This window comes from Canis lupus, chromosome 12 (assembly GCF_048164855.1).
Source record: "Canis lupus baileyi chromosome 12, mCanLup2.hap1, whole genome shotgun sequence".
Classification (NCBI taxonomy): Eukaryota; Metazoa; Chordata; class Mammalia; order Carnivora; family Canidae; genus Canis; species Canis lupus.
Window position 1 is genome coordinate 8,418,851 of NC_132849.1, and position 240,857 is coordinate 8,659,707.

General features: G+C 40.8%; 2 protein-coding genes and 3 long non-coding RNA genes across 14 annotated transcripts; 1 reads left to right on the forward strand and 4 right to left on the reverse strand.

Annotated features, from left to right (window-relative positions):
• Positions 1-7,589: 7,589 nt before the first annotated feature.
• Positions 7,590-15,840, reverse strand: LOC140601065 (3 beta-hydroxysteroid dehydrogenase/Delta 5-->4-isomerase). Of its 2 annotated transcripts, XM_072769580.1 has the most exons (4): positions 15,682-15,840; positions 15,337-15,556; positions 11,188-11,352; positions 7,590-8,814 (listed from the first exon to the last, which is right to left on the reverse strand). In XM_072769580.1, exons 2-4 carry the CDS (start codon positions 15,479-15,481, stop codon positions 8,003-8,005), a joined length of 1,122 nt encoding a protein of 373 aa, XP_072625681.1. In that variant the 5' UTR covers positions 15,482-15,556; positions 15,682-15,840; the 3' UTR covers positions 7,590-8,002. The 2 variants fall into 2 exon arrangements, with proteins under 2 accessions (XP_072625681.1, XP_072625682.1); XM_072769581.1 differs by lacking the exons at positions 15,337-15,556; positions 15,682-15,840 and adding an exon at positions 11,999-12,141.
• LOC140601067 (uncharacterized) lies at positions 9,530-11,181 on the reverse strand. Its single transcript, XR_012004116.1, has 2 exons — positions 10,696-11,181; positions 9,530-10,069 (listed from the first exon to the last, which is right to left on the reverse strand). It is a non-coding gene; the product is annotated as an uncharacterized lncRNA (long non-coding RNA).
• LOC140601066 (uncharacterized) lies at positions 10,265-131,356 on the forward strand. 5 transcript variants are annotated; one of them, XR_012004111.1, is made up of 8 exons: positions 10,265-19,309; positions 87,699-87,808; positions 90,083-90,279; positions 91,900-91,974; positions 93,526-93,707; positions 124,459-124,597; positions 125,130-125,277; positions 125,758-126,118. It is a non-coding gene; the product is annotated as an uncharacterized lncRNA (long non-coding RNA). The 5 variants fall into 5 exon arrangements; XR_012004112.1 differs by lacking the exons at positions 125,130-125,277; positions 125,758-126,118 and adding an exon at positions 131,098-131,356 and having other exon boundaries at positions 19,087-19,309; XR_012004115.1 differs by lacking the exons at positions 124,459-124,597; positions 125,130-125,277; positions 125,758-126,118 and adding an exon at positions 115,405-115,839 and having other exon boundaries at positions 19,088-19,309.
• HAO2 (hydroxyacid oxidase 2) lies at positions 39,364-63,218 on the reverse strand. 5 transcript variants are annotated; one of them, XM_072769575.1, is made up of 8 exons: positions 63,060-63,218; positions 54,073-54,218; positions 52,059-52,210; positions 49,783-50,066; positions 48,362-48,571; positions 44,289-44,447; positions 43,873-43,942; positions 39,364-40,050 (listed from the first exon to the last, which is right to left on the reverse strand). In XM_072769575.1, the coding sequence occupies exons 1-8, from the start codon at positions 63,150-63,152 to the stop codon at positions 39,995-39,997; spliced, it is 1,170 nt and encodes a 389-aa protein (XP_072625676.1). In that variant the 5' UTR covers positions 63,153-63,218; the 3' UTR covers positions 39,364-39,994. The 5 variants fall into 5 exon arrangements, with proteins under 5 accessions (XP_072625676.1, XP_072625675.1, XP_072625677.1 ...); XM_072769574.1 differs by having other exon boundaries at positions 43,873-43,945; XM_072769576.1 differs by lacking the exon at positions 63,060-63,218 and adding an exon at positions 54,518-54,641 and having other exon boundaries at positions 43,873-43,945.
• Positions 131,357-155,264: 23,908 nt separating the features above from the next.
• On the reverse strand, positions 155,265-189,142 carry LOC140601071 (uncharacterized). The gene is made up of 3 exons (XR_012004119.1): positions 188,715-189,142; positions 156,043-156,258; positions 155,265-155,503 (listed from the first exon to the last, which is right to left on the reverse strand). It is a non-coding gene; the product is annotated as an uncharacterized lncRNA (long non-coding RNA).
• Positions 189,143-240,857: the final 51,715 nt, after the last annotated feature.

Sequence of the window (240,857 nt, forward strand, 5' to 3'; positions counted from 1 at the left end):
GAGAGACGCACTTCACCCTCCCTGGAAGACTGGAGACCTTCTAGGGGAGGTACAGACTAAAGCATGAAGACAAGTTGGCTGTGGGAAGGGTGCCAGGAAACAGGAATGTGTTGCAGGCAGGAGCGGCCATGGAGGAAGTGTGGTGCGGCTGGAGTGTGTTCAGGTGGGGGTTTAAGATGTGTCAGAAGCTACAAAAAAATCCCCCCACCCTGGATGTGCTGTGTTTCTCAAACTCTATGTTGCCTGGCTCTGGGTGCCCCTGCTGTAAACTTCCCTCTTTTCCTTACCATGGGGATTCTAGTGTGTTCTTGAGTGGTGGAGTGAGAGGTCTGCACTCTAGCCTGGCTCTGCTCCTGATTTATTGGTGACCTTGTGAAAGTCACCTCAGTTTCCTCAGTTGTGAAATGAGGAAGGGAAGGAGCCCTTAGCTAAAAGCTGGAGTCTCTAGAGTCTATTTTAGCTCTAGAATTTGAACTCCACAAACACTTTGATGGGTCCTGGAGGGAACAAGGAACCTCCCCTGTTGACCTGTTGATTAGGAGGGAGTTGTTCTGTCTACTGATGAAATAAATTCTCATAATGAGGACTAGCTGTTTAATTTCCAAGGCTTGGTGCAAAATCAAATGTGGGGCCCCATGGCGGAGGGTAAGCTACGCATAGGGCCCTTGTAACTACACAAGCCACATGCCCTTGAAGCCACCCTGCTCATAATTGAACTAGTGACGTTACAGACTCCAGCTGGTGCAAGGAGAATTTAGATCCTGGTGCATGAAAAGGATATTCCTACCTCATTCCTACCTCAATAAGGCCAGGGTCCATGCTAAGATGATGACAGGGCCAGCAGCCCACGTGCCCACCCACTGTCGCCAACACCTATTTTGGAAGAAAGGCTGACTTTGCTTGTGTAGGTTCTTCCGTTTCTCAAGGAAAGACTGCACTCTTAATTAGCGGGGAGCTTCAGATTTCTAGAACAGACTGGTGACTGTTCCAAAGTTTGCAATTGACCCCAGGGTCCCCTGCCCCTGGGGAGAGAGTGGCCAACCCACTTTTTGTTAGTCCTCCCCGCCTCCACTCCATCATAATGAACCTCTTTCATGCCTCGAAACTCCAGCTCCTGTCCCTGCTCCTTAACCTTGTGTGGGATCCCATGATAAAGGATGACTCCCTGCAAACTTCCTTCAGAGTCCCTTGATGCTTTAAGAAGCACTGTTAAGTCACCACTTTAATCACTTAAGGAATGGAAGATTTTCTTCTTCTCCTCCTCCTCCTCCTTCTCTTTTCTCTCTTCTTTCTTTCTTCTTTCTTTCTTTCTTTCTTTCTTTCTTTCTTTCTTTCTTTCTTTCTCTTTCTGATGAGATTTTCTTCTGAATTCAGTTTTTAAAAATAAAATGTCCTTATTTTTGTAGTATAAAAACTCTCTGGGCATTACACTGTTTCATATTGTACATCTGATTTCCAGTCTCTTTAAAAATCTTACCAGTTATGTTCTGCCTTCATAAATGTCTTTCACTCTCCCATTTCTTTCACTTACTCTTCATACAGTGCAGATGGACCACTCCTCTTTCTTCCTCACACTCCCGGCTTCTTCAGGTTCATTGATTTCTTGACATTATCTTTAAATTATTTCTTCTGCTTCCCTGATTCCCTTCCCTCCCCATCTCAGCAATTCAGTTTGTTTGTATTTTGTCTGCCTATCTATCCATCAATCCGTCTATCCACTCAACCACTCATCCATCCACTTGTCAGTCCACTGTCCATCTGTGTGCCTGCTTTGTGTCAGGCACAGGCCCAGGTGCTAGGGACACAGAGATGAAATGGTGAGTTGCTGCCCTCAAAGACAGTATTGTGGAGGAGGGCAGAGTATAAATAGTTACTTGCATTTAGATAGGCGCAAGGGGCACAGATGTTAAAATGGAAGCTTTGGATGGTGAATAAATACTTGGGAAGGGTGTGCTGGCAGGAGCGATGGACAAGGTCTGGGCAGGAGGGACACTACTTTAGCACAGGAATACATAAAAGCATAATGTTTGCAGGAAGTACCAAACCCTGGCCTATCATTAGAGCATAAGGTTGGGGAATCTGGAGATAGGGCAGGAATTGGTGACAATTTAGTCCAGAGAGGTGGACAGGCAGGGGCTAGACCTTGAAGGGCTTTATCTGTTATTCTAAGATACTCAGGGCTATCCTAAGGGTCCTGGATAGTTTTTAGGTAGGGGATGACCTGGTCAGATTAGATGTTGGGTGGACAATTCTGGCAACAAGGATGAGAGAAGATTTCATGGGTGATTCTCTGAGGCAGGGAGGGCCTGGCAAGAGACAAAGACAGCCTGAATCAGGCTGTGTCACACTCACCAGGCACTTTGGAGGTGAAGTGGATAGAACGGGTTGATAGGCTGGAGGGAGAGTGGACAAAGGACTTCCAGGTTTCTGGCTTGAGAGAGTAGGTGCATCGGGGTGCTGTGACCCTACTCATAGTATCCATTCTGCCTCAGGCTAGCCCCAGTTGCCCTTTGCATCCCATTGTGTTAACACTACATAAATCAAGTCTTTATTTCTTGCTGAGGTTCTTGAAGTATCTTCTTAATCTCTTCTAATCCATCCTACATACCGGTGCCAAAGTAATCTTCCAGGGACAGGTTTCACAGTGCACATTGAATAATTTCCAAGTTCTTCAGCCTGACTCTTAATATTCATTGCTAGTGGGGTCATGGAGACATGCTCTTTGTCCAGGATAATTTTCCATGGAAGGTGGGATATATTACATTTGTAAATTAGCTAAATGTTAAACCTTCTTTAGAAGGGGAACTGAACTTGTGCTCTGAGGGGAAAGAAGGAAGGAGGCAAAGTATCTCCTAGAGGTGACCCAAGGTGACCCTGGTCTTTTTCCATCGTATCTTTCCAGATGTGTCTTCCATTCTCCCCTGCATCTATGCTCTCTGGTCTGTCTACACTGCCTGAAAAGGACTCCCCCTTTCCCACCTCTCCATCTTCACCGACTTCCTCACCTCTTCCTGGTGGCGTCATACATTGCCTCCCATTTCAACCTGTTGAAATCCTACCCATCTTTCAATATTCAGCCCAAATGCAAATGCTTTATTGAGTCTCCTACCCTGATGGGATCCTCCAGAGGCACACTGCCTTTCTAATGGCCTTTGTACACTTTACTGTATATTGTGCCTGCCAGGTCTCACATTTTACCACCCCCACTAGCCTGGGAACAAAGATGGAACACTGGAAGCCTTAGTTGTGGGATCTAGCCCACAGACCTTTTTCATTAGTTTTCACTCTTTTTTAAAAAAATCAAAATTAGGGATGCCTGGGTGGCTCAGGGGTTGAACATCTGCCTTTGGCTCAGGGCATGATCCTGGAATCCCGGGATTGAGTCCCACGTTGGGCTCCCGGCATGGAGTCTGCTTCTCTCTCTGCCTGTGTCTCTGTCTCTCTCTGTGTCTCTCATGAATAAATAAAATCTTAAAAAAAACAAAATTAATTTATTCAAAAAATTACAACCAACATCAAACATACAGAAAAGTACAGAATATACTGTAATATATACTCAGGACCTATCACCAAGAATGAGCACCTTGTGCTACCCACTCTTTTAAGAGATAAAATATTACACATATGATTGCAGCACTAGCCCACACATTCCCAGAGCTGATCTTCACACTGTTTTCAAAATTTAGAGTTAGGTGCCAATATTTAGCAATCAAGAGACTTCACATAAATTCAGGAAGGTTTTGGTTTCCTTGGGAGTCAAAAGATCTGGTGACTCGGGGTGCATCCCAGGCTTGAATCAGCCAGGGCTCTGCAGCTGCCGCCTCCCAGGAGCAGAGTGTGGTGTCTTGCACACCACAGTCTCCACCACTCCCCAAGGCCTCTGGGCTCTAGCCCGTCTCACTTATAACACAAGTGACTGGCTCCCGCAGGTGTGTGAGTTTGACATCTTCATGCAGGCCCCTTGAAGTCAAAAAGCTTCTTTTATTCCTAGATCTGAACCACTAACTCGCTGGATGACCGCGAGTAAATTCTTCTCTGTATTTCCATTTCCTCAGATGTCAAATTAGGGTAATAGGAGTACCTGCTCTTGAGTGTCCAAGGATTATTCTATAAAGTGTGTAAAGCAATACCTGGCACATCATTCTGCCACCAGCGGTCCATGATCTTTTGTTCAAAACTCAAAGGGTAGATGTGTTTTGAAGTTCAGATTTCTTTTAGATTTTAATAAAGTAATATCATATGTTACATAACACCCTCGCCCTGGAGGATCTGGCCCAGCACTTGGTAATTGCACACATTGAAATATCTTCAGGAAAAAGCATGAATATTCACATGAACTGTGATACAGATTGGCTCACCATCCTCAAGTGAGCTTCCTGGGTGTCAGAGTATAATCTGAAACCAGTTCCTACCATGGGAGGGCAGGGAGAGACCCAAGAGGCCACTCCGGTTAGTAGGTGACAGTTGTAATAAGCAAAGGGAACCTACTTATAAGGCTTGTCTTGGGTGGTTCCAAGAGGAATGGATCCTTGCACCTCCCTGCCAGTTCTTAAAAGTTTATAAAGAGGCCTTCACTGGGTTGGGTCACATATACCATGCAGGTGTTCTCAAGACTACATCATTATCTCAAGGCTGAGTCCTTTGGAGCAGCCTCTGGGAATGGGAAAGGTAAGCAGGGCCCGCATTCCAAGGACAGGGGAGGGGATGAGAGGCCTTGGAGAGCCCTGGCCGAGCTTGAGGGTCAATCGATGGTTACATCACTTCTATGACCTGCCCCGATAACTTCATCAACTTCAGGATGGGCCAGGCTGCCTGGAGCTGTCAGGATGCCCCCGGTGAGGAAGCCCATCCTCACCCCAGAGGTATGTTGCCCTTGTCTCCTACTTCAGCTCTTTCTTGGATATTTTGACTTCCCAATGAGAGGGAAAATTGTGAAGCCCGTTTGTGTTATTGCTGTTCGTCTGCATGTTGATAAAGAAATTGAGAATTCTGTATGCAGGGTGAAAGGCAAGATCTCTGGGTTTCTACAACAGCTGGTCCTGCTGGCCTTCCTGTCCACCTCACCCCTTCTCAACCCTTCAGGCCTCCTGCCACCTTTCTGGGGGCCCTTCACTCAGCCATTCACCTGCCTGCCTGCTCCACTTCCACCTTGGCCCTGAGGCCAGCCTCATTGTCCCATTTGACACCCTAGGCTATCTAATCCCCCCTCGGGTAAATCCTTCCCTCCTGACAGGCCAGTCTCCTCACTCCCCTTCAGCCTCCTTCTCTCTCACCTCCACACTTCACCCTCTCCTTCCCACCACTGCTCAGATCCCTCACCTGCCTGGACCACCTCACTTTCCAACTCAACGCCCTTCTGCCCTTAAAGGCCTAGCTGAGGCCCCCCTGCTCTGTGCCCCCCCCCCCCCCATCAGGTGAGCTCCATTCCCTGGACTCACCCTTATGGCTTACCGATGGCTGAGCACTTACATATGCTTTCTTTCATTCACTCATTCACTGGACTCTGTGCTGTACTTGGGAGGGGGGGAGGAGGGGGCCAGGAGAGAAAAGGGAGGAGAAAAGGGTAAAGGGAGAGGGGAGGGCAAAGGAAAGGAGGAGAGGAGGGAAGGGGAAGAGTGGGATGGGAGAGGGAAGTGGGAGGGAGAGGAAGGAAGGGAGAGGAAGGGGAGGGAAAGGAGAAAAGGGAGACAGAAGGACAAGGGGAGGGAAGGGGAGGGAAGGAGCAGAAGGCAGGGGGGTGGAGGGAGGGGAAGGAAGGGAAGGGAGAAGGAGGAGAGATGAGGGAAGAGGAAGGCAGGGGGCTTCTGTGCATAGCTCTAAAGGCCTGAAGGCCTCAGTCCTGTGCCCAGTGTAAGTAAAGAGGGGCCAACTTCACGAGCCCAAACATTCCGAGGCCTGTCTGCTTATTCAGCTAGACTGCCAGTTGCTCAGAACCCTTCTCTGTGCTTCTGCTCACACTGCCCATGCTGGCCCTCTGGCCAACATGCTCCTTCCCTTCCCTATGAGATTGCCCTGGTGGGTTCATAGGTATGGAATCTCACTAGGCTAAAAACTCAGCTGAGTGGCCCTTGTCCTGGATCCCACCACCCTTCTTCCCTTGCTTGGCTTCTGGCACAAACACATAAAGCAATGTGCACCTTACAGGTGCTGGCCAGCTGCTGTCTCTGGTGGTCTGTGGGAGCACGGGAGGGTGGGGAGGGAGGGCAGAATGAAGTGTTTCATTCATCCACTGGGCCTGCTCCACTTGGATGGCCCCTGCTGATCCTCTGGCCCTTAGGTTTTAGTGACAGAAAACTTCACCCCCACCAGAATGTTTTTTTTCCCCCTTTCTCCTTAGAATGAAAGCCTAAATATCTCCTTTGTGGGAATCAAATTGAACTGAATTCATAATTCAGTTCAATTTGAACTGGGTGAGAAAGAAGCCATGGGAATGTTAGGTGTGACTCTGGCCATGGCTCAGGTTCATAAAGGCAGGCAATAGCCTGGTCTGGAGACAGACAGCTATCACCTCCCACACTCTGAGCCCCACTACCACCTCCTCACCCACTTCAGGCCACACAGTCTTTGCCAGCCCTGGCACTGTTTCTTTTGACTCTTGGTCCTCTGTTCAGTTGATGACTATGTCATCCTTTAAGTCCCTAAACTTGCCTCAGTTGACCTCCTCTCCTGAGGGGGACAGAGAAGGACCACAGGCCAATGATGAAGGGGAAAGGAAAGCACAGAGGCTAAGGAAATAGAGGGATAAAGCTTCATCCCAGCAGGCAGTGTCAGGGAGAGTTGGGGAGAGGAGGAAAGAGTAGGGAGGAGTTGATTCTGAAGGTGTGGGGTAGTAGACCTTTACCTCTTGCACTGGGTAGGAGCCAAAGTTTTAGGGGGGTTCATACTTGTCCCCTTTACTTTCCATGGTGTGGTTTCATTGTGTGTTTTGAAAGGTTAAATACGGGCTGTGGATTGCCAGGGTGGCCCAGGTGTGTCCCAGGGGCCTTTTAAGGACCCTGGCTTTGGCAGTAAAGGCTGGTTACATCTCTGCATCTCCTTCCCCTGCCCAGGTCATCTTGCAAGGGCTTGCAGACCCTCCCAGATGCCCCTCAGGGGTTCTCCTGGGTCCTAGGGAGTCTCCGGCACAGGGCTGGAGGTGACCCAGAAGGAGGTGACCCAGGCTCTCCCAAGGAGCAGCACACCACCACACGCTGGTGCTGTCTTGCACTGCTGACGAACCCCTCTGTCCCACCCCCATTGTGTTGTAAATTTAGGCAGTTCCAGCTGCAAGATTCAGTGCAAGGATAGGGGCTTTCAATTCAGTCTACCTGGGCTAAATGTCCTGGTCACTTAGCAGTTAGTGGCAACTGATGATCAAGTTTCCTATCAATAAAAGGCAGTGATAATCCCTACCTCAGAGGTTTCTGGAGAGGGTTAAATGAAGTGATATTTGCCTGAAACATAGCAGGTGCTTAGTCGTGATCCCCTTTCCAGACACTTCTGTCCACCTCCATTCCACACTGCTTTTCTAAATAGGAAATAATGATTCCTAGAACTGGATGGGGAAAGGAGGAAGGTATGTGTTCACATCAACCACAGCATCCTCCAGATTAGGCATTAAAACATTTATTACTCTTTTCCTTGAGCTGTATGCGGGAATAAGAATTTGTAAAAGATAAGAAATGCTTTGCACGTGACAAAGGAAATGGAGCTCATAGGCAAAACTCTACAAGAAAGAGGCCCGAATAGCTCAGGACCAGCAGCTGCAGCTTTCGTACCAGCAGCTACAGCAAATCTCCTTGTATGTCCTATGGAGTGTGGGGAAGACAGAAAACTTCCAGGTGGGCCAGGGGCTGAGAATGTTCCTGGTAGTAGGAGAAAAATAGGAAGGTGGCCATCTTGGAAAAGGAACACAGTAGGACCTGGGCTTGTGCCCTTGTTTCTTTCTGTATGAAACCAGAGGGGATGAGCTTGATAGACTTCTCCCAACAACATCTAGGTCTACATCCTTGCCATCCTCAGATCAGTGAGTCTTTGTTTTTAGGGTCTCCTTGTGCTGTTTCACCAGCGAACCAATCCACTCCGTGGTCTTCTGCTTGGCTTCCTCCCAGCTGAAGAGTGGCTTATACCCCAGATCTCGCTGAGCTTTCTTATAAGAGAAGGTAAATATGCTATTTGACAAAGTCACCATGTGGCGGTTGAAGGGGGGTTGATATTTATAAATCGGACTGAGCAGGAAGCTCACTATTTCCAGCAGGAAGGCAAGCCAGTATTCCAGAGATATGGGAAGGCTCATTCTGGAATCAAGGGAGAAACCCCATTCCTTGCTCAAATTGTAATTGAGGTCATCATAGCTTTGATGAGGAGTGTCATCTGAAATGTAATAGAACTGTCCTTGGACACTTGGGGCCTTCTTGGGGTCCTGTAGGGCCCTCAAGGCCAGAATGTGAGCCCAGGCCACATTGCCAACATAGACGGGGTTGACTATGGAGAACTTGCTGTGATGTGTCAGGATGCCATTGTTCCTCAGAGCTTTGTATATATAGTTATAAAGGAATATGCTTCCTTCCCCATAGATATACATGGGCCTTAAAGCACAAGTATGCAAAGTGCCACCATTTTTAAGAGCCCACCCATTAGCAGCTAGCACAGCCTTCTCTGCAAGCTTTTTGCTGTATGGGTAGGGAGCAGACCATGTTGATTCAAGATGCTCTTCTTCGTGGGCATTCTGGATGATGTCCCTGTAGGAGTTGGGCCCAGCCACCTCTATGGTGCTGGTATAGATGAAGATCGGCACACTAGCCTGGGCACAGGCTTCCAACAGGAGCTGAGTACCTGCCCATGAGGAGCACACTGTCAGTGTCAACAAATAACCCAAGGGGCCAACCATGCCCACAGGCCATGTCCACCCCTTCCCCCTTCAGTGAGGTGGTTACTGCAGATCAGAAGTGCATTCCTCTGTGTCTCCAGCTAAGATCTGACTATGCAATAGCCATGGGAAAAATGCAAAAATGAGAAGAAATCGACATCTGAGTTCTAGAAAGCAAGAATTTCTAGGCTTTCAGATTTCCTGGACTTGTGTGTGTATTTTTAATTTTGGAAAAGGACAGAGGGTTGCAATTTCATATCTTGCTGAGTGGAGAGATTAAAAAATTATCACTTATCCCTACCACCTCATTAAAAACAGGTTATTTTAAATAAAAAAAAAAATTCGGAGGTCATACTCTCAGAATATGGACTGGAATTTTACCTAGTCTTGATTGAGCGTTCCCTACAAAGACCACTCCTAATTCTGGCTGTTACTCCTTTTACCCAGCTCTGAAAAGTGGGGGTGACAAACCTTCCTTTTAGTTAGTATTCTGGAGCCTGGCTCTGGCCTTGTAGGTGGGAGTTTGGGGGAGAACCCGGAGGAGGAGTGTGCCCTCTGGTGGTTAACACCAATAACGGGAGGATCTCGCAGAATCCCAGCTCTGGGAGGTAATGCAAAGCGCCTTCCCAGTAAGAAAGAAAGAATAACCCCGGCAAAACATTGTTTTTATTTCTCTCTCTCTCTCTCTCTCTCTCTCTCTCTCTCTCTCTCTTAAAAAATCCCTTTTAAAGGCTTTGTGCAATTTGATTTTCGGGAGAGACAGCCTCGTTAAAAAAAATACCAAATCTAGAGGCTGAGAATATTTGGCGTTAATTTTCCTGCAGAGGCGGAAATTATCGTTATTTGAAGTATCTTCGAAACCTGGAAATGACATTAGTTTTAATTAACTGATGGCTCTAACACTTCTCAGCGATGTCAAATCCCCTGTTGTTGGGGGTCCAGGAGAGCAGGAATTAGCCAAGCGGCCAAAATGGAAAATTTGGTTAATCTAGTACCCTCCTTGAAGTGTGGGAGTGGTGAGGGTATGGCTAAGCAGAAGCTAGAAAGGGTCTTTTTTGAGATGGTGCTACGTTAGCCTGGAGACCCTGAAGCAATGAGTTGCTTCAGAAAGGGAGCCTCTGGGATGCCTGGGTGGCTCAGCAGTTGAGCATCTGCCTTTGGCTCAGGGCCTGATCCCAGAGTCCCAGGATCCAATCCCACATCGGGCTTCCTGCATGGAGCCTGCTTCTCCCTCTGCCTGTGTCTCTGCCTCTGTGTGTGTGTCTCATGAGATATTTTAAAGATTTAAATAAAATCTTAAAGAAAAGAAAAGGAAAGTGAAGAAAAGAAAGAAAAGAAAAGAAAGAAAAGGAAAGAAGAAGAGAAAAGAAAAGAAAAGAAAAGAAAAGAAAAGAAAAAAGAAAAGAAAAGAAAAGAAAAGAAAAGAAAAGAAAAGAAAAGAAAAGAAAAGAAAAGGAGCCTCTGAGTAGACTAATGACTAACTTTGTAAAGCAGGGTCATGGAAGCCAGATGGGAGTGGGGGTTGGGGTTCTGTGGTCCTAGAGAGACTGGCCTCCAGGGCTCAGAAGGATGACTTTACCTGCCTAGCTAATAAGGGATTTAAGCTAATCCATTAAATGAATGTGTCTAGATTTAAAGTAGATTGAAAAGCCGCAATCCAGAAAGAGCCACCAGGCATTTATGGATGAGGCTCTAAGGACGGTGTACCTTGGGCACCTAGCTATAAAGTACCCTTTTTTTAAAAAAAATATTTTATTTATTTATTATAGACAGAGAGAGAGAGAGAGAGAGAGAGAGAGACAGGCAGAAGGAGAAGCAGGCTCCATGCAGGGAGCCTGACGTGGAACTCGATCCCGGGACTCCAGGATTGCGCCCTGGGCCAAAGACAGGCGCCAAACCACTGAGCCACCCAGGGATCCCCTAAAGTATCCTTTAATAGCAAAGCCAGCAGTGAGCTGAAGAAGTACTCTTATGGATAAAGGGAAGCTATTATCATTAAGAAGATATCATGGAAAGGCATGTCCTGGGTAATTCTGTCCTGTCAGACTGCTGTGAGCTAGCTTTGCTGGTTTCTTGAGAGGAATCTTCCTTTGATGTGAGTGGGAAGGTGCTAGATGTTCTTATTATGCTTGGAGATCCCTCATAGAAGTCCTACCTGAGGGAAACTGGCTGGGAGCTGTGGCCCTTCACTCCCAGGCCACTGGGAAGCTCTCAGTGGTGATAAGAAAAAGCTGGAGCAGGTTCAGCAGTGTTCAGTGATGGGGGCTTCTCCATTCCTGTTCTATTTTCTGAGCCTCATTTGCCCACCTCACTCCATATCCCTCCCTGGGATACTATACCCTTCAGATTGACATTCATGATGGTCTCTCGGTGAATGACATTCATGACGTCAATGACAGAGGCGGTGTGAATGACAACTGAGGTGCCCTGGCAGGCTCTCTTCAGGCACTGCTCATCCAGAATGTCTCCTTCCACCATGGTCAGCTTGGTCTTGCTCTGGAGCTCTGTGTGAACATAAGTCAGGTCATGGGAAGGCTTTCTGGATCTGGAAGTTTCCTGATAAAAGTGGCATTTACCCAGATCTTCAAAGACATGTACACTGGGAGGAGGGTGGGGGTGGGGAGACCAATCCTTGGAAGGAACAAGTAAACAAAAACACAGAGACCAGTATGTGTAGCATTTATTGGGAAAGAGCAAACATCCATTTCTACTCCATTTTATTCAGAAGAAGAAGAAGAGGAGGAGGAGGAGGAGGAGGAGAAGAATTATATTTGTACAGTGAGGAGTCAAGTATGCCTGGGATAAAAATTGTTAAAGACATTCATAAGAAGTTCATAAAATTCATTAAGGATAGTAGGGTGATTATGAAGAATGGGTATAAGAGGAAAGAATTTGAATTTAATTCTGTAGGGAGTGAGGAATCATGTATGGATTTGGAACAAGAAGAGAAACAGAGTTGTGGTGCAGGAAGCTAACCCTGGCTGCAGTGCCTAAAATGGGTCCATGTGGTACATCTAAGAGAAAGCAAAGCAATCGAGAGATTACTCAGAATGTCTGCACCAAAGTTCAGAGGAGGAGGATGGAACCGGGCCTCCCACAGCAGGAGGAGGGAAGGGCAGGGATACACAGGCTCAACTTTGCAGACCTTACCCACACATGCCCTGGTTCTTATTGGAGATAGTCTGAGAGGAAGAGGAGGAGTCCATGTCAGCCCAGATATTTCCTGCTTAGCTGACCAGAAGGATAGTGGAGCCAGTAACAGGGAATTTGGGATGGCCCAAATGAGAGGTTAACTGAAAAAAAAAACCTTATTAGATATCATCTAAAGCAGAGAGTAATGCTGAAAATGAGTGACGGGCACTGAGGGGGCACTTGACGGGATGAGCACTGGGTGTTATTCTGTATGTTGGTAAGTTGAACACCAATAAAAAATAAATTTATTATAAAAAAATGCTGAAAATGAGTCAGCCACCAAGGGACTAACATTCTGGCCACCTAGCCAAGGGCCTTAGGACCTTTAGCTCCTCTGAAATCCACCGGAAGTGGCACTGCCAGTCACACCATCGCCTCAAACTAGCCTGTGAACTCAACATGGTGCTACATACAGTTTGGATTAATACCCTACACATATTTTGTGCTTTCTACTTTGCACACTCCTTTCACAGTTTTCTGGTTTTTCTTTCACAGCTATCTCATGACATAGGTATTCAGATTTCCGCTATACAGGCAAAGAAGCTGAGGCAGAGACAGGTTAAAGGGCAGGTCTAAGTCACACTTCCAGTGAAGACCCAAACCTGCCTCCTGCCTTGGAGCTTTGTTCTCTCTCCCCTGTCACCCAAGTGCAGGACTAGTGCTTTTATTTTCTGAGGCAGATTAAGGATAAGTCTGTGTATTTAAAGGATAAGACAATTTAACTGAAATCGGAGGCCAGAGAACAGTGAGAGAGAAATTCAGAGTGAAAAATTCAGGGCTGGGAAATTTCCTTCCTGGACTACAACTTGGAAGAACCATCTGCTTTCCCTAAGCCTCTGCCAAGTTTGCTCTGTCCTGGGCTCCTTCCCGTTGTTGGGCAACTCCAAGAATGCCCCCAAATGGGAGAAAGGTAGGGGAAAGCTGCTGGGAATCAGTAGGATTTTCTCGGATTTTGTCTCCACCTCTGCCTTTTCCCCTCCTTTCTTCTGTCTCTTCTTTGCTGCAGGCTTCAGCAGACAGGCTGGGAGGAATTGATCTGCTGAGCAGTGAGAAGTCCAAAGCCAGGGGAGGAAAGGACTCTCAACCTATTAGTTTGCAGGGGTGTAAAGAGACCAGCAGAGGGCACTGCTGGTGTCTTGGCAGTGGAAGCATAGCTCCCTCCCTCTCTGAGGCTCTGCGGACTTGATGAGGATTTTTCATAGCCTGAATATACAGTGGCTTATGTGGTGTGGGCTGCATTGTAAGGAAGCCCAAAGAGAAGCTACCAGACAAGTTAGTGGCTAAGAGCACAGCCGCTGCAGTTAGATCTTCTGGGTTCAGGTCCAGCTTTGCCAGTTTTCAGCTGTGAGACCTTGAACATGTTAGCCTTTGCTATGGTATGAGTGTTTATGTCCCCTAGATTCAATGTTGAAATCCTAATGCCAATGTGATGGAGTTAGGAGATAGGGCCTTTGGAAGGTGATCAAGTCATAAGGGTTTAGCCTTCATGAAGGGGATCAGTATTCTTATTAAAGAGATCCCAGAGACATCCTTCACCTCTTGCACTATGTGAGGACACAGAAAGAAGGCACAGGCTCTGAACTAGATAAAGAGAGCTCTCACCAGAGCATGACCCTGCTTTGCCCTTGGATTTCTATGCCCCACAACTGTGATAAATAAAATTTCTGATGGGTTTAAGCCACCCAGCCTGTGGTATATTGTTGCAGCAGCCTTGACAGACTAAGACACCTTTCTGCGCCTGTTTTCTCATCAAGAAGAGGAGGACAACATTACCTATTCCACAGGGATGTTATGAGGAGCAAATGAGTTGACATGCAAAGAACACTTAGCACAGTGCCTACACAGAAAGACCACTGAAAGGATTCTCCACTGTGATATTTACAGAGGCCCCTATCCATCCCTGACATCACTTGACTTGTCACACTGGGGAACTGTTCTTCTAGGTTGAACATTGCCTTTTTGTGAGCATCAACTGTCAGACTGTAAGTATTTTGAGCCATAAGGATTACAAACAGATGAAGTTGCTCATATGTGTTCATGTGTGTTCATCAGAGACACCATTGAAGCAGAAGGTAGAGAAAATAGGACATTTGAGATATTCAGAGTACAGGAAAGAGGATAAGAGTGATGGGTGCAGTCCTGGAGGGTGGGAGGCAGTAGGGGACTCTCAGTGGGGAGGTGGAGTCTTCTGGGCACCCTGGGGCCTGATGTTGACACTCAGTCCAGAGGGGTTGGGAGGGGGACAAAGATTGCTTTGGGTCACACAGAGGGGAAGTGGGAGAGACTGAAGACTCACTTTGCCAAGAGGCAGCCCTGGAGCCATATGACTGAGACATCTGTGATGAAGCTCTACTCTGAACCCTACAGTTCATTAACTGGAAGGCCTCAGCACGTCACATTACCTGTGTGTACCTCAATTTCCTCAAATTTCCTCATTGTCCTGTTGGGTGAGATCCCTTTCCTACCTTCTTTACAGGGTTGTTTTGAGGATCCAGGGATGAAACAGGTTTTATAAATCTCACTTTTGCATTTGCACCAGGGATAGCATTCTGGGGACACAGCAGAGCAGTGAGCTGCTACAGCAGACTCTACAGCCACTATTCTCACGGTGATGAATAGAGACAAATAGGAAAAAGAGATGTGCAGGGACGCCACATGAGGAATCCACACTCCAGAGCCTCAAATTCTGTCTCTGGCTCCCTCCCATGCTGTACAGTGCCCTCTCCATCTCCCTCCCACCACCCCCACCCCATCTCTCTCTCTCTCTCTCTCTCTCTCTCTCTCTCACACACACACACACACACACACACACACACAGCTTCACCTTCACTTTCTTTTGTTTCACCTTCACTGGAGATGCTAAATGAAGCCACAGAAAGACCAGGGCAATCAAGAGAGGCAGGGAGCCACTGGTAGGGTCTTCAGGTTAATGGTGTTTGCTTGCCCTTTGCAGATGTTGCACAGCAACTTCCAAGTCCACAATCTTCAGGACATTAGAGTTGTTGACAAGGTAGAGATGTATGATTTTATAAATGAGAAGAAGAGATCCAGAGGCCAAAATGGGTGGCCTAAGGTCATCCTCTATAGTTCTGGATCAGGGTCAGAGACTCAGTCTCTTGACAGTCCTGTATCTCTTATACTACACGACCTGTGATTTCCTTTCTGATGACTTTGGACTTGGGATTAGACTTGATTTGGCTACAATTTTTCTTGATTTGCTAGACAAGAATTCCTTTCCCCATACCTGTACAGGGGTTAAGATGGAGCTACCCATCCATGAACTCAATTTCACTTACTAGAAAATTCCTCCAGCAGTTCTGGTCTGAAAGCTTTGTCCAGTGCCCGGATCTCCTGCAGCTCCTTCTCCTCTGCCAACAAGTGAACAATCCGCTGACCCAGAAACCCTCCTGCACCTGTCACAAGGCAGCTCCATCCAGCCATGGTCAAATCTGGGTCCCAAGAAGTACTCTCCAGGAACCAGAAAAACTGGAGAGCAAATTAGATTACAGGGTGACCCTGAAGAAAGCCAGAAAGAGAGGTCAAGTGGTTGCAGGCTTACAAAAACCATTTTGTTCCCTCCCCTCTACTTTGCAAAACTTGAATGCCCGGGAATAATTGAAAGAAAATGAGAATGCTCTAACCTGTTAGATTGTCAGAAGCTAGCTGAAAGAGCTGAGGTTCTGGTCTCCTTATCTCCTGAAGGCAGGACTGGAGTTTTATGCACTCTTGTTTCTGGCTCAGCCTCTTCACCTTGAACTCTTACCACATACTCATTGCTCACGCCTTCTCCAGGTTCCCTCCTCCCTCAAAAGTGGTGACCTTTAACATATCTTTCATTCCTCCAAAGCACAGGAAGCAAGTTTCAGGGCCACAATGTGATAACAGCTTGGTTCTCCCTGCAACAAGACATCCGGCAGTCAGTGCCAGCTGTCTGGGATCCATAATCTGTGGATTTAAATGAAAAGAAAAAATCTGCCAGCATGATGTGCAATTTTGCCTTGTAAAATAAATACTTTGGGGGTGGGGAAACCAATATATAATCCATGATCTCCTTTTTTGGAGTGCCATTTGAAATGTTACTGTCTTGCAAGGTGTACACATTTGCACTGGTGACAGCTCCAGTCATCAAGTTCTATGGGAAGTGACTTTCTTTCCAAACCCATATATACAGAACCTCAATTTTGATATTCCCTTGGAGAGCTCTGGATTTGTGGAAGAAGATAAGCATTGAAGAGAAGCTCTCTGGTGATAACTGTTTAGTTCTATGGCTTGGATAATGAGAATAGGAATGTGTAGTTGTGGCCACAGTGGATCTTATGGACATTTGCACTCACCTACATTTTGGTTGCAAAATCACTCTCAGCAGAATCCTGAACTAAGGATGCTGTGGATGCTTCCGAAGCCTGTACCCCAAAGGTGCCCAAATACTACCACCATAAGCTCCTCAAGACATTGCCTTTTTCCTACTTTAAAAAAATGAAGTGTGATTTACATGCATTCAAACATCCAGATCTTAAGTGTTATTCAATGAACCTTGACAATCATGTATAATATTGTGATTATAGACGCCCAGACAACATATAGAACATTTCTTTCACCTCAAAAAGTTCTTCACCACCCCTCAATCTATCCTAGAAGCAATGATTTTCTGATTTTTAGTTTCAATAGATGCTCTTCTATTTTTTTCTCCTAAAGTCTTTATGGTTCCAGATATACATTTAAATATAGAACCCATGTGATTCTGTGCGGATTACAGAAAAATTTACTGTTGTATTTTTCTCTTGTCTCTTTTTTCTTTCACCAGCTTCTTTTACTTATTGGCCTTCTTTTATTTGCCTTGGGTTCAAACTGGTCTTGCTTTTCAAGGTTCTTAGAGTTAAACCTTAGGTTATTGATTTTATCCCTTTTCCTTTTGTGACTATTGACACTTCGAGCTGTAAATGCCTCTCTAAGCAGTAGGTTAGCCACATCCAACAATTTTGTTGTATCGGACTTTTACCATCATTCAGGGTAAAAATATTTTCTAATTTACCTGTGATTTCCTCTTTAACATGTTTTTCCAAAGTATATTGTTCAATTTCTAAAATTGGGGATTTTCTAAATATCTTGTTGTTATTGACTTCTAATTCAATACTTTTGTGGTCAGAGCATATACTCTGTATGATTTTGACTCTTAGATATTTACAGAGACTTGTTTTGAAGTCCAGCATATGGTCCTGGTGAAAACACCATATGCACTCGAAAAGGATGTTTTCTTTAGTTCTTGGGAAAAATGCCCTACAAAGATTGGGTTTGACACCCTCCCCTGGGTCTCTCTTTCTCCTTGTGTTGTGGACATTCTCCTCTTCCCACTTAACACCCGACTCCTTGTGCTGCAAACACACTTGCCTGGAGAAGTTTGACCGTAGTCATTGAGTTATAGTGGCTTGTTCTCTGAAGCTGTCACACTAGCTAAAGGGCCTTGGTCTTGCTGAAACCTGTGAAGCCCTACCTGAGGCCACCAAGGTGCATCACACAGCTTTGCCTGCTAGAGTAATGCTGAAGTGAACCACACACATCCCCTACCCCCTTCAGGACTGGGGTATTCATTCCCCTAGGTGTTGGGAATGTTGGAGGCTGGCAGAATTCAACTACTGTCTGCCTGGGAATCACTTTCAGCCAAAGAGCCAATAGAACAAGAGTTTAGAGTCTCTGAGTGGAACCAATAACTAGGTTCTATAGAAAATGAGAAATAAATGAAAGGCAAGGCAGATAGGGCTACATATCACGTTTCTTTTTTTTCCCAAACATCTTTATTGAGATATAATTTACATGCCATAAAATCCACTTGCACAGAACAAAGAATAGGAGGAACACTTTCTTATAGAGGAAAAAGGGAAGCTGGGATGCTTTATAAACAGAAAGTCCATTGGAGTGAACCACCATTTTGAAGTATAATAACTTTTCATTGATTGGGCTGCGAAAGTCTCATTGACCGGCGGAGGAGGAAAGCCTTTGGGGGTAGTAAAGTGGTATCTACCTGCATCTCCTGTTGGGTCTGCAATTGACAATGAGTGTTTGGGCATAAAAGCTCCCTCTACTGGTCTACTGACTCCATCCTAAATGAAATTTTAAAAATTGATTTCCACAGAAACATTTTGTCCAGTCTGTGGCTTTTCGTTTTCTTAGTAACGTCTTTTGAAACACAAACATTTTTAATTTTTATGAAATCCCACTTAAAAATTCTTTTCTTTGAGGGTGACTGGATGGCTCAGTTGATTAAGTGTGGGACTTTGTTCTGCCTGAGGTCATGATCTCCTGAGTCATGAGATCAAGCCCTGCACTGGGTCACGTTCAGCAGAGAGTCTACCTGAAGATTCTCTCTCTGTACCCTTCCCCCTGCTCTCACATGCACTCCTTCTCTCTAAAATCAATAAATCTTTTAAAAACACGTTTTTCTTTTATCACTCATGTTTTTGTCCAACCCAAGGTCATAAAGATTTTCACCTATGTTTTCTTCCAAGAGGTGTATAGTTTTAGCCTTGACATTTAGATCTATGATCCATTTTGAGGGAATTTTTGCATGTGGTGTGACTTAACAGTTTATATTTGTATGGCCAATTGATTTTGATAAAGGTGCCAAGAAAAATTCAACAGGGGAAAATGATTTTTTTTTTAAAGCAAATGGTGCTGGGACAGCTGGAGAGTCTAAGTGCTCAGGGAAGATCAGGGCACATTTTATAAAGTGTGGCCTCTCTGGGTCACTGCCAGTTGACATCAGAGTTTGAGAAGAATTCCCCAATATGCCATAGCATGGGCTAATTAATATACTGTATTAGGAAAACTCACAAAGGCCAAGGGTTGGCAAAGAAATAGAAGGCATGATTTCTCCATCCTTCCATTCTACACTGATGTGTAAGTAGTGCACAGTGTGAGTCTGCATTCCAGTGTAGGGACACTAGCCTCTATTATTCTATGTTTGTATCACACAAACACAGAGAGCAGCTTTATCAGTGAAGAAAAACACATGATGTTGGTCCCAGACAGTCTGGGTTTGGAGGGCCGGATGTTTATAAAAGTTGTAAGGAAAAATCAATTTCCCAACACCTGGAGTCAGTGGAGCTCATGAGATGTATTTCCCTCTTTTTGGGGAAGAAAGCCACTGGTTCCATAGGGAGCCATTCAGGTTATAGTCTGTGATACTGGGAAGAGTGGATCCCTCTTCTTGGCTACCTTGCTAAACTCCTGGATCACTTTAGGACAATTATACTTCTTATGCCATCTAGAGAGGTAAGTTTGGGAAATGGAAGCACACAATAATTTTTAAAGTCACAGGATTAGATGAAATATAGGGTGAGAGTATTTACGGATAAAAGGAAAAGCCTCAGGGCTAAATCCTGGGACAGACATAACATTAGAGGTTATATATATATAACATTTAGAGGAGGAGGAGCCAGTTAAGGAGTTTGAGCAGGAGCAGTGTGAGGCGGGAGGAAAACTGAGAGAGTGCTACTATGAAAGTCAAGTGAAGAAAGTATTTCAAGAAGTGTGGTAGACTGTGTTGAATGTTGCTGGGGCATCAAATGCAATGATGAAAAAAATTGACCTTTGGTTTTGGCAACATGTAGTTCATAATTAACTTGTTAAAAGCAATGTCCACAAAAAGTTGTGTTGAAAGTCCCACTGGAAAGTGTTGCATTCAGTCCAAAAGAAGTTAAGAGAGTGATGACAAAAAACCCAACAAACAAACAAAAAATTCACCTGTTCAAGGAGTTGCACCATGAAGATCCCACTAGAAACATGTTAAAGCCAGTGGAGTCAATACTTTGTTGTTGTGGTTGTCACACTGTTTTCGAAATGGGATGCTCCCTTTATTACTGAATCCTTAACAGCTAGCACAGCGCATGGCACATGGTAGATGTTTAAAATTTGTTGAATGTTTGACTGAATGAAGTGTCTATATCTTATACATCCTCAGATTCCCATAAGAAATAGCACATTATCTGATGCATTATAGGAGCTTAATTAATGTTTGCTGAATGAATGAATATATGAACAATCAAGGTCTCCAATGTCTTAATGCTTTTGAAACTCTTATGGAGTAATACATAAAAAGAAATAGAAGAGAGCAGTAACCACACAATTAAGTGTACAAGAAAACTTCCCATATTAATGGAACTCCCCATATTTGCCTGCCTCTCCAGCCTTGAAGGCAGCAATTTGCCCTGTAATCTCTCTTATCTTGGATGATGACATCCAAGCTCCTTATATGTGGAACCCATATGTATTATCTCATTTCATTTTCAAAATAAACTTTATCTTTAGAAGATTTTTAAGTTCACAGAAAAATTGAGCAGAAAGTACAAAGAATTCCCATGTATACATGCACAGCCTGGCCCATTATCATCATCCTGCACCAGAGTGGTATATTTGTTACAATTAATGAAGCTACATATTATGTTATCATTGAAAGTCCATAGCTTACATTAGAGTTCACTCTTGGTGTTGTCCATTATATGGCTTATGACAAACACATAATGACATGCTTCTACTATTACAGTATCATATAGAAGAATTTCACTGCCCTAAAAGCTCTTTGTGCTCCACCTACTCATCCCTTCCTCTCCTCTAAACACTTGGAAACCACTGATTATTTTTTTAACTACTGTGTTCATAGTTTTGCCTTTTCCAGAATGTTATATCATTGGAATAATATAGTATGCACCTTTTGGATTGGCTTCTCTCAGTTATTGTTTGACTGTGGAGTTGTGAATACACTTCTGGGTTCTCTATTACATTCCATTGATCTATGTGTCTGTTTTTGTGTCAGTCCCATACTGTCTTGATGACTACAGCTTTGTAATAGAGCTTGAAGTCTGGAATTGTGATGCCACCAGCTTTGGTTTTCTTTTTCAATATTCCTTTGGTTATTCAGGGTCTTTTCTGATTCGATACAAATTCTAGGATCATTTGTTCCAGCTCTGTGAAAAAGTTGATGGTATTTTGATAGGGATTGCATTGAATGTATAGATTCAATGTATAGATTGTTCTAGATAGTATAGACATTTTAACAATATGTGTTCTTCCAATCAATTAGCATGAAATAATTTGCATTTTTGGTGTGTCTTCCTCAGTTTCTTTCATGAGTGTTCTATAGTTTTATGTGTACAGATCCTTTGCCTCTCTGGTTAGGTTTGTTCCTAGATATCTTATGGTTTTTAGTGCAATTTTAAGTGGAATGGACTCCTTAATTTCTCTTTCTTCTGTCTCATTGTTAGTGTATAGAAATGCAACTGATTTCTGTGCATTGATTTTGTATCCTGTCACATTGGATATTAAAACACCCTTGTAACCCAGGAATAAATCCCACTTGGTCATGGTGAATAATCCTTTTAATGTACTTTTGGATCCTATCAGCTAGTATCTAGGTGAGAATTTTGGCATCCATGTTCATCAGAGATATTGATCTGTACTTTCCTTTTGGATGAGGTCTTTGTTTGGTTTTGAGATCAAGGTAATTCTGGCCTTATATAAAGAGTTTGGAAGTTTTCCTTCTGTTTCTCTTTTCTGAAACAGCTTTAGAAGAATAGGTATCAATTCTTTAAATGTTTGGTAGAATTCCTCTGGGGAGCCATCAGGCCCTGGACTCTTGTCTGTTGGGAGATTTTTTTTTTTTATTATTATTGCTTCAATTTCCTTGCTGGTTATGGATGTTCAGGTTTTCTATTACTTCCTATTTCAGTTTTGGTAGTTTATATGTCTCTAGAAATAAGTTCATTTCTTCCAGATAGCCTAATTTGTTGGCATATAGTTACTATATGCAATAATAATTGTTTGTATTTCTTTGTGTTGTGATCTCTCCTCTCTCACTCTTGATTTTATTGATTTGAGTCCTTTCTCTTTTCTTTTTGATAAGTCTAGCCAGAGGTTTATCAATCTTATTAATTATTTCAAAGAACCAGCTTCAAGTTTTGTTGATCTGTCCTGCTGTTCTTTTGGTTTCTATTTAATTGATTTCTGCTCTAATCTTTATTAATTCTCTTCTCCTGCAGGGTTTAGTTTTTATTTGCTGTTCTTTTTCCAGTTCCTTTAGGTATAAGGTTAGGTTGTGTAGACCTTTCTTATTTCTTGAGAAAGTCTTGTATTGTTATATATTTCCTTCTTATGACCACCTTTACTGCATCCCAAAGGTTTTGAACAGTTGTGTTTTCATTTTATTTGTTTTCATGAATTTTTTAAAATTCATCTCTAACTTCCTGGTTGACCCATTCATCTTTTAGCAGGATGCTCTTTAACCTCCACAGGTTTGAGTTTCTTCCAAATCTCTTCTTGTGATTGAGTTCAAGTTTCAAAGCATTGTGGTCTGAAAATATGCAGGGAATGATCCCAGCATTTTGGAGACTGCATATGGATGAGTCTTGCTTTTTTACCCAATCTGATAACCTATGTCTTTTGGCTGGGACATTTAGCCCATTTATATTCAGAGTAACTAGTGAATGATATGAATCTAACGCCCTCATATTACCTGTAAAGTTACTGTTTCTGTATATCATCTCTGTTCCTTTCTGGTTTATGTTAGTTTTGGGCTTTCTCTTCACTTAGGATCCCCTTTAGTACTTCTTGTAGGGCTGTTTTAGTGATCACACATTCTCTTAGGTTCTGTTTGTCCTGGAAGCTTTTTATCTCTTCTTCTATTTTGAGTGACAGCATTGCTGGATAAAGTATTCTCAGCTGCATATTTTTCTCATTTAGCACCCTGAATATATCACGCCAGCCCTTTCTGAGCTGCCAGGTCTCTCTATATGAGTCTGCTGCCAGTCTAATGTTTCTACCCTTGTACATTACAGACTTCTTGTCCCAAGATGCTTTCAGGATTTTTTCTTTGTCCCCGAGATTTGCAAGTTTCACTATTATATATTGAAGTGTTGACCTATTTTTATTGATTTTGAGGGGTATTCTCTGTGCCTCCTGGACTTGAATGCCTGTTTCCTTCCCCAGATTAGGGAAGTTCTCTGCTATAATTTGCCTCAATATACCTCTGCCCTCCGTCTTCTTCTGGGATCCCAGTTATTCGATAATGTTTCGCTTATGGTATCACTTATCTCTTGAATTCTCCCTTCATGATCCAGTAGTTGTTTATCTCTCTTTTTCTCAGGTACTTTATTCTCCATTGTCTTGTCTTCTATATCATTAATTCTCTTTTCTGCCTCATTTACCCTAGCAGTTAGAGCCTCCACTTTTAAAAAAGATTTTATTCATTTATTCATGAGAGAGAGGCAGAGACATAGGCAGAGGAAGAAGAAGGCCCCTTGCAGGGAGCCCAATGTGGGATTTGATCCTGGGAACCCTGGATCACGCCCTGAGCCAAAGACAGACGCTCAATCACTGAGTCACCCGTGCGTTCCTAGAGCCTCCATTTTTTATTGCAGTTCATTAATGGACTTTTTGATTTTGACTTGATTATATATTATAATTCTTTTATTCCTCCAGAAAGGGATTCTTTAGTGTCTTCTATGCTTCTTTCAAACCCAGCTAGTATCTTTGTAATCTTTATTCTGAACTCTAGACCTGACATCTTACTTATATCCATACTGATTAGGTCTCTGGCTGTCAATTCTGCCTCTTGTTCTCTTTTCTGAGGTGAGTTTTTCCATCTTGTCATTCTGTCCAGAGAAGAATAGATGAATAAGAGAACAAAATACTAAAGTAGCAACAACCCCAGAGAAATAAACACTAATCAAATCAGAAGATTCCAACCAAATATATATAAAATATATACATATATAAAATATATAATAATTTATAATTATTATATTTATATTATTATATTATTACATATAATAATTTATATAAATATAAATATATTTATATGTGTATATATATGTATATATATTTAAAAAACAAGTGAGAATATAATCAGACAAGTGAACAAAACAGAGCAACACACTGGATCCTGTGTATTTTGGTCTATTTGTTAGAAACTAGATTCCAAAATTGTAAAGAAAGAAAAACATGTATGTATAAAAATAAAATTAAGTACAATGAAAGGATAGAATGTAACTGTAAAAATGAAAATTTAAAGACAAAAATTTTAAAAATAAGAAGGAATATAAACAGACAGGTGAACAGAACAGAGCAATACACTATATCATGGGTGTATTGGGTCTTTTAGAAGAAACTATCTCTCAAAATTGTAAAGAAAGAAAAACTTACATATACACAAAAATAAAATTAAATACATTGAAAAGATAGAATGTAACTGTAAAGATGAACATTTAAAAGACTTTTTAAAAGAGAAAGTAAAAGAAAGAAAAAAAACGAGAGAATATGATCAGATAGGTGAAAAGAACAAGGCAATACAGTACATTTTGGGTGTATTTTGGTCTATTTGTGAGAAGAAACTGCATCCCAAAATTGTAAAGAAAGAAAAACTTACATACATACAAAAATAAAATTAAATGCAATTAAAGGAGAGAATGTAATTAAAAATGAAAATTAAAAAAGAATTAAAAAAGAGTTGATAAAATAAATTGTTTGAAAAAGGAAAGAGAAAAAAATAAAATGGAAAGACTAAAGAATCATGGGGGAAAAAAATCCATGACTTCTATATACTATTTTTCCCCTAGCTCTGGAGTTTTGCCATTTTGTGTGATCAGTAAACTTGGTCTTTTTTTTTTTTTTAATTTTTTATTTATTTATGATAGTCACACACACAGAGAGAGAGAGAGAGAGAGAGAGGCAGAGACACAGGCAGAGGGAGAAGCAGGCTCCATACACCAGAAGCCCGACATGGGATTTGATCCTGGGTCTCCAGGATCGCTTCCTGGGCCAAAGGCAGGCGCCAAACCGCTGTGCCACCCAGGGATCCCAGTAAACTTGGTCTTACCAGATATTTTTGATGCTCTTCTGAGGGAGGGGCCTTTTGCACTGATTCTCAGGTGTCTTTGCCCGGGTTGGAACTGCACCATCCTTGCCCGGGCCAGGTGAAGTAAGCACCTCCAGATTGCTCTATGTGGCTTTTGTTCCCTGAAGGCTTTCCACGCAGGTTTAGAGGATGAGAATAAAATGGTGGCCTCTCAATCTCCAGCCCCAGAGCTGAAAGCTCGGGTCCCCCACCCCTCAGTGCACCCTAAAGGAAAAGCAGTCAGTCACTCCTGTTTCCCTGATCTCCATCTGCCCTCCATGTTCACCCAGCCTGTAACTGACCTTTTTCTACCTCAGCCCTGCCACCCTGCTTCCAGGCTCCAAACACTGCAGAATCCTAGGGCATACTCCTGTGCTGCTCCTCCTGGGGGAGCCAGCGGGAGTCTCCCTGTGCTTCTGCCACTTACTGATCCCCTGCTGGGAGAGCGGTTACCCAACCAAGCACCGGTTCATAGGTTACCAGAACCCAGAGTTGAGAGCCCCCTGCTAGGCTCCGTGATTGCAGCCAGCGTCCCCACTCCCTTGCCTGGGAACTCTGCCCTACTCAGGCACTCCCAGTCTTCTTGTGGGCCCAGAATCTTGAGACCACACTGTCACACCTAGTATTCCACTCCCACTTTGCCACCTGAGCACCGCTCAGTCTGAGGGGGGTCCCTCACTGGAACAGACTTCTAAAAGTTCTGATTTTGTGCTCTACTGCTCTATCACTTTCAGGTGGCTGGCTTAGAAAGGCACCTTTCCCTGAAGTTTCTCTTTCCATCTATTGCTTGGGATTCAATTCTTCGCACCTCCTACCTTCCAGAAAGTGGTCATTTCTATTTATAGAGTTGCAGCAATTTTTTTCCTAGCTCTCCGGTTGAGTTCACAGGTGTTCAGAATAGTACAGTAACTATCTAGCTGAATTCCTGCAACCAGACAAAACTAAGATCTCCTACTCCTCTGGCATCTTGGAATTCTTTTCCCATAGCTTGACTATGACAAATAATGCTGCAGTAAACATAGAGATGCATGTATCTCTCCAAATTAGTGTTTTTATTTTCTTTGGGTAAATAGTATCTTGCCATTTACTTGTGTTGTCTTCAATTCTTTCATCATTCTTTCTTACAGTCTTCAGAGTACAAGTCTTTCATTGCCTTGATTAAATTTATTCCTAGGTATTTTATTCTTTTTGGTGCAATTGTAAATAAGACTTTTTTCTTAATTTCCCTTTCTGCTATTTTGTTATTAGTGTGCTTAAATGCAGAGATTTCTGTATATTGATTTTGTATCCTCCAACTTTACTGAATTCATTTATTAGCCATCATAGTTGGTTTTTTTTTTTTTTTTTTGGTAGAGTCTTTAGGGCTTTTTATTTTTATTTTTTTTAAATGTTTATTTTTATTTTTTTTAATTTTTATTTATTTATGATAGTCACAGAGAGAGAGAGAGGCGCAGAGACACAGGCAGAGGGAGAAGCAGGCTCCATGCACCGGGAGCCCGATGTGGGATTCGATCCCGGGTCTCCAGGATCGCGCCCTGGGCCAAAGGCAGGCGCCAAACCGCTGCGCCACCCAGGGATCCCTAGGGCTTTTTATATATGCTATCATGTCATCTGCAAATAGTGACAGTCTTACTTCTTCCTTACCACTTCAGATGACTTTTGCTCTTTTCTTGGCTGATTTCTGTGTTTGGGACTTCCAGTATTACGATGAATAAAAGTGGTAAGAGTAGACATTCTTGTTTTGTTCCTTATCTTAGAGGAAAAACTGAAAGCTTTTCAACATTGAATATATTGTCAGCTCTGAGTTTCTCTATATGGCTTTTATTATGTTGCAGTATGTTCCTTCTATACCCACTTTGTTGTTTTTATTGTAAATGATGTTGAATGTTTTCAAATGTTTTTTCTGCATCTATTGAGATAATTATATGATTTTATCTTTTATTTTACTAATATGATGTATCACTTTGATTGATTTGTGTATATTGAACCTTATTTCCACTCCTGGAATAAATCTCTCTTGATCATGGTGGATGATTCTTTTAGAGCTGATGTCCAGTCGCATGTGCACCCACTCCACTACTCCTAGGAAATGGTGGAGAGTCTCTGCTTTCCAGTCTTCAGAAGATTTCCCAGAGGGAGAGCAGTCACCCAGTTGGGTTCTGGCTCATGGTCTATGGTGAACCAAGTTGAGAGTCCCCTCACGGGCCCACTGAACCCAACAGTTACCCCACTCCGCTGCTTGGGAACTCCACTGGCTCAGACACTCCTATTAATTTTGTGATGCCAGGGATCTTGAGACCCACCTAGAATTCTGTCTATTTCACTACCTGAGCACCTTTCGGGCAGCAATGTCTCTCACTGGAGCAGATTTCTAAGGGTTCCAATTTTGCCCCATAGGGCTATTTCATTTCCCAGTAGCCACCTTATGGAGGCTCCCTCACCCTGCCATTTATCTTATGATATCTCCCCTCAGATTCACTTCTCTGCAACTCCTACCTTGCAAAAACTGATCACTTTTCTACTTGTAGAGTTCCAGATATTCTTTTCTTATATCCCAGGTTGAATTTATGGGTGTTCAGAATACTTTGATAGTTATCTAGCTAAATTCAAGGGACCAGGTGAAATGAGTTCCCCCACTCTTCCATCATCTTTCCTCTCTCCAGTCTCATGTATTTTTAAATTCAGTTTGCTAACACTTTGTTGAAGATTTTTTTTTGCATCTATGTTTACCAGGGATATTGGTCTGTAATTTTCTTTTTTTGTAGTATCTTTGTCTGGTTTTAGTATCAAGATAATAGAATGAATTTGGAAGTATTCCTTCCTCTTCTCTTTTTTTGAATAGTTTGAGAAGGAGAGATATTAACTCTTCTTTATACGTTTGGTAGAATTTACTTGTGAAACCATCTGATCCTAGACTTTTGTTTTTTTTGGAGTTTTTTGATTACTGATTCCATTTTGTTAGTAATCAGTTCATTCAGATTTTCTATTTATTCTTGATTCAATTTTGGAAGATTATATGTTTCTAAGAAACTATGCATTTTTCTAAGTTGTCCAATTTGTTAGTATATAATTTTCACTTTTTCTTAAAATCCTTTATATTACTATGGTGTTGGTTGTGACTTCTCCTCTTTCATTATTGATTTTATTTATTTGGGTCTTTTCTTTTGTTCTTGATGATTCAAGGTAAAGTTATCAACTTTATTTTTTCAAAAAACTGGCTCCTAGTTTTATTGATTTTATTTTATTTTTAGTTTATATTATTTTTTTAGAGGGGTGAAGGGGCGTAGGGAGAAAGAGAGAGAGAATTCCAAGTAGGCTCCATGCCTAGCACAGAGCCCAACATGGGGCTTGATCTCACAACCCTGAGACCATGATCTGAACCAAAATCAAGAGTCAGACACTTAACTGACTGAGGCACCCAGGTACCCCTAGTTTTTATTCTATTTATTTCTACTCTTACATGTATTATTTCCTTCCTTCTAGTAACTTTGGGCTTTGTTTGCTCTTCTTTTTCTATTTTCTTTAGGTGTTAGGTTAGATCATTTGAGATTTTTCTTGTTTCATTAGCTAGGTCTGTATCACTGTAAACTTCCTTCTTAGAACTGCTTTGCTGTGCCCCAAAGATTTTGGAATGTTGTATTTCCATTTTCATTTGTCTCAAGGTATTTTTAAGTTTTCTCTTTGATTTCTTTATTCACCCATTGGTTTGTTTAGTAAATGTTTGGCTTCTGTGTGTTCGCATTTCTGTTCATTCTTTCTTATAGTTAATATCTAGCTTTATACCACTGTGATTAGAAAAGATGCTTGACATGATTTCAGCCTTTTAAAATTTATTGAGACTGGTTTTGTGGCCTGACATGTGATCTATCGATCCTGGACAATGTTCCATACATTTGAAAATAATGTGTATTCTGCTATTTTTGGATGGAAATTTCTGTATATCTGTTAGGTCCATCTGGTCTAATGCATTGTTCAAAGCCACCATTTTCGTATTGACTTTCTGATTGGACAACTGTTTCCTTTTTGATTTTCTGTCTAAATTATCTATCCATTGATGTAAGTAGGTATTAGAGTCCCCTACTATTATTATATTGCTGTCAGTTTCTCCCTTTATATCTGTTAATATTTGTTTTATATATATAGGTGCTCCCATGTTGGATGCATAGATATTTACAATTGTTATATCCTCTTGGTAGATTGAGCCTTTTATTGTTATATACTGCCCTTTTTTTCTCTTGTTACAGTCTGTTTTATTTAATTAATTAATTAGGTTTTAAATATTTTATTTATTTATTCATGAGAGTAACAGAGAGAGAGGCAGAGACATAGGCAGAGGGAGAAGCAGGCTCCCTGCAGGGAGCTGGACATGGGACTCGATCCCAGGTCTCCAGGATCACGCCCTGAACAGAAGACAGATACTCAACCACTGAGCCACCCAGGCATCCCAGTTACAGTCTGTTTTAAACTCTATTTTGTCTAAGTATTGCTAACCCAGGGTTTTGTTTTGTTTGTTTTGCTCCCATTTGCATGGAATATCTTCTGCCATCCCTTTGCTTTTAGTTGGTATGTGCCCTTAGCTCTGAAGTGAATCTCTTGTAGGCAGCACATAGATGGGTCTTTTTAAAATTCATTTAGTCACCCTATAGGTTTTGATTAAGGCATTTACATTTAAAGTAGTTATTGATAGGTATGTATTGTCTTTTTGTTCATTGTTTTATAATTTTATAATTTTTTGTGGTTTTTCTGTTTCTTTATTTATTGTTCTCTTCCCTTGTGATTTGATGGCTTTCTTTAGTGTTATGCTGCCATTTTTTTTCTCTTTCGTGTGTGTGTGTATCTATTATAGGTTTTTGGTTTGTGGTTACCATGAAGTTCACATATGACACCTTATGTATATAGCAACTTATTTTAAGTTGATGTTTGCTTAAGTTCTCAAATGCATCTAAAGTCACCACATTTTTACTCCCCACTCCTTGTTTTATATATATATATATAATGACATATTCTACATCTTATTATTTTGTGTATCTCTTGACTAATTGCTATGGATATAACTGATTTTTACTACTTTTGTGTCTTAACCTTCATACTAGCTTTATAAGTGATTGATCTATTACTATATGTTTGCTTTTACCGGTGAAGTTTTTTTCCCTTCATAATTTTCCTACTTCTAGTCATGGCTTTTTCTTTTCCACTTAAAAAGTCACTTTAATATTTCTTATAGGGTGCTTTCATGGTGATAAGGTCCTTTAACTTTTGTTTGTTTTCAAAAACGCTTTCTCTCTCTTTTAATTCTGAATGATAACCTTACCAGGTACAGTATTCTTGGTTGTAGATTTTTTCCTTTCAACATTTTGAATATATAATGCCACTTTCTTCTAGCTTGCAAAGTTTCTCTTTAAAGATCAGCACATAGTCTTATGGGGTTTCCCTTGTACATAACTGTTTGCTTTTCTCTTGCAACTTTTAAGATTATCTTTTTATTTCTAAGTTTGACATTTTAATTATTATATATCTTGGTGTGGACCTCTTTGGCTTTATCTTGTTCCTGTGCTTCCATGTCTTTCCTGGTCTGTTTCCTTCTCCAGGTTAGGGCAGTTTTCAGCTATTATTTCTTCATATAGGTTTTCTGCCCTTTTAGCTCTCTCTTATTCTCTGAAAGCTTTATAACATGGATGTTAGCATGTTTGATATTGTCATAGAAATCCCTTAACCTATCTTCATTTTTTAAATTTTGCTGTTAAACTTGGTTGCTTTTTTTTACTCTGTCTTCCCCATCACTGATCCATTCTTTTGCATCTTGTAATCTGTTATTGATTCTTTCTAGCATATTTTTCATTTCAATTATCATATTCTTCAGCTCTGACTAGTCCTTTTTAATATTCTCTGTCATTTTGTTAAAGTTCTCACAGACTTTATCTACTCTTCTCTCAAGTTTGGTGAGCATTTTGTGACTATTACTTTGAACTCTTTATCAGGCAGATTGCTTATCTTTACTTCAGTGATCTTTTTCTGTGGTTTTATTTTGTTATTTTGGAATATATTATGTGGAACATATCTGTCTTCTCATTTTATCTGCCTTTCTATGTTTGTTTCTCTGTATTAGGCAGGTCAGTTGTATCTCTTGATCTTGAAAGTAATGGTCTTATGTAGAAGGCCATCCTATGGTGCCCTGTAGTGTAATACTCCTGGTCACCAGAACCAGCTGTCCCCTTGTGGACTGCACATGCTGTCTAGTTATGACTGAGCTATGACTACTACAGGTACACTGGTAGGTGCACCAGCCCTCAACCTAGGTGTCTGCAATGACTTTCTGCAACTGCTGTGGGTGTACTGCTGGCAGGCCTTGCTCCTGAGGTGACTAGCTACTGCAACCAGCTGGTGCATGGGATAGCTAAATCCTCCTTGGGGCAGGATATGCTTTGGAGAGGGCAGTTATTCTGGTCAGAGTTGCCTACTGGGTATGGTGGGGCAATAGTCACTTTGGGAGGATGCTAGTCCTTACCTAACCTGACTTGGTGTGACAGAATGGGAGCTGATTTGGAGGGGCATGTGCCAAGGTAGGTCGGTTGGGTGGGATGAGTCCACAAAGGAACACTGGGGTGGAACAAGTGGTGCTAGTAATTATGGAATGTCAGAATTGCCTCCTACAATCATCTGGCATCTGGACTGAGAGAGGGCAAGAAAAATGGCACCCACCAGTACTTTGGTTCCCAGAGAAATTTCCTGCAGATCTTTGACTCTCTGGCACACATCCTAAAATTGGTCAGTAGATCTCCTTCATGCTTAACCCAGGCACTTTTCAAACTACAGTTTTGTGCTGGGTCTTGGGCTGAGTCATAAAGTGTACTGGCTTTTTAAGGGTGAAGATTCAGTTCTTATTGCTTTCCTGCTCTCCAGGAGTTAAACTTTACTGATATCCAAACTCTATGGAGACTTGTCTTCCCAGTAGGGTTCCCAGGGCCAGGATTCTCAGTGTGGGGTTTAATCTTCCTGCTCCTCCTACTTGTGATGTCCCTCCTACTCATGGGTCACTGCACTGGGACTTTGGTATCAGATGGTGTCTCTGTCCCTTTTACCCTTCTCAATGTGGCATTTCCTTTATGGCTTTAGCTGTGGAAGATCTGTTCCTCCAGTCTTCAGATATTTTCAGAGTGATTTGAAATACATGTAGTTGTTGCTTTGGTGTTTCCATAGGAGGAAGTGAGTTCAGGATCCTCCTTTTAATCATGTAGGTTTCTAGTAGATAACATTAAGTTGGGTCTTGTTTTTTTATTCACTCTGACAATCTCTGTTTTTTAATTGGTTTAGACCGTTTTTGTTTAGGTGTAGTATTGATAGTAGTTGGACTAATATCTACCATATTACAAGAAACAGCAAGTGTTGGCAAGGATGTGGACAGAAGCAAACCATGGTGTGCTGTTGGTGGAACAGTAATCTTGGTGCAGCCACTATGGAAAACAGTATGGAGATCTCTCAAAAAATTAAAAGTAGAACTACCATATGATTCAGCAATTCCACTTCTGGGTATTTATCTGAAAAAAAAATGAAGGGATGCCTGGGTGGCTCAGAGGTTTAGTGCCTGTTTTCGGCCCAGAGTGTGACTCCAGGGAGTCACGGGATTGGGTCCCGAGTTGGACTCCCTATATGGAGCCTGCTTCTCCCTCTGCCTGTGTCTCTGCCTCTCTTTCTCTCTCTCTCTCTCTGTCTCTCATGAATAAATAAATAAAATCTTTAAAAATAAAATAATAATAAAGGGAATGAAAACATTATCTTAAAAAGATATATGTGTCCCATGTTCACACAGTTATTTACAATAGTCAATATGTGGAAGCAACTTGAACGTCCACTGATGGATAAAGACATTGTGATACACACACACACACACACACACACACACACAGAGTAATATTATTCAGCCACAAAAAGAAGGAAATCTTGCCATTTGTAATACCAGGGATGGACCTCAAAGACATCATCTAAGTGAAATAAGATAGAGAGAGACAAAATATTATACATGGAATCTAAAAAACAAAAACAAAACAACTGAGCTCATAGATACAGAGAACAGATTGATGATTGCCAGAGGTGGAGAAATGGGTGAGGAGGTCAACAGGTTAAAAAAAAAAAAGAATTGAAGAATCAAAGCTATAAAATGAAGATCAATAGTACTACAGCATATGGAAAGAAGTAAAGGCTCCTAGGTGGGAACCAGTATGGAGAATTAGTTTAAGGAACTAAACCATGCAAGCATGGTTGAAATGTCAGAGCATGGATAGAGTGGAGTTAGATGAGGTTGCAGAGGTGAGCTGGAGCCAAAGCATGCATAGACTTGAGAGAAATTCATGACAATAACTTTGGTTTTCTCCTAAGAGCAGAGTGAAGCCCAAAAAGGAATTTAGTCATGCAGGGGCATGATGAGAATTGCATTCTTAAAAGATCACTCTGGGAGCTTTATGGAGAAAAGGTTAGATTATATAAGAAGACTCAGAGAAACCCATTAGGAAAGGACTTTGAAATTCTAAAAGAAAGGATGGTAAAACTCACTAAAATCATGGTATGGAGTTAAGAAGATAATGGACTCATGAGAAATAAAAGGGAACATCGCGTTACTCTCTTTGCAGATGACGTTCCAGGCACACATACCATGGTCCATCTGAGTACAGCCACTGTCTAATGTATGATACCCTGAAAGTCCATAATTAGTTGTTAATAAGTAGAACTTTCTGGTTCAAATTCAGACTCCAAATTCCACGCTATGCTCAGTTGATTTCATAAGAGGCAGGAGAAAAACAGTTTGTGATATGTCACAATATGTAAACTTTGCCTCCTGGAACTGGCAAATGATAGCTATAGGAGGAATGCCAGCAGGCCACAAGTGTAAGGGGAAAAACTTTCTCCCCATAGGCCCTTGTTTAAAAGCCTTCCAAACCTGGAGTCTTAATTAACCTGCCAAAGCAGCCCTTCCTCCTGCCCCATTGAAAGGACTGTTAAATAAATAAATGGGTCAATCAATCAGAATTTTCTATAAACAGTTCTATGAATTGTAAAATGTCCTTAAAAGAATGCATTAGGGATCCCCTGGGTGGCGCAGCGGTTTGGCGCCTGCCTTTGGCCCAGGGCGCGATCCGGGAGACCCTGGATCGAATCCCACGTCGGGCTCCCGGTGCATGGAGCCTGTTTCTCCCTCTGCCTGTGTCTCTGCCTCTCTCTCTCTCTCTCTGTGTGTGACTATCATAAATAAATAAAAAAAATTAAAAAAAAATAAAAAAAAATAAAAGAATGCATTAACCTTTTAAAATGCAGTACCCATAGCTCAACACGATGACCCATGTAATAATCCTCTAAATGACGATAATAAAAGGATGATGGTAGGGATTATCTTGTATTAGAAGGATACCAGATAGACAAGAGGGGAAAGAGTAAGAGAACAAATGTTTTATGCATTATGCTTAATATTTGATATCATTTGTTATTGGTCTAAATTGGGTTGCAAACCATAACCTGCAAACTAAGTCCAGCCCATTATCTGCTTTTTGTGAGTGAAGTTTTTTTGGAACACAGCCACAGCCATTTGTTTATGAGCTGTGGCTTCTTTCATGCTACAGCAACAGAGTTAAATAGACACAAACTGTATGACTCACAAAGCCTAAGATATTTACCATGTCTAGTCCAGTGATGAACCCATCAAGGACATTTTCCACATCTGTTAGTGTTTCTTGCATTTCTTTTTTATTCTTTTTTATAATTTACATCTCCTTGCCTAAATAATCTATCTGTTCTTGTGTATTGTCTACTTTGCCCATTAGAGCTCTTAATAATCAGAGTTGTTTTAAATTCCTGGTCTGATAGTTCCAACATCACTGCCATATATGAGTCTTGTTCTGTCTTTTGAATGGTATCTTTTGTCTTTAGTATACCTTGAAAAATTTTTATTTAAAACCAGATATGATGTAATGGGTAAAAGGAACTTTGGTAAATAGGCTGGTAGTGATATAGTGGTAAGGTTTATGTGTGGGGAAGTGTTCTATAGTTCTATGATTATGTCTCAGTCTTTGATGAGCCTGTGTCCCTGGACTGTGTGACATTTACCAGTGTTGCTCAGTCCCCCACCTTCCTCTTTATGTGGGACAGGGTGACTACAGTGGGCTGGAGTTGGGTATTTTGCATGTCCTGGGTCAGTTAGGCTCTGATAAAACCTTAGCAGGTTAGGGTCAGGTAAAATGGTTTCTCTTGAGGTTAGCCTTATTGAGAACAGAATGTTCTGGTGTATTTCAAAAGGGTTACTTTTCCCTCCTTCTGCTGGAAGCTCTAGGGAATTTTTCTCTGATATTCATCGTGAGAACCTGGTAGAGTTCCTAGAGGTAGAACAGAAGTATGGAGATGGGGACCTCCTAATGAGTCGGCCCCCATTTTAACTTTCAGACCTGCCTACACAGAGCTTCCAGCATCTCATCAATTACAGTTTAAGTGTTCCAACCCTGATGCTGGTTTTTATAGAAGTTTCTTCTCAGGGAAGTTGTACTTCTGTGTATTTGCCTGTCTCTCCAATTTGGGGGACAGTCATTTTCCCTCTGACCTCACTGTTCTGAAGTATATAGAGGAACTATTGATTTTTCAGTTTGTTCAGGTTTTTACTTTGCTGGGATGGACTGGTGACTTCCAAGCTACTTACAACTTGGATTGGGAATCAGAAGTCCCCCAGATAATTTATTTTCACAGTGAGAATCCAAGTAGATTAGTATTATTATCTAATAGATAAAGTAAAGATGTTTTGAGTCTTGCCAAACATCTTCAGGACAGTGGAGCCAGAGTCTGAGTCCAAGCACCCTGTTCATGGGATGACTCCAAAGCTGATTCTCTTTATCAGAACACAATGCTTATCTATTAGATACACAGTATTCTGTTCAATTGTTGAAAAATTTCCAGTGGAGAAGCTTTCTTTGCTTTCTTTACCCATCCATTCTAATGTAGGGCACTTTTAAGGATCAAGAGGTCCCTTCTGAGATTTAATATGGATCTCTTCAGGTGACAGTAGAAATTCCCCTGTCCAAACTTGTGAGGTAAGGAGAACAGCCTTTTGGCACTATCTTTATAATATCTGCACATTTCCCTTGGAATCTTGGACCTAGCTTTCTAAGTCCAGAAGGAAAAGCAACTTTAAAAATAGCACACATATGTGTATACAGTTATTACCAAGATAGATATGTACAGGACAACCTGCGCTAGATTCTCTTATAAAGTAAGCTAACTCCATTATCTGTAGACCAGACCAGATTTCCTTAATGCCATATGCTATTGTATTTGCTTCATTCTTATCCCAAATCAATCTGAAATGACAGAGTTAAGTCCCTAGCTAGTGATTCAGGGTTGAAGAGATGACCTGGCTATCAGCATCAAGCCCCACTGTATTTGATACCATTAGGGTGACAGGAGTGTGAGGGCTGAGGGATAGGCTGGAGAAGAGCAAAATATGTCTGGGTGAGGTAGTATAGTTCTTTCATGAGTCTTCCCAGAGCCTGCCCACCATTAGAGTCCATGTTCTTGGGGTCCTTGAGTAGCAGAATATTTTTCAGACTTTAATCTCTTCATTTGGCTTAGCTTTTGAATTTTTTTATTTTTAATTTATTTATTTATGATAGTCACAGAGAGAGAGAGAGAGAGAGAGAGAGAGAGGCAGAGACACAGGCAGAGGGAGAAGCAGGCTCCATGCACTGGGAGCCCGATGTGGGATTCGATCCCGGGTCTCCAGGATCGCGCCCTGGGCCAAAGGCAGGTGCCAAACTGCTGTGCCACCCAGGGATCCCTGGCTTAGCTTTTGATACATTATTGAAAAAGCCTACATATATCCAGTAGGGTTATATAATGTGGTTGAAATAAAGATTTCTCTCATTTTCTGGCAAAGGAGTGGTATGGTCTATTTTAATTTGTTTCCAGAGTCCTCAAATCTCTTGTTTCAAAACTCTTTTTTTGCTACTGCTCTTGGAGGTACTTCTTTTGGAGTGTGCTACCCAAAAAGACATTATTTGATGAGCCAGAAGATCCGGTAGCATCATAAGTCCTGAACACAAATATTTTAGGCTTTTGTTTGCTCCTCTGTTCTTTCATGTCTTTGGCACTGGCCCTGTGAACTAAAGTAATAAAGTTTTCCAAGATCAATTGTAGTAATAATTGAGTTAGGCTACACCAGGATCACATCTGCCCTTTATCCATTCTTGATCCTGTGAAACCTCCATCTTTTTCAAGGCACATGTTGCTACTCCAGTCAGTGTGATAAGGGTCATCTCCAGACCCATGATCATGTAGGCCTCCTGCCCCATAGTGCAACTACAACTGCTATATCAGCCAGGCAGTTGCACCTAGATGTGGCACTTCCTTAGTGTGTCCCTAAACTTTCAGCCCAAGCATTCCATCCATGCTACCAAATTAAGACCCTTCCTTGGCTTCAAACTGACCATCAGCACACAAGTGCATGAACCAATTGAACTTTTAACTGAATAAAAAGTTAGAGTCTAACACAAGGATTCCAATCAATTACCCTTTTTCTTTTATCAACCCATTAATGACATCTAAATCAGAGTTCTGAGCCTCTTTTTAAAGACTATGATTCAGTAAAGAATCTACTACTCTTCTAAGTACTCTAACTACACTTGACTTACTTTTTTTTTTATCTGTTGGTCTATCTTGTCATGTTTGATAGACTATGATTTTTATTAAGGAATATTTTATATGGATAGCTCTTCTGTTGAGAGTACAAATTCCTATAGTTATTTCATAGAGATATAAGGGATATGCAAAACATATCATCCACTAACTATTTCATTTATTACTGATTTGCCCTTTATGATCTTTTATTCTGAGAAAAATCAAAGGGATTGGTGATTTGGAAGTCTGGGTGTTCACTTCCCCTGATTCTGTTCAGAGTACAGCCCAGTCCAGATAAGCAGGACTACCTAATCCCGCCATGCTTTATTTTCTAACTATGCAACAGCTAGAGCATTAGGAGTTATGAGCAGGGAGGCTGCTATAGGACCATTCTCTCTTTCAGTGTTTTCCATGCCACCTGATGTTCCCTTGACCAGGCCTTTGGGTGTGTGGGAGAAGCTGGGCAAAAGCGAGACTGTGCTATGGTATGAGTTCCTTCAGAAAAATGTCCAGCCCACGAATGATGTTTGCTGGCTTAGACAGTGACCTATTCAGCTTGGTTCTGTCTAACTTGATGCTTTTCCTCAGGAGCTGCTATCATTCCCCAGATGTAACAGTGGAGTTTGATCCACCTTTATCTTTTTGAATGAATTCATTTAACAAATATTTACTCAAAGGCTTCTGTAGCATTGGGCATGGTTTGGGACTCAGAATGTCATGATGAGCAAGAGTAATCAAAGTCTCTGTGCAGCTACAGATGAGTAATAAACACATGAACAAAGGATAAGTTAATCACAGATTGTGGTGAGTGCTAGGAGGGGAAAGCCAGGGTGGCATGGGTCAAATGGAGCCTGTTTCTAGATAGGGTGGTCAGGGAAATCTCAACTTACTGGGGAGGTGACAGGCTGTGATATAAAGCTCAAGAAAGAGCCAGCCATGAGAAGAGGATGGAGAAGGATATTTTATGTAGAAGGAAGAGCAAGTGTAAAAGTCCAGAGGCAGGAAAGAGTTTTGCTTGTTTTTGCTTGTTTAAGGAATAAGAAGGAGGCAGAATGGTTGGGGCATGGTGAGTGAAGGAAAGAGTAGTGAAGAAATGAGCTGGAAGGTCTGTAAGAACCAGACATGCGGTGCCCAGGGAAGAGCTGGGGATCAGTTTGGATTTCCACTAAATGGAATGGGAAGCCACAGAAAGGCTTTAAACTAATGGGACAGAGGATTTGCTTGTACTTGAAAAATAATCTCTTTGGTTGTTGTATAAAGAACACAATGTAAAAAGCAGTAAGTAAGAACACGGGAAAATGAGCTCGAGGCTATTTATGATGTTGATTTCTGTCCCCAACTTTCTTGTTGTCTACAATGTCAGATCTTATTCAGTGGGATTCCGCTGCTTCAGAAGTCTATTTAAGCTGACTACTGGTTTGGGGAGTTTTTACTCAGATAAGGCATCTATTCATTTTCCCATTTTTCCTTCCATCCATTTATCTCTAGTCCATCCATCCATCCATCCATCCATCCATCCATCACTTATCCATCCATCCATTGATCCATACATTCTACAATTATTCATCAATATGCTGCTAAATGCCAAGCCCAGTACCAAACGTAGTTTCCTGCCTGAAGCCATGTACAGTCTATTTGTTGGTAGAGACATGCAAATAAATAAATAACAACATATTATAATAAGGGCTATAAGAGTGCAAAGTACAATAGGAAGCACCTAGCAAGTAGCCACGATAAGAATAGGTGACATTTGAAGAAGGTCTTGAAAGATGAATAGAAATTTGCCAGTAAAAGCTACTTTTTCTTAAACTTTTACTGGGTACTAAGCAATATGCTTTAAATTTTACACACATTATCTCACTTAGTCTTTCTCTCAACCTAGCAGGCTAGGTAGTATCATTCCCATTTACAGAGAGATTGAAAAATGTTCCCATTGCACAACTTGTCAGTACCCATCCTGACTGTTAAACCATGTCTGTATGCTCCAAAGTCCATGTTTTTAACTATATTATTTCTCTGTTATCTACAGATAGGAGTATTATTTTGATGGGATAATATTTCATACATGTAGTTCTTCTATGCAGAGTGTAAATCCCCATAGTTTGGTTCATAGAGATACTGATATGCAAAAAAAATTAATTCACTATCTATTTCAGTCATTATTGTTCCACCTTTTTAACAATTCTTTCCGAGGAAGAATTCAAGCAAGTGCATATAACAAGCTGTTATAGGCAAAAAGGAGCATGTCAAATTTGAGGAAAAGGAGGGGTTTGGAGGGCCTGAAGCACAAGGTATGGAGTGGTGGAAGGTCCGGGGATGAGCCTCTGGATAGGATAGAGCCAAGGCAGGAGGCATCACACACCATGCTATGAGTTTGTCTTCCTCCTGTGGGCAACCTCAGCAGTCTGGTCATTAGCCCTCTTTCTTTACAACCTGGAGAACTGGATCAAGTCCTGATTGATCTCAGCAACCGACCGGCAACCTAAAAGAACAATGTGGTTAACGAGCTTATTGCTCTAAAACCCCAATGACCTACGTCATCATGGGTAATGGGATGATCCAATGGGAACAGGCCTGACTTGATCTCTGTGCTCACCCCGGGAAACCATTATGGATACCAGAATCACATGAAAAATGTGATTCTGATTGCCTTGAGAATTACTTTGTGAGCCTGTGCCCATGTCCTCTTTCAACACAGCCATGTCAAAATGGCATAGTAAAAATATAGAAACACTATTTTAGCATTTTAGAAATAAATTCATATGTGCCATAGATACACTTGACCTTTATCTGAGCACTGATAAGCCTCAAGGATATAGGAAGTACATGTCAGAGAAAAATATGAGTCAGGAATAAGAGATGGGATGAGTACTTCATACTGCGGTTGCCTTCCAAGGGAAAGTTCTGCAAAATTTAACACTTTAGTAAAGGATCTGAATCAAAATGCAAAATTAGAACTGTAGCTGAGATGAGACACAGGGATTGAAGAGAGTGATGTTGGATCAGAAGCGTGAAAATTAGAGAGGGTGACAAAACTTGAGAGATTCCTAACTCTGGGAAACGAACAAGGGGTAATGGAAGGGGAGGTGGGCAGGGTGATGGGGTGACTGGGTGATGGGCACTGAGGGGGGCACTTGACAGGATGAGCACTGGGTCTTATACTATATGTTGGCAAATTGAACTCCAATAAATAAAAAAAAAGGAAGGAGAAAGAGGGAGTAGTATGTTGGTACAGACTGGAGAGTTGTGGCCTTGAGTGGACAGGAAATCCCGGTGATGATAAGGCAGAAAACTTGAATGCCAGGATGTGTAATGTTTAATTGAAGTTTTTTCCCACATGTATGATGTGTGTAACTTCACCTCCCAAAACACAACTTTAGCAAAATGTATTATTTGTGAAAATAAAATTAATGAGAGGGGGGTTTTCCTCTCTAAAAAATCATGCCTCTGTTGATTATAGTGGACAGAGATGGCAGGCATGGGATACATAAATAACCCACAAACAACTCATTCGGCAGAAGCAGGAACTTGGTGCCAGAGGTGGCTCTCCTCAGAATGGCAGTGGGGTCTTAAGAGCTTTGGGTTTCCCCAGAGGGGAGAACAGTGGGCAGGCAGACCTATTCAAGGAGTACAGAGATGCGAAAGTATGATCTTTGGTTATATATTGTAATACAAATAATATTTAAATGATGTAAAAATGTCTCAATAGTTGTAACAAAGTCATGTTATGACTTCATCTTAATACAGTTTGACACATAAGCCTTGGAAATGCTTCCGTGCTTACTCAACTCTCATCAATTAGTTTCTGGGTCTTATACAATACCAAGGACACTGCCCTACACTTGGCAGAGGCTCAGTAAAAGTGAGGGAGAATGCATAATTATGATTTTCTTCCACTCTTTCATTGCTATAAATTAGGAGGATGTTTACACTAAAATCTTTTGGCTACTCTAAAGTGAAGTAGGTAATTCCAAACAATAAACCTCAAGAAGGTTCATATACTTTTTAATTCAGCCTCCTCCCCTTGTGAAGAATGAGATCTCAGTGAGGTCCATGCAGCCTTGTGTTGGTATGATTTACGTGTGGACATTTTTCAAGAGAGATCATGATTTTAACCTTTCTATAATTTCAGCAATTGGTGTCATGGTGAGAAAAACACGACTTTTAAGCTTATTTTGCTTTCAGAGGGTCATAAAGGAAAAACATCACACATCTCCAAGGGAATCAGGTGAGAGAAATCACATCAACTGATTCCTCTTGGGTGCTGATTTTGTGTCAGGCACCTTATGTGCATTGTGTGCAGAAGAGCTAAGGGGTGCAGAATCTCAGGGCTTTCACACTATGATTTTGCACTTTAGTGAGTTCCACCAAAAGCACAAGCGCCTGCCTCAGCTCCCATCTTCCCAAGGACCAGCCTGGGGGTCTACCCTGGGGAGAGACTCTTATGCAGAGGATGCCAACCGATACCCTTCTGCTTGAGTTTTCCATTCTTTCTCTTCCTCCCTCTTCCCTGTCCCATGTTTGGTAGTGATTACTAATTTTTATATAGACATTTAAAACAATACATTCTCATTGTAGTACAGTTAGAAGGAGGCGAGTATAAATTGTCAGCCTTAAAAGTGCTCACAATTCCGTTTTTTTCTCTTGCCCCTTTTAAAAAAGGATGCTCTCCTCTTTATTTCAGAAGATTTTTCCAGCCACCATTTCCACCCCAGTGACTGTTAAGCGTAAACTTTTAATAGAATAAAAAAGCTTTTTTACTGTTAATTCCTCCAACAGGCTTCTGTTAAAATAAGATCAGACATCATTTCACAAAGATAGGAGAAAATATTTGGGGGATCAGAAGTCACCTCAACCTCCTGGAATCTGCAGAAGCTCATGGGTCTTCTCGTCCTTCACTCTCCTCCTTCTCAGGGTCAAAACACACCACTATGATATCTGTTTGCCCTTGTGCCCTCCATTCCCTCATGAAAGGGCCTTGGTAACACCAGGTCACTTACTGACTTATCTTCATAGGCTCTGAAGAGTATGACTCTGGTCCAAAGCTGAAAAGTATGGCTCTGGTCCTCATCCTCCATAACTTGATCTATTCCTCCCGTTTCCTTTCTTTAATTAATTTGCTCTGTGGGAAGGAGGCTGGTACTGGCAGTAATGCTGATCTAAGTTTTGTAACTTGTATTACTCAACCCCAAAAGGTTCAATCTGTAGTCCCAATAGACACTACTAATATAACTTGGACACTGAGTACAAGACACTTGTCCAAATATCAGACCAAAACCAGACTTGAGAAGAACCAGGACATCTTGCCTTTGTGCCTGGCACACGACTGATGCACTGTAATATTTATGGAAATAAGTCAATGGCATGAAAATGGTCTTGATTTCACATCAGAGCTCTTGATTCATTATTTCCTTACTTCTGGAGAAGTATTATCAAATTTTAGAATTGAGGAGTGAATGGAAGTCTTATTGAGATTCATCTTGTCTGAGCTTTCACATAGTGATCAGTTAGATCTACAGCAGACAAAGACAATCAAAGACAGAGTCATTTGGCCTTTGGCATTTTGGTAGGGTAATTCTTTTCTATGAGACAGCTCCAGGCATGTTAGGACATTTAGTGTCCCCAGCCCCTGAGCACTAACTACCCGCATTATCCACCCTACAGTTGTTGTGCCTACTAGAAAAAAATAAATTCAAATTCTAAACCAAATCTTCCTCAAGAGGGCAGTCATCCATGATCTTAGTTGAGAGCTACTATTTTATAGATCACTGGGATCCCAGGCTTTGCTAAACTTACAATTTTTTTTTCACTTACAAATTTTTATGAGCACTACTTTACGATAACTTTATCTTTGACTGAAATCCACCTGCATGTAACTTTTAGACATTTACGTTTCTCTGGCTGTGGTTACACAAGACGGCACTTCTCCTTCTCCCCGCCTTCTCTCCTCCTGTTGTGTCTATCTCCCCAGTTCCTCCATGCCTCCTCCTTGACATAATTTCTCAATTCCTCACAGTCCATGAATATGAAAAAGTGACACACAGAGCCACACCCAAAAAGCCTGGTGTGTGATCCGAACACAGAAGAGTATAAGGGGACACTCTTTCCTATAATCTGAAATTGCATTTGATTTTGTAGCAAAGGTGTTGCATCTTGAGTCTGTGTTCAATTCTTTGTCTGGGGCATCTTTTTCTTTCTCTCTATTCTAGGCTGGGCTGGGAGAAACTAGCTAGAAGGGGGAGCCGCCACTCCTGTGCCCTCATGCCTTCAGGTCTAAATCAGGAAAAAGACTATAAAAACTTACCTGTCAGGGCCATGGAAGTGTGAAACTCATTTTTTATAATGTTCAAAACTTCCTCAACGCCATATTCACCCTGCTTCCAACATGCGGGATGGGGAGAGACAAAAAAGAAGTGTGAGGGAACATTCTGCCCATGTGCTGAGTATCAGTTCTAGGCATGTTCACAGCTGCAGTGGGGAGGATGGCAATGTCTGTAAAATTGGAACAATGTCAGGAAGACAGGGAAGCAAAGAGGAAAAGATGGGGGTGAGCATGCCTGAGAATGTGCAACATGCTACAGAGATGCAGGCAAGGAGTAGCTGTCCCTCAGGAATCTGTGGCACCTCAAAAAATGGCTCAGCTTGGATGGTAAGCCACAGTAAAGTGTGGGAAAAAAAATGAGAAGCACAGTATCTTGATTTTCACTTTGCCACTCTCACCTTATAGGCAAGACCCCAGAGGATTGGTCTCCCCAGAAACACACACTTAGCCCCAAGGGCCAGAGCCTTGAGCACATCATTGCCAGTTCGGATCCCACCATCCAGGTATACTTCCATTTTCCCTTTCACAGCAGCCACCACTTCTGCCAAGGCATCAATCTGAGAACGAGACACATGTGGCTTGAGGGATTACCATTTTCACTCTCAGGGATCATGGGACACAGGTGCCCCTCAGTGTGGGTTAGGAATAGGAAGTCCAAGTGTGGATGACATCTACTGGTTTCTTCCCCTCCCCTACCAGAGCAGTGCAGCTAGGTCCCCAAGCCCCAAGGACTTTCTGCAGGCTCCCTCTCTTGCACTTTCTGCCCTGACAGAGTGTGACTTCTCTCTGATTCACTTGTTCAGCTGTCTACAGCTTGGAAGAAACTCTTGGTTTCTCCTCATATCCTAAAGGGGATATTTTCCATTAACGGTATTCACTTTAGTGTTCTTTTTAAAGTACATTTTGACTTTTGGTTTTCTCCTATCTTCTCTGTTTCTAGTTCTCCATTGCTAAGGCACTGAGTCTTTTTTGGCAAGTGTCTGGATCACAGCCCACCTTGTGTAACCGGGCTGCATGTTCCTTACACACCACACTTGAACCACCTGTTCTTGACTTCTGTGTGTGTTATCAAAGACATAGGTTGGGAATGGAAGCAGCAGTGCTGTTGAAGTAGGGTTGAAGACTCTGAAAGGTAAAACAAAAGCTGCTTATAACTTAGCCTGGTGTTTCCCAGGCTTTGTCTCTCACCTTGTGTCCTCAGTTCTAGGCTCTGTAGTTACCAGGCTGTGCCAATCCATGGTGCCCCAGACTGAGCTGCACTCCTGAGCACCTCCAAGTCTAGGAGGAGGGGTGACAGCAGAGTCTGGGAGGAGAGTCCTTGAGGGTAGAGTTCTGGAACTGCCACAGAGCTCCTGTTCTATGGCTCTTGGACTGTAGAGGAGGAGAAACTAGCCCCAGGGAACTTCTGCTGCCCAAGGAATCAATGGGAATTCTACCTCAATGAGATCCTTTGGATTACTGAGCAGAATATGAAATAAGGAAGGAAAGAACTTTGTACTCTAATTTACAAATGGAGAAGAATTGAATACATTTTAAACTGACATTGATAACTGGTGATAATGCATGTCCAAATAAGGGGACATTATTTTATATAATATATAAAATAATATATATTTTATATATTTTTATAGTCCCAGCATGGTATTATTTGGAATATTTCAATGATTTTGGGAAAAAGAAATGAACATATCTGTACAAACTCTTCCAGTGAGCTGTACTGGACAATGGAGCTGATGGAATTTGAGAAACAGACAGGGAGTGAATTTTGGCCTAGGGTACAATACTTTAGAGTTACTTTCTATAGGTCATGATAGGACATTCATTAGAGCTTTCAGGAGACAACAGATAGCTCTGACCCTTTTCCCAGGTCCAAGGAAGAAATACAAGAAGTGCTAGATTTGGAACCTTCTAAAGATGGGAACTTCAAAGAGTCATACTTCTCACAGGGAGAGGCTTGGGGTGGAAAGAGTGAGGTGCTTACCTCAGGCACAAAATTTAAGGAGTGCCAAAACGCTCAGATAGATAACATTTGAATGCAATATTTAAGAATAAAATGGCACACTTTGACCTGTGAGCTGGAGGGCTTGTTTTTATAAATAAAGTTTTATTGGATCCGGGGCCACGATGACAGTAAGATGAGTGGAGGCAGGCTATGCAGGCACAGGGACAGATACTATCTTTATTTAAAATGTTGATATTTTGTTGGCCATGGATTTTTTGCATTAATTTAAAATTTTTAAATAGTACATTAAACTATTATTTATCTTACTAGGTTTTTTCTGGCACCTTCTCAAATTTTGAGCCAGAGGTACCTCATCAGCTTTGCATTAATCTCAGCACTGTCCCTGGATGACCTTGGGTTTGGTTGTTAAAGTCAGATGGCTTGGGAGAATTATGTATTGATCAGCACGATAGGGAAGGAGAAATTCTCTCTTGGCTCCTGCGTTTGCTAACAGTCATTCTCTACTGAGGAAGAGCAATAGGGAGCAATTACTTAGCTTTTCTTTCCAACTATTACTCAGTCCTTCCGCAAAGGGAGCAAGACTAGCTAAACTGATTCATGAGAGAGACACTATCGTATATGTTTTATTAGAGTTGTTTCGAAAGTCAACATTCTACTCTATTTGTTGCTTGCTGGTGATGGGCCCTTTTTTGCTTTCTGTTCCTACCTGAAAGCACAATTGGGACTACTTGGGACCTGCTATAATCTTTTGCACTCTGTTCTGCCCATTTCTGGATGTGTGGGAGGTGGCCGATGGCATCTTTTCAGGAGTTGGATGAGAGAGCTAGCATGTGCTCTGCAGATCGACTTTCTCCTGGATTCATAGGTCAAAATCTGGGGGATGGGAAGTAGGAGGTCTAACTGTTCTCTTTAGTCAGTTCTTATGAAGAGCTCTGGTAAACAGTGTCCCTTACTCTCCAAGTGGGCTTGTTATTCTGTGCCTGTTCTCTGTCAGTGAGAACCTGGTGGGGAGAAGGGGGCCAGTGATTAGCACATTAAACCTCCAAGTTTCACAAGCCTTGAAATGTACAAACCTGCTGATACAGCTTCCCCATTTCCTGGAATTCATCTTAAAGAAGTAATTGAGAGTGTGTTAAAAATTTAAGGATGATCACTGACACATTGTTTAAAATCGTGAAGACTTGTAAGTCATCAGATATTCAAAAGTAGGCAGTTGATTATATGAATTGTGCATTCATACTATACACCATTAAAGGTGGGAGCAGCATATATACTGAAGTGAAATTATGCTCTTAGTGTATTGATAAAGTGAAAAGAGAAATTACAAAATAGTATGTGGCTTTTTAAAGTGTCATATTTGCATTAAGAAATTGATAAAAAAAAAACAAATCCCAAAATATTGTCATTAATGATAGTGATGAAATTAGGGGTGATTTTTATCTTCTTCTTTTTGTATATGTACATTTTATAACTTATCTGCAGTGAACATGTCTTACATACATAATAAAAATAACTTAAAAGAGGAAAAAACCCACTTCCCTTTCTTTTTTTTTTTTAAGATTTATTGATTTTTATTTTGAGAGAGAGAGAGCATGGGTGTGCATGAATGGGAGGGGCAGCAGGACAGTGAGAAAGAATCCCAAGCAGACTCCGTGGGGAGAGTGGAGCCTGCCATGGGGTTTGATCTCACAACCCCAAAACCACACCCAGGTGGAAACCAGGAATCAGAAGCCCAACCCACTGCATCACCCAGGTGCCCCCTTCCCACACTTCCCTTTCTTAGAATGGAATCAAGTAACAATAGAAGAATCTCTTGAAAAATATAAGCTATATATATCCATGAAAATAAATCAACAATTTCCATTTAAAGATTCTTTTCTTGCCTGCCTTCTCTTCATCTATAATGGACATAAATTCAAAAGACGGGGAGAAAATCATAGACTGTCAAAAATTTTTAGAAAAAGATTCATACGGCATTTTTTAGTTTTACTGTGAAAGATGGTTATTTATTAGTTTAAGTGAGGCTCTATTCCTTCCCAGGACACATCATATGAGAAAATATGTCGTTATACCCCATGCACACAGGCAAACTTTTAGCTGAATACTACTTCCAGAAGGCAGGAGACCTCAATGCCTTTGGAACATCTCTCCTATTGACTTCTACCTTAACCACTTATTAACTGTGTGAACTTGGACAAATTATTTAACTTCTCTAAGCTGCAGGATCCCCATCTGTAAAAGAGTAATAATTATATCCATCTTACAGACAGTTGAGAGATTTAGAGATGATGTATATATGAAGCTTATAAAAATAACCTGGCATATACTAGGCTGTTAATGATTAAAAGTCCTTGCAATTCACAGGAATATACCAGCATATGTGGTAAGGGAGAGGGGAGTGTAGGCCAATCTGCAATCTGCACAGAGTACCTTGCTGTAGGCACATACACACACACACACACACACACACACACACACACACACACCCTCTGAAGTTACCCTACTTACAGATGCGAGAACATCATCAAGCTGCCTCCCACCATGGTTGGAAACAATGATGCCATGGACATTGTGCTTCACAGCTAACTCTGCATCCTCTTTTGTCAAGATCCCTTTAAGGATGATGGGCAATCGAGTTATGCTCTGAAGCCAGGAGAGATCATTCCAGCAGAAGGATGCATCAATGGGAAACATCTGGAAATAAGGCATTGGATTTCTCTGTGGGGAAGAAAAAAGAATCTTAGACTTGAGCTCCTTTAGGATTGTTTGATACATTTCAAAATGAGACACATTCAGATAGTCACCCTTCATAGGCCTTAAAAGAAGAGTAACGAAATCAACAACTTCCAGCCATCCTTTGCTTAACAAAATTTGTGCAAAAGAATCACTATTTTAATTTCTTATTCACTAACCATTAATTGTGTCCCTGCTCAATAACTATGCCAGAATCTGGGGATACAAAGACAAGACACAGTCCCTACTTTAAAGGAACTGAGTTTAGTAAGTGAAGGGGATAAATGAAAGTATTTATAGGCCGATGTAAACTGTTATCTTGAGATATACACAAGGTCATGAGAATTAAGAAATACTTTGATAATCCTGAACCAGATACTACCTTATAGTTAACCTTGGCTCATAATTTGAATCAAATATCCCATAAATCCCAATGTGTCCCTGTAATCTGAGATAAGGATTCCAGAAAATGTCAAGGCTAATTTGTGGTTAATGGGTAGAACGGTTGAGTCACTTGGCTGGGTATCACAGCTGCTCATTGACTGAAAAGGCTGGTATAATTATCTCTAATGTAGTCAAGGGACTCCAATGTTATCACTACTTTCTTGCTCAGGGGCACTCCATCCCATCTGACTGTAGGAGTTTAATGAGGAAATGGTCTTTGCAGTCATCTATTTCAGAGGTTCCAAACAAGTGTGCTGCAGATCCAGGGAGTTCTAAGTGTAGAGAGATACTGACTCTCAGTTCTCAAGGCAGTAGGGTAGGGCCTGGGCTGGTTATACTCCTTGGGCCAGTTACCTTGTCTGTGAGCATCTTCAGGAGGTCAGTTTACCTAAATATGCCATCCAAAATTATCATTTTCTAAGTGTCCCATAGTGTAAAAAATGTTGGAAGAACATGCTTAATTTACTCTCCTACTGCATGAAAAAATCCTTTTCATAGCTTTCCTAGCACCCAGCCCTGGCCAGAACACTTCAGGTGACAGGTTGGGTGCCTCCAGGAGTGAGGATATTTTGTGTTCTGTTCATCTAGAAGCTCTGGACAGCAGGAATCAGCTCAGCTTTTTGAACTATGGCATCTGCAGTATCTGCCAAGAGCAAGCACTCTGAACTTTTGTGGAAATAGAGAAGGGAGGAAGGAGGAGAGGAAATTTGCCTCCTGTTATGCTTGCCCATTGGATCTGGTATTTTTCCTACCTCTTTAGTTGAGCGAAGGTCTTTCAGCAATAAGTTCATCTTTAAGTCCAGTTGGTTTTGAATGTCCTGTCGCCTGTTGCCAAGTTTGGGTACATCCACAGTGATGACCAGAGCTTTGAAACCCAGGGATTCAACTTTCTGGACCAGCTGTTTGTTGAGCTGCTTGTCTGACTGCATATAGAGTTGGAACCACCTGAGGCCCCTGGGAGCAGTAGCAACAATGTCTTCAAGGGCACAGCTAGCATAGGTGCTGGTGATGTAGCAGATCCCGGCTGCTTGGGCAGCTACAAAGCAAACAACACAACTCAGTTTGGATGGAGAGCAGGGTTCTGGACTAGGGTGAGAAGCCCTTAGAGTTTGGGCCACCTCTGATCAGTTTACCCTGTGAGTGAAGATAAAGCTTGACTCCATTCTGCTTCTCATTAGGGTAGGAGGCATAGGGGGCATTCAGTCAGCCTGGGAGGCTGTCCCCATATATAGCCTGTCTTCTAGACCCTGTTAAGATTCCTAGCTAGAGGAGTCATTTAGTACCCAGAGTGATTTTGGACATGGTGCAGCTTCCAGATGGGAGAATGGGCTGCGCATGAACTTGCAAATGATGCAGAAGGGAACTAGAGAACAAAGGGTGAGGAAATGTAATGTCAGTGGAGAAGGTTAATCTTTGTACTGAAGAAAGCATAATATCTGAGTTAGAAGGGTTAGAAGAATGCTAGTTCTACTCCTCCTTAGCTGTGTGCCTTGAGTACCATTTTCTTCGTCTGTAAAACGGAGAGAAATAATACTACCTCTCTTATAGGGTTGCGGAAAATTAAACAGGATACTAGATATGGAAGCATTTTTATGTATTTTATTTATTTATTATTATAATGTTTTAAGTAAGGCTAGGTATGGAGCTCATGACCCTGAGATCAAGACCAGAGCTGATATTAGGAGTCAATGCTTAACCAACTGAGCCACCCACACACCCCTGGAAGCATTTTTTTAAAAGATTTTATTTATTTATTTACTCATGAGTGACACAAAGAGAGAGACAGAGACAGACAGAGGGAGAAGAAGGCTCCTCAGCGGGGAGCCCGATAGGAGATTGCATTCCTGGACCCAGGATCATGCCCCGAGCTGAAGGCAGACGCTCAAATGCTGAACCACCCAGGCATCCCTCTGGAAGCATTTTAAAAATTACTATGTGATGTGCTGTACAAATGCTTGGTGATAACGAGGTTGGCCACGGTGGTGGTGATGATGATGTTGACATTGCTGCATATTTCTCATTTCCTACTGTGATCATTGTTTTCTGTAGGATTCTCCAGTAGGCTAATGTCACTACCATTTCACAACCCTTGGGTACAGAATCTGACCTAATCAGGATTTAATATTTTCAATTCCTAACATCAACAGGAGATACCACATTCTTTTGCCCCACTACAAAAACAACACCACACATTCAACCATGAAGATTTAGTAAAGCAGTCATAGTCCTACAGAATATTCATGTTTCAGTCTAACCAGACTTGGCTCCTAACCAGACAGATGCCACTTCCAGCTCTAGAATCCTTGGATTCATCGCTTCCTATATCACAGGGTCAAAGTAAAAGATCCTTGGGAAGCCCTGGGCAATGTGCAAATAAAATATTTCCTAGATTTGACCTATATAGTAAAGATTATAAAGGGAGTCACAAGATTGTTTTCAGCCTCATCCCTCCCCTCTTCCTTCTCTTATTTTTCAGTCAAGTAGGATAAGAGAAGAGAATAAGGAGCTACTAGGAAGGAGACATACTCAATAAGAAAATTTTTGTCATATAAAATGACAAAGTCAGTCAAGGAGAAGGGAAATGCAACTTTGAGCAGGAGCACTGCCGGGGCCTTTGTAGGACCTCACGTTATGACTCTCTCCTCATCCTAAATTCAGAGACTCACCATTTACTCACCATTTACTCACCAGGCCTGGCCCAAGAAGGCGGTCAAAGAGAGCCCTATCTTGAAGCCATGCTTAGAATCCCTTTCTCCACAGACTGAGTGGTCTGCAACCCTCCTTCAAAGGATAGCTTGCTTAATTTCCACATCTATTCATCTGTAGCCGCCCTCTCTAACCATTCATTATGTTGGAAATGGATGTTTTCTCAATCTTAGAGGAGATGTTATGGGAACATCCCTCCTTAATTCTGACCAGATTGATGTCCCTAAGCTCCTTCTAGAAGAAATCCTGCTACTGCTCTGACGGATACCCGCACAGTTCAGGGCCCCAGAGAAGAGAGCCTCAAGGTGTGGCTGGGTCATACCTCTGGCTGTGCTCATTTCTCCATCTGGCCAGACAAGGCAGTGGAAACCTGTGGGTGAGATGCAAATGGGGGCAGTAATCTCCTCCCCTTGGACTGTGGTCCGGGTGTCCACCTCTTGCACATCCTTCAGGTACCGGGGACGGAGGCGGATTCTGTGCTCAGAAACAAAGATTCTTCTGTTAGTGAAGTTACTCTCAGCATGTAGTGCTGTCTGGTGCTGAGGCCTCCCAGATTCTGGTGCAGGTCTACACCAGACTGGTGCCAAGAAGCCTCTGGTGGGGTTGGTTGGCTGATTGGGCCACACAGACCAACTTTCAGAAAGCATTTCCCAATACTCTGACTCACATTAACACCAGTTTCTCTAACCCCCAGTGCATGTGTCCTCCACATCGCTTCCAGGTTTGCTCTCTCACAGGTCTGTGTCTTTGAGTTTTGCCTTCCTGAACAGACTCTTAGCACTTGGATGCTATGATTCACTTAAACCATAACAAGGATTAGAAAAGAAAAGAATAGGGTGGCCTGGGCGGCTCAGCGGTTTAGCGCCGCCTTCAGCCCGGGGCCTGATCCTGAAGACCTGGGATCGAGTCCCTGTCGGGCTCCCTGCATGGAGCCTGCTTCTCCCTCTGCCTATGTCTCTCCCCCCACCTCTCTCTCATGAATAAATAAACGAAATTTAAAAAAAAAAAGAAAAAAGAAAAGAATAAGCAGGAAGGAGTTCTAGGCTCTTCCTTCATGAGTTAGAAACAAGTCTCTATAAAGAAAAGGCCACTGAAAGAGGACAAATTGCAGAGAATGATCATGGTGGGGGTTTGTTTTGTTTTATTTGTTTTTGTGTTTTGCTAGAGGCTAACTCATTTGAAGATTTGACTTAACCATTGCTTTAGAAAAAAGGAAATTCACAAATAATAAATATATAAAACACACTTTAAGTCCAATAAATACTTAGTCTCAGGTCCAAAAATGTTTGTTTTTCACAAAATGTTATTATTCCTCCACACAAATGTAAAAAAGTTTTGCTAGAAATACTGATAGTACAAACCTGGGTAAGATACAAACTTCATCATGAAGACAAAGTGAGATAAAGTGAGTAAGGGGCCTCATAGAGTGCTAAACAAGTATGAAAATACAGAATATGTTGTTCACCTTGTATTCCATTTTTCAATTTTCTCCTGACCTTTCTATTATGGGGGGAGAGCAAATTTTTTCTGTAAAAGGCCAGATAGCAAACATTTTAGGCTTTATGGGCCATGTAGTCTGTCACGGTTATTCAGATTTGCTGTTGGAATGCAAAAGCAGCCATAGAGACATGTTAAATGACTGAGCATGGCTGGTTCTAATAAAACTTTATCTATAAATGCTGAAATTTGAATTTCAAATAATTTTTATGTATAAAAAATTATCATTCTTCTTTTAATTTTTTTCAACCATTTAAAAATGGAAAACAAATTCTTAGCTTGTGGACCATCCAAAAACAGGTGGAGGGCCCGATGTAGCCTGTGGGCTGTTTACTACCCTATGCTCTACCTGCTGCTGTTCTAGACCAGCTCTTCTCCTTTGAAGTCAACTTCCTGTCACCCCTAAGACCCTTTGGGTCTCCATATTTCCTGTGTTCCCTCTCTCGACATACATTACCTCCTTTAAGTCAGAAGTTTAGGAACTTGGGAGATTTAGACCTACCCAGCTGGCTTTTTCTCCCAGCCCAGGTAACTGGCAACCTTGGACTCTTATACTATCTTGTCAGGTGGCAAAGTTGCTGGGATGCAGAGGGAGGATGACTTGTGCTAGTTCCACAGAGGCACTAAGATAAGTTCTTTGTCCATTCATCCTCTCCCCAGCCACCTGCCCCTCCCCTCATAATCTCCTAAGACCCCAAACAGTAACAACAAAGACCATTAATATATCTTGAGTACTCTGTGCTCTTTGGAGGCAGAGAGCAGAGCTACTACATTCCAAAGATCTCTCACACAGTGCACCTTAGTTTAACAATAGAAAGGATACAGGAGACCAGACAGACCTTTTAAATGCTGTGATGTTGTCATCCCGGGTGAAACATTCATCAGCTCCTCCTTCAATATAATCCCAAGTTGACTTAGACAGATGCTTCTGGGCATAAGCCTGAAAGTCTGTCAAACACACCAAGGGCATTTCTGGAATTTCTGGACCCTCAAAGGAAAAACCAAAACCAAACAAACAGGACACTGAGAATACGTCAGATATAGAGGAGAACGTAAATGTGGGGGCTGTGGCTTGAAGCTATTTGGATTCAACATTAATTTCCCTGTAGTCTTTATCCCAATGGAAGTACTGCCAAAGGTGCTAAAACCACACTTCATTCTCCCTCCCTCATCCCGAAATGCTGATTATCTGGTCTTCTAAAATATCCCTCATGTCTGTACCCACAGCTCTACACCCACTGCCTCAGATCCATTTGAGGCCCTAGCACCTCTTATAAGATTATTACAGAAGCTTCTTATCTTTGTCTCTCAACTTACAGATTCACTCTCTATCTTGTCTCCCTCCGGCTCCTGGGATCCTTCTGAAATATAAGTCTGATCAAATGCCCATGTGATGGCATTCACAGCTTTCCTGGACCAGCTCCTGTCTTATCAGCTTCATTCCGGGTAGCTTTTCCTTGTCATTTGAGTCACTGTGAGTATTTTCCTGAACATGCCCAAGGGTTTTCCTAGCTCTGTATATTTTTGGAAGGATATCCATGAGGCTGGGAAAATTGTAACTGAACTGATGCCATTACCCGGGAGCTCCTGGGAATCTCTGGATGAATGAATTGCTTGGGGCCCTGGTTGACATCAGGGAGAAGCTATTTTTGACTCCTTGGCTGAGTCATTGAACATGTTCATCTTAAGACCAAGTGACCTCCATTCATCCTCACCCCCAATCTGAAGTAAACCTGGAGCTTGGAGCTTCTAAACACCCACCCTCCACCCCCTGCTGCCTAAAGAGGAAAGAGGGCATGGTTTGAGGATAGATCCCTCTGGTAGGGGCAAGTGCAGTGGGAACTCTAGCTGCAGAGATGCTAAAGGCACTGGTTGCAGTCAGGGGCAGTATGTGGATCTCCCACATGAGAAGATTCCAGCAGGAAAGGCTAAGAAATCTGTAGTCCATAGTCCTGGGCATCTCCCTGGCAGCTGGCACTGGAGTAAAAATTAGCCAAAGGCTGTGAGTAAAAATGAAATGGCTTTTAAGTCATTGACTGAGGGACAGGGATAATAGGCCCCAGAAACTAGGGCTTCAAATGTGAATGGGGAGGCTCCTCTAATGGACAAAGGGGCCAAGGAAACCAGATGAAATGTGAAGTGGTGGGGATCTTGGAAAGGGTAGGGATGGAGTAGAACTGGTGGAAGGCAGCCAGGGCCATACTAGAATTTAATCAGGTCAAACAAAGAAGTAACCCCAAATACCTACCCACGAGGTTAAGCAGAAAGAAGTTATGACAGGCAGAAAACAGAGCCCTTGGGATGTGCAGTGAGGAATTTGGAGCATAGCCACAGTGCTTTTTATAGGCAATGCTCTTTGTCAGTGAATGGGAAAGGAGTTATTGAGGTGCTGAATTGAGTTTGACAAGGTACAACAACCAAGTCTAATTTATCTCTTTCTTGCCCAACCCTTCAAAGTCTCAGTGACTCTGGTCGAATAAATTAATCATTGTATTTATCCATCTGTATTGCCATCACTGATTTAAACCTCTGTGTGCATAAAAGAGTTAACATAGCAGGCTCTAGGCCTGCTTTCAAAGTTGGACCTTGGTTGGAGTCTGGGAACTTGGACTTCAAAAGGGTTCCCACTATTCCCTGATAAGAATAGATTGCTCACTATGTCTGAATTGATTGCACAAACAACCTGGTTTATGCTGAACATCTGCTTTCCCTCTGAGGGTCTAGAATTTTGGCCTGGGTTCAGCAGAGAGTGTCAATATGACCACCCCGCAACAAAAAGCCTTGGGCAATGAGTCTCTAAAATGAGCTTCTCTACTGGTCAATGCTTCAAACGTGTTGCCACAACTCATGGCTGGAGGAATTAAGTGCATCTTGCATAATTCCACTGGGAGAGAACTCTTGGAAGTTTTTATACCTATTTCCCTCTGGATTTTGCCCTGTGAGCCTTTTCCCTTTGCTAATTTTGCTTCTCATTCTTTCTCTGTAATTAATCATAGCCTTAACTACATGCTGTATGCTATGAGTCCTCCTAGTAAATCACTGAATTGGGACCCCAACATGCTTTGTATCCCCATCACTGTATGTGACAGGGAGGTGCTGTTCATGAATGTTCATTATTTGAATTTAACATTCTCCTGTTTTGTCATCTCTGCCTTATTAGATGAGAATTCTCCACCAGGTTTCTACTCCTAATGTCTCAACAAATCTCCATATCCTATACATTGCACATTCACAGAAATGATGTTCTGCAGATTTCTGTCATAAGACCTCAATAACACTTAAGTCTAGTCCAAGACAAATGGCTCAGACTCACTCAGAATTACTTGCCTCGAATAGTGGGAATTATAGCATCTGGAAACTGCTTGGAAATAAAGAAATAGCTCAGCATCTTTGTATATACCAAACACTTCATTATCACATTTCTATTTACAATTTCTTTTTCTCTCTACTATTTCCTTTCTACTTCCCTGTGAAGCAGACAGAGAAGGTATTAGTGTCTTCATTTTGCATTTGGAAAGAATGAGGCCTAGGATATGGACTAACTTGTGAAATATCAGGCAGTAAATTATGACCGGGGAAGGCTCAGACTCCTGTATTCTGGTAGCCCCTAAAGATAGACATTCTCTTTTTTCGATTTCATGGTGCAGAGAAAAATAGTTGGTTCACATAAATTACTCATTTTATTAACTTTAAAAGAATTTCTCAGGATGAAAATATAATTATAATGCATTTTTGTCTTTTCATAGCTTAATAAAGTACTGAGCCCATTATTTTTATCAGAGGTCCAATATGAGACCTCTAGTTGACCAGAAGGACAATTCCATTGTTCAAAGCTTTCCCCACATTTGGAAGGGACACTAAACACTATGTTTTTATGTATCTCAGTTTGATCCATACCAGACTTAAAGCCACCAGGAATTCAAGAGAGGATCCAAATTATCAAGCGGTTTTCTTGTATTCCCATTTTATTTGATCTCAACTGCAGTGTTTTTTTCTTTTTTTCTCCTCTATCCCAACTACCCAAGATGAAGACAGAGTGGAGAAAAGGATAGAAAGGGTAAAAGTCTCTTGTGAGAACTTTAGCTCATTGTAGGTGATTTAATTTATTCAGGCTTTTTGTCTCCTGGTTAGAAAAAATGGTGAAATATAACTAGCATATGGGTGATAAAAAGAAAAAGCCCAAACATAAGAGCAAGGACATTCAGTAGTACCTGTTGCTCATGATTGGAAGTTCAAGCAGTTTTCCCTGATGGGGAAAGAAAGAATGACAGACTATGACCAGTAGGCATTTCAAGGGCAGAGCTTTTCTTCAAGATTGCCATTTGATATAATGCAATTAGGCTAGATAAACAAGTTGTCTGTCTTTGAAGATTTTAGATGACTCATAATTCATGTTGGTGTCACTTTAGGAATCTGGTTTATCAGAGCTTCTATTTGTGTGAGAAACCCCTAGGTGTTCTGTAAGAAATCTCAGGGTGGAAATCCCAGGGCAGGTCATTGAGATACAAGGGGAGCAAAAGCTGCTTCTAAGAATGCAGCTCCAGGTGCAAATGTTTGATGATGAAAGGTGGTGTCCTTCAAGACCCTCTGACCTGGTCCCCTGGGAACTTATGCCAAGTTTCTCAATGAAGTGGTAGAGATAACATCAAGGCTATACTTTGGGGACCTTATCTGAGGGATTACACTGTTCAAGGTTGGCTGAAAGTGCTTTAATCACTGTATATGGGATGACAGCCTCAAGGAGAGTAGTTGCAAAGCCTGTTGCCATTACCATAGCAACGGTAGCCCTGGGAGAGGAGACACCGCAGCACAAGGAGGCCCTGGCCCATGTGTGGTGGTAGAGGGAGGGGGATCCCAGGGCTGGGACCACAGTCAGTGTCAGGACCAGAGAAGACATGAATCAGCAATGCCCTGACTGAGGCACATAAGCTCCCAGGGAGTCTTCCAAATGGGGAGGAAAGGTCAGGGTAAAGGAGCTGGATTTCTAGGAACATCTGGTCAGATATCAGAGTGTCCATAACATTGAGGGTTACATTTATATGGGAACAGTGAGGGAACAAGGGGCCCAGTGTGGGTCTGTCAGCCACCAGCCTAGTCAAATCACTTCTGGCCTTTCTCCTGAGCCTTCACAAGATATGAATGGAGGACTCAGGACCCCTTCCAGGCTACGATGGACATTTTTAAAAATTCTATTCTGTTTTGTGTAATAATCATCTTTCCTCTTCAGCCTCCACTCCTCAACTACTCCCATTAAATGATTTTTCTTTTCAGTAATTCAACTTCTCTTGACCTATAGTCATGTTCTACCATGAGGAGTAGGATGTTCCAGGTCTTCAGAACCTCTTCTGCAAGGATGACGAGGAATGACTTGTGTCTACCCCAGAAGCTTTGTTTATCACAAGTTGAAGTTTTTGAGGCTCTGAGGCGAAGTACATTTATATTAAGGATATACTCACCCTGGAACTATTGTGACCTAATTAGGTCATTAGCCTCCCACTGCCCTACCTCCCCAGGCCACAAGACCACAGATCCTGCCTGGTAAGGATTAGAAGACAATTATTGCTGCGAGGGACTTCAGAAAGAGGAAAAGATGTGTGCAAACCTATACCATAGCACAATTTAAAATGAACTTAGGTCTTCCATCTCCACATTCAGTGCTCTTGCTGACATACTGGGTGACTCTAGCATTTTCCTCTGGATAACTGGGCAATGGTACCTGGATTCACTTCTCTTTGAGAACTAGCTTCTCAGCATCAACCCAAGGCTTCCAGAGGTTCTTGGCTGACTCAGTCACTGGAGCATGTGACTCTTGATCTTGGGGTTGGGAGTTCGAGTCCCACATTGGGTGTAGAGATTACTTAATAAAATCTTAAAAAAATAATAATCCTAAGGTTTCCAGAGACTTACCTACACTGGATTTCATCATTCCACTTTCTCCTCTACTCCTGACCCAACTTGGTTAGCCGATATCAGCCAGAAGGGCTGAAGTTAAAGGTATTGCATAAACTGGACTAGGGGACTGGTCAGTGGACTGCTGATGGCAGCAGACTGACAGGAGAAGTTCCTGACACTTATTAATTATATGAGCATAGGCAAAGCTATTTCATCTCCCTGGGCCTCAGCTTCTCATTTGAAAACTATAGGTTTTTATATATTTTCCTTTTAATCTCTACCAGATTTGAAGCCACCAGAAACTAAAGCCACTAGAAATTGAAGTCTTTGGTGTCTTCACATGCTTGGCTGGCCAGTAAACACAAAGACCTCATTTATATGCAGCCGTGTTGACGTTCTAGTCAACCATTTAGTTCGTGGCAGTAAAGTACATAACAGGGAACCAGCACAGCCTTTGGGCTTATTCCTAACACCAAGTGACTGGGTACTCAAAACCTTCCTTCTCTCTCTCACTCCTCAACTTTGAAGCCTCTCTTTAAGTTGCTCTGGCCCTGTGACGCCACCTTATGGCTTCAGTGGGGAACTGTTAGACCAGTCACAGCACCGCTTCCCTTCTACAAGAGGATGTGGGCTCTCACTCAACCTAGGTTCCCTACTCCCAGACCCGGGGGGAGTCCATTTTACTACATATGCATGCCTTTTCCTCCTTTCTCCATTTATCCAAACCATTCTCTGATTTTTCTTTTTCTGAGAATCCTTCTCACGAATTCTTCTCTTTGCCTGATCTTTCCCATTTCTTTCCCTTTACTGTTTGGAAACCAGAGATAACTCCATTGTGGAAGATGAGATATAGTCTCTTGGATTAAGAACAAAAAAGTTAAAAAAAAAAAAAGAAATTTTAAAAATTTGAAGTCACATTAGATGTGATAAAGAACCTTCAAAGACTTTGAAAACACCCTCAGAGGCACCTTAAGTAAAGAACCTTAAGGGAGGATTCTCTGAATTCTCTCTTCCTCAAATTAAGCCTGCTTTTCCTCATCGCCATTATTTATGAAAAATAAAAGAAACTACGCATTACATAATTTTCTTAGTTTTCAGTTTCAGCCTAAGACTAGCAATGCAACAGCGTTGCTTTATACTCATTTGCATTGCAAATAAGCCAATTTTCTGCTACTTTGTGAACCAAATGGGTATTTCCAGTGACCTGGGAACCCAACCACTATTTTAATAGCATTCTTTCAATGGGAAAATGTGTTGAGTTCCAAACAAATGACTTCCAAGTAGAGTTTTGGAGCACGGCCATGTTGTGTTTTGTTTTTTATTTGCTTTTTATTGAAGTTCAATTTGCCAACGTATAGTATACACCCTGTGCTCATCCCATCAAGTGCCCTCTTCAGTGCAGAGCACAGCCATGTTGTAAATTATGTGCTTTCTATGAGATTGTGGGAGACTGTTTGGGCATACTGGAGATATTGATCCAAGTGCTCATATGGTGTTTTGAAAGTTTGGGGATTTTCTAATTCTATTGGCCAGTGGAATAATTTGAATACAAAAAGAACCTTGGAGATAGCATGATGGCTTCTTGATGATAAAATGACAGTAACATTGCAACCATTTATCAAGTGCTGTATGTTGTGCCATGCACCATGTAGATTGTTTTATGTGCATTAATATTTCAACCCTTATAATAATTCCCATTTCACAGATGAGAAACCTGAAGCTTAATACTTTGCCCAGCATCACACATTGGTAATATGTTTTGACTTCTATGGCCTGGCTCTTAAGCATCATGAAAAAAAGCAAATGTGTATAGCCAAGTATGGTTTATAGAATGAGAGAGTTGGCATTTAAATGCCATGGGCTTATGTAGCTTTGCCCGACAAGTTCCCTCAAGAAGATGCAACTCAATAAGAAAGTAAGAAAATTTCATTATTTGGCTGGCCATGAACAATAACCAGTTAAGCAATCTTAACAATCTAAAAGCATTTTTACATATATTATTCCATTACATGCCCACAATAACCCAGTGAGATAGTGATCAGAGGGTAGATATACAACAGTCTCACTTTATGGATGAAAATGTTCAAACCCAGAGAATTCAGGTGATTTATGCTCACACAATAAGAATAGCAAAGCCTGACCAGAAATCCTTCTGACTTGCTGTGGATATAGTTGAGCTGGTATGGAGTAGTAATGGTGTATTAAGAGACAGTCAGGTCTCTGTCTCATGGGATTGGGAGAGCTGCATATAGCAAGCATGGCCAATTCCCATACAATCTAGGCTATTGAGGAAGGTGTCCTGGACGGAGATCATTGTTCCTGCCCCTTCGTTTGCTTAAACAGATGAAGTGTGCAAAACAGACATCAGAAACTACACAAATGTTCAGAACAAGCTCCAAACTCTATTCTTTTTACAATTGGCTTTAGATCGTAGGTGCATTTCTGTCTGATAGTGGTAGTCCTTAGGAGGAGGTAGCAGGAGAGAAACCAAAAAAGGCAGGGCTGTTGGAAATGGGGAAAACCAGCTATGAAATGGAGCTCTGTCCCTTTTTGCCGTCCTCCTGGCACATCTCACTATGGCAATGACTCTAGACTGTATTTCTGAAGGTCATTGCTTTCAGCAGCTAATGATGTTCCCTACATCCTTAATAGCTGAGGGAGTCCGTGGAGTCAGGAAGATAGACTTTTGTAAGTTTTGCAACTTGGCCTACTTGGGCCAAACCTCAGTCTGCTACTTGGTTCTCAGTCGCCATGGTTCTATGAAAAAGTAATTTGTGAAGAAAGAATCTTAAGGCCTATCCCCTAGAATCCTTGGGAGGACTGAACCATATAGCCTATGTAAAGTTCCTAGAACATTGCCTTGTGTAGAGTAGTCCTCAATAAATGGTAGCTTCATGTATATTATTCCCCTTGTTGATGACATTTGCAGTCTCATCAGAGTCTCTGGAGGTTGGAAGTTGCTTCAATTTTGTGATAGCATAATTTAGGCCCTGTGTCAGGTTTACTCATTTGTTTATCTAAAATTTGTCAAGTATACACTGTCAGCCAGGAAGGCAGAAACTTTTACTACTCATCATATGCTCCATGACATCTCCCAGTTGCTATGAGATGGCAGGGCTCTGTGACTAGTTCTGGCCAGTGGGCTAGGAGTGAAGTAACATGTGTTAAATCCTGGGCCAGGAATTTAAGAACTGATGTGTAGCCCTTGATCTTTCTCTTCTTTTGGATACAATAATGTGGAGGCCATTATCCCCAGAAGGCATAGCTACAAGATAAAGGCAGCTTTGGTCTCTGAATGATCATTTGGACAGGAGAGGCCCTGGAGATCAGCTGATTTTGTATGAGCCAGAAATGAATATTTATGTATTAACTCACTAAGATCTCAGAGTTTATTCTCTACTACAGCACAACCAAGCCTAACTACTACATATATCTAGGCATTGTGCTGAACAATAGAGATTTTTAAAAAATTTTTTCAGGATGTCAATCTCTACTCTCAAGAAGCTTACAGTCAAAGAAGACAGATTTCAATAGCTCATTCTCTGTTAGTTGCTATGGCATAGAGTAACAGGAATCCTTTCCTGAGGGAAGGTATCTGGGGATTTAGGAATATTCCAATTGTTTCTCAAGTAATGCCAATAGATGATATTCTACTCCATCCAGTTTAGACAAGCTCCAATTCTCAGCTATCCATAAAATGAGGAAGTGACTATCTTATTGTAGTGTCTGAAGCAGAGCCTTCCTTTGCTAGTTCCCTCAGTGTCCCTTGGTCTGTCTCTATACAGCCCCTTTTGGCCACATCTCTCACCTTGAAAACTTACAACCAGCATCTATAATGCTAACACAGTCTCTGGCCTCTCTTCTAGACCTCCTGCCACTTCATCTGCTTCCCCCATTCCAAGCTCTCAAATGACACTTGTTGTTTGATCAACAAACCTGATGTTAGCGTCTTCCAGTCTCTGGGGAGAGTGGTGTTCAGAGGCAGCTGTTGAAAGCCTGGCTCACTGCTGGATGTGGTAGGAAACATAGGTCATTGTCCACAACTCCATGAGTTCAGAAAAGGTTCAAGGCAATAAGTTAATTTTCCAGCTTGGGAGTAAATGAGCAACTAGGCCAGAGCAAGGTTAATCTTGAAATGAACCTTGTGGGTTTTGCAAAGTCACCTCAAATTTAAGTGAGTTCATTACAAAATTAAGCTTCAAAATAAAATAGTAGCAGGACACCTGGGTGGCTCAGCAGTTGAGTGTCTGCCTTTGGTTCAGGGCGTGATCCTGGAGTCCCGGAATCGAGTCCTGCATCAGGCTTCCTGCATGGAGCCTGCTTCTCCCTCTGCCTATCCCTTGCCTCTCTCTCTGTATGTCTCTTGTGAATAAATAAACAAAATCTTTAAAATAAATAAATAATAAAATAAAATAAATTAGTTGCTTGTTTGCTCCCAAGCCATATATGTTCCCATTTCGTTAAAGATGGTTTCAGGAAGGGAGCAAGTGATTTCAGGTGGAGAATTACAAAAGCCTCTATGTTGTAAAAGAAAGGCTTATCTGGGGAGGTTCACTGATGGTCAATGATTAAGGCATAACTTGTCCAGGTCCTTCTCTCTGTGCCTGTCCCCAGCTCTTGTCACATCCCCTTAGCAGTATAACAGCAATTAACATTTATTAATTGTTTATAATGTGCCTGACATATTGCCGGCATTATTTTACTCAATCCTTACTGCAACGATATGGGCATATATTATTTTCCCCATTTTTTCAGGAGAGAAAATGAGTTATTGAACTTGTCCTTTCTTCCCTAAGGAGGAGAGTTGGGATTTGACTCTAGCCTGCAGCCACCGTTCAGTGGCATGTGGAAATTGTAGGCAGTTCTGCTGACCATGGTAGTGGGATCTGTCTGTCTTTTAGGATCTGTGGTTAGAGCAAAAAATCACTTTCCTGCTATTTGTTATGCCTTCCCCACTGGCTCCTCTATACTGTATTTGCTTGGAAAGTAACTGCTATCTGTTGTATTACCACTAGATAGCAGTGTTACTTCAGAAATGCTTTTCAAAGACCCCATAATCTGGGATCTGGAAATCCCATAGGAGTTTTCACTCCAGGATCAACCTGTAGGTCATGCCCACAGTCAGCTCCCTCAACACCAGCCTGCTCACTGTCCCCTGACCCAGACTTTCCATTGCCATTTCCCAATCTTGGATCATGCCCCTCCCTTCCAGGGGACATTAGTGTAGTGGTTAGGAACACAGACACTGGAGCATAATGCCTGAGCTGAAATCTATGCCCCTTACTTAATTTTTCTGTATTACAGTTTCCTATGACATCTCTCACACTTTAATGAGAAGTAAATTAATTAATGCTTTTAAAGGTCTGGTAATATATACAACATATAGACCTCATAAGTAGATTCATAGTTTGAATTTAGTTGAAAGTAGATTCTCAAGTTTGAATCTAATACAGTGTTTTGGGAACATTTTAACCTGATCATTTTGCTAAGGAGCATCCTTTCTTCCAAGGTGACACACTGTCATGTCGATCTTCACTGCTTTAGCCCAAGTAAAATTATCTTAGTGGAGGCTTGAGGGCCACCTGTGAGATGATGCAGGATCCTGTCAACAGCGCATTGATGGGAGAGCCACTGGCATCTAGGAGAGGGGTTGTATCTTTTGGAAGGTTTATGTTGATCAAGGACTAAGCATAACATACATGTGAGTTTGGTGCATGGGAGGGATGGTTAGAGCAGGAAAGTTTCTTCTATTGAGAAAGCAATAATGTCTTCCCTAAAGTCACCTCGTACTGTGACATCCCCTTGTGGAGACCACCAGGGTAAGTCACAGCTGACCTGTGACAAGGTGTGTAAAGTGTCTGGCACTGTGCTTATTACTAGCAAGTGCCCAATTAATGATAGTATTATCCTCAATAATAACAATAATAATAACATTCACAGAATATTTATTATGTGCCAATGTTCTAAGGTATTAATTCATGAGATAGGGATCATCTTTATTCTTCTCTTACCGATGAGGAAACCAAGGCACACAGAGGTAAAATAAGTTGCCCAAGATCACATAGGTAACAGGCAGCAGAGCCAGGATTCAAAGGTAGGCAATCTGGCACCAGAGTTTACTCTATCAACTATTATGCTATTAATTAACTCAAAGATAGTAGCTCACAGGGGACCAGAGGAGAAAGAGAGTTTCTGGCTGGGGTGACCAAGGAAGTGGGTAATCTGAATAAACAGGTGTTTCAACTTTCCTTTAACATCCATTAAAATCTATTTTCTGCTCCTGACCCCTATCCTTGGGCCTGAAGTTGAACCCATTGGTCCTGCTCTAACATAAATGCTCATAACATAACATTTAGCTGAAGCCCCAGACCTACTGAACCCAGAGCCTGTTAGGATTGGGGATGAGTAGTCTGGCTAGTAAGGGACTCTTAGAGACTGCCTGTGTCTTCAGGAAAAGGTTCACACCTCACTGGCTAACTTTTGCCTCTGCTTGCACTAAAACACATTGTTTTCGTGCCTTTACCTAGTACTTGCTATTCCTTCTTTCTGGAATATTCTCATTAAATCCTACTCATTCTGAGTTCTATTGTCTATTCATCCATGAAGCCTTCCCCAGTGCTGCCAGGCAGAGCTGGCAGTGGTGTGTGAAACTGGTCACACTCTGCTCCATTTGGTCCATTATGGTCGTGGCTTTTGCAGGATTTTGAGGTCCTTGAGGCCAGAAACCATGTTGTATTCACTTTTGAATCCCACTTCCCAGCACAGGGCCTGGCACATGGTAGGCACAGGATGATCACTTGTTGTAGAATTAGAAAACAGATATTACAACCTGAATTCTCAAAGAAACAAGAATAGTACGCAGCCATCATCATTTGTTCCCATTTTTACCCACTCCACCCTCCTCTTTTTCCTTTCTACTACAGGTCCCACTGGAAGAGTATGGCCAATTTAATGCAAAGGTCAGGATATCTTTAGTTTCTGGACTGCTGACTGAGATTCACATTTCTGAACTTGCAACGACCTCAGTGTACCCAGAGGCCGAATTCCAAATGAGCACATCAGGTCCTATTGATACAATCAGCTTCTAATTACATCCTAAGCTTCTGATCGGTCCCCCAGCCCCTTGCCCACATATCACCATACCACTGACTCCCACTGGAGTCTGCCATTGTGAATGCTGAATGAGCTACATTGGGTTCAAATGGACTAATTAGGCCTGCCATGCCACTCTGGGTAAGAGGAGTTTTTAGTGCCCCTGGAAAGCACCTGCCTGAAACTGCCCTTCTTCCACCTTGATACATTGAATTTGCAAGTCCTCTTTCCATAAAAGCATTCTGTGTGTGCTCAAGGTTCATTCCTTGAAGTAGGGAAATTGAAGCTCTGTAAACATGCTGCCTGACTGTTCTTATACTTTGCTGAAAGGGGACAGCAAGCATTTGTTGTGCTTCAAAACTGATCCACAAGCTGTATCTATTATCTATCTATCTATTTCCGAGAATCATGGGTTGATTATAATTTTAAACATTAAGCTACAGTTATACCCTATTGCTCCAGGCCCCCACCCAATTATTTCCACTGAGAATTCATCATAAGATTCTTGATCACTTAAAGCCTGAGGCATGAGAAAAGAAGGGCAAGAGAAGGCAGGAGCAGAAATACACACAGTTGCCTAAACAGTCTTAGGTTTCTTTCTTTCTTTTCTTTTTTTTTAGTTGTGGTATAATTTACACATAATAAAACAAACTCATTTTAAATGTACAGTTTGATGAATTTTGACAAAACTGGTATAACCACTGACACAGTCAAGATGTTGGATATTTTCATCACCGCAGAAAATTTCCTGTTTCTTCCCAGTCAATGCCCTCTCACCCACAGCAATGAACTCTGCTCTGATTTCTGTCACTGTGGCTTAGTTTGGCCTGTTCAAGAACTTTATTAGAATCCATTGAATGATTATTTATGTATGTTTATCTTCTTTCACTCAACAAAATGCTTTTGAGATTCACCTGTGTTGTTGCTTGTATGAGTAGTTTGTTCCTTTTTCATTGCTTAGTGTTTTTTTATTATGTTAGCATAACTCAAATTTGTTTATCCATTACCCTGCAGGTGGGCATTTGGGTTGTTACCAGTTATTATGAGTAGAAGTGGGGGTTATTATGAATAGAAGCATTATAAACACTTCTCCAATTTCTCTTTAAGAAAAGATTTGATTTTTAAGTAATCTCTACATGCAAATGGAGATTGAACTCACAACCCAAGATCGAGAGTTGCATGCTCCTCCAACTGAGCCAGCCAGGTACCCCCACTATACAATTCTTTTTGTGAACGTGTTTTCATTCTCTTGGATAGATGCCCAAAAGTAAAACTGCTGAGTAACAGAGTAGGTATATGTTTAACTTTTTAAGGAAAACTTCTTCCAAGTGTTTGTACCATTTCACATTCCCAACCCCAGAGTACAAAATTTTCAATTCTTTGGTTTTGCCTATGTTTGTTCTGTGAGCACATAGTCAACACTTGGAACAGTTCTAGGAACCATAACACTTGTTCTTAAAGATAGATTTCTGAGTGTACTATCCCCAAGAGATGCTTCATACTTGAGTACCCTTGTTAGGAAAACGGTTTTCCACTCACTGGGACCTTAGACACAGCAGGCAAAATTAGGAAGGATGTCCAAGGAACAATAAAGGAGAAAGGCAATACAGCTCAGCCCACCATGAAGGATCAAACCCAACAACCAATTTGATGACAGATGTTCAAGTCAGATCACCCTCAAATTGAAGAGTGCCTTTGCAACAAGTCACTACCCATTCCTGAGCAATCAGAGAAATTTATTTGCTGTCCATTAGCTAATTGTTCCCATACTCAGCACAGATCTTAACTAAATGCCCTAAATGACATTTAAATTTCTGGTGTGTTATGAAACAGCTGATAATTTACCATGCTCATATCCTGCCAGTAGAGCTGACTTTAATTTTCCTTAAGATTGTGGCTGATTTCTGAGATCCCTAAAAATAAAGTGAAGTAAAGATCACAAAATAATATATAAATATATAATCACAAGATAATATATAAATATATAGTAATATATTATATATATAATATATAAATACTGTGGAAGATACAGACTTTGCAGTCAGGATAGGGACATGGCATGCCAGCTGCGTGGCATTTGGCAAGTCATGTCACTTCTCTTGGCATCAGGTCACACAAAACTGTAGTGGGAACAATAATTTGTATTTCTACCCACCTTCCTGCTACAGTGGGTGTGAGATTCAAATGATATACAGCTCCATTCAAATCCTGACTCTACTGCATCCTACCAAAAGCTTGACTGTGCTACTTACTCAACTTTCCAAATTTGGGTTTTCACCCCTGTAAAGTGAAGGTAACAAGTGAATACCTTGCAAGGTTGTTACAAGAATCAAGTAATGTATGTAAAACACCTGTCACAGTGGGTGGTCAGTAAAATGGGAGCCTCACTATTAAGCAGGCTACTGGTTTGAGACCCACAAGGGCACGTGCCCTTAACTAGATGACAATTTTTTCAAATGGTAGAGCCACTAGGTTGACAACCCACCCTTATTGAACTAGACACAAGGTCTGCTGATAAAGTTCACAAGATGACAGCAAAAGTACCTGGGCTGTGACATGTGACCCAGATCACATGCGGCCACCCTCTTTTCAATATTAAATAGTTGGTCTGTTATTATTTATTGGAGTATAAGGTTTAATTCTAGTGTCACCTGTATTTTTGCTCTTTTAATTTCCTGTGCTTCTTGTAGAGTGTGGCTTCTAATATTCTTACTTCTCTTAAATTCACAATCATGTTACCTAGGTGCGTATGTGACCCAATTATATGTTCTAGTTTGTTCATGTGTGAATATATACATATTGATGCACATTTATAAAAGTCACATACTATGTTTTCACCTTTATGTTATAGTTAGGACATTATATTGATTTTTATAATAATGTGCATAAGTAGGTATATTACCTATAAAGTTAATTATAGGATGGTAAAGGGGAGCAAAAACTAAATATATATTACAAAAAGAGGGCGTTGAATCTGAGGCTGTTGAGAACCAATGCTGTGGGTGCTGTCTGAGAGAATTGGAGTGACATCTTTTCATTCCTATGGCTTCTCTTTTTGCTGGCAAGCAAGCACTCTGGTTAGAGCGGGGTGTGGCAAATGTGAACCCTACAGCATAGAGTGAGGTCTGGATAGGACCCTCCCTTTGTGAGCACCAAGTACTTTTGTATGCCAGCTGCTTCCCTGTCTTTCCACTAGATGCCAGCAGCATCCCAGGACTCTGGATTAGAATTTCCAAAAGCCCCACAAGGAATGTTGTTCCAGTTCCAAGCACACTACTATCCTCTGAAGTTGGATAGCTGCTCATAATATCTTGATTGCTTGATTCCCTACCTGTTCTGGTTTCAGAATAACAGGGTCAAGTTTAGATACAGCAACACATCAAGCGAGAAAGTGAGGGTAACCACGATGGGATTGCAGCATCTATGCCAATGGCCTTGCTGACCCAACCTGCCCCCACACCCACCCACAGAGTACATCTGCTGGAGACTGACCGTAAATATTTACCTTTCATTAAACATGTCATCGCTGCCATTCACTCAGAGTCTCAAGCACCCTCCCAGAAGCCAGGGGCTGAAGGTAGGTGAGGGAGAACAGTGAACCTGTAGTTCTTTCTAACTGCTGGAAAACAGTCTTCTCCATTCTGCTCCCATCCAGAACCTGGGATAAGACTCAGTCCATGCTGAGACCCATCTTATTTTTGAGTTTTGCTGAACGGAATCAAAAAAGATCTAGATCTAGATCTAGATCTACATCTAGATCTAGATCTAGATCTGGATCTCTCTGGGTTTCTAAGGATGTGGTAATAGTATGGAGAGACACACAGAAAGACACAGACAAATGATATAGAGGAGTGTTGCCCAATAGAACTTTAGGATTCCTATAGGAATCACTAACCATATGTGGCTACTGAGCACTTGAAATGTGCCTGGTGTGACTGGGGAACTGAATTTTAAATTTTATTCAATATTAATTAATTAAAATTTAAATAGCCATATGTGACTGGTGGCTACAGTATTGAGCAGGTAGATATAGAATATGAGACAAAGGCAAAATCATAGGCCTCCAAAGTATCAAGTGCCATGTTGGATGTATATATGCACATGTGTATGTATTATATAAAATACATATGTAACTCACATATTTGTGATTTACATGTAATTTAAATATATGAAAATGAAAACCAGACCTTCAGAGAGGTAGTTGAAGTTGGTTCTGGAACTAGAAGCTTCAGTGAAGATTGGGAATGGATGGGTGGACAACGGGGGAGGGAGAATTTGCCATAAGAGATCGTAAGATGAGTCAACTGATTGGGGCCAGGAGTTTCCTAAGACACAGAAATTAAAAGGAGTCCAAAGGAGTCCCTTTCTACCAGAAAGAGAGAAATTGAGATGTGAGTGCCAGAGGAGGAACAAAAGGAAGTGACTGAAGAAAGACAACTGAGGTTTTCAAGGCCCCTTCTCTCCATAAGGACTGTAGATTTCAGCATAAAGGGGAGGAGCAAGCATACAGCAAAAAGAGCTGGAGGCAGACAGTCCAGGAAAGGAAGGGGAACGAGGTTCTCTGCCTGGTAGGAAGGTGGGAAGATGGAGGCAGCTTGGGTGAGTGGAAGTGGCAGCATGAAGGTGTTCACTTCTTTAGGCCATGAGCGAGGTGGAAGACATGTGGAACTGGGCAGCATGAGGAATTTTCAAAGACTATTGAGATCTACTGGTTTAATACATCCACCATTAAGTTAAAAATTCCCGTTAAATTAAAATTTCCTTTTAATTATAGTTATTTGAATAATTTTTATTATCAGAGTAAGCAAGGCAGTCAGACCACGCCAATTCCAAATATATGAGATACTTTGGGAGAAGATCTATCAGTGTGTTCAGAGAAGGAGCACCTCATTCAAATGTCAAATGGATTGTGCCTTTGAGCTCCAGAACATTTTGTGGAGGTCTCATGGGTTTTGCAGCTGAGGAAACTGAGGCTCAGAAAGGATAAGAAGCTTATTCAAGGGTACATAGAAAGAGATAGACCTCAGTTTTATACCAAGATCTTAGTACTTTGTGTTTAGTGTTCAAAATTAGTGGAATTAAACATGTTCTAAATACCCTAGTCTCTTGCTTATAACGACCCAATAGACAAATGATTGGAGAACAAGGAAGTGGAATTAAGATCTTATAGACATTAGGTTTTTTTCTTTTGTTTTTTTTTGTTGTTGTTTATTAAGGCATAATTGACATACAATATTTGTAGACATTGTTTTTTATAACCCCTTGTATACCTTAACTTTTAGATACCAAATAATTTTTCCTCCTAGGTTTTGTTTTATATTTAATTATTTTTATTGGTGTATAACATTATATAAATTTCAGGTATATGATGCTATAATTTGATATATGTGTACACTACAAAGTGATCACCGTAAGTATAGTTACCATCCATCCCCATATAATTCAGCCTCTTCATCCATTTCACTTCCCCCAATCTCCTTCTCCTGATAACCATCAATCTGTTCTTTGTATCTATGAGTTTGTATTTGTTTTGTTTGTTCATGTGTTTTGTTTTTTAGATTCCACATATAAGTGAGATCATACAGTATTTGGACCGACTTATTTTGCTTAGGTCCATCCATATTGTTACAAATGGCAAGATTTCCTTCTTTTTTAATGGCTAATATTCCATTATGTATGTATATATTTCTTTATCCATTCATCCATTAATGGACACTTAGATTGTTTCCATATCTCGGCTGTTGTAAATAATGGGGCAATGAACATTGGGGTGCATATATCTTTTTGTTTTTTGTTTTTTTTTTCATTTTTTTCATATATCTTTTTGAATTTGTGTTTTCATATTCTTCAGATAAATACTCAGAAGTAGAATAGCTGCATCATATGGTATTTCTATTCTTAATTTTTTGAGGAATCTCTATATTGCTTTCCATATTGGCTGCACCATATTACATTCCCATCAATGGTATTTAAGGGTTCTCTTTTCTCCATAACCTCTCCAACACTCATTTCTTGTCTTTTTGATAATAGCCCTTTTAATAGGTGTGAGGTGATAGCTCATTGTGATTTTGATCTGCATTTCTGTGATAATTAGTGATGTTGAACATCTTTTCATGCTCCTGTTGGCCATCCACACATGTTTTCTTTGGAAAAAAATTGTATTCAGATCATCTGCCAATTTTTTATTCAGATTTGTTTGTTTTTGTTATTGAGTTGTATGAGTTCTTTATATATTTTGAATATTACCCCTTAATTGGATATGATTTGAAAATATCTTCTCTCATTTAGTAGTTTGGCCTTTTGTTTTATTGATACTTTCCTTCACTGTGCAGAAGCTTTTTAGTTTTTTATAGTCTCATTAAAAAATTTTTGCTTTTGTTTCCTTTGTCTTTGGAGTCAGATCCAAAAACATTGCTCAGACCAATGTCAAGGAGCTTAGCACTTAAGTTTCCTTCTACAAATTTTTTAAAAGATTTTTTAAAAAATGTATTTTTACTCATGAGAGACACAGGAAGAGAGGCAGAGACATAGGCAGAGAGAGAAGCAGGCTCACAGTGGGGAGCCTGATGTGTGACTCAATCCCAGGATCCCTAGCCAAAGGCAGACACGCAACCACTGAGCCACCCAAGTGCCCTCTACCTTCTACAAATTTTATGGTTTGAGGTTTTACCTTCAAGTCTTTAATCCATTTTGAGTTAATTTTTATGCATAGTGTGTATGGATAGTGGTCTAGTTTCATTCTTTTGCATGTAGCTATCCAGTTTTCTCAATATCATTTACTGAAGAAATTGTCCTTTCCCCATTGTATATTTTTCACTCCTTTTTTTGATTTAGTTAACTGCATTTGTGTGGGTTTGTTTCTGGGTCTGTATTCTATTCCAATGATATATATGTGCCTGTTTTTATGCCAATGCCAATGTTTTGATTACTGTAGCTTCACAGTATACTTTGAAATCAGGGACCATGATGCTTCTAGCTTTGTTCTTTCTGCAAATTGCTTTTTCTATTTGGGACATTTTGCAGCTCCATAGAAATTTTACGATTATTTGTTCTAATTCTGTGAAGAATGCCAATGGGATATTGATAGGAGTGGCATTGAATCTGTAGATTGCTTTGGGTAGTACAGACATTTTAACAATGTTTTCTAATCCATAAACATGGAAGATCATTCCACTTATTTGTTTCTTCTTCAATTTCTTTCATTAGTGTTTTGTAGTTTTCAATGTAGACATCTTTTATCTCCTTAGGTTAAATTTGTTCCTAGATATTTTAGTCTTTTTGATCCCATTGTAAATGGGATTGTTTTCTTTTTTTTAAGATTTTATTTATTTACTAATGAGAGACACACAGAGAGAGAGAGGCAGAGACATAGGAAGAGGGAGAAGCAGGCTTCATGCAGGGAGCCCGACGGCAACTGGGTTCCGGGACTCCAGGACCACACCCAGGCCGAAGGGAGGCACTAAACCGCTGAGCCACCCAGGGATCCCCAGTGGGATTGTTTTCTTAATTTCTCTTTCTGATAGTTAATTACTAGTGTATGGAAATAAAACAAATTTCTGTATTTTGATTTTGTATCCTGCAACTTTACTGAATTCATTTGTTAGTTCTAATCATTTTTTGGTAGTCTTTAAAATTTTCTATGTATAGTATCATGTCATCTGCAGATATTGACAGTTTTACTTCTTCCTTTCTGATTTAGATGACTTTATTCTTTTTCTTGCCTAATTGCTATGGATAAGATTTCCAATACTATGTTAAATAAAAGTGTTAAGTGTGGGCATTCTTGTCTTGTTCCTAATCTTAGAGGAGAAGCTCAGCTTTCCACCATCGAGTATGATGTTAGCTGTGGGTTTGTCATGTATGGCCTTTATTATATTAAGGAACATTCCTTCTATACCCACTTTGTTGAGAGTTTTTTTCATAAATGGATGTTGAGTTTTGTCAAATGCATTTTCTGCATGTATTGAGATGATCATATGGTTTTTGTCTTTCATTGTGTTAATATGGTATATCATGTTAATCAATTTGTGGGTATTGAAACGTCCTTGCATCTCTAGAATAAATCCCACTTGATTACAGCATATTATTCTTTTAATGTATTGTGGACTTCAGTTTGCTAATATTTTTGTTGAAGATTTTTCCATCTATATTCATCAGGGATATTGGCCTGTAATTTTCTTTTTTTTGTGTTCTTTTCTTGTCTGGTTTTGATATCAGGGCAATGTTGGCCTTGTAAACTGAGTTTGGAAACATTTCCTCCTCTTTAATTTTTTGGAAGCGTTTGAGAAGGATAGGTATTAAATCTTTGAATGTTTGTTAGAATTCACCAGTGAAGCCATCTGGTCCTGGACTTTGGTTTTTTGAGATGTTTTTTTATTACTGTTTTCAATCTCATTACTAATAATCAGTCTATTCAGATTTTCTATTTTTTCCTGATTCAGTCTTGGAAGATTGTGTGTTTCTAGGAATTTATCCTTTTCTTCTAGATTGTCCAATTTTTTTGGCATATAATTGTTTGTAGTAGTTTGCTTGTAGTAGTCTCTTATGATCCTTTGTATTTCTGTGATACCAATTGCAACTTTACCTCTTTCATTTCTGATTTTATTTATTTGAGCCCTTTCTTTTCATGGTGAGTCTCGTTAAGTTTGTCAATTTTGCTTTTCAGAGACAAGCTTTATCTTTTCAGAGAAACAGCTCTTAGTTTCATTGACTTTTTTATTGTCTTTTAGTCTCTATTTCATTTATGTCCACTCTGATCTTTATTATTTCCTTTCTCCTGTTAACTTTGAGCTTTGTGTGTTCTTCTCTTTTTTGTTTCTCTTAGGTGTATAGTTAGATTGCTTGAGGTATTTTGTGTTTGTTGAGATAGGCCTGTATTGCTATAAACTTCCCACTTAAAACTGCTTTTGCTGTATCCCATACATTTTGCACTGTTGAATTTCCATTTTCATTTGTTTTTGGGTATATTACAAATTTCTCCTTTTATTATTTTTTTCTTGACCTACTGGTTGGTCAGTAGGTTATTGTTTAATCTTCACACATTTGCCACTTTTCCCAGTTTTCTTTCTGTAATTGATTTCTGGTTTTACACCATTGCTGTCAGAAATGATGTTTGATATGATTTCAATCTTCTTTAATTTATTGGGTTGTGTTTTATGACTTAACATGTAATCTATCCTGGAGAGTGTTCTATGTACAGTTGAGAAGAATGTATACTCTGCTACTTTGGGATGAAATTTTCTGTATATATCTATTAAGTCTATCTGGTCTAATATGTCAGATAGCTGATGCTTCCTTTTTTATTTTCTGTCTAGATTATCTATCTATTGATGAAAGTAGGGTATTAAGGTCCCCTATTATTATTGTATTGCTGTCAATTTCTCCCTTTAGTCTGCTATTATTTACCTTATATATTTAGGTGCTTCTATGTTGGATGCATAAATATTTATAAGTGTTATATATACTTTCTGGATTGACTTTTTTGATCATTATGTAATGCCCTTTTTTGTTTATTTTTATAGTCTTTGTTTTAAAGTTTATTTTGTTTGATATAATTATTTTTTAAAGATCTTATTTATTTATTCATGACAGAGAAAGAGAGAGAGGCAGAGACACAGGCAGAGGGAGAAGCAGGCTCCATGCAAGGAGCCTGATGTGGCTCTTGATCCCAGGACCCTGGCATTGCTCCCTGAGCTGAAGGCAGACACTCAACCACTGGGCCACACAGGCATCCTGTTAGACATAATTATTGCTACACCAGCTTTCTTTTCATTTCCATTGCATAGAAAATCTTTTTCTATCCCTTTACTTCTAGTCTGTGCATGTCCTTAGATCTGAAGCAAGTCTGTTGTAGGCAACATACAGGTTGGTCTTATTTTTTTTATCCATTTAGCTACTCTATGTCTTTTGACTGAAGAATTTAGTTCATTCACATTTCATGTAATTTTTGATAGGCATGTGCTTATTGCCATTTTGTCTGTTTTTTAGTTGTTATTGTAGCTCCTCTCTATTCCTTTCCTCTTCTCTTGCTCTCTTCCCTTGTAGTTTGGTGATTTCCTTTAGTGTTGTGTTTAGCTTTCTTTCTTACTGTCTTTTGTTTATCTACAATGGATTTTTGCTTTGTAGCGACCATGAGGTTCACATATAAAATCATATATATATGTGTTACATATATATAGTAGTCTATTTTAGGGTGATAGCATCTTAAGTTTGAATGCATTCCAAAAATCTCTACTTTTTACCCTTCCCACCACGTGTTTTATTTTTGATGTGATATTTTATATCTTTTTATTTTGTTTATCTTTTAAATACAGTTAATTTTACCACTCTTGTTTTTAAACTTCTTAGTAGCTTTATAAGTGGTCCAATCCACTGCCTTTGTTATATATTCACCGTTACCAATGAGATTTTTACTTTCATATATTTCCTTGTTATTAGTTAGTGCCTTTTCTTTTCAACTTAAACAAGTCATTTTAACATTTCTAAGGCTGGTTTAGTTGGGATGAGCAAGTTTAATTTTTGCTTTTCTGGAAAACTCTCTTCTTTAAAAAAAAGATTTTATTTATTGATTTATGAAAGACACAGAGAGAGAGGCAGAGACATAGGCAGAGGAAGAAGCAGGTTCCATGCAAGGAGCCCGATATGGGACTCAATCCTGGAACTCCAGGATCACACCCTGAGCTGAAGGTAGGGAGCTCAACCACTGAGCCACCCAGACATCCCAATTTTTTAAAAAGATTTTATTTATCTATCTATCCCTCCCTCCTTTATTTCTGAGTGATAACTTTGCCAGATAGAATATTCTTGACTGGAAGTTTTTTCCTTTCAGCACTTTGAATATATCACGCCAATCCCTTCTGGCCTGCAAACTTTTTGCTAAAAAATAAACTGGTAGTCTTATGGGGGGGGGGGGTGTATACCTTTCGCCACTTCTAATATTTTCTATCTTCAACTTTTGATATTTTAATTATAATGTGTCTTAGTGTAGATCTTTTGGGTTCATCATATTGGGCCTTTCTGTGCTTCTTAGAGCTAAATGTCTGCTTTCCTGCCCAAGTTAGGGAAGTTTTTAGCCATTATTTTTCAAGTAAGATTTCTATCTCTTTCTTTTTTCTTCTAGGACCTGTATAATGCAGATATTATTCTGCCTGATGCTGTCCCCTAGGTCCCTTAAGCAGTCTCTACTTTTTAAAATTCTTTTTTGTTTTTTTCTGCCTTGGTTGGGTGATTTCCACTGCCCCGGTCACTAATCCATTCTTCTACTTCATCCAACAGCAATCTACTGTTGAACTGCTGTACCATAGGTTTAGTTTAGCAATTATATTCTTCAGCTCTGCGATTTCTGTTTGATACTCTCCTATGTTTTCTTTCTCTTTGTTGAAGTTCTGACTGTGTTTATTCTTTCTTCTCCTGAGTTGAGTGAGCATGATTATGGCCATTACTTTGAACTTTATCAGTTAGATTACTTATTTCTGTTTCATTAAGGTCTATTTTTCTGAAGTTTTGTCTTGTTTTCATTTGGAGCATATTTTTCTGTCTACTTATGTTGCTTGACTCTCTGCTTGTAGTAGGCAAAACAACTATTTCTCCTAGTCTTGAAGGAGTGGACTTATGTAAGAGATGAAACGTATCATTCAACCTTTTCCTAGCTTTTGTTTGTTTCTTGGACCTTTGTGATGTCTAAGTAGCCTTATTTGTCCTTGATAAATCCCAGTTGTTGAGGAGGTGACAAGATCTGTCAGTGTTCCAAAGGGAGGGATTACACACAGTGCCCAGCTTCAGGCTAATTGTAACCCAGATTCTCAGGCAGCAGCTTTTAAAGTATGCAAATATGTACTATCCTGTGGGTTGTCAATTATAGACCATGCTGACCTCCAGACTAGGAGGTCTGGAGGTGTTCCCTCGGTGACAGTTGCAAAACACATGGCTTTAGACATGTGCATAAGCTCCTTTTGGGAGGTATCAGTGAGCTTTAGTGAGGCCAAGGGAGAGTGCTAATATGGTGTGTTTCTACCTATGTTCCCTGGGAGTACCTCTGTAGTCTCTGGTTGTGTGGGAAACCTGAAACTGACCCTCAGGCTGAGCTCTTGGACAAGCTCTTCTTTTTCACATGAAGAGTGGGGGTGTGTTAGAGTCTGCTGTTTGTGCAGTGTTCAGGGAGTGGTAGCCTACCAAAAACTGTCTCTCTGATTGTTTCAGACCCATGGAGCCCAGAAATGCAATTGCCCTGGCCACCAGGTCATGTGCTCGAGGGCATCTCTGTGGGCTGCATGTGCCTCCTAGCTGTGGCCTATTCTGCCACAGCCGCAATGCATGGGAGAGGGGACCTCAGCTGCTTCCTGTGGCAGAGTAAGCAGTAGCTATGGTACATGGGGGCTGGGTACTACCATTGGAGCTAGCAGGCTGTGGAGTCAGGGTGTGAGGAATACAAAAATGGTACCTACCAGTGCCCAAGTCCCTGGAGAATGTCCCAACAGATCTGTCTGTCTTGCAGATACTTTCAGATAAGCAAATGAGTCCCTTTGCATAGGTGCCTTTCAAACTTTCTTTTGTACTGGGCACCTAGGTGAATGAATCTGTTCAAGAGCCCTTTAAGAGCATATTTTCTATTTCCTATCATCCTGTGATACTCTTGGAAGTAAGCCCCACTGGTTTCCAAGGCTAGACACTTAGAGGCTTATCTCTGGTGTGGATCCCAAGGATTAAGGTGCCTCATGTGGAACACAAATCCCTCACTCCTCAGAGATGAACTCTGTATCATGAGATCTCTCCCAACTTTGGGTGGCTGTGCCTGGGGTAGGGTTTCTTGCAAAACTATGTCTCCACCTTGTTTATCTGTCTTACTGTAGTTCTTTTGTCTTTTGTTGCGAAGACACTGTTCAACTTTATTTCGGGTCCTTTTCTGAGGGAAGTGTCACATACGTACCTGTAGATTTGTTGTGTTCTTGGTATGAGATGATTTCAGAATCCTTCTACACTGCCATCTTGTACCTTCCCTTCCCTCTGGGTTTTAAATATTAGTAGTAGAGGATACTTTTGAGCTGTCAGCCTCTGAGTCATGGGCCCAGTACCTTCCACGCTACATTCTACAGCATGGCTATTTATTGAGTGATAATGATGATGTTAATTAAATAGTAATATCCCAACCATTGATAGTCTCATACTCCAATTAGGAAGGTGCGGCTATAGCCCCTGCCTGACCAAAGCAGAACTATTATTGGTGCAACTGGCTTTGGCTTTAAGGAGGAGGTTGCTCAAGTTGAAGCAAAAGAACATGGAGTATCTTAAGGTGCCCTATTCATTCAACAGGTATGTCCTGGATGTCTTTGTGTGGCATGCACTGTTGCAGGTGTCATTTACACACTTGTCATTCTAGTGCTCAGAGTCTAGAATTCTAGTGTGTTCGGAGCCTTCTGGGAATTTCAAACTCATCCACTTGATGTTTAGGATTCTTCCATGACCAGCCCTCACTTGCTTGAGGACTGCCATATCTCTTCTGGCTGGTTTGGCATTGCTACCTAGCCCTGTGGCCACCCCTCATTGCTTCCTATGCATCCTTCTCAAAGCTATGCACTGACGCACCCTAGAAAGTGCAGGACCACTATTTCATCATGGGTGTACGTGTATGAAACAGTCTTATATGTAGAATTCTTCTCTGATATCTAGTGGCTCTGGCTGTGGCAAAGCCTTTGAGAATCCAGATTTAGAAAATTCTACGAGATCTATTGAAACTATTCAAGCAACATGAATTGCTATAAATTCTGTAAGTAGCTAACAGGAAAAATTATATCGAGTAATTACTAGTTTGGTAAATTGATCATTTAACAAATTAATGATTTGACAAAACTGATTTTTTGGCTCATTTGTTTTCAGTGTTTTTTGTGAATTTCTTTTTGCTCGCTAGTTTTGCTTCCCTGTTCCTAGGAAGCAATGAGGCAGTGTGGAAGAATCCTGAACTAGAGGAGAATCAGTTTAGAATTACAATGATGTGTAAAGAGTCAAATAAACCAAAGACAGTGGGATTCAACTTCACAAAGGGGCATGTTTTACCTGTCCTCCTCCTCATTTCTTTCCACTTCTTCCTCTGTTGCATGTCTGCCCTGTTTACGGACCCCTTAGTATGCACAGTGAGTTTATCTCTGAGTCCCTACAACACTCACACCATTGCCTTGAGCAGAATAGTGTCTGTTGACACTATGATGGAGAACTTTCTTTTGGGATCCATTCTTACCTAAGGAATCCAGGCTGAAAGTTTTATTTTGGTGTAGATGACATAAGGGGCTTAGGTAAAATGGCTGAATCATTATCAGTCTTTTTTTCCAGAAGGCACTAATAGGAAGAGGAAAAGAGATTTGAGAAGGCAGACATATGGCTTCTCTCCCTGACTCTCTATCTGGTTCCACATTCTGGAAGATAATCCCAAAGTTCCTGCTTTGTTTGTTTGTTTGTTTGTTTATCATGAAAAATGAGGCTGAACTCAAAATGGGTCAGGATCTCACATAACAAGTAAATGGGGAATGAGAACTAGAATGCTTGGTATTTGGACCTGTTGGGGGTAGGGGGTGAGAGATCTAATGCTTATCTTTTTTCTTTTTCTTTATTATGGAAATCAGAAAGTCAGATAAAAATCCTTGATTCTGCTTTTTCCCGCTGAAGATTTATGAGATTATCCTAGTGGTTGCTTGCTGGAGAGCTACAAGGAGAAATGTTAGTTTTATATACTGATATAACATCCACAATTCCACATGAAAATGAATTTAGGGACCACCAAACCTGGACAGGCTGCAAAGCTGTACAGAGTCCTGATGAATGAATAGAACCACATTATAAGGTTCTCCAGAGAGTGAGGCAAAAAGCATGGATTGTCTTTCTGAAATATACCAGCAAGAATGCAAGTCTTAATTAACAAAGCCCAAGGTTGATTTTTTTTGCTGCCTTTTCTCTAAAAGACAAATAATAAGAAATGAATGAGGTTGAAAGCAAATGAGAACCATATTTGGAAAGCAAAGCATACTCAAACTTTTGGCTGAGCTGGTTGCAAAGAGCTAAAGTTCTTTAATCATCTTACTAGAGATGTAGCCAAAAAATGCAACTTGAATCTCTTTCTCTCATACACACACACACACACACACACACACACACATGTCCACACCATACCCTCCCACTTTTTCACTGTAGATGAATCAAGATGGTGGAGACAGGATATGATGAGAACCATTCCTACTCTCCATCTACTTTATAAAAGCCTTTGGCAATTGGTAATCTTTGCTGCCATAGTTTGGGGAATCCATCTATCAATTCGTATTCTTTAAACATTCATTGTACAGCATGAATTGGCTGCAAGGAGCTAATAAACAGCTGGAATAGGTATTGTACTATGAATACTCAGAGAATGGCAAGTTATTTAAGATCTAGAGTCCTCTAACAGATTATTTTTCTAGAAGAAGATGAACCATTTTGGGCCTAAAAGAACATTACTACATTTGAAGGTGGGGATGGGATGGGAAATGACAAGTTTACTATAATTAAAATAGTGTCTTATTAGCTAACAAATTGATGAAACACAGAGGTTTTTCCTGTGTCAGACAGAGTTAACCAGGCCCACTTTATACAGAAGTAAAATGGTGTGATTTCAGGATGGTTCAGTAGACACTCCATCTTCAGTGTAGTTCAGGGTTTGTTCAAGGTTTGAAATGTTACTACTGTCTTTGTTAACATAGAGACAGAAGACATCAATCTGGCTTTATGGATGTGGGAGAAGATATGGGCTTTTCTAACGAAATCTAACTTAGATTGATATCAGATAAATCTGGTGTACTGTAAGAACATTTTTACTCAACTCGTGATGTTTCTGTTTGTTAAGGGGAGCTCATTTAGCGTAACTCCTCATCTTTTTCAGTCCATTACTCATACTTCCCCAAGAGGGGATGGAGTATCTTAACTGACTAATATATCTGGGCATACTCAGGTCTGTTCCACCCATGTTCCTCCTGGGAATGAGTTGCTCACACAGAGGAAGCATTCTATTCTGCTCTTCTAGTGGAGGGATCATTTTTCTCATTGGGGTCCAGTGTTGGTGGATCTATTCAGCTAACAGACAGCTACATCCTCCAAACCTGGCCCCTATTAGAAACAAAGGGTATTTTTATCTCCATTTGCCAGTTAATTTTTACAGAACATGGACAGAAAAGAGGATGCTGTGTATTGGGTCCCCTCAGACACCCCAGCATGTTTTTAAAAAGATTTATTTATTTATTTATTTATTTATTTATTTATTTATTTACTTACTTACTTACTTACTTATTTGGGGTGGGAGGGCAGAAGGAAAGGGGAAAAAAATCCTAAGCAGGCTCCCCAACGAGCATGGAGTGTCATACGGGACTAGATCCCACCACCATGAGGATCACGACCTGAGCTAAAACCAAGATTCGGACACTCCACCAATTGAGCCACCCAGGCACCCCACCTAGCACAGTTTACATGTCCAGGAATGTAAATGGAAAACTCAAACATTTTCATTCTGATCCTGGCTCTGTCTTTCCTTAGGTGTTTGAAATTGGGCAGATATATAAGCTTTCAATGCTTCAGTTTTCTTGCATGTGAAACTAGTTCATAAGATCATTACCATATAATTATATGTGTAATTAGATGCCACTCCAAGACTTATGTTTATATATTACAGTATACTGTCAGAGGGTTTTTTCCAGCCAAAGAAGCTTTCAGAATTCTGTATAGGCAGATACTGAGGAATCTCTGTTCGTTACATAATGGATGGCTGATCAGGTTATAATTTTCTGAGCAAAGGATATAGTTGGATTTTTCTGGATTTTGAGCCTTTTTAAAACTGCTTATCTCCTTGGAAAGGGAAACTCTGGCAAGGATCTAGAATTATTTGCAAAAGGATCTCAGGGGCCTTCTGAGAAAGCAAGGCCTGAGATCTCAACTCAGTGCCCCAAGGGTCAAAGCTATAGTGATCCACCAGAGATGGATCAGATTAGCCCTAACCAAGACCAGGGATAGGGAAGATTTGTGAAGTCCCTAAAAATGAAATTATATTGAGGAAAGAGGACTGAGATTGACGGCCTGACCTCAACACAAAGCCATGGGTCAGTTAACAAGGACCATACTAATTCTATATAACAACCACAAAATATTGGTGGAAAAACTAATAAGCACCATTTAGGTCTGGAGTCTGCTGGTTGAGAAGGGGTTAATGATCTATGCTGGCCTCAGCTTCATGGTTCTATTGACCCCCACTAGGTTTGTACAAGTATATATTGGTTTGTTGGAGCTTAGTTAACCTAGACTGACCTTGGTTGGGGTGGCTCAACTCACTTCCATGAGTGAAAATACATGAGACTTCTTATGGCCTAGTCTTAAAATTGGCACACTGACACTTGATCTTTTTTTATTGGCCAAGGCAAGTCACAAAGACAAATCCAAAGTTAAGAGGCTCGGTGTTCATCGAAAGATGAATGGATAAAGAAGATGTGGTTTATGTATACAATGGAATATTACTCAGCCATTAGAAATGACAAATACCCTTGGGATCCCTGGGTGGCGCAGCGGTTTGGCGCCTGCCTTTGGCCTAGGGCGCGATCCTGGAGACCCGGGATCGAATCCCACATCGGGCTCCCGGTGCATGGAGCCTGCTTCTGCCTCTGCCTATGTCTCTGCCTCTCTCTCTCTCTCTGTGACTATCATAAATAAATAAAAATTTAAAAAAAAAAAAAAAGAAATGACAAATACCCACCATTTGCTTCAACGTGGATGGAACTGGAGGGTATTATGCTGAGTGAAGTAACTCAATCGGAGAAGGACAAACATTATATGTTCTCATTCATTTGGGGAATATAAATAATAGTGAAAGGGAATAGAAGGGAAGGGAGAAGAAATGGGTAGGAAATATCAGAAAGGGAGACAGAACATAAAGACTCCTAACTCTGGGATACGAACTAGGGGTGGTGGAAGGGGAGGAGGGCGGGGGGTGGGTGTGAATGCGTGACGGGCACTGAGGGGGGCACTTGACGGGATGAGCACTGGGTGTTATTCTGTATGTTGGCAAATTGAACACCAATAAAGAATAAATTTATTATTAAAAAAAAAGAAAGTTAAGAGGCAGGGAAATATACCCTGCCCTTTAGTGGAGAAAGTTCCTAAGATACATGGCAAAGGACATGGAAGTAGGGAGGGGTGGGGAATTGGGACAAATGATGCTATCAGTGTTGGGGAGTGGTTTGGACACAGACTGGTAAGGGTTCATACTTGGGGCACCTCCAGGCATAGCACTCAGCCACCAATGTTTGTGTGGTAGAGATGGATTGGTGAACAAGGCAATGTGAGCTCAAAAGAGTTGCAATCTTTGCATGGAGGATTATAGTGACCTTGGCAAGGTCTTCACAGAATTAGAACTCAAGGGTAGCTGTGAAGTCATGAAGGGCGACCAGTGACTATGGTGTGTGCTAGTTCCTCTTTCCAGAAAATAATTACAAACCTCTTTGCAACTGTGTAGCCTCCTGGAATTTTTGTGGGTGAGATATTGGGGGAAGGATTTAAAAATAAGATTATGGGCTCTCCAATAACACAACATGCAAGAAATTTTGGAAAACGAATAGATATATGGCCATAAATGTACTCTTAATTGATGACATAATTTCATGCACAAAGGAAAACCACTCACAAATGGATCCACTTCATCTGTCCCACCATGCTCCTCTTTTTCCCTTCATTTTCCTATTTTCTTCCTAATTTTCCAAAATCTATAGTTACGGATATTCAGGAAGGTATCATGATTCCTATTTGGAAAATGGTCTGTGTTAAGTATCATTGTTTCCTCCCCTTCCTAATATCAGTTTTAGCATAATCCTCCTGACATCCCACAGCCAGGTATGTGATGAAAAATCCAACCCAGAAGGCTTCATTCGAACAGGGCAACCATTTTGTTTCCTGTTCTTCGTTCAGATGAAGAATCTGTTCTTCCTACAAGACCATGAGCAATCTGACAGGAAACCAGTGGTGCTGGCTGGTTATGTATCTAGAGGAGAACAGACATTTGTTAGGAAACAATAGTCTTCTGCCCTCCCTTAAGCCAGTACATGTGGTCTTCCAGTATACCTCTTTCATGCCCCACACTGTCCAAAGTCTGGGGTTAATGGGCAACATTTTTAATCAGCAAAGAAAGAACTTCAGGTCCATCAGGACTTTGAAGGGGTCTGCAACTCAAAAGTTTACTGGTCTTGTTTGCTTATGAGGGCACGAGGCCATCCCAGCCCATACTAACTGCTCACCCTGTTAAAGGAAAGGTCGCTCTGTTGCCCAATGAGAGTCTGGGTCTCAGAAGTGCTTTATGAACAATTATAAAGAAGAGATGTGGAAGGAATTCAATGGTTTGTGAGTATCAGTGTGCTTTTGTGCAGGGAGGACACAGAGATTGGAATAATATGTCATAAAAATCATGAACTTCAGGTTTATTATTTTAATTATATTTGTTACATAAGTAACAATATAGTCACGGGGTTTAAAATTCAAAGGTGAAAATGTTATCCTGGATAAACTCTTCCCTCCAATCCCAAACATCACAGAGTTGTTATAATTAAATGAAATGATATGTATAAAGTACTTCATATAATATTAACTCTCAATAACCATAAACTAAACATAATAATGTAAGCTATTCATTTCACAAAACACAGATGCAGATGGGCAAAAAAATTACCTTTCTTTATTTTTCTTGTTTCAAGCCTATTTTTCTTGTTTTCAAGCCTTGTTTCAAGGTTTCAAGCCTTGTTTCAAGACTCTATCTTGAGTCCTCATTCAAATAGACACAGAAAAGTTAATGTAATTGTTTTTGGGTAAACCCAGTTAAATTCAGTGATCTCACAGCCATCATGAGTTATAAGCAAGTCACAGTCAAGATTTCCTTCTCCCTCTTTCTTCTTATCCCCAGCTGGTCTTTGTTCCAGTAGGGAGAGGTCTGTCTAACCACTGACTGGCTGCTATCAAATTTGCCAATGTGGTGTTGTGGGCTAGGTACCTATGTATTCTCAGCTGTGGTTTGCCTTGGCACTCTGATGACCCGCTGCTTCAGATATGCCCTGTCCTGTATCCATCTAAGATACTCTCCTACATACCAGCAATCCTCTGAGATACAGCTCCATCTTTCCAGATCATCAGTGGTCCTGCGCATGGACTACATGCTTCTGATATGGTGTTCCCTCATGCTGATCCCGAGTCTCTAAAGGCTTGCTCTTTCCCAGATATCTTTTGTGTTTCACTCAGAAGCCTTGAGTATTTTCAGATGACCATCCATTTCCCTTTAGGGATATAGAAAGCCCAGGGTAGCATCTGGCTCCTTTGTGTTTGGCTACTATTTCTACCCCACTGTTGATATATAACAATGGATTATGCTTGCAATCTCTCTGCACTTTATGCCAGTAGCAAGACATAGGTCTTCTCCATTCTCAGATCCCCAATTTAAAAAGGGATCCTTTGTATGCCCCTATCAGATACTCTCACACTTGTGATTTGACAGATTAGAAGGATGTACTATTTCTATGCTGCACCTAACCCTCCTATTTCTTCCTCAGATTTCCTCTCTCTACTCAGCTTAGAAGCCTTCCTCCGTTGGGTTGGAAATGGAGGAGGACACAGATGGAGGGAAGGCAGGAAAAAATGGGTGCTGCTTATTCACAGCTTCTTCCGTACTTTTTCTGTCTTATGCCTGGATAATTCTTTCTGAAGCTGAGGAGTTTAGTGTCTTTGCTCCCTGTTTCTGCAGTATTTTGATGATGGAAGCTATTGAGGGTACAAATGAACAATATATGTGAGGATATGCTTGGAAGAACATGTCCATTATTACTCTATATATCATCCCATACTCAGTTTCCTAACGCTGCCTATGCATCTGATTGATGTTTGTCCAGTAGGGAGCATGCTGTCCAGTAGTTCTGAAGAGAGATTTTGTTTGCTCTAAAAGGTAACTGTGGATTAAGAAGAGCATTGGCTTTGATCTAAGATGACCTGGGTCAAGTCCAGACACTGTCTCTTCATTGTTAGGTGATCTTGAGCATGTAATCCCTTTGCACCAAGGCTTCCCCCCTTTTTTTTTTTTAAGATTTTTATTTATTCATGAGACACACACACACACACACACACACACACACACAGAGAGAGAGAGAGAGGCAGAGACACAGGCAGAGGGAGAAGCAGGCTCCTGAAGGGAGCCCGACGCGGGACTCGCTCCTGGGTCTCCAGGATCATGCCCTGGGCTGAAGGCGGCGCTGAGCCACCCGGGCTGCCCAAGGCTTCCCATTTTTAAAAGAGACCATCCTTTTAAAAGGATCATAATACTTTCCTCCTAAGGTTGCTACAAAAATTGGCAGGTATTGTCTCTGAAAGTGGTTTAATATCTATAAAGCCCATTAAAATCTCAACTACAGTTTCCCCAAATCCTCTACTCTGTTAAATTGTCTTATTATTGAAGGTCATCAAATGAAGTGGGAAGAGAAAAGTTAACTATCCTCCCAGACATCCTTGAGATTACTCAAGTGATCATGCTGAAACAATGGCTGATAATGACACCAACGTAAGCAGGTAATTCACAAAAAGAATGGTCCTATGACTTTCTGGTGTTCAAAGCTAATATCGAGTAGGATTTCAACAGTACATAGCAGACCCTTAGACAAATTTGAAGAAACTTAGCTGTGATCTGATATTTGACAAAGTAATTTTATGCACTTGCTATGGATTTAACTGCATTCTGCCGAAATTCTTATGTTGAAGCCCTCACCCTCAGTATAATGGTTTTGGGAGATGATTAGGTATAGATGAGGTCATGAGTGTGTAATCTCTTTCTCTCTCTCATTCTCTCTCTCTCTCTCTCTCTCTCTCTCTCTTTCTGCCTTGTGAGGATACAATGAGAAAGCAGCCATCTACAAGCCAGGAAGAGGGATCTCACCAGAAACTGAACATGCTGGCACCTCAATCTCAGACTTTCAGACTCTAGAACTGTGAGAAAATAAATGTCTGTGGTTTAAGCCACCCCATATGTGGTATTTTGTTATAGTGGCCTGAACTGACTAATATAAATACCCTTATAAATTCTCTATTTCTCCATGGTTGGTTCCTTCCCATCTGCCCTAGGCAAAGTCTGTTTATAGAGCTTTCTGTCTGCTACATTAGAAAGGCAAGCAAACATTTATCCCTATCTGTACACGTTTTCATTTCCTCCACCATGGAACTAAAATCCATCAAATACTTCCCACAACTTTACACTCTTAAATCCGCCTTCAACCAATACAGTCATTTGTGAGCAAGCTTCTGCATTTTCTAGTATGCATATGGTAAAGAAGTATTTTTCTTTCTTTCTTTCTTTCTTTCTTTCTTTCTTTCTTTCTTTCTTTCTTTCCTTTTCTTTTCTTTTCTTTTCTTTTCTTTTCTTTTCTTTTCTTTTCTTTTTTCTTTCCTTCTTCTTTCTTATCCAACCAGTTCTTCTCTTATCCTCTCTGGTAAGTTACAAATTCTTTGAAAACAGCAACAACATCATTCTTATTTCTGAATGATATGTAACTCCTAGGTCAGACCCACTTGGGCTTTCATGCTAGTCTTTCAGTTGTCATCCCATCACTTAGTAGTTACATGAGTTGTGTTTTTCCATAACCTCCCTGAGCCACCCAGTTTTCTCATTCGTAAAGTAGGAAATGTACCTAACTCACAAGTTTTGTGTGATCTTTAAAGAAAGTGTGGGAAAGTCTTTAGCACATGGCTTAATTCTCAGTATGCCCACGTGTGGAAAGTATTTCTGATTTACCACCCTCAAAATGCAGCCCCAGAGAAATTAAGCATCTACACTTCAGGCAGTGGCTGGTGAGAGGGAACGGGATTCTCCCAGGGGCTGGGAGGCTCTACGCCTCTGCAGACACAGACCTGGACAAAGTGGGAGCACAGTTACCCCCAGGGAAACACTGGGGATCTCAGAGATACTCAAGGACTAGTGAGACCTTGAGTCTGGGAGATAATCAAGAGCTCAGCTTGAGGTCTGGAGCCAGTTCTACAAAGTCTCTTGAGTCCAAAAGAAAGTCACTCTCATATCAGAACTCTGCACTCTAGAGCCTGGGAGTCCCTCTCCTGCCCCTTACATCCCTCAAGTCCAAGTTCTGGGCACCCAGGCAAGGGTCTCAGTGCTGGCGCATGGTCATGAAAGAGGGAAATGAAGACACAGATTCCTGAGAGAGAGAAAGAGAGGGAAAGAGAGAGAGAGAGAAAGCATGTATGTGCCAGGGGTAAAGTCTATACCCAATGCCTTTAGGAAAAAAAGTAGGGAAACAACACCACAAATACCAGTGCCAGGTCCCAGGGAAGGAGAAGCATCCTGAAACGAGGAGATTATTTGAAATTGGAGAGGAGTAGGAGCAGCTCTAGGATGAGGATAGGAGGCCCCGGCAGCTGCTGCAGGTAGCACTGCAGCTTTTAGGTTTCCTGAGAGATCAGCTGAAGTGTGGGGCACACATGCAGGGCTGGTTCATACTCAGATTAGGAGCTGAAATGTTATCTCTATAGCCATCCTCATGCTGTTTCTCTAAGTGAAATTTCTTCTCATCTCAGTTCTTTTATAAAACTTCTACCCCTGCACATGGCAGGGATTAAAACTTTCTTGATATCAACTGAGAGTCATTGTGCATGGGGCTGGGATCCTCTTGGAGCCTCCATGGAAGACCTACTTCACTTCAAATTACATTCAGAATAGCAAATAATTTTTAGAATACATTTAATAGGAGCAGGACACTCATTTTAGTGTCCTGGACATGGTCCAGGGGACTGCAATCTAACTTCTCCATTTCATATATTCGTGTTTCTAATATTCCCCAGAAAGGTCATTCCTGGGTTACAAGGGATTGTGAAGCAGGAAATTAGAATTCATCTTCAGCCCCACCATCAACTCCTGTGCTTCTGGGTCCCTGAGCAAGCTCTCTCCAGCCTCTGCTCTCAGTTATTCCATCTGGGAAATGGGAATAAAAAACTCCCACTTGAAAACATGAAGATAGATTAGAGATGATATTTTGAAGGTGAGTTCTCATCTAGGTAAGAGAATGCTGCATATTTCATAGATGCTCCCAGGGACAAAATCACACACATGTGAAAGCCATCTTCCCTCCCCTGTAATTGAGAAGAATTGTAGAACTTGAATTGGGCAATTTGTCATTCTAATGTTTGACAGGGTGTGGCTAGTAATCTAAAAAATTGATCATTCCCAGCTAACATCAACAAGGGGTAAATACTAGTGGAATCAGTTGGCCTTGGAAGGAGGCAATAAAACTCCCAATAAAATAGCTCACTAAACGCTAGCCTTGGCTCTGGCTGAGATCTCCACACTAGGGCCTTAAAGTCTGATGAGTTTTTGGTGTTACACTTGGCAGCAGCACCACCTCCAGGGCCAGCAGGCCTTATAAAACTGCCTTCCCTCATTCACAAGCCTGCTCCTGCTCACCATGCAGGGAATGTGTGCTCTGCTGGTCAGCCCACTTTTATAGATGAGGTCAATGTGGCCCAAAGGAGGTTTATAATTTGCCTAATGGTTAAGATTCGGGGGAAGGTTGCCTAGATGTAGACAATCTCATTCTAGATCTCACCTCCTTAATCACTTAATTACAGTGTATATCGACCTATAGCTGCCATGGGGAGCAGGCTCCTGGAGAAGGTACATAGAGACTGTGCACCATGTCACTGTCCTCTCAGACCAGCTAGCTTCACTCTGCTTCATAGATATCCCAGTGAAAGTTGGGACTGGTGTTTCCGTTTTCTAATGGGGAGGCTGAGATGCAGGGCAATCAGGTGTCTCACTCACTGTTACTAGGCTCTGTGTGGTAGAGTAGTGATCAGAAAGCAAGTCTGCTGGCCTCTGCCAGACAGCCTGAGTCTCTGCAGCCCGGCCATCTACACCAGAGACACCCATCAAAGACACTTCTCAGCCCTCCCATCAGCAGACTTTTTTGCCTAAATAGACTTTTTGCTAATAAACACCTGCTATGAGTGAGGGACCTCAAGCACCAGATATAATGCCAGAAAAGGAAGAGACTTTAAGGAATATTTGATCTGGCCCTTCATTTCACAAATGCAGAAACCAAGGCAACTTGCTCATGGTCCCAAACTACTTGGTGAAGTGTGAGAAGTGGAGCCCAGGCCATCCTACAAGACATTTCAGTGCTGGGCAGTGGCATGGATCCGACCAAGAGCTTCTCACTGCCCGCAGAACTTCTCTGGCCCTAAGGAGACCCTGTAGGACTGGGTGCCGCCTTCTCATGGCACCCTTGCGGCTGTCGGTGCACAAAAGGCAAGCCCTGCCACATGGGGCAAGGCACTCAGCCTTGGGGCTTCTCCTAGGGCTTGTGCATAAAAATGATCCTCAGCAAGCCGTCCCTCCTGACCATCCCCCTCCCACTCCTCGCCCGAAACTTAATTAATCATGTTTGCATCTGGATCCAGACAAGACAATAGCAGGGATGTGTTTTTGGTTAGGAACTGAAGCTGCATTCGCAAAGGAATGTTGATTAGTTAGTGGTTGGTATCATTTTTCATGCCTTTTTAAGTTACAAAAATTTTAATATCAAAGCATTTCTCCCTGCACCGCACATATCTATTTCTCATAAGTGCATTCTGCTGGCATAATTTTCTTTTCCTTCCTGCAGGCTCTGTTTATGAGATGATCCATCAGGTTGTCTCAGAGTCTCCATCCAGCCCTTCAGCAACCGGAGGCGTTCCAGGTGAGCCGTCAGCTACAGCCCACAGCCTCTGCCCATGTGGGAAGGGAAGGAGAAGGCAGGCTTAAGGCCCGGGCCAATCAGGGAGTCAACAACCAGCCACTGCAGGGATGGCAGGCTCTCCTTGCAGCATGTCCTGGGTCAGACTGAGCCCTCATTATAAATCCTGCTGTTCCTTAGAACAGGGGCAGACCCCTAAAGGGAAGAAAACTTTCCCAACCTCCTACTCTAGACCCATAGATGTTGAGGTCAATCAATTCAGTCTCCAATTCTGCACCAGGAAAATATCCTCGATCCGGGAAAATCTCCTAATGCAGGAAGCATGTCTTAATGTGTACAACATGCCCATATGTGTAGAACATGTCAAGTTGCAGATGATAAGTCATGGCAGTAAGTAATGTTGGAAATATGTGGCAGAGCCGGAAATCTGTCTGCCCCACTGGCCCTCGAGCTAGACTTCCCTTTCAAACAAAGGTGATGGAGGGGTCATGGAAGACGGTGAGGTACTCTTCCTTTTGTTCAGTGGCCTTTTCTGCTCAGTTCCAAACCTGGCTTAGGCATGATGAGTACAGTTGCAATAGTATTGATCCCAACAGGGCCAATGAGAATGAGATGTTCTAAGAAGCTCAGAGGCAGGCATACCCTCCATCTGTCTTGGAAACCATCAGTATCACGTGGCCACTAATTCCCCAGACGTCTCCAGTTCCAGGGGAGAGGAGAGGGCTGGTTACAGGAAAGAATCACTGCAGGGAAATCAGGAATTCAGGGTGTGTTAGGGGTACATTGGCCCCCAAAGTAGTTTGTGTTTGCTATTTGAACCGATTTGTTAATAGTCCCAGATGCTCTCGCTACTGACTTTGGCAAAGAAGGTTGATTGTAGGATAGGATGATGAAACTGGTGGCTGACCTGGAGACCGAAGAGGACTCTGAATAACTAAACAGCAAATTCAAGTTCCCAGAAATAATTGATGAATTACCTCATTGTTTATTCAGAAAATAAAGTGCCAGTTGGGTGACGCAGGCTACACTGGTCCCACTTCACCGTGGGGTTCCGCTTGACTTGGCCTCATTCTTCCTCCCTCCACCCCTAGGACTTTTTCGGAGACGTGACCTTAGGGTTGGATAGGCACGAGGGTGCCTCGTGCTCTGAGGAAAGATTTTAGTATGTCCAAGTTTACACTCAGAGGTACAGATGGTACAGAGCAGGAGACAAACCTGGCTTGCTGCCTATTTTGGTGAGTAGTTTTATTGGAACAGAGCTGTACCCATACTATGGTTGCTTTTATGCTACACTAACAGAGTCAATAAGCTGCGACAGAGACCGTAAGGCCCTCAAATTCTAAAATATTTACCATCTGGCTTTTTACAGCAAAAGTTTGTCCGGGTATAAAAAATTTGCCATTTCCATGTAAAGAATCAGTGGTCCTATAGGGAGTGTCCTCAGATTTCCTGATTTTCTTCGCTGAGACCCAAACCACAGACTGGCCTCCTTATTAGAAAGTTCTTTTGTCTTTAATATTTTTACTCTTTGTGATTCCTGCCCCCTGGTGGAAGATGTCTAAAATATCAAGTGGTGGAGATAGAAAGCAAAGGAGGATAAGTTTCTTCAAACCTTTGACCCAACAATGTTGTGCAGAAACCAGAGAAAACCACAGGCTATCAGACTTCACAGAGCTGATGGGAGTTCAGCATTGTGACCCTGTTGAATGGTCATCTGTGAAACGCACAAAAATCAGGTAACTTGCACTCATTTATTTTAGAATTTAAAAATACTTATGTACTGATTCATTGGTATTTACCACAGATAGAGGTCTGTAAAGCACGCACAAACAGAACAAAACCTTTCAGATATTGTGATAATCTAAAAATATCCTCTGGAGAAAATTAAGTATTATGTAAATACTCATTCTTATTGTCATCTGGACAAAAACATAGATATTTTTGTAGTACTGTTGGGACTTTTGGAGGCAAGTGAATACATGAACAACAGAGGGCAGAGGTGTTGGGTTTTTTGTATAGGGTACAGTCTGGATAACCACAGTCAGCCTTACTGGAAAGCCCACATCTCAAACATTCTACTCTATAAACTTGCTTTTCTGGGGAGGCTGAGGGGAACTTGGTGCCTTGGTAAGTACGGGTGATGACACGGTCCTGGGACTCCTCACAACTGGGTTCATGAAGACTCTCCCAGGCCACTCTCCCAGATGCCTGTGTCCTCAAATCACACATAAAACCATTCCCTTGACTCCCTTCTGGACCCCAGATATTTTCCCCATTCTTGTTGGAATGCTAAGTGAGACTTTCAGAGTATCCAAGAATTTGCCAGAACTGAGTATGCCTTGGCACCTTCTCCTGGATCACTGTCTTCTTGGACTATATACACCATGGTTCAGGAGGGATGGGTTGGACAAAGATGAGGAGGGTCACTGTGTTCACACAACTCATGAGAGTCAAAGAAGAGGCACCGTAATAAATCTTCTGGGAAATTTTCCAAACTGACAGTGGGATCTGCAATGGAATGAAGGAACATTGCAAATTGCCACAGCTCCAGTTCAGCTCAGCCCAGAATTACAGATTTCACTGGGGCTTGCTTGGTGACAAGCACATGTAGAGTGTTGAGTGTCAGGAAATCTGGGAGGAGCAAGCTCCTGGCCTTGCTTTGGAGGCTCTCAATGGAGGCCACTGGCCTTGGCTTTGCCAGCTGAGGGGCACGAAGCCTGTGGCAGGAAAATCTGAGGCAACGCCAGGGCTCTGTCTGGAACATGTGGAAGCCCTGATTACCTGTTGTCCCTTACTCTTAAAGCCCCTTCCAACTCAAGGTTTAGAATTATCTCCTAACCCTCAGTCTTGTAAGATGGGATTATCATTAAAAACATGAGGGATGGGTCTAGACTTTCCAGATCATTGCTCAGTGGGAATTACATTTCCCTCACAAGAGGCCTGTGAAGGAAGCAACCTTATTCCCACTTTACAAAAGGGGAAAGTAACTCAGAATGAGTAATTGATGAGCCCCAAATCACACAGGTTAGAAATGGCAGAGCTAGAAATCCTATAGCTCTGGACCATCAGTGTCTACAAAGAGCCCCAAGGGAGGCTTGGAAGGGGAAGACAGGCCACGGAAGGGCAATTCAAGGAGGGAGTCTTCCATAATATTGTGCAGTTGCCCTCCCATATAAAGGACCTCCAGAAGAGGGAGCCACTGGGGGCTAAAATTCAGTCTGTGTTCTGATCCTTTGGCCATGTGTCCTGGCAAGGTACTCAGCCCTCTGGAGAAGGTCCCCTTTCCTAATATGCACCAGAAGGGCACTGGGGGCTCGTGCTGGCCCTGCTTGTGGGTGGACATGTAGGGAGGGAGGGTGTGGAGAGGGATAGGTAGGTCCACCCCCTAGCTTGAGGGTGTGAAGAGAGCTGTGGACTGATCTTTTACATTGATCATAGCACAGCTTTTATTGTTGTGGCTTTACCTGCTTCCTTCATTCCTTTCCTTCCCTGAATACCTATACAAAGTCTATATGAAGCAGAATATTTACTCATAAAATGTTTTTTTCCAAGACCAATGCAGAAGATAGAAAAGAGGGATGATGTGTGACAGGAGAAAGCAAGCATATTGCCAATTCAGACATTAAGAAAGATGTTGCAAATACAATTTAGAATTAGCCTACTTCCAAATATCATAGTAGAGTGGAGTTCTAGGAAAGAATATCCAACAAATATTTCTTGAGTGTTGTGGGTCCAGTATTAAGCCTATACTCTAGCTGCAGACAGAACAATTAGTAATAAAAGCACTGGAATTGATCAAAATCACAAATCCCTTTCACCAACTTGGGGTCCAAATGCAGTTTAATCTCTGATTTTTCAAGCCTCTCCCCCACGTACTCTGTGAACAGTGAATCCAGTGTCGTCTTCTTTCCTCCATCCTCACCCTGAATTGTTCAGGATGTGGCCCACCATTGCTGTCCCGGTTATAGAGATTTTAGGTTCACATTCTTGTGTTCAGCCATCTGCCCCTCAAACACTGTGCCAAGCAGGTGGTTCTGGAAAAGCTTCCAGCATCAGCCATACCATGTCACATCATCACCAGACCTCCTCTGCAATTCTTTTGGTTATTGTACTGAGCTGGGGCTATGACCCCAGGTTTCCCTCTTCCTTAAGTTTAATTTTGTCTCTCTGGACCAAACATCCCTCTCTATCCACAGACCTTGGTTGGGAGTGCCCCAGTCCACTCTCTCAGGTCTTCCTGTGTTCAGATGTTGGGAGGCAGGAGTTGTCAGTCTTAGCATCTTATCTCCCAGAAAGTTCTTGTGCTTCTCCCCACCCTGCAACCCATTCAAATTGGAACATTCTGTAATGTTACATTGGATTTGCCAATGTAGCCACTGGGTATGCCATTGGATACACCTCCACTTTAGGACTTTGCATGCCAGAGGGTTTACAGACTTGGCAACCTCACCCTAGTAACATAAAGTTCTCTTATCTCCGAAGGTCAGGACATGGCAGGCCTCCCTAACCAACGAGGGCCTTTAAATTACTCCTCTCACCCCCAGAAAAACTAAATCCTTCAGATGACCCAGAGTCTCTACTTCTAGATATAAGAAAAGGTAGATTTTTATCGCTGCCTTAACAGAAGCCCTGTTACGTACACTGACATCATACTTGGGCCAGTTGGGTGACAGAGCAATTAGAGAACAGGAAAGTCCAGGCCAAGGGCTCCCAGCCTGTCTCCAACATTTCCCTGCTCCCTTTCTGTGGCCAAGAGGGGCGGTCCTCACTGCTTCCTTGCTAGCTGTTTCCCACTAGCATCATCCTTCAGAGCTGGGTTGGCACTTTACCTCCTTTTTTTTTTTTTTTAAGATTTTATTTATTTATTCATGAGAGACACACAGAGAGAGGCAGAGACACAGGCAGAGGGAGAAGCGGGCTCCATGCGGGGAGCCCGATGTGGGACTCCAGGGACCCCGGATCGCGCCCTGAGCCAAAGGCAGGCGCTCAACGGCTGAGCCCCCCAGGCGTCCCGGCACTTTACCTCCTGAGTGAGTCGCACTGACCACATTCAGTGTGTGTTATTATCGCAGACGAGGGAACAGATAGAGGGGAATTAGCCACTTCCGCGGGGTGCCGCCGTCTAATGAATTCCCATACACGGTGACTCCCAGCTCCGGGCTCCTAAGTCCCCAGCGCCAGATGTGATCCTAAGAGACGTCGCACTGGTGAAAGCGCCGGGGTGCGCGGTGCCTGCCAGGAGCCCCCACCCCGGCATCGAGCAGCGGGGGGGGGGGGGGGGGTGCAGAGGGACCACGACCCCCGCCCCACCCCATCCGCGGCTAAAAATGAGGCCGGGGCCAAGGCGGCCGGGAGAGCCTCCCCCGCGGCTGCCAGCCACAGAGAGAAGGCGCTGGCAAGAGCCCAGAGAGGATCCCCCACATGAAATATATCGCTTGCTGACACTTTTATGACCTGGGCCCGCTTACAACACACAGGCCGGTGCACAGCTCTGCGTTCCCTGCCCAGCTTGAGATCACGTGCTCGCCCTGCGGCTGCCACTTGGAGTCAGGAAAGCCCATATATTTCCCTCCTCGGATAGGCCTAGTGGTTCTAGTCAGGTGCAGAAAGCCAATAAATCACCAGCGAGGTCTCGGCGTATCTCTCAGTCAGGAGGCTTGTCATCTTCCCGGCCTTGATCCACATGAAAGCCGCCCGCGCGAGGGGCGGGCCCGGGGCGGGGCGGGGCGCCCACACCTGCAGGGGCGCCCACACCTGCAGGGGCGCGGCCGGCTCCGCGGGTGTCCAAGCGCCGAGCACCTCCTCCGCTCCCGCACGCGCCCCCCTCCGCTTTGATGTCGGGCCCGGGATGGGGGGGGCCAGGCCTCCAGCCCGGGGGAGGGCGGCGGGGGGATGTCAGTATTCCCATCACGTCCTCGTTGCCTTGCAGCGCCTCCGGGAGGGGGAGGACGGAGGGCAAGAAAGGCGGTTCCTGGGCGACCTCCCGTGGCACGAGGGAAGGCCGGGACCGGGGCTCACGCCACGCTGCCCTGCCTTGACCTCCGTGCCTGACAGTGTGGCTTGGCGGAAAATACACAGCGGCAGGAGAGGCGGCCTTGGGTGCCAGTCCCTCCAGGCAGCGGGGGCCTCTTGGGTCAAGTCGCTTTCTCGTGTCCCCCTTCTTCTGGAAAGCAGCGGCCTGGTCCTGCTACTGGCATCTGAGGGACCTTTATTCACATCCCACATCGCCACTTGCCTCCTTTGGAAGTTAGTACATTTGCTAATATTCTGTACTTTCAATTCCCTCGCGTGTCAGGAATACAAACGCCCTTGTCACAGAGCAGGTGTAGGAGTTAAATGAGGCACCAAGTGCAAACGGCTGCACCTGGTACCCTGTGTAGTAAAATCGTGTAAAGGTGATAGTTGCATTTTTATTATTCCCTCATCTGTCGAATGTTGGTTTTGGACGAGATGCACTGTAGGACCAGGTGGCCTGCTCAGGCACCTGAGCCCCCACTTCTCATGCTTACAGTTTATCATGAGGATCCAAGGGCCAGAGGTCTGGGAAGTCTGACTGCTTAGGATGAGTGCCTCACTTCCTAGGCATTTGGAAGGCTCCTTCTATGTCCTCAGCACCGGTCTCCCACTGACAGCCGGAGTATTGGGGGCTAAGGAGGGAACTCCTCTGAGCTAGTGGCCAGCTGTGCATCACAGACCAGACCGGTGGCCTTTTCTGGCCAGCCATGCCAACATGTTTGTTCAGGTACCACATTCACCATACAGAACAGTGAAAGCAGAGAGTTCTTTAATGAGCCCTTTTTAATTTGACTTTTAAATTGCTTACTCAACAAATAGTTTAATATCATCTCCCATATGAAAGCCACCAAGAAGAACCTGTCGCTTAACTACACTGGGCCTCAGTTTTGTTTTATTTTTTTCATTGTAGATTTTGGGAGCAGAAACGCCAATGTTTTTCAATAGGCAGTTATTGGTGTCTGGGGCCAGGACAGTCCTGCTTTTGGAAAATATTTAGCACCTGCACCTTAAGCCTTAGATGACAGCAGGATCTCCAGGCATGGGGTAATCGCATATGCCCTCACATCTCCAGACACGCTGAGCTGATGATCACTGGATGATCCCATTTTCCTCCTTGTCCTAATACTATATCAATTTAGGGGTCCTGGTTCAGGTACTAACCAAGAACCCTACTGTAATTTTGGCCAACCAAGCTGCTTAATTTTTTTTAAATCTGTTTTAATGGATCAACATATCCTATGCTGTCTGTGTCACAGAGCTATTGTGTAGATATAATTTTAAAAATGAATGTGAAAACATTTAAGTGGTCTATGAGGGTGAGGTACTATGATTACTATGAGAAAATAATGATATTTCCTTATTAATAGGCTCTAGGTATTGCATGGATATCCATTTAATTCTAAAAGGATCCTTGAAGTAGGTTTTATTCTTTTTATTTTACATATGAAGAAAACGAAAAGAGTAGGTGATTTGCTCAAGGCCATGTGGCTAGACCTTGAACCCAGGCTGTCTGAACACAGAACTCATGCACTAAATAATGTCCTCTACTTCCTGTTCATGTGGATCAGAAAGAGCTTGTCCCAGATTAGCACATTCTCCATCCATGAGCAATTTACATAGGAAGCCAGTTTATGGGGTTATTGCTTTGAGAGATGGAATGAAATCATTAAGAAGACCTTAATAAGGGGTGCCTGGGTGGCTCAGTGGTTGAATGTCTGTGTTTGACTCAGGTCTCAATCCTGGGGTCCTGGAATCAAATCCTGCATCAGGCTCTCTGTGGGGAGTCTGCTTCTCCTTCTGCCTGTGTCTCTGCCTCTCTGTGTCTTTCATGGATAAATAAATAAAATCTTAAAAAAAAAAAAAGAAGAAGAAGAAGACCTACTTCAGAAGGTCTCACTCTTAGGTTACTCTGCTCTACTATTACTATTAGTGTGACTCTCCAATTTTTGTCTCTCGTGCCCTCCCTGCCCCTTCTGTGAGAAGGCTCCTTATTGTCATTTTAATCTATTATACCCCACTACTTCCTTACAGCTCTTTGTTCCCGCTAACTACTGTACACACACACACACACACAAACACACACACACACACACACACACACACACACACACCAGAACTTGAGTTGCCAGATTTACCAAATAAAAATACAGGATGCCCAGTTAAATTTCAATTACATACAAATAATGATTATTTTAAAATATAAGTATGTCCCACATGTTGCATAGGACATACTAATACTAAAAAATTATTCATTGTTTATGGGAAATTCATAATTAGTGGAGTGTCCTTTACTTTATCTGACAAGTCAAGTCTACCCAGAAACCAGCTTTCAAGTCCATCAGCATAGAGAAAAGCAGGGCACCAGATGAGACATAGGAAGAGACCACAGAACACAGAAGTCTTTGTCCTAGGAGCATTCTCAGTCTAGCTGAAAATACAGAAATCTCAAAAGACAGCTCTGAGACTCTTCTCTTGAGTCTTAAACCAGCAAGTCATGCTGAACCCCTTCCTCACCAGTGGCCTGACATCTACTTGTTCGCCTTCCCATCCATCTCTCCATTTCATATTCTCTCAGGTACTTTCACTTCCCTCCATCTCCAATTTGGTCCATTTTCTCAATAATCTGCATGTGAGGGACTGCAACAACCTCCTAATTTGGCTTCCTGTTTCCATTCTTGCTGCTGAATATCCTCTACCACACGGATACCAGAGCAGTCTCTGCATTCTTTCAAAATACCCTGTTTCCTCTGATGGACATAGTAATTCATGTTCATTGTAGTAGTATCAGAAAACTCCACAGGAACAAAGAAAAACATTCCAATCTTCCCTGGTTATTTTTCCACTCAAAATTTGTACCCGTTTCTCATTTTCTATACAATAAGATCCAAACTCCAAGATTGAGTAGTCCCAGATCCAAACTCCAAGATTGAGTAGTCCCAGACTACTGGCCTCACCTGACTCTTCTGACTCTTCCTGACACAATCTAGCTTGTACTCCAAACTCAAGCCATACAACAATCTTCTAGTTCCCTATGAGAGGAGCCATGCTCTTTGTCCAGGTCTTTGCAAAGCCTCTGTCTTCTTCCTTAACTGGCTTCTACTCTGCACTGGCAAACTCCTATTTGTACTTGAGAACGCATGTTACTTCCTTGACCTTTGCTTCCCAAGGCAGTCTTAGAAATAACCTCCTTAGTGATTCTATAGTCATCTATGATTTCATCTATGCTTTCACATTTCTTATAAATATCTTTCTTGTGGATTTCTTTAAAATAATGTGTTGAAATTACTTACTTATATATTTATCATTCCATGTAAGCTATGGGGTCCTTCAAAGTGGAAACCACATATCTCTGATGCCCAGCAAAGTGCCTGACAAAATTAGAAGTTCAATAAAATACTTGTTAATCATTAAACTATTTAATTAATGGAGCACATTCCTTTCCCACATGCTTCATGCATCCCACTGATGGCCTCATACAAATTGTTCTACCAATTAAACGCTGATTTAAATGCTGTTATTACTTGACACTCGCCAATCCAAATAGATTATAAATGTTTGTAATCCTCCACAGTGGCTATTTCAGGGGTAGGCACAGATATTTGTTGAAAGACTGAAATATCTTCCCACAGACCTACTAGAGGGTGCAGCTCACAGTAAATGGTGGAAGGTCCCAGTGAGAGATTAGGCGTCTGGGTTCCAGGCTCTGCTTTTTCAAGCTGTATAAATTACCATGGCTCACCGCATCTTAGTGTCCTTCCTTGCCTAAAAAGTGTGGAAGTGGGTCCAGGTGATTTCCTCGTCTTCTTCCTACTAATCTTTAAAGGGAAATGAGGGACATCTGGGTGGCTAAGTGGTTAGGTATCTGCCTTTGGCTCAGGTCATGATCCCAGGGTCCCAGGATCGAATCCCACAGCGGGCTCCCCGCAGGAGCCTGCTTCTCCCTCTGTCTGTGTCTCTGCTTCTCTCTGTGTGTCTCTCATGAATAAATAAATAAAATATTTAAAAAATAAATAAAGGGCAATGTGTGACTTGAATGTGTTAGCTATGATGACAAACATTCATTAACTAAGTGCTGTAAATGAGTACTTTCATTGGATCCCTCAGAACATCTATGGATGACTACTGTTATCCCTGTTTTATAAGTGATGAAGTTAGCATAGAAGTTGAATGCCTTTCTCAGTTACTCAGTGAGTGACAGGGTGTGTACTCAGTGAATTTGGTTGCAATCCTGGGTTCCTGCACAAATCATCTCTAAAGTTTCATTTCACCTTGGCATAGCCAGATCTCCATAACATAGTTACCAGCCTCCATAACCCTGTATTAGGCACTTAAGGCATCTAGGACCTGGTCTGCTGCAAGGGAGTTTCAGAGGTGACGTCACCAGAGTACAGTGAGAGGGACTTGGACCCAAAAACCACAAAACCTGAAGATGAGCCCTGGCTCTGTGTTGCACCAGCTGTGGGAATCTGGGCTCCTAAACGCAGTGGGTCTCAGTATTCTCCTCTTTGAAATGGTGACAAACCCAGTCCAGCCTCCTCCTCCTAACAGTCAGCACTGTTCTGAGGATCAAAAGAACAAGAGTACGTGAGAGTGCTTTGTAAATTGTAAAGTGCCATACAAATATGAGTTATTATTATTTCCAGCTGGGGTTGTCTGGGACTACTTCAATGCGGGCATTATAAATGATTGATAAGACTTTATGTGGTATTTGTGCTTTAAGGGGAAACAAGTCTTAAGTCAAATGACTGAAACTCTGGTATGGAATGTTGGTTGCAGGGCCCTAGACAGAGGGATTTGGGCAAGTGAATGGGGGGGGGGGGGAAGCAGTTGGGCCCAAATCCAAAATACCACTCTTAAGCTAAAACTAAGTCTCTAAGTTAAAGCTAAACTTAGATTCCAGGGTTAAGAATTGCTACTAAACGTTGATTATTACTTATTTATTCACTGGACAGGTCAAACAAAGTAATAATATCAGCAAATACTTATTCAAGTGCTTACCTCATATCAGGCATCATTCTAAGTTTTTATACATACATATTTTAATTATTAAATCAATCCAGTGAGATGAATATCTCTGGGGGAAATATGACTATCCTTCTTTTATGAATGAGGTTAATAATGCTCAAAGAAGATAAGAAGCTCTTCTAGGGTCACATAACTAGGAAGTGGTGGACCTCAGATTTAAACTCAGTAATTCTGACCCCACAGCCAGAAGGAACAGGAAGTGATAGAAGAAGGGAGGGAGAAAAAGAAAGAAAGAAGTCTGGATACTGAGTACTCCTTCAGTAAATTATTCTGACACCTGGGGAAGGCAATTAGACAGAGATCCAGAACCAAATAATTTCCAAATGAAACATGTGCTCAGGGAGTCAGAGGAAGATCTTTGGGCCTATCCTTGCCATAGGCACAGTATGTCCATCTTCACCTCTATGGACTACAACGGAGCCACTATCACTGTGAGGAAAATGTAAACCAGGTGCTATAGAAGCACAGAGGAAGGGTGACAGTGAAGCCTGGGAAAGTCTTCTGGCAGAGGTGATGTCTTGGTGAATCTTCAAGACTTCAGAGGATCCAGCCAGACACAGATTTGGGAAAGGAAGCATGAAACCACATAGCATGGGTGGAGCTCCAGGTAAGTAGGTAGGATTACAAATACAAGGCAATGTGGGAGAAGTAAGATGGAAGGCTAGAGATTAGGTGGGTCTAGGTCATTTGTGCCAGGAAACTTCTGACAAACCAAGAAGCTCAGACTTTATTTTTCAGGTGAAGGAGAGCCATACATGGTTTCAAGCAGAGTTAGGCCTATGATTTAGATATTCTTGCTGGGCAGAGGGCAGAGCAGTTGATGGGGAGACGGTCAGGTCACTACTCCAAGTAAGAGAGTATGAGTACAATAACTAGGAAAGTAATAATAGAGCTACAAAAAGACTGAAATGATACTTAGGAGGTGTTTTTCAAAGCATTTGGTGACTGGATTGAGGTGGAGTGGCCAGCACTGACGGAGATCTCTGTTGACACCTGTGTCTTGACTTAATGGCTAGAGAGACATGGAGCCACTAACAAAGGTTTGGAGGGCTGAAGAGGAGAGATACTGAGAGCTGGGTTTGTCTGGCAGCATATTGGAAAAAAATAAATGCAAAACTTTGGGAAGTAGGGCTACAGATAGCCATTTGATTTCTTAAATTTATTGACTACTGTAGGTCAACATTAGGCTAGGTGCTAGACTTGGAAGTCAGGATAGGACAGGTTATATTGCTGTAACAAATAACCCCCAAATCCTAAGACAAAAAAGTTTATTTCTCACACATCAAATATGTGCTGTTCAGTGGCTCTGAGGTTCCACATCTTCATCCACATGGACCCAGGTTGACATGTTGAAGCATCCCGTAACTTCAGCATCTAAGAATGGAAGTCCTCCTCAGTCACATGAGCAAGAGAAGAGAGAGACTAAAGAATCATATGTGGGTCTTTTATCCCCTTAGCTGGAAATGACATACATCCCATCTGCTTGCATTTCATTGCCAGACTTGGCTTTATAGGCCTACCCAACACCACGGGCTGGGAAATACAGAGGAGCTAATGTTATTCATGGTAAGCATTAGTGGCTCTGCTGCATAAGGCATCAGAATTTAGGAAGGGAGTACATCTAGGAGAGAAAGGATGGAATCGATTAAGGTAGAGACCATAGAGTGAACGGAGAATGGTGAATGATAGAACCTTCTAGAAGTGACAGGTGATGGAGGAGGGGAGTCCGAGGAAGAGACTGAGAAGTGACATTGAAAAAGGTAAGAACTAGGAGCCAATAACATTATTCAAGTCAAGGAAGTATATGGATAAGTCTGTGAGGAGGTCCAGGGAGGCAAATGTGGATAAAGACTGACATTTTTACTATATTTGGCAATCAAGAGGGATCTGGAGAACATTTCAGTAGATGTGTTTCTGTGAAGTGAGTATTTCTCCAGATTTGTTGTAGAAAACCCAGTAACTGAGGCCACAGGCCTGAAAGTCATGTTCTGAAAGTAATGGTGGCGATTCAGTTAGGGAGCCCCTCTTTAGCTCACAACATTATTTAAAATGCTTAATAAACTTTCAACTGCTGATTATTTAGTTGGGTAAGATAAGCCCTGTTAAAGTACAGACCAAGACTTGTGAAAGTACAGACCAGGGTAACTGCAAGCTGTGTAAAGTGTCAAACGAAAAAAGATGTTGACCTCTTATTTACTAATATCCTTGTGTTGTGGCAATGTCAGAACTTGAGAAGTTCATCCAAAGTGCGGTTATTGCTAACTAATAATATTCCTTGGATTGCATTGGGAACTCACTTTTGTGGTTTCCTACTGCTCCAGGAGAAGAGAGTGTCATTTTTTCTTTTTTTGCTCGAGAAAACTGAGCTAAGAAATGAAATGAATAGTCGATGATATTTTAACCATACAGCTGTTGAGTGGTTCTGGGGAAAAGGAACATGGAAGAGACATTTGTTGAGTACCTGTTACCTGGTAGGTGATTCTAATACATAATTTTTCTTAATCTTCATAACCATGTAGCAAAAGGGATCTCTTTTCTCCTCATTTTATGGAAGTGGCAAAATCTGATAGAAGGCCTCGGTGTTCAGATTGTAGGGGCTCCATTTCATTTGCTACCAGCGAAGTGGACTCTGAAAGTGAGCTCCATGTCTGCTTCTCCCAGGATTGCTGTGAATTTCTCAGCCCCCATCAGTCCAAAGCCGCTAGGAGGCAGATGAAAGGCGTCATGGACCTGTGGACTGCCGCTATGCCTTCAGAGGGACTGACTTCCAGCTTTTAGCCACATGCATGAAAGAGGCTGTTTCCATCTGCTGACCTGTCAGGCTGCCCTTCTCTTGGGCTTCTTTCCTCCCTCCTTGGAGTTTCTTCAATAAAACATTTCACTCCCTTGAAAAGCATCTCCCCTGAGTGGCATGGGGAGGGCCCAATATGGTTCCATTTAGCTCTCCTGGGATGAGAAGGAGGCATCCTCGCCTTCACATAACTTTCCCAGCAAGTGGTATTTCTGTTTCCTCTCCCTCAAAAACTATGAACAAATAAATTCTGGTTAACACAGCATCCCAGCTCACAGATCTCCCAAATCCCATTCTACATTTTCTGCTGCACCATGCGTCTCAGGATCCTTAGATCCCAGATTCCCAGAGAACTGAAGACAGAAGTGACTGTGGAGCCGCCTTCTGGTCATGCTGTGAACTTCATCTTTCTTAGTAGCAGTTCAGGGAGGAAAATGTTGGGGTCTTTCTCTGCACCTCCTCTTCCCACCCTGAGAGAAGAGTCAACTCCTCCCAGGGTCCCCTGGAGTGCACAGACATAATTGACAAGCCCGTGTGTGAGGAAAGATTATCAGATTTTCAAATGGTATAAAAGAGAAGTTGTCTTCTGGCTGGACTCCCCTTTTCACATCTTCCCTCCCCACTCCACTGCCTGGTACTGGGTCCTCTCCCAGGACCTGTTTTGCTCTTCTAGGCTGTTCCTTAACTCCACAAAAGTACTGATGAGAATCACCTGGACGGTTCGAGAAAACAGAGATGGTTGAGCCCATCCTCAGAGTTTCTGATTTGTATTTCACTGAGAATTGGCATCTTGTCTCAAAACTGGACGCAAATTTGAGTCATTGTTAAAAAAAAAGAAAAAGCATAGTGTGAGGGGCCTGGGTGGCTTGGTCAGTTAACTGTCCGACTCTTGGTTTCGGTTCAGGTCACAATCTCACGGTTGCAATATTAAGCCCTGCATTGGGCCCCCACTCTCAGCAGGAAGTCTACTTGAGAGTCTCTCTCTCCTTCCTCTGCTCCTCCCCAACTCTCACATGCATGCGTGCTCTCTCATTTCCTCTCCCTCTAGAATAAATCTTAAAAAAAAACCCACAAAAACATAGTGTGTATGTGTGTTGGAGGTGATTCTGCAGACAAGTTACCACATTGGTAATTTGTAAGAACACCTCCTTCCCCAGAGGGATTCTGAAGAGCAATCAGGCTGAAGCGCTCTGTAAATTGGGACCAGGTCTTTAACTCCCAGAGGTTTTTAGATCCCTATAGTGGAATTTGAGAAACTTCCCCCCCTAACCTGTCTAGACCTTAAGAAATACATTCCTAAAGTTAAAATTTCAGGCACGTGTGCAGAGTTGGGGACAGAGCTGGGTATTTTATCCAAAGAAGTCAACCTCCCTGGTATCCCTCATATTCTGCTGCCTTAAGCTGGAGTGGGTGACCCTCATGGAACCCTAAAGACACTCAAATTCTAGCTCTGCCCCTTAACACTATGTGACCTGGGCAAGCTATTTAACTTTTCTAAACCTCAGTTTTCACATCTGTGAAATGGAGACAATAAGTACACCTATTACATAAAGTTATTATGAGGAATAAATGAAACAATCCAGGCTCTCACATATGTAATTCTACTAAAGACAAATGCTGTATTACCATTATGGTTATTATCACCAGCACTCATTTTATAACTCTTTGAATCAGCTATGGGGGAGCTAGTGGATTCTTGCCCTGACTCCAAGCCTGAGGGGACCCTCCTCTGAGTTTTAAGATATGTAGTCTTGGTGCCTACGAACCTTTCCAATTTTAATTTCAATTCCATAATTTGCTACTAGTCTGTGATCCATCCCAACCATGATCCTTGCCAGAATATCCATCACAGTCCACAAACTCTACCTGTTCAAACCTAACACATGATCTTGGCCCATAATCTGCCCTCACATCCTGTTGGACGTCTCTGTAGGAATGGCACCCCCCACTCAATTGCCTAAGCTAAAATGCTGGGACTCATTCTAGTCTCCTGCGTCTTGTTCCCTGCCCACCGCCCCTAACAAAAAGCCAACTAACCAACCAACCAAACAAACAAATAATCACTTACTAGGTTCTTTCTATTAACTTTTAAATCAATCTTATGTGCATCTCCTCTACTGCTACCCCCAGTCAGGCTCTCACATCAGGACTATTTTAATTGTCTCTATTACTAATTCTTCTTTTCTCCCTCTCTGTCTCTCTCACTAATTCTTAGTTCTCTTATCCCATGCACCATGTTACTACTGGGGAGACACAAATATAATCATGCTGGTCCCTGCTCAGAACTCTCCAGTGGTTTTCTATCATCTCTCAGGTTGAACTGAGCTTGCAATACAGATACCAACAAGCAACACAAACTCATGGCAAGGACTGTTGGTAAAACAACATGCAATCAGTGGTTTGTACTGTGAACTTTTTAAAACTCTGAGCAAACCAAACAAAATATCTCTTAGTTATGAAGTCCTCAGGCCACCAGTCTGAACCACTCCTCCTCTACCATGTAAATTCTAATTTCTTTGATATACCCTCAAGGCCTTTCCTGACGTGGATCTTGTTACCCATCTAACCTGGTCCCAGCTGCTCTCTCCTTGCACTTTATGCATGAGTAACTCTGAATTATTTGTAGCTTCCTGAATAGGTCATGTGCTCTTGCACCTCATGTTCTCGCTCATGCTATGCCCTATACATAGAATGCTCTTCTTCTTGATATCCTGGCTAAGTCTAGTTTATATTTGACCATTCAGTTCAAAGGCTAGCTATACAACTTCCCCTAGATTGAATACTTCTCCTTCTCTTACTCCTAATCTAACAATGACCATAGTGCACTGAAATTATTTATTTGCTTATCTATTTTCTCCACTACTCTCATAAACTTCTTAAATTTGGGGGCTGTCTTTTCATTTTAGTACCCCAGCTTTTAGCATGGTGTCTGGCATATAGTCTAATGAACACACATATGGAAGAATGGCATTAACTAGGATTTCAAGTGCTTTCTGAATTTTAGGCACTGACCTAAGCACTTTAAATGCATTATTTGAAAAAAAAAAATAAATGTATTATTTGTTTTAATCTCTGTACTGAATGTACCAAAGATAAGAGGAAAGAGGCAAATCTAGGAAGGGTCCCCATGTAACATATGCATGGACTGTTCCTGAGATCTCCATGCTCAGCTGAAAGTGATAAAAATGTTGTTAAAAATGACTAAGGTTAAAAAAAAAAATGACTAAGGTTTGCAGATCCCTGGGTGGCTCAGCGGTTTAGCTCCTGCCTTCGGCCCAGGGCATGATCCTGGAGGCCCAGGATCCAGTCCCATGTCGGGCTTCCTGCATGGAGCCTGCTTCTCCCTCTGCCTGTATCTCTGCCTCTCTCTCTCTCTCTCTCTGTCTCTCATGAATAAATAAATAAAATCTTTTTTAAAAATGACTAAGGTTTGAGCATCAGGGATGCTCTCTCCTACTATATTGTAATGCTTTTTTTGTATTCCTATAAGATAAGGAAGTCCTTGAGGACAAATACTGCAATCGCTGTCTCAGAATTCTCTGCACATGATATAATGCCTGGCACATAGTGGGACCTATGGAAATGTTAGGTAAATGAATGGACTGTCTCATGGATTTCTTACTACGCGAGTTTGGGAAGCTCTGAAATCCTTGCTACAGATCCCTGGCAAGCTCAGTAGTTTCTCCAACTTTTTCCTTCAGAAATGTGCTTGGTATCTTGAATATATAGGTTATGCATATTTGACTATAATCATATGCTGTCTGTGAGATAAAGGGAAAAAGAGCAAGATTGGGTAGAAAAATGTAACATAAAAGATAAGAAGGGGTGCCTGGGCGGCTTAGTTGGTTAAGTGAATGACTCTTCATTTCGGCTCAGATCGTGATCTTAGGGTCATGAAATCTAGCCCCAAGTCAGGCTCCTCACTGGACATGGATGGAGCCTGCTTAGGATTCTCTCTGTCTCTCTCCCTCTGCTCCTCCCCCCTCTAAAAAAATTATGGAAAGTAAAGTAACAGATAGTAATAAGGAAATTAAAAAAAAACATTTGTAGCTATCACTACATGATTTGAATATAAATCCTGAACACATTTGCCTTGTCAAAAAAATATACCTGCAATTAAGCTATATGGCCACCAGATGTCAGTAAAGTAATAACATGTCTCATCAAGATTTCTGAAACCCTGGAAACAGACTGCAGCTTTAGGCTCAATCTCCTTCATAATTTATAATTATGAAGCTCCCTTGTTACACTGATGGAAAACAGATTTTATTAAAATAGATAACATCAAGGAAACAAAGTAAAAGCCAAAACATATAATACTTTTAAGGAAAACGTCAAAGTATCAAATTCTTCAACCATCTAAATATATTTCTTGACTATTGTATGATAGCTAAAATTCTTAGCTCAAATTTCAACTGTTATAGTCCTTTTGACAATTTCAAACATTAGATAGAGATGTTAAGTTTGGTTCACTCACCTATTCAAAGTATTATCAATTTCTTTCTTCCCACTTATCCTGCCCACCCCCAACACACCCTTCACTCCATACACATAGCCACCTGTCACTCAGAGTTAGCAGAAGGAACTTCTGTGCAGGACACAATAAATGAATGCTACTTCTATCGCTGATTCTCATATATTCCCAGTGAATCTCTTTTAAGTATCTGTAAATTTCATCTTCTTTACATGGGGAAAATAAGTTCCCTCTCGTCCCTCCTCTATCTCAATTATGTTATACCAATATCTTCATGTTTTCATTTTTTGAAGCTATATAGTGCTGTATTTTATTCATAAGCTCTAGTTCAATGATTGGTTTTATTTTTTTTTAAGTTTTATTTATTCATGAGAGACAGAGAGAGGCAGAGATATAGGCAGAGGGAGAAGCAGGCTCCCTGTGGGGAGCCTGATGTGGGACTTGATCCCAAGACCTCGGGATCATGGGCTGAGCCAAAGGCAGATGCTCAACCACCAAGCCACCCAGGTGCCCAAGGATTGGCTTTATTAATCCCCCTGAAGCTGACAGTGAGGTGGTGGCCAGGTGTTGACCTCTGTTCCAGAAATCAATTTGAATCCTGGTTCTATCTCTTCTTTCTGCCTTTAGGAAAGGTTGTGTTTTTTTTGTTTGTTTGTTTTTTGTTTTGTTTTGTTTTGGAGTCTTAGGCAGTTTTGCCTTTGGGAAAGGTTAAGTGTGTCCTTCAGAATAGGAAAGGTTATGCTGCAGAACAAGCAGTTCCATATTTCAATGGCTTAAAACAAGCATATTTCTCACTCATGTTGCATGTCCAAATCAGGTTAGCAGAAAACATCTGCTTAATCTAGCCACTCAGGAATGCATGTTGGTGGAGTCTCCTTCATATGCGCAGAGTAAGGTGTTTCAAAGTAATCCATAGTCATCTTAGTTAGTAACAAGCAGAGCCAGACGGTCTTCTCAATTAAATCCGCTGGTCCACCTCACATTTGCTCTCAACCCATGGTCCAGAGCTAATCATATAGACATGACTAACCTTAACAGTGTGGGGAAGTGCAGTCCTCCATGTGTCCCAAAAGAGAGGGGAACTAACTACGTCAATAGTAGAAATACCTGCATGGTCTGCCTTAAATCTCTAAATATTTAGTGCTGATTTCTTAATACATGAAGAACATACCCATCCCCTTTCTAATGAGACAACCTAGATACTTCATCAAGTGGGACATTAAACTCAAAATCTATGGTCTCTGAACAGAGCTCAGATATGTTCCTTCATCATAATATCTTATATTGTAATTTCTACCTCAGACCTGGAAGCGGCATCTTGTGATCTCAAAAGTTATGAGCTAAAAAGATAAATGATCTCCCCCCACATCCACTCCCCAATTCACAGTGATAGAAGATGGAGGGACAGGATAACCACAATAAACACTCCTATTCAGAAAGAGGAAGAACAGAGACATGTAGAGGATACTGGTGGGCAGAAGTCCTGAATCCTGCCAGGTTAAGTTTTTGAGGCCCCTTTCCTTGGAGTAGAAAAGTATTTTGACTAATCTCTGATTGTTCATGTTGAAAATGCTCCTTCATCCATTTTTCTCATCACTGTTGTGTCTGCCCTAAGAAGTTTTTCCTTTTCTTTTATCTTTTTTGACTATATCCAAAATACGTATTAGAGGATATGATGTCTTTGGGGGACCAATAATTTTTCCTAGTCCACTTCCTACTATAGATGATTAGAGGCCTAGGTCTAAAGAATCATCCTCTCTTAGTGTGATTCCTTGGTCTCAAAACTCACTAAGCTGAGACTCCCCGTGTATTGGATTTTGGTCAACTTTTTGTGCCACTAGCCACATCCTCCTATATTTACTTTCTCACCATCATTTCTATCTCTGGACTTAGTTCAAGTACATGCCACATCTTTATTTTCTTTCTTTGAGCACCTTTATCCAACTAAAAGAATTCACTGGGCATCTTCCCTTCACTGGATCTTCACTGTAAGACACTTTACTCCTCTGAGAGGTTTTAACAACTGTGTGTGATGACTATACACTCAATGTGATCCTCCCTGAGAGGCTGAGATTTCATTAGCCTTTGCTGCTCACAGGATTTCTCATTGTTACATTTTTAGTTAAGAACTGAGAAGCAGCTGACTTGCAATCCCACTAGTCCCTAAATTTTCAAATCCTCTCGGTTCTTTTTCATCCTTGTTTGCAAAGAAGCCAATTCTTTTCTGAGTGCATCTCTTTCTTATAATACCTTGCCAAATATAGGTAACTGAAACTGGCATTCACCACAGCACTCTGTCTTTCAACCTGTTCTCATAGATTTGTACATTAATTTGGTGCCTAACTGAAGGTGACAACTTTATCAGATGTTTTCCCATTAAATAAAATGAACTGTCAACTTTCCAGCCCCCAATATTAGTTTTCTCACCACCTAGCCCCTGGCCTGAAACGAATGTTATATATTTTTTTTGTCACATTGGGTTTTTTGGTTGCCTGTTCTTCTTGCTGTTGTTAACAATAGTACCCTTCCTCCAGCTTCAATATCTGTATCAATCAGAAGGGTCTAGGCTGTGCTTTGGCAAGAGGCAACCCTAGAACGTAAGCAGTTTGGAAAAACAGAGGTCAGTTGGACACTCACACTTGTATGTTCAACAAATTGGCAGGAAAGTTCTGCTCACTGTAATCCCCCAGGAACCCAGGCAGATGGGGCTCTGTCACTATACTCCCAACACAAGACAATCTCACACTGGCAACTAAATGCTGCAGCCTGGAAGAAACCCACAACACTTTCCCACTTGTTGGGGCAGAACTCATTGTCCAGGACTAAGAATGTGGCCAGACTATGTTCAAAGAGTTATAGCCTTTACCCATTCAATGGTTTGATTTTGGGGTTTTTGTTTTTGTTTTAACTTTCTTACCTCCTTATATACAAAGCAGGCCACTAATGATAGTGTCTGTCCTACTACATGGTTTCTCTAGGCACTTAGGTTTACTGGTTTCTGAAAACAGCAAGGTGATATGATCTATTTGGGTTTTAGAGAAATTCCCTCTGACGTTAGTATAAGAGTAGGGATTAGAGGCTTAATGGGAAGTGGGTCACAGGATGGAGGCCAGGATACCAGCTAAGAAGCTGCTGTAGTAGTTCAGATGAGAGGTAGATAAGGAACATGAATCAATAGATTTGAACGTTATGAGGATCAGTCAAGATTGAGATAATGAATAGAACAGGAAAAGCCCAACTCATTAAAATAAATCCATCTGTGGGCTGACAGAAGAAGCTGATATTGGGGTGCCTGGGTGGCTCCATTGTTTAAGCTCCTGGCTTTGGCTCAGGTCATGATCCCAGAGTCCTTGGGATGGAGCCCCACATCAGGCTCCCTGCTGAGCAAGGAATCTGCTTCTCCCTCTGCCTGCTGCTTCTCCTGCTTGTGCTCTCTCTCTCTCTCTCTGCCAAATAAATAAATAAAATCTTAAAAAAGGAAGAAGAGGGAGCAGTCCCAGTGGTGCAGCGGTTTAGCGCCGACTGCAGCCCAGGGTGTGATCCCAGAGATCTGGGATTGAGTCCCGCGTCAGGCTCCCTGCATGGGGCCTGCTTCTCCCTCTGCCTGTCTCTCTCTCTCTCTCTTTTTTTTTCTCTCTCTCTCTCTCTGTGTCCCTCATGAATAAATAAAATCTTTAAAAAAGAAAAGAAAAGAAAAGGAGGAGGAGGAGGAGGAGGAGGAGAAGGAGAAGAAGAAGAAGAAGAAGAAGAAGAAGAAGAAGAAGAAGAAGAAGAAGAAGAAGAAATAATTCAGCAATGGTAAGGATATCATACTCGAGCGGCGCTCAGGCTAAACTGGAACCACCAACCCAGACAAAAGACTGTAGGGGGAATGTTTCAGAACTTGAAGGAAAACAGCCAACAACTAATTCTTTCCTCAACTTCCTCCACTGAGCCTTGCTGAGTTCTCCTTTAAACAAATAGATTGCAACCCCAGCCCACTGAAACTTGCAGCTCTTCATAGTTGTGATTTCTATCCTAAATTTTCAGAAACAGATGCTGGGGTGTATTTTTCTCTCTTCTTATTCTTACACTATGGTTGTTTCATTTTTCTCTGAAGATCTCCTTTTGGGGTTGATAAAAATTCTGTGTTGAGAAAGGAGGCCTTTTCCAGTTTCCAACCCAAATTCCTCTTCTGTCAAGTTCCTCAGGTTCCTGTAGAAGAGTTACTACCACAGAATCTTCAGACTTCGTTACCATGTTTGGTTTTGGTTAATGTCTGTTAATGATCTGGAGAGAGGTGATAACTGCATATTAATGAGGTTCACAAAGGAGCCAAATTGAAAGCTGTTGCAAGCTCCAGTGGTGGCAGCCATAAACCAGAGCTCCAGAGAGAACTGACTGACAACCGGGGACAATACATGTGGTGAAACCGGTATATATGATACTGACTCTTCAGAGGAAAGAAGCAGTTTAGGCATTTTTCTTAGAAGAAGAAACAGCATGGAAAGCAGCAGTCGATAGGTCTCCAGGATGAAATGAAAAAACGAATGCTCAGGTTGTAAAAACCTCAATGTAACCGAGAGAGGAAGTTGAGAAGGATGTGGTAATCCATTGACCTCTACCTTACATTCCACCTGCCCACTCTGTGGTGGTCACATGACCCAGGTCTGGCAAGTCAGTGATCCTAGAACATAGTTCTTGGTTCTGACATAGACTTGTAACTTGACTTAATCTAATGAAATTCATTCCTGGAATAATTCTTGTTACTGAAACTAGTGAAAAAATTAGAAGCTTTCTTCCTGCAAGGACTGTAGGTTATACACCTACAAGTTATTCAGGTAGTGATTGAAACTGCACAGAAAGAAGCAGAGTTGACAGTGAAGCTGGAGGTGGGGTTGAGGTGGGAGGGAGAGGGAGTGCTGGGTGAGAGAGAAAGAGAGAGAGAGAGAATATATGAGCTCTCCAGAACCAGCTATGCCTGAAACTATAACCCACTGAATTGTTTAGTTATTTGTATTAACAATTTTTTTCTTGAACTGAAGCCAGTTTCAATTGTCTTCTTTATTTGGAAGTAAAAGTGTACTTACTTACCCAAGATAGGTTTTTCAAACATATTGTTCTTTCTTTTATATCCTTTACTTTCTAGCCATGCCGGATGACTCTAATTTCCAGAGTGTATTGGAAAAGTTATTCTGAGGACTCGCTCAGGCAGTCTCCTTCTATTGAAATGGAATAATACCCTTCCTGCTATATTTACTTGGAGAAGCCTTCCAAACCCCATGGTCCAGCTCAGACCATCTCTTTTTGGACATCCCTCCTGAACATTCAGTGGAATGTCATCTTTCCTTTCTTTGCTTTACTATATGAAGAGACTTCAAGACTTTGAAAAGGAAGATCACAGTTGGAGGATTAAAAGTATTTGATTTAGGGATCCCTGGGTGGCGCAGCGGTTTGGCGCCTGCCTTTGGCCCAGGGCGCGATCCTGGAGACCCCGGATCGAGTCCCACGTCGGGCTCCTGGTGCATGGAGCCTGCTTCTCCTTCTACCTGTGTCTCTGCCTCTCTCTCTCTCTCTCTCTGTGACTATCATAAAAAAAAAGTATTTGATTTAAAGATTTACTATAAAATTACAGTAATGGTGTCAGTCAGGGTTCTCTTGAGAAACATATTGCTGTATATTAATGAGGTTCAAAGAGACATACCTGTACCTATACAGAATTATATGGAAGAGGACTGATTAATTTTACATGTATACATGTAATTTGTAATTTTTATATTTGTGAATTTATTATTTTTGTAATTTATAATTAATACATATAATTTTTTAAGGAATTGCCTCACAGGATTATAAGGGCTAGCAAGTATGAAATGGTAGGGAAGGCTGGCAACTCAGGCAAGAGTTAATGTTGAGTCTTGAGGCAGAATTTCTACTCCAGAAAATGTGAGTTTGGGATCTTTAGAGCTTTCAAGTGATTGGATGAGACCCATCCACATTATTGTGGGTGATCTCCTTCACTTAAAGCCCACTTATGGTAGCTATTAACCACATCTACAAAATACTTTCCCCCCAAAATAATTTAAAACAAATACCTTTGCAGCAACACCTAGATTAGGGTTTGAGTATATAACTGAGTACTACCAAAGCCTAGCCAAACTGGCACATAAAACTAGCCATCATTCATGATCAAGACAATGTGATATTGACATAAAGACAAACAAATGAATTAATGGAATAGAATAGAGTCTGGAAACAGAAGTACACACAAATGGACAACTGATTTCAACCAAAGTGCATAGTACACAGTGGTGAAAAATAGTCTTTTATGCAGTAGGTGAATTGGCTATCCATATGCAAAAAGTCGACTTTGATCCCTCCCTGTCACCAGAAACAAAAATAAAGTCAAAGTGGATCACAAGCCTAAATGTAAATCTTTTTACCATAAAATTTCTGGAAGAAATCATAGGAGAAAAACTTTATTACCTTGGGTTAGGTAAACATTTCTGAAATAAAAATACCAAAAGAACTATCCATAAAAGAACACATTGGTAAATTGGACTTGATCAAAATTTTAAAAGATGCAGTTAAGAGAAAGAAAGAATAAGCCACAGACCATGAGTAAATATTTGCAAAGCACACATCTGATAAATGACTTGTATCCAGTATTTACAAAGAAGTCTCAAAATTCAACAATAAGAAAACAAAGAACACAATTTAAAAATGGGCCAAAGATGTTAACATATATTTTCAAAGAAGATATTGAGATAGCAGGTAAGCACATGAAAAGACACTTAACATTGTTTGTCCCTAAGGACTAACAATTAAGTTAAATTAAAACCACAATGAGATATTACTACATACCTATTAGATTGGCTGAAATAAAAGACTGATCATATGTAGTGTTGGCAAGGATGGTGAAGAACTGGAACTCTCCTATTTCTGGTGGGATGTAATATGGTCCAACCTGTAAGGAGGACAACTTGGGAGTTTTATAAAATGCGAAGCATATGCCTACCATGTGACACAAACATTCCACTCCTACATACTGACCCAGAAGATATGAAGACATTCGTCTATATAAGGGTTGTACGTCTATGTTCATAGTCGCTTCATTTGTAATAGTCCCAAACCAAAAACAACCCAAATATTCATCAACAGGTGAATTGGTAAATGAACTGTGGTATATCCATAGAATGGAATGCTATTTGGGACACCTGGGTGGCTCAGCAGTTGGACCTCTGCCTTTGGCTCAGAGTGTAATCCTGGAGTCCCAGGATGGAGTCCCGTGTCGGGCTCCCTGCATGGAGCCTGCTTCTCCCTCTGCCTGTGTCTCTCATGAATAAATAAATAAAATCTTTAGAAAAAAAAATGGAAGAAAAAAAATGGAATGCTATTTAGCAAAAAAAAAAAAAAAGGAATGAACTGTCAATATATGCTACAACATAAATGAATCTTATGCTGAATGAATGAAGCCAAATTTTAAAAAAAGAGAGTACATCCTATATGATTCCAGGTGCTAAAATTCTAAGAAATGCAAACCAATATACTATGACAGAAATCAGATTGATGTTTGCCTGGGGATGCAAGGAACAGTGAGAAGGAGGGATTACCAATGTTCATAGCAGCAATCTTCACAATAGCCAAACTGTGGAAGGAGCCTTGGTGTCCATCAAAAGATGAATGGATAAAGAAGATGTGGTTTATGTATACAATGGAATATTCCTCAGCCATTAGAAACGACGAATACCCATCATTTGCTTCGACGTGGATGGAACTGGAGGGTATTATGCTGAGTGAAGTAAGTCAGTCGGAGAAGGATAATCATCATATGGTTTCACTCATACGGGGAATATAAAAAATAGTGAAAGGGATTATAGGGGAAAGGAGAGAAAATGAGTGGGAAAAATTAGAGAGGGGGAGAAACCATGAGAGACTCCTAACTCTGGGAAACGAACAAAGGTTAGTGGAAGGGGAGTTGGGCGGGGGATGGAGTGACTGGGTGATGGGCACGGAGGGTGGCACTCGACGGGAGGAGCATTGGGTGTCATACTATATGTTGGCAAATCAAACTACAATAAAAAAATATATTTAAAAAAAGAGAGAAGGGGCAGCCTGGTGGCTCAGCAGTTTAGCGCTGCCTTCAGCCTAGGGCATGATCCTGGAGACCCGCGATCAAGTCCCACGTCAGGCTCCCTGCATGGAGCCTACTTCTCCCTCTGCCTGTGTCTCTTCCTCTCTCTCTCTGTGTGTCTCTCATGAATAAATAAATAAAATCTTTAAAAAATAAAAAATACAAAAAAAATAATTAAAAAATTTTAAAAAAGAGGAGGGATTACAAAGAAGTCCAAGGAAATTTTGAGAGGGCAGTGAATATGTTCCTTATCTTAATTATGGTGCCGAGTTCATGTATATATACATATGTCAAAACTTATCAAATTGTACACTTTAAATATGTGCAGTTTATTACATGCCAATTATACCTCAGTAACAATGTTAAATAAAAAGTCAGTGCAGGCTAATGACAGAGAATTTCAAACAAAATAACTAAAGCATTCCAGGAGCCAAAGTCTTATCTTTCTCATCTCCACTGAGTTCTTAAGTGGAATTTGGAATCCCAAATTCTGACTATGCCACTTTGAACTTCTCTGAGTCCCATATTTATCATTTGTAAAATACTTTGCAAATGCTACTACCTACCTCAAAGAGGTTATTGTGAGAACCAAAAGTGATAATGCATGTAAAAGTGCTTTCCAAGCTACAGCACACTACACAAATGTTAGCTATTGGTTTGGTTGTTACATGCCATCTGCATACTATTCTTGCCCAATATATATGCGTCATGCCAGCTCAAGCCCTAATAGCCCATATATAAAGTGTAATTAATTGTACAAGTTACTCAAATAGCACTGAAACCCAGTATTCAGGGCATGACACATCCTAAATACATAACAGATTTTGGAACAAATCAGTTTCAGCCCAAACCAGAATGGAGGAAACAGACAGATGCCTTCACATATATGCCAAGCAAGTGAGACCCACCCAAACAGGGTGGAGTCCAGGGCAATGGAAGGCAGACAGAATGCAGGCCTTGTGTATTTCCAGCCAAGGGCTGTTACAGGGAGCATTGACCCCATAACATGGCTGGCCCCGATGTGCTGAGAGGCTCTCTGCTTTTAGAGCCAAGCTTACTTGGAAATTAACTGCCTTAATCTTGGCTGACCACACTAGCCAACCAGAATGATGGGGTTGCAGATCACTCTCATTTAGTTAAAGTTAAAGATGACAAAAATAGAATTAGGTAAATATTCTCCATATCACCCTCCTTCCATTCTCCTCCCCAGAATTCTTATTTAACTGATCTTAAATCACAGCTGGTGCTTTCCCCTTAATTTGAATTCATTTGCAGCTACTAGAATTTCTTTTCCCCAATCGTCTCTAGGGACTTTGAACATGTGGGACCCAGTGTCTGAGCCTGGCTTTTTACTGCTAACCTAGGGAGGGAGGTTGGACTCCTGGGCTGGGCTGTATAGGATGCCCCACAAAAGTGGGGAAGCATTCCCTGGGGAGCTGGCCTAAAAGGAGCATCTGGGAAATATAGCAGGAAATTGGAGACACAACTGGGATGGGAGGAAGGATGGTGTGGTGGAGGCATGTGTGTGTGTGGAGGCAACAAGAGCTGAATTAAAGAGAATGGTGGGAAGAAGTCAGAAAACAAAGTGGCCTCAAAAGCTGGATGGCCAGTAGTAAGTGGCCAGAAACATAAGAGCCTTCTCCCCAACAGTGCCTCAGATAAGGCTAGACCCTTGCTCAAGGCACTCCGTGCACCTCAGTAAGGGACCAAGTGCACCAGTCACTATGGCCTCTAGAAGCTCTGCAGCCCAGGTCTCTCTGGCTGGGAATCTTCTTATCCAACCCTTAGGCTGGGAGGAGTGGGCAGGCAGCTTGTGGAAACTCATGGGTATCTTTACAAGCTCTGGGAAGAGACATCATTGAAGCAATTACTGCATACTGAAGGAACAGAACTTGGCCCCAGGGATCCCCTCTGCGATTGGAAATACTTCTCTCTGTCTTTCCAAATATTAATCCTCATTCAACTGAGCAACACAGAGAACTTGGAATGCCAGAGCCTTGCCCAGAGTAGATTTTGTTTTCAGGTAGTCCTAAAGCCAGTGGAGGGGTTCCAGTAGGACTTGGCTTTTCCATAAGGAGAGTGATGGTTTGAGGGGGAGGAGGGAAGGGCCAAAGCAAAAAACCAAACTCCTCTGTAGGTGCTTCAGAGCTCATCATTAGGGATTTATTTGTCAGTGTTATGTTTGCTGTCCTTCTAGAAACTTCTTCTGGGATATTTTTGAGCAGAGTGAGTCACCAAGCCCCAGACCTCTCAGCATAGATTTACTATGGTTAGAGAGTCCAACTGTCCTGTAGTCCAGAGCTGCTGTCCTGTAGGATTGGGAACTGCTATGGGGGATGTAAGACATAGAAAACAGGACAGGGAAGCAAGAGCCAAAGACCAATCCCACTTCTGTTACCCCTTTGCTCAATGTCAGTGGTCTAATGTCCACCTTCATTCATTGGAAGCTATTCTTGTTTGGTAAATGTGGTATCATTAAACTTCAGATAAAGAAGCACAGAGGAGAAGGATATTCACAGCCAGATGGGAGACACATTTTGTGATCACTGTTAAAGGGACAGATTTCAGGCTTTGGCAATTAAAACTGCTTCCCTGGCTAAGGCACCACTGACAGGGCCTAGGCACCCTCAGCCAAGCCTGGCACACCTCCACTGTCAACAAACACCATTCCCCATGTTTCCACTGCACCTCAGCACCTCGAGCAAAGCCAGCCTGTCCATGCAGGGGGCTGCTAATTCTGCCAAATATCTGTGCACTGCTAGGGGACTGGCTGAGAAGTACAGCCCCAAAGAATTGCAATTTGCAATATAAAAAGCTTGAAGTCCTTCCAGATACTGGAGATTCCTTTTTGTCCCAGGCTGTGAAGGAGGCATTTTTTTTTTTGAGCCAAACTCCATGCTAAATGAGTGAAAGCATGCTTCTATATCTGGGGCATGCATACCCGTGGGGACTGTGACAGATGGCTAGGTGGTACAGGGAACACCAGGATAATCATCTGCTTCTTCCTCAAGGGGCAATTTTACTCAATAGGAAATAGTTGAAAACATTTTTTTTTTCTGTGTGGAATACAATCAGATCTATATATGAGTTTTCAAAAAAGCCATGTCAAGCTTTCTTCCTGCTGCTTCAGATGATGCCTCTCAGATTCCCAGGAGACACCCCTCACTCTTCACAGAGGGACAGCCTAACCCTCAAGCATGCCATAACCTTAAGGAGTTTCTCAGAAATCTTATAGGTCCATGCTAGCCATTTCTAGTACAAATTGATTCTACCAAATAGAATAGAATTTTTTAACTTTAAGGCTAGAATCCCAGTAACATGAAGATAGTAACCTTCATCCCAAGATACCTTTGGTCACTTATCAGCCATATATACTTCAGTGTGAACATAAGCCATCAGGCTCTTAAGCCAAAGGCAAGATTTGGTGAAGGGAAGAGAGAGGAACACCTCATGAGAGGAGCACCAGGACGGCTGGTGGTGTTGAAATGTGTTTCCTTAATTTCACAACTGTGTGGAAGATCAGTCTCAGAGTCACATGATGTCGTAGCTCTGTCCAAACACACTGGACCAGTACCTGTCCACAGCCTCACCTGGAGGTGTGTCCTGAAAGGGTTTGATCCTCACCTCAATACAGATAGCCGGAAGGGACTATTCCAACAGAGTCCTCTGAGTTAGGAAAGAGAGGTTGTTATTTAGCAGAATGACCACCAACACTGTCGCTGGTTTGTTACTGAACATTTCAGCCTGTCCAGGGGCAGATCCAGGTTTTGTGTGGCATGAAGCTGATACAATTTTGGGAGGAAGTGCTCTTATTTAAGAAAAAGAATGCAAAAATAGCTTACCTTCACAAAAATATACAAAGAACACATTGGTAGGTTCTACCAAGGCCTTGGAAGGGGGCTTTACAATTGAGAGACTAAAGCATAAAACTCATTAACTTGACAATAATCTGCCTCTGAGCCTATGCTTGAATACATTTGCATATATGCTGGGGGTAAGGGTACAGGGATTGCTAGTGATCTATTATTTTCTCTCCCAGATGTAACAGTCTGTATTTTTCCAAGCTGCATCTCATTTTATAGCTTCCTGACCAAATTTTCCAGTATCTTTGGGTCTGTATCTATTTCTTCTTTCTGGCTGGGGTTGAGAGCAGCTCCTTGGAGATGTTCAGGGGCATTTAAACAATGGGCTTGGCCCAGAAGCATGGAATTTCCTGAAAGACAGCAGGCGTCTCTGGTGGGCTGTTGGGATAGACTGATCAACAATTTCTAACACTGGAGATGGAGTTGTACCAGTCCATGCCAAGAGCCTTTCAGAGTCAGCTCATATGGAAACCATCAGTCCAGTCCCATCCATTAGCTAACTTGAAGGCAGCCAAGCCTGGGGACCAGAGCCACCATGGCCAAGAACAAAAGTACCACATTGCCCCAAACCAGCCAAGAGTGCTTGATGGGAGTTTCACTCCCCAAAAGAATCTCCGTTCTCCCACCCTGTTAAAAAAAAAAATGGGTATAATAAAAATTGGCTGGATTTGTTAGTATTCACACACATTACACTATAGTCAAGATGAAATTTAGCATAAAGCAGTTTACATTACTTTCTGGCTTACCATCTTTTGAAGTCCTGCCTTCCTTCTGGTAACTTCCAAATTCTAAATACTACTGGCCCTCTCCTCATTGTACCCCTGACACTCCAAGATCAGGTTGCACTAAAATTATGTTGACTTCTTGATCTTTCTCGCCTTCACACATACCTTTGCCTCTATCTGGAACACTCATATCTCCTTTTCAGTTAGTTAGCTTTTGTCCATCCTAAGCTCCCAAAATGGGAACATACTTTGTACTCTCAGAGTGCTCCTCACACTCATCACATTTTACCATTATCTCCCGTTTAATCCTCATCAGCTCCACTAAACAAGAAGCTTTGTGTTTTAGTTACCTACTCCAGTGTAACAAACCACTCAAAACTTTGTGGCTTAAAACAACAGCGCTTTATTCATTATTACAATTCTGTGGGATGACTGGCTCATGGGTGATCTTTCTGCTCTAAGTGGTATTGATTGGAGTTTAAGTAATCTGGAGGCTGGATGAGGCAGGGATGTCTAAGAATGCTTGTCCATATAGCTATAGTTGATAGAGGCAGCCAGCTGGAAGCTCAACTAGGGCTGTTGACTGGAGTGTCCACATAGCCTCTCCATGTGACTCAGACTTCTCACAGCATGATTTCTGAATTCTAAGGGGAAGAAAGTAGAAATGGCAAGCCTTCTGAGAGCCTCAGCTCAGAAGCCCCAGGATATCACTTCTGCTACATTCTATTGGTCTAAACAGTCATAAATGCAAGATGAAGAGAAATCACCAGAGTATAGCCAAGAACAAGAAATTGAAAATCGAAATTCTATAGCCAGGTGACATACAACTGGAAGTTAGCCACTCCAGGTTTCTTTGAGCCGACTTTATGGTTTCTACAGAACTTGGTGAGTGTGATTAGAAATGTTTCCTGGCTACTCTTTCATTGGTTAGGAGGGCATCGGATGCCACTGCTCTTTTAATCCCTAGGAAGGAAGAAGGGAGAGGTAAAGTCACTTACTGGTGGAACTATAGGCAGCATATTAAGTATGGGTTGGCTGCCATTGTCACAACCCTAGGTGGTATCACAGCTGGCACAGGAACAAGGGGGAATTGAGATCACATAAATATCCCCCTGTATCTGGGGAACAAGACTTTACTCTGCCTCATATTTTCTGCTGCTGTACCTACTCAGACTTTACTCTTCCTGCTCTTTCTCACCCAACCTCAAGAGACAGGAATGAGGTGATCATATTCTCATGACACCCTCCTCAGGTCATGGCAGACGATAAAATTTCAGGTTCAAAGTTCTTTCCTTCCTTCCACTTTTGAAGATGTTAATTACCCCTTTGGCTTCTTGTTTTCAGTATTGGGAAGTCTGATACCAATTAGATTCTTGTTCTTTTGTGGTCAGTCTTCCTTTCTCCTGAGAAGCTGTTTTTGATACTTTTAATTTTCATTATAATATGGTTTAGAGATAATTTTTTTTCTTATCAATCCTGTTCAGTATTCAAGGCTGAGAATCAAGGCATTTACCAACTTATGAAGGCCCACTGACTAGTACAGAGGGCCGATGGACATGAATATCCTGAGTATTCAAAATGGCAAAGACTCAACTTTTTGGACTGTGTGGACACATACATACGGTAAGCATTTAAAATAGGCTTTACGGACTACACAGGTACTCAATAAACATTTGTGGGTGAGAAAAGAATGAATGAATGAATGAATAGCACATTGCCCAGCACATAGTAAATTCAAGGTAGCTATTATTACTAACAGAAGTGGCACATAAGGAAAGAGGGATGCAAATGACTTGCTCCCTGCCTTGAGGAGCTCTTACTCCAGGTGAAAGAGGTAAATAAACTTGTGGTGCTTATCACATCATAATGTATGTTTGAAATATTACAGTATCACAGAAGGAGGAGTTACTAACTTCCCAGAGAAAAATAGAGCTGAATTTTGAGAATAGGTTAGGAAGGAAGTAGGGAAAGAGCAAACAGCTCAAGAGGGAAGCTTAGGTCAAGGCCCAAATGGCGTACGCTATCTTCAGGTTGTGGCTTCTGTAGAGACTAGAGAGAGAGTGGAGAGGAGGAGAAAGAGGAGTGAGAAGTTATTTTCAGAAGGGAAGTGAAGGCTGCCTTGGTTCACTTAATCCCCACATAATACCTTGAGCAGGTTTTATAGGTGAGGAGACTGGGCTCAGGATGGTTAAGAGATTTGCCAAAGGATGGGAGAGGCAGACCCAGGTGTTCAGTTCAGCTCATCCGCCTCCAGGACTTGTCTTCTGGGACATCAGCTGAGAGCACCAGGAACAAGGACTGTGGTAAATTCCTCACACTAGTTTTTTTCCCTTGGCTCCTATCTCCAAAAACAAACAAAACAAAAAACAAACTAGCAGGGAGCAAAGCGCCGGGGAGAGGGCTCTTATAATTGTTCTTAGGGGCAACGACAAGGTAGGGGCATCTGCTTTGCCCTCCACCGACAGAATGAGACTTGAGAGGACCATGGGCCTGAGCAGCTTAGAGAGGAAGATAGAAGGCCCAGCTCTGGAGCTACCAGAGACCAGAAAAGGGGGACATGGGATAAGGCCAGGAGATCTACTCCCGCCCCGCACCCCACCCCTCAGGGCAAGGTGAAGACTTTTAGAAGGCCTAAACCCTGGAAAAAGGGTAATCCCCTCCTCCCATAATAGAAAATGAAAAGAATTATGAGAGCATAAAGTGATTATAAGCAAGACCAGCAGAGTTCTCATTCTTTTTTTTCCTCCTGGATGACAACTCTTACTTTTTTTCAATGTCCCAAGGATGTATATGGGGAATCTGACACCCGAAGTGCTGGTGAGGACTGTTTTCCCATTTTGCAAAGAAGATGAGTTCAGTCGCAAGGGAGAAGAATCCAGGCATTTGCCTGAGCCTTAATCTGGTCTGGGAAGTGAGTAGAGCTAAGTCTCAGTTTTTCCATTAAAAGCGCTTTCCCGTAGCAAATTTTGAATGCAGCCTGAAATCAAGATGTGCTAAGAAGGGATCCCTGGGTGGCGCAGCGGTTTGGCGCCTGCCTTTGGCCCAGGGCGCGATCCTGGAGACCCCGGATCGAATCCCACGTCGGGCTCCCGGTGCATGGAGCCTGCTTCTCCCTCTGCCTGTGTCTCTGCCTCTCTCTCTCTCTCTGTGACTATCATAAATAAATAAAAATTAAAAAAAAAAAAGATGTGCTAAGAAACATGTTCTTTGGGGGCCTAAGTGCAGCTTTTCAGCTTAAACCATTTGTCCTATAAATAGGAGAAAATTTATGGTTATGTATTTTCTCTGGAGAGAGGCAAACTGGAGTTTGCACTGTGCTTCTTCCAATATCACTAGCAAACATAGTGCCATTACCCAGAGCTCACCTAATATGGTCAGAGGAAAACTGGCTCCTTGCTATCAGCTGGGATTGAGGTTGTTTTAGATAAAGGAAGGGCTCTCTCAGCTAAAAATAATATACTTCAAACCGAAACTTGCCCCTTCTCAGACATGCTTAAGGTTCCAAAATTTGACATGAGGAAGGCATATGAATGCAGTATCGGGACTGTTTTGGCAGGAAAGAGGACTCGAAGAAAGAGGCCCCATAAAGCAAAGCAGTATAGAGCAAGAAGAGATATTTACACCCAAATTTCTTCACCTGTATAATTTTCTCACGGGCCTGAAGGGGGCTGGGAGCTCTGATATTTCCAGTGATATGAACCTGTTTGTAGTCTGGTTAAAGCAGCGTGGTCACAATGACCTCAAGAAAGCTTCATATCACGTCTAATGAAATGCAACACAGGTCTGACATCAGAGCCCGACTCTGACCACACATCAAAGGGAAGGAAGTGGACTCTTTGATCCTCTCAGTCATTGCTTTCTACAAAGAGTTTTAACAAAAGAGGGAGGGAGCTGTGGATGGGAGCAGGGCTCGGGACTTTGCTTTTTCTTTCTGCTGTTCATGTTCTTCAAGTTAACTCCTCAAGAAGCAGCAGCAGCAGGCAGGTCGCAGGCAATGTGGAAGCTTTGAGTGATTCTCCTACTGTAGTTTCCATGGCCCCAGGCCTCAGCCTGTCTTCCCCAAATTCCTGTTCTGCCTCCACAGCAATTCCTGAATTCTCATATTAGTGTTTCACTTATTTAGCTTGAGTCTTAACTCTTACTAGAATATAAACTTCTTCTGGGAGAAGCAATCACATAAGCCATTATCCTACCAAGAAGTGCCATTTCTAGAATGCATTTCAGACCTTGCACTATACCAAAACCATTTGGGCTCCTGGTGACCACAGGGTGAAGGTTAAGTGCCTTACTGCAGGGCATACTTCCCTCTAAGACCTGGCACCTATCTAGCCCCTGGCGTGCGGTATCTGCCCCTCCCTGACCCAACATCCATTTCCAGCTGTTCTGAACTGGGAGCTGCATTGTGACTTTCACCCACAATCTGAGCAATTGTTCCTTCCTGCCCTACGACAGGCTGTTCTCAGGGCTAGAATGCTAGCCCAAGCTCAAGACTGAAATCACACTCACCTGTTACCCTGGTTCCTGACAAAGAGTAGGCCATGAAATGGCTTATCATGTAAATGAATGAATAAAAACGTTGACCTTGTTGTGTACCTGCTTTCTTTCTGCTCCACAGGTTTTCAATGAAGGGGGTGGTGTGGAGGAAAGAGATGAGAGAGGTTAGGGGCTCCCCAGTGGGGACCAGGCTGCTGGAAGAGGCAAGTCAACATTTTGTTTTGCACATTGACTGTTTGCCTCATTCAGGGTGGTGCTGACTCAGAGACCACAGGGGTATGACTCAGAGCCAATTTTCTGACATTCTGAGGGTGCAGGGACTAGCCTGGCACCATTGGATGGTATAGGGAGGAGAAAAGGAGGCAGTAAGAGCCAGAAGAGGGGTGAAGGCTGAGGAGGTAGAGCAGAGCTTAGGGAGCCTGGGTGTAGGTCGGGGCAGAGGGAAGGGGAGTTTGCTGGCCCGACTGCTATAGGACCAGAGGCAGAAAAACATCGAGTCCCAGATGCTGAGTAGGTTTCCCCTCAGTGATTAAAAAGGGTCTAAATAAAATGTGAGGAAGTAAATTGCCAAAAACTTGATGAACCATGAGGTAGAAGGTAAAGTTCTAGTTGAACATGGTATGGCAGGGATGAGGCCAGGTATGGGATATGGAGAGAATAACTGGTGTTCACTTTCTCTAGTGCACTCTTCCCTGCCCTGGTGTTCCCAGGATCCACAGAAGGAACGAAGTGCCCTCCCTCCTCACCCCAGTGCTCCTCTTCCACCACCAGTTTGTGAGGGGGACCCTGTTAGTGACCAAGCTTTCTCAAGCCACAGAGGGGTGTATAGCAGGGAGGTTGGATGGCAGTGGGAAAACTGAGACTAGGGCTGGCGGAGAGGGGTGGGGGTTGGAATTCCCTCTGCTTCTCCCTTAGCTGGATCATAGGCCATTCTCACCCTGGGGCCACTGACGTTCCCTACCCAGAAACTGAGAGTGCCAGTGACCTGTCATCCTGAATGACACACTTGGACAGGGTGGGAGCTGGCCGTGTCCTGTGTTGTAGGCAGAAAGCAAGCACTTGGTGCACAGGTGAAAGTGGCTTTGCTTCTTTCATACACTTTGTGACTGTGGGCCTTCCCTACCCAAGCTGAGTGTGGGTTTCTCATCTGGAAAATGAAAGTAACAATAACATTTACCTCTTGGATCACTGTGAACAGTTAATGACTGTTTAATTAATGAAGGCATATAAAGCATATAGAATAGTACTCGGCACAAATAGATGCTTAGTGTGTTTTATAGGAGGGAGCTAGACCCTCTTCTTCTCCATTGAGGAGCTTTGTGTGGATATCTCAGAGTTTGGCCTCTCTGTACTACCCATAGCAATAAAGAATGAATGCGTGTTTTCACCATAAAATGCACAGAGAAATATTTCAAAAGTGCCGAAAGCCTATCTCTGAAAAAGTAAAAGCATTCCCTATTTCTGTCTTTCTTTTCTTAGTTCAGCATTGCAGCATCTATCAAAAAGATAATCAGGGGCACCTGGATGGCTCAGTTGGTTAAGCATCTGCCTTTACTCAGGTCATGATTCCAGGACCCTGGGATGGAGCCCCATTGGGGCTCCCTGCTCAGTGGGAAGTCTGCTCTACTTTGTCCCTTTCCTCCCCTCCCCCCTGCTCATGCTTGCTCTCTCTCTCTCTCTCTCTCTCCCTCTCTCTCTCTCAAATAAATAAAATCTTAAAAAAATATCAGAAATATGATTTTATCCTACTGAAGGTTTAATAATCATGTTTATTAAAATTTATATATCCTAGAATCCCATAAAGGTACTACTCTCCCTTCTTAGACAAAGATGTACAATACAATTAAAAATGCCTATGTGTCTGCCCTTTAAAGTCACATCCAAAAAATAAATAAATAAATAAAGTCACATCCCTAGGGAGGGAAATAATTCACCAGCAGAGAGAGGAAGAGGAGTGGGGGGAAGAGATTGATTTTTAGAAAATAGGGCTCAAGATAAGATCTGCGTTCCAATGCCTTCCTGGATGGTACAACCCCAGATCCCAAGGCAGTGAGAATTAGGGAAAGGGGAAAAACAAACAGGAGAAGTTGGCAAACCAATCCAAGGTGTAGTATCCAAGTCACTGTTTCGTGAAGAGACATAGCTGCTTGCCCATGGCTGCACAGTAAACCATGCCTCAAAAGGGACCCTTAAGGAGGGGAGAGAGAGAATGTATCTGCTGGCTTCCTGTCCACCCTCTGTCTCTAGTTGGTTAAAGTTATCCCTGTGGATGTAATTCCCAACACTTCTGGGGTGTGTGACCTGGCCCTTTGGGTATTCCAAACCATGTGATGTGGTGCTTCATTCCAATTTGGAACTAGAGGAAGGAACTAGAGACTTTAACTAGTGCAGATGAGGCAACCTTGAGAACAGAGCAAGAAGATGAAGGTCCAAGAGCCAATACAGCTGAGAGAGTCTGCAGAGACACACACAATAAGTCTGATACAGAAAGTTAACTTCAGATAGAAATTAGTCTGTGCTAAGCAATCATTCATTAATACTGAATGTATTTCTCTTGTGTCTGGAGAATTTGACATTGAAAATGCCTCTTTGTCATGGATAAATGACCAACCTCAAGGGCACCTGGGTGGCTTAGTGGTTAAGCATCTGCCTTTGGTTCAGTTCAGGTCATGATTCAGGGGACCTGGGATGAGTCCTGCATCAGGCTTACTGAGGGGAGCCTGTTTCTCCTTCTGCTTATGTCTCTACCTCTCTCTGTGTGTGTCTCATGAATACATAAGTAAAATCTTTGAAAAAAGAATGACCAACCTCAAGCAGATTCTCACCTACCACCTTCATAACATTTTATTTGGAAGAATGTGTAAAATTTGAATTTAGATGTGTAAAATTTGAAACGCTGACATTAAAATCATCAGAGGTTTCCTTTTAAACTTTAAGGTTACAAGCATTACCTTAGATATTTTTACTTTCCATATTTGTTGTTGCACTTCTAAGTGTGAGGGCTTCTGTGTGGTTGGTTTTAGCAGCAGGAGCCTTACTAGAGAAACGAGTCCTGATCCTTCTTGGTGTCATGTGGTCATCTTGCCTTTCCCTGTGGACTAGAAGAGTGGTTCTTAATTTGGGGGAATTTAAGGTACACTGGGATTTATGGCAGCTTGCCTGAGTAGATTAAAAACCTCCAAGTCACATGAATTATACCATCATCGTTTCAGTACAACAACATCTCACAGTGTCTGTAACAGTGTCTCATTAGGGCTCTACACACAAAAGCCCCCTTTAGTTCTGAGGGGTTGTTGATGGAACCAATTACTGCCCTGGTATTGACTTCTAACTACTCCCAAAGCTCTCATGTGTTCTGCTAAAAGTCACACTCTTAACTCTTGGTCCCAGGGATCTCTTCCTACCAGATCATACAACCTGCTCAATTTGGCATTCTGTCAGATAGCATTGCCGTAAAAGCAACTCATGTAAAGCAGAAGTAGATTCTGTACATTAGCGAACATTTGGCAGCACACCTCTGAAGGGTATGCACTCCCCCATTGAGCTGTGATGTAGGATTGAAAAATAACCAAACTCAATGTTGGCCAAATCCCTTCTGGATCTAATACCTATTTTTATAATCATGACAGGGGATGGAGAGAATGACAAACCAAGAGAATGAAGAGCAACCCTAAAATCCAGAGGTCCCCTATTCAAGGTTTAATCTTGTGGAAACACTAGCTCCTATTTAAGAAAGTTGCTTCAGGGACGCCTGGGTGGCTCAGCGGTTGAGTGCCTGCCTTCAGCCTGGAGTGTGATCCTGGGGTCCTGGGATCAAGTCCCACATAGGGGTCCCTGCATGGAGTCTGCTTTTCCCTCTGCCTATGTCTCTGCCTCTCTCTGTGTGTCTCTCATGAATAAATAAATAAACTCTTAAAAAAAAAAGAACAAGTTGTTTCAATGAACAACTGAGTTCAGCACCTACATTTCCTTTCTGAGAAGCACATCATTGGACATTATCCATTCCTGACACGTCCCAGTTATCTTTTCAAGAAAAAAAAAAGGGATGACTAGTAGATTGTTGTTTAGTGTGGACTGCTTCTTATATTCTCTCTGATACCAACTAATTATATGATTTTGAGAAAGTCATTTAAATTCTTTCCCCTTCAGGGGTTCAGTCATGCAATGAGACAGATATAGTAATTGTTCTAGCTTCCTCTATGGTATGTTCTGAAGCCATGATTCATCACTGCTGTGGCCTTAGATTCAGACCTTATCATCTCTCACTTGGTTACTCTCCCTCCCCTAGACTCTCCTTGCATCAAGTGTGTCCCTGTTCTAGGCTCCTACCCCTGCTACCACAGTATCTTTCTGACCATAGATCTAGTCCGTTCTCTTACTGCAAAAACTTCATGGTGATACTCTTTCAACAGCTTCCAGTTGATATTAGGATAAAGATTAAACAACTTCATTCAATCAAGGTTCCCTAATCTTACCCCTGCCCAGGTCCATTTCTGATCACTTTATCTTCACTTCTGTCTTCCAGAAGCCTCAGCATTCTCAGTTTTTCTACTTCAGGACTTTTTTTTTTTTAAGATTTTATTTATTCATTCATGGGAGACACACAGAGAGAGGCAGAAGGAGAAGCAGGCTCTATGCAGGGAGTCTGATGTGGGACTCAATCCCAGGACTCCAGGATCACTCCCTGAGCCAAAGGCAGACACTCAACCGCTGAGCCACCCAGGTGTCCTTATGTCAGGACTTTTATACATGCTATTCCCTCTGTCTGCAAAGCTCTCCTCTGTTTGATCTCACCCACTTTCTCTTTGCCTCGTCATTAACTTCTTTTTCTTTAGATATCAGCTGAACTGGTCCTTCCTCCAAGGAAGCCTTTCCTGACCATCCTTTTCTGAACCTGATCAGGCTCCCTGTTACCTTACATTCCTGCATTTGCTGCCACTTATATTTATATGATTTTATTGATTAATGTCTGATTTATGACCACTAGAATGCACATAGCTTAAGGGCAAGGACTATATTTGTTTTGCTCACTATTTTCTTCCCAGGGCTTAGTATAGTGCCAATTGCTCAGTAGATATTGGTTGGTTGAGTAAATCAAAGATGGATGGGTGACAGACGGATGAGGAGATGTGACCTTTCCCAACCTGGCCCAGTTCACCTTTCCCAGCTCCATTTCCCACGCTTTCTGCCTTTACTTTTCATGATGCATCTATGCCTCTTACTTTCTATTTACCTCGAACCACCTGTTATTATAAGATGATGCTGTTTATCTAAGATCAAAATCCTTTGCTACGTTACATGAATCAGTTACTAGAAAGATGATTTTAATGTCACAATAAAAGACTGTAGTTTGCTTCAAGAAACAAGCAATAAGAAAGAGATTTTGCCTTGGAAAATTGGAAGATGCTCAGGAAACATGGTAGCTCTTTTCAAATACTCAAAGGACTATCATGACAATGATTAGGCTCATTCCCTGCACCTTTAGAGACCAGAATCAGAAACAAACAGTGGAAGCTAGACAAACAGAAGAGCAAATTTGGCTCAATGCAAAAGAATTTTACGATAAATATATGTGGCAGACAATGAAATATATTGCTTTAAGTGTTATGAATTCCCTATTCCTAGAGCTGTATAAGGCAAGATTAGAAGGCCACTTTGGGGTAGTTGGATGTGATGACCTCCAAGGCTGCTTGCACCCTCACACATTCTTCCTATGGAATAGTGTTCCTATTAAACCAGCATCTGATGGGACCTCTAAGAACTGTATAGGTGGTAATGGAGACAAATCAGGGGCTAAATACTTAAAGCCTTTACTTTTAAATTTCACAAAGGGTTTAAGTGGTATGGAGAAGTGATCTCTCAATTCAAGTACTCTCTCTACAGGCAGAGACCAATATAGACACATCTTCTCCCACAAGGCCCCTGTCACAACCCTCCACCCCTTTTTTCTTTTAAACCTCTCAAGGAACCCAGTACTCCAGCAATGTGTTCACAGCTTTCCTAAGACCTTGGCACTCTTTCTTCTGCTAAGATCTGGGCTCCACCTACTGGTATGACTTGATGTTTTGTACACAATGGGTGCAGAGTTGGAGTGAGGGATGGGTGTGGTTCCAATCATCAGAACAGGTTTCCATGCTCCTTGACTTGCTGTATCTCTCCAGTCTTGCTCTGTTGACTAGAGGGTAGTTGACTTCAGTTGGTAATAATGCCATTCCACTTGGCATTTTGGGGATGTCTGCCTCTTGGTGCCTAATACTAACCCCCATGGTATCAAGGAAAGGACTATTGCTTCTCAAACTGTGCATCTTGGAGCCCAGGGGGTTCAAAAGAGGTATTTGGGGAGTCCTACAGGGAATGAAGACAGACTGAGGTGTCAGGGATCCATCTCCTTATATCCACTCTCTTATCCCCACCTTCCTATAAACTCTTCAATACTTTGACTAATTTATAGATGATTGATAGATAGGTAGATGGATAGATGATAGATAAATTTTCATAAAGTTTACAAAAGAATCATTTATGTTGCTAAGAGTAATATGAAAGACTCTAATGACTTCCATTTCTCTTCAATTTCAGAGAAATTAAGATTAATAGTTCATTTGGAAAAGCTGGCTTGATTAGAATCATAGCCTACACCTCCTGATTATGCACTGGGGCTCTGTCATCCCAAAGGAGTGTAGTCTTCACTTTTGGGCACCTAGTGATCAGACCAGTTTTCTGCCCCATTCCCTCATACATGCAGAGGAATATGACTGTAGTGGTTCCAGAAATCATATTGTGTCTAGTTGCTTTATTCTTGTAAAGGAGTTAGTTTATAAACAGCACAGCTAAACCCTGGAGAAAACAAGTGATTTGTTAAAAATACATGATCCATCCAGCAGTGGCCAGCAAAAAGAAACACTAGTTGCTCTCTTCCCTCTCTCCATCCCTACTGAGTTTAGGACTCTATGCTTAAGACACTAATATAATAGGGTACATAAAGAGTGAATACTTGAAGAGAAGTGAACATCAGCTATTGTCTTATTGATATCCACAGCATAATGTCCAAAGATGAGTCTTTTTAAAATTCTGATTCAAGTGAAATGAAAGCAGAGTTATTAATCTGTCTTAATTAAATAATTATGTTATCTATATGACTGTCTTTCTACAAGAAGGCAATAATAACCACACACTCCACACATTCAATAAATCGTTGTTTCATGAATAAAAATATATTTCTCTACTGACAGCCTTGAGCCTTAAACTTGCCTAATTATCTCAATTAATTATTTATAACCAGTGTTATCCTCAGCTGCCAGCTACACCAAATATATAGCCTTGGTTTCAAAAGCTTAAAGATGAACTGTTGAGGATAATGATGGTGATGATGACAAGGATAGCATCCATACTTAGATGGCTTTCTTCACTACCACAGAATAAACTGAACTAAAATGCTATCCATCTAATCTTAAGAACTTGCATTAGAATAAACAATTTAGGGCATTTTGAGGCAGGCATATCCAATATGCCATGTGGGGTTTTGCTTCTCAGCAATAGAGGGCATTATTGTTATGGTTAGAACATAATCAAATATAGTGTAAATAGGTAACAGGAAAAAGGAAGTAGTTGTTCTAGATCAGAACTCCTCAGTTGCTTTATTTTTTTTCTCAGTTGCTTTATTTATCAATGATTGCTAACTCTAATAATGGAATTTTTTATTAAATAATTAGCTATTAAATTCTATTTTCTATTAAATAACAAATAATCGACAATTCTCTTTGAGTTTAAGTCCTGTTACCCAGGAAGGTTCCTCTCTAAGTGCATTTAGCCAAATGTAACCCAGATTTGCTGAATTAGTGTTCAAATCTGCAGCTTAACTTATCATTTGTCACAGAAAACAAGTCTATGGAAAGCTATAATGATTTTTAAATTAATAATATAGTGGAAATAGGGACGCCTGGGTGGTTCAGTCGTTGAGCGCCTGCCTTTGGCTCATGGTGTGATCTGGAAGTCATGGGATCTTGTCCCACATCAGGCTCCCCGGGGGAAGCCTGCTTCTCCCACTGCCTATGTCTCTGCCTTTCTCTCTGTGTCTCTCATGAGTAAATGAATAAAATATTTTTAAAAAATTTAATAATCTAGTGGAAATATGTTTTTGAGTTATTCATTTATTTAAACTTAACAGTGAATTAATAACTGAGAGAAGATATGGAATGCACAATTCCTGCCTAGTGAGTGATAATTTTCTGATTACATTAGAATTAAGCAGATTTTATGGTTCTCTAGGGAGACTGGAAGCACATAGTTTAAGGAGAACCTCACAAAAACATCTTCTAGTGATCCACATAACTCCTTTAAAGGGAGATACTGTTATTTCTGCACTATGCCCATATGAGGTTAGAAATTAAGTACACCTCAAAAAACCATTCCTAGGACTTGCAGGAGGATTTCAGACAAATAGATTCTCAAGTTCAATTTTCACAATTAACTGGAAAAATGTAGCCCTCAAGTTATCTACCAAAAAAATGGAGAAAACTTTAATTATATAGATATTATATAGATTATATTTAATATAATAGATCCCAGATTTAATTATATAGATTGTATACAGCCAAATGTCATTGGGTCATTGCTCAGCTTGATCCATGTAGATCTAGCCTACTTTGTAATTTAAGCTCCTGATTAAAAAGTCCAGTTATGTGCTTTTGAAGTGTACTTTTATTAGGATTATGATGCCTTGACAACTGTATTCACCTGGATTTTTAATTAGTCTAGTGGTTTAATACTATTGAGGCCTCAGAAAATCTGTACTGATAAGCTGTGGAGGTATTCCATCTCAAATACCAAGAAAAAACTGGTCCTTTGAAGGTTGATGCCTTTTCAAAATTACTTATACTGGAGCAAAAGAGAAAGAAAGAGAAAGGAGGGAAAGAGATATTCTGTAAGGCTCCTATCAAGTCTTAAAGTGATGTGTTTCAAGGTAACATGTGGGCCAAATTTGTCCCCTTCTCAGCAACTTGTCTTAAGCACTCTCTCATGGAATCTGGAGCTACTCAAATCCTTATTCTGCGGTACGCATAGAGGAAGGGCCATGAGTGGCTGGGAAATGTCTAACTGCCAAGTTGCTCTTACAATTGGAGACAAGTCTTCTGGCTAATATCAGGCATATCATTCTACCTTTAAAAACCAGATTTTTCTTTAAGAACCAGAAGACAAATCAGCCCGGTTGCCCACATACAACACCAGTTGTGTCTGGATCCTTTTGACCAGAAATTCCAATGGCACAAACCTCCATTGGATGTAGATTGCCAATTTGAGGAGCCTTAACAAGGATGAGGGTTGAACTGGTCTGGACAAGGGTTCTACTTCCACACTGGTTGTGGGAAGTCTTATCTTGTGCTATAATCTATAGAGATATACAGCTTTATGGAGAAAAGCAAAAGGAAAAAAACAACAATTAAATGAAAAGACGAAAGAATGTGTGTGTGTGTCTCAAAAAATCGAAGTGAGAGACTGGGAAGAGAGATTAAAAGGTTAGATTAATTAAGAAATTCTGCTGTGGGGGGATCCCTGGGTGGCTCAGTGGTTTAGAGCCTGCCTTCAACCCAGGGCGTGATCCCGGAGTCCTGGGATCGAGTCTCATATCAGGCTCCCTGCATGAAGCCTGCTTCTCCCTCCCTCTCTCTCTCTCATGAATGAATAAATAAAATCTTTTAAAAAAATTAAAATTAAAAAAAAGAAATTCTGCTGTGTAAATCCTACTATAGGATAGCAGTCTGAAGTTCTTATATTTTCAGGTCTCTACCAGCTCTAAGACCAGAAGCTAAGAAGCACTGAAGTACCTGTTTCTTTAGTATTATCATTCATAGGTCAAATCTCAGTCTCCTCATCATAAAATAGGAATTATAACATTTTCTCTGCATGGATGTTAAGTAGATTAAACTGTGTAATGTCTGTGAATTGTGAAGTGCTCTATAAGTACTCTATAAGTGTTATGTGATCTAAAACATGTCTTCAAAAAATATTCTGTTTTTGTGAAGATCTAGGTGATGATGGCAAATAAGTTTTAATTTAATGTTAACTTCAGTAGGTTGGGAGTGGTAGCTGGGCATAGTGCTGAGTCTTTTTGGTGACAAATCTTAGTACAACAGGAGTAAGTTTTGTGATCAGTTAGTGATGTTTGTCATGGCCATGGGAGAGGTGACTGGCAGCACATGTATTTCTTATAGATGACAAAATGTCTAATGTGAAAATTCAAACCCTCTGGAACAGAAATCTGTTTTACAGCAAACATGTCTATAATATTATGATATATATGTATGTATGTATATACGTATGTGTGTATATACACACACAAAATATATAAAATTTATAATATGTAAAAATATATGATATCTAAATATATAATTTAGATATATCTGTACCTATACCTGTGTGTATATATGTATCTATAAATTTTACATAATTAAATTTTATATAATTTCAGAATTATTTTTCAACAGATTCAAGATCTTAAAGATCATGACTATTGCAAATCTCTTTCCATAGGGCTCCTGGAATGAGTATTTCTAAATGAAGTCTATACAGTAAGTTGCTAATCCTTTCCCTTCAGTGTTGTTTTTCTGATGATACCCACCATGATTTGACCATAGTTCAAGCATATATTTGATGAATCTATCTCATGGTAAACCAAGTACTAGCCAATGTTTATGAAAGAAAGCATGGTAGGTGTATATTTTCTTTCTTCACCATATTTTAGTTTTATAAAATATTCCTGGGCAACTCCTTTCCCCTCCCTGCAACTCTCATGATCATAATTTCTCTGGCTTTCTGGGGCATGGGCCTGTATATAGAGGTCCCTGAGATTATTCCCATCAGTCTGGCAAGTGGTAGTTATATCACAAGGGCTTCTTGGAAAGGTAATTCCAAGCACTGAACACAGCACAAGAGAGGAATTTCTTTGATTCACAAAGATTATGTGGGCCATGCCACCCAACACATATTCCACTGTCAGTGACAGTTGGTCCAGGAAAGTAGTCTCTGTTAGGTGACATTGAACATTTCTTTCATTCCAAATCATGAAGACAGGATGATTTTCCTTCTTTGCATTTCACATTTTGCATGTTTAAGTTTCAGCCTTTTGCCCATGCTCTTTCATTATCATTGTCATCAAGACTTTTGATAAGCCTTCTCTTGATTATCACTATATTTATTATGCACCTATATTTGTTCATCTAGGCATACTGCAGAGTGGGCTGGAGCTCAGGGTTTTCCATAACAGCTGTCTTCCTACCAGACAGCAACAAAGCCATGAAGCAACTATTAGAAATTAATATAGTTCAGTCACTGGCAGATTTAGATAGATAAAAATTGGGAGTTCAGAGGATAAACCCTGTAATGGAAAGGTGAGACAAAGAGTGTGGTTAAATCTTACCCAATTTAGAAAGCCGTATGGGAGTGTTTTCCTCTAAGAATCTCACTTTCAGAACTTGCTCCATGAAACAGCAAATTTTTTTTTTTACTCTCTTGAATTCTCTACTTTCCATGCATATCTTACTTCCTACTTCTGTATTTCTTCCTCTCAGAGCCCATTAAGACACATGTCTCATGACCTTGAATCACACTTAACACTGACCTAGCACGATGCCTGAGACTATTCGATAAACATTTGCTGAATGGGAAAGAATATCATTGTCATCTGCCAAGAAACATGTGTCAAGCATTCAGGCCTGTGCAAGGCTTTGAGAGTATAGTAGTGAACAATACCGCCACAATCCCTGCCCTCAGGGAGCTCATGGTCATAATGGAGAAGGAAGCCCAAGAACCTAGCAGACAACCGCTGTGACACAGTAGGTACTTTGATGTGATAAAATGAGTATGGAAAAGAAGAAAAACCATGCAGAAAGCCCTATCAAGTCTTTTAGGAGTCAATATTAAATTTCCCTTCCTCCATTTAGAGCAAGAATGGCCAACTCAAACATTTGCAGGAGCCAGGTAGGTGAAATTAATAAGATAACAGAGACAAGTGTGGGCTGGAGTGACCTGGAGAGTCCACACTCTACCTCTAGGGAGCCAACACTACCTGGTTCCAGCTCCAGCCAACTGGGGTCATGCAGGTCTTAATGCTGGCCCAGTGTCACCACATCTAATTTTTTCCTAGGAAGCAAACAATTTGGATTTGTATGTGAAATCTGATTTCCAAATGTTGACAACTAATTTTCTATTTCAATGGCTCAGAGCTGGCCTGGGAGCTACCAGTTTTCCATCTCTGATTCGGGGCTTCTATGGAAGGGATGCCCTTTAGCAGGAGCCTGGGTGCCAAGCCTTCTCTGCTGGAATCCCAGAGTCCAGGATATCATCTCTCCATCCCTCAGCCTCTCTCCTCCCTCCACCTTCCTTTTCACATCCTGTTTCAGAAAATGTCAAGGACTCTCGATCAAGATTGCTTGGAGAAGAGTTGACACCTACAGCTTGTGAGAAAATGGGTTAACCTTTGAGAAGAGTCAGAGGTATAGGGCCCCTGAAGGTGAAGATGTGAGTGGGGTGGAAGAAACCAGTAGGGAACTCTCTTGAGTTTTGTGTCATGGGCAATACTCTCCTGTAAAAAGCATTAACCAAGGTCAGATTAACAAGTCAACACTGAAACTGTATCCAAACAAGACTCTCTAATTGTGGGGAGAGAGCAGAGAATGGGCCAGAGAAAAGAGTCCAGAGGACAAGAGCAACTCTAATGCTGTCCCCCCTCTGTTCGCTGGCAGGCTTGGGGCATATTTGATAAGGTGAAGGGAAATTGCAAAATTAGAACTGGCAACTTATACAGAGAGGCCCAGTGCAAGGCTGTGGGCCCGAGACGGGCTGAGCAAGTTGAGGAATTGTGGGGAAAGAGGACTTGGCAGCCTGACTTCCTGTGGCAGTATCCAAGGCTAATTAGTTTGCAGTGTTCTGTGTGCGCCTGAATGGAAATGAGCCCAGTACTGAGAGGCACGGGGGTGAGGAAATTAAAAACACATGCACCAAGAAGGAAAGAGGAACAGACTGGTGGGAGAGGAAGGCGAGGGGGGAAACCTGTCCTTTTGGCTACATTTTCTTTTTGCAGGAGAGGGCTCTCATCATTCTGTTTCATGACCAGTAAATCACCACCATGGCCCTGTCCATCACATCTCCCATCTGCTGCAGAACTCATTAAACATCAAAAGACAGCCTATCAGTTCTGCTTAGTTAGAAGTCTGACTTACCAGAGATCTGACCAGGGAGGAATTTGCATGTTTTTAATAATGGCTTAAGGAACTTCTTAACACCCCATAAATTACTTAGTGCCGTGAATTCTTCCTATAGTCCAGCGGGCATTTGAAAGTTCCTGAACCACTGCAGATCTACCCCCATGGCAATGGCTTTTTGGCGGTCACATTCCAGAAGAGAGCAAAGTGTTATGTTAGTTAATGCTTGAATTCATAATTCTGTGCCTTTTACAAAAAAAAAAAAAAAAAAAAAAAAAAAAAAGAGTTAACTTGGTGTGTAGGTTCTCCCTTGTATGTGCAACGCAAAATTCCTTTGTCTTCATATGTCTGACTCACCGTCTAAAAAAGGTGACCTGGTGGGGTTCCTCCATGTATGTGCTGTGGAATCACATTGCTGGGCACCTCAGAGCAACAGTCAAGTTGAGAGATGGAGTAATAAGTAAGGACAATAAAATCACAACTCTGCCCTAACCTTGAGGGTACATGCTCAACAGATATTTAAATCAATAAATATTTATTGATTGCCTACTCTGGGTTAGACATGCAAAAATAAATTCAGATGCTTTGACTCCCTGTAAACAGGCCACAGTGCTACAGACATGCATAAATATTCTGATGTTTTTAAAAAATAACAAAAACCCAAGAGAATGAAATTTCCTCCACCAGCACCCTCTAGAAGTTCCTTGGGTGTGGGGGGCATGTTGCTGTTGCTGGCTGATGCCACTTAACCACCTACATGCCCAGACCTGTGAGGGACACAAGCTGAGGAAAGTCACTGAATCCATGTACGAGAAACTTCAAAGAGGTACAACTCTGGGAAGCACATCTTCTCTAAGAAAATACTGGGTCAGGAACTCAGCCCATCCTCCTGATTCCATTTTATTTTCAACCTGTTTGACAAAACCACAGAAGAAATTTCTAAGCACACATCGAAGCATTATTCCCTCTACAGACAATCTCTCTGACATGAGGCGATTATGGAAACAAAAATCAAGAGGGATGACTATCATGCTATTAATTTGTTGTTTATGGCATACTTACACTGTGCCAGGATATGCGCGGTGCTGGTGAAGATTGTTAGAACACAATCCTTCACCTCAGAGAAATCCCCTACCCTTCGAGAGAGAAAGCCCACTACAGCAAGAGAAATGACCGAAGTATGGAGATGATTCCACAAGAAAAGGTGAAGAGTCACTAAACTCAGACACAGAAGATAGGGAGGAAAAGCATTCTTAGCAAAGATGTTCCATAAGCTCAGTCTTAACCAATTAGCCAGAGGTTAGGGAAGGGGAACATGCTAAACCACAGTATGGCTGTTTGCAATTATCTGTCTCCTAAAGGTGATTTCATTATCATTGTCTTTACCAGACAGTTAATGAACAATTACGATGTGCAGGAAACTGTGCTAGGTAGGTACCATAGCACATAGCACATAGAATCAGTGGTGATCTCTCTACTTAAGTGACACACAATTTAGGTGTGATGAATGAATGGATACATAGATAGAGACAGATAATGGATAGAAACAGATAATGGCAATACCTCATCTGTACTTTTATGTGGCAGTGCCGGTTTTAAGGGACTTCACACTGTACCTTATTTTACCCTCACTTTCTTGAGAGGTAGGCACAACAGATATTATTACTTAATCCATTTTGAAAATGAAGAGACTCGCATGCTAATGAATCTGCAGATGACCAGGGCACAGGACTGATGACTTGAAGGAAGAGGGAAAGGGAGGAAAGATGTGGATAAAGTAATAGAGAAATAGACCAGGAGAGTGATGTTTCCCAGGGAAGCAGATGAACCGGCCACTCTGGGATGGGAAGAGAAAGCCACCATTCTGAGCACCTGGACCATGTGTGGGCTGCCACTCTAGGCATCAAACTCTTGCTTCTGACTGAGGCATTCCTCCCTAAGGGCTTGGAGACTTGAGGGAGGGGCCAGGGACACACCATTAACAGCCACATTGAGAGCTGCTGGGGTGGAAACACTAAAGTGGAAATGATCTGTGAGCCTGCCACAACTCACTTGCCTTTTATGATGTGTTTAAGAATGTCAGCACCACCTTGGAGTGGGGGCAGCATAGTCTAGGTAGGTGCTTTCCTGCCATCCATTCTCTCCACCCCTAAATGCCACATTCCACAGAGTCTAAGTCTAGACTCTATTTAAGTGTCTCCTCCACCAGCAAGCCTTCCTTGACTTCACAAGCTAGGTTAGAGGCCCATTCTGAATTACCAGTGCAAACTCACCGTTGGGTATTGATCCTCCAGACAATGACATCTCTGCTGTCTACAAACAACATCTGGTTCCTAGAGCCTGTGGAATGCCTTTTTTTTTTTTTTTTTTTTTTTTTTTTTTTTTTTAAAAACTCTTCAGAAACAGACTAGGTTCCAAAACATTATTTGTGATAGTCCTTTTGATGTGTCAACTTGGCTAGACTACAGTCCCCACTAGTCTGTAAATTTGACCAAACACAAATTTAGGTGCTACAGTGAAGGTATTTAATAAATGTAATTAAAGTCTATAGTCAATAGACTTTCAGTAAAGGAGATTATTTTACATAATCTGGGTAAGACTGATTCAGTTAATTGAAAGGTGTTAAAGCAGAACTGAGGCTTCTCTGAAGAAGTAATTCCACCTGTGGACAGCTACCTCAGCTCAGCAGCCTACCCCTCCTGACGGCCTGCTCTACGGACTTAGGGCTTGCTTAGCCAGGCCCTGTGATCACATAAGCCGATTCTTTGCAATAAATCTCTTAATATATACGTCCTATTTGTTTTGCTTCTTTGATCTAATCCTGATGGACGCACTATAAATTCAAAATGTCTAAAAAGGTTTGTACTCACAGCTCCCCAATGCATGTCCAGTAAATAAGATGTCAGACTCTCACAGCTTAAAATCATTCTTGCTGATACCAGAATGTATCAGCATTCTGCTTCTCCTTGCTGATACATTCTATCAAGTGTCTTTTCCTAACAGGAACCTGTTTGATCTATGTGAAACCCATTGATCAAACCTGCCTCCTCTATCATTTCTGCAGGTGTGGTGACAAATAGACCTTCTTAGCAGTTAAGGTTAGATGAGATTGGGCTGCCTTGCCGCCTTGGGGTAGCACAGATTTGAACTGGCTTGAAGATTACAGAGCTGCCATGACTCACTCCAAAAGTTTAAGTGGCATCATTTTTACCACACTTACTTCCAAGTTCTAGAAAAACACCCCCAGCCATCTCTAGAATTGAAAACAGCCTAATTTAAACTGGCTTTGGCTGTCCGGCTGAGAAAAGAAAGTTCTGGGATGGTTGGTGGTAACAATGAGGCACGCACCAAGTACTGTATAATTCTCTAGTTGCACTCTATAAAGTTTTCCATTTCATCCACCTCTGCATCCCTTGCTTATTATTGTCAATTGCGTAGGCACAACACTTTTCTCAGGCTTCGTGATTCACTCTGACCTTTGGGATTGCTTCTACTCTCGAAAAATTAATACCATATGGATGTGCAAACTTTCATTTATTTCTTTGCCACCTTCTGTTTTTAAAAATTACCCTACTTCCATTTAGTCTTAATTATGCTCCTTTTTTCAGCAGTATTTTGATATTCTTTCTGCTTTTTGCACTTCCGAAGTATGTGAAGTCAAAAGTGTTTGTGAAACATCTCAAAATCATGCACAAATGCAGCGGCTATTCTAAGTTTTACAGAAGAAATGATTGGCAGAGACCTAAATGTCGGGGCGTTGGCCAATAGCGCCATCTATTGGTCGTGGGTAGAGTTGGCTTCCGTTCAGCTCCGTTCTCCATAAAGCGTCATCACAAGGTACGGTTCTTAGGAGGGGGAACTTCTGTTATGCTTTCACCTATCCTAGAAGTACCTGCTTTCGGTGAATGTGAAAGCCTTTCATGGTAAGGGCCACTTTGGTCACCAAGTAATGAGAGTTGGGTGTTCTGGGAGGACAAGGAAGTCCACATAAGAGAGATCTGTGTGGACCTCTTATTGCCCTCCTACCAGTGCTGAGGCTGTTTCAAGTGACTTCATGGCTGGCAGAGTGATCACCATGACCTGAACCAGAGATTCTCTGGCTGCACAGCAGAAGAACTTGTGGGGTGAGGCATAGGCTTTTAAAGCTCCCCCTGTTGTTTTGGGGGTATAGTCAGGGCTGAAAACCACTTACTTAAAGGAATAAGAGAAAGACATGGAAGACTTATGTTACACATGTTTGTCAGGGTGTCCTCCTTCCTCACCCACCATCCATCTTTTCAGCCATAGTGCCATGTAGCAAATCTACTCCCAGGAGACATTAGAGACAAAGAGGTTTCCTGATCTTCTCAAGATTAATCAGCACATTCATGGCAGGCTCAGGTCTAGACCTTGGCACTTGGGGTCCTAAGCCATAAGAGCTGCACTTTGGAAGCCATCAGGTGCCCGTGCCTCCTATGCTTTTTGATATTTTAATGTAAGTCATTGATGGATTGCTGCCCTGGCCCTGCCCAGGGCCAGATCAGAAAGCAGCTAGTCCTCTAGATGACAGGTAAGAAATGAAATAGCCAATCCTGCCCCTCTGTGGAAAGCTCAACCTTAGAGTTTTGTTATGGTCTGAATGTCTGTGTGTCTCTCCTCTCCAAATTCCAACCTTCAAAGATGGTAGTGTTAGGAGACTGTGCCTTTGGAAGATGCTTAAATTATGAGGGTGGACCCCCATGAATGGGATTAATGCTTTTATAAAACTGACCCCATGGAGATACCTAGCCTCTTCCACCACGTGAGGACACAGCAAGAACACACAGGCTATGAACCTGGTATAAGGCTCTCATCGGAATTTGGCCATGCTGGTGCCTGATCTTATACTTCCAGCCTTCAAAACTGTGAGAAATAAATTTCTGTTGTTTTTAAGTGTTTACTGTGGGTCTTGGCCTATCATAGTGATGCTATGAGCTGGTGATGCCTGGGGGCACTCATCTGGGCTCCTACTACTTGTGAGGAGCCGCCACAGACATTTCCCTGACTGGAGCTAATGCTGTAGCTAGTCCAGCCCTTATGGTTTTTATTATGATTGCAAGGTGCATCTCAGCAACAACCATCAGGGAATCTTGAAAAAACAAAGTTCATTCATTACTCACAAGCCCTGGACCCAAGGCCACACAGCAAGTTTGTGGGGTGGAGGGTGTGGGTGGGGAGAGAGAGAGGACCTGGCCCTCTCTGCCTTTGTTGGGGTCAAGGGTGGGGTTCCTACGCTCTTTTTATTGGCAAATTTAAGACGTAAGAGTAGGAATTAGGGCACCAGAAATGAGAAGCAGGGTCACTCAGTTATCTAGCTTACCCATGGCCTTCCTAAACAGGGAACTCTATGGGTGGGAGCAGTGTAGCTTCCTATCTAGGGCTTTTACTGGGAGCTGTCATACAGCTGGCAATATATTTGTTCCAGATACACACCTTTGAAATAGATCCCCTGGACATGAGAAGCTTCATGTCAGGCACTTACAGCACAATAGCTACCCAGTCTGTGGCATTTTGTCGTAGTAGCCCGAATACACTAAGACAGGCTTGTAAAGGTGCTGAGCTGGACTCTAGGTGTCACAGACTCTCCAAGAGCTCCTGCACAAGTCAGCAGGTGGGTTGGCCTCCAGAAATAACAGGAATGCAGCAGCCTGAGTTTTGGAGTGCTGAGCCACTCACACTCTTTCAGTAGCTAAAAAGGAAATACTACAAATTTTAACTCATGAAGAGTGAGACCCTTTAAGCTAATCAAAATCTGAATGTTAGAATATTTAAATACAGGTTTGATTGCTACCAAACCCAAAGGCGCTTAACACAGTGCTCTACATTAACAAAGACGAGAACACTGGAAATTAAAACACCACTTGCATGAATACAAATGGAGCTGCCAAAGTGCTAAGAACAGTAAGTCAAATATTCCCCCATACAAGCCTATTAACACCCAACATATAATTAGTAAAATCCCTTATGGCTCTCTAGGATCTGGTTGCTGCTGCCACTGCCAACTTTGTCACATCCCATGACTACCCCTTCCTTTCTTCTCTGCCCTCCCTGGTATCTTATATTTTATATGCCAAATAACTGGTAGGTCCCCACAATACACCTCACTTTTCACACCTTTGCATTCACACATATTATTGCCTCTCACTTAATTGTGCTCCCTCTCCTGCCCACCTGAAGAATTGTTATTTTTCAAAACTCAACGAGCTGTGAAGTCCTCACTAAATAGGAAGGGACATGAACAAATATTTAGCAAATAGATAATGCAAGTTGCCAATAAAGAAATACATATGTTCACTCTCATTTGTAATTTAAGAAAGTCAAACTTAACAATGAAATATGACTGATCCTAAAAATAGCAAAGATTAAAAATGATAACAAAGATGTGGCAAGTAGATACATTTCTGGTGACATTTTTAAAAAGCAAATTGAAAATATATATCAAAAGCCCTAAGAATATTATTTACCCAATAATTCCACTTCTGGGAATCAACTGGAAGAAAATAATTGGAAATTCAGAAAAAAAGGTTTTTAATTACCAGGCTTATTGCAGACTTAATAATAATCACTTAAAATTAAACAGTCTAAGTACCAAAAAACAAACAAACAAACAAAAAACAGTCTAAGTACCAAATATTAGGAAAATGGTTAAGTAAAATATATCATTAAGACAAAATACTACACAGACATTAGAAGTAAGGTTTATGGAGATTATAGCAACATATTTTAGTTGAAATGATTTTAGCTACAATTCAGAAAACTAAACTCAAGTTGCCTTAAGCAATAATGAATATATGGGCTCATGAAATCGAAAATTTCAGAAGTAATGCCAGACTTCAGGCATGGTTTGATCCAGAGGTCTGCAATATCATCTGGTCTCTGTCCACATTACTTTCATTTCTCTCCCACCCATCAACATGTGCAGTTAATTCCTCAGGCTGGCTTCCTTGGTAGCCAAACTGGCTGCAGTATTTCAAAGCCCAAATCTGCAAACCACTGCCATTCAGAGGGAGAGACACCTTCTCTTACCAGCATGCCAAGCAAAATTCCTGAGATTCACTCTGATTATACCAGTTAAAGCCACATGCCCACACTTGGGCTGATCCTTGGGCCAAGAGATACGATATATTAATTGTTTCAGTCTAGCACAAGGTTGGCAATTTTTTTTCTGTAAAGGGCCAGATAGTAAATATGGTAGGCTTGGGGGCCATGATCTCTGTCACAACTAGCTGTCAATTCTGCTGATGTAGCACAAAAGCAGATGTAGATAATGTGTAAATGAAGGACAGGGATGTGTTTCACCCTGACTGCCAGGTTTGGGCTATGGATCATAGTTTGCTGAACCCTGATCTAAAATGTGTTAATTCTACTCCAGAAGTGAAAAATGAAGTCAACTCCCTGAAACCACAAAGATCCTCAAACAGGAAGAGAGAAACTGGAAAAGGAATATGAAAAATTGCTGTCAGAAGAATACAAACAATTGGTTGTATATGGCATATGCAACTAATAAACACATGGTATACAAGGGGAAATGTTTGCCAGTCCCCCCCAAGTTGTGTATCAAACTCTTCAAGATTTTTTTGGTAATTATTTTTATATTTGGTTTTTTTTTTTTAAGATTTTATAAATTAATTAATTTAACAGAGAGAGAGCACAAGCAGCAGGAGCAGAAGAGGCAGGCTCCTCACTGATCAGGGAGCCCAATGTGGGGCTCAATCCCAGGACTCTGGCATCATGACCTGGGCCGAAGGCAAATGCTTAACCAACTGAGCCATCCAGGTACCTAGTAGTTATTTTTATTGTGTCAAAGTATATGTAACACAAAATTTATCTCATTTAACCATTTCGAAGTGTATAATTTTTAGGACGTTCACAATGTTGTGCATCTCTACTTCCAAAACGTTTTCATCATTCCAAAGAGAAGCTTTGTAGCCACTAAACAGTATTCCCTATTCCCAATCCCCAACTCTCATACCCTGGGAACCTCATTTATACTTCATTTCTCTGAATTTGCTGATTCTAGGTTCCTCATAAAAAGTTAAATCATACGATATATGTCCCTTTGTGTCTGGCTCATTTCACTTAGTATGTTTTCAAAGTTCTATCCATATTGTAGCACAGATCAGAACCTCATTCCTTTTATGGCCCAATAATATTCCATTGTCTATCCATTCATGTTTTGATGGATATTTGGGTTGTTTCTAAATTTGGGCTATTTTAACCAATGCTACTGGTGTGAATATTTTCAAGTTATAAAGCCATAAACATGGATTTATTCCATAATCAAATAAGGCATAAATATCATCCTACATAACACCTCTTATAGTACATCATGATACATGTTAGTCTATTAAAGACTCCATGAAATTTATAGTTTAAAGAAAAAACACCAACAGCACTAACTGTATTAAACTATGAGGATTCTTAACTGACTTGATGATGGACTCATTATTTTAAAAATAGAACCTCTCTAACCCATGTATCTTATTGAACACACACAAGCAAGCCCTTACGTTTTAGAAAAATGTTGGATACAAACAAAATTGTGGACATATTATGAATTGAGTATACAATACTAAATTTATATACAGATATATTAAAAAGACAAGGAAGTTCACCAAAAGATTTACAATGTTTGTCTTCAGATAGTTGAATTATGAATAATTTCTGATTTTTTGCATTTGTGTTACTGATTTTCTAAAAGGATTGAGTATTACCTCTAAATAAAAAAAAAAAATTCTCAGCTCAAAAACTATATAAACCCAGCATTCTGTTACTAAAATATATAGGCAAAGAGAAGAAAACGGATGGAATAGCTCAGGGAGAAAAAAAGTGAAAGAAGCATACTGTCTGCACTGAACATACTCACTTCTACATTCCATCTTGCTTTACCTCTACACCAGGCATGAGTGTGTTGTTTTTAATTATTGATTATTTATCCTGTTACAAGAATGCTGTATACTCAGACCAGGCCTTTCCATGACTGCATCAGGGATGAAAGCTGTTCCCTAGAAGAACAAATTAGACCTAAAACTTGGTGAGTAGACCTAGAAGCGCATGCTGGTCCCCACAGGGAAAAGAGCAGTGAGATTGTCATTTATTAGCTTCAGATTTCATGGGTCTAAAAATTAGGCAGAAAAAATGGTGATTATGGTCGCCTCTGTCCATGAATTGCTTTAGACCAGCATTTTCTTCTCCTCACTGCACTATAGGTGAACTTCACTTTCCTTTTAGAGCCAGGGGGAACTGTGGTGGCTTGCAGCCTGACCCGACAAGGCAGCTTTCCACAGTCTCAGGAAGGACCACGGCTCTTGGCCACAGGAGGCTGCAAGCCCAAGATGAGACAAGAAGGCTGAGTGCAAGTTGTCCTTCTCTTAGAAGCTTCCTGGGAATTTCAGTAAGAGCTTTTTAAAAAAGATTTTATTTATTTATTCACAAGAGACACAGAGAGAAAGAGAGAGAGGCAGAGACACAGGAAGAGGGAGAAGCAGGCTCCATGCAGGGAGCCTGACGTGGGACTCCATCCCGGGTCTCCAGGATCACGCCCTGGGCCAAAGGCAGCGCTAAACCGCTGAGCCACCGGGGGTTCCCAAGAGCTTTTTTCATGAGATTTTTAAATTTAAGAATTAGAGGTGTTTTAGTATGTGGTTCAACTTGGGAGACAGAGTTGCACTTGGTGGAAGAAAGTACTGCATTGACTAATCTATTTACCAAACATTTCTGTGTCAGTAGGTTACACCCTGCATTTATCAACTGGCCATCTCTGGACACATTCCTGAGACTTTTGTGATCATTAAAATATTAGGTTGGATGGACCTAGGATTTCAACCAGCTCAGCAAGTTCCTCAAACTGGGAAAATAACCCCCACCTGCTGTTAAGTGGCTCTGGGCAAGTGACTTAACTCTTCCTGAACCTAGGCCTTTTTCTGCAAGAAATGAAATTGTTGTGATAACCAAATTAGAGTGTGAGAAAGAGCTTTGTAAACTGTAATGTACTGCATAAAGGTGAAAAGCTACCATGAGAACAGTTCTCACTCTCAGAAGAGTGACCAGGCCGGACCCCTCTTAGTCAAGAGAGTATAGTCACCCCACACTTACTCAGGCTACTCCACTGCCTGAATGCTTTGCCCCTCCTCCCTTCCTGCCCAGATTTGATCATTATTCACCACCCCAATTAATTTTCACCTAGTTTGAGAAAATACTTTCTGGCCACCCGGTTATCAGTGATTTCTCTCTTTTCTAAATTTCTCTAGTACTTGCAACTGACGTCAAAGAATGTATTAGAACAGATAATGTGCCTCTCCTCCTATTCTTTAGTGTCTTTCCGTCTTGTCTCCATAATCCAATTTTTAAAAATATGGGTTTTGTAGATGTAAAACATACATACAGAAAAGTGCCCATGCAGCAAAAAGTAACCCATGCAACAACCACCACCCAAATCACACATGGAACCATCACCAAGGTGAGTAAACAGCACCTCACCCGACTTCTAATGCCATTGATCAGTTTTAAAGCTTTTTGAATTTTCTATAAAGTATATATTCTCTGGTATCTGGCTTCTTTTGCTCCACCTTGTGTTTTAATAATCATCCATGCTCTTGTATGTGCCAATAGTTTCTTCATGTTCGTTGCTGTATTTTTTCCTGTTGCACGGATATACTCCAATTTATTTCTCTGTTTCACTATTATTTAAGGACATTTAAGTTGTTTCTTGGTTTGGCTATTTTAATTAGGGATGGGAAAGTACATTCGAATATTTGGCTTTTGGTGAACACTTGCATGCATTCGTTTGCAGTATATGTTTAGCAATGGGATTGCTGGACTGCAGGACATGCGTATGTACAACTTGAAGATGTATCACAGTTGCTCAATGCTGTTGAACCAGTTTACACTCCCACTAGCAACATGCGTGTGCTCCCGTACTCTGCAAGTTAACCAACACATGGTATTACCATTCTTTTGTATATGGCCATGTTGGTGTATCATCTACTCCCTCGCAGTTTTAATTTGCACTTTCCTGATAACTAATGGAGGTCAAGTACTTTCTCATATGTTCATTGACCATGTGGACATCCTCTCTTGTGAAGAAAATGATGTCCAGTTTCTACTAGGTTTTCTGACTTTTTCTTATTAAATTGTAGGGAATGTTTATGATCCATGTATTGCAAATATCTTCTCTCACTGTATGGCTTTCCTTTTCATTCTCATGATGGTGTCTTCTGATAAACAGAAGTTAGGGATATTCTAACATTTTCCTTTTTGGATATAGTTTTCTATGTCTTGTTTAAGAAATCCTTGTAGACTCATAAAAAATATTCTTCTATGTTATTTTTCAGAAGCTTTATTGTTTCATATTTCACATTTGGATTTAAAATCACTTAGAAGTGATTTTTTAAATAATGTGTGAGATAAGGGATAAGATTCAGGATTTTTTCATGCGGATATCCAAATTGTATCATTGATTAAAATAAGCATTGTTTTCCCTCCGCTCTACCAGCGGGTGTCCATATATGCATGCATCTGACTCCAAATTCCCTATTCTGTCCTATTGTTCTATTTGTCTATGCCTATGCCACCAACACACTGAATTAATTACCACATTTTTGTAACAATTCTTACATATGGTAGAATAAGTGTTCCAACTCTTCTTAAGGATTCCATCCTTCTACATTTCCATATAAAATTCTCTGTAAATTTTGTCTACTCCTAGAAAGAAAATCTGTTGAAATTTCAGTTAAGACTGAATTGAATCCCAGATGAATTTGAGGGAGAACTGACATCTTTACAATATTGAGTCTTCCTGCATATGAATCTGCTTGTTTTAGCTCTTCTTTAATTTCTCTCAGTTATTGTTTCGTAGTTTTCAGTGTAATGTAATACACATTTTAATTATATTTATTTCTAGATAGTTGATATTCTTTTATTCTATTGTATTTTCTTTATATTTTATTTTCTATTTGTTCGTTGCTGCCATACACACAATTTTTGTTTATTGTCTTTGAATCCAGTAAGTTTCCTAAATTAACTTTTTAACTCTAAAAGTTTACTTATAAATTCCTTTGAATCTTCTAGATACACAATTTTGTTCTCTGCAAATAATAAATTTATTCTTTCTTCCCAATTCTTATATGTTTTATTTCTTTTCATTTCCTTACTGCACCACTGCAACATTAGAACTCTATTAATATAATCAGAAATGATAAGAGTCGGGTTCCTTGTCTATTTCTGCTCTTGGGAAAATATAATCTTTCACTATTTAGTATGATATTGTCATAAATTTTTGATAGATGTCCTTTATCTCAGGTTAAGGACATTCCTGTTCCTTTCTATTACCGATGTTCAAGGAGAAATATTTGTTTTCTTTTTGCTTTGTTTTATCTTTATTATGTTAACAAAGTAAATTCAAGTTTTATTCTTTTTTTGTATATATCAATATAGACTGGAATTGTATATCTTTGTCAGGTTTTAGTACAAAGGTTATGTTGCTTTCATGAAAAAATAAATTGGGAAGTGATACCACCAACTCTATGGGTATCATTTCTTCCTTAAATGTTTCCGAGTATTCACTAGTGAAACCATCTGGGCCTAGAGTCTTTCTTATGGGAAGATTTTTTTAACCAACAATTTCAATTTCTTTAATAGATATAAAACTATTTGGATTTCTTATTTTATTTAGTACTAGGAATGAGGGAGCAGGGCTAGCTGAGGACAAAGCACAGCTAATATCCAACAAACAACCCCCACCCAGGGTGGGATATAAGTGATATTCTTCAGAAAGTTTCCAGTTGTCTTAATGTTAATGCCTTGCTAGAGGGAAAAACAATCTTTAACTTGACATTGGCAAGGTCTCCAGTATCTTGTAGGTCCTCCCTAGCATATGAAAATTCTCTTGAAATCTCCCTTTTTGCTTGCTTCCTCCAACCCCTGGGTATATAATCAGCCACTCCTCATAGGCCTCAGGCAGCCACTCTTCCTGTCCAAGGGCTGTCCCTGTGCTTTAATAAAACCACCATTTTGCACCAAAGATGTCTCAAGCATTTTTTCTTGGTCATCGGCTCCAAGCCTCATCTATACTCCAAAACTTCATCACTAGGTTTGGCAAATTATGCATTTTAAGGAATTTGTTCATTTTATCCAGCTGTTCATAATTATCTCTTATTATATTTGAATGACTGCTGGATTTGTAGTAATATCCTTTCTTTCATTTCTGATATTTGTTCATTTGTGTTTACTTTTTTTTTTCCACCAATGGTGTCAGGGGTTTATACATTTTATTATTCTTTCCCAAGAACCACATTTGATCTTTGTTAAATTTCTCTATTATTTGTTTTATATTTTAGGATTTCACCTCTAATTTTTTCCTCACTTCTACTTACTTTGAATTTAATTTACTCATATTTTTCTAGCTTTTTAGAGTAGAAACATAGATTGTTGAATTTAAATTTTTCTTTTCTAACATGAGCATTTAATGCTATAAGTTTCCCTCTACATTCTGCTAAGTTCAGCTACATCTCTCCAATTTTGATATGTTGTATTCTCATCATTATTCAAATAGAAATAGTTTAGTTCCTCTTGTGATTACTTCTTTGACTTTAGGCTATTTAGAAGTATACTCTTTAATTTTAGAATATTTGAACTTTTCTAGACATTTCTAATTTAACACTTTTATTAGAGAACATTGTGGAGGCCGAGAAAAATTAAGGCCAGCCCATCTAAAGTTTAGCATTAGCACAAGTACAGCCATCTTAGGCCCCTGTGAATAAGAGCTGAACTCTAAAGGGAAAAACTGCAGAATGTCCTCAATGTCCTAGGCAGGTAATCCCATATCAGAAAGACAACAGAGCCCATGCCCATGGTAGAAAATCCCCTAGACCAGCCTAATTCTTCCATCCCTTCTGGAAATCACCTAGACCAGCCTATAAAAAACCCAGCTGTAACCCACTTCGGGGTCCAAGTCTCTGCTCCACTGTGTCGGGTATACTAGGACCCAAGCTCGAGCTTGTAAATAAACCCTCGTGTGTTTGCATCAGTGTCGGCTCCTTGGTGGTTTCTCGGATTCGCAATCTTGGGCACAACAAACATAATCTGAGATTTTAGTTTTTCAGAGATCATCTAAGACTTGTTTAATGTTCTATTTTTTTTTTGAACAATCCATTTCTACTTGTATTGTATAGTTGGACGTAGTGTTTTAAAAATATCAACTAGGTCAAAGTGGATGATAATGTTTCTCAAATCTCTACCTCTGCTAGTATTTTGTCTATTTTTCAATCAATTATTCAGAAAGGAGTGTTAAAATCTTGAACTATGATTGTGGACTTTCTTTTGTTCTGCACATTTTTGCTTTATGAATTTTGAAGCACTTTCCAGTTAGGTGCATACAGATTTATGATTGTTATGTCTTCCTCAGTAACTGACACTTTATTTTAATTTATCACACTCTTTGGAGCTAATCTTATATCACTCTATGTAAAACATAAGAACTTTGAAAAAGTGTATTTTTATTTACAGCTGCAACTTTTGTACCATTTTGTGTATATATATGTGTGTGTGTATAGCATTTATGTTATAAACTACATAATACAATTTTACAGTTTTTATAAAATAGTCATTCTCTTAAAGAAATCAAAAGGAGAAAAAAGATATGTTTCTATTTACCTATATGTTTACCATTTCTGGTAGTCTTCATTCCTACCTCTTGGTCCAAGTTTTCATCTTGTGTCATTTCCCTTCAGACTGAAGGTATTTCTTTAGCATCCCTTGTAGGTTAGTTCTGTTGATGTGTTATAATAATAATAAGATCTGGTCTTTGTCCCCTTGTAATTTCCTGAGTGATAAAAGTATCATTGTTATGCTAATATGACTCAAGGCAGACACCTAGATAGTTTCAGGATGGGGATTGGTTATCAGAGAAACCTTCCATATAATTAGAGGAATTTTGGGCCAGCCCAACCTCTACACATAGGAAAGGAGCTGGACATTGAGCCCTATCATGTGGCCAATGAATTAATTAGGCCTGTCTATGTAATGAAACCCCAGAAAACTCTGGTTCAATAGGAGCGTCCTTGTTGGTGAATGTATTAATATACTGGGAAAGTGGTGCACCCTGATTCAATGGGAACAGAAGCGCATGCAGCTCTTGCTTTACGTATCTCTTTATCTGGTTGTTCATTTGTATTCTTTGTAATAAAATGGTAATTGTAAATATAACACTTTCCTGAGTTTTGTGTATCAGTTTAATGAATTCTCAAACCTGAAGGGTCATGGGAATCCCTGAATTTATAGCCCGTTAGAAGTGTAGATGGCCCCTAAGACCTGTTAACTGGAGTCTTGTTCCAGAAAGTATCATGAAGACTTTGCCCTTACCTTGTAGGGTCTGCACCATCTCCAGATAGTGTCAAAATTGAATTGAATTGCAGAATACCCTGTTGGTGTCAGAAATTTGGTGGTGATGAGTTTTCTCAGTTTTTGTTTATTTGAGATGTTTTAATTTGCCTTCATTTGAAGCATATTTTCACTGGATATAGGTTCCATGTTTATAGTTCTTCTTCCCTCTTTCCAGTTACTTTTAAAAACATTGTCCTAAAACAAAACAAAACAAAAAAAAAAACAAAAAAAAACATTGTCCTATTATTTTTTCTCTCCGTTGTTTCTAAAGAGATGCCAGTCATCATTTGAATTGTTGTTTTTATATACAATGTTTCACTTTTCTCTGGCTGCTTCTGAATTGTATCTTTGAGTTAGGGACAAACAAGGTTAGGCAGGGCTAGGTAGGGGGCCAGGGAAGCAGGCTCACAAAAATCCCAAAAATGCTGAGGTGTAAGGAAACCAGAGATTAAGGAACAAGCCAGACCACCCTGCCCTAAAGTGTGGGTGGGAAGGGTGTCTTGTTATAACTGCTACTTGTGACCAACAAAGAATAACCAGACCCCAAAGAAGAAGTAGGCCATTAAAGATGTTATCAATAGTCCTTACTCAATGAGTCCTTACTCATCACTCAATGGTGATGTCAATAGATAATGTTAAAAGGATTTAGGTTCCCTGATTAGGCTCTCAATAAAAGATCAACCCTACAAGCCCTCAGTGGCAATCCTGTCAGGACCCCTCACACTTCTGAGAATTTTCTCTGTATATTTGCTTAATAAACTTCTATCGCTTTATTCACTCTCCTGTGTCTGCGAGATTCATTGTTACAAGAACCAAGCTCTCCCGTATCATCTTTATGTTTGATTTTCAGTAATTTAATAATGATAAGCCTAGTTGGGATTCTCACTATTTTTAACCTAGACTGGCACATATTGAGCTTCTTGGATTTTTTTATTCACAAAATTCAGGAAAGTTTCTGTCCTTATTTTTTTCAAATGTTTTTCTGCCCCATTTTATTTTTCTTTTCCTCCTGAGACTCCAATTACTCTGAAGCTAGATGACTTGACATTGTCCTGCATGTTAATGAAGCTCTGATTGTACATTTTTTCCCATTTTTCTCTGTTCTTTAGATTAATTTCTATTGATTTCTATCTTTTAAAGTTTGTTAATCCTAAATTTGTTAATCCTTTCTTTTATCTTTTTTGTATCTACTCTTCATCCCAGCCAGTTACATTTATTTCTGATTTTAAGCTGTAGAATTTCCACTGGCACCTTTTAATAGTTTGCTTTCTCCACTGAGATTCATATCTGTTTATTAATTATAATCACGCTCCCTTTAAGTCTTTGAAAATCTTTATATAGCTATTTTTAAGTCCTTGTGAATGCCAACAACCTGATCATTTCATAGTAAGTTTCTACTGACAGCTATTTCTCTTGATCATATTTTCCTATTTCTTGTGTGTCTAATAAACTTTCATTGTGTACTAGACATTTTTAATCAGGGGATTAACTTGGCTGGACTCAAACCACAATCTCCCTTATGATGAAGAGTAGCTAGTCTCTGCTAAATTCTTTCAAACTTCACTATTGCTTTTCACTGGGTTTCTTGGAGACTGTCCCACATGTATAGTTCAGAGGTCATCCAGGGCTTTTGGTAGAGCTTACATGCACATTATGGGGCTCCTCTTTGGCTCCCACCTTTCTGAGATGTCCTCTCTCATCTTCTATATGCTATCACAGCCGTGAACTCCATTTGATGATTCTTCAAACTGGTAAGTTTGATGTTCCCTTATTGAATTCTTGCTGCCCTGTATTATATAGAGTGAAAAGTGCCCTCAGGTAGAAAGCATATAAAGGCAAATCTCCAGGAAAAAAAGGTCTCAAAAGGACTCCAGTTTTTGACTGCTTTTGCTCACTATTCAGTGCCTTCAAGTAGTTATTTTTTTCCTCATTGTTTTCTATAGGAAGGTTTATTTAATACAAGCTAATCCAAAATTACTGGAGTGAAAACTATGGAAACATTTCAAATAATGGATTATATTTATTTTTTAGGTATAGAACTGTTTGGATTTCTTATTTTTACTTGATTTGATATATCATGTTACTCAAGGAATTTCTACTGAAGAAGTCAAATTTATTAATATAAAGTTGTTTATAATCTCTCATTATGTACTCTTTTAGATGAAATATTGAATTTATATGAAACTGAGTAGGAATCTAGAGAAAATTGCAGAGCACTGTCCAAATCTAACTCCAAAGGTTTTTTTTAAAAATACGGCCTGTGACATTTGTTTCATATATATATTTTTTATAACATTCTTATATTATCCATTTGACTTTAACTTTATAAAGTTTAAATGACAGGAATTTTTAAAAATTAAATTTTTTTTAAATTATAGAGGTTTCAGAAATTTAAAAATTCCTAATTAAAAAATATTATTATCTATAAGTTAAAATACGGCTTAATTGTCCCCTTGATAAATTATATGTGAAAATTGCCTAGGCTTTTTACTTTTGTCTTTAGTAATAAAAAAAAATGCCTCTGAAAGTGGCACTGTAGTTCAATCATAAATTAATTAGAGTATGTTGCTTAAAAGATAGCTTTCTTATGAAATCTACATTCTAGTTTTCTAGCCAAAAGGAAAAATAGCAGAAAGATGTTGATTGAAAATCGAAAGTTTTAAAAAGCTAGTTCTGTGAATTTAAATTCTCAAGTTACGATCCGTGGTAACCTTATCTGGGAAGTAAACTTTACTTATACTCAATAAGAGAAAGTTTTCATACATTTCTCAAGTATCCTTTGTTCATTCCCTTGTCATAACCCATAATTCAGTTATCACAATGCACCCTTAATTCATTACTTGAAACTTATACTTAATTTTCTACACTTAAAATAACCTCATGTTTTCTTTTCCATTCAGCAAATATCAATTTCACCATTTCTGTTTTCTATCAAGGAGTGAGGTCAAATGGGAAGTATGAGGTTAGATCTATGTCTTCTTGGATCTAATGAAAAAAACTGCTTTACTTTGTCACTAAAGACATTGCTCTATTTTCTTTTTTTAAAGTCAGGTTTGTTGAGGAGTAATTTGTACAGTAAAATCCATCCTTTTTAGGTGCAATGAATTTTCAAACACATACAGCCCAGTAGCCACCACCACACTCAAGGTATAAAACATGTTCCTCAACCTGAAATTTCTTAAATTTGTTGTCAAATCCCTCTCTACATTTCCAGTTCACAAACAACCATAAAGTCGCTTGTCCCTGTAAGTTTGTTTTTTCTAGAATCATCATGCATTTTGTCATGTAGCATTTTGAGCCTAGTTTTTTTCACTTACCATAATGCATTTGAGATTTATTCATGTTGTTGTATGTAACAACAGTTCATTCTGTTTTATTGCTAAGTAATATTCCATTGTATGGATGTACCACCACATTTTGTTTATTCATTCACTAGTTGATGGACATTTGAATAATTGCCAGGTTTTGGCAATTATGAATAAAGCCAGTATAAACATCTATGCATCTATTTGTGTATGGACATATGTTCTCATTTCTTTGGGGTAAATATCTAGGAGTGGAATACAGTAATTGCCTATTCTGTTTTATAAGAAACTGCCAAACTGTTTTTCCAAAGTAGCTGTACAGTTTGTATTCACATCAGGAATATATGAATTCCATAGCTCTGCATTCTTGCCAGTAGCTTTTCTAATAGGTAGTAGCTGATAGCTGTTTAAATTTTCATTTTCCAGGGATGCCTGGGTATCTCAGTGGTTGAGCATCAGCCTTCGGCTCAGGGCATGATCCTGGAGTCAGGGGATTGAGGCTCCTTGCAAGAAGCTTGCTTCTTCCTCTGCCTGTGTTTCTGCCTCTCTCTGTGTGTCTCTCATAAATAAATAAATAAAATCTTAATTTTTTTTCATTTCACTAATTACTAATGTTGTTGAGTACATTTTAATGTGCTTTTCTGCCATCCATGTATTGTCTTTGATGAAGTGTTGTTTCCTTAGTATTGAACTGGGAGGGTCCCTCATATATTTAGACATGTGTTCTGAAAATATTTTCTCTTACTCTATATCCTGTATTTACATTTTCTTCAAAATATCATTCAAATATGAGAAGTTTCTATTTTTAATGGTCTAGTTCATCAATTTTTTCAGGTATGGGTTGTGCTTTTTGTATCCTATCTAATGCATTTTACTTAGCCCAAGGTCACAAAATAAATTTATATTTTCTTCTAGAATTTTTCAGCTGTTAAGTTTTACATTTAGGGAGCAGCCCCCGTGGCGCAGCGGTTTAGTGCCGCCTGCAGCCTGGGGTGTGATCCTGGAGACACGGATCTAGTCCCACGTCGGGCTCCCTGCGTGGAGCCTACTTCTCCCTCTGCCTGTGTCTCTGCCTCTCTCTCTCTCTCTCTCTCTCTCTCTGTGTTTCTATGAATAAGTAAATAAAATATTTTAAAAAAAAGTTTTACATTTAGGTCCATGATCCATTTTAGTTAGTTTTTATTTACTTAAAAATTTGAAGCCATAGTTAAAAACTCCCAAAGACAACCTAGCCAGATGCTTCACTGGTGAATTCTGCATTTCAGAAAGATGTCATACCACTTATATAAAAGGAAAAAAAACATAATGGAAAGAAAAATTTCCCAACTTATTTTGTGAGGCCGCATTACCTTGGTACCAAAGCCACACAAAGACATTATAAGAAAATAAAATTGCAAACTAATATTCTTCATGAATACACATACAAAAACTTACATAAAATATTAGCAAATCAAATCCAGCAATATATGAAAATGATAATACAACATGATTAAGTAGGGTTATCTTTGGAATGCAGTATTTGAAAATCATTTGATATAATTTATCATGTCAGCAGATAAAAGGGGAAAAAATGATCATCTCATGAGATACAAAAAGATCATTTGACAAAATTCAATAACCATTCATGATGAAAAATTGAAGAAAACCAAGAATTATAGGTAACTTCCCCATGTTGATAAAGGGCATCTATGAAAACCCTCGGGCTAATAGCATATTTAATAGTGAAATACTGGGGCAGCCCTGGTGGTTCAGTGGTTTAGTGCCGCCTTCGGCCCAGGGTGTGATCCTGGAGACGGGGGATCAAGTCCCACGTCAGGCTCCCTGCATGCGGCCTGCTTCTACTCTGCCTGTGTCTGTGCCTCTCTCTCTCTCTCTCTGCCTCTCATGAATAAATAAATAAAATATTTTAAAAAATAGTGAAATACTGAACAATAATATTAGTATCAGAAACAAGGTAAATATGCCCATTCTCACCAGGTTCAACATCATGCCAAAAGTCCTTGCTGGTGCAATAAGGCAAGAAAAAGAAATAAGAGTGTATAAATTTTAAAAATAAGCAAAACTATCTCTAATCACAGATAACATGATTGCCTACCTAGAATCAAGATAGAAATTTTGAAATACTGAAGGAAAAAAATTCTAATAAAACATGTGCAAAACCTGTATGCTAAAACCCTAAAAGTTTTATGAGAGAAACAAAATACTTGCAATAAGTAGAAAGATATGTCATGCTCACTAAACTGAAACTCAACATTCTTAAGATGTCAGTTTTCTCCAAATTAACCTATAGAGTCAATACAATTCCAATTAAAATTCCAGCATATTGTTTGTTGCACTCCTTAAGCTGATCCTGAAATTTATAAGAAAAATCAAAGGAGAGACGCCTGGGTGGCTCAGTGGTTAAGCATCTGCCTTCAGCTCAGAGTGAGATTCCCAGTTGGTCCAGGGGATCCTGTCCCACATTGGGTTCAGCACTTTTCAGTGTACTAGGTGGCTTGGTGTCTGCCCTCTTTATCTCTGTCCTTTCAAGAATTCCCTTTTAATTCTCTACTTCCTATTTCTCCATACTCCAGCCCTTCTAGTCAGTGAGTTCTTGGAGTTCTGGCCATTCTGCCTGGTGCAGAGTAGAGCCTACATTGGTATAAATGCTATAAAATCTGCAAATTCAACAGCACCATTTCTTTCTGCTATGCATGAACTCTCTCTGGAATCTTCCTGTTTTTAAACAATCTCCAGTATGTTAAGGTAGTGCTTTGTAAAACATATTTTGTCCAGTGTGTGTGCATATGTGTGCATGAGTGTGTGTATATGTGTGTGTGTGCGTGTGCACACACCTGCAGAGCTTTTTAAACTAGTGCTAGTAAGGCCCCCAGTTATTGTCTGTTCCTTATAAAGTGTAATCTTTGTCTAAAGGACCAAGACCAAGAGAAGTCTTCCCTAGATTCTCTAGACCAGAGATAACCATTCCAATAATTCAGATTTTGCAGCATTTTCTTCAGTCATTTTTAAACTGTGGGAATCAAATAAGGACTTTCCTTCTTAGATTTGAAGGGGAATAAGTTTGAGTCTTCACTTTACTGCACTTTGTGCGTCATGCTTTCAGAAACTACAGCATAGGAATGCTCCAGGCAAGTGAAAACTTAATTTCAGAGAGAGGCTTTGCCCTGAATCCTGCCTTTTACCTGTCCTTCCCTTCTGACCTAAGATGGGAAACCTAGTAGAATACCTGTGGATTCCTTTGTTCACTTTTCCTGAAGCTGAGAGGAAATGCTACACAATCAGCAACTTGCTTTTCTTCTCCTGGTCCCACCTGGTTTCCTCTACTTTCCAGGCCACCAAAATATCCCAGAACCTCACTCATGCTTAGATTCCTAAGCATGTCCTAGAAAAGACTGGAGCTAAGTGACAGGCAAATTGGCTACCAGAAACATTTACTTAAAGTAAGGCATCACTCTACTATAATATCTGTCTATTCTTTCCTCATAAGCAATAAATATAATTATTCATGCACCAGACATTTTGATAGGCAAAAGAGGTTCAATGATAACTAAGACATAGTCCTTGCCCCTTGTTTAGCCATTTAAACAAAAAAGTAGATAGAGTAGCATGTTGTAAGCTTTGTGCTAGAGGAATGGAAAATGTTGGAGGTCACATAGGAAAGAACAGGCAATTCCAATTTGGTGGGTAGGGGGAAGGTTCAGATAAGATTCTACAAGTAAGTATTGGCAAGGTGTACAGATATGTATGTGGGAAACTTGGCCATTTGGGTATAGAGATCACAGGCCTGAACCCACCTGGTGGTCTCAGGAAAAGTTCAAGGATATTGGTGTCATTGGAGCATGGGTTATGAGGTATGATAGAAGAGAAGACTAAGGAGGCAGGAAAGAGGGATTTGTTGCATGATTAAAGAGTTTGGATTTTATCTTGCAGAGTGCACTGAACCATTAATGTGTCTTAATCGGAGGATAGCAGGATCACATAGTGTTTTAGCAAAATCCTTGTGTTCATTCTTGTATGTTCTGGAAGCCTGTCAGGATCCCTCCCCCAGGAGTTGGTCTGATGGGGCCAAGAATTGGGGTCAACAGAGAGGAAACATGGTCTTCAGAATGATCTGGTCTAAAATCAGACTATAATCATTTATTGTGTACTACACTGAGCCTTTTTTATGCCAGATATGGTCTGGGGCCCAGATCTGTTTGGACATGGCTTGGGTGAGAAACCCATTTTCTTTTCCAAAGACAATTTGGATTTCAAGAAGAAAATCACAGCATCAGAATTTCAAGCAAAGCAGCATTATAGGCCAGCCAGACTATGCAAAAATTAATGCACTAAATAACCATACTTAAGTCTATTTAAGAGCATAACTGGGAAGGGAGTTGAGGCCATAGGTCTCTGGAAATAAAATTGGGAAATGTTATCAAATACAATTACTGTTTGGAAATCAGAAGGAGAAGAATGAAAATGAGTTTGATTTGCTTTCTGAGAGCAGAACTAAGAGGTTCAGGCAAGTTTCTTAGAGCTCTGAAATGAATATAATATTGGAAATTAGGCAGTTGTATGTAATGGCATAGAAGAAATGTGTCTTTCCACAACCTTGCTTTTCTTCTCAGAGTCAAGTGGTACCAGCCAGAGTTGGAACAGCTACTAAAATAGTGAAGTTGGGAAAGGGTCAGGCACTGGTTCCCACACTGAAGCCTATGGATCACTGAACCCTGGGCCAGTCTTAAGTATCCTTACTACATGATATTTATAATGTGGCAGTGTCTGCCAAACCATTTAACCTAATTTAACTATACTGTGATAATAATTAGAACTAAGAGTTCCTGCAATGGAATCTTTTCAGAAGCAACCCCATCTGTTCTACATTATGTTGAGGTTCCCTACAGGAACAGTAGAGTGTGATCGAGGCTCAACCACTTACTAGCTGGAAAGTAAGTCTGTTATTTCAACTGTAAAGTGGAAAAAATGGCTCTTATCAACATGGCCATTACTAATGAGCTATTAAAAGTAAGGATTCTTTGTGGAAGGCCGTTCAGTTGTTAGTTAATAATGATATTGACCAATGAGAGTGGATAGTATCTAGAGCCAAACTGTTGAGTACAGTAGCCACAAGTCACATGTCGCTATTTGAAATGTGGCTAGTGTAAACTGAGTTGTGCTGCTAGAGTTGGCACCAAAAAAGAACAACAACAAAAAAAACTTAATAATTTTTTACATAACTTACCACGTTTTAGACATAGAAGGTTAAATAAAATATAATAGTATTAGAATTAGCCTCTTATGTTTCTTTTTACTTATTTTAATGTATCTAATAGAAAATTTAAAAGTATGTGTGTGACTTGCACTTGGGGCTTGGATTATATTCCTAATATGCAGGACTGGTTTAGGGTACATTCCATCCATAAAACAAGTGATAAAGACTGTGGGGGTTTTAAGAACCGCCTTTCAAAGTAAAGTTGGGATGTATGTAAAAAATTTACATATCTCATTAATTCATACATTTTTAAATTTAATTTCAGTTAAATTAAATGTGCTTTGAGCATTTACTGTGTGCCAAGGACTGGATACAGAGCAGTCAATGACCTTTAGGAGCTCACACTGTACGTAACTGTGAATAAGGTTGGGAGAGTTTCTCTGCAGCTCACAGCACTCCCTGGGCATCAAGAATAGGTTTGATTTTGACTCAGTATCATCCAACTAAGGTCCCCACATGTATTGTCAGGGTAAGAGAAAATAAGGTAATACCAAGAAATCTAGTGTAGTCTGAATGTTCTTTCTGCTGGAGCTAGGCAGCCTTTGAGTGTTTCAATGTTGCATATAGACCTGGATAGAAAGGTGGGCTTTCATGGGCTCTATTAGCTGAGACTGTCGGGATATAGTGCTTAGGAGGCTAAGGTCATAGGTTTGTTCCTTGCATGGGTCACTTGGCTTTGCTCTGATCCGTGCCTCAGACTTGCCCCTGCAAACCCCAGCCAGCTGCCTTGTAAATATATTTGAATCACTTGGCAGACAGGGTGAGAGCATGTGAAGGGGGCAGGGCAAATTTCTCACCATGGTTGGAACAACCACTGAAAACTTTCTTGACCAACAGTGAGGACTCTGGAGGACACTTTGTACCGTGGACCCAACTAAAACCATCTTTTCCCTACAGAACCCTTCCTGAAGTCATTGACCAAAGAGGAGCTGGTAGGACAAGACTTCTGGGCACTACAGCTCCTGGACAGAGCAGAACACATGCAGCATTCACTGGGAATTCAGATTTTTTTTCTAAAGATGATGTTGCCAACATGCACATGGGCTTCCCCGTCTGACCGACAGAGACTGTTTAGACTTGGAAATATGGACACCTATCTCTTGAGTGACCTGTCTGCTGGTAATATTTACATCCACATTCACACAGGACGGTGGTGTGTTTTAATTCCAGGCTGAGATTCAACCTCATGCACCTCACTGAAGCATCGCTGACAGAAGAGCTGGTCTGAGATCTCCAGCTACACAAATAAATACTGGAACAGGGCCTAACAGGAAGACCCTCACTACCCAATTTTTTCCAGATGGCAGTGATGGATGGCTGTATGTTTATGTTTACTTGGCTTCCCAGGTGACTGGTATCCTGGTTTCCACTGGTCATGGCTTGATGAGCTTTTCTTCGAAGATGTGAGCTGCCTACCCCCCAACAACCTTGCTCTTGGCCCACAGGTCTACACCACACTCAACATTGTCAAGAGGTCATTGTGCTTTTTGGATGGCTAGTTAACTCTTTACTTACCACTGCCTCCCTGAGCCTCTCCTTGTAAATCTCTAGAGCTAACCCAACAAGTTTCCAATCTAAAACCATGCAAAGAAACTACTCAGAATAATGGCCCTTCAAAAATTTCCATGTCCTAATCCTCAGAACCTGTGAGTATGTTCTGTTTCATGGAAAAGTGCAATTACAGTTACTGATGGAATTAAGGTTGCCAATTACTTGACTCTAAAATGAAGATACTATCTTGGATGCTCTGCATGGGCATGATATAATCAGAAGTTTCCCTAAAAGTAGAAGAGATAGGTAGAAGAGAAAAATCAAAGGGATGCAGTGGGAGAAACACTGGACCTGTCATTTCTGGAGGAAGGAGTCCACGAACCAAACTGGTATCTTCTAGAAATTGGACAAGGCAAGGAAGGAATTCGCCCCTAAAGTGTCCAGAAAGGAGCACAGCCCCACTGACACCTTGATCTGAGCCCAATGACACGCTCATCAAACTCCTACCCTACTAAATTAATATTGTTTTAAGCCACTAAGTTGATGACAATTTGTTGCAACAGCAGTAATAGAAAACTAATCAGACCTGGATAGTGGAACACTGGCTTGTCCTCCAAACTCTGCTTAATACAAGAAATACTCATATCCTGAATATGATGGAACCTAACAAAATACATTCTTCCCATGGCTGCTAGGGGCTGGTGCACACACATCGCTTTCTATAAAGTTTGGGGATGGGAGGGATGATAGAACCCTTATCGCCAAGCCCTTTGATTCCATATGAGTAGGAAGAAGGAACATGGGTTTTGGCTGGGTGGGCCATTTTTACACCTCTGTGACCTTGAGCGAGTCAACTTCCCTGAGTTCAATTTCTTAAGGGGATGGGCATTACACCCTCACAGAGTTGCTATAAAAAGTAAATAAAATAAGGTGTATAAAGTACCTAACTCAGAGTCTGGGGGCAAAGCAGAAATTCAATCAATCATGTCCTCTTCTACCCTCTTTGTAATTATTTCTCAGACCTCTCCCATTTCTCTGATCCTGTGGCCCTGGACTGTGTTTAGTTTCATAATATCTCTTGCCAGGACTGTTTCAACAGCTCCTACAGGGCCAACTGCAGACTTCACCCCTCCTTGACAGCCTCTAGGCTTAGCCTTCTAAAACACAGATTCTCTCATGCTGTCAATCTTCCAGTGGCTCCTGTTGCCTGTGGGCTGAAAAATCTGAAGTCATTTGAATGGCACATGTGCATTCTTCACAATTTTGTCTCCACTCCCTTCACTACTGTACTTTCTGGCCTAGCTTCTTGCCAGAAAGTACATGCCATGCTTCTTGCCGTGCTTTCACTCACTTCTGTGCCTTTGGAGCTTAGTTACTGTTTTCTAGGTCTGAAATGCCAGGTTCCTCTCTCATGTAACTGGGGAGCTCTTTTTATCTTCTAAGGCTTGTTTAATGTTGCCATTTTTACGAAATCTTCCCTGATTCCTCCAAGAGTTAAGTGCTGGCTCTGCTGTTTCCATCATACTATGTACACTCCAGAACTTAACCAGAGTGCATTTTGATTATTTGTTTAATACGCCTGTCTCCCTGTCCATCTTGAGTTCTCTGATAGAGAGAGTGCATTTTCGCCATTGTTCTCAGGGCTTAGAATATTTGCTTTGCATATAACGTGTTTTTATGAATATGAATGAATTGATGAATGAACAGATAATATGTGAACAACCTCTACCTTTAAAGTTGTTGTGAAGGAATTCAATCTTACCTTTTCTGTTCCAGGCTACATGACCCCAGAATGGCCCATCTATGATGTTTCACACACAGTGGGTCTTCTAATAGGATAATTAAGCAACTTTGCATTTATTCTGTTCTCTTATTTTGTTTCCCCCAAAGAATATTACCCTTAAATTCACAGGAAATATATTTTTGAATGTCTGGAGGATAATGAAATAATAAGCCAGAATTCCAACATATGATTGTGGAAAGATTTAAGATGTTTTTGTCTACCAATTCAACTCGCTCTTTTCTGGGAAATGTACCCTCTTTTGGGAATTACTACCCTTGGTCCCCACATCAACTACAACAATGGAATTTGAATGAGGGCTGCTTGTCACAGTGGATATGTGGGAACAGGACCCAGAGCTATCCAATCAGAAGCTTCTCTGCAATTTTTAAAAATTGAAGCTGGAAGAATTCTCTTCCCCCTCCATAAAGCAGTATCATATAGTCATCGTATTATAGATCATTCATTACTTGATTCCTCGGCCATACGGTAGAATTTCTGTGTTTATTTAAAGATGTAGCCCCAGTATTGAGAACAGTGCAAGATATGGAAGTTTCTCAAAAAAATATTTGTTAAATGAATAAACAAATGTTGGGAATATATGGGCTAAGGACTGCTAGTAGCCATGAAACCTGACAAGTCAAAGAGACCAGATAAAGAACACAGAGAAAGAAGCAAAGTAAGATGAGGGTCCTGAGAGCTCTGATCCCTGAGGTTCTTAGAGCTTCTGTAATTCATGCCTTTCAATAATTCTCCCTTTTTTGGCTTCTGTTAGTTTAACTTGGGGCTTCTGTTACTTGCAGCTACAAAGAGTCCTGACTGATATAAAAGTTTTATTGTAATAAATTGAGCTGGGAGATCCCAGGAAAGTGATCTATAGAGCTTACTTGGGACAGATTATGAATGCATGGCAGTCGGACTCCTAAGTGTATGGGTAAGGGACATTTGAGGAGGATTCATGCTGCTCAGGAAAAAAAAAACAAACAAAAAAACTGCACTCAATGAAGATTTATTGGGTAAGATCATATATGTGCTTTCCTTTCCTTATTAATTTTATTTTCCCCCACTTTGTGGTGCTCTATCCATCAGGGTTCAACCAGAGAAACAGACCAGAAGGAATAGCAGTAGTAGGAGATATATATTAGCAGTAGAATGTAGACACTAAGAGAGACTTATTACAAGGAATTGGCTTACGTGATTGCAGGGGCTGGCGTGACAAGCCTGAAATCCATGGTACAGCCTGTCAGAAGAACAGACAGGGACACTCAGGCCAAAGCTGAAGCTGCTGTCCACAGGCAGAATTTCTGCTTCTGCAGAGAAGCCTCAGCTCTGACCTTAAGGCCTTTCAACTGATTGAATCAGGCCCACCCAGATTATCTAGCATAACATCTGTTACTTTAAGTCAGCTGATTATAGACTTAACTCACATTTACAAAATCTATTCATAGCAACATCTACATTAGTGTTTTATGGAATACCTGTAGTCTAGCCAAATTGACACATTAAACTGACTACCACACACCCATAGCCAATGAACCCCGGTTTGTTTTAGGGCTGTGCCCGGTGACCATCTAGGTGGCTCTTGCCACATGCCCAAAATCTGACTAGTGTCCCTCTCCAGTGACCCTTGGTCTTGCTGGATTCCTGACTAATAATCTCGTTAGCAACTTCTACCTTTGCAGTCCTAGCTCCTGTTATCTCTTTTGAAGTTCCATGACTGTCCCTGCTCTTACTCCAACTCATGATGGACCAACATATGGGTTCAAAGCTTTAAACAGGTCACTTACTTAAAATGCTTTAGTGCTTTTAGAAAGACTGAAGTCCTAAGACAAGTGATTTGGCCTCTTATGTAGCCATCTTTTTTTGTCTTTTAATCACCCTGCACCCCAAGGAAACTTGTTTTGTTTTGTTTTGTTTTGTAATTCCCTAAATATATCTTGCCTTCTCTCACCTCCATTCTCTTGCAAATACCATTTCCTTTACCCAGAATGCTCTGACCCTGATCTTTATCTATCAGGTTCTCATCTTGAGAAATTAAGCCCAGGCCTCCTTTGATCCAGGAAGTCTTCCTTGACATTCCTCTTGCCTTACCTGCTTACAGTTCCCATCACCTAAGTCCCATGGCACTTACCACCTCCACTCATTAGATGACATAGCGCACTGCACTTTGAACTTTTTAACTCATTTTCTTTATTTTTTTAAAGATTTTATTAAAAAAATAAATAAAGATTTTATTTATTTATTCATGAGAGACACACAGAGAGACAGGCAGAGACATAGGCAGAGGGAGAAGCAGCCTCCATGCAGGGAGCCTGATGTGGGCTCAATTCTGGGATTCCAGGATCATGCCCTGGGCAGAAGGCAGGCCCTCAACCACTGAGCCACCCAGGTGTCCCAACTCAGTTTTTTTAAATATGAGGAATGTAGCCACACAGAAAAAGGTGATATGGAAAGATACAAAAAGAAAAGTGAGGTGTCTCATATGCCCTTCCAAAGGATCTATCAAACTCTTAACACTTTCTTGTTGAACTTTCCATAAAATTGCTTTTGCATATATCGCTATATACATTGTATTTATAAGAAAACTAATACTAAACATGCTGCCTTGCATCTTACTTTCTTCACTTATATGAGAAAATATTTCCATCTCAACGCACAGACATTACTGGAATATTTGTGTTTGTCAAATATTATTACACTGTGGTAATATAAGATGACTTTATTTAATGAACCTCATCTTGATGAATCTTTGGATTATTTTCAGGTTTTTAAATATTTCTCTAATCTTAGGCTACTTTTATAAGTAAAGCTCTAGGATAAATTCTTAGGAGTGGTTCAAAGGACATTTAAAAATTTTGAAACCTCTTGCTCAATTGCACTCCAAAAAGTTTGCACTAATTTAAATTCCTACCAACCATATACAAATTTTCTTACTTTGAGATTTTCTTTCCAATATCAAATATTGCCTTCCTTCCTTCCTTCTTACCTTCCTTCCTTCCTCTCTCTAATTTAGAAAAACTCTTTGAATTAAGAAAACCCTTTATCTGTCGTGTTTGTTTAGTTTTTTTCTTTTTTTTTTTTTATCAATTTGATATTTGTGTTTGGACACTTTGTGGAAAATTTGTGGAGGGGGGAGGACACCATGTACATGTTTTAGAGTTCTCAAATGTAATATACTAATTTCCTTTATGGTTTCTTGGTACACTGTGTGTTGAACGTCTGTTTTCTTGGCAGGAAATTCAGACCCGGGATTCAAAAAGGAAAATTACCCTTCATGCTAAAGGATTATTTTAAGAGTCATGGAGAAGTGAAAATGTATAAGGAATTTCATTACAAAATGCTTCTGTTCTGGGTCCTAAGGAGATTCTGTCTCAGCCCCTAAAAGCTGGCAGGGCAAAGAGGGCCAGACAGTCTTAATTGAGGATTTCTTAACCTAATTGAGGTTGGATTTCAATTCCAGCCTTGGGAAAAGCCGTATCTCACTAACCATCCCCCTTGTCAATGTGCAAATCTCACCCAGTCTGCTTGCCAAGAAGTCTGAGAAGAAAAGTCCCTAGCTCTGTCTGAGCCACAGTTTTGATTCACACTCTATGGTTTGAAAGAAAGTTAAGTTCACTCCTGGAATCTTCCCACATGTTCTTTCTGCGTCATGAAATAAAAAAGAAATAAAGAACGTCATTTAAGGGCACCTGGGTGGCTCAGTCGGTTGAGTGTCTACCTTGGGCTCAGGTCATGATCCCGGGATCCTGGGATAGAGCCCCACATCGGGCTCCCTGCTAAGCAGGGAGTCTGCTTCTCCTCTCCCTCTGCCCTCCCCCTGCTTGTGCTCTCTCTTTCTCTCATACCCTCTCTCTCAAATAAATAAATAAATAAATTAATTAATTAAAAAAAAAGAAAAAACATCATTTGGAGAGGCCAGTGTAAGCTAAGAAGGATAGTAGACTGGCTCAGGCAGCCTTCCATCCCCCTCCATGTGGTCATCACTCACAAAACACATACCACCTTAGGCGAGTTGCTCCTAAGGCATCAGGGTCTGTAGAAATAATAGCACTGTAACTCTGGCACGGCCATTCCCACTGACGTCCCCGTCATCTCATTAAGCACCATGTGTGAAGTTAAGGACAACTTCTTCCCAGATAGCAAGTGTCCCAGTATACCATATGTGTAGTTATCATGAGTTATCATGTCTCATAGACTTTGTGTTTGCAGTTATGTCTGGGCCCACACTGGCCTCTTCGCTGGTTATATCAATGCTGAGTCAGGATGACAGAGTTAAAAGCAGGGCCAGGAGAGGATTTGGCGCTGAAAACAAGAGTGAAGAAAACTCCCAAACTCAGTCCCTGAAGAAAACCCGACTCATGGAACTGGCCAGAATTGGGCAGTAGGTAACCACAAGAGAAGACCCAAGACTGGAGCAGAGGCAGGAGCACAATCTGTGGTCAAATCCAAGTTCAAAGCCATGAGAAGTTAATATGGTAACAAAGCACAGAAACCAAAGTGCAGGGACATTTAGTCAAGTTAAAGTCTCACTGACAGCAGGATGGCCTCTCTTAGAATCCTCAATGCCCTGCCTCATAGGCACAACCCTTAATTTTGAAGGCAAGGGTTGTGACCCTCAATTTCAGAGATAGAACAACAGCCTACAGTTCTGCTGCAGGAGTCCCAACCATCTGACAGTGGCTCTGCCACCAGAGCACCACCAATCCAGGACACTGCGGTCCTGAAATGTCCGCGGTCAGCTGTGTGGGAAGACGTCAGATGTGTGGTTCTCTGGGCTCTGTGCTGCCTGCTTCTGTTCCTTGGCCCTACTCCTACCCTCAGCTTCAGCTCTTTAATTATATTTTATTTTTCCTAGCTTAAGGATTGGCTTAACTTTTCCACTTCTGATGGGGTTTTGGGGGGGCTTGGGGGTGGTTTTTTGTTTTTTTGCTTTTTAAGATTTCATTTATTTATTCCTAAGAGACCTCCAGAGAAAGAGGCACAGACACAGGCAGAGGGACAAGCAGGTTCCCTGCAGGGAGCCTGATGCAGGACTTGATCCCAGGACCCAGGGATCAGGCCCTGAGCCAAAGCCAGACACTCAACCACTGAGCCACCCAGGTGTCCTAACGTTGAACATTCTTGTGTGGGTATTCCTGCTCACGGTACCAGCGTTTCTGTAGGATACGTTCCTGGAAGGGAATTGCTGTGTCACCAGGTATGTACATTTAAAAGTGCAATAGGAACTGCTGAATGTCACCTTTGTTCCACTTTATGCTGTCACTCTCTCATCATCACTAGGTATTACCGTTCTCTTTCTCAAACCAGAGTCTGATTTAATGTACAGTCCACACTTTGATAGTTATGGGTGTTCTAAGCCTGGCACTAATCTTTTGGGGGTAAATGCTGCTCTAGCAGGCTAGAAACTCCCGGGATGGGCTTCTTGGGTCTTTCTACTGCTTCCAGTCTTGGGCTCAACGTGGATTATAAAAATGTTGACATTAACAATTCCATGCATTATAAGTTTACCTGGTGTCTCCTCCACCTTATTTCATTTAATCCTCACAAAATTTCTATCAGGTTAGGAGGAAACTTTTCTTTTGGGGACTCAGCAGTTACTGACTTTCTTAAGTTCATGATGGTTAATAAAGGGAAAAGTTAGGACTTGAATCCAAGTCTCCTAAGTTCAAAATCTAGCCACCTCTGCCCCTCTCGCACAGGAAGTATTGCAGAATTTGTGTTTCTGACCAATAGCTTTCTATCCTTTTAGACTGTCCACTATATCTGGAGGAACTTAAGTTTGCTTGCCAGTTGGTTGGATCTGGGGCTGCTGTAATTTCTGACTCAGGGGCATCAATTTTGCCCGTAAAAAAATGTTTTTGCACTTTGAATACTCATTCTGCTATGTGGCCAAGGTGACCCAGGACAACATCTCTAGGAGAAGATAACTGGCAGGGTGCCAGGAGGCCTCATGGTGACCTTATCTAGTAAGTGTCAGTGCTGGAATTGGAACCAGACCCATCTGACTCCAAAGCCAAAGCCTTTTTACATTTACTCCACTAGGCATCTCCTCATATAGAGCAAGATGCTCAGGGCAGAACATCAATGCATTCTTTCCTTATAGGCAAATTACATGGGAAGCCAAATTCTCAGAAGGTTGCATGCTGAGCATGGAATCAGAACAAGGAGAGTTCAGAGTCTGAAGAAGTTAATTTCAACTCAAGTAGCTGAAGGCAAGCTTACCCACTAGGGGGTCATTCATTCAAAACCCAATAGAGGCTCAAAAATGTAACAGAGAGGAGTAAAACAGGTCAGGAAGCAGGTGTAATAGAGATGAGTGAGAACTGTGGCCAACTGAGAGTGCACACCTTTCTAAAGGGAGCAGCTGCTGCCTCCTCAATGGTCCAGTCCATTGTTGCCACAGCTAATCCAGGTCTTCCCAAATTTTCTTTTATTTTTTAAAAGGTTTTATTTATTTATTCATGAGAGACACAGATGGAGAAGCAGAGACACAGGCAGAGGGAGAAACAGACTCGCTGCAGGGAGCCTGACATGGGGCTTGATCCCCTAACTCTGGGATCACTTCCTGAACCGGAAGCAAACACTCAACCGCTGAGCCACCCAAGCGCCCCTCTTCCCAAATTTTCAACCAAAACTAGAAACCTGAATTTTTCTATGTGAAATTGGTTGACAACTTAAAAAAATATGCTATGAGTCAACACACTATGAGCCAAGCAAACTTGTCTCTGGTCCAGGCTTGGCCTATCATATACTTGTCTGAGATGTCACACAATAGAAAAACTTCTACCAAGAAAGCCACAATGCTCCAAGCCATTTAGAAATGGCTTCTTGGGGGCAGCCTGGGTGGCTTATGGGCAGCCCGGGTTGCTCAGCGGTTTAGCACCGCCTTTGGCCCAGGGCATGATCCTGGAGACCCGGGATGGAGTCCCACGTCAGGCTCCCTGCATGGAGTCTGCTTCTCCCTCTGCCTGTGTCTCTGCCTCTCTCTCTCTCTCTCTCTCTGTGTGTGTGTGTGTGTGTGTCTCTCATGAATAAATGAATAAAATCTTAAAACAAAAAAAAGAAATGAATGGCTTCTTGGGATGCCTGGATGGCTCAGCAGTTGAGCATCTGCCTTTGGCTCAGTTAACAAGTGTTAGACTTTTATGAAAGAGCTATTTACAAGACATTCATTCAAGGTTTACTAATCAGAGTTCCTTGATAGACACTACCTTGACTCATGGTAACACATTACAAAGTAAATGACATTCTGCCAGAATCTAAATAGCTAGGAGTCTAAAATAACCAGATCTCCTCTTCCACCCCTATAGCCATGTATAGTGATAATGATGCCAACTCAAAAAAGCCTGACATCTTAGAAGTTTCTAAAGTTTCTGTGAATTACTGTAAAGATTTATTTATGCTCTAGTGCAATGTGTGTCCATTGTTTTGTTTAAAGATTTTATTTATTTATTTGACAGAGAGAAAGCATGAGAGGGAGGAGGGTCAGAGGGAGAAGCAGACTCCCCTTTGAGAGGGGTGCCCAATGTGGGGCTCAATTCTGGGACCCCAGGATCATGACCTAAGCTGAAGGCAGCTGCTTAACTGACTGAGCCATGCAGGTGCCCAGGTGCCCATTGTTTTCATGGTAAAGCAAATCTCTGAAAAATGGTAATCCGAAATGCAAGACTTCCCAAGGCAACTATAGCAAGAAAATTCTCTGTGTTTGCTTCCTGAAAATCCCACCAGATTACTCAATGATTTCATGGGATTTCTACTCCATAGACTTGGGTGGTAAAGGGTATAGTTAAACAGACATAGCTTGAATCCTATCCACTTAAATCTATAAACTTGGGCAAGTTCATTAACTCTCTAAGCTCAGTTTGCCCAACTGAAAATTGAAAATAACAATACTTACAGTGTATTCATGTGGGGATTGAATGAGATAATGTATAATAATGACATGCCAGACAGTAATCCTTTAACAAATGGTGGCTGCTATCTTCTTTAACTCAATCACCTGTTTAGAGGGCAATCAGTGACAATGAGGCATATAACAACGCTCTGAAGGAAACTTCCCCACTGGGGAGAAACCACAACCACCCATAAAACACTGAGCCCATTCACAGGAAATCTTCCAATATTGGTTTAGAAACTGACAGACGTTGTAAACACAAATGACAGAGCATTCTTCCTCCTTCTTTCACACCTGGTCCCAGCAGTGAGAAGCAGAGCTGGGACAGAGTGGGACCAAGCTCCCACCTTTCTCCCCACTGGCCTCACAACCTGCGAACGGCAGGCTGAGCATTACAACCAAGCCCAGGACGGTGGATGCAATTATCTCCCAGCCATTCGAAGCTTTGGCCAGGAATATTTGTTGTCACCATCAGTGTGATTAGGACAACAACGTCCTCCTGCAGAAGACAGAATCCTTTGTCCACCACCCTTCCTCTGCCACTGCCAGAGAGCAGGAAGTGGGGAGAGGGGCTGGCGCCCCTGTACTCTTGGTCCAATTTCACACATTGGTTTTTCAGCATTAATAAATTGGTTACATTTGCCCCGCATTTGGCAGGCGAGGTTTCTAATAACACTCTGATCCCTTCAGAGAACATGAATCACTGGCATGCGGGGGGCTCTGGTTACCTCCCCCCGACTCTCTGCTGCTGAAGGCCCCACACATTAGCAGGGGTCAGGCGCTCGCCTGGGCCGGGGCAGGGTCTAGGACAAGGGCCATGGCTTCGAGGCACTGCCACAGAGCTCAAAGATTTTCCCTCAGAGGGAGAACAGATAACTTCAGGCCCAGGCAATGTGCAGCTTTCTTCAGCTGTCAATCCTACCTGGTTTGCATATAGATTGAGAAAACGTGTGAGATTTTTACCGCAAGTCTCAGTCCAGAGAATTCAAGGGTGGGGGAGTGGTGGGTGGAGAGGGGATGGGAGAGAAAAAAATGTGTGATGCAGATGTCTGAGTTATGGGTTGCTCCAACACCACTTCCTTTGTGCAGCAGGAATCTTTGGGGATGGTTAACCTGAATGAGGACAGTGTATAACGCATGCATGCTTCTCTGAGGCGGCTTTGCTTCTTTCCAGGGAATAAGGTGTGTGAAAGCTCCGTGAGCAAGGGGAAGCCCCTGGGCTGAAAAGAGGCCCAGAACCAGGGGCCAGCCACACCTTCAGCCTTGGTGGGCTAAGTTGAGGGAGAAATAAGCTAAAGAGACAAATCCAGCCAATGAAACACGAAGAGAAGGAGAGCAAACAATGGAAAAAAGAAAAAAAGGGAATTGAGAAGGGATGAGAGGAAAGAAATTCAATTGAATCCAATAGATATTTTATGCTAACTTTTACCTGAGAGAAGAGTGTTTTTTACTTAGCAAGTATATATATCAAAACTAGTCCCTGCCATCCGAAAGCTTACTTACCAAAGATCAGTTTAAAAATCAGCAGCATAGAGAAGTCTGGGTGGCTCAGCGGTTGAACATCCGCCTTGGGCCCTGGGCCTGATCCTGGAGTCCCCGGGGGAATCGAGTCCCATATGGGGCTCCCTGCATGGAGCCCGCTTCTCCCTCTGCCTGTATTTCTGCCTCTCTCTGTGTCTCTCATGAATAAATAGATAAAATCTCTTTTAAAAAACAATCAGCCACATAGCTTAATGCTGGAACAGAAGATGACAGGGTATAACATGGACATTGGCACCGGGGGTGGGGGCGGGCATGATAGGAAGGGCAGAGGTTCTCATGGGGAGGTTTTATAGAGGAGGTGGGTCATGAGCATCTTCTAGAAGGGTGAGTCAGCTGAGCCAGTTGAAGGTGTGGGGGAGGGCATTCCTGAAGCGAAAGTGTTAGTATAGACAGAGCAGAGGAATGGAGGAACAGGGAATCAGTGATGGGAAGACAACGGAAAAGAAAGGAAAATGAAGAGAGGCCCCAAGAGCTATCCACGGTTGTCTTGGTTACCACACAAACCATGGGCTGCCTTAGACCCTTTCATCCCAAGGGATTAGAATCAGGAGCTTTCTATAGGGTCCTGTAAATCTGGGCAAGCCGTCAACACCACAGCCTGGTTCCAGGTCCAGAGGGGAGACAGGAAAGAGGACTCACTCACTGAGGAGAAGCAGCAAGGGCTGCTCTTTCCTGGGGTGAGAGGCCGGCCTCCTGCAATGGTTCCCAGTTGGCACATCTGGAGCCACCCAGTCCTGTCAGAACCTCACTTGGTAGATTCCCAAGTTCTCTCATTCTCTCTGTCTCCTTGTCTCTGTCTCAGATTCTTTTTCTCTCTCTTGTCTATCTATTTCTCCATCTCTCTGTGTGTCTCTATCTCATTTTCTCACCCATATCCTTCTCTCTGTGGTTTTCAGGATTCCCGGGAAGGAAGGACTTCTTTTCTGTTTTTCCCAATTATATAATAATAATAATAATAATAATAATAATAATAATAATAATAAATTATTTGTTTGTTCATGAGAGAGAGAGAGAGGGAGGCAGAGACATAGGCAGAGGGAGAAGCAGGCTCCTAGAGGGGAGCCCAATGTAGGACTCGAACCTGCTACTCTACCATGACCTGAGCTGAAGGCAGATGCTCAACCACTGAGCCACCCAGGTGCCCCATGTTCCTCCCAATTCTTCATTTCGAAAAGTTTAAATCTTCACAAGGTGGAAAGAACACAATTCTGAATACAAAGTACACTTTGAGGCATTTCACCATTATTCATGTGTGATTCTATGGACAGGAGGTATACTGAGAAACAGGATCTCTGGCAGGGAAAGCCCTCACTGGTAGTATTTGCCAGTTTCTGTATAAAAACTCTCACCGTGGCTCATTGCAGGCTAAATTTAAACCAATGGTTTAACAAATGGCTTGCAAAATTCCTGAATATTTATCTGCTCTCAGGAACTGGTAAGAGCAAACTCCAGTATATCACATTTTCCTGAACTACGTTAAATAACTTGCAGATACCGTGGCACTAAACCAAATCACTTCAGCATGTGCCTTCTAGGAATAAGGACATTCTCAAACATAATCACAACATCATTATCACTTGTAAGAAAAAATTAGCAACACATCTCATAATATTATCTAATAGACATTTTGCACTGAATATCCCCAACTGTTCACCAAATGTCTTTTATAGCATTTAGAAAAACAAACAAAACCCCGAGAATTCAGAAAAGGTTGCATATTGCATGTGATATTTTCTTTAGTTTCTTTTAATCTAGAATGGTCCCCTTGACTTGTTTTTTAATTGTTCTTTTTTTATGACATTGACCTTTTTGGAAGAGTCCAGGTGAATATCTATAGAATGTGCCACATTCTGAATTTACATAGTTGTTCCTCATGGTTACATTCATATTAAATCCTTTCTTGACAAAAATAATCCATAATCATACCTCATGTCAGGTGGGACCCATAATCAAAAGTCTCAAATAATGCCAGATTGTTCCACTGTTGGTGATGTTAAGTTTTATCACTTATTTAAAGTAGTAACCACCAAATTGCTCAATTTTTAAAGAAAGTAACTCCCTCCTATATAATTAATAAATAATGTTGGGATCCCTGGGTGGCGCAGCGGTTTGGCGCCTGCCTTTGGCCCAGGGCGCGATCCTGGAGACCCGGGATCGAATCCCACGTCAGGCTCCCGGTGCATGGAGCCTGCTTCTCCCTCTGCCTGTGTCTCTGCCTCTCTCTCTCTCTCTCTATCATAAATAAATAAAAAAAAAATTAAATAATGTATGGGGTATCATGCTAATGTTGCATGAACCTCTTGTTATCCAAAAATCTTTTAGTCAGTAGTTAGCATCCGTATGATCTAGGCTGAATCAATGATCACATTAGGGCCTAAAATATAGTGATTTTCTATCACTCCCTCCACATTTATTAGAACTCCTTTGCTTAAAAGTCTTTTTTTTTTTTTTTTTTGGTATGATTGTGGACTCATGGACATTTAAAAAAAAAAACTTCAAGGATTATAATCCATTACTGTCATTTTCTTTTTGATGTTCAAATTATCCCACACTTGGCCAGGGGGAACCACTTCAAGCAGGATCCTGTGTCCTTTTGACATGACCTCATTAATCTTTAAGTATTTCCTTTCTTTCTGGCACCACAAAATTCCCCAGGCTCACTTGTGTTTGTCCTGCACCAGAGCCAAAGCCAGAAGTAGTTTTGTTTTGTTTTGTTTTGTTTTTTCAAAGAGCCCTGATTTCTTTCAGGGGAAATGATATTTAGAAATCAAGATCTGGATGCTAGGTGTGCTCATTGCTGCAGTGATGTTATTGCTTTTAGGTCCTTTTGGTTGATATGATTGTGTGTGTAATTTATACATACATAAATAATATATATGATGTAATATATATAATTTTATGCATACATAACTAATATTTAATATAATCTATATATTTTTATGCATACATAAATTATATAGGTGTGTATATATATATATATATATATATATATATATATATATATAATTAGTGTCCTAGCCTCAAGTATCTCAGAGTGTGATCTTATTTGGAGATAGGGTGTTTACCAAGGTAATCAAGTTAAAATTGAAGCCATTAAGCTGGATTCTAATCCAAAATGACTGGTGTCCTTACAAAAAGGGGAAATATAGACCTAGAGACATATATGGAGCAGACAAGATACGAAGACATAGGGAGAAGCCAGTAGTCTGCAGGCCACGGAGAGGGACCTGGAACAGACTCTTCTCTCCCAGCCCTCAGAAGGGACTGACCCTGCTGACACTATGCTCTTAGAGCTGTGACAGAAGACATTGCCGATGTTCCAGTGGCCCAATTTGTGGTACTTTGTTACAGCCACCCTAGCACGCTAATATGCCACCATAACAAATTACCACAAATATAGCAGCTTAAAAGAAAACAACACGCACTTGTTATCTTACATTTCTGTAGGTTAGAAGTCTGGTGTGGATCTCCCCCAGCTAACATCAAGGTGTCTGCTGGGTTATGTTGTTTTCAGGAATCTCTAGGTGGAGAATCTGCTTCCTTGCTCATTCAGATTGTTGGCTAAATTCAGTTCCTCGTAGTTGTAGGCTTAAGGTCCCTGTTCCCTCACTGTCAACTGAGAGGCCACTTGCTTGCCCATGACTCCTGGCTTCCTTATTCCTTCTTCAAAACCAGCCATGGCAGGCTGAGTCCTCCTCATGATTTGAATCTCTACAGTATCTCCTTTCCTTGTCTCATTTTTTTTTTAACCTACTTTCTTTCTTCCCCTTTCATTTTTAAGGTCCTGTGTCATTTCATGGGGCCACTCAGAGAATCCGGGGTAATCCCCCTAAATTCAGGTAACTCTTCTACCTGCAAAGGTCCACTTGCCATGTAACATAACATATTCATGGTTTCCAGCAGAGAGGAGTAGAACAAGTACTTGGAACACAGCAAACTGGACCTGGGTTCCAATGCTGCCTGAGGGACTGGGGGCTTGCAAGGAGTCACTCAACTTTTGGAAATTATTTCTGCCAAAAAGAAATTTCTCAGTTTCCTCAACTCCAAAGTGGAATTCAAGACTAAGTATTAAGCCATTCTCAGAACAGTTTGAGGGAAAACAGAGTTTCCTTTTTTTTTTTTTTTTTTTTAAAACAGAGTTTCCTTATGGAAGTACTAGGTGGGGGGCAGAGTTGGAGAATCAAGTTTGAAGCAGACCATGAAGGACCCTTGTTGCCAGGCTAAGAAGTTTGAGCTCCATCTTACGGGAGCTAAGGGAGGATTATTATTTTTTTTTTACATAGGTAATCAATGAATTTATTATTTGAAAAGTTAAAACTGAGTGTATAACTATGCTTTGACCATGGTTAATAATATTATAGGTGTTTTTGCAAATTGCTCTTTTCATTCTTACTAAACTTCATGCACTAACAATTCTTCCCTGCTAATACTTTTTTCTTTAACTGGTACATAGTATTTCACAGGATATTATGGTTCAACCTATTTAGCAATTTCTCTCTTGTACACATAGATTATTTATAACATTATGACATTATAAATAAGGTAGTAATGTGTATCATCACAGCTCTTGTTCACACAAATGTACTATCTAGCAATATTTCTATAGCAGTGACTCTCAAACACTGAATGCACTTCAGAATTACCTGAAGGTCTTGCTAAAATAATGGATTCCTAGACTCCACTCCCAGAATTTGATTTAGTAGTTTAGCCATACAGCCTGAGAATTGGCATTTCTAACCAGTTTTCATGGGAAGCTAATGCTGTTGGATTAGATCAAACTTTGAGAACCAAATGCTTATACCATGGATTCCTAAAATTGAATTGTTGGGTTCAATTTGATGATTTTTTACGGTGATGCAGATTTCCAACGGTGATGAGTCCTGCACATTATCTCCTACTAAGTTTGCACCAGTTTCCATTCCCACCCACAGTGTGCAAGGATGCCCCTGACCTCACTCTTGCTAACACTGGCTAGTAAAACTTTTACTCTTTTTCTAATTGAATGGTAAAAAAATGGAATTTTATTATGTTCTATTTTACACTACCCTGAGTGCCTTTTTAATGATTTTTTTACAATGGCTTCTTTTTTGTCTTGTTACAAAACTACCATTTATTACAAAAAATTTAAGAACTCTAGATAAGCAAAAAGACAATAAACATATCCATAACTCTACCACACACAGATCATCCGTATTAACATTTGCTGTATCTTGTAAGCATTTTTTTTATTGGTGTTCAATTTACCAACATACAGAATAACCCCCAGTGCCCGTCACCCAATCACTCCCACCTCCCGCCCTCCTCCCTCTTGTAAGCATTTTTGCATTTAATAAAATATCATGAACATTTTTTCCATATCATATCTCTAACATCAGCTTCAAAGGTTGCATCATATCAATGGAATGCTTCTGAATGAGGACTGATATTTACAAAATGATGTTTTGGAAGAGGGCGATCTAGCAGCAGGACTGAGAATGGGAAGAGCCTATATGCAAGGAGAAGTTAGGAAACTATTGAAATAACACAAGAGAGAGTGGTAATAGTGGGGTGAAATGGCCAGCAGTCACTATGGGAAACGTTAAGAAAAAAGAATTGGACACCTTGGGAGCATCTAGCATGGAGGGTAAGTGCCGATTCAAAGCTAAATCCCCAGGAGTGCCCCAGCTTTCAGGACTGGAAACTTGGAAGATGCATTGGAAAGGACACAAATCATCTTTGCTATCTCTGATCCCCAAATTTATCTCAGTATAAAGGTTTAGGGAATGCAAGTTAACTTCACAGAGCAGGAACTTCATTTAGGAGAACAGCAGACTTGAACTCCCAGAGCCCAGGTACAAGGCCCCATTTCAATGTAGGGAGTCATTATTTTGAGAGACTCTACAGTGAGGTGGAAAGATCACACTCTTGAGCATTAAAAAGACAGCATTGTGCATTGCTGCTCTGCCAGTTGTGAACTTCGGCAAGCCTCTTAGCCTCCTTGAGCCTTTTTGTCTATAAAGTTAGAGTGATAATATTTACTACATAGAGTTGTGTGAATTAAATGAGATAGTATGTGTAAAATGTAGTCCATAGCCAGTAGGTATTCAAGAAGTGGCAGTTTCTTTTATTATCACTTTTAAAAATAACCATATTACATAGAGTAATAATATCCCAATAAATCATCCCACAACTTGGTCCTTCCTTTGGAGAAGCATTCATGGCCAACCTAGGCATGACTATTTGTCAATGAAATGAAGTTAATTGTGAAATAGTCCCTTTTTCCCATAGCTGTCTGCACTGGCACAGAGAGGCGCTGTGGCTTACCTCATGAGCCAAGCTCTGAGGATGTGCTATGAGGGTGGCTGGAGAGGTTCTATGTGTGCCAGATACCTCCAGAGGTTGTCTGACCACACTATAGTGACCTCCACAGCAGAAGCAATGAGAATTTTGAAACCCTATTGACAGACTTGGTGCTTACTCTTCTGTGCTTCCCCTTCTACAAGCTCACAAGGATCTCAGGCTCAATGTTTCTCTGCAGTCAGAGGACAAACACTGTAATAAGTTTGCAGACAACTCAATGTCTCTCAGTTGCAGTCTTTCCTTTCCTAAAGTGGACATATTCCTTCCTAGGGTGGGTCAAGGAGACGAAGGAATATAGCATTTGAAAGTACCTAGCATGGTATCTGAGAGAAGTGGACACTTGCTGTTGGCTTTCCTTTGGGACCCTCTCCAAAGGTGTCTCTCCATGGGCCAGTAGTATGTAAATCATGTCAGAAAATGTAGTTGTTTCAGCTGCCTGGAAGCATCTAGTGTATGATTAATAGAGACATCAAAATAGCCATCATCCTCCCCACCCCCCGCAAACTCCTCACAACCAACAACTCTGACACAGCAAGAAACACAAAATATTCATTCTCCTAACTTAACTTTGGTCCCTTGAGGTAGGAAGAAGAGAAAACTTAGATTCAATCACCAACGCCCCATTTGCCTTAGATGACATGAAGCACATTTCTACATGGCAGTTAACAAATGTTTTTCCAGAAAACACAGGGGTATCTGCAGGTGGGCCAGGGAAAGCACACCAACATTTCTTTGCTCAGTGTCTACTCCTACAGCTTGAGTCCTGTTACACACCCTTCCAGAATCTTATTTTCACAATAGCTTGAGAGATGGGTATTATTATCCTCATTTTATCAGATGAGGAAAAGACAAAGATTAAATAGATGCTCAGCAAAAAACAGGTGCTATCTGCCTCCCCCTTGTCCAAATCTCTTTTAATTTCCCAAGATATGTTCCTATCATATTGGTTGCTTTATAGACCAACAGTCCTCCTCCTGCCCATGCAAAAAAGGAGTAGCGTAGACCATATTTCTATCTTCCAGTCAGGCTGCTCAGTTTCATCCACTCGTAAACTAGGGACAAGTTAAAAAATTAATTTTTTTAGTGGATATAGTGTTAAACTTTGATATAGTGTTAAACTTTGAGTGCTCCCTCTCAAGCCCACATTGATGAGATGGTGAAGAGTAAAGGTGGAGAATTACATTTTTAAAGTTAAAGCCTGACTTGTTTACTCATTGGTTAAAAACAAATTCTCATATGGGATGCACCAGTTCCCCCTTTTTTTTTTAAACAAAATCATTATGTTTTCAAAAGTGCACTCAGTGGAAATGTGCTGTTTCCTGCTGCCCTATGTCCCTATTCCTTTTCTCTCTTTCTCATCTTGTGTGTGAATATTATAGGTTTCCTCCTTCCAGAGATGCTCACAGCTGTTTCCCTTCCTGCCTCTCTTGAGCCCTCTAGGGCAGCTTTCATTCTTCTATCTCAGCCTGCCTGGGGCCCCATGGAAACTCCCCCACGGTATGATTGCTTCCACACTTTCACATGCTTTAAAGAATATCAGCTGAGAACTGCTTATTGATCCCGAGTGGGGAATCCTCCCTTACAAAGCAATTTGCAGCCATTGAAGGAATATCAGGGCATCCTTCTCTACATCCTGCTTCCCCACCTCCATGCCCCATCTGCATGTTGACACCCTCCAAACCAGGCCTACCCTTGCCAGTGCCTTCTTTTCTAAGAATTTCCAATGAAGCTGACTTTTCAGATTCTCACACGCTGATTGAACAGTTTGAGCATTCCAGTTTTACAGTAGATCTCTATCTCATTTAGAGATTTGAATTTGAAACCCAAATATGGAAAAGACTAGTTGTTCCCCAAGCACCTGAAGCCCCAAGAGACATGGATTTCACCTGCTCAGCTAGCATTCATGAGTCATACCTTCTTCTACCCACCAAGCAGCAGGAAAACGGCGGGTAGAGGCCGTTTCTTGCTGGGCTAGGGTAGAAGCCGATGATCATGTGGTTCCTGATTAACAGGACCCCAGGTACTGTAGGCTTGTCAGCACTTGGCACAGAGTAACAAAATGAAGAAAGCAACAAGCAGCTTTGGAGTGCCCACTTTGCTCCAGGCACTGTGCTAGTCATGGTCAAATATAGGATTCTATTAATCCTATCCACAACCTCTCTAGAAGGTTTGACTCCACACTCCTAGAAAATGAAGACTTTTCACGGACCTTTCTCTGGTCCTCATGATTTTACCAACAAGAAAACTGAGCTCAGAGAAGTTAAGTGGTTTCCACAAGATCATTCAACAAATATGTGGCAGTGACACAGGCAACCCAGTCCTCTGCCCTCAAGTTCAATGCACTTTCCATTTCTCCACAGCTGGCAAGGGTTCTGTATACTCAAAATTCACAGTGGAAATAGTCAGTACATTGGATTTTCCATTTGGGTACGATGATGTCTGCCATTGTTTTAAAAACATGAGTCAGTATTCCAAAAGTGATGCTCCTTTTCTGTTAAGGTACTATGAAAGCTCCAGCTGGTTGCAGCCTCAATAACCAGACCCCTCTGAATCCCCGTAGGCCTGTGCCCAAGTCAGAGAGAATTCAGCACACTTTCCTAAAATAGGCCGTTTTTTCCCCCCACAAAAATAGAACTTTTATTAAGCACTTACTTACATTAGCATAGATTCACACTGAAAAGACTAATAACATACAAAGCAAGAATTTTTTTAAAAAATCACATTAAAAATAGAGTTAAGTTAACCTCTTAACTTATGCCTTTCCCTCTTTTTCATACACTGCTTTCAAAAGGAGCACTTAACTGTTCTTTCAAGTAGCTGTATGAAGATCATAAAGTATTCCTCTCCCTGACACTTGAAGTCTGCTGCGGGTCTTTTCCTCTAAGGAAATATGTAATCTGTCACTGCTTTTTTGCTAGTCCCAAATCAGACTGTTCTTTGCTTTTCAGTGCCCTTTTTACTTTATGTAAAAAAAATTTGCTGGAGGGGAGGTGGATGTGGGGATGGGATAATGGGGTGTTGGGCATTAAGGAGGGCACGTGATGTAATGAGCATTGTTATATGGAACCAATCAATCACTAAACTCTACCCCTGAAATTAATAATACACTATATGTTAATTAATTGAATTTAAATAAAATTGAAAAAAATTGTTCTTATCATTAAAGGTGGAACCAGAACTCCTAGCTTGTAACAATTAATTTTTAAAATGCATTGAGATAAGGCATCATGTGAATTTTAGAGACATTATATGATTTATTTGCAGTTATTCAGACCATCTAAAATAGCCTAAAACTCCTGTGAATGTTTTTTTTTTTTTAAGATTTTTATTTATTTATTCATGAGAGACACAGAGAGAAAGAGAGGCAGAGACACAGGCAGAGGGAGAAGCAGGCTCCATGCAGGGAGCCCAACGTGGGACTCGATCCCGGGACTCCAGGATCATGCCCTGGGCCGAAGGCAGGCACTAAACCGGCTGAGCTACTCAGGGATTCCCCCCGTGAATGTTTTTCAAATACCTCTGTTCCACTATTTGCCACCTTTCTTGGGTGAGTGATTTCTAAAACATTATTGGTCCTTCCAGAACAAGGGCCCCAGGACCAAATTGTCAAGAATGACCTATGGACCAAAGAATTACACTGACATCAGTAAGGTGTTATAGGTGGCTGCTTGGGAGAGAGCTATTTATTGTGTGCTTCTTTCGTCAAGGCTATTTGACTCTAGGACCAGCTAGTTTCCAAAAAGGAGATTGTTATAAGGATATAAAAATCTCTCACAAATTAGAGCTAGAAATGGGGAACTCAGCAGGGGCTGAGACAGCCCTTTGCCCATATTGTTCTCTGTGTGCACAGGTCCCCACTCTGGAATCCTGTTTGTGCACCTCCATCCTCCTCCCAAGACACCATTTTCTTCTACCTTATGGGGGCTGCTCCTCCACTCTTCTGCCTGCATCTGAACGTGGCTTCCTTCCTATGCTGTTGGTTCAGACCCTGACTCTGCTTATCCTTTCTACCTGGTTCCCACAGGCTCAGATGCTAAATATCCCAATTCCAAATTTCAGCAAGAGGAACATGATGAGCGCAGCTTAGATTAGGAGCAGTCCAATCAGCTAGCAGCCATGTGCCATCAGCATGACCAGCTCAGGAGGGGCTTCATCGCGGGGAAGGTACCAGAGGAAAAAGCTGTGAGGTATTTAGTTTAAGCACCAACTATGTGCTCTGTACAGTGGCAGTGGGCAAGGGACAGTGTGGGGATCAGAGTCAGCACAGACAGGACTTTCGGACCCAGGTTCTGCCACTTCTTAATTAATCTGGACAAGTTCCATTAACTGCCAACATTGATTTTCTAAGCAGATGAACGGGCACAGTAACCACATCAAAGTGTCACATTGCAGATTAATGAGATGATGTATGTTTGGCTCAGCAAAGCACTAAAAAATGCTAGCTTCCTTTTGCTCCAGTAGATGTTAGGCTGTATACCATGTTTAGAAGCATCACAATTAATAAGGGTTTTCATGACAGGTGGAAAGCAAACCATTAGCATTTACAGTGCTGTATAAAAACAGGAAATCTTGAAAACATAAAGAGAGGATATTAAACAAATGGACACTCCCAGCCTCTATCTTTTTGGCATTAAATAATAATAGTAGAAATTAGCATTTACCTAGTATTTTACCTCATAGACGTTGCTCGTCATTGATACTCTTTCTGTCCTCACAACAACCTTGTAAGATCAATATGTTTATTAGGTTCCTTAAACTGGTCAAGGTCACGTGGATGGTAATCGGCAGATGCAGGATTCAAACCCTTACTCTCTTCAGTGCCTCCCAAGAAGATAATTAAGTTCTGTATCAGCTATTTCAGGGGCTGATTGCCTATTTTCTTATCCGATTACCATTCTGTTCCCACCACTGCATGAAATAAAATCCAAACACTACACCATAGCTGTCAAAAGCCTTCCCAGTTTGGTTCCAGACTACCTTTCCAGCTTCATGCAAACCCAAAGCCCAAACACCCAAGTTCACCTGTGCCTCTGTAGGTTTTCTTACCATTTCTTACTTTTATGTTGCCTTCCTTTCTTATAGTCCAGCAAGAGCCTATGAAACTTTCGAGGTCCAGTTCAATGACTGCTTCATTGAGAAAGTCTTCCTTTTAGCCCCAGACCAAGCAGCATACTTCTTCCCTCCTCTGGGCTTCCTTCGAGCATGTCTATATCACTTCAAGTCAGAGCAACTTCCAACAATGGCAGGAACAGATGCTTTTTTCATCTTTGCATCTTCAGTATCCATCACGGCACCTGCCACATAGTAGGTGCTTGATAAGTATTTATTGAGTTGAATTTGTTGAATCCAAAAATGTAAAGCTCCAAAAAGTGTAAAGCCACAACAGAATTCGTCTGGGAAAATATCTTCTTGTCATTTTAAACAGTTCCCAATTCCAATCAGTCTCATTAAACTGAATGACCAACCTTTAAACCTACTATAAACATTCCACTTAGTGTTTTACAATGTTTGTACTAAATTTTCATATTATTCTATCCACATCTACCCAGGGAATAAGGATTAGAATCTTCTTTATTTTATTATGTATGAAGTAGAATCCACTAGAAGCCTGGATATCTGAATGAAGCAGAGTTGAGACCACCTTAGGACTTAATTTAACAAAAACTCAACTTTGAGTTGCTAAGTACTGCTTCCTTATTTCCTTTGGTGATCTCATCTGACAAGTTGTTACCATAAGGGAGTGGATAAATGCCATTCCATGGGTGGGCTCTACACCTATAAGATAAAGATGATAATAAGACTCATCTACAGGGTTATTGTAAGAAATAAATAAACATTGAAGGGATCTGATCAACAGTAGGCATTATAATGACAACTTCTGCTTGGCCTGAATGCCTGAAAAGAAATTTCTGCTACATCCGTGTTATCCCACTCACTGACAAATCCAAGGTTATGGTGTTTCATTTTTAAAACTGCTCTAATAAAATGTGTTCAAACATACGTTGGCTTTTCAATAGCCTCAAATGGTGCAAAGCCTGTAAGACCATTCACAGATAGTCAGGTTTCTATATGAACAGGCTAACCTATAACCACCTTATCTCTTATAAACATTTATTCATTCAAACTCTTATTCTTTCTATTGAACAAATTAGCAAATTGAGTTCAATGCAATTGAGTGACTTATCTAAAATCACACAGCCAGTAAGTCCTGTAGGTAGTGAAAACCAGAATCAAACCCAATTCTTCCAGTTCTGATACTCTGCTGTTTGTTTGGCTTCTTAGGGGTTTTTTTTGCCTTTTTTTAAAGATTTTATTTATTTATTCATTAAAGACACAGAAAGAGAGAGGCAGAGACACACAGAGAGAGAGAGAGAGAGAAAGGCAGAGATACAGGCAGAGGGAGAAGCAGGGTCCATGCAGGGAGCCCTATATGGGACTCAGTCCCAGGCCCTGGGATCACACCCTGAGTCAAAGGCAAACACTCAACTGCTGAACCACCTGGATATCCCTGTTTGGCTTCTTGTTATAGTTATTTCTATGTACTCTGCCTACCCCTGAGCGTGGCAAATGAAGTCAGAGTCCTTTTTGCATTCATCACTGTATCACTTACAGCACCTACCATGCTTTGCTTGTAGTAAACACACAATAAAATCCAAGAAAGTGAAGTTCTTTAAAAATCTGATCTAATTACATGAAGAGAATTGTAAAGTATGGTAATTGAAATTTCATGTCTTCTGGTCAAAGAGCAGATGTACTTTGAAGCTTTTGCTCATGGAGTGTGCTCAGGGAAACAGCGCCTGGATACAGAGCCAATTCCAATTATGGAATGCAAAGTCCTGTGCAGGATGGCTGGCAGTGCCTGTAGCTCACCACCCCAAATCCCCAAATGTGCCAGGAAGGAAGCAATGCTCCTAGCAGGTACCTGTTTCAAATATTTCCTCCAGGATGGCTCAAAGTATCTAAGAACAGGTGACACTAATAATTAAAAGCAAAACCAAACAAAGCACCTGTGAGCTGGTTCCTGCCATTGTATCACTCTGTGTGGTCACTCTATTGGTAGCTTACATGAGGCAGGGATGATAGTGATTAAAGCAGGAACTGTCTGTGCCCAGTTTCCTTGTCTATAAAGGGAAAGTAATACTTGCTCTACTTCATCAGACTGGCTGCAGCCTATGCACCATGTATATTACAGCCCAAAAGAACTCTGTGCCTGATTATTGCCCACCTCACTCTTTCTCTGCAATTGTATCCCACCTGTTCTTGGGTCTTTTATATCTTTTCCCCATGACCATGAGCCTCATTTATCAGTCATTTCTTTGAATCCCTATGGCATTCGCCATCTGGCTTATATGGCTCCCTATTATTTCCTGCATGTTAACCTTATTTCTTGGAGACCATGAACTCTGCAAAGGCAAGCCAGACACCTGGCACACAAGGTTAAACTGTGCTCTGAATGCTTGCTGCCTGTTATGTAAGGAGATGCTCAATTTTACTCTCATATTTCGCTGTCTCTTGAGGAAAAGTTTTCAGGGCATGTGACAGGTTGAAAGAATAGAGTCATGCATTACAAAAGACCCTAAAAGAAAATGTAGAATGACACATGACAGCTATTATTCAAATGTTACTTTAATTTAATTAATTGATTTTTTAAGGGATTTTATTTATTTATTTGAGAGAAGGAGCACAAGCCAGGGCGGAAGGGAGGGACAGAGGGAGAGGTAGAGAGAGGAAGGAGCAGGCTTCCTGCTGAGCAGGGAGCCCAATGTGGGGCTCCATCCCAGGATCCCAATATCCTGACCTTAGCCAAAGGCAGATGCTATTGACTGAGCCACCCAGGCACCCGTCAAATGCTTATTTTAAATCACTATTCTTTAAGTGTTAATTTTAAACTCTTTTCTGTTTTCATGGAGGGTACTGCTCCTTTGACATGTGTCTTAGAAAGGAAGAGTTCTTCCTCCTTAGGTAGCTGCAGGACCCATTTCCACTCAATTTTGAAGCCAGCCTGACAAAGGCCAACATTTGTCTGAGGGCTCAGACCCCTATCTGCTGGGTCTGGAACCTATCTTGTTGCTACACATCTGCACCATAGCTGGTATATTTGGTGCTGAGCCTGACAAGCCATAGCTACCCACCCCATCTCCCATTGGAAGGCCCAATTTGTGTGGCTGGGCTTCTGCCTCTATTTCCTACTGAATACTTCCTTCGTGGGCTGGCACTCTGCCCTGAGCCCAGCCCACTTAGCCAGCCAGCCTGGCTCTGTCAGTTCTCTCCCCTGGCAGGGGAACAGGGTACTGCCAGCCAAAAGGCTTCAACTTTCAGTGCTCCTATGGGACAAGCTCAAGTTTGCTAAAGATTAAGGATGAGATTAAGGTTAACTCAACTGCTAGGAAATGCTTCTAATGAAACAGTTACTCAGAACCATGAACTCTAGTGTGAGTCTGAACTACAAGTTACTATCCCATACTGACTGCTGCCATATTGATTCATTATGTTGGACCTTCTTGGGTAGCAATGGCTTCAATCAAGTTCAAATTCACCAAGCCTTGTGCTGCCTGGACATTGGACAATTGGGCATCTTTCTAGAAGATGAGTTCCTAAGCCAGAGCTGATTCCAACTTCCCACCCTCCACCTCCAGCTCCTACAACAAGATCCTTCCACAGCTTTGTGCCATTTCCTCTAAGACTGGACTTTCTAGGGTTTTCTTTCATGGGAACTAGAACTCAAAAATAAATCTAAGGATAGAAGAACACACTAATTCCTGCCATGTTACCTAAGGGTTCCCATCTTAATATCACAGCACGTTTAGAGTCCTTTAACTGCGTTTCAGGAGCTGCCACAGGCTCATCAAAACAGGACGCCCTTCCTTATATGGTTTTCTAGCCCTTGTTCCCCTAATGCTGTCATTTCCAACTAAGAAGCTTTTTATTCGGTATGCCTGTTTGCCAAAACTCATATAAATCAGAGTGTGCACTTTGCAAGACTTAGATTTGATTAATCTTAAAAAATTTAGAAGCTGTATGAGTGGGGTTTGGGATTAAGTGCGCAAAGATGTTTAGGAGCAGCCTCCCCACCAGCCTTCAGATTGAGATGGATGAGGAGCAATACTAGGTTTGAGCTGCCCATAATTGAAAAAGTGTGTGCCCAAAATATCATATTTATCCTTCCTTTTTCCAAAAGCCGTAACTCTAAGGCCTCGGCTAGAACTTCAATAAAGTGAATGTCTTCAACTGTAAGCATCCTCGATACTCTCAGCATTTATGATACTTAAAGGACAGGGTTAGGAAGGCTGAGGATAAAAAGTACTAGGGCAGAGGAGGGGGGTTTGGTGGGACATGGCCCCCAGGCATCCCTGGGAATGTAGCATAAAACTGTAGAAGAGGAGCATTTGTGAGTAAGTAAACAATAGGAGGGCAAATGTGAACCACATGAATCTAATCTGCTGATCCAAAGGCTGTACTCATAGTGGTCACTGTGGTCCTTCCAGAAGGCATCCAGGGCTACCTGGGGCCCAGTTTTGGGGGCTCCATTCACACCCTATTCTATGTAAGTGAACTTGATTCTTGAAGTTGTGAAACATGTTGGTCCATACAGTGGAAGTCAGGAAAGAGAGCAAAATGTGGGCCTCCCAGGGCAAGACTGCAAGTCTTCTGGCCCTGTCGAAGGCCTGAAACTGTGCCAGTGGCCCCTTCAGATGAAACCGAGGAGCGGCATTCATATGAGCATTTAACACAACCAGGCACCTGCTCCGTGCAGTCCTGAGCACAGTGTGGTGAGGAATGCAAATATGTATGAGAAACATGTACTGATCTGGCGGGGGGGGGGGGGGGCGGCATTGGGGAAATGGGTTGCAATCTCTTATCCAGTCATGACTCTGCTACCTGGCTGTGATTTGAATGTGCTAACGCAGAACCTGCTTTTTGCTCCCTGACCACCCGTCCCTGTCCTTTCCCACTTCACCCACCCCTGCTTCCTCAATTTCTTTTGTTTTAAATGACATAATGCAGACTCCAAACTATAAACAACTATGGATGTGACCTTGGACTTAGACTCTCTCCAGAAGATTAACTCTGCTCTTTGCTCTCTTTGGAATACTTAAATGTTGACATTTAAAAGTTCTACTAGTGTTTTGTGTGAGCGTGTGTGTATTCACACCCATTACCCATACATGAATCATTCACAGAGGGCATTTCTAGTTAAGCACAGACCCAGGGCTATACAATCAACTTTCAGTGTGAATCATAAATTGAACTTAGTATTAAAAAGTTGGCAAAACCGTTTTCATGGCAGGTCTGTTACATTTGAACAAGGGTCATGCATAGTAGCTAAGTAGAAGAGTGCTATGATAGAAAAAGGAAAGGGGCTGATTCCCCCTGTTTGCCTTTGTTTTTCAAAGGTATAATGCAAAGAGTGGTATAATTCGCATAATATTCTGACCACTTGCTGGAATTGGTAGAGTTGGTGACACAAAGATCTCAGGGGCAAAGGAACGGATGCCTGAGATACTGTGAGGTGCACAGGAAGGTTCACGGAGATTGACGCCTCCACACTACCTGGGGAACAGCGCGTGGGGCAGCCTCCCAGCCTTCCTGGAGGGCCTGCATGGAGAGGTCTGGGGGAGATTCCAAGGCAGGCAGTCAGGGGCCAAACTGAGAAACTCACACACTCATGAAAACCTGCTGACCATCGATAAAACAGGCATCTATAGGATGGGCACAGAGGGGGTCATTTGACTATTCTCGTAATTTTACATTTTTGAAAAATGAAAGTAAAACAACATAAAATTATCTTTCACGGTGCGCCTAATTTTCCAAACACCCCCACGTCTCAGAAACATAAGTGAAAAAGACAAAGGGGAGGGAGGAATTCTCTTCCAGCCCCCAGTTCTTGGCTCCGTCTGGATCTATGTGTGCATTGAAATTCTTCCACACTTGTTGAAAAGCCACATAGGGGATGCTTAGTCAGAAGTCTGGCCACTCCAGATCAGACCAGATGACAGACTGACAGCATATACTTAGTACAGCATGTACTTTTGTCCTGGGCTCTCCAGAGGACAGAAAAGGGGCCCTGCCAGATTCACAGGTGTAGATGCATTTTCCCCACCGGGTGAGGAGCTGCAGTCAGAAATTCTTTTCCTAGGGGCTGAGAACCCAACATATGTGACTGATTAGAGCTAATATCTCATTTCTAATTCCATTGATTCCTTGAAAAGAGCAAGTCCCAAAGACCATGGCTATTCTTAGCAATTTCAACTCCTCCCCCACCGGGCTTCCTGCCTCTGAGGGAGGGAGAAGGTGCCAGGAGGGAGCCTTGTCCGACGTGGGCAGCGAGGGTCAGTCGGACACCACGTCCAAAGCACACTGCTGCGGTCAGAGCCACACAAACCGACACATGGGTCTCTCCTGCCGCCAGTCTTTCCGATTTCCAAGCCACAGCTGTGGCAGAGCCACCATTAATAACGAGAAGGCTCCTTTGTAAGCCTAAGAACTCTGGACTTCCACATTCGAAATGGCCCTGGCCCTTTAATCTCCCTGTGGTTTGGTAGGAAAGCCTCTCCACGGCCCTCCTTTTCACTACCCGCAGGAAAGAAAGAGAAAGTGTGGGCCCCAGCCATCCAACCAAATAAAAGATTTTAGTCCTCAGGGTAGATTTTTCAACTTAGACATAGCAGCAGCCCCTCAGAGGAGAACGGAAGAGAGGATGAAGCCGATTTGTCAAGTCAGCCCTTTTGAGACTGTGGGGTTCCACACAATACATTGCTGGGCTTCCCTGTGGTGGCCTCAGTGGGTGCTAGTTAGGCTGAATTGAACTAATCACATAGACTATCCCTTGGCATTCTCCCAGTGTGACCAGCCCTTGTCTCTGAGAGACCCTGTGGTCCCCAGGCCCAGAACAAATAACCTGCCTCACAGGTCAGCACTGCCGCCCAAGGAGCTGTGTGATTTCAGACAAGCTTCCGGACTTCTCTGAGTCTCATTTTCTGCCCCAGTGAGAACAGAAGCCTTCCATCAAAATTACTAAATGCTTTCTATGACCTCTTCTAGCTTTAAAGGGATAAGAATAAAGATTCAAGTCAACACTGGCTTTCCTTTATGTCAAAGTTTCCACCAAGTTGCCAAAGGCCACCATATATTTCCTGCATCCTGCTCTCCATTCTTTGGGCTTTGAAAACAGACTGAGTTGAATGCAATCTCATGGTTCACTTTTGTACAGAAAAATCAGAGCCCCCAAAGTCAGCACTGGGGATAAAATGATGATAAATGGAAACAAACTTTATCATCCAAAAATACCCCCTCTAACTCTGAAGAAATATTGATAATAACTCTCCATCTGCTGAATAAATCAGAACAAGACTGGAGAGCCTACCCAACATTGTTTGAGCATGGAGGACAGCCAGTAAATACTAGAGTTTCATGAAAACTGATCTCAGGAGAACTGACATAGATGAGACATGTCAGAGTTTTAAAGAGGAAAAGAAAATAAAAGGGCTAACAGAAGTGTTTTCTGTTTATTATTAGCCTCATGTAAAGAGTTTTTGGAGAAAGAGCACAGGTCTAGGAATCAGGACGCTAGACTCCTACTCCAATCTCTGTCATAGATTCCCACCTAAACTTAGTGAAATCTGTTCACCTATCTATACAGACTGCCTTTCTTTGTGATTGTGAGGCACAGAGAAAAGCTTAAATAAAACAGAAAAAGTGGGTTTTTTTGTTTTTGTTTTGGTGGGTGGGGGAAGAGGTGCCTAAAACTTAAGATGCTTTGTGAATAAAGTGCATGGCTATTTACAAATAATACAGTGGACTGATTCCTCCAAGTCCTAGAGCCAGAGCTGTGGGAGCAGAAGCTGCTTTAGGGTGCCACCACAGGTTGTCTCAGATGTTGGCACCAGGCTAGAGCCCAAGATTTCCAGTCCCATGGGACATTCCCCACATCTGAGCTCAGTCTGGGCAAGGCTGGGCGGTAAGAACTATGTTGGGGATGAGCAGGACAGAGTTGGGTAAGGAACTCAGTTTTGTCTTCACTGCCGAGCTGCCTATAAAGCTATTATTAACAACACACACTAGTCCCAGATCTGTTGGGTAGGGCCCAGATTTTTTAAAGTAAGGCTCCCAGTTCTCCTGGCCTCTCTGTTCTCTTCTATCTCAACACTCTGGGCAGAGGCAGGGACGGGGGTGGAGGGCAGGTGGGAAACCCAGGTTCTCCCGAAGTCATCTCAAGGTGTGGGGTGGCCCTGGGTAACTGACAATCAATTGTTTCTCAGGGTGTGAGAGGCTCAGGTTAGGGGACCCCCACCAGTTTGCAGAACTGTTGGCTTAAATGTGGATTCTTGGTGCCTCCAGTGAATATCTGGTATGTTCCCCACCCCCAAACAATGTCATAAATGTAGTCTACAGCCTAAATGACTAATCAACCATATAAATGGACCGAAATATCTTCTGAGGCTAAAGTAAGAACAGCTGTAATGATTGTAGTACATAGTTGGAAACTCAAACTGGGATAACTCCAATAATTTATAGGTATCTCTGCATGTTTACATAAATGTGGTCAAATGCCAGATTTACTAGTATGTACCATATGGAAAATAAAAATCATTCTTGGGGGGGTTCTCTTAGATATTCTATCTGGGAAAGAACTTTGAAAATACATGGCACAGAAAGTAGTGCATGTAATCTGAGCCACATATAATGATCTTTGGGAGTTCAACAGCAGAAAAAATTCTCCCTTGTAAAAATTGGATTTTTCTGATGTTTTCTTATTCTTTTTCCCTTTTTCCCAGATCCTGAGCTTCTGATGGCATGTGGGAGCCTGCTGCTGCAGAGGCACACCACTATGATTCTTAGGCTTTGGGGACTGTAGGTGGGGGCATGGGAGTGTCAGAGATTATGTTTTGACTTTCTCATATTGATGCAGAGTTAAGGGATCCCCAAAGAGAAAGAAAAGGGAATTTATTTATCACTTGGCATGTCAGCCATGATATGGTCAATTTCTACAGATTTTAGGTGGGTCAGAAGAAAATGCATTATTTGAACAAAATAAGTATTTCAAAGAATCATAGAATTTAGTATTAGAGGGAAATTTAAGGATCATTATATTTTACAAATGAAGAACTGTTCTCCAAAGTAAAGTGGCTTCTTTAAAATGTATTACTATCAGAGCCACAAACGTCCATTTGAAAATATGTATAAAGAGAAAAAAAATAAGTGGAAGAGGAAGAGGCAAATAAGAGGAAGATAGCAGTTTCACAGAGAGAGAATGAGACAGAGAGAGAGAGAATAAAAAAAAACACAAGAGATGTGAGGAAGTGAAGAGGCAGTCTGTAAGAGGGCACAAGACCGAGTGGTTGTTGCACAAATATGAGAAAAACATGATATATATTTAACAATATCCCATGTTTCCCTTTCTTGATTTCCTCTATATAATGAGCCAACCCTCCAACTTGCCAAATGGGACATCTTGGAAGAATCCAGATTTCTAGGCAGTTCCGAGCATTGTAAAGCCTGCCACCAGCTTTAACAAATAGATCCTGGTCTAATTGGGACAGGGTTTGGAAGAGACCTGAGAAATCATCTTTATATCTTTTTATTTCTGTGCTTTCTCCCCCTTCAGCCACACCTAAACCATTCCAGAAAGATGGAACTCTCCTGTGATTCTATTCCCAGAAGGAAGCTGCCTGCCTTGAAGCATCTGGCCTGGCGCCCTCATGTTGCACAGCTCATAGCTCATCTTTCTCTGTGCCCTGGGCAGCTGATCTGAATATAGAGTTTGCATGAACTTCAAAGGAAGCTGGCAGGATGGGGTTGGGGCCTCCCTGCTTTAATCAAGATGGATTCAAAACCTTTGCTTATCACATAGAAAACTAAAACCAGCAATGGAGAACTAATTGACAATGACTAAAAGGGAAATGGCAATAAAAAAGGTGCAGGGATCTCAATGAGATTAGATTTAAAGAGGTAATACCCTCCTAGCAGTTGATGATGGATCAAGTTTACTTCTTACCTCCATAAATAATACAGCACATGGAATAAGATAGCCTCCTGTAAAGTATGAGATGGGAAGTTCAGGAAAAATGTGCAAAAGCTCAAAAACATTGTTTCCACCTGCATGTCATGGTATTAATATTCTTCCCTCCTTGAGCTTGAGGCTCCTAGTTCAAGCTTCTCTGGTCAATGGTGAGAGCTGTACCACCATCCACTCCCTCAGGACTCTGTACCTCATGGTGACATCACTCAACACCTGTCTCTTCTCTTCTGGAGCTCTACTTCATATGGGGACGATGCAGAAGGAATGCATCAAATGTTGACTTGGGTTCTGAACAATTTCTTCCCAAGCTGATCTCCTTCAGGAAAGCACTGAATCTGGCACACAGTAGGTGTTCAAAGAGGTTTGTTGAATAAATGGGGGAAAAAGAAACTAATTTATTGTTTCTGTAAACTTGTCCCAGCACCTAGCACAGTGTGAAGCACGTGGATAATATCTGAGCCTCGTTCACAACGTATGTTTCCTTGAGGACATGATGGAGCTCCTATGGCTCAAGACTAAGGAGTTTATTGTGTTCTTTGTTCAGAGGATACTTGAAAGCTGCTCTGAAGCCTGTCAGTGCCAGAGTAAGAAGAAGAGTTGAGGAAGGAGTACAGCAGAAAAGGAAGTGGTTCCTGGGGTCAGTCCTAGCCATGAATGTCTCATCAACTTTTTTATGGATCATTTTTTTTTTTTTAGTTTTATCCTTCTTATAAGAGAAACAGGATTTCTAGAACCTCTACTTCCCCTGCCTTCTCATAGATATTGAAGGCGGAACTGTACAAAAATAGGACTCAAGGAGAAAGATGGATGTTTTTCACTCTCCTTTAGGGACTTTTTTTCAAATTACACACACAGAAACATCATCCCTTTTCCCCACTTCACTTCAAATCTACTGCTGTGCAGTTCTCTCTAAGCAAAGATGTAGCCGAGGAGCAGGTATGCAGAATACTTTAGGACTTTCCTGATATTTGAAGGGGCAGAGGAAAAGCAAAAGAAGAAAACTAAAGAGAACCAAAGACAAACCTCTCTAGGACCATGTATAGTTTGTAAAAAACCAATTCCAAAGAAGATATATAAATGGTCAATAAATACAGGAAAACATGTTCAACATGTCATTGGGAAATGCAAATCAAAACCACAGTGAGATGCCACTTCACACTTACTAAGATGGCTAAACCAAAAAAGACAGAAAATCACAAGTGTTGATAAGAATCTGGAGAAGCAGGAAACCTTGTATACTGCTAGTTGGAATATAAAATGGTGCAGCTTCTTTGAAAAACAATTTGGCTGTCCCTTAAAAAATTAAACATAGACTTATATAACCCAGAAATTCCACTGAGTATACACCAAGAGAGTTGAAAACATATGTGCACACAAAAACTTGTACACAAACATTAATAGAAGCACTATTCATAATAACCAAAAGGTGGAATGAACCCAAATGTTCATCAGCTTATGAGTGGATAAAACGTTCTATATCTATACAATGAAATATTGTTCAGCCATAAAAGGAATGAGGTATTAATACCTACTGCAACATGAATGAGCCTTGAAAACATAAGTGAAAGGAGCCAGATACAAAAGTTCAGGTATTGTATGATTCCGTTTATATAAAATGTCTGAATTAGGAAAACACAGAGACAAAGTAGATTAATGGGTGGCGTGGGGAGAGGGGATAATGCAGATGGATTACTAATGGGTTAGAGTTTCTTTTAGAAGTAATGAAAACATTCTAGACTTAGATAAAAGATGCACACCCTTTTGAACATGTTAAAACCACTCAATTGTGTATTTTAAAGGGGTAGATTGTATGGTATGTGAGTTATGTATCATAAAACAAATTTAAAAGAAGGAGAATTTGGTATTACTCAAAGGACAATTAAGGCCCTGCTGGAAACTCTAATTTCAACTTGAAAAGTTTTTCTAGTTAAAAAGAGCACCAGCCTCCTCATCCCTCAACCCCTCATCTCCCTCCCCAACCCAGCCCACATCCACAATCCTCAGCTACTCCTAAAGGAAAAAATACATGAAGAAAGACATCACTGAGCAACTGGAGGTGAACTGAGATACACCTGAGATTTGCAGACATTCCTTGTGAGGGGGTGGAGAGGAGTTGAACAGAGGAGTGAGAATTATGGAAGATGAACTGCCAAATCCCAAGAAGGGATCACAGGCTGAGAAGTAAGGAAGGCAGAGTGTCTCCAGAGAGGCCTCTTTTGAATCCCTTCCCAAGTATTAGCTATACGTTAATGTGGCCAAGATAATCTGCTTTAGACAAACATATTTGACCAGAAGATGGGAGGTCAGCCCAGAGCAAATGTGAGTCTTGTCTGCATACTGGGCTCCTACGTGGGTTCCCACATTGCTGGCCTACCCTCTCCCCCAGTTCAGAGGCTACTGGTTCCCTGTCTTTGATTCCCTTCTCTCTCCTAGGACATGTGACATCCTTAAAAGGGATGCTAGTGTATTGCATGATTAGTCACTTAACTACTTACAAAATCAGCTCTAAAAAATCAAATTGATGTCTAGGGAAGATTCTAGGGAACCAGCTATTTTTTTCTTTTTTTGAAAATAGCTTTTATCATGCCTTTCCTATGCAAATTGTACCACTGAAAAAACAAAAACCACATGGGTACTTAATGACAATATTTCAACAAACTCATAAAGAAAGAATAATAGCAATGGAATATCAGTGTATTTTAAGGAATTAAGAAAGAGAGTATAAGACATCAGTCAATGAGTACCAATCAATCAATCAATGAGTACTAATTTCACAAAAAGAAAGACATTGAGACACACATGCCTCCTGATGAAGAACACATCAGCCTTGAGGTTGTCATGCTCAAAGAACCTAGACTGGGACAACATAGAGTGGAAACATAGAGGCCAGAGGAACAGACTAAACTTTGCTCTGGGGAAGCAATCAGCAAAACCCGGACCATAGGACACTACACATAAGGGATCCAGTTTCTTCAATAAATGAATTGTAAGGAAAAATAAGGAGATGGAGGGGAAAACTTGTAGACTAAAAGATATTTAAAAGATGCATACACATATAGGCAAATATAAGGCAAAACCAGGCAAGTATTTAGGAATGTACAGTTGGGTGTTAAGACTATAAAGAAAAGGGGGAAGTTGTTGAAATGTTAGGAATGTGGTCATTCTGGCAGGAAGAGAGGGGGTAGTGGTTGAGAGGGGAGCATACCGGGAGTTTCTAGGGGTGACTGGAAGAAGTCTCTTATCACGGACAGGTGTTTACAAGAGTGCTAGCCTTAAAAGAATCATTTTAATCTGTTCATTTGCTTTTTATTGTTTTCTGTTACTCAGATTATAACAATAAAATGTTTTTAAAATAAATGTTAAATTAATCACATAAAGTCAGCTATGATGGGAGAGATGGAAGAAAACCCAGAAAATGAAGATGAAAACATTAAGAATAAGGGAGAAAAAGTCACATTTATGACCACACAATTATTGTTTATAGAAAAAGCAGAACCCATTTCTCTGCCACAAAGTCCCTGGTGTCACCCAGGACTTCCCTCTGTAAAATGTACCATTAATTTGGCCACTCATAACTCTGGCAATGGAATTAAGAAGGGAATGGAAGAATCCATAGAGAGGCTATTGAACTAGAGACTGGCTAGGTGAGAGTAAGTGTGGGTCAGAGAATGGGAAATGTCTTGAGAACACCATTTGGTAGAGGCATGGGCAGCAGCATGGAAAGCACAGGGCACAGGATTGGTGTTGACCCCCATCAGCAAGACACCGGCATCCCCAGGAGCAGCTGGAGAAGTCAGGACCCGTGCAGGGAAATGTCAGCTGTGCCACAACCTTGGGAGCAGAAAAGTGAGGCCTCTGTGTCTGCCTGTCCACATGTCTGTCAGCATGACATTTTGGGTCAATAAATATTCATCAGGATGCACCATTTTGGCTGACCTATGCCACCCCTGCTGCTGGAGGAGAAAATAAACAGGGCTTGCGGGTGCACAGGACTTCTGCCCTCTTCAGAGCTGCCATTGTGCTCTGTGTGTGAGCCAAGAGCGCAGACAAATCTCTGCCTCTTCGAGTCCCTTGGGACTTGTGCATCTAATATCTGGCTTGGAAACAGCTCCTTCCCTGTGGTGATATAGTGCCATCAACATGTCCACCCTGAGAGAGTAACATTCCAGGGGAAGTTAGTCAATGAGCCCCTCTGCCTATAGGCAACCTGCCAGTGGGAGGGTTCTCCGGGCAGTTTCTTTCTTCCTCCTCTGGGTGCCTGGCATCTATTTCCATACATCTGTTTGGCTTTTCTTCTCATCGTTATTGCCTCCATATCTTTATCCACCACTAGACTGGGAACCATTCATTCAATTGATTTATTGAGCAATTCTTATGTGCAAAGCATTATGCTAGATAAGGTGGCAAATAAATACCTCATAGAGCTAAGAGACAGATATTAAATAAACATACAAATACATGTGTAAGAACGCATGTTGTGAGTGATAAGAAAGAAAAGAAGGCAAGACAAGTGATTACATACGGAGATCTGAGTGATATTGCCACATCAGGAGAGGCTTCATTGAGAACGTGTAAGTAGGGATTGGGCAGGCCAGGCATGGAGAGAAGGTAGCTGGGCAGGGAATGTGTCCAGAGCATGAAGGTGATGGGAACACAAGTGCAAGCCTGGATGAAGGCAGAGGCAGGGCCATAAGGTGAAGAACCTGGTAGACTCTGATGAGGTGCTTAGGTTTTTAACCTACATGCAATGAGAGGGAGCACATGCTTAGAAAGGGGGAGACCCATTAGGTGACAAACACAGTGGACAAAAGGAGTGACATGGAGGCATGGACTAGAGCAGAGAATGTAGTGATGGAGAAAAGATAGCAGATCTGAGATTATCTGAGAAGCAGATTTGGTAGGAATGGTGCATGGATGTGAGCAGTAAAGGTTCATTCCACAACTTCTTGAAGAACATACAGGTAGCATAACCCAATATTCCAAACACATAGTTACTTACATTAACTCATTTATCTCCATGACTACCACTTAAGTACTATTATTTTTTTATTTTTTTTTCCACTTAAGTACTATCATTATCCTCATTTTACTGATGAGTAAGTTATGGTTCAGAAAAATGAGCTGCTTTACCTGTATCAATGTGGATGACTCTCCCAGACATAATAGTAAATAGAAGAAGCCAGAGACTTCTTCCCACATATGATTCCATTTATATGAAGTTCAAGAATAAGCAGTACTAACCTATGGTGTCAAAATATTTGGTTACCTCTAGAGGGAAATATCGACTGGGAGGGAAAATTAAGGAGCCTTTTTGGGTGCTGGAAATGTTTTCTAGATCCAGGTAATTATTATGTGATATATGTATACCAAGTTGTGATCTTCAGACTTGTATACTTTACTGTATATGTTTTACCTCAATTTTACCTCAATTTTAATAAAAGACAATGACATCCTTGGAGAGGCATTTGGAAGACACAAAAATTTAGTATCTTTAGAGAGAGAGGGAGCCCTGAAAAACAGTAAAAAAATAAATTTAAAAATCAATCTATTAGTAGACAAAGGACATAAACACACATTTCACAAATAAATATAAGTGGAAAATAAATATATATGAAATATATTTAGGGATGCCTGGCTGGCTCAGTGGTTGAGCATCTACCTTTGGCTCAGGGTGTGATCCTGGATTCCCAGGATCGAGTCCCACATTAGGCTCCCTGCCTGGAGCCTGCTTCTCTCTCTGCCTATGTCTCTGCCTCTATCAAGAATAAAAAAATAAAATCTTAAAAAAAAAAAAACCAAAATCTTAAAAAAAGAAATATATTTTAAGTAGTAAACTAAGAAATGCAAATTAAACATTAATGAGATATTTTTCTCCTAACAAATGAACTAAAAAAGTTGATGATACCAAATATTATGATAATGTGGGGAAATTTACGTTCAAATGTTGCACATATAAAATGTTATCAATTTTCTGAGGCCAACTTTATTGACTGTATCAAAAGTCTTTTCAACTGTATATATATATTTTTGTTTTGTTTTGTTTTTAGAGGGCTAGAAAGAACACTCATGAGTTGGGGGGATCTAGGGGGAGAGGCAGAGGGAGAGAGAGAGAATCTTAAGCAGGCTCTATATCCAGCTTGGAGCCCAACTTGAGGCTTGATCCCACAGCCCTGAGATCATGACCTGAGCCAAAATCAAGATTCTGATGCTTAAAAGACTGACCCACCCAGATGCCCCGCTCAATTATATATTTAAATAGCAATTCTATTTCTCTAAATTCACCTTAGGGAATTACTCCACATATGTATTTGTGTATACCAATGTTCACCATAAGTCTCCTGATAAAAGTAAAACTTTGGAAATTACCCCACATAGGTGATTACGGAAAAATTATTGTATATTCATACAACAGCAAGACATGCAGACTTAAAAAATAATGATGCTGAACAATATTTATTAGCATGGAAAGATCCCTATAACATATTTAATTTTTCTGAGTATAAAATCATATGTTATTATGTGGGTATTCATACAAATTTGTGTGTATATATGTATGATATAGATAAATATGTATAATATGTTATATAATTATATTAACTGGATGGATGGGTATGAACCAAAATGGTAAGAGTAGTTATCTGCTGATAGGACTATTTGATGCTATGTATCCTTCCCTATAATTTTTCCCTATTTTATGAATTTTTATGATAAGAATATATTTTACAATTGGATGTGTGTGTGTGTGTGTGTGTATACACAGAAAATCTGAAAAGAAAGCACATCTAGCTAGGTTTCCTGGCAATTTTCATTTACATGCTTCATCTACGTTATTTTTCTTTGAACAGCATAAGCTTTAAAAGATAGTAGTCACCATTCACATAGTGCAGAGTTTCTTACTTGGGGCATTGTTTTTCACCTTGATAGAGTAGCTTAAAGCTGGCCAATTTCTTCCGAACATCTTTTCTGAGTTTTGAGGAGTTTCCAACATTGTAACCCGCAAGGCAGAGCCAGAAGTTACTGTCCCAGGCTTCCCTGTTGCTGATGTCAGACATGTGAATTAGGTGTTGCCGATCAGAAACACTCATATGAGTCCTCAGCTTGGAAGCTAAAGCTACATGGAGGTAGACATGAATGGCATCTATCCCAGCTGAACATGGCATAGGGGCTCAATGGCTGAGTTCCTGGCATCCAGGACCAAGCATTACCAATGCAAGCTACAGTGTCTCTCCAAGAAACAAAGTGGTTGCCAAGTGTTGGCAGCAATGGTATTTTCACTGGAGCAAATTCTATAGTCTGATTTGGTGTTGTTTCTGGCCTCATCATTTCTAAGTCTGGTTTTCTTGCCCTCCAGAGGATTCTGGGAGTTGCTTAATATTTGTACAAATTATTTTCCTGCCTAAACTAGCCAGAGCAGATTCTATTACTTGCAACAAGAAAACTGTGCTTAATAGTGTTACTTTCATTCCCATTTTACAGATGAAGAAATTGAGTCTTTAAAAAAATGCAGATATTTCCCCTAGGATTACACAGCTAATAAACAGTGAAGCAAGGCACAAGTCCAAGACTTTTCAGTCAACTTCTAAACTCTTTATGAACCTAGATCCTAGATATTTCAATATTCACCATGGAGCAAGTTTATCAGTAAAAGCAAATGTTACCATTTAATGAATAATTACTACGTACCAAAATTGTGCATCAGCTGTAAAAGGCATCTGAAAGATTATCTAACCACCCTAATTTACAGATGAGGAGACTGGGGTTTGAAACACAATGGAATTTACCTAGTGTCCCTTAGAGAGGTAATGGGAGAACAAGTAGAAGAAAATAGGTTTCCTGACTCCCATTTTCTTTATATCAGCAGAGCATGAAGCCATTTCTTAACCCCCATAGAAGTGCTGATGTCTCTCAAGTCCAGTGACTAAATGAAAATTTTGTTTAAGTGTAAGAAGACAATAAATGTATGAGGAGTAACCAAATTTAAAATATTGACGACCAGTTACATGGATACTCTGGAACATGCCACCATCACCCACCTTGGGTGTAACTGAGAAGCCTAAAATAACTTTTGAGGGAAACCCCATGAGAACATCGCCTGGGGAACTGAGATCACATCTCCATCTGGCTCTGACTTTACAGAATCTGCTGAACTTAATCGACTAGGTTTGCTGCAAGAAAATTATCTTTTCTGCAGAAAATGGAGAATTGGTTAGAGCCCTTCTCAATCCATAGAAAAATAGGATTGATTGTCTAAATATTTTTAAATACAATTATTTTAGAGAAGACATAACTACCTGCACATGCATATATAATAACCTTTGTGTCAATAAAATCCAAGATGTGTTTTACTCACAGGACCATTTTTATTGACCCTGGGGAGAAAAATCTTGTATCATACGAAGAAAATTGAATCTTTACATTTCTGATTCATTTCCCTTTAAATCATCCAAATATTGCTTTTTATGGGTTATGTAATAGTCAAACAGTCTCTAAGGGGCTATTAAATCACTTCAAGCCTTGCTTCCGTTAAAATAAAATAATAAAATAAAAGTTAAATGGAGGAAGTAGGTTCAAAGTGAATCCACTTTGTCTACAAAAGTTCTCATCAGTCTAACACTTGAAACATCTAACTGGGATCTGAATTTTTTAAATTCTCTATTTCCTGTGAAGAGTCCTAGTGAAGACTGCTTGAGTGTTTAAAATCTATCTTATATCAGAAGAATAAATTTTGTCCCTGAAACCAGAGCACCCTGTTTTTGTCCACCAGAAATTACCTGGAGATGTTTTAGAGTGAAGGTATTACATCAATCTAAACCGTATGCTTGTTTACATGTAATCCAAGAGACAATTATTGGAAAACTATACTTCACTAAGAGAGTCTACTTTTTCAAAACCATTGAGTGGTTGAAATAGTGGAGTGTGCAGTTCATGAAGGGTGAAATTAAGTAGCTCACACAATACAAAGTGGACTTCTCTTCTTTATTGCTACTTTTTGAGATGAATGCCTCTGAATGGTTGAAAGAAATCAAATATTTTTGCCTTAAACTCTGCTTTATCTTAGTTTTCTCACAAACCTATTTACATGAACAACTTGGTGATATTAGAAAGAAGATTTAATAGTGAAGAAGACTTTTCTCAAACAACAGTTTAAGACATTGTGCCAGTTTGTATAGCAGAAGAAATCCACCATAAGTTCTGCATTTCTGGGAAATTGGAGAACTGGCCATTCCAATTTTTGTCTAGGTAAATACTGCCTTGAATCTGAAAGCACACAGGTAGAGATAAGAGATAGCACCTTAAGCAGAAGTCAGAGGAAGCCAACTTTTGTCATTTTCCATTAGTGTGTGTCTCACCCTAGTGTACTTACTCCCAGCTTGTCTTTGCCTCTTTCTTCACCATGAAAATGGAAGCTGTCAAGCTAGAACTGTACCAACTCTTTTCTTTGCCACCTTCAAATTTGTCTAAGTCCTATAAATTTAATGTAATCCCAGTAAATAGCATCCATGATATATGAGAAGGAAATTGAAAATGGTATTAAAATAATATTTTAGAAATGTTCAAATGAACAAGAATGTGTGGATATTCAAGAAATCCTGAAAATAAAATGAAATAATTAACTCTACTAGATAATGCAATATATCTTGAAACTTCAGTGAATAAAAAGGTTTCCTACTTAATAAAAAAGGAAAAACCAAAGGGATGGAATAAAGAATTCAGAAACAGACTCAAATATCTATGAAATTTTGGCTTATGATAAAGGTGACATTTCTAACTGGGTGAGGAGAGAAGGGAAGAATTCAAAATATGGTATCGGGCAACTGGCTAACCATTGGAAAAAATATTAAACCTATATTTCTATCATCAAAAATAAATTCCAGATGGATTAAAGATATAAACATATAAAACAAAAGATTTGGAAGAACTTAAGGAAGAACAGCAACCTTACCTTACTAAAGTATTCGAAAGCAAAAATGTGTCCTTTTACTTCCATATTTAAAAGCCTCTTGATGGCTCTTTTTTTTTTTTGCCAACAATGACACCAAAACAAACAAACAAACAAACAAACAAACAACTCTGTACATACATTTCCAGCCTCACTTCCTATCAGTCCCTGCCACCTTCCCTAAGCTGCAAGTTTTTAGAACTACATTCTTGTCACCAAGCACATATTCTCCTGTTTTCATACTGCTAGGCTTTTGCACATGTTATTTCCTCTACCATGAATTGTTTCCATTCTTTTTATGGCTGGAAAATTCCTGATAATATTTTAAAATCAGATCAAATGGCATCTTCTCTATGAAGCCTTCTTCTGATTCATTTTTAATCATTTCCTACTTTTGTATTAACCTGACATTGTATACATCTATCTATTGAAACATTTGTTACAGTTTATTTTTTTTTTCATTTGTTACAGTTTATTTAAATTACTTGTTAACATGCCCACCTCCCCACTAAACTCTGGCTTCATTGATGCCAGATCCCATATCTTATTTTGTCTTATGTTCTTAGGCACATACATTTTGTTCTGTGAGTTATCATCTCAATAGGTGCAGAAAAGGTATTTGACAACATTCAACATCCACTCATGATAAAAAGGAAATCTTTCATGTGACAAAGAAATATATATCAACATCATATATAATGGTGAAATTATTTTAATTATGTATAAATTAAAAGCTTCTCCTTTGAGGTAAATAACAAGCAAGATGCCCAGTAATTTCTACCTTCTACTTTCTTTTAACATTGCATTAGAGGTCTTAACCAGTGCAATAAGACAGGAAAATGAAATAATAGGTAAAAGGATTGGTAAGCAAACAAAAACCAAAATTCATTATTGGAAGATGACATGATTAAATATGTAAAAAAAACAAAATTATCTACAGGTAATGATATTTAATAAGAACTTTAAAAAGTTGCTGGATACAAAATCAATACACAAAAATTCTTTTAGAGAACCCCCAAAATATTATTTATATTTAGGAATTTGACATGTGACAAAAGTGGAACTGCAGGCAATGGGAAAAATACAGTTTTTTTATAAATGGTGCTAGAGCAATTCAATGGGCATATGATGGGGAAGGGAGAGGAAAATGAAACTGGATCATTCAAACAACACCAAAAGTCAATTTATAAATCTGAATATAAAAGGCAAAATATTTAAGCTTTGAAAAAATAGGATAGGAGAATATCTTCCTGATCTTCATAATGAGAATGATTTATTAAACATGACATAAAAACACTAATCATAAAAGGAAATGATAAATAAATTGACTACATCTAACTTAAGCACTTTGTTCATCAATAAAAATCACAAAGAGGGGGCAGCCCCGGTGGCTCAGTGGTTTAGCGCCGCCTTCGGCCCAGGGCCTGATCCTGAAGAACGCAGATAGAGTCCCATGTTGGGCTTCCTGCATGGAGCCTGCTTCTCCCTCTGCCTGTGTCTCTGCCTCTCTCTCGCTCTCTCTGAATAAATAAATAAATAAATAAATAAATAAATAAATAAATAAATAAATAAATATTTTTTAAAAAAAATCACAAAAAGGGACACCTGGGTGGTTCAGTGGTTAAGCAATATCATAAAGATGCCTACTTACCCTAAATCTATAAATTTAACATGCCCTGATTTTTTAAATGCCAAAAGGATTTTTTTAACTAGACAAACCGATTCTAAAATTCATATGGAAGAAAAGAACTATAAGAACAACAGGAAAATTCTGAAAGACAAGAGTAACAAAGGGGAATTATTTGTATTAACAATCAAACAATTTTTATTTTATTTTATTTTTGTGTATTATTTTGTAAGCTAAAGCCAGTTTATAAAAGCCAGTTTATTATACAATCTGTGACAGAGTAAAGAAGAAGGAAGACATGTTTTTTTTTCTAATTCTGCCACTCAGAAGTCAAGAACTAAATGTTCTGTTGGGTGGACTTCCAGTCTTTTTTTTTTTTAAACAATAAAACAATTTTTGAAGCTACAGATAACTAAAATAATGTGATATTCGCATGAAAAGTAACTGGAACAAACTAGGAGTCTCAAAAAGAGGTACAAATGCAATGGAGATTTATATATTTTAAAGGTAACATTTCAAACTTATGGATAAAAGATGAATTATTCAATAAATGACACTGGGACAACTGGGTAGCCATCTGGAAAAACATAAAGTTTAACTTATCTCTCATTTATATGAATACTGGAAGAAACTGTGTAATTTTAAAAAAGCAATTTCAAACCTAAAAAAAGTTTTCTAAGTATGTTACAAGACCAAAACCCAGAAATTATGAAATAAAAGGTGAATATATGCACTTATGGAAATAGAAAAGAATGACAAAAAGGAAAATATATTTCCAACTTAAATCACAAGGAGCACATCTCCCTAATATATAAAGAGCCCTTCTAAATCAATAGAAGACCAACAACTCAATAGAAATGTAAAGAAAGGAAATGGACTGTCCACTGAAAAGGGAATTCAAATGGCCCTTAAGTTTGTGAAAAGAAACCAATTTCACTCATAACAGAAATACACAAAGATGACTTACTTTTCACCATCAGATTGTCAAAGTTCTAAAAAATTGTGTATTTGTGTGGGTATGGGGAAACAGATATTCTCACATCTTAGTGATGGGTGTATAAATTGATGAATCAGTCGGATTTGAACTAGACAATCTGATGCACCTACCTTTAAACACAGGAATTTTATCCTACATATCTACTCACACATGTGCAAAATGTGTTATTCAGAGAGACATTGCTTGTAATAAAAAAAAAATTGCTAGGTATTTGTTGATAGTGACTATAAAAAGAAAGAAGGAAGCCCTGGTGGCTCAGAGGTTTAGCGCTGCCTTCAGCCCAGGGTGTGATCCTGGAGACCCAGGATTGAGTCCCACGTCAGGTTCCCTGCATGGAGCCTGCTTCTCCCTCTGCCTGTGTCTCTGCCTCTCTCTCTCTCTCTCTCTCTCTCTCTCTGTGTGTGTGTGTTTCTGATGAACAAATAAATAAAATCTTTAAAAAAAGTTTAGAAAGAATATAAATTCTCATTAATTATGGACCACAAAATTGCCACATATTTATGGTATAGATTCTAAATAGCCATAAAAAAAATACTGAAGGAGCTATTTATGAGCTCAGGATTGAGTCCCACGTCAGGTTCCCTGCATGGAGCCTGCTTCTCCCTCTGCCTGTGTCTCTGCCTCTCTCTCTCTGTCTCTCTCTCTCTCTCTGTGTGTGTGTGTTTCTGATGAACAAATAAATAAAATCTTTAAAAAAAGTTTAGAAAGAATATAAATTCTCATTAATTATGGACCACAAAATTGCCACATATTTATGGTATAGATTCTAAATAGCCATAAAAAAAATACTGAAGGAGCTATTTATGTGTGAATATGGACCAATATCCAGGTCTGCAAGATATGTTGCTAAGAGAGAAAAGAGGAGAGTAATGCATATACTATATTATCATTGGTATAAAAATAGAGATGGGGAGATACACATGCACACATAAATAAGTACATATTTGGTCATACGTACATAAAGTATCTCTGGAGTGATACAGAGACAAGTAACTTTGGATGTTTCTTCAGAGTTGGATGATGAAGTGTCATGCATTGAAGCAATATTTTCTGTTTCTTGTACATATACTTTTGGATTCTGAACCAAATTTGGCCATCATCTAATTTGAAAACAAACCCCAGCATGGTCACCCTGGTCTCCAGCTTTAACCAGCCAAGTTTCCTGTCCCTTTCCCCATCTCCCCTGGCCCTTTCCAAGCTGTGGGATAGAGAGTTTAAAACAGGGGATATCTTTCCTCTACATGCATCAAACCAAGACTGGAACTCTGCATGGGTTCGCAACAGCCTGCTTTGCAATCCACAGGGGTGGAGAATTTAGCTTATTTTTAAATTGGGTGGAATTCAGAAAAGAACTGCCAAAATGATTAAATAGACTAGAGAGGCTGGTTCATAAAGAAAGATGAAAAGACCAAAATGTGTGTAATTTGGCTAAGTGACAGCAGGGCCAGGCTGTGGTTAGCACATATAAGTATTCAAGCACCAGGATAGGAGATGAACATTCGTGGACATAAATACGAAAAAAATGAAAATATGAAAAGAAAAACAAAGTGTCTCAGTCTTTCTGTCTATCTCTATTTCCAGAGGAGCCTCTCCAGGAAAGCAATGGATGTCTTGCCTGTTGCACAACATCTTAGAAAATCTTTACCTTTGCAGGGTGTAAAGCCCACACCAGCTCCCAGGCCAGGGCTTAGATGTCAGCACAGAGGCTTGACTTTAGCTCCCTTTTCCTCCATCTCCTGAATTCAAGTGGTCACTTTGCTTGCTTTCTGTCCCTTCCATAAGTATATCCAATGAAGGTCAGACAGTCTTGCAAGGGGAGGGGTCTGTGCAGAGTACACGAATCATTTATTTATATTTCAAAATCTTGCTAGGTGACTATGATAAGGCTGGAAAACAAGATTGCCCTTTCCTGCTACTATCAAGGAGTTCATGGTAGCTCGTGATGGTTCTACTTATCAAGAAGTGACCGTTGAGATAGCTAGAACAGCTCAGCAGCAATACTGGGCTATCCATTAGGCCCATCTCTCTAATCGGCCTCTCATTAGGCTTATACCTGGAGCACAAGAAAATTTACATTACTGCAATGCCATTAAAAATGAGTACCGTGGAGTTCACTTTGCTCATTTTGAATCTACCTGCCTGGCCTTTTTAGCTGCTATATCTGTCCCATCCCTTATATTTCCTATTAACTAAACCTCAATTTATATTCCTTTGAACTTGCATTTCAGTATGCCAGGATATATGCTAAAGGATATACATAACACTGTGATAGAATATACATAAGCATCTCTGTGTGCGTGTGTGTAAATGCAAAGGTCTGTGCATTTTTGGGTTAATATCCATGTGTTGCTCTATATCTAAGAAGATGCACATATGGGTAAGATGAGCCAAAAATAAAATTTAAGAAGCACTCTGGTAGGGATTCCAAAACTAATACCTAAGAGTATATTTTAAAACCATTTGTGGTTTATGTTTATTTAAAGTTTTCCCCATTTATCAGATGAAAGAACTGAACTGTGGCTGAAACTGCCCCCCCCCCAAGAGGCAGGGCACGATGGCAGAAGAGTAGGGTCCCCAAGTCACCCATCCCCACCAACTTACCTAGATAACTTTCAAATCATCCTGAAAACCTATGAATTTGGTCTGAGATTTAAAGAGAGAACAGCTGGAATGCTACAGTGAGAAGAGTTCACGCTTCTATCAAGGTAGGAAGATGGAAAAAAATCAAGAAATAAAAAAGAAACTGGGCCCCATGTGCTTACTATTGGCAGCAGCAGGTGAGGCCACACCCCTGTGGACAGAATAAGAGGATTTGAAGGAATAATAAGTACAATTCTCAATTATCCTGAAAAGGCTTCTGGGTGAGGAGATGAAAGTTGGGTCCTAGACTGTGGGTAAGAATAGAATTACTTCTTTTTAGGCTCTGGTTCTCTTGGAAAGAGGCTCTGAGGAGACTAGCCATGCTAAAGGGCTTTCCCACATAATGGATAGGAGCTGGATTCTGCCATATACAACCAGGTCAGGAGTCGAGTGCACCCAATAAAAGGGAGGAAAGCAGGCTCATTGCTACTGTGCCATGATTAGGTTTGCCTACAGATTACAGAACACCCAAACACACACAAAGTCCAGAAGTGATTCCTCCAAGGATGCTCTGGTGACTTCCCCAAGTAATCAGTGACTCCATCTTCCTTCTGTTACACCATCCCTAGCATTTGGCTTCTAGCCTCAAGATCATCTCATGTTCCAATATGGTTGCCATAACCCATATCATCACACACTCATTTCAGGTAGCAAGGAGGGATAAAGGAAGCATCTCCCACTTTTACCAGCCCCTACAAAAAGCCTTCCCAGAAGTCCACTTCTATTGGGTTGGCCAGAAGTCATTCTTGTGACATACCTAGCTGCAAGAAAGGCTGGGAAAGATACCCTTCTAGCATGGTTCATACCATCTCAAATACAACTGTTTTCCTGTAACAAAAGAAGAAGAGAATGGATATGAGTGGAAAATTTTTCTGCAGTATTAGGGCAGATGTGTGGCCTGTAGTACACTGCATAAGAATGGCTAGCTGCCAGCTGAAGGATGATTTTGGTGTATATTCCCTTTTCATTAGATCTTGGGCTGTTAAAAAAAAAAAGTGACATTAAGTGCTACAATCTATTCTTCTGTGTTGTGAGGTATTCAAGAAAGGGTCTGTGCCCACTCTTGGGCAGAGAGGAGAGCAGTACCCAGAGGCTGTGGGGGTTGATCACTGCAGTGACCTCAGATAACATTGGCTGTGCAGAACCACACAGAGCTTTCTGGAGCAGCAGAGCCCCTTTACGCTGAGAAATCCCGGATCTAAGTTGTCCTTACTGTACTGACTGTGTCCTTACTGAACACAAGCACAGCACCTTTTAGAGACTACCTGAGAAACATGAGAGGGTAGGAATACCTCAGAAGTGTGCCATTGTACAGATGAGAGTGAACTTTGTGCTGAACTACGTATGTGATGTCATTCATAACCATGAACAGGTGAGCCTGGAGGTCATTTGAACGACCTCAAATAAAGGATGCATTTCAAAACTGTATGTTCTGTGCAGAAAGAATTGGTTAAGAAAATATAGATACATGCATTTTAGACTAAATTCCAGCTTTTCTAAGCAAAAGTGATTGGTGTTCACTTTGGTAAGCTTGGTGATTTTCAAAGCGTGTTTCATGGAACTGTCTAGTTTTGTGGAGACCAGAGGGAGGCCAAATACGCTAGGCTTTGGTCTCCAAATATCACGTAGCTTACAACATATTCATATTTTTTGCATTCTACATAAATTTTCATTTGAAAAATTATTTCCACTGCTCAAAAAATTAGAAATTCCTGACATTAGTATTAAACTTATTAATGGTGGTTATCTAATAAAGTTAGTCTCATTACCTTAAACACAGAAGAATTGCAGAAAAATTGAATAAGAGGATATGGATGTATTATACCTACTCTTCTGGGAAAAAAAAATTCCCAGGACACCTGGGTGGCTCAGTCAGTTAAGTGTTGCCTTCTTGATTTCTGCTCAAGTCATGATCTCAGGGTCCTGGGATTGAGCCAGGCTCCGTGCTCAGTGGGGAGCCTGCTTGAGAATTCTCTTTCTCCTCTCCCTTTGCCCCTCCTCCTTCTCACACTCTCTAAAAATGAACAAATCTTAAAAAAAAAAAAAAAAAATCCAGGATGCCTGTGTGGCTCAGTGCTTAAGCGTCTGCCTTCAGCTCAGGACATAATCCCGGGGTCCTGGGATCGAGTCCCGCATCAGTCTCCTTGTGTGGAGTCTGCTTCTCCCTCTGCCTGTGTCTCTGCCTCTCTTTCTGTGTCTCTCATGAATAAATAAATAAAATCTAAAAAAAAAAAAAAAAATCCTAGCCTAAACAACATACATTGAGATTTGTCACCATGATTTAGGTATGAAAGAGGTTTCCAGACATGATCAACTACAACATTTAGGAAGAGAGAAAGGGATTCTACATGATGACAAGCTTTGAAAACTTCATTTATCCATCTGGAAAGATGAAAGTAGTGGTGGAGGGAAAGGATGGATGGGTGGAGTGTGCAATAAAAATCTGATTAAAGTTTTCTAAGTACTGGAGGATAAAGGAATGGAGAATCATAGATTCTTTAACCAAATTCTGGAATACCAGACTGGAGTACCTTGAGTTTGAAATAAACAGATATACATCAAATTAAAGAAAGTACCACTCCTTCCATACAGGATGAAAATACAAATTGGATGCAGAAAAGATTGAGATATACTGTGGACCACATGAGTTCTTCAGGCTCTTGGGGCCCTGTAATAGGAAATTATAACCTACAAATGTCTTATGGTTCATCCTAACCTTTTGAGCCGGTGTTTTTCAGGTAATCATGACTTTCCACATATAATCCCATCATTCTAGTTTCTGATTCATATACTAGTCTGGGAGGACCATGGACTGACATGGATTCTTATGAGTGTTTACATAATGGGGAGTACTGGCATTTCCTCTACAGCCAAGTTTTCCTAAAGCAATGAGATATAATGTCAATCAAAGCTCAATGTATAAAAAAAAAAAAAAAAAAAAAAAAAAAGCTCAATGTATAGTACACATACTGCTGCTACTCTCAACTTAAGAACATATGCCTGCTTTGCTTGGTTGGCATTATGCTTTGTTCATCATAACACAGATGATAATTACGACAAGCAAGTACTTATGTCATGCTATGTTAGTAAGAGTGATTTTAGTAAACTCTACATACAGGCCATTACTCCTGATTAAAAGTGAAATATCACACTGAATGCTTTGCACAATGAATTAAGATAGTATAGTATATACAGACTGCTTTTTATTAAAAGTATATTTATCACTGAAATTCTGCAGTAAAAATATCAACTTTGTTACTGCCCAATCCAAGACTCCATCTTCTAGCACTTCATTTCCTTCTAAAACAGGATTGGGGCACAGGAGGTCACCTAAGAATGCAATCATTGCCTGACAACAGAGCTAACTGTAATTGGGAGCTTTGAGTAGGCAGCTTATCATAATCAGCAGCAGGAGATGTGATTCAGGCTACTTTAGAGAGATATGAGCGATCCCCTTAAGACAGAGTCTGCTCTAATACTGTGAGAAGTGTGGCCCTTCACAGAAAAGACGGGGATTGCTGTTGAATTGAAAAGCTGCAAGTGACCTTCCAAGGTCATCTAGTTCATCCCCTTCGGCAGAAACCCTTAGAACCCATAGTAATTTGATGATAAGGCTGCCTGAGACAGGGTGCATGCATTCCAGAATCACTCCAACATTAAGAACTTCACTGCCACAAAATTCCTCTTGGGTTTAATACAATTCTCCATGCTATGGCTAATTTGCTTTTGTTTTTGTTTTCTTTTTTTTTTTTTTTTCCTGAGAGACAAATAGGCTGGAAGACTAAGGAACCAAAGGAACACAACCTGCCTAAAGTTGGTGACTTCAAATCTAGACAGCTCATTCTGTATCCATTCCTTCCCCCAGATCTAAAGAACAGCAAATGCTTTTCTTGGCAGGCAAAGGGCACTGGCAGGAGGCAGCTGGTCTACCTGTTTGTGGATAACTAAAATCCTTTAAGGCTCAGGGTACAATACACTGGGGAATCATTTGCTAGTGCCAACCAAAAAAGAAAGAAAAGGGTAGAAAAAAGAGGAAGGAGAGCAGCAATTTTAAAAAGTATACAAAAATACTGAGCTACGTGGGTCTGAGCATGAGGGTGAGCAGGAGGTCTCTTTTTCACCCAGGTAATGATTGTATGAGCTCCATAAGGAGATGGTTAAATCAAACACTGAGATGACTGCTCTTAAGAGGGGAAAAATATGTCAATCACACTTTGCCTTTGACACAAGGAAATTCCTTGAAACTGAGAATGGAGAGTAGAAGGGAGGGAGAATGTCTCCTGATGTGGGTGGCCAGGAAACCGGGGGCCAGAAAAGCATGAGAGGAGAGAGGGAGAAAGAGACAGAGAGGGAAAAAAACACAAGATTGAATTCTAATCAAAATGCTATGAGGCGTTCACACCAGGCCTTGAGAGAATATTAACAAGGTTACCCGAGGGGGGGCCTTTAGCCCCAGGAATTATTAGTGAATATGGAATTATATTTGCACAAACATTACCAGATGCAAGGAGCTAAATGTCCTACAGATGTGGAAGGAGCAGCGTATGTTCCAAATAGGCAGCAGCTTTATTTGTTTTACCCTTCTTATAAGAGGCTGGGTAGCACGTTTCTGAGGGGTTACATTTCTGGAATCACCACCCTACCACTAGGCCCCCATTTTTCTGCCGCAGCTTGCACCAGCTTCAAAAGTATCTCAGCCCAGGACCACATAAAGTGAAACAGGTTTGACAAACTTACCAGCTTACCTCTACCACCTCCAGGTATCATAATGCACTAAGGATCCTGGTGCTTCAAGAAGGGATTTTCTGAAAGATGAAAGAGTTCAGAGTCAGGTAAATCACGGTGATTTCAAAGAGGAGTTGTGAACTCAAATGTAACCAGCTGATGTTGGTGGGGGTAGGGGAAAACCCAGAAAAATTCAGGAAAAACAGTTTCCTTCTGATATGCCACCATAACATCCTCAAGACTCAGTTTAATCTAGATTCACCACTGCTGAAGGAGACATATCTCTGTGTTTAGACAAGTTGTTGCCTTTCAGCATCTCCTGAATTTGTAACCCCAAATCTCTACCACCATCTTGATCACTTTGAGTAATATTTGCCAGTATGAGGAACAGAACTGTTCAGCACACTCATATGGCACATGGAGGTGGTTGACCATGAAGCTAATGGCACAAGACCCTTCCAAGGCCCTGGTAGGAGCTCTACACTGTGTGGACATGGGTATGTTTTTGTAAAGTTCACAAAATTAAAGTATTTAACACTAATTTGTTAATTGGTAACTGCCTTCCCCTCTGCCATACCTGCCTTTGTGTAGGTTGGCTTTGGAGTTGAGTTGAAGATACAGTTAGCTTGAATGGCATGGGGTGTATTATGTAATTTATATCACTTTTGTGTATAGTTGATGCTAGTCACTAGATTGTAGGAATGGATTTCAACACTCATATCATCATCTGTTCACTTAGTGAGCTGGAGACTCAGGGTGCATCATGCTGCGATATGAGTGCATTCTGCAATGCCCAGCCCTGAGAATAGGAAGACAGAAGAGGAGAAACAAGAGTTGAAATGTACAGAGCAGAAACTAGCCCATGAAAGATTACCTACATTTTACAACTCTTTCATGAAAAGCCTTGATAGAACTTTTCCCAAATTTGCCAACAATTATAAATTTTTGCATGACATTATAAGCAAGTTGTGATGCTTTAAAAAATTGTTGTAAACTATCAATAATAAAAAACTAATTTTGATCAACTATATTAGAGGAAAGTTAAAATATGTTTTTTTTCCTATATATATTACAGAATTTTGGTCACATGAAGAGGCCATCAGAATATACAGCATATATACATATATCTGTAATGCATATGTGTACACACACACAAACAGGTATTTCAGGTAGCTAATAAAACATCATGTTGTTTTCCTGGATTTTGTGATGTTTGTAGTATTTGTCAGTTTCTTATGTTTTTTTAAAGTGATTTCTTTTCTTATTCTAAGTAAATATTTGCTTTAGTATCTAATTTTATAATTAGACTTGCATATTCTTTTTCTTAAAGAAAGCCTCCAATATTGTATAAGCTTTAGACCCAATATAACCTAAATTTGCTTCTGGTGCTATGCACCATGTAAACAACCATTTTTTTCTTATTTCACTCATCAACTTATAAGGTTGGTCTTGATGATAGTATTTTAGAATAGAGGAACCCAAGATGTTTAGTCATGGTTTCTAAATGGATTTGAATTCAGGGTCTTTTCTATGCCCAAGGAAGTAGATTAGTCCCGGCCCTAACTGTATTCCCTTACCCCCACCAGAGGGCATGCTGAGTTCTAACGTGATCTTTCTGTGCTCAATCTAGTTTTGTTTTGTTTTGTTTTTTTCAATCTTTTTATTTAAATTCAATTTGCCAATGTAATGTATAGCTCCCAGTGCTCATCTCATCAAGTGCTCTCCTTAGTGCCCATCACCCAGTTACCCCAACACCCCCTCCCCTTCTGAAACCCTTTGTTTGTTTCCCAGAGTTAGGAGTCTCTCATGGTTTGTCCTCCTTTCTAATTTTTCCCCACTCAGTTTCTAGTTTGGTTTAAAAGGCTTCCTCTGAAACCCTTTCATCTCCCACTCTAACCCATCTGCCCCCTGAACTACCTCATTGTTAATAGATCTGAAAGATCTCACTGCCAGAAAACTTTCCTTCTGTTCCTCTCCATTACTATGAAATGTGCCCTGTGGATCTCTTGGTCAACACCTTGTGATGTTTGACAATTTTTTGGTGGTGTTTACACTCCATAAAAAGAAACAGGAAAGATATTTCAATTCATCTGGGTGGAAGGACAAGTATACTGTCTCTCAAATCTTACTTTTTTCATTAGAATTCAAAACACACCTCCTCCAGGAAGCTTATCACTTTAATTTCAGGCAGCAAAATCCCCATGCAATCCCCTCAAAGTCCTTTTATAACTTGCTACTGGTTATTCACAACTAAATGGGATGTGTTTGCTTATATTCTCTTTCTTATAGAAAACTCAAGATTAGGGACGCCTGTGTGGCTCAGTGGTTGAGTGTCTGCCTTCAGCTCAAGGCATGATCCCTGGGGTCTGGGATTGAGTCCTGCATCAGATTCCCTGCATGGAGCCTGCTTCTTCCTCTGCCTGTGTCTCTGCTTCTCTCTGTGTCTTTCATGAATAAATAAATAAAATCTTAAAAAAAAGAAAAGAAAACTTAAGATTAGCAATGCCTTACAATCTTTACTACTTAAACTTAAATGCATATTTGGACTCCAAAATTTTTGTGGGAACTCAGTAAAAGGTTCATATTATATGAAAGGAAGTGAAGTCTGTTTTTTTCTCCAGTACACCTCGGGTATCGATCATGTTGCTTCCAAAATGAAAAATATGCAAGTTCGTTTTGTGTAAAAACAGAAAACCTCACTTCTGTGGTGAAACAAAAGCTCATCAGATGCTTGGCTTGGTTCCCCCAAATTCTAATGCATGGCTTTAACTCTTTCAGTGGGTAATAGTGGCTAACAAAAATGCTTCAGTTTCTCTATCTGTGAAATAAGAATTGTGCTATTTCTTTCCCATTTACTTTACAAAAGTCTCATGGGGAACAAGAGTTAAATGATTAATGACTTAAAGCCCTTAGGCAAACACGAAATGCTTAATAAAAATAATCCCTCATTGCTACAATGATAGGCACCAGTGACCTGATGCTAAACCTTGACAGAAATGGAAGGCAATTCAGATAAACTTTGGGCCCCGGCCATGAATATGGGCTTCTTTTCCCTTGGTGATGGCAATCTGGGCTCATGTTCCTTGATTTCCTCCACTGACCAGACTCTGCTTATGGCCCCACCAGGCTGAAGCTCAACCCCCAAGTTATATGAAATCTAGCTTCCTCATTACAGAGGAGCAACATGTAGAAGACCATAAAATGCACTATTGTGAGGTCAAAATAATTATATCCTCCCCCTTTCAGGAAGAATATGCCTGCTCAGCCCATACCACATTATTTAGAAAACTATTTGAGATCAAAAATCCATTTTTCATTGAGTTTAGGCCCTTCCTAAGAGTAGCCCTTGCGTAACTCTGGAAAGAGTCTCTGAGTGAACGTTTCCTGTCATGACTGAAAGAACTGGAGTGTGCTTGAGGAGTAAGTATATCTCTATTGGCAGAAATTGTAAGGTTGTTTTAAAAGAAAACAAGGATTCTGGCATATGTTTAGTTTACTGTGTTTATTGAACATAATCTGTTCCTGGTTTTCAGGTATAATAAAGTCACATGAAATCATCCTGGACTCAAATCTGATCCATGAGTAGATTCCAAAATCTCAAGGTGCAGGCTTCCTCAACCTATTCTGTAGCACATTGGACTGTCTTGTCCTAAAGTGGCTTTTTAAAAATCCTCTTCTTTAAGAGAATGAAAGAAAATAAGAGAGTTCCTCTTAGAGAAAAGAACCACTAAGCTTTGTCATCTTTCATGAAGCAGAGGACAAAGCAGTACAAAGAGCTAGGACTTTGGAATCAGTCAGACCTGTGTTTAGACTCTCAATGGTATCAGTTACTAGCTGTGGGACCTTGAACAAGATAAATCTTCCTTGAACCATTTCCTTGCTTATAAAGAGGGACAAATCTCTAATTCATAGAGCAATAGTGAAGACTAAATTAGATATTGTATAACATGCCTGGGAGAACACCTAATTTACAGTAGACAGTTAATATATAAAAGCTAATCATAATCATAAGAATGAAAATAATATATTCCTGGACTACCCATATATCAACAAACGGCCTTGAGTATCAATATGCTGGGTGCTATGGGAAAGAAAATACAATGATTTACACAAAATGAAACTTACTCCCAAAGATCTGACCATTTAGTTTCATTTTTGAAAATGTTGGTAGAATTATGTCTGCATATATTCTCTGCTTTTGCTTAAAATATATGCCAATCATAGTATAGGTTCTTTAATTGTTCAGGTTATAACTGCTATACCACAATACACTTACTCCTCCGAAATACTGCATACCATAAAATTGCATGTTCAAATGAAAGGGAAATGGAGAAAAAACATATCCAACTTTGTAACCAGAGCACTAACAAAAACAGTAATTATGAAGTGGGAGATAAGCCCAGGAAAGCAGATCAGCTGGAGGCTGCCTCAGGGGAAATTTAAAATGCATTTAAAAAAAAATAATGTGTGATTTCTGTTTCTGGTGGAGATGATGTACCAGAGACTAGATTTATCAAAAATAAAAGACTGGACAAATGTATGAAATAATGGCTCTCAAGACTATTGGAAATAAGCAGTAAAGGCCAATGGTCTGGGAAAAAGAACAAGGTGAACCCTAGGCTTGCCTAGCTTACTGCTTGAAGAGACTTTACGGACAGTGACATACAGAGAAGTACTTGGTGGTCTCCCTGACTTGAGGATATGGAGCTGGGCATCCAAGTAAGCCAATGTGCCTAGAATTCTCATCATAGAGAACCAGAGATGAGAAAATTGCGGAAGACCTGAGATCTGCAGTGGGTGCCCTTCATGGTTTTAGTCCATAACTGATCAGTCATGTGAGTAGGGAAACTACCCGAGATTACAGAACGACCAACTTTATAGGATAAGAACAAGCTGTCCCAGGGTTCATACAGTACCAGAACAGTAGCCATTCCCATTACTCAGAGTAGAAAAACCTCATGACTCATGAGGCTGAGGTTAGTAATAAGAAGGTTCCTACCTCAGCAGTGGGGAAAAACTAACCCTGGGTTAAATATTGTTCTGGTCCCACCAAACACACCTAAAAGGAAGACCTGAAGGTATCAAACTGCTTGTAGATAATTTAGCTATAATCCAGAAAAAGTTTTATAATACTTTTAATAATATAAAAATATCCACTATCTCATAAGATAAAATTCATAGTGTTGGGCATTTAATAAAAAATGACCAGGCATGTCAAGAATTGCTAAAATAAAACCCATAATGAGGAGGGGTAAAAAACAATTAAAAAATACCCCCAAATGACCTAGATGGTAGCATTACTAAATAAAGACAGTAAAACTGTAATGATATATGCATTCCATGTGTTCAAAAAACTAGAATATTGAACATCTTAAAAAAGATATGAAAGGTTTTTTTAATTGAACTTCTACAGGTGATAACAAACATGTCTGAAAAGAAAACTGCATTGGATGGGATTAACAGCAGATGAAACATCATGGAAGGAAAGATGAGTGAATGTGGAGACACAGAAATAGGAACTATCCAAATTTATGCACAAAAGATTAAAAAGAAGAAGAAGAATAAGAAAGAAATGTTATTGAACCATGGGACAACTTTAAGCAGCCAAGTATGTGTGAAATTGGAGCTATGAAAGGAAAGTGGGGTGGAGGGAGGTACAAAATATTTGAAAAACAAATGTCTGAAGTATTTTCAAATTTGGTAAAAAAATATAAATCCATAGTTCTGAAAAACTCAATGGATTTCAAGCACGAGAAATATGAAGGAAAAGACCCTAATTATAATCAAATTACTTAAAACTTGTAATAAAGGGAAAATCTTAGAAGAAGCCCAAGCCAGATGACACTTTATGCACAGAGATATAGCAGTAAGGATGATACTGAGTTTTGTCAGATGTTATGCAAGTGAGATGCTATTGTAGAACAACTTAAAGTATTCACAGAAAACAAATTTAAAGATAATCTACAGGTGATCATCTCAATAGACAGAGGAAAAAGCATTTGACAAACTTCAAAATCCAGTTTTGATTTTTGAAAAAAGTCTCAGCAAACTAAGAATAGAAGAAAACTTTCTCAACTTGATAAATAGCATCTACAAAGAAATCTATAGCTGAAGTTATACTTAATGGTGAAAGACTAAATGCTTTTCCTTCAAAATCAGTAATAAGTCAAAGATGTCTGCTGGACTACTTCTACTGAACATTACACTGGTTCTGGCTAGTACAATAGGAAGAAAAAGAAATAAATGATGTCCAATTGGGAAGAAAGATGTAAAATTGTCTTTATTCATGGATGACATTGTCTATGCAGAAAATCCTAGGGAAGTTACAAAAAAGCTACTAAAACAAATTAGTAAGTTTAGCAAGGTTGGAAGACACGAGATCAATATAAAAAATAAAATCGCATTTCTTTGTACCAACAACAATTAGAAATTTTAAAATACCATTTACAATAGCATCAAAAATGTGAAATAGGGGTAAATCCAACAAAAGATGTTTAATATTTGTATACTGCAAACTACAAAATATTACTGAGAGAAACTTGAAAATACCTAAGTAAATGGAGCAATATACTGCATTCATGGATCAGAAGTTCCAAAATTGTCAACATGGTAGTTCTCTCCAAATTGATAGATTCCGTGTTTTCCCAATCAGAATAGCCCCAGGTTTTTTTTGCAGAATTTGACAAGATGATTTGAAAATTTATATGAAATTGACAAGGCTCTAGAATACTTAAAACACTTTGAAAAGGCAGGACAAAGTTGGAGTACTTAACACTACCTGACTTCAAGACATACTGATAAGCCATGGTGATCAAGACATTATAGTATTGGTGTCAAGGACGACAAATAGATCTATGGAACAGAATAGAGAGGCCAGAGATGGATCCATACACATATAGTCTATTTATTTTATTTTAAAGATTTATTTGTTAGAGAGAGAGAGAGAAAGAGAGTCGGGGTGGGGACAGAGGGGGAAAGAATCCTCAAGTAGACTCCCTGTCTGATTGAGATCATGACCTGAGCTGAAATCGATAGTCAGCCGTTTAACCAGCTGAGTCACCCAGGTGCCCTATGTATAGTTCCCTGATTTTTGACCAAGGTGCAAAGGCAACTAAGAACAGAAAAGATGGTCTTTCCATAAATAGTGCTGGCACAATGTTATATTCATATGCAAAGAAATTAACTTTGATCCATACTCAAAAAGATACTAAAATTAACTCAATATAGACCACACATCAAAATGTGAGACTTAAAATTATAAAACAACATGAAATTATTTATTTGTTGAACCATTTGATGTAAGTTACAGTATCATGACATTTCAACTCTGAGTACTTTAGCATATATCTGAAAAATTAAATGATTATATTATCTTTACATATTACTGCTATTACACCAGTAGAGTTAACACTGCTATAATATTACCTAATATAGAATCCATACTCAGATTTTCTCAGTTATCCCAAAAATATCCTTTCCTTGTTATCCTTTTTTCAATCCAGGATCAAACCAAGGTTTATGACTGCATTTAGCTTCCATGTCTCTTTATCTCCCATATTCTCAAATAGTCCACTCTCCCAAGTCTTTAAGCACTTTTATGATATTGACATTTTTCAAAAGCCCATCCCAGTAGTCTTGAAGGATATTTAACAATCTGGATTCTCATATAGGTTCCTCAAAATTTGATATAATTTAAATATTTTGGACAGGTATACTACATAAGTGTTGTACACTATCCTGCTGTATCACAGCAGCTATACTTAATGTCATTTGTCTAAGTTTAATCACTTGGTTGAGTGGCATATGCTGAATTTATTAATTGTAAAGCTATCTTTTCTCTTTGCAATTAATAAGCAATCTATGATGTAGTATTTTGAGATATATGTATACTGTGCTTTCAAATAACAGTTCACCATTGACGATCTTTTCTTTTTAGTCTTTTATTTTTTAATTGAGATATAATTGATATATAACATTATATTTGTTTTGGGTGTACAACATAATGATTCAACATACGTATATATTGTGAAATAATTCCCATAATAAGTCTAGTTAAGAACCACTATTGATCTTTATCTGCATCATTTATTGCATTGGTGGTTGGAAAATGGTAAATTTGTAATTTTATCATCCTTTCTGTATATATTAGTTGGCATTCTTCTGTAAAGAAGAGCTTTCCTCCCTCCTCCTGCCTTGCTTTTTAAATTTGTTTTTAGTATCACTATGGTCATAGGAACTTTAAAAAATTCAAAGTGTTATATGTCATCATAATATATAATGTGGGCAGCCCAGGTGGCTCAGCGGTTTAGCGCCGCCTTCAGCCCAGGGCCTGATCCTGGAGACCTGGGATCGAGTCCCATGTTGGGGACTCCCTGTGTGGAGCCTGCTTCTCCCTCTGCCTGTGTCTCTGCCTCTCTCTCTCTCTCTCTCTCTGTGTCTCGTACAAATGAATAAATAAATAAAATCTTTAAAAAATAATATATAATGTAATATATTATTAATGTATGATATGTTATTATATGATATATATGTTAATATATATTATTCTTTGGGATGCTCAAATTGTCTCAAATGTGGCCATTGGCAGCTTCTTCAGGACTGTTTCTGTGCCCTTTAGACATGCCTTTTTTAGTCTTTGAACACTCTTGATTTAATTTCTGATACTATATATTTTGGGTTCATCTTGTGCTTCCCCTGCTCTAAACTTAGAACTGGCCATGTGCTCAGGGAGCCGTGTCATTTTTAGTAAAGAATAGTATTTAGAAAGCAACACCTAATATTCAGGTGCACCCACTGCTACCGACACAGAGTTCATAATGGTGTCCTCGAATATCAGTGTCCTTCCTTGCCTTTCCCCATTGTATATTTATCTTAAACAGGAAGAACTCGAGTTCCTAAGTATCTCAATATATTTTTGCTTTTGCTCTATCCTACAACACAAATAAAGTAATTTCAGTACTCCAATATCAATCCTAACAACAAACTTAAATTCTAGAGTTTGTTACAGGTCTTTTGATCCGTAGAATATATTCCATTCAGATTACTTTGTCCAAAAGTTACCTTAATTCTGTTAACCTGCATGGTTATATTATCAGTTTGACAAACGGTTAGGTTTATTTTTTTCTGTTTGTATTCACTTTCAGGGTTTGCTTCTTTTAGTCTTTTCAATTTAATTTATTTTTGAATTTGTAAAACATTTACATAATTCAAAAATTCAAACTACATAAAAAGATAGACACGGGGATACCATGCCCCCTCCCCATCTTATCTAGCTCATTACCTGTCCCTTATCTCCACCCACACAGGTTACTGGTGGGTAGCCTATCATTTTGGATTTGTCCTTCCTGTGTTTATTTTTTACAAAAATATTTTTATTTCTCCTTCTAACACAAAAGTTAACATATTACAGAAACTCTGTTGCACTTGTTTTTTTTTTTTTTCTTTTACTTAAGAGTATATCCTGGAAATCATTTCATATCAGGTCACAGAGGTCTTCCTCACTGTCCTTTATAGCTGCATCATACCCCACTGTGTGGCTATACCATAGTTGACTAGTCTCCAGTGGAAGGGAATTAAGTTATTTCCATTTTTATTGCTCTCATAAATATTATCACAATGAAAAATTTTAATTATGTTGTTTCCCTTTTATGTGTCCAAGACTGTATTAGTTTGCTAGGGCTACCATAACAAAATACTATAGACTGAGTAGCTTAAACAACAGAAATTTATTTTTTCACAGTTCTAGAGACTAGTAATCCAAAATCAGGGTGCCAGCAAGTTTAGTTTCTTCTGAGGCCTCTCTCCTTGGCTTGCATATGGTTACCCTCTTGCCGTATGCTCATGTGGTCTTTCCTTTTATTGTGTATTGTCCATGTCCAAATCTCCCTTCTTATAAGGGCACCAGTCATTTTGGATTAGGGTGCACACATACAACCTCATTTTGCCTTAATTACTTCTTTAAAGGTCCTATCTGCAAACACAATCACATTCTGGAGTACTGAGCATAAAGACTTCAACGTATGAATTTGGGAGGGGACACAATTCAGCCCATCACCAAGAATAAGTGCCAGAATTGTCAAATTCCACTTCTCTGGGTTTATACAATTCTACATGACCATTAGCGATTAAGCACTTATTTTTAAATTTCTTAAAATACAGCAGAAAGAACTACTGCTTAGCAGCAGGCACACTAAGAGTTTTTCCTTTCGCACTGAAGGCTATAGTTTTAATCCTTCTATTCCTGCTGTGCTTGCCCAGGATAATCATGTTTGAGTTCCACAAATTCCATTTTATGTTGACATTATTTTCCTGTTTACTCTTTGCATCTGAAATAGTGAATGTTATGGAAACATCTTTTGTCTTTAAAGTCCACCAGACAGGACTTTACATTCTTGTGACTCAGATTTTTCCCCCTTGAATCTGGATATTGTTTTGCAAAGAATTCCTGCCCAGAAAAACTTCTCTACAGTAATGATTCTGAGGGTGGGATACTAAAGAAAATGTCTACACATGGGCATAGATCCAAGTTTTCCAGTCTGTGTGAAAAAAAGAGGAATTGAGCACACTCTATTCCAGAAGAATTTAAAACGAGAAGTGCAGATTGTATTGTCGTTAGGGTGTAAGAGAGGAGAATGAAGTGCAGTAATTGACCATTGTACCTTGCAGGGTAGGTGTATCCTGTAAAAATCAATTCTTATTCTAGGGGTATGATCTCATGGGGGAGATAGTAACATTGTTAGAGATTTATAGCTATCTCTAGCCTCCTGCATCTTGTTACCACAGGGTTACTTCCCCAGTGCTCATCCATAGGTAGGCAGCCAATAAGGCATATTCCTTTCCCCTCTATGAGCCTGCCTTATCAGAGCTCTGTCTCTAACTACCCCCTCCTGTGGTCCTCTTTTGATGAATGGTCTCGCGTTCTGGGATATAATTTGCAAGTAGAATCTTATTCCCCAGTTACAAACAAGTAATCTAAATCTCTTTAATCTTTTTTAATTACAAAAGGAAACATCATTATATCATGTTTACATAGTACAGACGTCTGCGAAAGCAAAAAGTGAAAGTCTCTCCCTGAACCCAGGGGTAACAAATTTCGAGCCATGGAAACAGTTGGGAAACACACTCTCATGCATTGTTGCTGAGTGTATACATTGGTTAATAAGTTGGAGGCTAAATTAGGAGATAATTATCAAGATGTAAATACATGTAATCTCAGAATTAGCCATCCCACTTTTAGAAGTTTACCCTGCAGATACTAGATTTATTTTCTTATGTGCACAAGTATATATTTACAAAGGTGTTCACTGAAGTGTTGTTTGCAATAGTAATGATTGAAAAACAATCCAAATGTCAACCAAAAAGAGATTGTATAAACAAATAATGATACTTTCATTCGTGGAATACTATGAAGCTTGCAATTTTCTTTTAAACTGAAGTATAGGGACTCCTGGGTGGCTCAGCAGTTGAGCACCTGCCTTCAGCCCAGGGCGTGATCTTGGGGTCCTGGGATCGAGTCCCACATCAGGCTCTGCATGGAGTCTGCTTCTCTCTTTGTCTATGTCTCTGCCTCTCTCTGTGTGTGTGTGTCTCATGAATAAATAAATAAAATCTTAGAAATAAAATAAAATAAACTGAAGTTTAGATGTTTACTGATATGTAAAGAGGTTTAAGACACAATAAGGGAAAAACACCAAGTTGTAGAACCTGTACAAAGGAAAGCATGTGGCTGTTTGTAACATCTTTGTAATATGCATAGACTTCTTCAGGAGGGATGCAAAACCAATGGTTAACAGTGTTTCTTTTGGCAGTGGAGTCTAGGGGTGAGATATTGAAGAACAGAACATTTACTTCTTATTTTTGTACTTTTCTTTGTATTTTGATTTTTTTAGTTACCATGTACATGTATTCCTTATAAATTAGGACTGGAACAAAAATAGATACATAGACCAATGGAACCAGAAATAAACCCACACTTATATGGTCAACTAATCCACAACAAAGGAAGCAAGAATATACAATGTTAAAAAGACAGTCTCTTCAACAAATGGTCCTGGGAAAACTGGACAGCATCATGGAAAAGAATGGAATTGGACACTTTCTTATGTTATACACAAAAACAAACTCAAAATGGATTAAAGATCTAAATGTGAGACCTGAAACCATAACACAGAAGAACACGTAGGCAGTGATTTCTTTGATGTCAGGCATAGAAACATTTTTTTAGATAAGTTTCCTAAGGCAAGGGAAACAAGAGCAAAAGTAAGTTATTGGGACCACACCAAAACATAAGTTTTTGCAAAGTGAAGAAAATAATCCACAAAACAAAAGGCAACCTGGGAAAAGATTATTTGCGAATGCCGTATCAAATAAGGGGCTAATATTCAAAATATAGAGAGAGCTCATACAACTCAACACTAAAAAAATAAGACAACAACAACAACAAAACCAAATAATCCAAATAAAATGGGCAGAGGACCTGAATAGACATTTACCCAAAGAAGCTATCCAGATGGCCAACAGACACATGAAAAGATGCTCAAAGTCATCATTAGGGAAACGCAAACTAAAACCAATAATATATCACGTTATGTCTGTTAGAATGGCTAAAAATAAAAAACACAGGAAATAAGTGTTGGTGAGGATGTGGAGAAAAAGGAACTCTAGTGCACTGTTGGTGGGGGTGTGAACTGGTGCAGCCATTGTGGAACAGTATGACGATTCCTCAAAAAGTCAAAAATATAAATACCATATGATCCAATAATTCCACTCCTGGGTATTTACCCAAAGAAAATGAGAACAGTAACTTAAAAAGATCTGTGCACCCCTATGTTTATTGCAGCATTATTTATAATCGCCAAGATAGGGAAGCAACCAAGTGTCCATCCATAGATGAATGGACAAATGTGGTGTGTATGAAATATTACTCAGAATGAAATCTTGCCATTTGCTACAACATGGATGGACCTAGATAGAGAGTATAATGCTAAGTGAAATAAGTCAGTCAGAGAAAGAAAAATACCATATGATTTCACTCATATGTGGGATTTAATTTAAAAAACAACTGAACAAAGAAAAAAAGAGACAAAAAGTAGACTCCTATATACAGAGAACAAACTTATCAGAGGGGAGATGAGTGGGGGGATGGGCAAAGTAGATAAGAGGATAAAGAATACACTTATCTTGAACACTGAGAAGGGTATAGAATTGTTGAATCATTTTATTGTACACCTGAAACTAATGTAACATTGTATGTTAATTATATTTCAATAAAAAAAGTAGCAGGAGAAAAAAATATGTAACTCACTTCTATAGCTCTTCCGGGGGAGAAAGTCGAAAAGCAAAGAAAAAAAATCTTAAATAGTATTTCAAATAAACAACTTCCATGTTCTTGGACATAACTCCTACTTATAGTTCCCTGTGAAGTAAATCATAATGCATTTGTTTTCCACTGTCCCCTGAAAATTTTCTTTTTTCTATGTCCTTCCTTTTCAGTAGCCATTCTACATCATGGAAGAGAATGGTTGAATTTTGTCTAAGGTAGAGTCGAACTGGAAGGGAAAAGAAAAGCAAATTGGGCTTTGTCTTACATAGTTTCTCATTGTGTTTAATAATTCACACTTCACAGTGTGAATTGTTCTAGTAATTCTTGATTTTTTTCAAATAAGTACCAGTCAAGTATTCCCCAGTAACAAAGTAACTAAGCATCCACATTTTCCAAATGTAATGCAATTTTGATATAGGAAAACTATTTCCTGGTCTCCAGGATTTAGAAAGTGAACATGTAACAATTAGGAATGCTAGTATCGGGCAGCCTGGGTAGCTCAGCGGTTTAGCGCCGCCCTCAGCCCAGGGCCTGATCCTGGGGTTCCTGGATCGAGTCCCACGTCAGGCTCCCTGCATGGAGCCTGCTTCTCCCTCTACCTGTGTCTCTGCCTTTCTCTCTCTCCCTCTCCCTCTCTCTGTCCCATGAATAAATAAATAAAATCTTAAAAAAAAAAAAAAAAAGGAATGCTACTATCATTGTCCGGGAGGCAGATGTTCTGCACTTCTCCATGCCAAGTGCCTCACTTCAAATTTCTTGCTGTTTTCCTTTTTGCTTAAGCGTTTCTTGGTGAGGCACTAGAACTCACTAGACTAAGGTTTCATGAAATGATATCTGACCATCCTGGACCTACAAAATCTTCACAGACCCACAGAAAGAAAAGTATCGGCTAACTGTCGTAGCTGGCCAAGATGAAAATCAGACATTGGGAACACGGGATGGCAGGGCCACCAGTACTGTATTGTGAAAATTCACAGCTGTATCTCAGAGTTGCAGCATATGATGGTTGGCCATGTCATTCCACAGTACTGACATTTTCTAAAAGTATGGCATATGTAAATTAAAATGAAATGAATACTTAATTTCGATTTTAGAATATTTGGAAGTATTTTGCAATTCCCCTGGAGAGCTGCAGGCTCCTTGGACTGTTGCAAAGCCAGGGCTAGCAATCCCTGCCAGAGAAGACAACTGGCATTAACTGCTTCTGAGAAGTCAGGAATGGTATGGCACCAGGATGTGTCACTGTCACTTGTTTGATCTGAATTTTAAAAATTAATAAACAGCTGACTTCCCTGAGTAGGTACCCCAACAGTGTTATTGTTCCAAGATTTCTGGAAACTGTATCACCAATTAAATAAAAGCAAGGCTTTCCTTGCTTTCCCTCACCATCCCTTACCAAATCCAGCAACGGAAAGCCATCTGCGCCCTGGCTAACCCCAGAACAGCCGAATGCTCTGTGCAACAACTAACTACTCCTCCTACCATTCCTGAGTTCCATCCAAACACTGATGTCTGCTTAAGTCTGCAAGTGACTGAGTGCATAGGCAGTTTCTGCTGCAGTTGTGGGAAGGCAAAACTAACATCTGCAACCCACTTCAGAGTTTTCAAAGCATTTTTCCCTCATCTATCCTGTGCTCTTTCTCATACACAACCACAAGTAAAAGGGCAACTCAAATATGGTTTTTGTTATGTATTCAACCTGCATCCCTGCTCAACCTGTCAAATCAGGCTGAAATGTCATTGGTGAGTATTTATTTGAGAATTGTCAAACACTTTTTTGCTTAGAAATTGTTGTGCCCAAGATTGTGAATCTGAGAAACCACCAAGGAGCCGATACCGATGCAAGCGCACGAGGGTTTATTAGCAAGCTCCAGCTTGGATCCAAATATACCCGACACAGGAGCAGGGACTTGGACCCCGAAGTGGGTTACAGCTGGGTTTTTTATAGGCTGGTCTAGGGGATTTTCAGAAGGGGTGGAGGAATTTCTCAAGTTCTGTTTACATTCTGATATGGGGCTTTCAAGGGCATTGAGCTCTGCTCTCATTCTAATATGGGACTTTCTACCACGGGCGTGGGCTCTGTTGTCTTTCTGATATGGGATTCCCTGATGAGGACATTGAGGACATTCTGCAGTTTTTCCAGTAAAGTTCAGCTCTTATTCACAGGGGCCTAAGACGGCTGTACTTGTGCTAATGCTAAACTTTAGGTGGAATGGCCTTAATTTTTCTTGGCCTCCACAGAAATAATCAATTAAAACTGAAAATCATCTTCCAGCCTTTCAAAATGAGAGTTTGGCTTCAGGTTTCAAAATTTGCCCAAACTAGTGCTTACATTGTAGATTGCCCGATTCAATGAAGTGACTATTTATTAAGCACTATCTGTGTGCAGAGTGTGTCCCAGGCAACCGCAAGCAAGACTGGTTGCTGCTCTAGCAGGATTTGAGGGGTGCGTGGAGAACACAGGCAGGAGACCGGATAGGGTACGAGAGACCTTGTAAAATATGGGAACATGGGGTGCCAAGGGAGTACCAGGAGGGGTGCTAACCACATTTCGGAGAACATGTCTCGTGTGGCTTAAAAATAGATAACCATCACATCTTTACAGTATGTTAAGGAGAAACATACTGTTTGAATTACAGAAAGTGGTGTGAAAGCATCCTGTCTGGGGAAGGCAGATGAAAGCATGCATATTTGCCCCTTGGCTTTGTCTGTGTTTGTCAGAAGCCCCTCCCTTATCTCATCATGGCCTTGACTCCTCATGAGCTATACAGGATATTGGCTCTAAATAGATTCCTGGGAAAGGTCTGAAAATGCTGTGTCATGCCAGGGCGTGGGACACAGTGAGTAAAGGGACCAGGGGCAGACACTAGGACTAGGGGAAAGGGCATCCACAGAACAGCTGGCTCTGGTTAGCAAAATAGCCAAGGCCAGGGCCAGGCAAGCCCAAAGGACCCAAACCATGGTAACAGACCACTCCACTGAGATGTTAGTTTTGGGATTCTCTCCTCGCCATCCCCTCCTCACCAATACTGTCTTCCAGGCAGGGTTAGATGTCCCCTCTGAGCCTCCGGCAAGCTCTGACTCCTCCCTAGTGCCACTTGCTTTCAGGAGGGGCAATCCTCTTTTCACTTGTCACCCCTAATAAGCTCTAAGTGTGTGTAGTTCAGGAATTTTCTTTTATGTCCGGAGTCTGCCATAATGCCTGGTACAGAGTAACTCTCAAAAAATATTTGTTTCTATTTTTAAATTAAAAAAAAAAAAAACATTGGAAATCCTCAAAGTAAAACATATGCACACACTTCATTCCACTGCTTTTTAAAAAGTGACATAAAGATGTAAATGTTCCCCTTTCATTTCCTTCCTTTTTCCTTTGCTAAAAGGGATATATCAATATATACGATAAACATTGATTGGGCCCATTAATAAATGAGTGAACATTTAATTAATAATACTAATCAAGTCAAAGAAGCCAAGAAGGATCAGCTCCCCATCTCAAGATTCTTAAATTCATTACATCTGCACAATGCCTTCTGCCGTGGTTCTGGGCAGTAGGAGGTAGGTATCACTGGAGCCCATCATTCTGTCTACCATGGAGCCCATGGGGCAGAGAGAGAGAAGATCTAAGTATTTACAGAGAGAGAGAAGATCTAAGTATTTACTAGTCCGGACTCTCCTTCTAAGGAGCAGTTCAACCTCACTCACTCTCCTTCGGATCTTAGCTTCCTTATCTGTAAACTGGTGAAACTCATTCAACAAGTATGTTACTAACCATCTGCATTCTAAGGTTTAGAGATACAGAATAAAACAAAGTTCTCTGCACCTGTGATGCTTACATTCTAGAGGAGGAGCAAATAAATTAGCATATGTTAGATGGTGATAAGTGTTGAGGACTGGTGAGGAAACCAGTATGTCCCAGGCAGAGCAAGATAAGGGGAAGGCAATGGGGGAAAGAGGCCAGAAAGGGAGGCTGGGTTAGAGAATGTAGATCATTTGGGCCTTATAGGTCTCGGTAAGGACTTCGAATTTTTTCCAAATTACATGTAAAGCTACTGGAGGGCTTTGAGGAGAAGAGTGATCATAATCTGACATACATTTTAATGGGTTGCTCTGGTTGCTAATTAAGAATAGACTGAAGGGTTCAAGGGAAGAAGAAGGCAGAGGTGTTGATACCTTACTCTCTTTAACCTCACTGTTCGGTACTGTTCGGTCCAGACCCTTAGGAAGCCTGTCCAAGGTCATACAAATAGCGGGGAGTAGAGCCAGGACTGCTTGTAAAGTGCGATTCAAAGGAAATGAAAAGGTCTTGATACAAAGACGTTTTCCCTGAAATTCTTTTGCTGCTTGCAGTTTTCCTCATTAAATTGTGATCTTGAAAAGTGCAGAGAGTACCTTATTCAGCTTTGTATACTTGGCACCTAGCATGGTGCCTGGTACATGATAGACCCCAATAAGTATTTGCTTATGTGTAAATAATAGAATGTCAAGTCCTCAAGAGTCCATGTTTATATGTTATAAGCATCATATCTCCCCACCCCACTGCAGCCCACTGCCTCATAGTGTTAAATGTCAGACAATTGGAAAGGTCTAAGTATCTAGGAGATCTAAGCCTAATGTTCTAGGAAGTGAGGCCGTAATATTTTAACAAGAGATGTGGCACTGGGATTGGGGTGGGACCTTCCAAACACAGTAAAGGTCAGAGCTAGAGACCCCTTCTTTTTCCTTCCCTCCTTGATCCCCAAGCAATTCTGGATAAGAAGAATAACATAAGCTCTGAAAGGATGTTATTTTTCAAGGAGAAACCAGTCCTATTTTGCGTGAACTTCTGTGTCCTAGGCATGTGAGTCTTGCTCTTACTGAGGTGGTAACTGACAGTGACAGTGTAATTGCTAAGTGTAGCCAGGGCTGATGGAGAAGCTGTGCGTGTCGATCAGGAGACAGGCCCTAGGAAGTGCATCCTTGTTCTGACAGTGACTCTGTGAGTCATACTGAGTTATCTAGTTGCTAATATTTTTTTTTAGTTTTTTTAGCAACTAGTTATCTAGTTGCTAATATTTTTTTTGTTCTGACAGTGACTCTGTGACTCATACTGAGTTATCTAGTTGCTAATATTTTTTTAAATGGGGGGACTTGAGTTCACACTACTATATGCATGCTCTAGAATGGCACTTACCGTGTTGTATTTTAATAAGTTGACAAGAAATCTTCCCTGCAGTAGTCATCTTCTCCAGGATGGGATCCTCATCTTTATCCTCCGTGGATCTCAGTACTTTAGACAGTCCCTGGTTAATAGTAGGTGGTCAATAAGTATGGGAAAGAAGGAAGGAAGGATGGGAGGTGGGGGTCGGGAAGGAGTAAGGAAAGAATGTCAACTTTTCAGTTCCTGAAAAGGAACTGAAGTTCCCGCTAAGTTTACAGAGTGGAACTAGGAAACTATAGCCAAGAAAACGTGATACACATGGTAACTCTAAGGAGTATCATATGTGGTGCCTGCAGTGACACAAGATTGCGTTTTCAGTCCTTTAGTTTTAGGGGCACACAGTAAGTGATTTTTGAGTAAGTAAATAGTGTGAACAAAGTCATGGCACCTTTAGCCAACAAACTTTACAGTATCTGGTTCTCCCTCTCCTCTACCTCCTGGGTCTCTCCCTGGGCACTAGCTGCCAAACTGTGTCCCCACCCTAGAGATGCCTGTGATATTAGAACACTATTCCACCTTTCCTTCGAATTTACTATCTAATGATTTCCTCACTAACAATATGCTCTTCAAGATAGTCACTTTTCAGTTTGATTCCTCCAACTCCAGATTATCCAAGACAGTTCCTGGGTCTCCCACACATTAACAGTGTGGAGTAATAACTAATAGTTCTAATAATTATTAATAGCATAATAATTATTAATTATTAAGAATGTAATGATTAATAGTTAAAGAATCACTGAGGTCCCAGCTGGATCATCAATTAAAATGAGAGCATATTTCATCTTATCAAAGTACTGGGAAACTGTTGGTGAAAAATGACACACCTGCATGAGCAGAAGTTTATTTAGTTAAGGGCTGGAAGGAATCAGAGAATCAGCTGGTTCAACCACTCCCATTTTTTTTTTTTTCCAAGTAAAAAGCAGGCTGAGAGGGTAAGGACTTTCCAGTGTCATTTTGCCAATTATAGCAGAGTGAGAAGTGGGTGTAAAATCCAGTGTTCTTTTCAGTACACCCATTGCCTACTGGAATACACTTCTCTCATTTCCCAGTGCTTCAACTCTCCTGATGGAAGTTGATCTTCTCAGATACAAAACTGATACGGACAGATCCTTGAGAAGAGACACTGGCAGACAGCCTGATGATGAATAGGGAGATGATGCAAGCACACAGGGTGAATCCAGAAATAAATCATATCTTCACATAGTGTTTACAGAAATTGCGTTTTGAATAATTTCCATAGAAATTATTTTACCCACCACAGGAATGTTTCTCCGTCCCCCAGGGATCTGGCCAAACAGAAAGAGAAGCAGAATGGAGGAAAAGCAGTAATTTATATTTATATATAAAGCATTAGCTGGAACCTAAGTAATAACCCTCAACTAATCAGAATATTTTATGCATTCTGCTTTTTAGTGGAAGGAGCAAACCACAAGAAAGCAGACATATATTAGAGATTTAAAAAATGCTTCCAGGGCTTATTTTAGGCCTTAAATTTTTTTTTGCCCCAATTCCCTGCACTATCTTTAAAATATCTCACTGCACATCTCCCTCTTCCTCCTGACGTGACCATTTGTCCATTTAATCAATTTGCCAATATTTATTGAGCCTTTCTCTCATGTCCCAAATACTATGCTAGGTTGGAGATGAAAACATAGTCTCACCTTCAAATGCAGTGTCTGGGTAGAAAGTTATTCTAATAAGATCTAGATTTTTATCATTTTTTCAGAGTTCTATTTCTTGTTCTGTAAATGGATAGTAGCTCTGTACAGAATATTTCCATTTTGCAGACTGTTCTGTGCTTCTGGGAGATGGGAGTGGGGGGAGGACTGATCTTTATGGACCAGATAAATTATGTTCCTTTGTCCTATGGTTCAGCAAATGGGAGGAACCAAAAGATGAGATCAGAGGATGGGAGGAGAGGGAGACAGGGCTATTGCCCCTATGCCATCATCTCCCCCTCACCTCATTCCTCACACCTGCCAGGCTGTGGGTGGATACTGACTACTTTCCTCTCCTAAGGTCACAGCACCTGCTAGATAACCCTCTTGTAGAACTCTTGGTTAGCAGCTGTCATACAAATCACTGTGATTGCCAACTATAAAATACTGAGTATATTTCTGAGAAATAAAAAAAGCAATATGATTGGGAACTAAGTGAAATGCCACCTAAAGTAGCTAGAAAGAATGAAAATGGGTCAAGATACTCTTCTTGCTTACTCTTTGGAAAGCTATGTGGTGGGGTGCCTGGGTGGCTCAGTCAGTTAAGCATCCAACTCTTGATCTGGCTCAGGTCATGACCTCAGCATTGTGAGTTCAAGCTCCATATCAGGTTCCACACTGAGCATGGAGCCTGCTTATATTTCTCTCCCTCTACCCCTCCCCATGCTCACACATGTGTGCTCTCTCTCTCTAAAAAAGATACGTGGAAAGCCATTTCATGGTCACAGTTAGGTGAGAAAAGTTTCATATTTCCTGCTTTTCTTCAACCTAACCCTGCTGTGACAGGATGACAAGTAGGGCCCATTTTATGTGGTTAAGAGTAGCTGCCTGGAGCAGTCTTGGGAAATTTTTGAGGCCCATTCTCAGTATCTGCATGTCAGTATCTGCTATGGACATGGGGTCAGGAGATGTGCTCTGAAATGTGGATCCTGACTTTACTATCTATGTCTGCATCTCTAAATGAATCTAATTTGAGACAAAACAGAAACTAGTTCCTAGCACCTCAAGAGTTGTACTGAATGTCACTAGCTCTATTTTAGTTTTTTTTAGTATGGTTGACACACCGTGCTATATTGGTTTCAGGTGTACAACAGAGTGATTGAACTTCTCTACACTATGCTATGCTCACAACAAGTGCAGATACTATCTGTAACTATACAGCATTATTATAGGATCACTGACTATATTCCCTATGCTAGGCTTTTATTTCCTTGGCTTATTTGTGGTATAACTGGAAGCCTATTATCTGCCTCTCCTATTCACCCATTTTGCCCATCCTCCCATCCTTTTCCCCTCTGGCAACCATCAGCTTGTTATCTGTATTTATAGGCCTGTTTCTGCTTTTCATTTATTCATTTGGTTTTTTACAGATTCTACATGAGTGAAATCATATGGTATTTATCTTAGTCTGAATTATTTCACTTAGCATAATATATCCTAGGTCCATCCATGTTGTCTCAAATGGTATGACCTCATTTTTTATGACTGCATAATATTCCTGTGTGTGTGTGACATCTTCCTTATCCATTTGTCCATTAGGTGACACTTTGCTTCCATATCTTGGCTACTGTAAATAATGCTACAATAAAAACAGGAGTACAGATGATCTTTTTGAAATGGTGTTTTCATTTTCTTTGTATTCCTTCTATTTTTACTCAGTTTACAGATATGGAAAAAAAGAGGCACATGAAGGTTAAATGGTTCACTGAGATCAGTAACGGGGCTGCATGCAAATCTTCTCTGAGTTCATGCTCACTCCTACTTATTAAGGACAAAAAGTGAAGAAAATTACAGCTGATTGTAACTTGTCTGTGGGTTTTGGAAAAGTCCAACAGAATCTAACTGGTTAAGATGGGACTTGACTGAGACACTGAGGTTAATGCTCTCTCTTGTTTTAGACACATCAAGATACCTTTTCATGTTGTTTGTTAGAAAGATCAAGATCTAAACATGGTGTCTCACTTTCAGTTATTCCTAGCATCACACCACAGGGACAGAATGTGGG

What these genes read in the sequence shown, in the direction of transcription:
- LOC140601065 (XM_072769580.1), bottom strand. Translation starts at nt 15,481, where the DNA reads ATGGCTGGATGGAGCTGCCTTGTGACAGGTGCAGGAGGGTTTCTGGGT. An exon ending in ACTGCTGGAGGAATTTTCTA is followed by an intron (nt 11,353 to 15,336) that starts GTAAGTGAAATT and finishes ATGTTCACACAG; the next exon opens with AGCTCCAGAGCAAGACCAAG. An exon ending in CATGAATGTCAATCTGAAGG is followed by an intron (nt 8,815 to 11,187) that starts GTATAGTATCCC and finishes CCTCATGGGCAG; the next exon opens with GTACTCAGCTCCTGTTGGAA.
- HAO2 (XM_072769574.1), bottom strand. Translation starts at nt 63,152, where the DNA reads ATGTTTCCTACCACATCCAGCAGTGAGCCAGGCTTTCAACAGCTGCCT. An exon ending in AGAAATGAGCACAGCCAGAG is followed by an intron (nt 50,067 to 52,058) that starts GTATGACCCAGC and finishes TTTGCTTTGTAG; the next exon opens with CTGCCCAAGCAGCCGGGATC. An exon ending in ACCTTCGCTCAACTAAAGAG is followed by an intron (nt 48,572 to 49,782) that starts GTAGGAAAAATA and finishes TCTTCCCCACAG; the next exon opens with AGAAATCCAATGCCTTATTT.